This window comes from Vulpes lagopus, chromosome 7, assembly GCF_018345385.1.
Source record: "Vulpes lagopus strain Blue_001 chromosome 7, ASM1834538v1, whole genome shotgun sequence".
Classification (NCBI taxonomy): Eukaryota; Metazoa; Chordata; class Mammalia; order Carnivora; family Canidae; genus Vulpes; species Vulpes lagopus.
Window position 1 is genome coordinate 59,931,029 of NC_054830.1, and position 288,358 is coordinate 60,219,386.

At 49.4% G+C, this 288,358-nt stretch overlaps 2 protein-coding genes across 3 annotated transcripts; both read left to right on the forward strand.

Annotated features, from left to right (window-relative positions):
- Window positions 1-31,304: 31,304 nt before the first annotated feature.
- BRINP1 (BMP/retinoic acid inducible neural specific 1) lies at window positions 31,305-210,207 on the forward strand. 2 transcript variants are annotated; one of them, XM_041760481.1, is made up of 9 exons: window positions 31,307-31,558; window positions 79,265-79,325; window positions 79,445-79,532; window positions 136,193-136,383; window positions 145,313-145,482; window positions 148,326-148,431; window positions 177,981-178,217; window positions 182,383-182,605; window positions 205,489-210,207. In XM_041760481.1, the coding sequence occupies exons 4-9, from the start codon at window positions 136,266-136,268 to the stop codon at window positions 206,627-206,629; spliced, it is 1,995 nt and encodes a 664-aa protein (XP_041616415.1). In that variant the 5' UTR covers window positions 31,307-31,558; window positions 79,265-79,325; window positions 79,445-79,532; window positions 136,193-136,265; the 3' UTR covers window positions 206,630-210,207. The 2 variants fall into 2 exon arrangements, with proteins under 2 accessions (XP_041616414.1, XP_041616415.1); XM_041760480.1 differs by having other exon boundaries at window positions 31,305-31,558; window positions 79,265-79,532.
- On the forward strand, window positions 60,500-62,014 carry LOC121494256 (basic proline-rich protein-like; the record flags this gene model as incomplete). Its single annotated transcript, XM_041760483.1, has 1 exon — window positions 60,500-62,014. A coding segment is annotated over one exon (1,515 nt), but the record flags the coding sequence as incomplete, so codon positions are not given.
- Window positions 210,208-288,358: the final 78,151 nt, after the last annotated feature.

Sequence of the window (288,358 nt, forward strand, 5' to 3'; positions counted from 1 at the left end):
ATGTGGCTTGTCCAGACCCTACATAGCCTGACTGCAGGTGCCTGTGGTCTGTAGAGCCACAGTGGTCTGGAATCCACATCTGTTCTCTTTTCTGCCCCAGACTCTCAGTGTTATATTGAGAATTGTCTTTATTTAAGAAAATATTTTATCTATTTATTTGACAGAGAGAGTGGGGGGCACAGGCAGGGGGAGCAGCAGGCAGAGGGAGAGGGGGAAGCAGGCTCCCCGCTGAGCTGGGAGGGGAAACTGATGATAAGTTAGCTAACAAATGCTAGGTTGGAGCAATGGCCAGGTCCCCAGAGGTTGAGGGATGGTTGATACGGGTGGGAATGGGTGGTGCAAGTGGGGAGGGGAGGACTTTCTCAAGCCTTAATGTGCAAATGAATCAACTGAGGAATGCAGATTCTGATGTGGTAGTTCTGGAATGGAGTCTCATCGGCTGCCTTTCAAACGTGCTCTCACATAATAATGTGTGCGATACTGGTCTGAAGACCACACTTGAGTAAGAAAGAAGGCCTAGACCTGTGTCCTCTACTTTGGTAGCCCCCAGCCCTGTGTGACCACAACTGTAGAAGTGTCTTCTCAGTAAATTTTTATTGTTCATATGTTGAAATGATAATATTTTTGATATGTCGGGTTAAATAAATGGTGACATTAGGATCAAGCTCATTCATAATTTGCTTTCCAAATGTACCTACAAAAAATTTTTAAGTTAAATATATTGATTACAGGCTTGCCTATTTTGGATATATTGGTTTAAATAAAATGATCATTAAAATGACTTCTATCTGGTCTTTCTTTCTTTCTTTCTTTCTTTCTTTCTTTCTTTCTTTCTTTCTTTTTTACTTTTTTGAATGTGGGTGCTAAGAAATTTTAATGACATTTGCGGTTTACATCCTTTTTCTATTGGACCGCACTGCCGGGACTGTCCCTCCACCATAGTTAATTTGCTCATTGTTCCTTTAATATGTGGGACACCCTCCTACTGAGAGAAATACATCAGCAGTTCTCCCTTCTTAGAAGGACCTCCTGGCTTTTAATATTAGCTTTCTGGTTTGTCAGAAAGTGTTGCTTCACCTCTAGAAATTCCTAATATTGAAATCACCAGAGGAACTGATGACCTAACCTTAATTGGTTCTGATTTAAATACTTCATTTGAGCTGATTCTAATGTGTATTCAAGGTTGAATACCCTGAGAATGTTAAGACTAAAAGGGAAGTTAGACTCAATCCAACGCTTATTTTGCAAACAACAAAACCAAGGCTCAAGGGTAGATATTTAGTTAAGGTCACCCAGCGACCCAAGGTTCTCGAGCCTCATCACTGGTCAGCCTCTCCTTTGTAGTCTAGTGAGACTGTCATTCCTATTGGTGCATCATTGTGTCCCTCCCTCAGTGGTATTTACACTTGAATCTCTTTATGGGGCCTGGAAGGAAATTGCATGGCATGGGAGGCCAGGAGAAATGGAAAAAGGCATCCTTCTGGGACCACTACCTCTGAGAACTAGTGAGGGGTTGAGCTATGTACCAAGTGAATCAACGTCCAATGTTAAAACAAAATGGTGGCCTATCTCAGTACATGCAAACACTGGCAATGGCAAAGCTTTACAGACAGACAGACACACGTACACACACAGAGATGACTTCATGCATAACTTCATGTGTTGATTATGCCAAAAGCCCGAGGCCCTTCAGGAGCAGGAGGCTGCTGGTTAAATGGCCCATCCAGCCCCAGGGAGAGACCCTGCCCAAGACACCACACACCACACCTCGCAGGCTGCCACCTGGTTTGCCAAAATCCAGTTTGGTTATAGTGCACACTCACAGCTGGTGTCTTGTGAACGGAGCCAGAATTCCCCTCTGCTTCCTCCTGTGGTCCCTGAGGGATTATCCTAATCATAATCTTCTAAGGAATTTCAGCAGATGTCTAGGCAGCTTTGGTGGCAGCTTGGCAACTCAAGCCTTCACTTGAAGGACCTACCCTTCCCCCTTCTCTGTGGGTTCATATTTTAAAGTTTGACACACTATATTTAGAAGATTCTTCGTTAATTCTAATTTTCCCTAAATACCCTTCTGGGCAGGAGAACAGGTTTGTAGAAATGTTGCCTAATAACTCCTAGTAAATCAGAGGGCGGTTACGGCTGACATTTGGTGGGACAGTTTGCGCCTGGCCTTCGTCTTGCTAGTTTCATAGAAGTTCAAACCGGGGAAGCGCTTTAGAAGTCGTTGTGTTTAATCCCCTCATTGTACATTCGAGGAGGACGTTGGCCCAGAGGTAGGGAGACTTAGTCAAGACTACAACAGGAATTGCTGGTGTGGTAGGAAAGGGAACAGCGTATGTAGATGCCCGGTTGTCTTCATGACCCCCAGATGCAATGGTGTTGATACATGGTCCAACCAAAGACAAGCTCAGCGCTTCTCCCTGAACGGGAAAACCGAAGTGAGCAAAGCACGACTCTTGCCTTCAACAGGCTTAAATTAAGTGTGAATGCATAAGTACATTGTGATTTCCAGTACGTTTGTTTTTCTCAAGCGGTCACAAGGGCTTTCATCACTGAAGGACTTTTCCCTTTTTTGTTCATTGCCACATCTCCGCAGCACCTCTGTCCAGATAGATAATGTGAACCATAAAGGCTAGCGGCATTTGTAGTCGAACATTTTTCTAGTAGCCACATTCAAAAAATAGAAACAACCCCACCCCTAAAAAAACAGGTGAATATTATTTTAATAATACATTTAATTTGAACAACTATGTCCACATGTTATCCTCTCAAAATGCAATCAATAGGACATAGTATTAAGGGCATTTTTTATATGACTCTTTTCATACTAAGTTTTTTTTTTTTTAAAGATTTTATTTATTTATTCATGAGAGACACAGAGCAAGACAGAGGCAGAGACCCAGGCAGAGGGAGAAGCAGGCTCCACTCAGGGAGCCCGACGTGGGACTCGATCCGGGGACTCCGGGGTCACGCCCTGGGCTGAAGGCGGCGCTAAGCCACCGAGCCCCCCGGGCTGCCCATACTGTTCTGGAAACCCAGCGTGGGTTTTATATTTAGAGCACAGTTCAGCTCAGAAGAATTTCAGGGCACGGAAGCCCCCCGAAGCCAGCGGCTACCGTATGGGACAGTTCAGCTCTGGGGCTTTGCCAAGTGCCCGGAACGCGGTGGGAGCCAGCAGTGTGCTCAAGGACCGTGAGCGGGCTGGGCGGGCCGCTCCTATGAAGAGGGGACGCGGGCGAGCATGGCAGTGCCCGACTCCGTAGGAACTCGCCCACCGCCCTGCCCCAGGACTGGAAGGCGAGCCCAGCACCCAGCCAGGGGGCGGCCCAGCCTACCCTCGACAGCAGCTGCCCCCGGTGAATGTGTGTTGAGGGAAAGGTCACCTTGCTAACTGGTGAGAGCTCGGAGTTGAGAACCTGAGGCTCCGGCCTCCTGCCCAGGGCTCTTTTCCCTCCACCCTGCTGTCATGCAAATTGATTTATGTTCAGGGCCTGGAAGAGTGCGCAGCGTTCGCAGGCAGCGTTCGTGTCAAGGACAGGCCGGTGGGGTGTGGATGCCGAAGCTCTGATCACTGTTTAAATTGCTTTGTGAGGAGGTGTCCGGCGAGCTCAGTTGGAACTCACCGTGTGGGGATCGGCAGCGGCCTGCAGGAGGGATGCTGGGTGCCTTTTACGTAGCAGAAGGCAGAGCGCCTGCTACCCTGGCTCCTTTTAAACAAACACGTGGTTTGGGATGTGCCTGGGGCTCCTGGGGCTCCTGGGGCTCCAAACATTCTCTGCCTCTCTCTCTTTTTAAAAGATTTTATTTATTTATGGGAGAGAGAGAGAGAGAGAGAGAGAGAGAGCACAAGCAGGGGGAGGGGCGGAGGGAGAGGGAGAAGCAGACTCCCCACTGAGCAGGGAGCCCAACCAGGCCTGACCCCGGGGCCCTGAGATCATGACCTGAGGCAAAGGCAGCCGCTTAGCCAGGTGACCGCCCGGAGCCCCCCTTTGTCCTTTTATATCTCCATTCCCCTCCTCCTTCAGGCAGGGCCAACCCTAGCTAAGCACCCCTCCCCAGACCCGCCGGGGCAGCCAGGGGCGCCCCCTCCCTCCTCCGCTGAGGCAGGACCCAGCTCCCCGTCTCCGCGGCCCATTTCCGTGAGTCTCACGGCAGGTCCCCGTCCCAGGGCCGAAGCTGTGTCTCGGAGTCAGACAACCCGTCCCTCTACAAGCTCTGACTTCCAGGGGACCTTGCAACGTCTTCCAAAGCAGTTTCCCAAACTTTGGGTGTTTGCATAGCACCTCGGGATCTCTGCTGTGGCTCTCGTCTGCACTCAGTGATTCATTTTCTTCGAATCTCTTTACTTTTTAAAGCTACATAAATTTATCTTGGAAGGAAAACAGTATCTTTGAAAACCCGAGCGCGATATGGATATTAGATTCCGCTTACCCAAATATACAGCTATTTTACTATAATCAAAAGATATTTAACATTTATAAGCAGGTGTAGAGTGTCTATGCCTCTCCTGAAACCAACCGTCCGTCTACCAGTGACAAAACGCTTTTTTTCTAGGCCTTCAGCTTCATTACAGACACAGAGAAAACCGAGTCTTGGGGAGACGCGAGCTCTGCCCCTGGAAGGTCTGAAAGAAATTTGGTGGCCAAGCTGCCTTGGCACTCGGACTCGGTGCTTTGAACACCACGGCTCCATTGGCACATCTTGCAGCTGGCGCGGCTAGCCTGGACTTTGCCTCGGTCTGAGGTTCTAAGAAAACCGGGGCTTTCAAGTCATAGGTTCAAATCCCAGCTGCACATTTGTGGCTGAGTTTATGCCAAGTGCTTAATCTTCCCCCAGCCTGCTGCCGTTCAAGGGATCGGGATGATGTACACCTTGGGGCAGTGGGAACCTTGCACCTGGACCCCGCTCACCAGAGATCCTGCCTCACGCACCAGGGTGGTACTCACCGAAATAACCCCAAGCCACAGCGGTCCTTTTAGGTTTTAGAGCTGCCACTCTCAGGAGTAAAAAGAAACAAGTGGGATGTATTTTATTCGGCTCATTACATCCAAAAGATTCTCATTTCAGCAGGTAATCAATATACAATTATTAATGGGATAGTTTACTTTTGTCATATTAAATTTTCAAAGTCCAGTATGTATTTTATCCTGAAGGTGTATCTCAACACAAACTCTAAATTTGCGTCAGAAAAACTTGACCTGAATTATGATTTCAGAAAATGGACACAGTTGAAAAAGTAGATTCACATACTTGAGCTTTTTTTTTTTTAGATTCTTTTTTATTTATTTATTTATTTATTTATTTATTTATTTATTTATGAGAGAGAAGCAGAGGGAGGCACAGGCTCCCTGCGGGGAGCCCAGTGTGGGATTCGATCCCAGGACCCCAGAATCACTCCCTGAGCCTAAGGCAGAAGCCTAACCGCTGAGCCCCCCAGGCGCCCCTATTCACGTACTATTTAAAAAACCCATCAGGTTTAAAGACCGGGCTACCATGGTCATTCCTTTGAAGTGCCTCTTTTACCACATGGTTGGGCTCCGTGTTAATGGTCTGAGCCCAACCATTTTTTTTTAACCTAAAGGGAAGCTTGGTGAAGTTCTCGCCAAAATGCTGAACTAATTAGTTCCACTGTAGGTTTACTTAGAAGGCTCATCCTTAGCAGGTGCATTATTTAAACATCAGATCGCTGATTTGTTAAGAAGTCTTTTTCTCTTCCTCGAGTGAGTATAATTTTCTTCTTCGAGGTTCAAAAAGGTAGAACTTTCCCCACACAGAGGCCTGATTGTAGTGTTCAGTCTTTGATAAGGTGAATTCTTATACCGGGTTTTCTGGTTTTCTTTCTCTTTTCTTTTTTCCCCAGGTTGGAGGGTGTGTGGGAGTGTTAATCTATAGAGGATCTTTTTTTCCTCTCCTCTGTTTGTCTTCCTTTGACTATTTTCTCTTGTGAAGGCAAATACAATAATAACATCTTACTTTCTAAAGCTCTTTTCATCCTGATCGAGTTCTGAGCGCCACGGAACACATTGCATTTCAAAACTTATGGAAATGCAGTCTTACAGGTTACAAATTTAGACAACATGAAAAGTCAGACACGCGGGGTCCTTGAAGCACATTAATTCACTCACAACATGCCCCGTCCGCCGAGCAACGACAATTAATCGTCTCTGCGCTAAGCCAAGCCTTCTGCTAAAGGTAGCACAGGCCTTGTTAAGAGAAAGGGAATGATGTTTATTTATGTGTCTACATTTCCATGCGATTATGGAGCCCACGCAGATCCGCGGGGTTCAAACCGGCGGCAGGTGGAAGGGGAGCTTGTACTTTTTGCTGCAATTTTGCAGACAAACCAAAGTGTTGGCATTTTTTAAAGCTCTCTTCTCCCGTTCCTTCTCTCCAGGACTGAGGAGTCCGTGTCCCGTTTACAAACCGTGCGAAGGCTGCCTTTGACGACTTAGAAGAACACCCCCCCACGCCTACCATCGTGTGTGAGGCCCTACTTCAAGAATAGCCGCCTTATCCCAGACGATGGATCTTTCTCACTCACACGGTTCAACCTGGCGCTCACGCTGCGTGTGCTCTACCCTCAGTCACGTTGAAAGCTTAGTCTGCACCAAGCTCCTTCCTGTGTCCTTGTGAGGCCTCTTTCCCTTGCAATGGGCGCCCGTCTGCGCTTCTGCTGGTCCCCTACAGGTTTCTCAGGTCCTGGCCCAAGTAGCATCTTTTCAAGAGGATCTGCTCTGTCCAATTGCCAATTTTTATCATGTTCTCTTGTAGTATTCTTCCTCTTACCACCCTTCTCTGTATGCCTTTTGATTATTGTCTGTTTGTTTAGTGTTTGGTCCTCCCCGTGCGATTTTAGCCATAAAATTGAATGTGTAGTGGAAGCCCCCAAGGCAGTCCTCTTCGGATGCATCACCCCCACGAAAGAGAGAGCTTGGGCTTACTCACAGTGGTCTTTACTTACTGCAAATGTTAGGGTTCCAAAGTAATTTTTAAACCTATCATCCATGCTGGAAAGTACTTTAAAGAGCAGCAACTGGATGCATGTCCCCTCCAGTTCATGGCTGGAGAAAATCATTGCTCAGCCGGTCAGATTGCTACAGGACTATGGCAGAAGGATTCCAAATCATCCGTCTCTACCTCCAAATATACAGCATTTTTTTTTTTTCTCTACTGGTATTGTCCCTGGGAACTTCTTACTCAGCTCCCATTTTTATAATTAATTTCTTTTCACTGTATATAATGGAAAGAGAATGCTAAAATAAGAATGAAGCAACATAAATCCCCTTCACTGTACCTTATTCCTAAATCAAGATGCAGGCAGGTTTCAGCAGAGGAAATGAGCTTGTACCACACCATAGCCACACAGACTTTGGGAAAAAGAGAAGGAGATGGGAGTCAATAAATAGAGAAAATTTACCATTGTTGTGGCAAAGCTTCCAAAAGTCCTTCCACATAGATGATCTCACCTATTTTTTCTAATCAATAGGCCAGAGAAAGATGAAAACTGTGGGACACAGACAGGAACATAAAGACTTATTTGCGAAGCCTGATACCAGCACGACACCTACCAAAAAGTATGTGCCAGGTGGCGGGAACACCTGGGTGGCTCAGTTGGTTAAGTGTCTGACTCTTGATCTCAGCTCAGGTTTTGATCTCCGGGTCATGGGTTCAAGGCCCACATTGGGCTACAATATATGGAGCTTACTTAAAAAAAAAAAAAAGGTACATCTGTGTGTGTGTGTATCTATCTCGTAAGAGTTTCAACTGAAGTGTTTACTCTGATCTACTGGTGGTAACTGTGGAGAAAACGGTTGGGGAGAAGTCTCAGGCTGCATCAGAACTTAGCCAGAAAGCATGGTGATTGATTAATAAAGTCTGTCACGGAGATGGTAGTTGCAGTGGTTAAAAAAAAAAAAAATAGAACACATGCTGTATAATTGAAAACTTTTGTAAATTCCAAGTTCCAAAGTAGTAGCCATCTGTGAAATCTGGATTGTGAGTCATCAAGACACCTGGATTCTATTTCTGATGGCTTCTATAATGAGCAGTGTGGTCTTCAAGAGGTCATTTCCTTCTCAAAGGTCATTGTGAGTCTGTAGAATCCGAATATTCTAGTAGATGACTGATAAGATTTCATCCAGCTGACATGGTCTGTGATTTTACAGGAAGTTTATAATGACTGCATTAGTGGAGCATGCGCGTCCTTATATAATAATGACGCAGTCCATCCTAATATACCAGTACATTTCCCCCCTCTTTTTAATCGTATAGATTACCTAAATAGGGCATCTACTTGTATAAATAATGTAGCTATTTAAAATGCTGATATTGACTCATTTCGTGTAAAATTTGAAGCGTTGTCACATGTTTCCTCTAACACATATTGGGAAGCAGTTAGATTCTCTTTTCTCCTTATTTTTCATGGTGACAGCAGTCGACATACACCATACATTCCGTACACTGAACATATGCTGATGATCATGATAGTAGCAAAGTAGAAAACCAGAGAAGCAAAGTTACAGGAAAAGAGGATTGAAAGACAACATAATTCTTGAAGTCATGAGGAATTTTTCTCCTTGCTATGACAAAAATGAAACATGTTCATCATAGAAAGATTAGGGAATGCAGAGAAGAGACAGGTGGCTTGTGTGTGCAGTCCCTGATCACGGAAACCATGTCTATCTTGCCAACCATTGTATCTCCAATGATTTGTAGAATGTTTGGGACTAATTAATAAGTAGATTCTGAATATATGAATAAGTCAATGAATGCTGGCAAGAAGAAAAAAAAAAAAGAAGCACACCTAATCCTGAACCACAGAGATAACCGCTGTTAACACTAAGTGTACCGCCCGCCACCCAGGCTCTTCACGAAGGAAACCTATACATATTCATCTTTAGAAATCAGCTCTATTAGGTATAATTTACATACAATAATAGTCATCAATTTTAAGTACGCTGTCGACAAGTTTTGACAAACGTATACAGTCATGCAATCAAGATCAAGTACCACAATCAAGATTAGAATGTTTCCTTCACCCTCCATAAATCCAGGGCCCCTTATAGCCACTGGTCTGATTTCAAGCGGCTTGGGAATCGTGTGGAGTCTTGCCGTCTGGCTTCCTCCACAGATGGCATAAAGCTTCTGAGATTCGCCCACGCTGTTGTGTACCCTTAGTGTTTCTTTCCCGATTCTTTTTTGTGGCTCTACCGCAATTTGTTTATCCATTCGCCAGTTGATGGATATTCAGCTTCCCAGTGTTGACGATTGGTAAGGAAGCTCCTAACATTCCTGTGTAACTAGTCTTTGTGTAGACATATGTTTTCCTCTCAGTTGGGCAAATATCTAAGAATGGAAATGCAGAGTTAAGTTTTAACTTTAGAAGAAATTGCTGACTGTTTTTCCAAAGCGATTGTTTCGTTTCGCATTCCCAGCAGCAATGTGTGAGAGCAAAGCTTGCTGTTGTCATTCTTAATTTTAGTCATTCCAAATGGGTATGGAGAACTATCTCATTGTGGTTTTAATTTGTGTTTACCTAATGGCTGATGATGTTGAGGACTTTTTTCCTGTGCTTATTTTGCCATCTGTATATTATTTTTGGTGAAGTGTCTGTTCAGATTCTTTTTAGAAATCTAGTTGTTTATCTTTTTGTTATGAAGTTGAATGGGTTATTTATATATGCTGATTACAAGCCCTTTATCAGATATATACTTATCACATATTTTCTCCTAGTGTGTAATTTGCCTTTTCATTTTCACTACAGTGTCTTTTGAGGAGAAAATAATTTTTAATTTTGATGACGCCCTATATGAAAATTCTTTATGGTTTCTCCTTTAGATTCTCTGTGGATGAAATCTTGCCTTAACCCAAGGTCACAAGGATTTCCTTCTATATTATCTTTCAGAATTATTTTTTTAGCCCTTACATTTAATTTTATAATCCATTTTGAGTTAATTTTTTGCGACTGGTACGAGGTAAGGGTTGAGGTTCAGTTTTTAAATATGTGCATATCCAATTGTGCCAGCACCATTTGTTCAAAAGGAGAGTATTTTTCCCCATTGAATTATCTTGGCTTCTTGGTCAAAAATCAATTAACCATTTATGTTTGAATCCATTTCTGATATTCTGTTCTGTTCCATTGATTTATGTTATCCTTATGCCAAAACAATCAGTCTTGATTCTAAAGCTTTGTTATGTCTCCCAATTAGGTAGTTCAAATCTTCCAACTTTGTTCTTTTTCAAAATTGTTTTGGTTATTTTAGGTTGTTTGCATTTTTATATACATTTTAGAATCAAATTATTGATTTTTACAAAAAGTGTTTATTGGTATATTGATTGAGATTTATAATGGGAAGAATTGACAACTTAAAAATATTGTCTTCTGATTCATGAACATGATACATATCTCCATTTATTCATATCTTTTTAAAAAAATTTCTTTTGGCAATATTTTGTAATATTCACTGTATAGATATTACCGTGTTTTGTTAATTTATCTCCAATGCTCATACTTTTTGATGGCATTACAAATAATGTATTTTTAAAATTTCACTTTCTAGTTGTTCATTGATGATAAACAGAAAACTATTTTTTTCTTGTTCATTTGTTAATATCATGCAATAATAAGTAAGTAAGAACTCACTTATTATAGCTCTGGTATCTTTGTACTAGATTTTTGGGAAGAATTTGTACATACGTCATCATGTCATCTGCAAACAAATAAAACTTTACTTACTATAATCTGCAAATCTTTACTTTTTTTTGTCTTGTCTTATTGCACATTCTAAGACCTCTAGTGCAATAATGATTAGAAGTAATATGAATAAACAGTCTAGGCTTATGCTTGGCCTTTTGGGGAATATATTCAGTATTTTACCATTAAATAAGCTAATAGTCATAGGATTTTTATATATGCTCTTTATCAGATTGAGAATTTTTTTTTCTTAGTTTGCTGCAAGTTTTTGAATCACTAATAGATATTTGTTTTTTTGTTTTTTGTTTTCAAATGCCTATTCTGCATTGATTGAAATGATTGTATGGACTTTCTTGTTAGTCTATTAATATGGTAGATAATAACACTGACGATTTTTGAATGTCGTTATGTAATAAGTTATTAGATCTTTGTCCCTGGTTCCTGAGATGGAGCTTCTAAACTTTTATAATTCCCCAGTTCATAAGAGTATCTTGTTATTCATGATGGGTCCTTTGGGAACATGCCTGAGTTTTTGCTAATGAATTGATTCACAATGAGTTTTTGAATAGTTTAAGATGGAGATTGGCCTTGCAGGAATGACCAACCATGTAATTAGAGGCTTGGGGTTTTGAACCCGATAATACCAGTCTGACTTTGGGGGAGAGGACGGGGGTTGGAAATTTAATTCAATCACATTCCTGATGATTCAATCAATCAGGCCTACATAATGAAACTCCAATAAAAATTCTGGACACTAACGTACAGTTGAGCTTCCTGGCTAATTAACACATTGATGTGCCAGAAGGGTGACATGCATTGATTCAGCAGAGAGAAGACAGGGGATCTCCATGTTCAGCACCCTTCCAGACCTCATTCTATGGGTTTCTTCTTTTGGTTGGTCCTGATTTATATCTTTCATAATAAAAGTGTAATTATAAGGATAACACTTTCCTGAGTCCTGTGAGTCATGCTAGAAAAATCATTGAACCCAATAGCATAGTGAAAACCCCTGAATTTGCAGCCAATTGGTCAGATATACTGGAGACCTGGAAACCCTCCAATTTGTGACAAGTGTATGGAATCCCGGCAATCTTGTTGGGGACTGTGCTCTTAACTCGTGAATTCTGTGCTAATTCAGGATAATTAGTGTCAAAATTGCACTGCAATATTGCAAATGTTAAATAAACTTTGTATCCCTGAAAAAAAAAATCCACCTACTCATAAAATTTATCCTTTGAAAATATCACTGATTTCATTTTTAAATATTTTATTAAGCATTTTTCATCTACATTTGTAAGAGATATTGTTCTATATTATTCTTTTCCTTTAATATCTTTTAATGGTTCTGATGTCAAGGTAATGCTCTATTTATTAAGCAAATTGGGAAGTGTTATCTCTTTTTATATTTATCTGAAGTGTTTGTAGAACTGGTATTATTTCTTCCTTAAATATTTGGTTGAAGTCACCGAGGCCTAAAATTTTCTTTGTGGGAAAGTTTCTAAGTATGAATTTAATAACTTTAATAGATACAGTGTTCCAGTTATCTCTTTCTTCTCCAAGAGAGTCTTGACAGTGCCTTTCAAGGACTTAATACATTTCATCTTAGTTGTTAAAATTTTCGTCACAAAGTTGTTTCTTATGGGATATTCTCCTGTTATTCATTTTAATAATGAATAATGTCTAAAGGGTCTACAATGATGTCCCCCTGTGTATTCTTGATATTGGTCATTTGTGTCTTCTATCTCTATTAAATCTGGCTAGAACTATGGCACATTATGATCTTTTTCAAAAATCAGATTTTTGTTTATTGATTTTCTGAATTATTTATTTGCTTTCTATTTCTTTGCTCTCTCTTCTTACTATCAGTGTTTCCTTTTTTTTTTTTTCCTACTTTCATTAGATTTCATTTGTTCTTCTTTTGCTTGTTTTTATGTAGAAGTTGGAGCATGGACTTGAGAACTTTATCCTTTTCTTTTCTAAATTAATATGTAATGCTATGAATTTCTATCTAAGCACCAGTTTGCTTGCATCCCACAATTTTTTTCTTGCTGTGTTTTTCTTCTTCACCCAGTTCAGAATGGTTTCTAAACTCATTTCTAATTTCTTCTTGGACTCATGGATTATCCAGACGTGTGTTGTTTAATTTCAAATATTTGAGAAAATTTTTTCCCCAAAATATTTCTGGTTTCTCATGTCTAATTTAATTTCATTTTGGTCAGAGAATTTACTCTGTAAATATTTTATCATTTTTAGTTTATTTAGATGTTGAGGGTGCCTGGAGGGTTATGTAGGACTACATTTTTGCTTGAGAGACTATGAATTCTACTGTTGTCCCGTGCCAACATATCTTTTCTTAAATCAATTTTATTTGGTTATTAATATGGATACCCCAGTGGCACCTGAGTGGCTCAGTGGTTGAGCATCTGCCTTCAGCTCATGTCATAACCCCGGGGTCCTGGGATCGAGTCCCACTTCGGTCTCCCTGCCTGGAGCCTGCTTCTCCCTCTGCCTGTGTCTCTGACTCTCTCTGTGTCTCTCATGAATAAATAAATAAATAAATATATATATATATATAGATATCCCAGATTTCTTTTGTTCAGTGTTACTGTGGTATACTTCTTTTCCATTCTTTTACTTCATCTTTAAGTAGTTTCAGGCATCATACAGTTAAATCTTGCTATTTTTTGTATAGTCTGACCATTATGCCTTTGCTTTGGAGTTTGATTCTTTTATATTTAATTATTGATGTAGACGGATTATAGCTACTGTTATGCTGTTTGCTTTCTATTTATATCATCTGTTCTTTGTTCACTTTTTTTGGTTTACTTTCCTTTTTTTTCATTAATTGAGCATTTTCTATGATTGTGTTCTAGGGCTTATGGTATACATCTTCAACCTATTACATTCTATCTTCAAGTGATATTACATCAAATCACATACTATACAAAAACCGTGCAAAAGCATACTTCCATTTCTATTATCCTGGCTTTCATGCTGTTGCCTTCACAAATTTTTCCTTCTATATATGTTCTAAACTCCACAGAATACTTCTAACTCGTCTTGTTTTAACCAGACAATTTTCCTTTAAAAATCTTTACAATTACAAGGAAAAGCGGGAGATACACAAAAACTGTATGATTTATTAATTTTAAAATTTATCTTCTAGGGCATGACCTTGCATTCTACTTGATATAGCTCAGTTACCTTCACCATCTTCGTCTTCAACCTCCATGACTTGGAAAATTTTGAAGGCCCCTTTTTATTTTTTATTTACTTGTTTTATTTTATTTATTTTAGAGAGGGGGAGGGGCAAAGACCGAGGTGGAGGGAGAGAAATGTCAAGTGGACTCCTTGCTGAGCATGGAGACCCATGCACCCAAACCCAGGACCCTGAGATCATGACCTGAGCCAGAATCAAGAGTCAGACACTTTGCCGACCGAGCGACCCAGGGACCCCAAGGAAGGTCCCTTTTAAAATAATGGTCTTGATAGTACTTTTGATTGTGCATCCCTAACAGTTAAAATGTCATAAACATAAACTCCTATATATGTACTTATTCACATTGCTACATGTATACAGTATATTCGTCATCACCTACATGCATAGAAAAATAAACTCAGAAAGACGAGAAAGATAGAAATATAATTCCAGTATTATCTTCTAAAAACTGCAAATGAATTATCTTTGCATCTGTAAGGTGTATATTTACCCACCATAGAGATCACTTCTCTCACATATAAACTACTATAAAATGCAGCATGGGCAGGCCAGGTAACCTACTTACTGTGTTGGCATATGACAACTCAAAAGGTCACAAAGTTATTATTCACATTTTGTACATGAAGAAACTGAGGTTTAGAGAGGCGGGATCAAGGATAAGGTGCACAGAAGAGTCCAATATAAATGCAAGTGTACTCATTCTGAATGTGAGTAACTTCCCTTTGTGCCACTGTGTTCCATCCTTTGGAAATGATACTTCCTGCCAGATATATATGGGTGGCATTATCAAGTAGCCTAATAACTACCATTAACTCAAAAATCCTTCATAATATGATGAAAGCCTTAGTTACCAAAATAAATCACATAAAATATTTCATTACATTAATACTACTTAATGATGATAATCATAACCATGTTAGGATATACAGAGATGACACTTACTCCTGTGTTCCTATACCATTTGCTCTGAAGTCTCTCTTTCATTTCAGGTCTGAGAAAAAGTGAAGTCAGTGGGAATTAACTTTGCATTCCCAATTAATAAGGAGAGGTGTAGGGTGGGAAAGTGGGCCTAAGAAAAATGGCAGAGGGAAATGGGCGAGGAGGAGGGAGGGGGAACATTTGGAGAATAGAAGAATCTTTGGGGGAAGTCCCAAATCCCAGCTTCTATCCACCTGGTAATCATATAGAGCAGACAGTGAAAGACTGGACCAGATTCAGTCACTGACCTGGAGATGAAATTCTCCATTTTCCATTATCAACTCAGCCAGAAATCCACTCCCCCTGGAGCCATACTTAGCCAACTTGCTATCTCCCTGTACCCTGCCTGGTTCATAAACACAGATACAGGCATGGAGGTGCACAGACCCAGCACTCTCTTCCCAAAGGGCGAACTATTTTTGTACAGCATCAAGCAGAGTGCAGGGGCCAGAAACGGTTGTAGTAAATAAAATAACAATATTAAATCCTGTTCGCAGTCCTGTGAGTGATGGGTAGAAGGAGATAAGAAGAGAAGACGAAGAATCAGGGCTGAAAATCTTCCGCCTGCTAGCAAGAGTAAAGTAAATATGTTTTGGGAAGTCGCAGTGCGAGGTGGGAGAAAGGGCCTGGGTTTCCACGGTGGGAAGGCTTGAGGTGATGCTCCTGGTCGTACCATTTCCTGTGGCTGGATTTTTTGCATTATCACCTCAGCTTTACTGGCCTCAGTTCCTGGACCTTCCAAATGGGAATTCACCCAGTGGTGCTGCCGTAGACTTGTTCTGGATATAATGTGAGAATAAATATGAGCGTGTTTGGTTTTAGCATTTATTATTTACTCTCTACTCATTCTCCAGGGTCGTGGCCAAGTCGCTCTTTCTGATCACTGTGCTACCTTCATCTAAAGCGGCCACCTCCTCTTCCAAAATCCTTTAGGACAGTTAGTAGTCACATTACAAAGAGTAAAATGAAATGAAATGAAAGAAATTAATTATAATAACATTTTATTAAACTCTATAGGTTAAAAATACATCATTGTAGGGGCACCTGGGGGCTCAGTGGTTGAGCATCTCCCTTCAGCTCAGGGTGTGGTCTCAGGGTTCCAGGACTGAGCCCCGATCAGGCTCCCTGCATGGAGCCTGCTTCTCCCTCTGCCTGTGTCCCTGCCTCTCTGTGTGTGTGTGTGTCTCATGAATAAATAAATAAAATCTTTAAAAAAGTACATCATTGTCAACATGTAGCTAATATAAATATTATTATGGGCATTTTTGGTTTCTTTTCCATATTCTATCTTCAACATATGGTGTGTCTCTTACGCTGACCGCGCATACCAATTCACACTAGCCAGATTTCTAGATCTCCATTTCTCAACAGCCACATGTGGCTGGCTACTGCTATTTCCAAGAACTAGTCCAAGAGAAGACAACTTGCCTCCCTTCTGCGGCCTGGACGCTTTCCTAACAGTACTCGTGAGTGGCAACAGCCATTCAGCAGCCCGGAAAATACTCTGCAATACCTGCTCGGTGTTGGAGTTTTAATCATTTTAACTATGTTTCCTGATAGCTGGGGTTTAAACATCGGTTTGAAAATGGGAGGGAGTGCAGTGCAGGAACTTGACCTTTAAAGGTTATTTTAGCCCTGATCCCGTGCCCCATGGATACTTTTAGAGGCATCCTCAGGTCCCTCCGGTAAATAAAGCCGGGAAGACAGTGAGCCAGACCAGCGTGGAACCCCATTGCCCTTGTTTTACGATGCAAAGACGTTCAAGGGCTGGAATGCTGCTGGATTCCAAGGGATTCTGTTTGTGCAGCATGAATGCAGATGTGCCCAAGTGTGTAAGACCCTCGCTCAGTCTACCGTGTCCTGAATCTGGCAGGCTCGCTAAGGCATGGAGGATTATGCAGTTTAAATTGGATGAGAGGGTGACGGTTGTTAAAGAAATATCATTGACAACAACAAAAATCAAAAACAAAAATAAAACAGGGACTCCCCAATTCACCAATGAAATAACATGTTATCTCGGGTCTCCAGACTAGACCAAAGATCTAGAACCAGACGGTCTCCGCTGAATCTGTTCGTCCTGACGTTTCTTAGCTACTAATGTGTGGGAAAAGGTGCCTGCGGATTTGGAGCAGCAGAGACACTCTGGGAGGGGCCTGGATTCCCCTCTGTTTCTGCAGAGGCCTGTGGGTGGGGTCCAGGCCGATGGTAATTCAGGAGGCAGCAGAGGCCCCCTGATCGTATCTTCGGTTGATGGCAATTTCCCAGGAGACAGTTGTTTGCACAATGAATCCTGGGCACAGTCAAATAGGATGGCAACTTAGAGGGGTGTTTGTTTACAGAGGAGGAATGCAGCTCGAATTCCAGTAGACGCTGGGAGAGCAGAGGAATATCAACACAGCTCTCCAGGAGCACATGCAACCCGGCTTGAGCTTGTGAAGAACAGGCATAACTATTCCAACCTGAAAATAATGCATGCTGCAAGCCCTAAAAATGGGTTGGGAAAACACTTCCCTGTCTCTTCCAAGCTTCCAAGCTCCATTTGTGAAAACAGCAAGAGGAACAAGGAACTGAGCCTGGTTCTGGCTCGTTGATTAAGGGACCTCGCAGCCAGTCTTGTCTATAAAATGTCAACGGGAGATGAAGGGTCCCTTGCTCAGGGAACCCATTGGCTGCCTTCAAAGAAGATCTGCAAAGCAGGCGGGACATAGCTTGGCCCACCCTGGGAGGCCGGTCAGGGCTTTGGGGAACAGCCATTGCTGGAGCACTTATTGGGTGTTTTTCCAGCATCTAGGTTCATTTCAGTTTACAGATTATTTTTTTTTAACAGAATGAATCGTAAAATGTATAAACAAAACTTTCTCCTCTTACTTATTTGCTTTGCCTTCTCTACTGTATATGGGGAAAAGTGGTAACACTGTAGCTACTGGGGGGAGTATTTTCCATTATTCAGCTAGTTCATAACCCACACACATGCACCAAGCAGAGAACATGTTCTGGTTGCTCATTTTGTGTTAGATTTCCTAATTTTTGTATCCTGAAAAAGAAAAAAAAAAAAAAAGGAGGAAAACGAAGATGGGATTAGGTGTTGATGAACCTACATGTTTTTTTTTTTTTCATTCAGTTACTCAATAGACACTTATTAACTGCATGCTTTGTGTCAGATGATACCCTAGGTTCTGGGTTTTAATCCTCAGCCCACCATTTCAAAACTGTGAGGCCCAGGTCACTTTCTGAACTTTAATTCCCGTGACAATGAGATAGACACAATCTGATTTCATCCTACACTGGATTGAGAATTAAGGGTGTCAGGCATGATGCCAAGAGGAAATGTTTTCCATCTTCACTCATTTCTCTGAACTAGATATTATTGGGCCAGTTATACATATGAGGAAAGCAAGACTCAAGGAGACAAAGCCATTTGGCCCAGTTGAACTAACGGCAGAGGTGGGATTTGAACCCAAGTTTGTTTGGCTCCAAAGATTATATTCTCTATCGTGATGTGAAATTCTTTGTAACCACCCAGAACTATTCTCCTGTGATGTTTTATGATACATCTGATTTCATACACAAACCCTAAATATCTCTCTGGGATCTTAGAAGCGTTATGACTTCTTTTACCAAAACCAGCTTTTAGAAGGTTGAAGATGATCTGTAGGCTACAGATTGGATCATTATAATCCTCCAGCCCATCCTCCTCCTCCGTGGAGCTGAGACCTGGGCATCAGAGGATATGATTCCACCCGGCTCTGGGTCTGTAGTTCCTGGATGTGACGCAGCAGGCTGCCACATGCCCGGGAGAGGTCCAAATGCATACTGGAGCTCATAAAGTCATTGGTCAGTAGCTATGAAAGGTACTTTGAGATGTTTTTGTTCAATCTTCTCAAAACTGAGGCCCACAGAGGTCAAATAATTTCCTTAGGGTCCCGTATGAGTGTAGATACTCCAGGGTAACAGAATCTATTGTACATATGAATTGGCTCATGGGATTATGGAGGCTGACCAGTCCCAAGATTCTGCAGAGGTGGCATGCAGAGACCCAGGAGATCAGATAACAAACGCTGAAGCCCAAGCCTGAAAGCTGGAGAACCAGGGGAGCTGATACTTCACTTGGAGTCTGAAGATAGGAAAAAGCTGTGTCCCCATTGAAAGGCGGTTAGGCAATAAGGCCATGTCTTATTGAGGGGGTTAAATTACCTTTTTGTCCTATTCAGTTCTTCAACTGATTGGATAAAGCCGACCCACATTAAATAGGGCAATCTACTTCACCCAGTCCACTAATTTAAATGTTAATTTCACCCAAAAACATCCTCACAGAAATACCCAGAATCGTGTTTGACCAAATATCTGGGCTCCATGTGGCCCGGTCAAGATGATACATAAAATTAACCATCATCAGGTCAGATCATTGGATGAAAAACCACAAGGAGAACTTAGGCCTCTAGATTACATTCTTGGGTTCTTTCCATTTACACACTGATTTTGTAGATCTTTCAACATATTGATGAGACATGGCCATCCATGGACTTCAAAGATACCAATATATCAAAGAAACTGATACTGATCAAAGCATGGGAAAATGACATGTGGGTTATTATTAACTGTTTTTTAAAATATTTTTAATACGTAGATACTCAAATTATGCTCTGTAGTCTACTGAAGACAGGGAAGAAGAGACCAAAAATAATCTAGCTTCTATTTCCTAACAACACGCACTCTCTCCTATTCTGTGTGATGCTTGTGAGTTTGGGCATGTAAAGCCAAAATGAAATAAAATCAATTTTTACTATATTTAGTGATGTTTAATAACATCATTAAAATATTTCAAAATTAACTGTGATCACTGAATTGTAAAATGTGTAAGGTTCAGCAGTATTAGCCAACTCTCTCTGATAAGGTATTTTGGGATTCTCAAACAACCCTGAGGAAAATGTAAGGAAAATATTATCTGCATGTGGAAGGTGAAAATGAAGGTTCTAAGAAGTTTCTGGAACACCAATGGTGAAGGTGAACATACTGAGCATGCCCAGTGCTTTCCATGTGAAAGTTTTAAAAATTACCTGAAATTTAAAATTACGTGTGTGTGTGTGTGTGTGTGTGTGTGTGTTTTCCTAAGAAAAGCTAATGTCCAGATATGACTAGGGTTGATTGGGTTGGCTATCTGGACGTTTATTGTCTTCTCTGTATTTCCAATAACAGCACCCCAGTTTTCTTTGAAAGACCCACTTTTTAAAAAGATTTTATTTATTCACGAGAGACACAGAGAGAGGCAGAGACACAGGCAGAGGGAGGAGCAGGCTCCCTGCAGGGATCCCAATGCAGGACTCGATCCCAGGACCCCGGGGATCATGCACTGAGCCGAAGGAAGATGCTCAACCACTGAGCCCCCCAGGAGCCCCGAAAGAGCCACCTTTTCTCCCTTAATCCACGTGGTTGAGATGATACAGAGTCACGTCCTGGATGTGGAGCATCAGGGGACCGTGATGGAGATTCCACAGTTAGGAACACAGCCCTTTCCCAGCCAGGGGGACACGATCTCAGAACTTGGCTGGGACCTTGGGGAGCCGCTGGCTTTCGTCTTCCAGCTCTGTGTAGGCCAAGTCTGCCCCAGCGTTTAGCCAACCCAAAGGGAGAAAGAACTGGGAGGAGCAGGATGAGTCCTGAGGACATGGAGACCAACTCAAAGTCAGTTCTACATCTGCTTTATTTTCAGTTTCATGAACCAACAAATTTCTTTCTTTGCTTCAGCCAGTTTCATATGAGTTTCTTGTCATTTATAAGCAAGAGAGTGCTAATTGATACAGCGAGTTTGATTAACTACTCCCATTCAAAGCCCATCTGAATCTGTTGGAACCCCCTGGAGTGTGTAGCGATCCTGCAAGATGATTAGCATGGAAAAGTATATAGCTTGGTTATATCATGGTCTGATTATTTAACAGTGTTATTATCAGCGAGATCTAACACAGGCAAATGTCCTAGCAGAGGAAAACAATGACTAAATTCATTAACCATGGCTTTGTTTACCTTCTCCTTGTTTAATCAAACAGGCATTAATTTGTTTCTTGGGATACCCGTCCCTGGTAAAGCCATTGGTGCCCACATATCAAGGAAAGAGGGTTTGATATCTGTGAATTTCTGGATTCCATAAATATTGTATTTTTCGGAAGCAGCAGCAGGGACCCAGGCTGCGTAAACAATTTTCTGTGCTGACATCTGTAATAAAACACCGAGAATGATAAAAGTTGAGCAGTGCTTGACCTTCAGGGTAGAAAGGTAAAGGTATTCTTGATTCACAATTTAGGTTATTCTTTCCATTTGATCTTGCCATCAGACGGGCACGCTTTTATCTCTAACATCTATAGAGGCCTTCACCTGTCTCGGGAAGAGAGCAACGCAGAGCTGACACGTAGGTTTCATCTCTCATGACAAATCTAACTGATTGGTAGTTGTTGCCTAGAGGGCTGTGCTAAAAAGTGTTTTGGGGCATTGTGGGAGAAGGTTTCAGGATCAATTAGCAATGGCTGCCCCAGGCAAGAGATGAACAAGAGGTTAACAAGGAGGAGACACCAAGAGATATTGACAGTCTAAGAATATCTGGTGGTTTGAAACAAAATACAGATTAATCAGCTAACCTCGAGCTAATTGCAATAGAAAGCAATTATGAACGGTAACAAAAAGATGCATTTATGTTATAAAATAACCAACCATACCTTCTCAAAGACAGAGCCCCTGACCCTGGGGGGAAAATGCACTGATTTGCCACTTTGATATCTCTTCCGACTCAAGTAGAGGAGGATCCAGTCTCTGTGTTGCAGTTTTGCAAAAGTGTAACCCAGCATGACTGAGCACAGAAGAGCACAGCAATTAAGAACACAGATTTACAGGCCTGGGTTCCAAGCCAAACTTCAGTTCTCACTACGGTGTATTTGTAAGCAAACGGTTCCACCTCTCAGATCCTCCGTTTCCTCAACTACAAAAGATCAGAGCAATGTATCAGCCAGGATTCTGTTGCCATAGATAACCTACAAGATAACTCTGAGTCACAGCTCTTTGTGAAGTTTATTTTAATTTACTTAATTTATTTTTAAAGATTTTTATTTATTTATTTGAGAGAGAGAGAGAGAGAGAGAGAGAGCGCACAAGCAGAGGGAAGGACAGAAGAGAGGGGGAAGTAGACTCTCTGCTGAGCAAGGAGCCTGATGTGGGACTCGAACCCAGGACCCTGGGATCATGACCCGAGCTGGAGGCAGACGCTTAACTGACTGAGCCACCCAGGTGCCCCAGTTTACATAATTTATTAAATTTTACAATATTTGTGAAGTACTTAGCAAACTTTCTTGTGCTGTATAAGTATAAAACTAGTGGCAAGTAAAAACAACAAAGAGAAATAGCATTACAACGGGTATCCTTTCTGTTTAACCCAATCAGAAATGTAACTTAGTCAGCATGTGTCATGTATGGGGTACTCATGGTGTGGAGGACACACGTGGATTGGGGTCTGGGGAAGGTTTCACTGTTTAAAAGGACAAATATACAAAAAATGCCTTGTGTTATCCCTTTTCCTTGAAAGACCTCTACTTAGAGGTGGTAGGAAATCATGGTTAAGTACCTTGAATTATGAGCTCAACTATATGAATTCAAATATTAGTTTGGTGCCTACTAGCTCTTTTCTCATTGAAGATGATAATCATAACATCTACCTATTGGGATTTCTGTGAAGATTATATGGGTTACTACCTGGAAAGTCATTAGAGAAATCCATGCCTGAAGTAAGCACTCAATAAATGCTGTTATTAATAATTATGTAATTCCTGTTTGGAGGTATAACACTTCTAAGCATGGCACTCATCGATTGAGGCTTACTGGATGTCAATCTTCATGATAAATGCTTATCTCATTTAATCATTACAACAACCTTATTGGGATAAATGTTACTTCCTAATGAGACTCTCTTCCCGAGGGGAATGGTCTATTCACTGCTATAGACCAGATGTCTGGTTCAGAGAAGGTGCTCAATAAAAAAAAAAAAAAAAAAAAAAAAAATGTCTGGATAAGTTATTCGATCTTCATTTGCCAAATGAGGACATTGAGACTTGCAGGGGTTAATTTTATATGCGTGTAAGTTTCTTGGTAAGGCGAACTGTGTGTCTTGCCCAGATATGCTGATGCCGGGTCCAGGCTCAAAGTCTGTTTGGCTTTGAAGTCTGTTTCTCATAACCACTATGCTCACCAACATGAAAAAGATTAGTGTCTATTCACACCTCAGAAAAGCATTATGTCGCCAGATCAGAAGACCATCTTACTGAGAGCAAGCTGTGGGGCCGATGCAAACTCATTTTCACATCTCCCAACCCCAATAATCATAGTTATCCAGATGGAATTAACTTTGAAATTATATATCAACAGAGCAAGGCTTTATATAGAAGTCACTCAATGGATTAGCTTTGCAAGCTGAGGGGGAGAGATTTCTCATTCTCTAGGCTGGGAGGTATTTATGAATGGACGTGAGGTAGGCTCTCAGGGCTGGAGATGCAGGATAGCAATCCCCAGGGGCTTAGCACCACCTGATCAAGCAACACCAGAGCTGAAAGGGAGGACTATGGATTGGATCTAAGTGCCTAATGTACAGACTATGTTATTGTTCTATTGCTGGGCAACAAATTTCCATGAATGTAGTGGCTTAAAAAACACCTATTTATTGTTTCGCTGTTTCTGTAGGTCAGAATTCCAGGCGTGGAGTGACGGGATTCTTCACTCAGGGTCCGGTGAGATTGCAGTCAAGGGGTCAGTGATTGTTACCTAGGGCTTGACGTCCTCTTCTAAGCGCACAGGTTGCAGGCAGAGTCCATTTCCCCATAGTCGCAGGACCCACCCACATCCCTGTTTTCTCGCTAGCTATCAGGTGGGGACTATTCACAGTTCCTAGAGACCATCCGCTGTTCTCTGCCACATAGTATTAGGTAATCACCAAAGCAGTGACTCATCGTATTCACAGGTTCTCCCCACACTGAAAAGGGGATTATACAAACACAAGGGTCACTGAGGGTCAACCTAGAATTCTGCTTACCACGTGCATTGAGAACGCGTGACTCTGAAGGACAAATAGACTTACTCTGTCTGGGGTACAGGGCTTATTAGAGACAGAACTGGATTAATGGCTACTCATCTGGCTCCAAGTTCATCTCTCTACTTTGGTCCCTGTAAATCAAATATTTCAAAGTTCTGCATTTGAAACTCAATCATGTTGATTTATGATGCTACATTAGTCAGGATACACTTGGTAGCAAGGGACAAAAACTCTAGTCAAACTGGCTTAAATCGCACGGAATGTTATTGGTTCACAGGGTCGACCATCAGTCCGTGACTTCGAGCATCTCTGGATCTATTTTGTAGGTAGGTGTTCCTCCTTGTTGTCCTCTTCTCAGTCGGTTCTCCTCATTGTGATGGCAAAGGTAATTGCCAGAACTCCAGGCTTGAATTCCACCAGATAGTTATGCATGTTATTATTATTTTGCTCTTAGGAGTCCTTTTTTCATCTTGGTTCTAGTAAATGTTCTGGAGCTGATTCATTGTACCACTCTGAGTCAACACCCATCAGCTTTGATCATGTGCCCTAGAGCTAGGGGGTAAAATCAGCACCTTTCAAATCAAATGAACTGAGAAATGCAGAAGGCTGGTTTCCCAAAGAAAAATAAAGGGGCTGTTATCAGAAGAGGAACGTGGATGTGAGGCTGGCAAAAGCTACCAAGAGCCTATGTAGGGCTCCCCCTAGTGGGATGTGGTAGAGAGTGAGAGCGGGGGTAGGGCAAGCCTACCAGGAAGAGGGACGGTCGCGCCAAGAGAGAATAGAGTGGAATAGATTTGTCATGAAACCACCAGAATCATGTTCAACAGAGAAACAGAGAACCGGTAACCAACCTCGATCATTTTGAATACCTGGGCTAAAGTCACGGGTCTGTCACTGCAAGGTGTTACCCACCTGCAAGTCATACTCAGTCGACCCTACTGTCTTCCTCTAGGAAGTGGGGCTACCTGCCATGCCTACTGCATCATTCAGTCATTGCAAAAATATAAGGCTCCGAATAACAAAGTAAAACAAGGGAGAAACCATATGAGATTTCAAAAGGGCTTACATATGCTGAATTATTAATTTAAGTAGAATATTGAAATTTGCAATAGGGATATTCCTTGAGCCTAAGCCAATAGGATAGTATTTTTCTGGACACCTTTTGTAAAGTCCTTTTTAGAAATCGTATGCCACCAGGGAAATAGCCTAGGCGGGCTCAGGCCTAAGGAAGCCGGAACTTTGGAAACATGAGAGGGAGGGAAGAGACAAAGAGAGAGAGAGAAAGAGAGGTGTGCCTAGCGAAAACAGTTTGTATGTGCTCATACCTGGTTTCTAATGGTTGGGGGATCCTATTGGATGACCAGGAGACCAAGGGTGTCAAGGTATTAGTAGGTAATGCAAGGCTCCAGAATATCAGTGTGTTTACCAAAAGAACATAGTCAATAGACGGGGACACTAAGATCAAGGTTCACATGTGCAAATAAGCATCAAAGGCAGAGAGTAAAGAGTATTGATATAGTTAAAGATTGAAGGGCTTATGAAGAACTCCTGGACTCCTATTTACTCAATAAACGTGTAGGATGGTCTCCTCCCACGTAAAGGACTAGGTGTCACAGTGACTATGGGCTTGGAGTCTGTAGCAGTGTGGCTTGGGTTTGAATGCTGGCTCTGGTATGTGACGCTGGGCAATTTGTTGAACCGTCTCAGTTGTCCTCACCTGAAAATGGGAATAATAATCATAACAATAGTACTGATATCAAGATTGTTTGAAGGATTAAAATAAATAACGTTTGTGAAGCACACAGAGCACTCCCTGGGACAGAGCCGATGGCTAATACATGTTCACTAAATTGTTATATACCAAGATCTCATCCTGAAGATATCTTTTGTGCCTATAATTTTTCATCCTAGCTCAGGAAAACATATATTAAACAAATACCACCAATAACTTCAATCACAATGATTATACATGTTATGAAGGACACATTAAGATCTGAGAGAGAGCTGGTAGCAGGGGACCTGCCTTGGTCTAAGGTCAGGGAAGTGACATTTACCCTGGCCGTGATGGGAAGTGGCTTCTGGTAGAGGCAACAGCTAGCACGAAGTCCTAGGGGCATTAAAGAAACACTGTCAACTCTACTAATTGGAAGGGAGTCAGTGTGGTCGGACGGAGTGAAGGGGGAGACACGATATTAGGGAGAAAGATCACGCACAGCCTTGTACAGTTCGTGATAAAATTTGTTTTACCCTAATTGAATTGGTAGAGGATATGACATGTAAACTAAATGTTTAAGAATGGGCCAGATTCAGTCATACAGAAGTGAAGGGTTGCTAGAGAGAGAGAGAGAGATAGAGAGAGAGAGAGAGAGAATACTAAATGACATATGGCATTTTTATTCAATTAGGAGATGCTCATAAAAACCTAGATGGGAGACGTGGAAGGCCTAAATGTTGCTCATACATAGTAATCACTCAATAAATATTAGTTCTTATTAATGCAACTGCTTTTAAAACAAAGTAAAAATAGCTCTTGATAGGTGCAAAATATTATACCTCATACAGAGGCAAATTTTCTCTCCTCTTAGCTCTTGTGGCATTTCCCGTAGACTCTGCATGTGCCAGCTACAGTCTCTGGAGCATTGCGAATATTTAGGGATAAGTACGGGTTGGCAATGGACGTCAGACTCCTAGAAAACGGAGGCCAGAAAAGATATTCCTTTCTGAATCTTGTACACAACCTCACCTTCAGTCGGCACTTAGCAAACGTGGGCTCTTTCTGCAGTTGTTCAGTCGGTTCTAACCCAAAGTACCCCAGATTAAGGGATTTTAACTCCTTTGAGGTTTGACAGAAGTAGTAAACTTAAGCTTTTGAGGCAGCGGCAGGTGGCTCAGAGTCCTGCACAAATAGGTTTAAATCTTATCTTTATTTAAGGAGGGGGAAGTGAAACCCCCATTTCATCACCGAACATTTATCTATATTTCTTGTCTATTTCTAGAAAAAGGCTGTTTGCCTACTTTTTGGTTTCCCTGTTGGTTTCCCCATTCCAACTTCTCAAGCTCAAACCTAAGTGGAGCAACCTATAAAATCTAAGGTCAGGCCGGAGACCAGAGAAGTTATCTACTCTAGAGGCTCTAAAGTTGGGGTCCATGTACAGACATTTATGAAACAGACAGGCAAGAAGGAGTTCTATGAAATTCAATGCAAAATTTTGTGGGTGTTTTTCTAAGTATACGTTCCATAAGAGAGAGAGGGTCTGCAGTAATTGTGAGGTTCTAACAACTCTAAAGGCATGATCCAAAGCTTGTCAAATCATCATGTCGGGAAGACTCAAAAGGAACCATCGTACCGTCACATTACACGTCCTTAGGCAAAGGTTCCATTCTAGTATCACCCAAGATCTACAGTCGGGAAGTTCTTCCTTAAGTCTACCCTCATCCTTTGGCACCTCTTCCCCCATGCAAGCCCTTGGTAAATTTAGTGGAAATAGCAAACAGCTGCTCACCAACACCCACCCCAAAGAAAGAACAAGACATTTCTCACATATCTCAAGCTGCCTTAAATGTTCTTTCTTTGGCAAAGAAGAAAAAAAAAGAAATATATTTTTGGCCTCTAAACCTTTTCCCACCCGTGTGTATTTCTGTAGAAATGTTATCCATATGGTTCCGATTGCTTTCTCCATAAGTCATTAGGAATGCTTTGCACTGAGAACTTTTCTGATGACCAGGGAGTCTTTGGAGACTTTTAAAAATGGCTCTCTTAGCCTTTCTTCATAGAAACAGGGAAGCTAAACATAGCCAAATGCAAATGAACTAAGACCTGGAAAGGTTGGAGTTTTATTCAAAACCCAGGAATCATAAGGCTCGGGTGAGTTTTAAATCTGCCCATGCAAGGCGTTTGCCTCCTTCTCCAGGGACAAGAATTGATAAATACTCCATTGGTAGAGAGGATGCAATGGTCTCAGCCACTTAAGTTGATATTTAGGCATAAAATGTGGTGACCCCATTAAATTCTAAGCTCTTCCAGTCACCCCGAGGCTTCTCCCATTACTTCCGGCGGACAAAGTAAAGACCTAAATTTGGGTGTGGAATCCCTGACTCCATCACCTACTAGCTAGCAATACCTTGACATGCTGCTTAGAGTTTTCAAGCTCCAATTTCCTATGATGTAAAAATGGGGTCATATTACCTAGCTCATACCTCACAGCATTTTGAGAATTATAAGAGATAATTTAGGGAAGACCCAAATGAAATGTCTAGTGCATGGGGAAAGTCAAAAATTCTTTCTTTCTTTCTGTCTAATAGGGGTTGGAACTGGGGTGGGGGTGGGAGGTTCTATGCTTCCTGAAGGAAATATTGACTATGTGGAGCAAAGGAGAGGAAGATAGGAAAATGTTCCAGAGTGTTACGTCCCCTCTTTCTAAGGCATCAGGATCACAACCCATTTTGGGGAAATTGATTAAGAGAGAAGAGCTATGAGGAATCGGTCTGTACTTTGGTCGTCCTCGGAAGCTGCCTAACGAGGTTGTTTCAGACTGATTTCAGAACTGCATTCCCAGCAGGGCTGCTGTTGCCTCCTCTCACTCAAGGAGGCATATCTGAGCTGGAGAATGATGGAGGAACAGAGGGGAAGGGAGGGAAGAATAAAAGAAGGGCTGGGGCAGAGAGAGAAGAAGAGGAGAGAATGAGATGAGAGCAGGGAGGAAGGGACAGGGCACAGCAACCTGAAGCTTCGTGCTGAAATGGATGGGAAGTGCGGTGTGTGTTGTGAGGGTTTTCCTTTGTGCTTTGAATCAAAGACAGAACTGTCTCGGGGACCAGTGTCCAGGATCTGAACCCGGGCCAGAAGCCCTAAGGGGGGAAAAAAATTGTCCAAGCAGAAAGGGAGAAGTTTCCACCAGGAGGAAAGCGCTCCCTTGGTCCCAGTCCCAGGGGCTGGGGAGCTGTCCGTGGTGCTGACCGCACGTCCTTTGGACCAACGTGCAGGAGGGGCCAACGCAGATTTGCACACCCTACTGCTCCCCTTTTCTCTGCCCCCACCCCAAGTTCTCAGTCCTGCACTGCCGAGACTCATTCTGATTAGCACACTCTCCTCCTCTCTTTTTTTCCTTCCCTCCTTGTCAATTAATCCTCCCCCCCCTCAAGTTCTCCATCCCTCACTCAAGAATTTCTTTTCCATTTTGTTTCAAGACTTTTCTAATTAATTCGGGAGCGCCTAGACTCTTCCAGCCCCCCTCCCCCAAGTTATCAGGTCTCTTTCCTATGACCCCCTGAATAATCGTAACGTGAATAACAAGAACAATGAGAATACAGGTAACACGGGCCTTCACTAGGTGTCAGGGAGTATTCCCAGCGCTTTTATATAAATTAACTCATTTAAATCTTACGCCAACCATGCTAGCTAGCTAGCTAGGGGGGTTATATCATTCTATTACACAGATGGGAAATTGAGGTTTAAGAGGTCAGTAATCTGGCCAAGATCACGGATGGGATTGTAACCCCTCTAGAGCTGACCCTTTTACGGAACCTGGGTTCCTTCACATTTTTTTTCATCACCTTTCCCTTACTCCTCCATCTGGCAGCTTCACTGATGTTACCTACCCTGGCCTAAGCTTGCAGGGACTAGCAGTCTTCATTGCTGATTTTTTAAAATATATATATATTAGAAGCAGCAGCAAAGTAAGCGAACACACAGAATGTGTACCGCGTGAGAATTCAGATCCTGCGCGGGCCTTCTTTGCAGGGAGAGGCCCCCGGGTCAGCACCCAGAGCCTGCGCCTCGGGCCTAATTCGGACGGAGTCTTGGGTTCTGTGCATTAATGCCCAACCCCCCCCCCCCCCCCCCGCCCCGTACCCTCACCCCTTGTCTGCCTCTGGTGGTATAGAGGGAACTTTGTGTCCCATCAGCTTCTCTCCTGCATCATGCCCACGCAGAGAGGCACTTGCTTAATTCCGGGAGGTTACGTGGGCTCATGCCTCCACGTACAGGGAAACAAACAGTCTTAAAGACTCGGAGAGGCCCCCGGATACACACGGACCCACACAGGCACCTCCCCAGACAACACCACACTCGCAGAGGCGCACAGACGCCCTGGCACCCGCGTACCCAGGAGGGCTCCGGCGCCCGCGCTGCGCATGGCCACGGGCACGCTGGGGAGCAGCTCAGCTCGCTGCGGGGTTTGCGCACATGTCCCCGGGCCGCGCCACCCTGTCCGCAGGCCCAGAGGCTCCCCAGGGGCTCGGCCTGGCGCCCCAGCCGCCCCTCCCTTGGAGAGGGCCTGCCCCTGTCCCCTCCCCGTCCCCCTCTGCCCCTCTCTCCCCTCTGTCCTTCTCTCCCCCTGTCCCTGTCTCCCCCTGTCCCCTGGCCCCCTCTTCCTCCTTCTGCCCCTGTCCCTCTCCCCCCTCCCTCTCTCCATCCCCTCTCTCCCTCTGCCCCTCTCCATTCCCTCTCCCCCCTCTGCCCCTCTCCATCCCCTCTCCCCCCTCTCCCCCTCTGCCTCTCCCCCTGCCCGTCTCCATCCCCTCTGCCCTTCTGCCTCTCCCCCCGCCCCTCTCCATCCCCTCTCCCCCCCTCTGCTCCTCTCCATCCCCTCTCCCCCCCTCTGCCCCTCTCCATCCCATCTCCCCCCTTTGCCCCTCTCCATCCCCTCTCCCCCTCTGCCTCTCCCCCTGCCCGTCTCCATCCCCTCTGCCCTTCTGCCTCTCCCCCGCCCTTCTCCATCCCCTCTCCCCCCCCTCTGCTCCTCTCCATCCCCTCTCCCCCCCTCTGCCCCTCTCCATCCCATCTCCCCCCTTTGCCCGTCTCCATCCCCTCTGCCCTTCTGCCTCTCCCCCGCCCCTCTCCATCCCCTCTCCCCCTCTCTGCCCCTCTCCATCCCCTCTCCCCCCTCTGCCCCTCTCCATCCCCTCTCCCCCCTCTGCCCCTCTCCATCCCCTCCCCCCCCCACGCCCCTCTCCATCCCCTCTGCCCCTCTGCCTCTCCCCCGCCCCTCTCCATCCCCTCTCCCCTCCTGCCCCTCTCCTTCCTCTCTCCCCCATCTCCCCCTCTCCATCCCCTCTCTCCCTCTCCTCCTCCTCGTCCTCCTCCGCCTGAAGCTGTACAAAACCCTCCTCCGCGGGGCCGGGCCGCGCGCTCCGCCCCCCGCCCCCGCCCCGCCCCCGCCCGGCGCCGCTCCCCCAGTCCCCGCCGCCCGCCCGGCCAGGCCCCGCCCCCCGCGCAGCCCGGCCCCCGGCTCCCCGCCCCGACACCGCGGCGCTCGCGGACTCCCCGGTACAGTCGCCGCCGCCTGGCTCCGGGTCCCCACGGCTGCGAGCCCATCGCGCGCGGGGGGCAGGCGGGCGAGCGCCGGGGAGCCGGGGAGCCGGGAGGCCGGGGGAGGAGCGACCGCCCCCGGGGCCGGGATCCCTGCCTCCGCGCTCGGGGCCGCCGAAGGGGACTTGACGGCTGAGCATGAGCCAGGCTGCCGGGAGCCAGGTCCCCGCGCGCCCGCAGTCCCCGCGCCGCTCCCGGAATGCGCGCTGGCCGCCGCGCTCTCCCAAGTTCCCCGCGAGCCGAATGACGGGCGTCCTCCCGCAGCTCCACGCCGGGGCCGGGCGCTGAGTCCAGGTAAGGCGGCGCCGCGCAGCCCCTGCCCGGCCCCTGCCCGCGGCCCCTGCCCGGCCCCTGCCCGCGGCCCCTGCCCGGCCCCTGCCCGCCGCCCCGCAGCCCCGCAGCCCCGCCGCCCGCAGCCCCGCAGCCCCGCAGCCCCGCCGCCCTTGGGGCGCCCCCGCCGCGCACCCCCCGCGCCCCCGCGCCCCCCGCGCCCCCGGGGCGGCCGCGGGCCCAGCAGCGGCGTGTGCGCCCCCCGCGCGCTCCCGACGTGTGCGCCGCGCTGGGAACTTGCTGTGCCGCCGTGTGCGAGTGTGTGCGAGTGTGTGAGCCTGCGTGTGCGCGCCTGTGTGTCGGGGGGGCACCCGGAGGTCCTCTAACCTACTTAGGGCGCGATGTGCGTGCGATGCTCGTACGTGTGTGTCTGGATGTGCGCGCTCGCGTGTCCTCCCGGTGAGGTCCCTCCGGCTTCCTTGGACCGGGGTCCTCGCCACAGGGTCACGTACCACCGGGAAACCCGCCGCCGTGCGCCCGGGCTCGGGGCCCGGGGTCTGGGCAGCCTTGGGGGGGATGAGGAGGGGGAGGGCATCCCACTTACCCCAGGATTGGCCCCCTCGGGGGAAGATGCCTCCAAACGCTGGAGACCCGCTGCGCTTGGACTCACCGGTTAATATGAAAAGAGAAATGGCCAGACCCCGAGGCAATGACACGCTGTCACTTTAAATTCCACACTGGGCAGGCTCCAGGATTCTGATGGGAATTTGGAGTCACTGGGCAGTGGGTGACAGAGGAAGGAAGTGAGCGGTGGGCTCCTTCTCTGGGGCTTGGCAAGTCTGGGATAGAGCCTGCCCTACCTCTCCGCTTGTGAGCCGGAGAGCAAAACAGCACACCTCCTGCTCCTGGTGCTTTCAGGGGAGGATCTGGGCAAGTTTGCATGGACCACCCCCCCCCCAAAGGGAAAGAGTCCTCAGGGACCTGCTCATCCATGGCAGTTACACAGGATCACAGAGAAAATCTCATGGTGGGGGGGGGCAGGCAGCTCTGGGTAATATGGGAGGAGATGGATGGGGCACTTCCCTAAGACATCCCTCCTTCCCGACCCTATTTCGGAGAGGCTTGGGGAGCCCCAAGACAAGCTCTCCCTAAACTGTGCCTCCCCATGGCTCCATTGGAGTTGGAGGAAATGGGAGAGCAGAGAGCATGTGCGTGCATGTGTGTGTGTGCATGTGCGTGTGCGTGCGTGTGTTTCGGTGCTGGGAGACCTCTACAATCTGTGAAGGGTTGTGGGTGGGGAACTCAGGGCAGAATGTGGCGGTAATTGACTTAAACTGCTGTCGATTTGCACCTCACATCTCTTGCTTGGCTCCAAAATCCTGCCAAGGGCATGGGGGCCGTGCGGGGAATGCCAGTAAGGAAGCCGGTTTGGGTCCAGTCCCCTCTTCCTCCCTCCCCACCTCCGCGGGGCTCCCCGGGTAAGTCCCTTGGCCGCCCCGGCTGGGTCCTGCTGGGCTTGGACTCTGGGGCCAGCCATTGATTTGATTCCCGGCTGCCTCTTACAGGCTCGCCCTACTCAGCAAAAAATGCTGAGTTTTACTGCTGTTAGCATGGCTTCCCGACTCGGCAGCTGTTACTTTCCCAAGGTAAGAAGAGGCAGCCGAGCTGCCGTCAGCCACGGAGGCTGGCGTGGGCAAGGGCTGACGGCCGGGACGGCCTCCTGTCTCCCCTGGCTGGCAGACAGCCACTGGAAGACCTTTGGAGGAAAACAAAAGTAGAAATCGAATTGTGTATTTAAAATGATATGTGTGTGTGTGCACATGTGTGCGTGTGCGTGTGTGTGTGTGCGTGTGTGCGTGTGTGTGTGCGTGTGTGTGTCTTCTGGGAGAGATAAAAGCAAACATGTGTTTGCAAGAACCTGCCCTGGCGGGTGGGTGACGGTGCTACCTGCAGGCACTTGCAGACACACAAGTCTCTGGCCAGAGGCTGACACCGCAGGCTGCAGCCTTCACGGGGCCACAAGGAATCTGCTTCCAGAAACTCAGGCCAGAGCAGGGCCCCCTAGTTCGTTTTGGGTGCGGGGTGGGACATCAAAGGAGGAGACCCGATGTTCGGAACTGCTCGTGCTTTATCTCCTTTCCAATTCATAGACAGTTGAAGCCGGAGGAATATTGAAGAGCAGACAGGCAGGACCGCGGCCCGAGAGGGGCTGAGAACCCCCTGACAGTCTCCAGCAAGTTGGTGGTGTGCTCGGGCTGGGGCCTGCCGTGCCCGCCGCCCAGGTCAGCGCCCTTTCCACTCCTCCCCCCGCCCAGGGACCGCGCGCCGGCCCCATTCCCATCTGACCACTATGCTCCCACCCAAAACAATCGCTTCTTCCCTCACCAGACTTCTCCTTTCAGAGCTGCTCTGTCTGGAAAACTGACCTCGGAGGGAGAGGGTCCAGGGCCTTGATCACTGCCCCCGCTAGACAGACAGATACGCACACACGGACACACACACACACACACACACACACAGAATCACACGTAGCCGTGGACTCAGTGCCGACCGTGGCTGGCAGACGGAGGCCAGCGGAGCCTCCGGACGGTACCTGAGTTCTTTACTAGGGAAAACGTCGCCTTCCAGAGAGCCAAGTATACACTCTTCTACCGACGCGAATACTACAGGCAAATTAATTTCTTTATATTCAGGAGACTCTTGCCCCGTGCGAGTGTTCGGACTGCCGTGGCAGGATCATGCCCCAGCACGCGTGTACACATGCACTCACACACACATGTGCACACAGATTTAGAAACCTTTCCTACTTGCCATATTCCCCAAAAGGGAATTTCAACCTCCGCACCAAATTGTGTTCCCCTATATAAAGGCATCACCCACACGGAGACTGGGACTCATCACCCCAGGGAAGGGACAGGCTCCGACCACGTCCACACAGAAGTGCTCCCCGACTCCTCGATGCTCGTTTTGGGGTGCCGGCCAGCCCTGGGAAAAAACATGGGGGTTTCAGGCCCATCTGCAGTAGAGCCTTTTTCCACGCAGGCTTTTTCCGAGGCTGGATGGCACTTGAGCTCCCAGAAGGGGGAGCTGTGACTCCATTTCAACCAAGGAGAATCAGCTCCGAGATTCCAAATCCGCTGTTGGGCCCCCGTTGAGTTTCCATGGCCCAGCTCAGGCTGCAGTGAACGTATTTGACGTGGTACAGGTGGGGACTTTCGAAACCCTCTCCCCTGGCCGGTCCAAATAAGATGCCGTCGTGCTTGCAAGACTTTAGGCTGTTGACCACAGAGTCTTCCATTTCTCAGGAGGGTCTTTGCCCAAAGGGGCCTTGGGTGGTGTGAGGAGACATTTTTTGATTCACATCCTCTAGCTTGTTCCCTCCCAGTTCCTTAGATGAAGTCACCAGTACGCATCCCCTGAACAGGCCACTAGGGTTAGACATAACCTGCCCTTCTCTCCCTGCGTGCCCCTGGCTAAAATTCAAAGATTAATGAATTGGCCACTGAACCTCTGGTAATCACATTAAAGACAAAATGGGGGTCACGTGAAGAGGACCAATTTTCTCATGTCATTCTCCAGATAATCCCCCTCAGTCGTTTTTCCACTCTAACCCTTTCTGCTAGGAATACCTTTATCTTCCCTCTATCTCTCAGCTTCAGCATCTACTTAAAAAAAAAAAAAAATCCTACCGGTATTTTAACGTGCAGCCCAAATGACCCTTCCAAGATGTCTTCCCAAAATCTTATTTTGGAATAAATCACTCTCTCTCCCCTGTCCTCTCATATGATTTTGTCTGAGATTCTATTTTAGCTGGGTCTGTGTTTGCCCTATTTCGTAGCTCCGTGGGTATATGCCTTGCTTGCCCTCCTCAATATGGTCTTGGTAAGAGCATTTTTTTTTAACCCCCGGGGACTGACACATAGTAGTTGCTCTGTGTATGTTTGCTGTTGCGTTTGAGTCTGGTCTCAATCATAGCTGTCGTCTCTCTCCCTCTCTGTCTCACTCTCCCTCCTTTGATAATTGTTTCGTGTTCATGCAAAGCAATAGGATCATGGCTTCAAAATCGTGCTGCCTAATACCGTCAATGTGGGCATATCGGTGATGAAACAGGCAGGTGAAATTATGTCCTCCTTGGAAGTGAACGTTGCCCTACTGCGTTCCTGGGTCTTTAGTTTTCTTCTCATTTAATCTTCCCTCCCACCCAGTGAGACAGATACAGCCCTTTCAGTTGAAGAAGGAAGTGAACCTCATGCTGGCTAGGTCCCTTGCCCAAGGTCACGTGGGCAGCACAGCTCCACTTGGAGCCTAACTGCCCCTTGTTTCAGCATCTCTGCTTTTTCCGGTAGACAGACCACTGAGTTAATGGTCACCATCGTGGATGAGCAACAGGATTGGGTTGTTCAGCAGATTTTAGTATAGATCAGGGCATAGTATTAACTCTTTGAAATTGATGTTATGAAGGGGTCATGGGGCCATTTGATCAAAGAATCTCAGCGTTTTAAGGTTTCTCAATAACTAGACCTTTCTCCTTATTTGGGAATCAAGTATCTTTTTTTTTTTTTTGTAATACCTGTAACACATATCCACTCAGTCTCATTTTTAGTACTTTTGGCAATGGTGAAGCCATTATCGCACAAATCAGCCTAGGTTGTATAGGGAGAGCTTTGCTGGGATGTTTTCTCACTGTGTCCCTAAATCTGCCTTTTTGTCCTTAAGTCTCTGAAATCATACAACACAAATGTAATTCTCTTCTAATGATCAGTTCTTCCTCTATTGTGGAAGCGTAATCATATCATCGTAAGTATTCTCCTCCGGGAGGGCCTCTTGCCACAACCCTGTCTCTTTGGGCCCCTGGCCAAACTGAATGTCGTTCTCTGGGCATCCTCTAGTTGATCACGTTTGTAGGGTTTAGAAACCACAAAAGGGGAAGGGCGACCTACATTTGAGTAAGGATTAAAAGGGGCATTGATTCATCCATTTATTCAACAAATATTTATTAGGTGATGACTATTTTTCAAGCGTTGCTCCAGACCCATGCTATCAAGTAGAGCTTGCTGTGATAATGGATATGTTCTCTGTGCTGGGCAATAAGTATGGTAGCCACTAAGCACGTGTGACTCTGTGCACTTGAAATGTGGGTGGTGTTACTGATGAACTGAATTTTTTTTTTAATTATTTGTTTCTTAGAGAGGGAGCCTGAACAGGGGGAAGTACAGAGGGAGAGGGACAGGGAGAAGCAGACTCCCTGCTGAGCAAGGGGCCCGACTTGACTCAGGACTCTCTCCCAGGACCCTGGGACGCTTAACCAACTGAGCCGCCCAGGTGCCCCCATGAACCGAGTATTTAACGAAATCCAATTTTAATTTTAATTTCTTTTTTTTATTGATAGCTTTATTTGTTTTTATTTATTTTTAAGATTTTACTTATTTATTCATGAGAGACACACAGACAGAGAGAGAGAGAGGCAGAGACACAAGCAGAGGGAGAAGCAGGCTCAAGGCAGGGAGCCCGATGTGGGACTCGATCCTGGATCTCCAGGGTCAGGCCCTGGGCTGAAGGCGGCGCTAAACCGCTGGGCCAACGGGGCTGCCCTTAATTTTAATTTCAAAGCTCTCTGTGATGAGTGGCTACTCCACTGAACATCCAATCTGGACGTCAGAGATGTCATGTGACCATGGTCCTCTTTTCATGCAGCTCATAGTCTTGTGGGGAGAGATGGGTACAAATGGGCAAACAGATGAGCAAAACAATTTCATGTGATAGTAGATGTGTTTGCCATGCAAACAATTAGGGATGTGGATGATGTAACTGTAGATAGGGTAGCCGAGAGGGAGAGACCTCTCCGAGGGCGTGGCTTTGGAGCTGCTTCAGTGAGGAGAGGCCAGCGTGTGGCAGAGATGACCAAGAAGAAGTCACTAAACCTGTGCAAACTGAGGAGGTCCGAGCGGTCCTGTGGCTGGAGCTCTCCAATGAGGAGAGTGTCATGGGACAGAAATAAGAAAGTCAGGCGGGGCCAGATCAAAAGGCCTTGTAAGAGATGCAGGAATAAAAAGCCTAGAATTACACCAGCAGCCCTGCCGTTCCTCCCCACCACCCTTAAAATGTCTCTGCTTGGGGAGTGGGCAGCCCGAGGACTGAGCTGAGAAGCGTGTGGAGATTGACAGAAGCTCAGCATCAGGTGCCCTGGCCACGTGTCTGTCTTGTACATTTCTTTAAAAAAGATGTGTTTGTTTATTTATTTGAGAGAGAGCCGGAGAGAGCACCAATACATGGGCACATGAGGGAGGGTTGGGGGCAAGGGGCAGAGGGAGAGAGAAAACCTCAAGCAGACTCCTCGCTGAGCACAGAGCCCGAACCCGGGCTCCATCCCACAACCCCGGGATCATGACCTGAGCCAAAACCAAGAGTCGGATGCCTACCTGCTGAGCCACCCAGGCGCCCCTCATCTTGTCCACTTTTAATCCATCCTTTCAGTGGGTTTTTCCATCTTAACCTCTAGTCCTGCTCTGGATGCTGCACACTCTGGGTGCATGCAGCTCTAAAGGGAGGGGAAGACCTGGTTGGGGGGAAATGGCTAGGAGGAAGGAGAAAGAGAATGACTACATGGAGCAGATACTTGAAGTCTGGTAAAATAAAACGAAGGCTGGAATCATTTTGGATCAGCAAACATTTATTGGGTATCATGTCCGGGAAAGGCCTTGAACAAAAGGGCTTGGTGGAGACGGCGAGGAACCCTGCTAGGTGCTGGCCATCCAACAGGAGGCCTGCGAATCCATAACGATCGTTCATGGTGGATGGACAACTGCCCTTTCAGAAGTCTGAGAGTGTGGGGTAGGTAAAGATTAGAGGACGGTGCAGGTGGCAGTGGTGGGGAGGAGGAAGACGGCAGTGACTGTAGGGTCTGGAGATCAGAGAACATCATCTTTTCATTTTCCTTCTCCATTCCTCACAGTGGGAGCGTAGGGGCCTGGCACCCGATTCTCGTCCCGGCTCCTCTCGCTCTATATCTGGACCATCCTAAGGACACATCTGCCCCTCTCTGGGCTTGCCTCCTGCTAGCTGAGGAGGACCAGACCACCAAGGGGATTTGCCCCAGCTCAACGAAATCCTGCACCACCGAGGTCTTGCAAGAGGGCGGCCAGAGAGCACACGACGGCCATGCTTCCTCGTAATCTTTAGATCCCTTCTCACAAACGAGCAAATCAGAGAGAGGTCACACCTCAGGGCACAGACCGTGACTCAAGATGTGGTGCCTGCATGTGAGAGATGTGCCACTCTTGTACCTCTTTTTTTTTAAGATTTTATTTATTTATTCATGAGAGAGGGGGGCAGAGGGAGAGGCAGGCTCCATGCAGGGAGCCCTATGTGGGACTCGATCCCGGGACTCCAGGATCATGCCCTGGGCCGAAGGCAGGTGCTAAACCGCTGCGCCACCTGGGAATCCCACACTGCTGTACCTCTTAATATCAGAGCGATTAAGTGGCAGCGTGAAGCCCACTGTCCTCCTGGAACGCAGTAGCCTAAAAAGGCTGCCTAGAAATCCGTAGACAGTCCTTGCTACTGAGGGGGCCAAGAAGACAATTAAGAAGATAATGAGGCTGAGGAAAAGTGAAATTAATTTCTTTTTTCTCGCATGAGGGCGAGGGGGATCTCGTATCTCAAAGGAACCGTGTTTGGGAGATTGCAGGTAGCCTTCAGGAGCATGGGTTGCACGAGGCCGGTGTGAGCAGGTTAAGGGGTGAGCGGCCTGTCCGCTCCCCGGTGGAGGACGCGCATGGACGTAGAAACCTGGTGCAGGCCCCGCCGCCGGCCCCAGATAGATCATTCTGAACGAGCCTTGTTCCCAGTGCGGGGAGCTTTTCTCCCAGGGTGCAGAGCCGCCTGCCGCGATGCTGGGGCCCCTCCGGGGCAGCTAAGAGCCCGTAGCCCCACCGCACCCCGGTGAGGAGGTGGATCCGGAAGGCAGTCCGCAAATGCACGATGCAGTGGTTTTTGTGCAAACCGCAAAGGTTGGAGCGGCAGGCGTCCAAGTAGTGGCCCATCGCAGCAGCTGGAGCCCGTGTAAGGGCTAACCCCACCCTGGCCCCCAGGGGTTGCCCAGCTCGAATTCCCCCAGCCCTTCAGAGGTCCTGCAAATGAGCCAGGGGGCGCCCCCAGGAGAACGGGTGGATCCTGGGGGCAACCTGCAGTTAGAGGTCACAGCTGGGTCCCCGGGACGAAGGGCGGCCGCCGAGGGCCGCTTCGGAGCATGGGTTCCCGCGTTCCCCGCCTGAGAAGGAGCATCACTGAGGGAGTGAGATTCTGGGGGGCCGTGGAAGCCCCGGGATTAACCTGGAAGAGCCTCCCGAGAACCGTGCCAGGGGCATCTGCCTTCGGCAAGTACGGTTCAGCTTGCGGGGGGTGGAGAAGCCACATTTCTCGTCGATTTTGATGGGCTCTGAGTTCACGTGCACATGGGGGGGGGCCCGGAGCGCCTTGGCTGGCGCGCTAAAAAACATCTGCACAAAGCAGAAGGGCCATTAAAAAAAGAAAATCAGCGCTTTGGTGTGTTTAGGAATGTAGGGGAAAGCTCAAAAAATAGATTACCTGGCAGGGGGTGGTAATAGGGTTTTTCCGCTGAGACGAATGATGGAGGCGAGACTCTTTGAGATGAAGTCGTCCTCACCAGATGCCATCGCCAGAGAGGGCCGAGGCAGGGGAGGGCTGAGAGGGGTCACAGAGAATTTGATTCTAAATGCTTATGAACAGGCCAGCATCGTTCGGAGTCCAGTGAAGCCTTACAAACGATTCCTGAAAATATTACCTGCGCTCTCCTCTCCTTCCTGATGGTGGGAATTGGGCATTTAGAACATGGGGTGGCATTTGAGGGGATTCTGGAAAGTTCTTCACCCACAATAGTCAGAGATGGCTCAACTGCCACGATGACAAAGCCCTTCTGGGGTGGGAAGGTGGAGCTGCCCAGCACGTCCTCTATGCTCTGTGCTATGCCAGGTCCTTGTTGTAGGTCCTTGTTATAGGTTCTTGTTATAGGTCCTTGTTTTAGGTCCCTGTTAGAGGTCCCTGTTATAGGTCCTTGTTGTAGGTCCTTGTTATAGGTCCTTGTTTTAGGTCCCTGTTATAGGTCCCTGTTATAAGTCCTTGTTATAGGTCCCTGTTATAGGTCCCTGTTGTAGGTCCTTCTTATAGGTGCTTCTTATAGGTCCTTGTTGTAGGTAGCCTGTTGACTGTTCTGAGCAAGCTCATGCATGAGTGGCATGACCTTGTTCTAGAGTTGAAGAAACCGGGGCACAGCACAGTGATGTCACCTGTCCAAGGCCACACACTGAGTCCATGATGCGTGGGGGACTTGGGCTATTTCTGGCCGACGTGAAAGTGTAGGGCTTGAAAGCGTTAGTGCTGGAGCGTGCATGTCGGCTCTGCCACTCTCTACTCCGTGACCTTGGCCAGATTAACCTCACGTTCCTGGGCCGGTTTTCCAATCTGCAAAATGGAGGGCCCTCCCGACTCCTGGTGGAGGTGCTGGGGGTTCAGTGGGCTGATATCAGTGCTTCCGACAACGGCTGGCAGACCGTGCACGTCGCATGAACGTTCACTGGGGCCGCTTGTTATTATTACTACGCCCCGTTGCATTAGATTAAAGTTTCCCCGGGCCCGCAGGAGGAGAGGAGAGGTTATCCCCAGCGTCAAGGCTCTCAGCACCTTGCACAGGAGCCTGCTCGATCCTTTTCACCAATCCCCCTCCCCCAAGGCAGCAGGGTGGTGCCAGCACTTAGGGGAGAGATTGAGAGCATAGAAACAGGTGTGGGGGGATGGATATAAAATCCAAAAGACCGAGGCAGATTGTTTAATTGTCTCTATTACTACGGGTCAGAAGCTAGTTCCAGCTACAGGACCGTCAGCCATCGGAGCTGAAAATCCACTTCCGTAGAGTCCAGATCAATCTTCTCTCTTTTTCACGTATCCATTTTCCCCGTTTGACATCAAACTGTATCGGAGTTGCTGCTAGTACCCAGCCCCCCGACGGCCCATGTCGCTGCACCTCTGGGTCTGGTTTTCTCAGCTGTGCGCCGGCTGCTCAGCAGGTGCATGCGGGAAAGCATGATTGACAGCGTGCTTCACGCTCCTGTGCGGACCATGCTGATCATCCCCCTCCCGCTGGCTCCCCAGTCCCTCACTTGTATCACTTATTTTACCAAGGGCCGGCGTTTCGTACCGTGTTTTAGCTCAGGCTCCGCGGTCTCGCTCTTAACAGTATAATCATTCTCCCCATTTTCCAGATGAGGACCTTGCGGCTCCGAGGTGGAAGGATTCGCCCCAAGACACATAATGAGTGATAGCGTGGGGTGGGTGTCCGTCCACACTGAGCATCGACATCCCTCCGCCTGCCCACCTAAGGCGGTGTCGGGCCCTCGTAGGCTTGCAGGCCTCCCCAAATCAAGGTTGATTATTGCTGCTTTGTCTCCACTGTCTTGGGCCGGGTCCATCGCCGCAAATCTCGCCCCGTTCTGCGGGCCCGGCCCTCAATCCCCGTCTTCTAAGGCTCCTCAGCGTGCGAGGCATCTATCTTGCATGTTCCAGGAGATGTTATAAACGGTGCCACTGGAGGGAGGCTTCCTAAATCTCCTTAATAACCTGCATTTTGCTTTCTCTCCTTCTTTATCTGTCAGCATCGTGAATATCTTCCACTCTTCCAGAGCTTTCTGGCTGCCAACTTCATAGCCTCTTAAAATAGTAATTTAACTTCACAATGCCTCAGCAGGAAACCTTAGCTTCGTGTGTTTATTTGTACCGTTAAGTTGTGGAAGTTCAAATGCTGCTCAGACCAGGACCCGTAGTCGTAGGAAAGCTGCTTTCTGGCCCTGGGCCAGAGCCAAGAACCAAGATGTGACTCGTCTTGGGAATGGATGCACCAAAGCCACCTCTGGAAACAGGAGCACTTTTAAAAAGCATCTCAGGAAATGGCAAGATGGAGGTGGCATGAATTGTTGACAGCCAGATGCCGCAGGAGAAATGACGTGTGTATCGCATCTCTCTCCTTCCACGCGCAGGCACACGCACAACAGACACGGTGTAAAGAAAGGGATATTGGTATTAACAGAAAAACAACACGCACACAGGGAAATGTCCGAGGCAGAGTTTTCCTTCCCTGTTAATGGAACATAAGCTCAGATACGGTCATAACATCATCTACCATCAGAATGTGATCTGGGGGTGGACCTTCCGGTTGAAAACAGAATGGGAAACACACATGGCCAACAAACCTATTAGAAAAAGCTAGAATATTCAGGTTCCCTAGCCATCGGAGATGAACACAGCAATGCAATACGGTACGGCATCATCAAAATGGCTTTTTTTTTTTTTTTCTTTTTTGATGGCAGCATCCAGTGTTGAAAGAAGGCAGGAAATAAGACACTGTCCTGTGGCCTTGGTGGAATTCCATATGCATATGTCTTTACAAAATGGGGCTTTCGTTCTTTCATTTCATTTTTTTTAAAGGTATTTTTTATTTATTTATGATAGTCACAGAGAGAGAGAGAGAGAGAGAGAGAGAGGCAGAGACGTAGGCAGAGGGAGAAGCAGGCTCCATGCACCGGGAGCCTGACGTGGGATTCGATTCCGGGTCTCCAGAATCGCGCCCTGGGCCAAAGGCAGGCGCCAAACCAGTGCGCCATCCAGGGATCCCCCGTTCTTTCATTTCAAACAAACAAATAAACGTCATTCCCTGAGTGCTTATGCCAAACGCTGTTGTGGCAGCTAGTCCCTTGGCTGTGGGCTCCGCTGACTTGCCCCTGCCTTCTTGGGGCGGATCCTCTCTCGGGGGTCAAGTCTATGAACAGGCAAACAAGTGAACGTACATGCGTCAGGTGCGGAGGGGTGGCTTGGCTGGGGAGGCCGTGCTGTTTCGCCTCGTGAGCAAGGGCAGCATCAGAGAGGAGATCTGCAGGGAGGGTGGGGGACAGCCAGGCTCTTCTGGGCAGAGAACATTCTAGCAAGAATAGGGCAGAAGAATACAGTCACTGAGGTGGGACTGGGCCTGGTGAGCTGCATGAACAGTAAGACGACCATCTGCACGGAGGTGACCAAGGGGCAGGGAGGGGGAGGAGGTGCCCCCGAGAGGGAGCAGGGCCTAGATCACGATTTCTATCCCTATTACAACCATAGTCTCTGCCTCTGATCCTATTTTTCAAAACAAAGGTACAAATCCTTCCATTTTCAATGTATTTTTTTTTAAGATTTTATTTATTTGAGAGACAGCATGAAAGAGAGAGAGCTCAAGCAGGGTTTGGGGGGAGGGGGAGGGGGAGGGGGAGGGTTGGAGGGAGAAGCAGGCTCCCCGGCGGAGCAGAGAGCACAATATGGGACTCGCCCCGGGACCCTGGGATCATGACCTGAGCTGGAGGCAGACGCCTAACCCACTGAGCTACCCGGGGGCCCCTAGATCCTTCCATTTTAAGAAATACCCTGTTCTGAGAAGTAAATTAGTTATATGTGCGCAGGTTTGTGAAGAAGGAGCTTCAGAGAGTGTTTGGGATAAAAGAAAAAAAGAAACCACAGAACAAAGTGTCACGGGATAGCTACGGTCGCCGAGGATGTGGAGGAGGAGCACATTTTTCAGTTAGAAAGTGGGGCGAAGGCCACGGACGTGATCCGTGAACTGGGGCTCACAGCAATACCTCCCTGCTGGCTTCGCTCTGAGAAGGGAACTCCACGCGTGGAAAGGACTCGGTAGGCGGCCCTGGCGATGATGTTTATCGGCACAGGGTGTATTTTTGGGGGGAACTAGTAAGTTAAAAAAAATAGACAAGGTAGGATATATATCGGGTGAGGCGTGCCACTTTTATCAGATGCACCCGGATAGTTGAGTGGTCATCTTTGGGTGATAGATTTTGAGTGAATTTCGGTCTTTTATATGTAACCTGCATCGCCTAATATTTCTTTGATGAATGGGCGTTCTGTGGGTAATGAGCACTTTAAGTAGCAGGAGTGGGGGCTCAGTGAGCGGTTCTTGGTAGGAAAAGGAGCAAGGGCTCATGCTTTAATGCAGAGTTTGCTAAATTTCTAAGTCACTTGTCCTAAATCACATTTAAAAGGACTTCATTTTTTCTTTTTTTTTTTTCTTTTTTCTTTTGTCTGGCCTTGGCCTGAGCAGTGCTACTCATAAAAACCAACGATTAGGTCAATGACTTATACTTTCTAATACATGTTAAAGTGGCTCTTGCGCCCTGACAAGAACAGCAGCACCACCTCTGTATCCCCCAGAACCATTTCACGCGTCTGTACTTTGCGTACCATGACTTGGAAAGCATCCTTCTTCCCAAACACTCTCTAAAGCTCCTTCTTCACAAACCTGAACACATTTTGTGTCGCGTGATCCAAGGCTACCACCTTGGAATCAGAAGACTTTCATTCCGACCCCATCTTCGTTTTTAATTTTGGGTAAGGAGGTCCACCGCGGGCATAGGAGGCGCTGAGCAGGTGACACTGGCCACCATGCCGTCTGCGCCAGAGCAGCCGCTTTGTCTGCTTTGCTTTATTACTTTTTTGTGTAGGAGTTGAATAAGGAGTTCCAAGGCTCTAAAAAAATGACTTGACATTACTGGCTGAAACGTTAAATGGACTCTAAAGTGGACTTACAAATGACAGATTCTGTCCTAGATTAAGTCATTGTACGAGCTCTTCGGGAGACCGTCTCGGACTGTGACATATGCCCCAGGGCTCCGAAGGAACAGAAGGCGTATGTGAGACTGCGCCTTCGCCACCTTTGTAGTCACAACGTATGACCTATAGAATCGCCATCAACAGATTAAATGAATTAAGGAGAGTGTGAGTTATACTCAAGGCAGCCTCTTGTAGAGATGGAATGTTTCCCTAGGAAGCCTTGGGAGTGAAAGCGTGCTACTGCGCGTTGCCCAGGAAGGGCTCGGGAGGGGCAGTGTCATTGGAGAGAGGGGCCTGGGCATGGAACGGGGACCTTCCAGGGAGAGCAGATGGTAGACACAAAGACATGACACCACGCCCGTGTCTCCTCTTCATCACAGGACCGTTAGAATGGAGCCAGAAGACACCTTACGATCCATTATGTCCAACCTACCTCTTTCTTCAGATAAGGAAGCGAAGACTCCACTGGGGGGAGTGTCACGGCATGTGACAAAGGCCACAGTCTTTATTAGTAGGGATGCTAACCCAGGACCCCGATCCCTGACCCCCAGACAGCCGTCCTTCCATCGGCAGAGCATTATCATATCCTATCCCATGGTGGCCTAGTTCTTCAAAAACTCCAGGGAGTTTTTTTCCCCCCCCCCCCCAAGGAGTTTTTGTGTAGCGTGATCCAGTAACTTTGGGAGACGCTTCATGATCTACCCTCTTCTTGGAAATCAGGTTACGTATAAGCAAATTCAAGTTTCCAGCAAAGTTCTTTGATAGGGGGAGATCTTCAAGCTGATTCAAGCTTTCTCAAAGTTCTTTGACCACAACATTTCAATTTTCTATATTTTTCACTTAACTCTTACTAATAATTCTATACAGCTTAGTTTAGGAGACTGTACACACGACAACTATGCCTCCCGTTGAAAAATCAGAATATTATGCATAAAGAAAAATGTTTTATAAGCAATTCTGATGGCCTCTGTTATTTCAAGCATGATGGTCATATGAAGAAAATTATTATAAAGAACAATAGGAAGGGTAGTTTCCCAGATTTAATGTTTTACCTTCCTTACTACCTCCCTCCCTCCTTCCTCCATCCCTCTCTCTCCTTCTACCTTTATTGTCTTAACTTCTTGCCTTATTTTTCTCTCCCTCCTTATTCTCCTCTATCTCTCTTTTGGTTTATTCCTGCTTTCTTCTCATTCTTTTTTTTTCCCCAAAAAACATATTTCTTTTTGAGGAGTTACTATATTCCAGATTCTGGACCATCTGTGATGAATAGGACATTTTCCTGATCTAAAGCTCTGCCAGTTTGATGAGGAAACAGATGTGCAAACTGAGATAATAGAGAGTAGCTGCTGCTGAAATTAGAACATAGGCAGCATGTCCGGAGATGGAGGGGAGGTCTGTCTGCATGAGCCGTCGAGGTCGGATAGCCAGTTGGGTAGATGGGAAAAGGACATTCCAAGGGGACAGTGGGAGAGGACGGAGTTCAGTGTGACTGGAGAACATGCTCAGGGTGATGCTGGTGAAATAACGTGGGGACGGAACGTAGAAAGCCTTGGAACTCATATTAAATAATATGTGTTTAGAAAATTGTCAATGACTCTTAAGAGAAGGATTGACATGACCAGATCTGGGATTAAGACAAGAAGGGTGAGAGGAGGGGAGACGGGGTCGGTGGCCCTTTGGCAGGTTGTGGTTCGGATGACACATGCGTGACCTTCTGGGGCAGGACAGTGGCAAGGAATTGGACAGATTTGGGAGGTGACCGTGGCGGGTGGCGAAGGGGAGGGAGGGATTAAGGATGGCTTCCTCCAAGGTTGTGCCAGTTCTAGTCCTGCTCTCTAAATAGTGCTTCCAGAAACAGCGGGATCTCAATTATCTCACCGTGGGCTGTGAAATTCTAAAAAAAAAAAAAAATAATAATAAAGTCTCAAAACAAAATTAAGTTTAATTTGCTTTAATTGAAAAATAAACACATGCCATGTACAGCCCTCTCAAGAGGAGGGGAAAAAAAAGGCTCAAGAATGAAACGAACAGTTGGGTGTGGTAGGTCCTCGATTATTGGAAATCCCGAGATAAGAATTGGTGTGGATTTGAGAAAATGAATTCAGAGTTAAAGTCAGGAACGGGAAGTGGAGGCTCTTTGTCTGGGTAGCGGTTTTCTGGTTATTTTTAAATTATCGCTAAGAACGTTCATTTAGAAGGCAGCATGGAATAAAGGAAGAGGACTGAGCTCAGAGCAGACAATTTGGGTTTGATCCCTTCTCTTTCACTTTAGTTGTGTGGCCTTTGGAAAGTCGTTCTGGGCCTTAGGCTCGTCGTCGGTCGAAGGGGGATGATAACCCATCCACCACTGGGTTCCTGCGAGGATTGTGTGATTCACGGGCGTGGAGGTTCCAACACCCTGGGTAAGAGGTGATGGAGAAAGACAAGCAGGAGGAAGAGGAGGAAAAGGAGGTGAATCCAAGAGCGCGTGATATTTATTGAGGTGGATGCAGTAGTGCGTGTTTATTGAGAACCTCTGTGTTCGGGCCTGTGCTAGAGGCTGGGGGATAAAACGGCAAGAAACAGCTGAGCCTTGCCTCTGCATCACCTGTGTTCCAGCAGCAAATATTCTCATCTCTGGGTAGGCCGTAGGATGGGGTCTGGAAGGGACCCTGAGCCAAGGGAGGTGTTTGGAGAGCCGTGAGATGCGTCTGTCTTAGGAGCTCTGGTCTTAGGGGAGCATTTTTCTCTCTGTGCACAACCACCCCACCTTCCACATCCGAGTACGGCTGCCTTGACTCTGGCTTAGGTTCCGTCTGTCTCATGGGGAAGAGTCTGATAATCACATTTGTACGTAATGGTGGCTTGGAGTTGTAAGCTCAAATGTCAGAATCTTATAATATCGGCATCTCGGAGTCATAGCTGTAGAATTTTAGGATCTATCAAGCCTTAGAATCAGAGAATCTTAGAATAATAAAAACTAGTGTCAAAAATCTCATAGACTCATAGAATGTAATATTCATGGGATATAAAAATCAACTCTTGGTACCACCACATCTTAAAAATCATAGAATCATGAAATTAGAGTCTTTTAGAAGAGAATGGCGTTTTATGGTTATCGGGTCCACCCTGCTTCCCAATTCATGGAAAATACTAACATAGCATTAAAAATACAAACATTTTTAAGAAACTTTGTGCAGGGGAAAGGTGGCCGTAAAGGAGCTCTAAAGCTTAATGACACTAATGATGAATATCTAGTCCAGTCAGTGCCAACATATAGACCGTCGGTGACCGCTGCTGGTGGAGACAAGTGGGGTTTCTGAACATTGTGCAGGTTTTTGGTGGGGTGACCGTTGGCCTTATTGACACCTAAACTGAACACTTAATGGAAAGCTCAAAGCGAAAGAGGAAATCACGCGTTCGTTCATGCTCCCTGACCATCCCCTGCTGTATTGCTTCATGTGGGCCAAACGTAGCCATGGGGCCATTTTAGAAAATAGCCCCCTAAATGCTGGCCTTCTTGTTGGGGACTGTAAACTTCAGGAGGGAGGGGCGATGGGGGTTCCCGTATGATGTCTATGAGCTTTCTAGAAAAGTCTTTTGCACGCTAGGCCTCTCCTCTCAGGCGTCCAGTCTGACCGTCTTTCCTCTCAGGCCCTCCTCCTGTAAACACATGGTAAACCATTGCTCGTCTGTGCCCTTGCTTGTGTTGTGTCTGAAGTCTTGGCTTATATCGCCAAGTCTTTTGTTTTGTCTTGTTTGTTTGTTTAAGACCTGGCATCCGTTTCGTGTGTAGGGATTGTGCCCTCCAGATCGTCCCACAGGACCTCAGATCCAGCCGCGTGTTTCGACAGGTGCAGGGAGAACCTGGATGAAAGGGGGGTCGGGTGTGCAGAGCTCCTGGCTCTATGGCACGGGAGCTGTGTGTGTGCACGCGTGTCCATGAGCAGGCGCGTGTGCATACTCACGCACGCAGGTGCACGTGTGCTGCTCTCCTGAATCCTGAGTCTGGATCGTTTTCACACGAGCCTATGCCTATGACTGTATTTGGATGTACTCATGGGTTCCTTCCTCGCTGCCTTCAGATGGGATAACCTTGTGTGGAGATGAATGTTTTTCGAACAGGTGAGATAGACAAACGATTCTGGGGCTCTTGACATACATTTATTGAGCACCTACAATGTTTCTGACAATGGAATGAGGGCTTCCACGGGTGGTAACATATTTGATTTTACAACTATCAAGTAGTTATTGTAGATATTACAGTTTCAATTTTGAAGATGTGTCAACTAAGGCTCTTAGAATTGAAGCGATCAGGACTGGTATTTGAAATGGAGTTTTTTATATTAAAGACTTTGTTTACATGTCTTTGGCCTGAGCGTACTGGCGCGTGAGTATAGCAGCGTGTGTGTGTGTGTGTGTGTGTGTGTGCATGTGGGCGCGTGCACACACCCACGTGCTCATGGACCTGTGGGGATGCGTGCGTTCTTCTTCCTCACATGCATTTCTTAAAATGCATGGATGTGTAGATATATGCGTGTGTTTGTAGCACATATGTCTGTACCAGCTAAAGCCATAATCATCCGGCAAGGTACATCTGTGTAGCCGGTACTGGGGGCGAGGGGCGTGTGGATTGTGTGAGCTGTAGGGGGAGAGGATCCCAGAGGCAGGGGGTGGAGGTGCTGACATGGCTATGTGCTTTGCACGGATCCTTTTCCGTAAGTTATTAACCCCGAGAGCATTTTTTTTTTCAAAATCTTTTGAAAAGCGTCCAGATGTGCCCATGTCAGGTGTCCTGAGACCAGAGTTGGTGAAGTGCTCATCTAGATACTAAAGCAGGCCCGAGCGAAGAAGAGGCGAATGCCAGAGGTGTCTGTGATACAGAAAGTTGGGGTAACTTGGGGTAACCTTTGTGGTGGCTGTGGCGGGTGCAGGGTGAGTAAAAACCTGCCGAGGATGACTTCTCCCGTGTTCCGCCCCCATTATTTCACCCAGAGCCTGCAGGGAGTCCCCGAGGCAGGCCCGGCCTTCCTGTTTTGCAGATGACAAGACTGACACTCAGGGTTACGTGATCCGCTTGCAGTCACCAGGGACAGAGCTGGGATTTGAACCCGGGTTTTCCTGCGCGTGTGATTTCCATCCCCCGCGCCTGTCCTCACGGTTTCCCACTCTGCGGGGTTTGCTCAGGCTCTGACCTGGACCCGTAAATCTCAAGCCATCCGACACCCCGACACCCAGCCCAGCCACATAAACATTCCGGATTCGCTGCCTCGACGCTCCGAGGGGCTGAAATAGAACCTTGAAATCCTCCCTCACTTTTAATTAAAAAAAAGATTTAGGCTAACCCTGGGTTTCCACTTCTGTTTAACTGCGACTGCTTTTAACCGTTGCTGTATTTTTATTGTTGCAAATGTGACGCACCGATCCATCTTCCTCGTAACGCTTCTCGGTTTCTGCTCCATCTGTTGAAGAGAAAACATTTGCAGAAACCTCTCGGCTTCTCTCCAAGGGCTGAAACTTCGGTTGTAGCGAGGAATGCAGTGCAGGAAACGGGGTTGGTCGTCGGCGAAATCAGGGAACTTGGCAAAACCTGTTTCCAGCATCTTCCCGGTGGTCATTTCCCTAAAGGACCGGTTCTCCCAAGCGCCCGCCGGCCCGCGGTGCTCCCGGCCCGCAGCGAGGAGGGTGCCGACCCTCCTCGTAAAGGATCATCCGTTCCGGTCTTTGGGACTGTGCCCTCTTCTAAGCTAGATCCTCCACTGGGGTTTCTCGGACAAACTATCATTAGTTCTTTTTTGTAAGTCGTTAGTTCTTAATAATGACAGCGTTTGGTGTGGAAGGGGGACTGGACTTGGCGTTGGGAGACTTGAATTCACGTCCTTACCTTGTCACGTTTTAACCTGGCAAGTCACTCAGACGCTCCGAGCCTGGATTTGCTGGGAAAGCCCCAGGATCAAATGGTTCGGTTAAAGCCCACGTGCTCTAGAATTGTGAAGTGCTTCACTCGGGCTAAGCATGTTCACTCAAGCTTTCCATGTGTTATGTCGTTTTGGTTGTTCATCCTTTTGTTTATTTATTTATGGGACGTTTCGTGGATGGAGGCTATGCACCAGGTCCTGCTTTGGGGTGGGTGATCCTAACAGGAATAAGGCCAGGTCCACACGTACCCTTCAAAAGCCCACACGTGGGGTAGCGTAATAAATGTTGCCGTAAAATCACAAACAGGCTGAGGTTTCCACTTCCTGAGGGCAACAGGGGATTCTTCAAGGAGGGGATGATCTTGAACTGAATGTTAAGGAGTAGGGGTTTATTAGGTTAGGAGTGGGAATAGGGTAGAGGAAGCATTCTTGGCAGAGGGATTGGCTTGGGAGAAAAGTAACACGGGGTCAAACGCATTGGGGCAGGCTAGAAGCGTGTGCAGGTGATCTAGAAAGCGAAGGCCGGGATGCTGGCAAGAGGCGTGGAGAGTGAGACACGGTGAACAGTGGGATACAGTGGCACTAGCCAGGAGTGGACCTGTGGAGGTAGGAGGGAGCCATTGATAGATGTAATCAAGGAAGTGGTCAGTCCAATGTAATGTCGTAACGAATGATAAGAAATATATTTTTGGCCGTCGTCCTTGGAATTTCCTAAGTGAAAAAAAGCAATGGAAGCGTCTTTCATTATGTCAATGAGGTGGCTTTGGGATGTCACCTAAGGATAGGAGCTGGTTGCCAAGGAGACCCAACCATGTGATTGGAGGCTGGAACCTTCAGCCCAACTCCTCAACCTCGAGGGAAGGGAGAGGACCTGGAACTTGAATCCCTCACCGATGGCTCATAGAATCAGTCGTGCCTGTGCGATGAAGTAAAAACCCAGAGGGAGAGAGTCAGGAGAGCTTCTGGGTTGGTGACTATGTGGAGGTGCTGGCAGAGTGGTGCACCTGGGGTGTGTGTGTGGGGGGGGGGTGGTTGGAGGCTCCCTGCCCTTCCTCCATGCCCGCCCTATGCCTCTCTTCCATCCGGCTGATTCTAAGTTGCAGAATCAGCTACTTTATACCCATGGACTTTATAATACACCCATGGACTAATGAGTAAGTGAGTTTCGTGAGTTCTGGAAGCCATTCTAGCAAATTCAGTTGAATCCAAGAAGGGGCCAGTGGGGATGTCCGAACTACCGCTAGTTGGTCAGATGTACAGGTAGCAACCTGGGTTTGGGATTGGCGTCCTGAACTGGAGCAAGTTGTTGGAACATCCAGCCTGTAGCTGGTCAGTTAGAAGCACAAGTAACAACCTGGACTTGGGACCAGCATCTGAAATGAAATGGAGGAGGAGCAGTCTTACAGGACTCAACCCTAAGCCTGTTGGGGGGTAGCGTCAGACTTGAGTTGAATTGGGGCACCTGGGTGGCTCTGGAGGCTAAGCTCTGCACTCTGATTTCAGCTCAGGTCATGATCTCAGGGTTATGAGATCGAGCCCCTTGTCAGGCTCCATGATGGGTGTGGAGCCTGCTTAAGATTCTCTCTTTCCCTCTGTCTCTGCCCCAACTCCCATCTCAAAAAAAAAAAAAAAAAAAGAATTGAGTTGGATTATAGGACACCCAGCTAGTATCTGGAGAATTGTCTGCTGTTGCTGTGGGAACTCCAACCCCCACCTGCCCTTCACATTGACATTGGTCCCAGAAAACCCACAGACCCAATAACAAGGCTGGCTAGAGCGTGAGCCCCACAGCGGGAGCCAGAGCCTGGTCAGTGTGCCCATCGAGTCTGCGCTTAATCTCCTCACTATCTAGAATGGCATTTTAGGAATATCTGGTTAGTTCTGGGAAAGAGGGAGAGGCTGAGCAAGGAAGAAATTGTGGTTACTCCTGAGGGCAAGAATATTCCTTAGAACTCTAAAAAAGAGGTCTTCGGTGATAGAATGCTAAGCATATTTTTCAGCCTTTTCAGGGACACATCTTGGGTAAGGAAGAGAGTCTACGTGGGCAACTGCCTGGTGCCCCGAGGGGAGAAGATGGGAATTTGGGAGGAAATTGGGCCCCTCTGGCCTCTGTTAATGTCCTTCACGTGGACTCTAGTGGGTTCTTAGGAGATACCTAAAGTAACATCGTGGAGGCTGCCTTCCACGGCAACCCACCAGAGATAGAACCCCAAAGTGAAACACTTTATTTTTTGTGCTTCTGTAATTTCATGTTTTATAGCATTAAAAAAAAAAAATCCTTGAAGGAAGAGCCATAGAAGCAAGAACTCCATGGTCTGAAATGTCTCTGAGATGTTTAGCCTCTTTCTCCATTTGTGAAGGCCGATGCCCGCCCACCTCCATTCCACCTCCTTCTGTTGCGGTAGCCTCTGCACGTCGAGCTTTCCTTTCATGGCTGTGCCTTTCGATGCCATTCTCCTTTGTCCAAGTCTTGTAAATTGATGGCTCTCAAATGCTGGTCTAAAATTTGATGTCTAGATGTGAAGGGCAATCTTTTATTTTAAGATTATGTCCTCTCTGTTTTATGTTTCTGGTTAAAAAGTACTTTCCCTTACGAAATGCTGGTCATGGTAATTCCAATTTCTGTATCGTTCAATGCCCTTTCCAAGAGCAAGAACACTTCATGTGGGTCCAAAAAATTGGTCTTAAAAAATTGATGTGGCCATGTAGTCCGAAGGGCCGATGTTGACGCTATTCCCCACACAGAACAGTCTCTCTCTCAGTCCACGTTTGACCTCAAAACTCAGTGATCCTATCTTTGTGCATGTCGTCATCCTCTAACATGTTGCTCGGGTCCGGCCCGTAGTAGGTCATCACTAAATGGGTAATAAGTTCAGTGAACCTCTAGGCAATTAAAAATGCATCGAGGGCATTTTCTGTGTGCAGGGCTGCGGGGTGTAGTGAAGGAGCACAAGAGTTTAAATGAATTTCAGTGGAGAGCACAGCCTGCAACCCCGCTTCCGCGCCGAGGAAGCTCAGCACTTAGGGGCTGACGGGCGTGCCTGGGCGGCTGGGAGCCCGGCTCCTCCACAGCAGGCAGCGACTTAGGTGTTCTCCCATCTCCCCACCGGTGAAGTGGGTAGAAGATTAGCTCCTAGAGTCCCCTGGATCACAGGAGTTTATCAAGGTAGACTTTTCACCCAGGAAGGGGCCGGTGGATGTTCACTGTCATCATTAAGGCTCCCGTAGCAGGAATGAGGGAGTAGGGAGCCCAGGTGGACTTGGGTCAGGAGACCAAGGTGCAGGTTCCTGCTGCACCACTTGCTGGTGAACCTTAAGGAGTCCCTTAAAGTCCTTGTATAAAACCAGATTCAGAACTGAGCAGCCGTCCCCCAGACTTTAGCAAAAGCTGCTGTTCCTAAGATGTAGAAGTTGAAAAAGCCTCCCCGAGGCGGCGTAGGGCGTTGCTATGAAGCAGGCAGGGCGGTGGATGGCTGGAAAGGTGAAGTATAGCCGACGGAAAAGATCTGGTTTCCTCTTTCTGGAAAGTCCTTTGCATCGTTAGTAAGACGGTTCTTTTCCTTTAGGGCGGGAGGCATTGAAACTATTGCAACCGGTGGGACGTTGGCGTTGATTTTCCTAGAGATGCCCGGAAAGCGAATTCTCTCCCCAGACAGTCACCCCCGTGATGAAGGCCTCCTTGTCATAGGGAGTTGATGGAAAGACAGAGCTGACGTCCAAGATGGAATTAACGGAACTCAAGTTGGGACGATGTGGTTCAGGGTCTGGAACTGTTCTTAGGTGCAGTAACGTGGCTCCGTTGGACAGGGCGGCTGCGCGAACCAGCTGAGTCAGGTGCGTGTGTGCGTGTGTGTGCACACGCGGTGTGGATGCTCCATGACACAGGTGGTGGCTTCCTCAGCCCGGCTGGGTTTCGCTCGCTGCCGGAGATCAGGTTGGCTTCTAGAAATACCTGCATCCGGCACATTGCATGGATTCTTGCTGGTTTTCGGAAGTTTGTCAACAAGGCCCTTTGTTTATTTTCGTGCAGAGAAGAAATAAATGCTGGAATATTAAGGTGATGGGAGGAGGCTGGTCGCGTGGGGTGGAGAGGAGGACCTGAGGCCCCGTGTCTGTGTTTGGGGGGCTCGGTAAGCCACAGCAGAGGTGAGGTTAAACCAGGGGTGAGCAGGGGAGAAGCTGACCCAGTGCCCCTCTTAGCAAAACAAAGGCCTTTGCACAATGGGAGGTTGGGTGGCTCGGCTTTTGAGGCTGAATGCCGGAAACCAGGAGGGGGAGGTGGGTTCAGAAACTCAGCACCGGGCATCAGGTAAGCCTTTTTTTTTTTTCGTTTTTTTTTTTAATAATAAATTTATTTTTTATCGGTGCTCAATTTGCCAACGTACAGAATAACACCCAGTGCTCATCCCGTCAAGTGCCCCCCTCAGTGCCCGTCACCCAGTCACCCCCACTCCCCACCCTCCTCCCCTTCCACCACCCCTAGTTCCTTTCCCAGAGTTAGGAGTCTTCATGTTCTGTCTCCCTTTCTGATATTTCCTACCCATTTCTTCTCCCTTCCCCTCTATTCCCTTTTACTATTATTTATATTCCCCAAATGAACGGTAAGCCTTTTAACCAGAGCATTTGGAAGGAAAAGCAGCCGACTGATGTGCTGCTCTGTTCACTGGACGAGCAGGCCTGGGAAGGCGCTTCTTTGTGTTAGAGGCCCTGGTTAACATGAAGAAGTGGGTGTATTCGTGCTCTGGAGGGGTGTAGTCAGGGGGTAAGCGTGTTAAGCACCTACTGTGTGCTAAGTGCTGATGATTTAAAAGTGAACAGACCGTACGGCCTTTACGTTTCATTCAGGATAAAGATTAATAACATTAAGCAAGTAGAGTATGGAGAGTGCTAGGAGATATATATATATATTTCAAATAATAGTTTTTTTAATATTTTATTTATTTATTCATAGACACAGAGAGAGGCAGAGACACAGGCAGAGGGAGAAGCAGGCTCCATGCAGGGAGGCCATGTGGGACTCGATCCCAGGTCTCCAGGATCACACCCCAGGCTGCAGGCGGCGCTAAACCGCTGCGCCACGGGGGCTGCCCCAAATAATAGTTCATATTTATTGAGCTCCTACTCTGTGCAAGGCATAGTGAAATTTGTAGGCAGTGTCTCAAAAACTTCTCCCTGCCACCCTCTGAGTTAGAGAAGACGCTTATCATCCACATTTTAGCCATGGGAGAGTGGACGCAGGGATGCTGCCTAAGCTGTGCGAGGAGAGAAGGGAACAGCAGGGGGCTCCTGGGGAACCGCACCCCCCACCCCCGTGTTGACTTCTGTCCACCTGCCCCGTCCCCACACGGCAGGGAAGACCCGCTGCTGCTGCTGCTGCTGCTGCTGCGGGCAGGTGCGCTGCGCTGGAGGCAGGGCAGCCCCAGGTGGGCGCCATGGGCCCGGGAAGGGTCCAGGAAGGGCCCGGCAGGAGCACACGTCCAGGAAGAGCATTTCTAGCCATGGGGACGGGGAGGCAACCTCGTGGGGGTCTGAACCTCGCGGACTGCTGAGGACGGGTAGGTCGCTCCGCCAGAAGGCCCGGGGCGGCAGGGAGCGCGGGCACCGGGGATGGACACGCGGCCAGGCCGCAGCCTCTCAGGTCTCAGTGCCTGCTGGATCCCTGGCTTCTCGGGACCCAGGGAGGAGCGAGGACTCGCTGACCCGGTCGGGAAGCCCCTGCAGAGATGCAGATGAGGAACAACCAGGAGCCCAGGAGCATGTGTAAGATGGAGAAGGATGGGCCTGTCGGCCTCTGGCCCAGGGCGTGACCCCGGGGTCCCGGGATCGAGTCCCGCGTTGGGCTCCCTGCACAGACCCTGCTTCTCCCTCTGCCTGTGTCTCTGCCTCTCTGTGTCTCTCATGGATAAATAAGTAAAATTGAAAAAAAAAAAAAAAGAAAGAAAGAAAGATGGGCTTGCAGGTTTTAAGGGGCGGGGCTGGCTTTCAACCAGGGTGCCGTGCAGGAGGAAAGGCCTGGGAAGAGCCACAGCCGCGCAGGTCCACGTGAATGCAGCCGGCGTGGGAACCACTCGCAGGCGGGCAGGCTGCGCGGTGCCGGCAGGGAGCGCAGCAGTTGTCAAGTTCAGGGCTGTTGTCGCGAAGAACGCGACCCGTGTAGCCAGCTTTGTCCTACTGATGTGTTTTTAATCGGATGTTCTTCTAGAATTCACCCTTGGCTGACTCCATATCTTGTTCCCCGGGGGCGGCGCGGCCATCCCTGTGCACCTGCGCTCTGGACGGCTGCGGGGCCCTCTCCCGTCGCACCTGGTGGCTCTCGACCGGGTCACAGCGCCACAGCCCACACGTAGGTCGTGCAGGTGGCCTGGGGACGCTCGGCCGGACCCCGCGCCCTACGGCTCCTGGGGAGCATTCAGTGCCCACGGCCTTGCTCCCAGCCCCCTGCCCGCTGCTGTGAGGCCCTGATTGGTCTGATCCAGGCAACAGCCTCGGGTGTTCTGCTAATTTTTCCTGTACAGATAGGTAAACTGAGGCAAGGAGAAATCAAGCGGCTGGCCAAGGTCACGCAGTTAGTGGAGCACCCAGGATTTGAGCGGAAGAAGTCTCCTTCCTGAACCTTGGGCGGAGGCTGCTTGCCCGTCGCCGGGCTCAGATTTTCCAGCCCGGGCCGAGGGCAGTGCGGGCGGTGCCCTCGGAGGAGCCGCGGCCTGGGAATCGGGACGGAGGCCATCTCGGGCCCCGGCAGGCGCCGTGGGGTTAATTTTGCTCACAGACCACGGGGGTCGTGTGTCACAGAGGGGAGCCTGTGGGTCTCCCGCGTGGACGTGTCTCGGGGGCTGAGGATGGGAACTCTGGGTCCAGCTGCAGGCCACGTGCAGACGCCGCAGAGCCCCCGTGTGTGGACACGCAGGTGGACGGGTAGGCAAGGGAGACGGTGTCGCCCGGGTCGGTGGGGGAGCTGCAGCTGGGGGTGCAGAGTGAGACCCATCTGGCCGGGACCCCCGCTTCTTACAGGAGACCTGGTGCAGGCCCTTGGCCTTTGCGTTGTCTGTGTTGCTCTGTCCCTGAAACAAAGGCATCGGCTTAGATCAATAGTCCTGAAATGCGGCCTTTCAGGTGCCCGCTTGCCTCACAAGGTCTCTTCTTCCATCTAGGCCACTTCCTGGCTTTCCTTAAATTACTGGGCTTCCTACAGAAAGGCGTACGGTTATATAGGGACTCTCAGAGCACTGCCAGAAAGTCCTTTTCAGAAAGCCTTATTTACACTAAATAATGCAATGAAAGTGAAAACCGTGCAGGGCACCTGCGTGGCTCAGTTGGTTGAGGGTCTACCTTCAGCTCGGGTCCTGACCTCCTGGTCCTGGGATCGAGTCCTGCCTCGGGCTCCCTGCTCAGGGGGAGGCTGCTTCTCTCTCCCCTTCTCTCCTTCCCTCTGCCCCTCTTCTGCGGCTCGGTCTCTCTCTCAAATAAATCAATAAAAATTTTAAAAACAAAACACCCCCCCGCCCCTGAGTGCGATGACCTCCTAGTTTCCGTCCGGCCTATACGTTCTCACTGGATCCTTTCCTGCCGGCGTCTCTAATCTTTGGGGCTGCCCACTTTGTGTCAGAAGGCATATTGTGAAACACTATAGAGACGCTAATACAAAGGAGCCGTAAAATGAGGCTTTCACCCCTTAAAGAATTTTTTTTTAAATTTTTATTTATTTATGATAGTCACAGAGAGAGAGAGAGAGGCAGAGACACAGGCAGAGGGAGAAGCAGGCTCCATGCACCGGGAGCCCGACGTGGGATTCGATCCGGGGTCTCCAGGATCGCGCCCTGGGCCAAAGGCAGGCGCCAAACCACTGGACCACCCAGGGATCCCCCGCTTTCACCCCTTAACTTAATCAAGATCGGGAGACAGTTGAAAGGGGAGCCCCCCCCCGCCCCCGTATATGAATTAAAGTGACTTTATGGAAATCCGGGTCTCCCCTTACAGCCGTGTCCCTCCCGGTCCGTTGACAGTCCTGGCTTCCTGAAATGCTTGCCTGGAGGGTCTGTAGCATCTTCGCAGCCCTTGCATCTAATCCTAAGAATCTTGCAGGGGACCCTCCCAATACTTGGGAGAAGCAGACCCGATGGGATGACGGACGGAGGGCGGAAACCCCGGCTGAGGTACCCAAGAAGGAGGCAGAAAGGGACTGTGTGTGGCCCTGCTGCCCCTGCCTTGAAACATCTAGAAGGGAGGTGGCACTGGCGCCTGTTAAGCACCCCATGCGCATCCTCCCATGCGGACCTTTTAAGGACCTTTGAACTGTATCCTTAGGCCTTGATGCGTTGGCTTCCTCCGCTCCGGGCCCTCCCCCCGGGTTCTCACCTGCCTGTCTGTCTCGTCTCTGAGAACAGAAGGGAAAGGGCCGGGCCGGCCTTTAGCCCTCGTGGGCGCTGGGGATTCCCGGTCCCAGGCTTGCTTCCCGCTGCACCTGCCCCTCGGGGAGGTCAGCAAGGGCTGGGGTTTCCTTGGCGCGAGGGCAAGTGCCACCACGCAGCCAGTGTTGGTGGGTCACGGAGCCTGTCCCTCTGGGCGAGTGGCCGCCCCCGACCTGGGTGTCCTTTCTGGGCCTGGCCTGGGGGCGGGGGCCTAGGGGACAGGGACGGGGGCTCCTGGCCCTACACCCGGCCAGGGTGCGGGTCCCACCTCTCCGCCAGCCTCTCTTTGTTCCCTGGTAGATGGTTGATGCTAATGAGACCCTACTCGGGGATTTGAGCCCCTTGGGGGCCAATTAACTTCACTTTACTTCAGCTGCCAGGCACCTCAGAACTAAATCCAGATCAATTAGCTCTTCCCAGGTGCCGGTAGCCTCTCTCCTTCGCTCAGTTTTAACCATCCTTTGTTCCATTTTTATTTTTAATTGTCCTGATTTATATCTTATTTAACTTTGTTATCACTTTAGCTGTGTCTGGGGGCAGGTGGGGCACGGATTCTAAATAAATAAACGAAACCCCCTTAGGGCCGCATCCGGAGCGGGAGGCCGGCTCCCGGGGCGTCTTCTGGGAGGAAACCCTGAAGGTGCTCCTGGGGGGGCCCCAAGCCGGGGAGCAGGGGGCCGCGGGGACGTCCGAGGGGGGCCAGGCCCGGCCCCCCACCTGCTTTGCCAGTAAAGTTGTCTTGCCCCACAGCCACGCCCATTCCTTACCGTCTCGTTGCTTCCGCTGCGGCGGCAGCACTGGGGGCTCGGAACGTGGTCAGTATGGCCCGTAAAACCGAAAATATGTACTAACCGGGTCCTTCTCCTCCTCCTCCTTCTCCTCCTCCTCCTTCTCCTCCTCCTCCTTCTCCTCCTCCTCCTTCTCCTCCTCCTCCTTCTCCTCCTCCTCCTTCTCCTCCTCCTCCTTCTCCTCCTCCTCCTTCTCCTCCTCCTCCTTCTCCTCCTCCTCCTTCTCCTCCTCCTCCTTCTCCTCCTCCTCCTTCTCCTCCTCCTCCTTCTCCTCCTCCTCCTTCTCCTCCTCCTCCTTCTCCTCCTCCTCCTTCTCCTCCTCCTCCTTCTCCTCCTCCTCCTTCTCCTCCTCCTCCTTCTCCTCCTCCTCCTTCTCCTCCTCCTCCTTCTCCTCCTCCTCCTTCTCCTCCTCCTCCTTCTCCTCCTCCTCCTTCTCCTCCTCCTCCTTCTCCTCCTCCTCCTTCTCCTCCTCCTCCTTCTCCTCCTCCTCCTTCTCCTCCTCCTCCTTCTCCTCCTCCTCCTTCTCCTCCTCCTCCTTCTCCTCCTCCTCCTTCTCCTCCTCCTCCTTCTCCTCCTCCTCCTTCTCCTCCTCCTCCTTCTCCTCCTCCTCCTTCTCCTCCTCCTCCTTCTCCTCCTCCTCCTTCTCCTCCTCCTCCTTCTCCTCCTCCTCCTTCTCCTCCTCCTCCTTCTCCTCCTCCTCCTTCTCCTCCTCCTCCTTCTCCTCCTCCTCCTTCTCCTCCTCCTCCTTCTCCTCCTCCTCCTTCTCCTCCTCCTCCTTCTCCTCCTCCTCCTTCTCCTCCTCCTCCTTCTCCTCCTCCTCCTTCTCCTCCTCCTCCTTCTCCTCCTCCTCCTTCTCCTCCTCCTCCTTCTCCTCCTCCTCCTTCTCCTCCTCCTCCTTCTCCTCCTCCTCCTTCTCCTCCTCCTCCTTCTCCTCCTCCTCCTTCTCCTCCTCCTCCTTCTCCTCCTCCTCCTTCTCCTCCTCCTCCTTCTCCTCCTCCTCCTTCTCCTCCTCCTCCTTCTCCTCCTCCTCCTTCTCCTCCTCCTCCTTCTCCTCCTCCTCCTTCTCCTCCTCCTCCTTCTCCTCCTCCTCCTTCTCCTCCTCCTCCTTCTCCTCCTCCTCCTTCTCCTCCTCCTCCTTCTCCTCCTCCTCCTTCTCCTCCTCCTCCTTCTCCTCCTCCTCCTTCTCCTCCTCCTCCTTCTCCTCCTCCTCCTTCTCCTCCTCCTCCTTCTCCTCCTCCTCCTTCTCCTCCTCCTCCTTCTCCTCCTCCTCCTTCTCCTCCTCCTCCTTCTCCTCCTCCTCCTTCTCCTCCTCCTCCTTCTCCTCCTCCTCCTTCTCCTCCTCCTCCTTCTCCTCCTCCTCCTTCTCCTCCTCCTCCTTCTCCTCCTCCTCCTTCTCCTCCTCCTCCTTCTCCTCCTCCTCCTTCTCCTCCTCCTCCTTCTCCTCCTCCTCCTTCTCCTCCTCCTCCTTCTCCTCCTCCTCCTTCTCCTCCTCCTCCTTCTCCTCCTCCTCCTTCTCCTCCTCCTCCTTCTCCTCCTCCTCCTTCTCCTCCTCCTCCTTCTCCTCCTCCTCCTTCTCCTCCTCCTCCTTCTCCTCCTCCTCCTTCTCCTCCTCCTCCTTCTCCTCCTCCTCCTTCTCCTCCTCCTCCTTCTCCTCCTCCTCCTTCTCCTCCTCCTCCTTCTCCTCCTCCTCCTTCTCCTCCTCCTCCTTCTCCTCCTCCTCCTTCTCCTCCTCCTCCTTCTCCTCCTCCTCCTTCTCCTCCTCCTCCTTCTCCTCCTCCTCCTTCTCCTCCTCCTCCTTCTCCTCCTCCTCCTTCTCCTCCTCCTCCTTCTCCTCCTCCTCCTTCTCCTCCTCCTCCTTCTCCTCCTCCTCCTTCTCCTCCTCCTCCTTCTCCTCCTCCTCCTTCTCCTCCTCCTCCTTCTCCTCCTCCTCCTTCTCCTCCTCCTCCTTCTCCTCCTCCTCCTTCTCCTCCTCCTCCTTCTCCTCCTCCTCCTTCTCCTCCTCCTCCTTCTCCTCCTCCTCCTTCTCCTCCTCCTCCTTCTCCTCCTCCTCCTTCTCCTCCTCCTCCTTGGCAGCGGCGACCTCAGTGAGCTGCCTTTTCAAATCAATACCACTGCTTTGTTTCCAGCCCTGCATTGACTGCAGCGCTCCCGCTCCCTGTGCTCCCCCCCCCACCAGCCCACGCAGCCCCTGCACCAGCTCCCACCCTCTCCATCCCCTCCACGGTGCTCCCCGAGGCCTCCGGGTCCCCCTCCGTACCAGTGCTCCCTCCCGATGATGAGGAGCTCCATGTGGGAACTTGGCTTCCCTGGAAATGGTCCTTATGCCAACACAAAACCAAATCAAACCTTACGTACGCCCCTTGCACCCCCCACCCCCACCCCGGAAAAAAATCAATGATCCGAGGAATAGGAGAGGATGCTCGGAGTTGTAAAATAGCCTGCGGGAGGAGGCCTCAAGACGTGGTCTTTACTCTTGGCTTCTGCCATTAACTAGCTGTGGGACCCTGGGCGAGCCTCCGTTGCCTTTTCACGAAGCGAAGCCCTGGATTTGGTCTCTTTAAGGCTTATTGGACCCAACAGGGGTCAGAGTATCAGCAGGACATTTCTGATGGGTTTTCTTTTCAACAGACTCAAGATTCCTGAGGCCAGTAAGACACATTGATGTGTAACTCAGTAGACTTCTACCCACGTGTTTCCCCTTAATGAGAGCTTGCCCCCCCATCCCCCCCACCCAGGGCTGCTAGGCTCAGGTGAGACCTGCACAACTTCCTGACCTCACGGAACCGTGTGGGGCTGAAGGGAGCCTTCCCTGCGGTCATCAGTTACAAGGTGCACCCCAAACCCTGCAGTGTCAGGATCCTGAACTTCTTGGAGATAGAGGGCCAGAGCAGAGGGCGCCCTTGGGTCACTCCCCACCTTGGGCGAGTGCTGCTCACCTCACACACAGCCAGCTGCAGGTGTGTGGATGTCCTGACCTCCTGCCCCATCGTCCCGGGTGTCCCATAAGCACCTATCCAACGGGTGAACGTCACCGGCGTTCGGTCACAGTCTATCACCGAATGGCTGAGTCAGAAGGGCCCGGGAGACCATTTGAAACTCGCAACTGTGTCCTCCATGGACAGACTGAGGCCCGGGGATAGGATGAGCCTTGACCCGGGTCACACGGTGGACCAGCCCCCGAGCGGGGCCTGCAGCCCGGGCCCCCTGACTCCCACACCAGGGCCTTGTGCACTTGACCGACTCCCCTTGCGTTCAGCGTTGTGACTTGGCTCGACCCATCTGGGGGTAACCATTTCCCGAGGCCCTTCTGGGTTTTGTGTAAATTATCTGAGCCTTTTAAGGGAGGCCCAGCTGGGGCCTTCTCTTTGCCTCTTGGGCTGGCTCTTTCTGTTGCTCTCCGTCGGGAGAACATTATAATTTTCTCCCGTCTCTCCGGCGGAGGCGGAGCGCGGCCACCCCATCACTCACGCTCACAGACCCTGCCGAGCACCCACAGTGTATCTGGAAGCCATTTTCTGTTTGGAAGTCGGTGGCGGTCAGCCAACATCTCAGTAATATTTGCTTTCCTAAGGCTTAGACAAATCAAATCCATTCACTTTCTTAGACTCGGTCCCTCTTGCCTGGCATAATTTCCCCTCATCTAAGGCAAGCCCAAATTGAGCTGGGTCTATTTTCTCTCTTTCTGGCGCCCCGCCCGCCTCCTCCCGCCCTCCCTCCCTCCCTCGGGGCCCCTCCTCCTCGTTTCCTCCACGCTCCTGTTTCCCTCCCTACAGGCACTGTAGTCTTCTAGACCCATTGCTTCTCCCCTCCTTCTCCTCCTCCTCCCCCTCCTTCCATCCTCTCTCTCTCTCTCTGTTTCTTCTTTATTCAACCACTATAGAGCCCGAGCTCAACACAATACCAAATCTGAAAGAAATCCAGGAAAACATACACCAAACTTCCTGATTCCACAGATACAGAGACCGAGCTCCAGAGACGGTGTCTTGCCTCTGCTGTGGTGGCAGGAGAGGGGCTAGAACGGAGGCATCCTGACTCCGCTGGGCCGGTGGCGGGGAAACCTCGTGGCATCTTCGAATTTACCCTCCATATGATGCGGGAGGTTGTTGGGGTCTGGAGCCGACGGCCAAGAAAGAATTCTGGAGACGTCTTTGGTGCAAAAAGATGGTTTTATTAAAGCAGGGGGACAGGCCCCGAGGGCAGGAAGAGCTGCATGGGGGCCGTGAGGAGGGGCCCAGTATATACTTGCAGGTTGGGAGGGGGTCACAGTGTAAGGCTCCAAGGAGTTTTGGAAGCAAGGTTTCCAGGGCCTCGAGGGGCCTCGCTGTCGTTGGGAAAGGTCACTTACTACCACGTAATAAAACCTGAGTCGTGAGCCCCTTCCGATGCTCACCGGCGGGCCGCGTGCTGGGGGATGATCACTGACCTAGAGCTTGGGGAGGGAGGTAGAGACGAAGGAAGTCTCCAAAGGGATTTTTTACGTGTTAAGTAGACTCACAGGGTCTTGGGGGTCGGGGTCGGGGTGCTGTTAAGCTAAGGTTGCCTTTTGCCCTGAGCAGAGTAAGAGCCTCCAGGTGGTGGAGGAAGGTCACTCTGCCTGTTTCGGGGCCTCCCAATGGGCTGTGAGCTGCAAGGATCCCCAAGTTTGCTCTTTGCCTCTGTGTCCCACCGCGTAAATGAGGCTGCTTTGGGCTTTCTCTCTGCTGACTGCCCTGGGGCTGGGCCAGATCTAGGAGACAGCCTGGACCGAGACCCCACTGGGATCATCTTGGCCTCCCCACCGCCCCGCGGGGAGTCCGTTTCCTGGCCTAGGAAGTGAGGACTCGAGGACTCGGTCTCCTAATCCTGCAGACCACACAGGCTGTTGTGGGGATGGGATGCCCTGGTGTGGCCCTGGGTTCTGGAGCCCCGTGGAGATGCTGCCTTGGCCTCCTCCCTCCTGCAAGAACTCTCAGTATTTCAAAGTCCTGACATACTAAATCCCCTACCACATACACAAACAAATTCCTAATATCACTCCAACAGCACAAAACCAACCCAGCACAACTCTCAAAAAACAAACGAAAAAACAAACCTATCCTAAACACAGAAAACAAACAAAGCACAACACAAAACAACTCAAGAAAAAAACATACAGCAGCCCCTAATAACATACTGGCTTTACACACTGGTTATGCTACGATTACATTACTATATTTTAATTTCTTCCTTTATTTTTATTATAAAGATATTTATAATGATATATTTTATTTAACATTTATAAAAATAACCAAATCATCGGGGCATATTATTACTATTTAAACACACTTTCCGGGGCATTCTTATTTCTATCTTAAATATTTGAATTGATAATTTGTTAATTTTCTTTTATGAATTTTAAAATATATTTTATTAAATATATTTATACTAGTTTTATTTATTTTCGTGTTTTTATTTATTTCATCTTATAAAAAAAATATATTTCGGGGGCTCTGTAGTGAATATTCGGGGCATCCCGGCAAAGGAAGCAGGTCTGGTATTTTGGGGCCAGAGATGTCCTTTAGGAATTCGGTCATTCATCCTCCCGCCTCCCTCACGCAGCCCCGGTCCCTGCGGGGAAGCGGCCACCTTCTCCGAGGGCATTTAAAGCCTCCCCGTCCCCAGAGCGCAGCAGCTAGAAATAGACCAGGCCCTGCCTTTAGATTCCCACAAAAATGGATCCTTTGGGTCAAAGGCTCCTTAATCTGCAAAACACAAGCTGTTTGCCTGACTTGAGGCCTCAGCAGACTTCCTAGGTTTGAAGGAGCTTTGGTATGGAAAACCGGTTTGTGTTTTGAAGATTAAGGGTCCTTTCATCCAAAAGATGCAGGTTTTCTTTTTTTTTTTTTTCTTTTTTTTTTTCTTTCCTCAAGCTCCCAATGAAACACCTTGTTCCTTTCTGGCTTAAAACCTGGGAGCCTCCTTTCTTATGCAGAGATGGATTAGGTTACTCTGCACTTGCCTGGCCGATGAGGAGGAGAGAACCCCTGTGAGGACTTGGCGCCCCAACTTTCAGGACCAGCCCTCCTGCCCTGCTCCCCACCTGGGCTGATCACCCATATAATGCGGTGACATCCTCTAGGACTGCTTTAAGCCCACAGATCCTGAGGTTTCACTCGCAGAATTTCTGATGAAGTCTGGAGGGGAAGGTGCATTTTAGGAGCAGAGACTGCTCAGGTCTCAGAAGTCCCCCCACTAGCTTGCAGGCAGCTGGCGTTTCCGGGGCGGTAATGGGGGCTGCAGTGGGGGGCACGTCCCCAGCCCAGCGGCTGACAGGGCAGTGTGCTGGAGAGGAGCCTGGACGTGCCAGGATCAAGTACCAGGTGTCACTCTTACTATCCTTAATGTGACTTTCAACAAATGAAAGGTCACAAATGAAAGGTCAGCCTCCCTGACCCTCAGGATCCTTTTTTTTTTTTTTTTAAAGATTTTATATATTTATTTCAAAGAGAGAGAGAGAGAGAGAGAGAGAGAGAAAGGAGCTGGGAGGCAAAGAAAAGAGAATCTCAAGCGGACTTCACACCAAGCAGGAGCCCGGCGCGGGGCTCGATCCCAGGACCCTGAGATCATGAGCCGAGCAGGAGCCGGACGCGTACCCGACAGAGCCGCCCCAGCGCGCTGAGCCCCAGTGTCCTTCTGCAGGACTTGGGAAGGTGGCAGCCCCGGCGTGTCCGCGGCCTGGGTGCCCACACGCATCACAGCACATTCCTGTGCCTGCTCCCGCCGTGGGCTGGGCTCTGCAGGTCGCACCGTCTCTCCTCCAGCAGTTTCCCTGAAACACAGTCACGTCCTTCGGGCGGGGACAGCAGAGGCACAGGCGGTGAAGCCGAGGTGCTCAGGGTCGTGCAGACAGAGGCTGGGGCTGGCGCGCCACCCACTCTGGCTCGTGCTGGTGGCCAGAGGGGATTCTGAGGACGAGCCCGAGTCTAAGAATGGGGCAGACCCCACGTCCTCAGGAAAAAGCACCCGGTTCTGGGGAGGGGAGGGTATGGGGGCCCCGTCACCACACCCTCCCATCAGTGGGGTGCAGGTCAACTGCAGTAACGCTCCCTTGGAAAGTTCTTTTTTTTTAAGGTGTTATTTATTTATTTATTCATGAGAGACACAGAGAGAGGCAGAGACCCAGGCAGAGGGAGAAGCAGGGTCCCTGCGGGGGGCCAGATGCAGGCCTCGACCCCGGGACCCTGGGGTCACGCCCTGGGCCGAAGGCAGTCACTGGACCCCTGAGCCCCCGGGTGCCCCAGTGTTTGTAAAGCTCTTGACGCAGCTCCCCCCACCCACGAAGTGTCCATAAATTGTGTTCACGACAGTCGTAACGAGGCCAGGACTCCGAGCTGGTGGCTGGGGATGGAACCCAGCGCGCCCAAGCCCAGCAGCGCCCAGGGGAGGCCGTGCCCGAGGCCTGGCGACGCCCTCTGGGACCGGCCAGCCGGGCTGCGGGAGCCCTTCAGGGCGAGGCGCGGTGCCTGGAGGCCTGGAGGGCGGCGGCCCGGGGTGGGGGGTGGGGGAGCTCCCGTGCAGGAGGCGACCGACACCCCGCAGGCCCCGCATCGCCATCCCGCCAGGGCATGGGCCCCACGCGGAGTACTGACCTGGACCAGTTATTCAAGGTGCACGTGCGTGTTGCACAATCGCTGTCCCCGATGGGGCCCCGCGAAGGGCCAGGGTCGGAAACCACGCTCCCCCCGATGAAGGTCAGGATCGAAACGAGGCGAAAGCCCCCTGGCTGCGAGGCCGTGGCCAAGCCGTGCGCTGCCGAGCCCTCCTGGCCTGTTTCTCCCCGTGACGTGGGCGGAGTAATCGTCCCGTCCTCAGACGCCTGTTGTGAGCATGAAGCGAACCGTGTGTCTTGCTCGCCTAACCCGGCCTAACCCACTGACTCGGACCGGTCCCACCGGGAGGTTGGGGGCCACCCCGGGCGGCAGGCAGGGCCCAAGGGAGGCCAGTGAGACGCGACGCCCACGGGCTCCAAGGCCACCGCGTGTTTAAAATCCGTGGTGGCCCAGCCCTCCTTTGGCCGTCGGCCGCGTGTCCCCGGACTTCCCCCTTGGGGTCCGTGACTGTCACGGGCCAGCGGGGCCTGGTCGTACCCAAAACGGTCCCCGGGCTCCTCATTTACAAGGCGCCCCGGGGAGGCGTGAAGCCGGCGCGGGAACTGGCGGAGCCTCACGAGCCTCTGTCCCCTTGGATCCACCAGGCACCTTCCAGCTCGGCGTTAGTGACCTGATGGCAACATCAAAGGTCAGAGCTTTTGAGGAGTAAATGTTGAAGTTCAGGTTCAGATGGAAACTTAAGTGTTTTATTTATTTGCTCGACTGAATATTAAGAATAGATGAGCCACAGGGAGGGAGTCAGAGCCATTAACTCAGCAGAGCGCTGTTTATTTATTGAACAATTATATTTTGAGCATCCGCCTAACGCCGGTTCCCATCTTTGGCTTTCCTTTCTAACCCTGGAATCTTCCGTAGGCCGCTGTAGGGCCAGCGACCTTCTCTTACTTGAATGTCTCTGCCTCCCCGAGCGCACCCAGTTTAGTGACTTGCACAAGTAGGTGGGTTGGCATGACCGCACGCCCTCTGCTCCCACTGGTCCTATTATCCGAAATGCCTTCTCCTCCACCCCTCGGCTGGACCGCCGCCGCCGCGGGACCCTCAGAGGCCACGTAAGGTCTCAGCACCCATGAAGTCTTGTGTTTGAATCATTTTTCATTCGTTCCCACAATGCTGTGATCAGGCCTCTGATCGAACTCCATCCATTGTTCTGCAATTTGAGGGATCGCGGATTAGTCTCTCCCACCGGCTCGATGGCTCCCTAACACCGTGGACATTTCCTTATTCTCCTTTGATCCCCCCGTGGCTGGTACAGAGTCTGGCATCCTACCCGAGAGCCAGAGCCCCATGCTGTTCTTTCAATCAGTACTAATTTCTTTTCTCTCTCCTATTTTCCTTTTTTTCTTTCCCTTTAATTCTATATCTGTCCTCTGAGTTTATAAATATCCTCATCCTATGAAGGAAAAACAAAGTCCTCCATTGACTGTGCACTTCCCTCTGTGGTGGAGAGAGAAGGAGCCTTGGCTAATGATTTTTTGATCTTTCTTTCTTTGCCAAGTACTCTATGCTCTGTGCCTCTGAATCCGTGTCCCATTCATGTCCCACCTTAATCTCTTTCAATGAACACTCAGTTCCCATCGAAGCACCGGAAACTGTCACCACCTCTAGATTCTTAATCCCAGTGGGCGTTTTGAGTCCTTATCTCGTTGGACCGCTCACTCTGTAGCTTTTTTTTGAAATTGGAGACCCTTTTCTTTCTTTCTTTTTTTTTTTTTTTTTAGGATTTTTTATTTATTTATTCATGAGAGACGCAGAGAGAGAGGCAGAGACACAGGCAGAGGGAGAAGCAGGCTCCATGCAGGGAGCCCGACGTGAGACTCGATCCCGAGGAGACCCTTTTCTTACACATGTCCGCTCGTTTAGCTTTGTTGACAATGTTCTCTCATGATTGTCGTTCTCCTCCTCTTACAAAACCTTCTCGTTCTACTTCATGGGGTTCTTTCTTCATTCTGCCTAACTATGATCGTTGCACTGCGTTTCCCGCCACTCTCACATGCGTTCCTAGGACTTCTCACCCGCTTCCGGAGCTCTAAGCACTCCTAGTTCATACTGATTTACGATATTCTACTCCTAGCCCGGCCCCTCTGTTGATTCGGACTCGAGGACTCTAGAGCCCACTGACAATTTTGACTCGAGTGTTCGACGGACACCTCAAACTCAAGAGGTTCAAGGGGGGAACTTGTCCCATTAATGGGCGTTCGATTCTCTTGGTCGTTTGTTATCACACGTGACATTGCCATCGGTCTGATCATCAGAGAAAACTTAGGAGTCACCACAAACATCTTTCTTCCTCACTCCCCGCCCCCCAACCCAGCCAGACAGTCGCCAACTCTTGCTAACTTTGCCCCCCCCCCAATTGTTTTTAGGCTTTTTGTCAGTCAAATATGAAAGAGCTTTTTCAGACCACATCTAGCCTGGGCTACTCTGATGGCCTCCGTAATTTGACCCGTGTCCCTTCTGAAATGCACTTACTGCCCCTACATTTGGGGTAATCCATCTAAAATGAAACTCTTAACATAGAACCCCTCTGTTCAAAAGCCTTCAGTGGTTCCCTGTGGTCCCCTAGGTCTAATCCCACGTCTTGATTTGTTGGGTTCATTCGTTGAATGAATGCTGATTTAGTGCCTACCCTACGATTGGATCCAGATCCCGGGTATACACTGGGGAAAGGGGGAGGAATCTATGTCTTTAAGAAACGACCAGTCATGAGCAAAGCTATGATCATAAAGCGCGTGACCCCATTTAGCGCCTTTGCTTCTTTTCATGCCACTCCCTCCTTCCAAATTCCCACTGCAGTAGCTTTGAAATGTTTTAGATCCTACATTCACACCACACGCCTTCATTCCTTTCACGTGTTTCTCTCCTGGCCTGAAATATCGAGCCCACATTTGTCACCTCACAAGTGCTTCTTCGTCTCCTGTGGCCTCACCTGGATGTCATCTCCAGGGAGCATCCCTTGGACACCCTCGCTGGGGGCTCCATGCTCCACAGAACGCTGGGTATGCCCCGTCTTTGCCCTGTTACATTATATTCAATACCTGTTTCTTTGTCCATCTCCTACTCCGGTCTAGGAGAGCTAATTAAAATAGTAGGGACACTCAACAAATATTTATTGAATTTTACCAAACTGGCCCAGAAAAGACATTCTAAAAATGTTCATTTCGCTTTCCCTTTTGAAAGATCTCCTGTGGAGACTGCTGATAATTTTGAGAGAATGCTTAAAAGGCAGTTTCCCTGCATTTAGATCTTCGGATTCCTAAATGTGGCTCCAAATGAGATATTTATGAAGGAAGGGTACTATACATACTTATATTGTTAATTACAAACAAAAAATAGTCTTTCGGATCCTTTCGAAAGTCTCACAAATAATTAGTCCACATATTTCAGCTTTCTTTCAGATTGCCATGGCCTTCCCTAGATTTACCATTTCTAGAAGTTTCACACTTCAATTTAACTTATCAGCCATTATCTTCATTAACATCTTCACAGTTAATTTGTGGTTGTTCATGATTGTCAAAACAAGGAAACTACAACTCGAGGATGGTGTAGTTTCTTACTTTGGTGTGTTCCAGCACTGAGTCATAGAACTTAGTTTAATTTGGCTTGGGTTGAAGTTTAATTCTGTCATTTAAAAAAGTGTGACATCGGAAAAATAACCAGTTCTTTTTTTTTTTAAGCTTTTATTTATTTATTCATGAAAGACACGGAGAGAGGCAGAGACAGATGGAGGGAGAAGTAGGCTCCCTGGGGGGAGCCCAGTGTGGGACTTGATCCCAAGACCCCAGAGTCATGCCCTGAGCTGAAGGCAGACGCTCAATCCGTGAGCCCCCCCCCCCCCCCCCGGGTGCTCTAACCAGTTCTTTTCAAAGAGTCTCAGTTTTATCATCTACAAAGGAAAACTAATGCTGTCTATTTTGTAGGATTGTTAAATGAGTGGAACGTGATGGGGCACAAGAAAGAGTCTGGCATTGTATCGAGCATAGAGTAGGGGCACGCTGGTCTTTAACCCACCTTACCGATTCACTTAAAATGCACCGTGAAGCATGAATAGCCTATTGCAAAATTCTTGCTGGGCATCGCAAGAAGAGGGAATAGCGTGAGAAGTGGTAGTGAGGAATGAAAGTTTGTAGTGTGTTGGGTCATTGCAGTTGGGGAGAGAATCTAGAGTACTGGATAGATTGAGGGTGGGATGTGAAAAAGGAGAAGCAGGAAACGGTGAGTGTATAAAAGATACAGCTCATAAGCTTTGGTAAATGCAAGACTGAGGTAAGGCTATCAATAGGGAACTATTGAGCTGCTTAATGAGGGGAATGTCATGGTCCTATCTGCATTAGGAAACATCCTTCTGGCATCCACAGTGGTGCTTAGGTTGGAGGTGGCAGAGATACATGAAGCAGGAAGACCAGCAGGAAGATGATTGCTATAGTCCAAGAGACAGGGCCATGTTTTGAATGACAGGTATCAAGAGGAAATGGGCTTCACAAAGACGTGTTCCTAAGGTTCAGGTGTTCAAGGGAGAGAGAGAAGATGAAGATGTGCAGGGTCACCCCGGAGCTCACAGAGAAGGACAGAGCTGTCCACTAAATGGATGAATATGAAAGCAAATAAGCAGGCTGTGGAGATGGTGGTGCTGGCGGTGGGTGTGGTTGAAGTGGATGGGGGCGGACTTTTGGAGAAGTCTCGGCCTCTCACAGGAGCGATTTGGGAGATTGTGTGGTTCAGGTGAATGGGGATTAAGATGAGAAGGGGAAGTTTGAGAGAGTGATGATGGCTGTAGTCTGGGATACTCCGAGTTCAAGACACCTACAGGATTTTCTAGAGAAAATTTATTTTCTCTAGACGTGGTTGATGATGTGGTTGAAAATAATAATATATAATATTATTATATATTAATATATATATTATATATTATTATATATTATTATATATAATATATATTATTAATAATAATATAAAATATGCGAGTTATAATGAACTCTTGTTCTAGTGGTTTCTAGATTTTTTTATAAGTGTACACATACCAGGTACGATTGTTGACTAACTCCTTCCCGATGAATGTATGTATATAAATTACTTACACGTGTTCTCTTCGTTAGTTAAATCACGATTCTCCACTGCCTGATGTCTGCTTCAGACAGGGCTCAATATTAATAATAGTAAATATAAATGCATAGTTTGACTGGTCCTCTTGATCATCTTGAGTTATTTTGGCCAATTCCAGACAAATCTGATTAGATCCTTGTTGTTTTGGTTTGGCGGTGTAATATGGCTGGTCTTCCACCATTTTCTTGTTCACATTGGCTTCAATTATTGTTACAGTAAATCCATAATTTCTTTTTAAGCCACTTGACCGTTTTGTGAGAGCTGGTTGAGTTAAATCTAATAATGTAATTTTATTTTACTTTATTTTATTTTAAAGATTTTGTTTATTTGAGAGAGAGAGAGAACGAGTGCATGAACAGGGTAAGGGGCAAGAGAAGCAGACTCCTCGCTGAGCAGGGAGCCTCCTGTGGGGCTCGATCCTGACACTCTGGGATCATCACCTGAGCCAAAGGCCCAACAGACTGAACCCCCCCGCCCCGCTCTGGAGCCCCAAATCTGATAATGTAATCTTATACTCCACATCACTAGACACAGATAAATGCCAAGGCACCACAATGCCCTGCAAGAGGCAGAAGGATGAAGCCCAGCCTCTCGGGGCCATCAGGCTCCTGCCCTTCACTGCAGTACCATTGGTGACTTGTGACTGTCTCATATTTGAGCTGAATATTGAAAAAAAGGTAATAAACACGCTCCCCAGAAGTTCTAGTACTCTCTCTAGCTCGGCGCGCCCTTGATTAGTAAATTCTAAGTGGACTTCCATTGGACTTTCGCATGGAGCTGGGCACTGAGTGAAGTGTTTTAATGCATGATATCTTTCCTTTGATCAAACAGGGTTCATAGAGTAAAATTGGAAAAAACAAACAGACAAACAAAACTTGATTCTTTTCTTCCACTGTTTAAACTTACTCTCGGATCAGGTCTTCCCTGATATTTGGGTGAAAGTCAAGGCAAGTTACGTTCACCTCTTTCCATCATATACAGTTTCGGTCCAGTATTTAACATGTCTAGGTCAGTATATCACAACAAATAAATTAAATTTTACTTAAGGTGGAGACATCACTCCTCCCCCAGACTCTCCCGTCTTTCCATGGCTCATGGTTTTGCTGTGTCTCCTCCATCTTGCTAAACTTGCTCGAGTCTTCTTCGGATGCAGGGTTTGGTCAAGAATGGACAGATATGGAGAGAGCAAGTCTTCCTGGCCTAGTACTTTTTTTTGAAGACTTAGCATCAGTGCTCCGAGGGCTTGGCAGATTTAATGCTAATGTTTTTAACATATAACATTTTGGGGAATATCTGGAGCTTCCTTTCTCCTCTGGGATCCCTTACTTGTGACTCCTTTGATGAAGGAAAATGCATCTCTTTGCAGCTGCTCACTGACCAGCAGGGGACCCTTGGTAAATGGCAGTGCCATTCTAGTTTCCTTTTGCTGGGATCCCCTCTCTCTCCAGATGGGATCTAGGGCAACCTCTCCTGGTTTTCTTTTGCATGTGGCTCACCTCTGATCCCTGGGGAACACATTCCTTTTTTGAGTGAGCTAAGCTGTCACTTCTCAAATTGCAGCCCCTACTGTGCCACCAGGTTTCAGCCCATCCCTCTTTAGGTTTCCCTCTTTAGAATTCTTTTTTAAGATTTCTCTGGTGTGACTCAGACACCGGTGAGCCAGATCCCCCCCAAGCTCCTGGGAGCCTTGACCGTGTTCTCTGAGTGACCTTGCAGAAGCCCGAGGTGCGGGGCTCCCACCTGACTGTCCCCCTGTTTGGGGTGGGCAGGTGCGTTCTCAGCATGCAGCCTTCTCACTCAGGCTCAGGCTCTGCCCCAGCATCTGACTTTTGTTGCTGTCATGTGGGCTAAGCCCTGTAGAGTGGGGCATATACCTCCCTGTAGAACACAGCATCTTTCATTTGGGCTTTGGCTGAAACTGAGATCAAAATAGTGGCATTTAACATCCCATTTAGGGGCACCTGGGTGACTCAGCAGTTGAGTGTCTGCCTTTGGCTCAGGGCATGACCCCAGGGTTCTGGAATCGAGTCCCACATTAGGCTCCCCGCAGGCAGCCTGCTTCTCCCTCTGCCTGTGTCTCTGCCTCTCTCTGTGTCTCTCATGAATAAATAAATAAAATCTTTAAGAAAAATAAAATAGGGATCCCTGGGTGGTGCAGCGGTTTGGCGCCTGCCTTTGGCCCAGGGTGCGATCCTGGAGACCCGGGATCGAGTCCCACATCGGGCTCCCGGTGCATGGAGCCTGCTTCTCCCTCTGCCTGTGTCTCTGCCTCTCTCTCTCTCTGCGTATGACTATCATAAGTAAATAAAATTAAAAAAAGAAAAGAAAAATAAAATAAAATCCCATTTAGGGCTTCAGGGTGGCTCAGTCGGTTAAGCGTCTGTCTTCAGTCACGGTCCTGGGATCGAACCCCACGTGGGGCTCCCTGTTCAGCAGGGAGTCTGCTTCTCCCTCTCCCTCTGCCTCTCCCCTCACTTGTGCTTTCTCTCTCGCTCACTCTTTCTCAAATGAATAAATAAAATCTTAAAAAAATAAAAACAAAAACATAAAATCCCCTTTAGCCCTTACCTGATCCCTAAGAGAGATCCCGATCCTCCTTGATGTTGCCTACATTTTACAGACGGGGACACTGAGGCATGGTGGGGGGGATTATTACATGTTCGTGGCCACCCAGCTTTGTAGATGGCTCTCTGCTGAGAAGTCTATCGCGGAGATCCAGGTGTAGAAGTTGAGGCCTGGATGAGGTTCCCAGCTTGCCCCAGGCTTAGGAGGCAGGCGCCCCAAGGAGGGGGCTGGTGGGGGTGCTCCTGTGCACCCTCTGGCCCAGCAACCCAAGCAGAGGGCTCCAGACCCTGGTGACCCTGCTGCTGGAAGACCCTCTGTCGCTGTCCTGCATATGCTCCTCAGATGTAAATAATTTACAACGGCAACGGTTAGAGAGTGTGCTCGCGTGGGATGAACCCGATTCCCTTAATAACACTGCGGGCTTATATATAGCACAGTTCAGCAAGGGCCCACGTGCTCTCCAGGCCACAGCCCCCCGTCAGCAGCTCCACGGCCACCAGGGCACCGCAGCCGCGGGCCTGTGACTCACGCAAGGTCACCGGAGGTCAAGGGCAGCGCTTGGAATAGAAGCAGCTTCTCTTTCACAGGCTCTAAATGCCGGTGGCAGGAAGTTCCCTTTATGAATACTGGGGAACAGCGGTCCCCAGATGCGCGGCGGTAGGTGTGCAGGGCTTCTCTAGCATAGAGGACGGGGGTGTGGCCTCGAGCTTGGCAGTTTTCATTTCTGATGCATTCATCGTCTCTTTGTTTATTGCTTTTGGCAGAGGAGGCAAGTGCACAGTGGCTCAGCCCAACGGTTGTAGGACGGAGTGAATTGGATTCTCTGAATGTTGATAAAAACGTGGGGGTTGACGAGTGACCTTCCCCGGGCAGTGTCATGGAGCAGAAACGGCTCCTCATTCTAGCTCCGCACTGCCCAGTAAAAGTACGACAGCACCCGTGTGTCTAATTTTATTTATTTTTCTTAAAAAAAAGACTTTATTTATTTGAGAGAGAGAGAGCATGAGCGGTGGGGCGGGGCAGGGGGAGAGGGAGAAGCCGGCGGCCCGCTGAGCAGGGAGCCCCATGGGGCTCGATCCCAGGACCCCGACACCACGAGCTGAGCCGAAGGCAGACGCTCAACCGACTGAGCCACCCGGGGGCCCCCACGTGTGCAATTTTAAAGTTTGAGCAGCTACGTTCAAACGATTTGGAAGAAACAGGTGAAATTTTGATGCCACGTCTTATTTAGCCCAGTACAGCCAAAACAGTAATATTTCAACATGTCACCGATACAAACATTAGTGAGATATTTTGCAGCTTTTTAGCCCTCCTGAGTCTTGAAGCCCAGCGGGCACGTGCTGTACTTACACTCCGGCCGTCCCGGTGCGCGCGCGCCTGTGCATTCGCAGGGCTCCACGGAGAGCCTCCCCACGGGGACAGCGTGGCCTCAGGCCCTTTACTTACCTTTTCTAAAGCTCAGGGTCCGACCCGCCCCCGTGTGCCAGGCGGGGACCAGGCCCTGTCGCCACGTTGCCGCGAGGTCGCGCCTGTAGAGTGGCCTGCAGGTGGCGGCACTCAGTCCCTGCGCTCCTAACCCGGTTTCCCTCCTCGACCTGCCTCCCCTGAACCGCCCACCTGCACCCCGGTGGCCTGCGGCCGCCCTCGGCCCCTCCTTCCACGACGTTTCCTACCCGAGGCACCTGTGCGCTCGCTCCTTTCCCGCTTCTCCGAAACCACGCGGGGGGAGGACCCTTCCTGGCCCCTTCCTGGCCCCTTCCTGGCCCCTTCCGCCCCGAGCGCTTTAAGGCAGCAGCCACCTCCCCACCGCATGTCCCTGCAGTGACTGCCCCCGAGTGCTCCTCACCATCACGCCCGGAGCTGCCGCCCCAGCCCAGTGCAAAGTGGCTCCGGGACCCGCTGCTCGGGAAGGGCCTGCAGGTGGCCCCTCTCCTACAGGATCTGTCCGGGCCTCGGTGGTGAAGACGACCTCCGGCCTCCCCGGCTCCGCGGGACGTGTGTCCTTTGCTGTTGCAGCTCTGGTGACGCCCGGTCCATATTAGAACCCTCTTGCGCGGGTGTGACCCCCCCAGGCATCGACTCTGGAGGGCAGGACCCCATTTCCCCCGGCGCAGGGCGAGGCTGCGGGGTGGGCTGAGGCTGTGAAAGGATAGAGGCGGGTTAGAGGGGTGAGCTGGGGGTCGCTCCGGGTCTCGGGGCCCCTGGTGTCCCCCGGGAAGCGGGGAGCTGTCTGCGCCTCGTGAGGAAACCTTGATCAGCGTCTCGTGTGTACCGGGTGCCTGGCCACTGCCAACGGATGTTTTCAACCCAAACGCGGTAGATGTCCCGGGGATGCCAGCGACGAGCCCCTTCTGTCCCCGGGGCCCTGGGGCGGCCGGGGTCCTCCTGGTCCCGGTGAGCGGCCCTTGGTCTTGCTCAGCCAAGTGTCCGTGTCCAGTGGGAGGCGCCTCTAGTTCTGTGGGTGACGGCGGGCTCCTGGGTCCACGGGAGGTGTTCAGGCTTCCTCCACGGAGCGCTCACCTCACCTGCTGGAGTGTAGACTGTGTCGCGGCCCCGGGGACGGAGGAGGCTCACGGGCGGCCACGTGCCCACTGCCCAGCCGTGCGCTGGACAAGGCGCCTGGGTTAGCCAAGGTTCCCTTCTGCACGGGTGACCTTGGGCCCGGTGTCCCGTGTCTCAGGGCTGTCCTGGGCGTCGCACGGTGGTTTAGGCCGCCTCCCCGGGCTGCACACCACAAGCCAGCGGCGTCCTCCGCACGGTGACGCTGGAGATGTCCCCGGGGAGCCACGTGCTGCCACGCGGAGGCGCTGGCTTAGATGGTTCGACTCCTCGTGGGGCCAGGGGCTGAGGGCTCACCCCTTGCACATGTGCACGCGGATACGCACCTTCCGCTTCTGGAAGCTGCCGGCTTGCAACTGACCTCTGAGCCGCGCCCCTCGTGACGTGGGTGTCGCTGTGCTGTGGCTGCCCTGGGACCTTGGGGCGGCCTCCTGCATGGCCCCCGTCCCTCAGCCTTCCCTCTCCCCTCCCTGCCGAGCACCTGTGACCTGAGGCTCGGATGCTCCACGGCGAGTCCTCTGGTCACAGGTGCTCCCGTCCCCACAGCCCTGCCTGGTCGCTCTGGGACCCGGTTCTGCCCTTGCTCGTCTCGCTCGCCTTGCGCCCCTCCGATGTGACAGGTGCCAGGGCAGAGGCATCGAGGCCCGTCCTCTGTTCTGCGTGCTTCCGAGGCGAGGCGTCTGTCTTGCACACGCGACACGTGAACGGCACAGTCTCCCCCGTGCCATACTCTCTCTCTCTCTCCCTCCACCCCCCCCCCCCCCCCAGAGAGAGGCCGAGACCCAGGCAGAGGGAGAAGCAGGCTCCCTGCGGGGACCCTGATGCGGGACTCGATCCCGGGACCCCAGGGCCATGGCCTGGGCTGAAAGCAGACCCTCAACCCCTGTGCCCCAGGGGCCCCAGAGGTGCCAAGCTCTGAGCCAGAAATGACCCGGGTTCCTGTAAAGCCTAAAGCACGTGACTGATGTGACATATGAAGACATGTTAACGGCATTTTCTTTTCTTTCTCTTCTTTTTATTTTGTTTCTTTTTTTCTCTCTCTCTCTTTCCTGTCCCCCCCCCCTTTATTTCATCCTTCCTTCCTCTCTCTCTCTCTCTCTCTCTCTCTCTCCTTCTTTCTCCTCAGGACTCCACAGAATGGAGCAAGAATGAGAGGAAAAAGGCAGGCAGAAAAGCATGAACTGGAGGTTTGTTGAGCTCCTCTACTTCCTGTTCGTATGGGGCCGTATCTCCGTGCAGCCCTCCCTCCAGGAACCAGCTGGGACGGACCAACATGTCTCCAAGGAATTTGATTGGCTTATTTCAGACAGGGGGCCTTTCCACCACTCCAGGAGCTACCTGTCCTTTGTGGAAAGACACCGTCAAGGATTTACAACCAGATATAAGATATACAGGTAAGATCTGGGGTCAGCCTGCGTCCGCGCCGTTCATTCAGGGAGCGCTCCCGGGGTCGGGGTCGGGGTGATGGGTGTGGGCCTCGCGGTGTGGACGCACACGTGGGCCGGGGGATCGGCCCCTCGCCGTTGCACCTGGTGTGTGCACCTTGCGCAGGACATTGGCGAGGACGAGGGCAAGAGGGAATCGCTCACGTGTCCCGAATGGCGACTCGGTGCCAGGCCTGGACGGTGCCTACCGCGCTGGGTGCGCCGTCTCACTTAAGCCTTTGTCATAACCGCCGGGCGTAATTCTGTTTTCTCCATTTTACACACGACCTAACCGATCCTCAGCTGGGGGGAGTCATCTGCCTAGAGTCACAGTCCGGACATGATAGGGCCGAGGTTCAAACTGGGTTTTGTCTGCATCCACAGTCATAGGGTTTTGCAACAGCCTCATCGGATAGAGGTAGTGATGTTGGCAGGTGCTGTCAAGGTTCCAGTGTCCTACCCTAACATCCTCTCACATCTGGAAGCAAGGAGAGACACTCGATGAGCATCCTTTGCTCCAGCAGGTCTGAGCATCCCTCTTGGGGTGCCACTCGCCCAAAAAGGACTTACCCAGCTCTCTACACTTCTATCTCTTTAGTTTTAAACCCTCTGCACTCAGAGTGCATTTTTGTGTTTCTTTCTCACTTAACTAGACACCTGTTGAGGGCATGACTTACAGAAATTCATTTCTGGATCCCTTGAGTGATTTTTGTTCTGCTCTGTGTCGGGAGGACACATTAAATGTTGTGGACTGAAAGGAGCTGGAGAATGCAAGAACCTCCCGAGCGGTGCAGTCTTTGTCTTAGGGTCAAGGAAGAAGGGCGCATGCTAACCCTCCTGGGCCAATGAGAATGGGAGAGCTGGGAAGCATGGTGGGGCAGAGGACGCTGACCTGCATCTGGGACGGCATGCGTGTAGGTCGTACGTCTTCTGTGTGTTTGTTATGAAAGTGGGCCTGTCTCCATTGCACACGTTGTGGCTTCATAGATCGGGGATGTGACTTTTAAGCTGAATAGTGGCTGAGGTGGTGAAGGAGTTCCCAGACGAACCTTCACAGGTGATCAGTGATCAGAGCGTTACTGGGGAAGGTGCCCTGGGGCCCGACGGAAAGCAGGAGCTCAAGGGATCATGGATATGGGGTGTGCAAGAAAGGGGAGAAGGAGTGCAAGGATGAAAAATAAGGAGTGTTTCTTTCAAAAGAGAAGGATATCAGGATTTTAAAATATAGTTATTGATTCAGAAGACAGTCCACGGGAGAACTATTCTCAAGGACGACAGTTCTCTATTAAATTTCAAAGTTAGATCCTCAGCATAATTTCTTGGTGGAACCACAGCCACTGCTCCTTGTGGACACGCGTGAACCAAACGTGGGGTCCCGCTGATTACTTGTCAGAATGCATTGGTATCTGAAATCCCTGGCCCGGGGAAGGACACGGGCAGGGACAGAGGATTTAGGGGAATAGAACAAGTGGTGGAGAGCCAGGTGGGTTATGGTTGGTGTTTTGTCAGACAACGGAAGTGTCCCGGTTAGACATGTTGGCTTTCGGTTCCCTGTGAGCCTCCTGAGGACGCCTTGAAGGTGGATGCCTGGGGTTCACATTCCCATTTCAAAGACCAGAAGATGACGGACGTGAACAAAGTCATGGAGCCAAAACATGATGGATCCTGGACTGGAAACGAAGTCTAAATCCATAACCGACACCCATGAATATGATAGAACTAGAAGCATCCATTCATTATTCATACATGTTTCTTTGCAGCCGCAGGATGCCTGCCCCTATGCTAGACCCCGGGGGTGGGTTGGCTTGACGATGAGGAGTAGTGATCTAACGCGATGGCTGTGCTTGGGTTTTAGAAGGGAGCCGTCGTGCATGGTAGACGATCAACATAGGCTTGTGATAGCTGTTGAAATGACCAGGGCTCAGATGGACACTCGGAGTAGACCGCAGACACGGACTGCTCAATAGTGCCAAGCTGTAATGGAGCACTTAGGATGTGCCATGAAAGGATGTCATTTGCTCGGTCACAACAAGCTCTGTGAGCTGAGCACACCTCACTTTACAGATCAGAAAACCAGGACCTGGGGAGGCCGAGTGCATGGCCCCAGCTCGTCCACGTGGTAAGGAATGGAGCTGGGGTCCAAACACCGACCTGCCTGCCCCAAAGCCCTCCTGCCAGCCATGGCTCCCCTGGCATGATGTCCAAACGTAGAGTGTCTCTGAGCTCTAGAAGGGCTCTTGCAAACATTTTTCCTGACGGCCACTTTATAAACATCTGGGGTTGGTTTTAGAGAGAGCTAAGAAGGGAAAGGTCGTTAATGAGGTGGAGGGTCAGGACATCTGGATACTAATTCCCGCATTCTGGGCACCGATCTTGTGACATTAGGATCCCACCTTCCTCATCCATCAAATGGTAACCTTGACATCAGTGGTTTTCAACCTATGCTCTTTGAATCCTTGAGGACCAATTAAAGAAATCGTAAAAGCCACTGTGGTGTGGGAAAGCAAGTCAAGTGGGTTTGGGGGGTGGTAACCAGGCTGCAGCCCCGTGGGCTTCACACAGCACTTACACAAGAGAAGGTTTCACTCGTCTGCTCTCACGTTCCGATGTTCTCATGTTCCATGTGCTTGCCTTTGGACCCCGCTGCTAAAGTAAACTGTGTCATCGTCCAACAGGCTGATTTCTAGGACGCTTTCTAGTTCTAAAATTAAGTATGAGATTTAACCGAGGTCACGTGCTTAATTAAATGATGGAGTTCAACCCAGAAGTCAGGCCCCTGGTCATCTAGTTATTCCTTCCTTCCTTTATTTAATCCTCAAATAATTATTAAGCACCAGCTAGAGACCCAGCACTGTGTTTGGGGCAGCTGACACAATGATGAGTAAAACAAACATGGTCCCTGCTCTCCTAGGAGAGACTGACATTAATTACACACACACACACACACGCAATAAGTGCTACAAAGAAAAATGCAGGGTAGGAATGACTGGGACATCACTAATCCCATAAACGTTGATTTGGAACCCACCATGTGCAGAGATTAGGTGGGGTTCTAATCCTAACTGGCACATGGGCACACGTGCAAATAAGTACGTAGACACGTGTCTACGTGTCCACCCAGGCCAGGTTCAGACCAAGTAGGACATGCTCATCAGGGCGGTTGTCCCTTGACACTCCGTCCTCATTGCATGCTGCTTTGTTGAAACACGAAAGCGTGTCTTCCGGTGATTTCCGACGTGCCTTCCTGTGTGCTAATGTAGACGTCGCACGTTAAACACTCGACATTTGCTCCTGACAGCAAGGCTTTTCTCCAGGAACGTGCCACACTGTCTAGTGCTGGACAGCCAGCTTTAGCCAAGGGCCCCGGCCCTCAAGCTCTGGCCAAGTTCCGCCCTCTGTGAACCCAGGCTGGGCCCCAGGGTGATCTGGGAGCTTCAGAAAGATCCCGAGGGGAGGTCTCCTCTCCCCACTTAAGTGGGTTAAGGGCCTTTCTTTCCTCGTGCATATGCACACGGAGGCTGGTTTCAGCTCATAGACTGGCGGTGGGGAGTGGGAGCCAGTAGCAAGGAGGGGAAGCTTTTCCGACAAATCCCAGCAGAAGCCTTCTCTCCTGTTGCTTCACAGGCCAAGCACTAAGGTGGGTGCAAGCCGTCGTTTAGGTGCACGAGGCACACACTGCGTCGTGCGCGTGTCTGGGCTGACACATGGAGGCAGGGCGATTTTCTGTGTGCACCTGCCCACATCATTGATCTTGGAGTCAGGGAACCTGGGCGCGGGGCCGCCCCTTCGGCCTCCTTCATGCGGGCTTTTGGCCCACATAGTGGAGCTTTCGGAGCTTCTATTTCCTCATCTGTGAAATGAGAGTGTTGGCTAGGGCGGTCTTGGAGGTCCTCGCCTTTTCTGAAATTCTGTGATGCCGTGAAACATTGTCCCCCGGGGGTCTAGCCTGGGGTGGTGGAGAGGACCCGACTTGGAATTGGGACACTCCCTCGGGCTTTGTTTATTTTGGAGCGACTTTCTAGCTTTCTCAGCCTGGGCCACGGCATCCGGACATCCTTCACTCGTAGGACTGACACCACTCCTATGCCGTGAGCTGTGCCGTGATTCGGTCACACGGGTGGGGCCGAAAGGAGACAACGGAGTGAGCGTGCACACGAACCCAAACACACGCGCAGCAGTATCCACCAAACTCGGGGTGGAGGGTGAGGGTCGAAGCAAAACAAGAATCCGTAAGCAAACGGTTATCATTCGCGGATAGGGATGGACAGGGGCGTGTCCGGCGCCCGCTTCACTCCTCGGCAGGAAGGGGCGATGACGGCTCCCCTACCTACCAGGTCACCTGAGAATGCTTTGCGCCGTTTAAATGTTCTTCTGTTTGCAATTTTTTTTTCCATTAAGGTTCTAAATCATCATTCGAATAAAATCATTGATTTTCACTTTCTGCTAAGCTCGTACATAGGTTAGTCATTAAATACTCCCCACCATTCTGGGAGGGGGGATCAGATGCTCTGATTGTCCATATCATTATGAATAGAAAAAGTAAGGCGCCGAGAGGTGAGGCAAATTGTCCACGTCACACATCTGAGAAGTGGCAGGGCTGGGGCTCAGAAGGGGGCCTCTGAGAACCAAGTGCTGAGAAACTCCCTTTGCCCCTGGGCAAGTTATGACCTCCCGGAGGCTCAGGCTTCTCCTTTGCAAAATTAAGGGCCTATGAGATGCTTCCTGTGCTTGAGGTGAGAAATGCCTCTGCTCTCAAACACTTAGAGCTGGGAATTTTGCAGGACCTGTGTAAATTCGAGTTTACCCCTTTACCTCAGACAGCTGATGGCATTACTAGGAATTATTTCTTTTGTTCTCGAGATAATTTAGAAATTATTTTGGTCTCTTAAAAGTTGCTACTAAAAAAAAAAAAAAGGAAAGAAAAAAGTCAGTTTTGTCCAAAATTGTTTCCTGCCTTTTTTGTGTTTTATTTTGTGTTTATTTTCTCCTGACTTTGAACTCATCAGTAATTGCAAAATGCAGCAGTTACATGAGAGGTGGTTTCATATTGAGTGGTTTTCCCTGCAGGTTGCTGAGCAAGTGGTTTGCGGCTCATGGTGTGCCTTCCTCTGAGCCCTGAATGAGTACCTGAAAGTTGAGTGTAAATCAAATCTTGGGAAACCGAGTCTGATTGCCTAACCGTCTTGCACTTTTATTTCAGACTTGCATGAATCTCAGTTCTAATCTGATATCTTAATGGTTCCCTGATGTATTTCACAAAAATATCCACAGTAGGTTTTGTGGTAAAGCTCATAGCTTTGTGGCTGAATGAATGGGGCCGGGGCCGGGGGGTCGGTCTCCCGGAGCTGAATGAGATGTGGTCATTATCCAGAAGTCATTGGAGAGTGACTGTTGGGGACGCAGGTATGCAGACGCCGGGCACCGGGGGCCTATACGTGCGAGGGAGCCGGGGCTGCCTTCAAGGAGCTTACAGACACGCGGCCGCAAGGGACAGGTCCACCGTGAGCTCTCCTCGGATGCTTCGGGTTGGACCCGAAAGGACGCCCCGGCCCCCTGGATTCCCGATGGACTCTGAGCATCTCACGGCACAGGGGTTGCGTGTCTACTGGCGCAGGGAAACTCAGTCCAGATGGGCACCTCTTGACGTAGGTTACACAGATCTCTAGTTCCACGCGGCGTCCAAAGCTGTGTTCTGGAATGACAACCGAAAGAGATCCCAGAGTCCAATAAACAGTGACGACGACGGTAAGTGGGTCGCGAGCATCGGACGCTTACCAAGTGTCCAGCGGGCACGCAGGGTGCATACACGTTATCCCAACCGACTGATCCGCCCAGCCATCCCGTGCGCTAGGATTTATTATTTTCTCCGCTTATAAAACTTGTCCCAGGAGGGGGAGCTTGTTTCTGGGAGGATGGGATGTGGTGTAGGCAAGTGGATTGCAGAGACTGTTTAGCCGGTGCTTCCTAAACGTTATGTGAATGTGCGTGCGTGTGCGTGTGCGTATTAGTAAGACTTGACCCAAGCTCTCTGACCACACAGCCTCTTGTTCTCATGGGTTTGGGAATTCTGGAGAGCACTTGTAAGGAGTTGCTGGCTCTACCTGGCTTTGAGGGCTCCCCCTTTGGACACCAGGCTGTGTCACAGCACTCTCAAAGGGACACCTCTTTCCTTAAAAGCTGGCATTTGGGGGAGGAAGCCACCCTCCTCGCCAAGCTTTCGCTTTGAACACTTTGGTCTACGTCTGCCAGACCCTGGGAAGGAATCCACAGCCTCACGTTCCCTGCCTTCTCTCTCTGTTTCCCTTTGGTTTCCTGAATGTCTGTGCTCCTATTTCGTACTCCTGAATCTGGCATTCCAGCCTGTTGTGTAGGGATAAGGACTCAACATCCAGAGGGACGGTGGAGGAGGGAGGGGAGACCTTGATTCATTATTGCAAAGAAGCAGCTGCCCAGTGGAATCACCTGCAGGGCTTTCTAAACAATACCAATGCCTGGGTCCTTCCTCTGAGATTTTGATTTAATTGGTGTAGGATGGACAGACGACCACTGACCTGGGGCGATGATTGCCAATCAGGGGTGATTTTGCTCACCCAAGGGACCTTCAGAAATGTCCAGGGGGCATCTGAGTTGTCACAGTTGGTTGTGGAGGGGGTTGCTACTGGCATCTAACGGAGCGAGGCCAGGGACCACCCTGCGATGTACAGACAGCCCTCGGCAGCAAAGCATCACCTGACACGCAATGTCAGGAGTGTGGAGGTCGGGAAATCTGCTCTAGAGCAAGTAGTTTTGGAAGAAAAAGGAAATGGGGTGGTGAGAAGGATATTAGAATAAAAGGTCTTAGATTTTGGCCTCCCCAAGTTTGAATTGGAGTGGTCGCGGAATAGGCATCCGTGGAATGGCCGGGCTCCCCAACAGCCTGGCTGCGGGACCAAAGGGCAGGGGATTTTGCTGTTTCAGGACATGGCCTCGGAGCAGAGGGGAAGTTAATGCCCTCAGGAAGGCGAGCCAGGTTGTCCTCCCTGCTGCACAGAGGCAGTATTTAAGGGAAACGGGTTCCCCTCACCAGGAAAAAAAAAAAAACAAAAACAAACAAACAAACAAAAAACTCCATTTCTTTAGGAGATGTAGGAAATCTGGTGGGTTTCTCTTCTTCTGACTGCAGAATTCCTTAGGAAGCAAGATGTTTATGCTCCATTTCTAGGTTCCATGCCCATGGCCTGAATCCCTAACAACCAATTTAGACCCAAGGTGTTAACAGATAACTTTCCATCCCTTTAGAGCCTGCCCAGTAGGCATGAAAGAAGAGGAGAATGGGACAATGTCTCAGGTCTGTAGTTGTCATTTTCAGCCACTTAGAGGCTGGCTTCACTGGTGAGAACCACGACCCTCCCCCTAGATTATCCCTCATTTTATCCCAATTTCTGATCAGGTTCTCCCTGAAGAGAGAGGGATGGGGAAGGATAGACAGCAAATGTCTTTCGGGCCACTTGGCGTAATGCAAAGATAACGTGTTGTGTTGATTATTTAAAATGGATCTGCCGCTCCCAGGAGCGTAGCCTCATTGCTCCCAGATGGGTGTCTCCGCTGTGCTCTACCGCTCGCTCCCAGGCCATGACTGGACTGACTTCGTGAGCCGCACGCCTGAGTTCCCTTCAGTCGTGGCCGAGCAATCGCCCAGCTTGGGTCGGGGGCGAGCTCTGACAGTGGACAGGCTTGCACGGCCTCCCCCGTGGAGGGACAGGCACGGAGCTTGGCCTCCGTTAGGAGAATGTGGAGGAGCAGAGCGGCCGCCCTTGCGGTGTCAGACCCCAAGCAGGCACGGAGGGGCCGGATCCACGACCTGGAGCACCAGCACTTACTCACTCCTCCGAACTCCTCCCCACCAGGCTCTGCGTCAGAAGAGGAGGCCTTGGCGGAGTCTGAGGTGTCCGGGGAAAGCTGACCAGAAGACAGATAAGCCCAGGGCCTGCCCGGAGTTTCCCGGCTGGACCCCGTCCTTGGGGCCCTGTGTGTGCACGGGGAGGGGAACGTCCTCTAGCTTCGGGGCCGTGCCAAGGGGAAGGATGGGGAGGAAAAGACAAGTCTAAGAAGCCATCCTAGAGGAACAGGTATTGAACTTAGTCTTCAGGGAGGATTAGGAATTCATGGGACGACGGTGGGACTAAAACAGGCCAGGCCGACAGAGTAGTGCCTGCATCAGCAAGGGGCGGGGAAAAGCCTGTGTGTGTGTGTGTGTGTGTGTGTGTGTGTGTATTTTGACTAGCGGTGATGTAGGACGGAGGGAAGGCTGGACGGGTCACAGCTTGGAGGCAACAGTGAAAGAAATTCCAACTGGCAAATTGATGTCAACCAAACTCAAACTCCTAGCTAACTGTGAGACTATTCCTACTAAATACCCTAAATAATATTCCCCGATACCTGTTTGGAGCAACGTTTTCTCTTTCTTTCATTTTCGTGTTTCGTTTCTCCACCCTAACTCATGCTTCGAAATTTTTTTTCTACATTGACGCTTAATAATAAACAACGCAGATGTATGATCAAGATGAAAATTCATGAAAAAATACTTAACCCTATACATGTGATATCTTTTGATATTTTGTAGTCTATTCCACTCTTCTCCTTTTCTAAGATTGTATTTATTTGAGAGATAGAGAGGAAAAAACCCCATGAGCAAGGGAGGGGTAGAGGGAAAAAGCAGACTCCCCGCTGAGACGTGGGGCTCCATCCCGGGACCCCAAGATCATGACTTGAGCCCCAAGATCATGACTTGAGCCAAAGGCAGACACTTAAACAACCGAGCCACCCCGGCACCCCTATTCTATTCCATTCTACTACCGCTATTCTTTTCCAATTTATTTTTTATTTTTTTATTTTTTAAAAATATTTTATTTATTTACTCATGAGAGACACAGAGAAAGGCAGAGACCCAGGCAGAGGGAGAAGCAGGCTCCTTGCGAGGAGCCTGACGCAGGACTCGACCCCAGGACCCCGGGGTCACAGCCTGGGCCAAAGGGAGATGCTCAACCACTGAGCCCCCCAAGTGCCCCCGATTTGCTTATTTTTTAAGATGCGGCTCCCCACCAACTAAAGCTGTTGCAGCCTGCACCACTGGAGCAGGTCGTGCGGCATGAAGAGCACCGGCCTCGAGCGCGCGATGGTTGGGGCTCGGGTCTGGGGCGTGGAATCCGTGTCTCTCCGGATCCAGGCCAGGGGGAAGCACCGACGGGCTTGCGACAGGAGACTGCCGTGGTCTGATGATGCATCAGAAGTCTCGCCGGGAGGCCGCGGACAGAATGCAGGAGGGGGGTCAGGGGCAGGGGTCCCGGGGCCGGGCGGGGGGTGGGAGTCTCGGGGGCAGAGGGGAGCCCGGAGCCTAGACAGAGGCCGGGAAGGTGGGCATCGGCACCTCCGAGCCCCGCTGGGCGCCACCCAGGGCCGGCTCCTGCAGCTCCCTTCCTGGGCTGCACCCAGGCCTACCTGCCCCGTCCATCCTTGGCACCCTGTGGCCGCATGCCTCTTCTTTTTCTTTTTCTTTTTTTTTTTTTAATGTACAATTCTACATTACCGCTGGATACCTTTGTACCCCTTATGAAAGGAACCCGAATCCCATGGCTTCTGCCTCCCGGCCATTTCTTTATGTCTCAAGGCCTTCCTTCTGGGCATGAGAATTACTGAGGCTCATTAGCACTGCGCTCCCAGACTGGCTTGGAGGGAAGCCTTGCATCCCACCCCGTATCTCTGACCTGGCTTGTTCTGCAAACCTCTGTACCCCTCGATGGAAACCTCCAGCCCCGTGTCAGTGTCGAAGCTTATGTGAACCTAAACCCGCCGCCATCCCCGAGCCACCCACGGCCAAGTCTTGAGACCCGGGCGACCTTGGTTCGAAGCCTGGCTGTGCCATTTCCCACCCGTGAGGTCCTGCGTATGTTCTTTGATCCTCTTGACCCAGCTTCTCCACCCGTAAAATGGGGATAACTTTTTATCCTGTAACTGTTGTAAAGATTCAAGAGGAGAACATATGATCCTATTTAGCACAGAGCAAGAGCTTGGGGACTGGTTGTTTAGTAAATCTCAGAGGCACCGTTCGCTGGAAATTCAGCAACGGGGACTCCCGGGCGGTTTGCAGGAGGCCTCCAGCCGCAAGAGAGGAGCTCGGTCCGGGCGCCCTAGGTGAGGTGCCTTCGGACGGCAGCGTTGGCCTCATCCTTAGACCAAGAGGACGTTTGTTCGAGGAAGAGAAAAAGGAAGAGCAAGATTTCTGATGCCCTGAGGCGCGTATGGCAGGAATCCAGAGGCCTGCCTGCCGACAGGTGTCCTTACTACCAGCGCGCACCGACTCCTATAAACAGTACGCGCCCCCTGATTTGCAAGTGTCTACTTTATTAATCAGCCCAGGTGACAGGAGCCGCCTGCGACATCCCAGCTCCCAGTTCCCGCTGCACGGTGCCCGCCAGGTTGTCTTTGATGTGCGATGCTCCGGAGACGTCCATCCCCCAATGCGCGGCTCTCCACCAGCACCTTCCGGCCACCAGCTGCATTTCGGAACGGGGTTTATCAGTGGGGTGCGGGGGACAGCCTCCATCCCGAGCGCTGGGGACATCCTCTGACATCCAGTTTTAGATCCTACGTAATAGGGGCTGTGGTTTGTGTGAGGAAGAAGGGACTGAGTGCAGAGGATACGGCGTCTCTGGCACTGCTGAATGGCTTGGGCTGGTCTGATTTGGGAAGGAATCGCCCCCCACCCCCGTGCATCAAGGCGACACATCTTGGTGGAGCCTCTGCCTTGCGCAGGAACTGAACGAGCCTCTGATGGACGCCAACGAGGCAACACTCCTCTGCGCCTGTAAGGGCACCCTAGGGTGGCTGGAGAGAGACGGGCACGAAGGCGTCAAATCGCCCCTCCCACGAGGAGTGCTGGGGAGATGGAGACCACGGAGTCGGGGCGCAAAGAAGGGGCATCGGACGTGGGCCTGCGGCGTGAAGCAAGGATTTCAAGAAGGGGATATTTTTTGAGTCGAGGGTTAGGTCATGGAGCTCGGTGTACGCTATATAAAAGACCTTGCACTTTCTTGATCCTAAAGTGGTGCCTTCCACACTTCCTCACTTCAGGATGCTCCCGGTGATCTTGTCATGGTTCCCCGTAGGCCGGGGAAATACAAATTCTTTTTATGGAGTAGTTAGGTCTGAACAACTTAATGAAATATGTGCGTCCCTGGAAGTTTAGAGGCCATTTGCAAAGTGATGCATGCAAACCTGAAGAAAAGGCCGTATTTTTAATTTATTTATTTATTTATTTATTTATTTATTTATTTATTTAATAATAAATGTGTTTTTTATTGGTGTTCAATTTGCCAACATACAGTATAACACCCAGTGCTCATCCTGTCAAGTGCCCCCTCAGTGCCCGTCACACAGTCACCCCCACCCCCCACCCACCTCCCCTTCTACCACCCCTAGTTCGTTTCCCAGAGTTAGGAGTCTTCATGTTCTGTCTCCCTTTCTGATATTTCCCACACATTTCCTCTCCCTTCCCTTATATTCCCTTTCACTATTATTTATATTCCCCAAATGAATGAGAACATACAATGTTTGTCCTTCTCCGATTGACTTACTTCACTCAGCATCACACCCTCCAGGTCCATCCACGTCGAAGCAAATATTGGGTATTTGTCGTTTCTAATGGCTGAGGGATATTCCATTGTATACATAGACCACAGCTTCTTATCCATCATCTTTCTATGGACACCGAAAAAAGCCGTATTTTAATTTCATTCCTAAATAACCACCGTTTCTACTTCTTAAACTTTGGCGTTGGATCCTGCCGCCCCCATTTCCTGTTCCTCATTCGTTTGTCTGCAGTGCTCTGCAGTCCTGCCAAGAGCCCACCTTAGCGAGGACGTGCCATGTGAACGGAGTCGATGTGTTTTAATGCTGAAACTGTAAACTACTTCAGGTTGGTGGTTTTGTGATGCCCAATACATGTCGGGTATCCTTCATTCCTCCTGAACATTTGCAATATGCCCTGTGCCGCCCCTGTGAGGTTGCTTTGGTGCCCTGTAGCCCCTCACACACAAGTTGGGAACCACAGGTCCCAAGGACAACGGGGAGGATTTTGGAGAAAATCCTCCGATCCTTTTTCAGAGGATTTTCCCCGGAAGCAGAGCATGTCACATTGTCATGGTAGAAACGTGACTCCTGCTAAAAAGGAGAGAATGGAGGGGCACTTGGGGGGCTCAGTCAGTGAAGCATCTGCCTTTGGCTCATGATCCCCAACATCAGGCTCCCTGCTCAGGGGGGAGTCTGCTTCTCCCTCTCTCCCTCCCCCTGCTGATACTCTCTCTCTCTCTCTCTATCAAATAAATAAAGTCTTTAAAAAATATAAGTAAAATGGGGAGAATGGGTTGAAGGAGAGAAGCTTCAGGATGCAAAATGAGAGGGTGCAAAATGTATGGCAGTGAACCAAGTAAGAGAGGAGCGAGTCTTGGACTAAAGTAGCATCGGTGGGGATTTGAGAGCCATGTATTTTTAATTTTTATTTTGAAATAGGCACGAAGTTGCAAAGACAGTCTAGAGAGGTCTCGGGTAGCTTTCTCCCAGTTGCCCTCCATGGTTGCCTCTCCATAACCTCAAAAGCTGGAGACTGATACTGGAACAGCGCATGTGTATCCTTCTGTGTCATTTTACCGCACATGTGGATCCACGTAGCCACCACCACCGCCAAGACCAGAGGAGTTCCATCACCGCAAAGATCCACCATCACACCTTCCCCTCCTCCCCTACCATCCCTACCCCCTGACAGCCACTGCTCTGTTTCCCGGCTCTATGATGTCATCATTTCAAGAATGTCCTATAAATGAAATTAGGACTTGAGATACTTTAAGGAGTTGGAAGACTCACTATTGGAATCTGAAGGATGACAAGCAGGGAAGACTCAAGAATCGAGGGTCATGGCAAGATCATACCTTCCGTGTTGAATCACTGGATCTAGGTTAAATAGGTAAAAAGAGAAGGGGGACAGTTTTTTTTTTCCACTTGGTCAGTTGTGTGGGTGTTGGTGCTTTTCATCAAGACAGGAAGCCCTGTAAGGCAAGGACACTTTGGGGTTGTGTATGACTGAAGGTGATGAGTCAGCTCTGCAAATGTTAAATTTAAACTAGCTGTACCATCCAAATAGAGACTTGGTAAGCAGTTGTAGAAATGGTTCTGACCCCTGGGCAAAAAATTACGGTATTTGGGGCCATCAGGTTACTAGTCGTTGCAGATGTCTCTGAGGATGTGTTCACTCCGGAGAGCTTGAGTTGTGAAGCGGAGGACTGGCCAGTGGGGTGGGAGGCAAGCTGGGGACGTCTGCTACCACGGAGGCCAAAACAAATGAATGCTTTAAGAAGGAAGGTGCGGGGTCTCAGGGGCCATGGTTTCTGATGGAGAACAGAAGGTAGAACCTGAAAATAGCTTTTTGTGTTTAAAATCTTGACCTCGGGGAGAGATGTTTAAATAGGATGTTGAGGACCGGAGCCAGATTGCAGTGAGTTGAGAAGAAAGTGAGAAGCGAGGGAGTACACTTTTTTTTTTCTTTTTTTCAAGAAGCATAACAAGAAAGGGAGCAGAGACGTGAAATAAAGAGAAGAGCTTTTGCTGTTGTTCTTTGGCTTCTAAAGGAGGAGACCATTAAGGGAGAGGCCGATGCTGAGGGTCTGAGTGGGGTTATCGGGGATGGAGAATTCCTGAAGAGGCAGGGAGGGAGGCGATCGGAGATGGAGGGAAAGGGGGGGCAGCTTTCAGCTGGAACAGGAAGAAAGGAAAGAGAGGGTGTGGGTGCAAATAGATTGATTTCACTCAGATCCGAAAGGGACTTGCGATGGCCTCTGTTCTTTCTGTGAACTGCGATGTGAAACCAATCTCTGAGCAAGGGGGCTTTGGGGAGTGCAAAAGGGTTTGTAGTGTTTTGACATCCTTAGTCTGCCGAATGGTAGAAGGATCTGATTAAGGGAATACAATAGCATCAGCAGGAAGCCCTGAGGGCTCTGATGATGGGGTAACCATCCATTGATAATGGCTGTAGCCTCTTCTCCAAAAGAACCTAAGGTTCTAGGTAAGAGCGAAGATGGTGTTTGTAGGTTCAAACAGGGTGGGGGTTTGCCAAGGGGATAAGATGGAAGAACAGTTGGGTAAAGGCATTAAGAGTATTGGATGGAAGCAAATGTAGAGGTGGAGCGTTGGCCCCAAGTCCATCCAGAAGGACGAGAAGACAGTAGATCACGGAGAAAGGGCAAGGAGATCCTCGCAGGTCTGGGGGTCTCGAAGAGGTAGGGAGCCGATGTCGTGACGGACGGGTCCAAGGCTGGAACGTATGAAAACTCATACGACATGTCAGAGTTTCAGGGGCTTTGGGAAATGACACATCCTAGGAGTGACCGTGGGACGATGGAGGGGCTGGAGGAGGTGGGGGATGGAGGTCACTGGGCTGGAGCAGATCCGGGGATGGGGGTATCGGCTGCTAGGCACCCGGAGCGAGGGGGGCACTTGGGCTGAAGACACGGTGTGACATCAGATGCTGCAGCGTTCACGCGCCGGGAGACAACACCTTGAGGTTCGTTACTGGCCACACGAGGAAGCAACGGAGGCAGAGGCGGCGTAGATAATTCAATCTGCAACCGAAGATTTGCGTTCGAGGCTTTTTTCTTTCTCCATCAGATCTTTGAATAATGATCTGTCCTCTCCGGGCCTCAGTGTTCTTCTCCTTAAAGGGGAACTTGGAATCTTTCCGTCCCCCACGGGCAGTGTGGTGCTCACCAGAGAACGGGGAAGTGAACGTGCTCGGTAAACCCGGCACCGTCGTGTAGACACCCGCAGGCCCTATTGTTCCTGTTGACTGGCACCCGGGGGGCTGGCCCTGGACCCCTTCCACCGCTCGGATGGAAGCTAGTGCGCTGGTACCTAATAACTGCATCTGAATGGCCCGGTTTCAGCATATCGTTTTAGGATAACGAAATGAACGGCAGCCGTGATGCGGGAGACGGGCCGTGGGATGTCCTGCCTCTTAGATGTCCAGAACACATGTGCGGGAACAGTTGACCCAGACAAACTGACCGATGAAGGGTAACCTGTGCTTGAACATAATGAGTTCAATATTCTTTTGATTTACGAAAAGGCGCCGGGGCACCCAGGCCTGGGATGCTCGTCAGCAAAAGGGAAACGTGGATCGTAGGGAGCTTCCCGGAGACCGCGCGCAGTCCTCACCCGGTGACAGCTTCAGCTCAGCCTGGGTTTTCATCGTCATCATCGCTATTATTAAGGAGGGGAGGGTCTTCCAAAGGGAGAACGTTCTGGAAGCAGAGCCTCCCTGTCCCTGATGCGGCCAGTTGAGCTGAAATGAATGGGACGGTGGGGGCGTTCCCTAACGGAAACCAGCTGGAATTCATTCCCGAGCCAAGAACGACACCGAAAACTCCAAGCACGCGCAGAATAGAGCTGACAAGCCAGCTTGATGTGACAGTGAGCGTATTGGTGACTACGGAAGCTGCCAGCCCCGCGCAGCCACGGTCCCCGTGGAGATCCGAGGTCACAGCCCCGACCTTTAGCCCCGTCTTACGATGAGGACCCGGAGGCCCGCGGAAGTGTGTGGCCCGAGGTTACACGGTAGGGAGGTCACGTACCTGTGGCTCCTGCCCAGGCAGGTGGTTCTAGCGTCGCGCGCGCGGGATGGCAGGTGTGCGGAGTGCTGCGGAGCCGGAGGGCACGGCCCTGGCCCGGGAGCTTGTCCCCGCGCCCCGTCCGCGCTGCATCCTTCCCGGCCAGCCGTCCGCAGTCCCCGCTTCTCCCCGCCCCGTCGTTTCTTCTTTCTACTCTGCTGCGTGCTGCGTGCGCTGCTTCCTGCTCCCAGAGCTGCTTTCCCGCTGGCGGCTACCTGCCCACGCACCTGCGGAATGAGGAGGCCGCAGGTGCTTCCCCGCCCAGGACCCCAGCGCCCGGGACCCCAGCCGCAGCTTTGGGCGGGCCCGGTGACGTGTCCAGGACACGGGGGAGTGTGGACTTGCGGTCAAGCCTCTGACTCCGCTTTCGGTGCTCATTGTCACGGGCTCACCCCCTCATAGGTGCAGCCTTCGTGCCGATGGCCATACTTTTTAAGGGAGAATAGAAGAGTTTTGCAAATAGGCGGGACTTCCCCTGGGGCCTGCATTAGGGATCCCAAAGGTGGCATTTGAAAGAAGGAGCGAGGAGCCATATGCAGCTCTTACGTGGTGTGGTTCCATGGGTCCCTTGGCCTTTCAAAGATCTGAGAAAATTCACTCTTATCAAGTGTTCATCCCCGGACTCTGGGGACAGAGCGTGTCTCGTAAGATGGTTTTCTTCAAATTAGCGGATCGGCGTGGAATCCTTAAAAACAACCAGCTCGCCGCACGGAGGGGCAGAGATGCTTTTGTGCCTTGTGGATGGAGGATGGTAGAGGGAAGATGCGTCGCTCTATGTCTTCTGCCGTTCTATTTCGGTCTACTGTATAATTCTCTTCCTTTTTTCGGATCTTATTCTGTCGCTGAGTTCCACCCACCTACTTCTGGGAGACAAGGCCAGGTGAAAGACATCTTCAGATTTCTCAACATCCTCATGCGCTTGTCAGTGGGGGCTGGATTTTCAGGAGTAACTTGCACATTTGTCTGTCCAGGAGAAGCAGAGAAGGTGGCCCCTAGCCCCGGACCAATAATAGCTCTTATATGCAGGACGCTCGTGAACTTACGTACAGAGCCGGCCCTGGGGATCAGAGAGTTCCTTGTGGGCTCGGTCCGGAGAAAGAACGGGTGGTGTCTGGCTGGAAAACAGTCGTCTAGGTGAGCGTCTAGGTCAGTTACTAGAAGGTGGAGGGACACACGCTCTCCGCTCACCAAAGCGCTTCTAATTAGCATAGTCTGACCAAAGGAGAATGTAAGCACAGATGGGAAATCGGCTTCCGTGACCTTGGATGATGCCCTTGACAACCCAAGGTGGCATAATCATGCCTTCCGGGGATACTTTCCTGTCGTTTCTCTCACTGAACACAGCAGCCTCCTTTTCTGATTTTTCCAAGGAGTCTGTTCTGTGAGTGGAGGCTCTGAGTGTCTGATGACCAGTTTGGGGACAGTCCTTCTGCGTTTCTGATCTCTTATCTCGGCCTTCTCCACGGGCCCCTCCTCTGCCAGGTTATCGGTCGAATGGTGCTCTTCCTTCTGGATAACCGTGCTCACTCCTGTGTCTTCCCTCATCACCTACATTCCCGCACCTCCCAAACTCTGTCTCTGGTCCAAACTCCAAAATCCTTTCTGCCAACCACCAACTGGGTAGGTGCACCGGCCTTGGTCATGACGTCTCAGAATCCTCAGAGTCTCCCTTCTCTACCAATCTGCTTCTCTTCCTGTGTCCTCTGCCTCAAATAATGGTGCGGTCATCCGTCAAAGGTCCAAGCCAGCAGGTTGGACGGTATGCTCGAGGAATTCCTCTTCCTTACCCGATGAAAGGTAGTAATAATAACAAAAATAATTTCACAGCTACTGCTAATATTTGAACGTCTGCCATGTTTCAGACTCTATGGTAACCACGTTACATGGGTTATATGGTTGTGTCTTTCCACCAGCCTATGACTGTTGCACCATATTGTAAATGAAGAAAATGAGTAGCTTGCCCCAGGTTTCACAGCTAATAGGTGAAGGGGCTAGGATTGTAGGCTACAGAATTTGTGTCCTTACCCTCCTTGATATGCTGCTCACATCTCCAAATCATCATCCTTCTCTCCCTTAACTTATACGTGCCTTCCAGTTCATATACTGTTCTGAATTCCATCTTCCTCTTTCCTTTCCTATTTCCCCATCACCTATTTCCTAAGTCAGTCACCACTAATGATTATGTACTCTTATCATTAAAAAAAAAATCATACCACCATGCTCATTGACATAAATATAGACTAACATTTAATGTTTATTATTATACAAGCATAGACATAGACATTTTAAAAGATATGAAGACGTAGATAAGAACAGTTAGCATTTTTTAAAACATCATTTTAGTTAGTAAACTAATACATTACCCTGTATTTGTTAGCTATTGTGGATATAAACTGTTATGTCAAAAGTCTTTTGGGTTATTTTATTTAAATCAGTTGACAGATATGATTGTTTTGTTGTGACTTTTTGCTTCGTACTATGACTACTAAAGTGCTTAACCCAAGGAAAGGAGAAGAAATACTAACTCTGCATTTATTTATTTATTTATTTATTTATTTATTGCTTGTATTATTGGTCTTAGCTTCAATTGGCAGTTTCTTTGCAAGAAACCCTCAAAGCTGTTTGTTTTAGGAGAGTGGCTTAGTTAAAACTACATAGAGAATCCCCGAATCCCACTTGATCATGCACGTGTAGGTAAATTGCAGTAGGCTGCAATGAGCCGAAAACAGAAGGATGAGCCAGGGCAGTGGTGCCCACCTTTTGGTCATATATCCAAGAACTGCTTCTAGCACAGACACATGTGGACCCGTGGTGCCTGGGGTGATTCGTTTCAAGTTAAATTTTGTGTATGATGTCAAGGGAAGAGCCGGTGTTTGTTTTGTTTTCTAAATGTGGATATCCGTTTTTTCCAATTCTATTTGTTGAAAAGACGTTCCTTTTCCCATTAAATTACATTGAAATTTTTCTTGAATATCAATTGACTGCTTGCGTGAAACTGTGTTATATTCCTTACGCCGGTACTACACTCTCCTGATACTGGTTAGAAATCTGATTGAGATTCTGTATGTAAATTCGGAGAGAACTGGCATCTTACCAACATCAAGCCTTCTGATCCACGGACATGGCTTATTGCTTTTATTTATTCAGATATTTGATTGTATTCAGTAATATTTTGCAGTTGTCACTGCCAAGTGTTGTGACATCCTTCATAAGTCATGTAATTTTTGGAATGTGTAGTTGGGGTCTGGAGCCGATGGCCAAGAAAGAGTCCTTGAGATGTCTTTGGTGTAAAAAGGTGACTTTATTATAGAGCACAGGGAGGGTCAGGACCCGTGGGCAGAAAAAAAACTGCTGCACCGGGCTTGTGAGGAATGGCTGATTATTTACTTGGGCGTTGGGGGAAAGTAAGGAAGAAGGGAGGTTTCTAAAAGGACTTTCAAGTGTTAAAGAAGACCCTCAGGATACCGGAGGCCCTGCAATTGTCAAGCTAAGGTTGTGTTTCCCTCTAGCAAAGCATTAACTTTAAGTCCGTTGGGAGTTTCTTGGAGGAATGTGACACGTTGCCTATCTCAAGTATTCGTCAAAGGGTTGCAGGTTGTAAGGACGTGTGATTACATCTGCATTTCCTTTTGCCTTTGTTTCCCACATCATAAATATTCATAATTTTGAATGATAATTAAAATTCTAATTTTTATTTTCTTTTTAAATATTTTCATCGCTACTGTATGGAAATATAATCGAACTTTATATATCGTATCCTCCAACCTTGCTTTCTTCACCAGTGACTTTTGATAGGTTTTTATAGACTCCTTAGGATTCTCTACATCCAGGATCACACTATCTGTGACGAGTTTCACATCTTCCTTTCCAGCCTGTATGCCTTTTCTTTCTTTCTCTTGCCTCATTTCACTGGCAGGAACCTCTGGTAAAATGTTGAATAGAAGTGTTGCAAGTGTAAATCCTTGCCTTGTTACCCATTTAGAAAAGAAAGCATTCATTCTTTCACTAAATGTGATGTTAGCTGTAGGGTTTTTTGTTGTTGTTGATGCCTTTGTTTTTATTCCTTTTGAGCTTTATCTCCCTTGTGTAAGTTAATGCTGTGAACTAAATTTGGGGAATTTTAAGCTATTATTTTATTAGAGACTGTTCTTCCCTAGTCCCTCTCTTCTTTCCTTTTGGGATTGATTACCATGTCTTTGACTACTTGTTGTCTCTGAGGTACAGTTCATTCTCTTCAATCTTCTTTCTCTCTGTTCATTTGGTTGTATAATTTCTTATGATCTATCTTCAAATTTACTGTTATCTTATTTTTTCCTGTCATCTCAATTATGCTGTTGAGCCTATGTTAGGAACTTTTAAATGTCAATTGTTATGCTTTTCATCTTTAGAATTTCCCATTTTTTATGTATCGTTTCCGCTCATCTGTTGTGTTTCCCTGTTTATTTATTTTTTCCTTATATCTTTTAGTCTTTTAAATGTATTTTTTAAATATTTTGCACATATTTATCACTTGCTGCTTTGAAGTCTTTGGTTAATCCAACATCAGGGTTTATTTGGAGTCAGTTTCTATTGTCTGCCCTCCTCCCACCCCCACCTTTTTATGGACTATATTTTCTCTTTTCTTTGCAAATATAGTTACTTTTGGTCCAAAACTGAACATCATCAGTACTATGACTCAGTATCTTAGGATTATATTCTATTTTGTTGTTGTTGTTATTCTAGCATGCAGTTAACTTGCTTGGACTTCTTGCCACAAAATTCGTGTCAGCGATAGTACACAGGCACTGATACTCCTGCCTCCTTTTCATGACTTCCAGCTGCTGCTTTTTCAACTGGGTCTTCTGCAGGTCTTCTCTGTGCCTCTGCAATTTTGAGGTCAGCCAAACATTTGGGGAGAGATTATACTCCAATTTAGAGAATCTCTCTCCTCTCTCTCGCTCTCGCCTCTCTCTCTTTGGTTTTCTTGTTTCTAAGGATTCCCACTACCATTTTGATTTTCAGCTCTTCTATCAACCTTTGGTTTTGTCTCCTGAAACTTCAAGCCCATAAGGACTCACCTTTCACCACCCAAAGTACGCATCTAGGATACACACTCACTTTCTAAAAAGCCGCTAACAGAGATCTTTCTCTGTGCCATTCTGTAACTAATGGGTACGTTCCTTTCTGTTCTCGGCCACCTCTTTCGCCAGATCCCCTGGGGTCTCTCCTGCACTTGTGTAGTTTAGCCATCAGCATCCAGTTGGAGCAGTTTGTAATTCAGATTTTGGTTCTCACTCCTTTTGCAGTTCTCTTGCTGCAAAACTCTTCTCCTGTAATTTTCTTCTGCTCTCCTGCTCCTGACCTCTGCTGTCCACGGCTCTGGGCCTGTGAGGTTGCAGATTTCCACCACTGTTTTTTGCCTTAGGGCCGGGAGCTCCTCAGGCCAGGAAGCCAGAGACTTGGAATTCTTGGCCTTTTCCAGTTGCAGTTTTTCAAGAATAAATTCTCCTATGGCTTCTGTCTGCTTTTGGGTGTTTTCCATTATCTTTAAGTAGCTGGGTTTTTTTAGATTTATCTGGTTATAATTGTTATCTGTAGGAGGTTTAACTTGACAATTTCCCTCTGATGCCTTAGAGTGGCTGATTTACTTGTAGGAGGATTACTGTGGGTGAATCAACCAGTAAGGGAAACTAGAGTGTAAAGCTCAGACCAATAAAGGGGCTATCAGAATGCCCCGGGCAAGAGCTAGTAAGGACTTGTACTAGGTGATTGTAATGGAGTTTGTGAGAAATTATCAAATTTCAGCGGGTTTAAGATGAAAGGATTGGAATAAGCCTTGGGGTTAGTCAAGGATAGAAAACACCAGTCTCTGATTTATGTCAACGGGTTTTTGGCCAACGCATGGGTTCTTCTAGGTTTCTGAGCTAATGAGAACCTAGAATGAGGAGCACTTGGAACACATGGTGCTCTTTAGACATTATCTGTGGTGGTCAGGGCTCTGTAGGAGGCTAGGTCCTTAAGGAGGATGCTCAACCAGATTAATAGAGGCACTATTCTCTTCTTACTTTCCAGATTATCACATGGGTCATCAAACAGTAGTTTCTGATTTCTCCTTTCTACCCTCTTATTTCCATTCCCTAGCCCTAATACACAACGCCAGCTTCTCTGAGTCCGTAATTGCAATAGTCAACTAATTAGATGTCCCCCTCCCACAGAACAGCCAGACTTCACTGACTTCCAAAAATAAAGATCGGATCATACTTTCCCTCTTCTCTGTCATCTTCAAAGGCTTCCAGTACTTACGGATATAAATAGTCTCATCTTCCCAATTATTTCCTTACTATTCTATTTCTTTACAAAGGCAAGGATACACCCAGTTGCTTACCATTCCCTGAACTTCACTCACACTGCCTGCGTTTGTGCCTTTCCTCATCCTGCTTTTTTGCTCTTTCTCCTCCCTTTCCATATTCAGATTTCAAAAATTGGCTTCAGTGATACCTCCTTCTTGGTGCATTCAACTCTTTTCATTTGACTGAAGTATCTTTATTGAGCACCTACTATGTGCCAGGTATGGTGCCGTAGTCTAAGGCTGTGCAGTTGAATAAGAAGCCTTTTGCCATCCATTACTGAAGATGTCACCAACAAATGGTGGGATCCTGGTTAAGATTTACCACCATTCTCCCCCAAAGCCTACTATTCCCAGCCTTTGCTTTACCTCTGTTACAGAACACATAGTAGGCACTCATTGGTTGTTTCTTAATTAAATGAATACTGAAAGACATGTTGCTCTCTGCATTGGGGTTTTGAGACTACTGGTTGATGCGGTCAGGGCTCACGTACTAGTCATTCATTCTTTCTCCAAAGCATTTCCTTTTTTTTTTTTCCAAAGCATTTCCTATTATATCTTGCATGTACTGGGGCACTGATTTATGTCTGAGGTATGGAAAAGTTATCTATGACAACAACAAAAAGGGAGAAAAAAAACCAAAACTACTGAGTGGTAACTGTTGCCACCTATATTTGGCCTTTAAGAGTCATGCACGAATGACATCATTCACAGTGAATTATTTACAGAAAACTACCAGGAGGTTGAAGTTATTTGTCCTCCTTAAATGAATCTCTTCAGGTGAGGTGAGAAGAAAGAAGGATGATGGGAAGAAGTCCTTGCATGCAAATAGACCAGACATTTAACAACTACCCACCCATCTGTTCTGGTTCTGCAATGCAATATATAAACCTTGGCCCAAAGACAAGACATGTTTTTGCTTGGCCCATAACGAGTTTTTAAAACGAATAATGGGTCTGTGATTTTTTTTTTAAAGGAAGATTTCAGAGAAAAATTTCGATATCTGTTTGTTCTTGAAAAATTGGTAAGTCTGGTCAAACCTGGCCATCATTTGTACAGATCAGCCACGGGCTGGCACTGTGTCGGGGCTGCTCCCCAGACCTGGATGGTGCTCAGACTCTGAGACGGCAAAGAAGATGCGTCCATACTTGAACATGACTTCCATGGCCCTGGGAGTTCTTGCATTTTGGATTCTGTAGGCCATTCATGTTGCCTTATTTTATGTCCAGTTCTTTGATCTGATATATGTCACCAGTCGAGTTATCATAACTACTCCACCACAGAGATGTGACTGTACCATTTCGACTGATGAGGTGCTTGTGGTTCAGAGAAGTTAATGAGCTTGTCCCAGGTAGTGCAATGATGAGAAGAGCTGGGATTCAGACCTAGAGCTGTCTCCTCCCTGAAGAGTTTGTGGAATAAAAGTAAAAAATGTGAACCAGCCCTGAGCAGGGGTAATTAGGAAATTTCATCTTGCAATGATGTATTAAGGATGTTATTCAAGAACTGTTCCTTGCAACCAAGTCTCTCATGATGGAACACTCTCAAAAGGGAGAACTTAAAGCACCACGTGAATTATTTAAAACTAAAGTGCTCCATACCCTGTAAACTGAGCATTTGGAGTAATCCAAGAGAGGATCCCTAGAGAGGAGAGAGAAATCAATTGAAATCTGCAAGGTGGGGTTTTTTTTTCCCTCCTAGCTCAAATTTCTCTTTACCTTTGATTTCCTCAAGGTGAAATCAACTGGACTATATGGCTATTTGGGGGGAAAAATGTAGTCAACCACATGTTAGTGCAATTCAAGTGTTCAGAGAATTTTAAGGCCAGATAAAGGTTTAAAGTCTATCTAGCACTTCCTTCTCTTGAGTAAACTGAGTTGGGAATGGTTAGATGATATCACAATTATGCATGCACTGATGAAAGACACGAGGCTAGAGCCCCCATGAATTCCCCTGTCCTTTTACGCGTGGCCTCTTACAGGTCTGTCTCTGATCTTTCGATATATCAAACAGCACTCATTTGGCATTTAAAATCAGAATCTTGGATTGTCAATTATCTTGTCTACCCAGCTGTGTCAAAATGTCATATATACAGAGGCTGTACCCTTCATTCTTCATATTTCCAGTACATAGTAGGCTGCATTGAATTTGTTTCTCTTTGCTAAAAATGACGATGGTAATGACATTCTTGATGCTGTCAGCTATACAGAGGATATATGATTTATGGTGGGGAGCGTTGCTGGTGGTTGTGATGTTGGCAATCCCCAAGATCAGTGATGGTCATTTTTCTGGTGCTAACAATACTAGTGTCTCCACCTGGGTGCCATGCTGATGAGGATGAAGATGATGGCAGCTATGGTTTTTAAACATTTATCGTGGGGGATCCCTGGGTGGCGCAGCGGTTTGGCGCCTGCCTTTGGCCCAGGGCGCAATCCTGGAGACCCGGGATCGAATCCCACATCAGGCTCCCGGTGCATGGAGCCTGCTTCTTCCTCCACCTGTGTCTCTGCCTCTCTCTCTCTCTCTGTGACTATCATAAAAAAAAAAAAAATTAAAAAAAAATTAAACATTTATCGTAATTCCGGTATAATTAACCTACAGTATGGTATTACTTTCAGATGTACACGATAGCGATTCAGCAGTTCCATTCTCTACTCAATGCTTATCGTGATGAGTGTCCTCTTCATCCCCTTCACCTATGTCACCCATCCCTCCACTTACCTCCCCCCTGGTCTGACTGTCTGTTCTTTATTATTAAGAGTGTTTTTTTTTTTTGTCCTTTTCTTTGTTCATTTGTTTTGTTTCTTAAATTTTACATATGAGTGAAATCATATGGTATTTGTCTTTCTCTGGCTGACTTCTCTCACTTAGCATTATACCCTCTGGACCCATCCATGTTGTTGCAAATAGCAAGACTTCATTCCTTTTTATGGCTGTATATATATAAATGTATATTTATATATAATTATATTTATATTTATATATATCCCCCACATCTTCTTTACTCATTCATATTCATATATGGATGGACACTTGGACTGTTTCCATATTTTGATGATTGTAAATAATGCTGTAATAAACATAGGGGTGCATATATCTTTTTCCATTAGTGTTTTCATGTTCTTTGGGTAAATAACTGGTACTGGAATTACTGGATCATATGGTAGCTCTATTTTTTGTCTATTTGAGGACCCTCCATACTATTTTCCACAATGGCTGCACCAGTTTGCATTCCCACCAACAGTGCACCACGGTTCCTTTTTCTCTATATCCCTGCCAACATGTGTTGTTCCTTGTTTTTTTTTTTTTTGTTGTTTTTGTTTTGTTTTTTTGTGATGCTAGCCCTTCTGACAGGTGTGAAGTGGTATCTCACTGTAGTTTTGATTTTGCATTTCCCTGATGACGAGCGATGTTGAGCGTCTTTTCATGTGTCTGTTGGCCACCTGGATGTCCTCTTTGGAGCAATGTCTGCTCATGTCTTCTGAATGGCAGCTACGATGTTTGAAAGTGCGGCTACTTGAAGGATAATAGTTATTACTCCGTTTCCAAGTTGTTCAGCTTTTTTGGTTTATGGTTCTGCTTGAACCCATTTGGTTCTTCTTAGCAAAAGCCAGATCCCAATTCTTCTGGAAAAAAAAAAAAAAAAAAAAAAAGAAGGAGTTTGCTGTGCACCACAACTGACAATCAGAAGAGGTTCCCTCCTGCTGGGGCCTCTGGTGAAGTGTGTTTCTTCCTGAATGATACCAGATCTCACTACTGAGGAACCAGAAACCCACTGGGGACACAAGAAACCTTGATGGATAGCCAGGGGATGAGAAAGAGAGAAAGAAAGAGAGAGAATAGATAAATAGGATAAAAAAGAAGAAAGAATGGGAGGCGTAAAGAGTCTTGGAGCCAAGAGTCTTGAACTTGAAGTTCCCTCAGTGGTATTAATCCCAAAGTGCAAAACTTTGGCAATCAAATGAGTAATTAGATTAAGCTTTAGGAGGACGCCCTGGAGTCAGGAAGAGCTAAATTTAAATGGTGCCGCTAACACTTACTAGCTGTGAGGACCTTGGGTAAATCCGGTACCTGGCCCCAGACCCAGCGCTCCCCCCAACCCCGCTCCATCCGATGGGCCATCCTTATTTGTTTTTCCACTGGGGAAGGTTGGCTGGAGATGATGCTTAGACCCCGACTCCTCAGTGCCTGAAACAGGTTCTTCCCTCGTTGCCTTGTTCCCACTGTCATCCCGGCTCTCTTTTGAATGTGCAGATACGTTCTGCTCCAGCCCCGAGAGACCCAAGGCGGTCTTTCCCACCGGTTTGTTCCATGTCCTGGTTTCAGTGATTCTCTCGAACTTTTTTGTTTTGTGTGTTTTCCCCGAGCCTGCAAGAACTCGATTAGTATGCGCAGGAGGGGCCGGCGGCTGCACACTGCAGCGGGAGCCGGCGCCGCCAGAAGGCCTGGGCGCCGCGTGACGCATCTCTCAGTGCAGGCCCAAGGAACCCGGGACGGCGAGGCTTGGCTTGTTTCAAAAACTCTGTCATAAATTAACGTAAAGATGCTCTTTTTCCTCACCAGCCAGAGGACGGGCGCGTTTCAGTAGGCAATTAATCTTGGCTGATCTATATTAAATATTTATCTGCTGAAATGAGCCCCGTATTGTGCTGGGGTTTTTCATTATAGGACTTTATCATTTCCAAAGAGATTTCCACGCGCGGGGCTCCCTTGTACATATTAGACCCAAATTTCCAGTGGAATGACACATCTTCTTCGGCGGCGGCCTGTTGTCTCCGTCACAAGGGGCTGATGTGCTGGGATTCACAGGGCGACAAACGCCTTCATCGCGGCGGGGGTGGGGGAGCCGTGATGCTGTGTTTGCTTTCCTGCTAAAGCCCGGGGACAGGCTGGCAGGTGGACATCGGTGCCCGTTTCAGCAGCAGGTGGTGAGGGGGCAAGAGGTGGAGCTCTGCTCCTGGAGGAACCGTGGGGAGGGCTCTGGTCACAGTCCCTGTGGCTCCTGGCCCTTGAATCGGGCCTGTGACATCCATTTCTGCGATCCCCCTGGATCCTCACCACCAACCCAAGAAAACCGTCCGACTGTCTCCATTTCAGCCCCAAGGCCCGGGAGGGGGAGGTGACGGGGGCCTGGTGGGCAGAGCAGGGTCAGCAGGGTCCGCCCTGGGCTGGGGAGGCCCGAGGTCAGGACGGGGCACAGTGGGAAGCGCAGCGCCCGGGCTGCGGCTCGAACCCGGGCATTTGTATTCAGGTCACTGGGTAGCGTGAGTTTGTTCACCCCGAGGGTCAGCCTCGGTCGGGGCCGGGCCTCCAGGAAGAAAAAGAAGAGAGGTGCAAAATGCAGGAGAGGGGAGGAGGGCCAGGAGAGAAGGGATTTGGCCGCGGGTTTCCCCCTCCTATGGTGCGGTCACCTCCGCTCCAGGTCTGGTTAAAAATGCAGACTGGGATTCGGCGGGTCCCGAGTGGGACCTGGGACTCAGGATCCCAACCTCCTCCCCGGTGACGCTGCCTGCCGCTCGTCCGAGGCCTGCAATCTAAGCAGCAGGGAAAGGTTAGGAAGAGGCCCCAGGACGAAGCAGGAGGTGCGGTGGCGCCAGGGGGTCGCAGCCCCCCGCCTGCAGACTTGAGCCCCGGAGAGGGCTGTTCACTTGCGCCTCCACCCACCCAGCCCCACACTCTTTTTTTTTTTTAAAGATTTATTCATGAGACCCACAGAGAGAGGCAGAGGCATGGGCAGGGGGAGAAGCAGGCTCCCTGCAGGGAGGGCGATGCGGGACTCGATCCCAGGACCCCGGGGTCATGCCCTGGGACCAAGGCAGATGCTCAACCGCTGAGCCACCCAGGTGCTCCCCTTTTTTTTTTTTTTTTGAGCTCAGTGTGTCCCATGAAAGTACAGGTCCCTTTGCGGCCTGTGATTCAGTGAGTCGGAGCCTCGGCGGGCTTTGCGACCACCAGGAGGTGCGGGGAGCAGGCCCGCGGGGGGCTGGAGTCGCCACCCGGCCCAAGCCAGACCTTGCGCCTTTGTGCCCGGCTCCGGGTGGTACAGGAGGGCTCATGCCGCAGGTCCGTCCGGGCGCTTCAACGACCCGTTTCCAGCTCATTCACTGTGGACATCGGAGGGGAGCCAGAGGCCGTGGCTGGGCGGTGGGGGGAGGCAGGGAGGCTCAGCCTCGACCACTAGCGCTGGCGCAGGCCCCTGTCCGGGGACGGCTCGGCAGCCCCGCGTCCTGGGTGGGAGGGGGCCAGGGAATCTGGGGCACAGGCGGTGAGGACGGGGCGCTCCGTGGTGCTGCGTGCACACCGACACGTGACGTCTGGGGACAGACAGCGGCCGTGCCTGCGGCCCCCCGGGACACGCGCCTGTGATGGGCCGCCCGCCGCCTCCCGCCCCTCCGCAAGCCGCTGGACCCCTGGCCCGCTCCCCGGCCTTCACTCACCACGGAAAACGCTGTTTCTGGGCCAAATTGAACCTGGGGTCTTGGAAAACGAAAGAGGAACATTTGTGTCCCCCGCTCCCCTTCAGGAACCCCCTGACGGTCCTGCGAAGGTGCGGGAAGCATGTGGGGAACCGTAGGGCCTCCTGGCCCTGGGTGCGGGCGGCCCCCCCACCGCTGCCTTCTCCCATTTATGTTCCTGTCTCCCAGTTTTCCGTTTCCTCCCCACTGCTCCTTCCTGCCCCTCCTTCCTCCTTCCTGCCCCTCCTTCCTCCTTCCTGCCCCCCCTTCCTCCTTCCTGCCCCTCCTTCCTCCTTCCTGCCCCTCCTTCCTCCTTCCTGCCACCTCTTCCTCCTTCCTGCCCCCCTTCCTCCTTCCTGCCCCTCCTTCCTCCTTCCTGCCCCCCCTTCCTCCTTCCTGCCCCCCCTCCTCCTTCCTGCCCCCTCTTCCTCCTTCCTGCCCCCTCTTCCTCCTTCCTGCCCCCCCTCCTCCTTCCTGCCCCCTCTTCCTCCTTCCTGCCCCCCCTTCCTCCTTCCTGCCCCCTCTTCCTCCTTCCTGCCCCCCTTCCTCCTTCCTGCCCCCTCTTCCTCCTTCCTGCCCCCCTTCCTCCTTCCTGCCCCCTCTTCCTCCTTCCTGCCCCTCCTCCTTCCTGCCCCCCTTCCTCCTTCCTGCCCCCCCTTCCTCCTTCCTGCCCCCCTTCCTCCTTCCTGCCCCCCCTTCCTCCTTCCTGCCCCCCCTTCCTCCTTCCTGCCCCCTCTTCCTCCTTCCTGCCCCCCTTCCTCCTTCCTGCCCCCCCTTCCTCCTTCCTGCCCCCCTTCCTCCTTCCTGCCCCCCTTCCTCCTTCCTGCCCCCTCTTCCTCCTTCCTGGCCCCTCTTCCTCCTTCCTGCCCCCCCTTCCTCCTTCCTGCCCCCTCTTCCTCCTTCCTGCCCCCCCTCCTCCTTCCTGCCCCCCCTTCCTCCTTCCTGCCCCCTCTTCCTCCTTCCTGCCCCTCTTCCTCCTTCCTGCCCCCCTTCCTCCTTCCTGCCCCTCCTTCCTCCTTCCTGCCCCTCTTCCTCCTTCCTGCCCCCTCTTCCTCCTTCCTGCCCCCCTTCCTCCTTCCTGCCCCTCCTTCCTCCTTCCTGCCCCCTCTTCCTCCTTCCTGCCCCCTCTTCCTCCTTCCTGCCCCTCTTCCTCCTTCCTGCCCCTCCTTCCTCCTTCCTGCCCCCTCTTCCTCCTTCCTGCCCCCCCTTCCTCCTTCCTGCCCCCTCTTCCTCCTTCCTGCCCCCCCTCCTCCTTCCTGCCCCCCCTTCCTCCTTCCTGCCCCCTCTTCCTCCTTCCTGCCCCCTCTTCCTCCTTCCTGCCCCTCTTCCTCCTTCCTGCCCCTCCTTCCTCCTTCCTGCCCCCTCTTCCTCCTTCCTGCCCCCCTTCCTCCTTCCTGCCCCTCCTTCCTCCTTCCTGCCCCCTCTTCCTCCTTCCTGCCCCCCTTCCTCCTTCCTGCCCCTCCTTCCTCCTTCCTGCCCCTCCTTCCTCCTTCCTGCCCCTCTTCCTCCTTCCTGCCCCTCTTCCTCCTTCCTGCCCCCCTTCCTCCTTCCTGCCCCCCTTCCTCCTTCCTGCCCCCCTTTCCTCCTGGCTGCCCCCTCCTGGAATCTCGGCTGCCTGCTGGGCCACGAGGCCTCCGGGGCCAAGTCCAAGCGTCGACCCCCAGCTGGGTGGGCTCCAGAAGGCCTCTTGCCCGACCTGCGGGACTTTGTCGTAGACACTTGGCCTTGGCCGGGATCCAGCGTCAGGGGCCCGGCGCCTTGGCAGGGTGCTCCCCGTGGCTCAGCGCCATTCCCAAGGTCAGCAGGGCTCTCGGCAGTGATGGTCTTTGCTCAGAGTCATCCTCAGGCCGGGTGGGGCCGCAGGGCCGCAGACTCCTTGTCAAGACTTCCAGCCCTTACACGACGTGCGTAAGGCGACACTTTCAGATCTTACCTGACAGGAGCATAAATCTGTAGCTTTGAAAATTCAGGGTGTCCCTACCCGAGGGCTCCGTAACCCCCCCGCAGGAAGCACTCACAATGCGTAGGGACGTGCGCGCGCCCTGACGTGTACCGCAGGCGTATTCAGCCCGGCCAAAAAAGAATTAAAAATGCAGACATCCTGAACGTCTAGCAATAGGGCTTGTTCTAATAAATTACCATACATCCTTTATTTTAGTTTTAAAGATTTTATTTATTGATCCATGAGAGACACAGAGAGAGAGAGAGAGAGAGAGGCAGAGACACAGGCGGAGGGAGAAGCAGGCTCCATGCACTGGGAGCCCGACGTGGGACTCGATCCCAGGACCCAGCCTGAGCCAAGGGCAGACGCTCAACCGCTGAGCCCCCAGACATCCCTGGTACCTCCTTATAAGACTGCAAAACCACTGAAAAGAAGGAGACAATCCATATGTACCAATCTAAGAAAAACAAAACAAAACAAAACAAAACAAAACAAAAACCATAATATATAGTCAAGTGAAAAAAAAAAGTTGCTGATATATCCATGACCCGATTTTGCTAAAAAAAAGGTTTATGTCTCTAGATAGATCTAGATCCGAGATTTACATAAACTTCAGTAAAGGAAATAAAAGTAGGGAGATATATAACAAGCTAGTAGGTTTCCAGTCTTTTTCAGCAGCAGGGCTCCCCTCTTTGGGGCGTCACAGCCCCTGCTAAAGGCTGATTTGTCCCCCTCTTGCCCATGGGGACCTCTGTCCTGCCGTCGTGTCCCTGTCCTGCTTCCCTGCCTGCTCCCGTCCTGCACTGGGTGAAGGGCTCTTGAAGGCCCATCGACACCCAAAGACCCCCAGACGCCGAGCGCGGTTCCAGTAGGTCCTCCGCGGACACAGCCTGATTGACTGCCGAGGGCTACCGGCTCCAACTTTCTGTCCCAAATGACAAACGAGGAGCTCTTAAAAACGGAATAAAACACCCCATGTGAGGCCAAGTATCTGTGCCAGGCCAGGCACGGAAGGCGATGAGCAATGAGAACCTGTGGGACTCCTGCGGCCCTGCGCCCCTCAGCCCGCAGCCGGGCCCCGCACTGTCCATCCTGGACTCCTGCCCACCCAGGGGCCTGGTCCGTCCCTGTGGCCCTGGGCCCCTCAGCCCGCAGCTGGGCCCGCACCATCCATCCCGGATCCTGTCCTGTCCCTGGGCCCCTGGGCCCCTGAGCCTGCAGCTGGGCCTGCACCATCCATCCCAGACCCCTGCCCACCCCAGAGCCTGTCCCTTCCCGGCACCCCTGCGCCCCTCAGCCTGCAGCCGGGCCCCGCACCGTCCATCCTGGACTCCTGCCCACCCGGGGGCCTGGTCCCCCCCTGTGGCCCTGTGCCCCTCAGCCCGCAGCTGGGCCCTGCACCGTCCATCCCGGAGCCTGGCCCGTCCCTGCACCCCTGTGCCCCTCAGCCCTCAGCCAGGCCTCGCACCGTCCACCCCAGACCTCACTTGGTCCCTCACCTTCCTTCCCGCCCCTTCGTGCTGGTGGCCCTGCGTCCGTCCCCACTGGCTGGACATGCCGGTCCACTCTCCTCGCCTGTGTCCTCCGTTGTCTGAGGCGCCAGGTCGCCTTGGAGGCCTGGCTGTGTGCCTCCCCTTCTGGAAGCCTCTGCTCCGGCCGACCCAGCCAGCCTGCCCTGCTCTGCTGTTGGAACAGTTGTTGGGTGTTGGGAGCCGCTACCCTCAGGCGGGGCGGGTTCTCCGCACCCATCGTGCTTGGGGACAGGATCCTGCTGTTTTCCGTTGTGTGTCGAGGGCCTCGTGCGTAGTAGATGCTTCCTGAGTGAAATAAAGGAGGAGCGAAGGGGGGATGATTAGACGGTGTGGGGGTGGGGGGGTGAGGTCCCCGGCTCGGAGCAGCCCGCACAGGAAGGACCGTGAAATCCCCGTCGGGCTTAAGTCAACAGCATTAAAAATATCAGGCCTCGTACTCGTGCTTTCTCCACCTAAAGCTACGACATCCCCTCTTCCCCTCCGATGTCACCGTACATCCATAGCTCTCACGTTAATTTTCCAAACACTTGCCCGGGTTCCCCCTGCAAAAAAAAAAAAAAAAAAAAAAAAAAAAAAAAAAAACCTCTCCTGAGATCATCTACCATTTTCCTTACGTTGGACATTTTCTTTTATTGCCATCTTTTCAAAATTATAACCAGGGCGGTTATGATCCTCTTTGTGGACATAGCATTTTTCTTCTTCTGAATTATTTCCTTAGGATGGATTCCCAGGAGGAGGATGATCAGGGCAAAGCACATGAACAGTCTTACAAGCCTCATTAATTTTGACCCCGCTAATTCAGAATTTGTGCTGATTTGGGCAGGTAGTGCGCTCTCTTTTACTCTCCCCTCAAACGGAAGGGGGCTAAAACGATAGATTGGTGTAAACACGATTTCCAAGGTGCCATTGGCCACATTTCACGCGGACGCCTTAGGCATTTTTGCACGCGTCCTTTTTTTTGGAACCGGAAAGGATAGCTGCGTTTTCATTTATTTTCGCTCTTTCGTTAGCGCAGGCTTTCAATGATCAGCACCTGTTGAACCCATTTCCACCTTCCTCTTACACACTTGATGCGAATGAGACCTCCGCTACCTGTGAAGAGTGTCCCGCTGCTTCCATTTGCTACGTGTGTATGAAGCGCGTGCTGCTTGCCGGCCACTGTGTTAAATGTTGATGGTGGATGAGACGCGGTCCCTTCTCTATAGGAGCTTAAGTCTGGGGAGGGACCCTGGTGGTGCATGGACAGGGCGCCCTGGCAGCGTCTCCAAGGGGCACCCCCCGCAGCCAGGGGCCGGGGCGAGGTCCCACAGGAGTCCTGTAGCTGAGCTGGTTACAGAGCAACGGGAATTTGCCAACCCAAGGTGTTAGTTGTAGACACGTTTCCGTTACTGTAATGCCTCTTTGCTTTCGAGTAATAAATGAGTCGGGCTTTTCACGAGTTCGGGGTGAATTTCCCCCAATAACCTGTGTTTGCATCGCTTTCTTTCTCCCCTGGGGCAGGGAGCTCGGGGAGCTGGGAGGAGGATCCCAGTTCCAGGCTCGGCCCTGTTGTCGATCTGCTCTGAGCCTCCGTTTTGTCATCAGTAAAATGGGACTCGGGGCTTCTGTGGGCTTGTCATTTGGGTTATTGTGAGAGGAAAGGCGTCAGTTGACAGAGAAGTACTTTAAACGAAAACCAAACGCAAGACGCGAGGTCAACGACTTTGTCTTGCTTTAGCTCGGTTCCTACAAGGTCTCCCTTCGCTCTTCAAGGGCTTCATCCGTCTCTTCCTCTGAAGCTCCCCATTGGAGCAGAGTCGCAAATATAATCTATGGAATGTGAAAATGGTTTTCTAATAAGCTCTCTATGAGGCCACGAGAAAAAAAATGCCAAACAAAATCAGCAAACGATCAGTCAGGGAGGCAGCGCGGCCTCTAACTGCGTGGGGAGCGGCTCACTGCTCGGGAAGATTAGGCCCGAAATACAGACAGTTGCCCTCGGTGCCGTGGGGCGGTGGCAGGGACACGGGGGGCGGAGGGGGGGCCGCCGTGGAGACCGGAGTGCAGAGTCGGGGCCTCGGGCGTCCAGCACCCGCCCGAACTGTGGTCCAGAAGAAGTCCCTAGACCAGGACAGGAGCACAAACCAAGGTGCGCCCACCCGACCCAAGCCCGGGGTGAGGAATGGTGGGCAGAGGGCCCAGCGGCGCGGCCTCGCTCATTACAGCCGAGCACCAATCCCGAGGTTGGCAACCAGTGAGTTGCCAGCTGCTGGAAAGTTCTGTTCCCTCACCTTTACTGAGATGAGATAGACAACTAAAAATTGTATATACGTGAGGCGTACACCATGATGTTTTGATATAGGTATACATTAGGAAATGATTGCGCACGATCAAGCTAATTAACATCCCTATTGACTCGTATAATCACCATTTTTTGGGGGGGGGAGAGAGAACAATTTATATTTACTCTTTTTTAAAATTTATTTATTTATTTATTTATTTATTTATTTATTTATTTATGATAGTCACAGAGAGAGAGAGAGAGAGGCAGAGACACAGGCAGAGGGAGAAGCAGGCTCCATGCACCGGGAGCCTGACGTAGGATTCGATCCCGGGTCTCCAGGATCGCGTCCTGGGCCAAAGGCAGGCGCTAACCGCTGGCCACCCAGGGATCCCTTTATATTTACACTTTTTGGCAAATTTTAAGTATACGACACGTCTTAACCAGAGCCACCGGGCTGTGCATCACATCTACGGAATTTACTCGTCCTGAGTAAGTGAAACTTATGCCCTTTGGCCAACATCCTCCCATCTCCCCCACAGCTGGGCCCCGACAGCCAGCACTCTGCCCTCTGCTTCTGTGCGAGTTCTTTAAGCAGGGGTTGGCGACCTCCTTTCCGAATATGTCAAACAAGAGAATTAGGGGGTAAGTGAGGAGTAGGAGGCGGAGTGGGCTGTCCTCACAATGATCTCCAAGACCTTTGCCGTAGATGCCATCCTTACTGCCTCGAGAGATTCCTGGTATGCTGAAATTTCTGGAACCTTCCTCTATCTCTGAAAAGTGACGGCCTTCTTTTTTTGTCCTTGCTCAAGATGCAGTCTTAAGGATGAGACCCTCATCGTTGACCTGCGTTAATCTGTACCATTCAGTTGGGGCCTTTGAAATGGCTTCGGGCTGTCTCTCTAGTTCCATCAGGGTAGACCCAGCCCTTGGAATCCGCACGTGCTGGTGTGTGCTTGACCACCCTTCCCCGTGCTCGGCAGCCCTTACCCATGCGCACCCGTCTCCCCCCACAGTGCTCTCTGATTGTTCATGTTCGCCCATTTCCGCGGTGGAAATACTCCCACCCTCAGGCTACCGACTTGATGTCACTGGACGCCAAGCTAGGAAGGCCGCCAGCTCTCGGGCCCCAGGAGGAGCTGAGTCCTGCCCACCAGTGCCCGGAGCTGCATTCTCGGCTTCCTCGGTGGAGATGCCGTTGAACCCAGTACTTGGCGGAAGTCCATGTACTCGGAGAAGGAGCAAAGGAGGAGAGGGTATGAAAAGTAAAAAAAAAAAAAAAAAAAAACTGAAGGCAGAAATCAATTCCGATGTCCTACAGCAGGTGAATGCATAAACTGGCCGTGGCGCATCCAGGTAATTGTAAAGGAAACTGAGAAGGGGAAAATGTATGTTGGGAGGGCAAATGTGCACGTCCATACCGTTACCAATGGGCGTATCCTCTGATTGGGCAACGCTCGCCCTTAGTATCTTCCTTTTTTAAAAAATTTTATTTATTTATTCATAGAGACAGAGAGAGAGAGAGGCAGAGACACAGGCAGAGGGAGAAGCAGGCTCCACGCAGAGAACCCGACGTGGGACTCGATCCAGGGTCTCCAGGATCACCCCCTGGGCTGCAGACGGTGCTAAACCGCTGAGCCACCCGGGCTGCCCCCCTTAGTATCTTCCATAGAGAAGACGGGCACCTGTGTACTGGGAGGTTTGGCCCAGGGTGTTCATTACCAGACGCCTGTAAAATAATAGTGAAAATAGGAGGAGTGGCCTGGAGAGCCACGTGTAGGTTCACGCGTAAATGCGCCGTGGTTTATTGATGACGCGGTCCACTCTGGAGTAATTAAAGAGAGAGAAAAGCACGACGATTTTGTGTACGTAAACAATTCTGTAGGGGGTTTTGCTGGGACGCGAGGCAAGTCACAGAACATTCCCTATAGCAGCGTTCCCCAAATGTATTAAACACACACGCATGCGGCCACACAAAGCGATGTATTTTTTTTTAAAGAGTATATTAATACACACGTAAATGTAAAAAGAAAAATCAGGAAGCTTTTAGCATGATAACGGCGATTATCTATAATTAAAACCTTTTTTTAAAAAAAAACAAAGAAACTGCATTCACGTATCGCTTGGCTAATTAAACATAAATGAACTGTCATTAGGAAATATTATGATGGAAACTTATGGACCTTGTTTGGGATGTGTTCAGGAAAGTACCCAATTAAGATCACTGTTGTAGATATTTCAGGAAAATGAGGCCTCCGGTGAGGCTGTCTTGTCCGGCGGCCAAGAGGGGAAGGCGTGAGAGAGAAGGAGAGAAGGAGTCAGTAGGGAAGGCGAGGTGGGCAAGAAGGAAGGAAGGAGACAAAGAAACAGTGAAGGGAAACAGTGGGTGCAGGAGGGGGAGGGGGGCGACGTCCCTGATCCCGTCTCCCCAGCTGGCGTCGAGCGGCCCATCAACAGCAGGTGCCCGCAGACTCTTGGAGCAGGAGCAACGTCTCCAGCCAACGCTAGGGCACTAACTCAGCAGTTGTCATGGGTGACGGGGTCCCCGTGAGGATGTGGAAGGGCTCCGGGTGGGGTGGCCCGGGAGCCAGCACCCGGTGTGCTGCACCGGGACCCCCCCACCCCCAGCCCCGCAGCGAGTCCATCTCAGGACGAGTCTGGGAGGGTCCGTCTCGGTAAGACCGTGCACAAGAAACTCGCCCACCTCACTTCCTAGCACCTCGGCATCACCTGAATGGTCCGAATGGGCTGCCTGCCCGGCGCTGTGGGCCCGCACATGCTTCATGAGCCGTGACTGTGTTTGGGGTCCTGGGGCGACCGGGGACAGACATGGACGGAATGAGGTCTGAACCCTAAACCCTAATGAGGTCTGCAGGCTCACGGTCGGTGGGGACGATGTTCACACCCCAACGAGGGACTCAGTAGATGACGCGGCGCAGACGAACCACAGAACTTCCTCGGCGGTTGGAAGAGGTCCTGGTCGTGTGAAGCTGGACTTTTATGAGCCTGAAACGCCGATTAAAAGAGGAGAAGAACTGTCTTTTCTGATGCGCACTATGACCTCCAACCGTCTGTGACCAGAGATAGAGTTCTGAGATAGCCCAAGGTGTGGTGCAGACAGACCTGAGTTCAAATCCCGGCTCTGGTTTGGGCAAGTCACTTTCCTGTCTAACCCTCGTAGATATAAATGGAGATGAGATGGGATTTAACCCACGGGGTCACCGTTAATAGTAATAGTATGATTATGTGACGTAGAGCAGCGTATGTGTGTGTCTGTGCTACGTAAGCGTGTTTGTATGTACGTAAGCTGCGGGTATATTTCATATTCACGTGTACTGGACGTGCACATGCGTGTATAGGCTTATATATCGCCCTACACAGTATATACATACACACATGTGTGTGTTGTGTGCATGCACGTGTGCACACGTATGCAATTTAGAAGATCGTCCATATTAATTGCCAAATTTACTCTCTGTGACCTCGAGCCACCTCCTGATGCTTTATGATTCCGACAGAGTCACATTCCTCTCTGAGCCCCAGGTTCCTGGCTTGGAGAAGGGGACGCACTAGGTCCTGTGCCCGTTTTCTCATTTGAGCCGCGGGGCTGCCCTGGGAGGTGGGCGGGGCTGGAACTCCCCGTCCCAGTCTACACCCGGAGGGACCTCACCAGGGTTGCCCAGGAAAGGAATGGGAGTTCCTCCAACTCTGCACGTGGTGTCTCCCGGAGCAGGGCCGGGGCCCCAGTGCAGGGACGTGAATCCAGACCCCCCCAGCTCTGTCCATTGGCAGAAGCACAAGGGCTCCCAGGTTCTCTGCGGTCTCTATCACATCTCTCTTAGTCACCGTGGTGGAGCCGCTTCACTCTGGCCTTCGTTTTGTTTTTCCTCCTACAGTTGGCCTCCCCCTCCTGTGCCCTCACATCCCAGTGCCCTGCTTTCCCCGGCTGGGTCTGGGTCGCTCAAGGTCAGAGGGGGAGGGCTGGCTTCTCCCTCTGCCCTCCTTCCCTGTCCGTGCTCTCTATTTCCCTGGGCTGGGAAACCCCGGCCGTTTAGAGAACAGGCCCGGCGGGTGGGGTGCAGGGGGGGTGCGGGGAGGTCCCCTTGGCTGGGCAGTCTGGGAAATGACTCAGGATGCACAGAACGTGATTGACCCAGTAAGGTGAGACCCAGGCGGATTCACTGCCCCCTTGGGCCCCTGCTGCAGCCTGTGTGCGGGCGTCCAACACCAGCCCGTTCGAGTCTGCATTTCGATAGTCGGTTTCGGCTCTGTCGGGCCCTGAGAGGACGCAGGTGGAGGGGACTGTCCTTCGGGAGCTCTTCTTCCAGGAGGAGCGTAGGGCGCGGCCGAGGAGGGTGGAATGGTTGCCAAGAGATTCGGCCCGGCTGGGTGACCTTGGGCCAGTAACATAACCTCTCGGAGGCTGGTATGTTTGCATCTTCATCTTGGCCTTTTGGCTGGAACAGTCGAATGAGATGATATTTAAGGCACAGGGTTCCCAGGAGGTGGCTGACAGTTGGCATATAGGAGCGAGAACTAAGGAGATCGTCATCAAAACAGGTTCAGCTGGAGACGCAGCCCGGCTGTCGCAGATCTGGGGGTGTCCCTGCAGGAAGCCGCGCCCGAGGGCCGCGGGGATGCAGTGGACCGTTGTGCCGGGCCTGCAAGCCTGTTGACCCCGTCCCATCCCTCCCCCTGCGGTTTTCAGTCCAGCCTCCACCCCTTGCTCACAAGGTCCCCCCCCCGGGAATTCCTCGATCCCCTTTCTTTGCTCACTCAGATCCTCAACACCCCAAAACCCAGCCCAACCCTGCCCTTCCATCTGCCCTCTGAACTTTGGTGGCCTCGTTTTGCATTCAGATTAAGAATCACCCAGGCCTGGGCCCCTGGGGGGCACAGTCAGTGAAGCATCTGCCTGTGGCTCAGGTCATGATCTCAGGGTCCTGGGACCGAGCCCCGCGCCAGGCTCCCCACTTTAGAGCAGAGTCTGCTTCTCCCCCTCCCTCTGCCCCTCCCTCCTTTCATGCTCACTCTCTCTCCTCTCAAATAAATAAATAAAATCTTAAAAAAAAAAAAAAATCACCCAGGGTTCACACTTACTTGCTCCCTACTTGCCTTGCAGAATCCTAGTACGTGTTGACCAGGATCGCTGTCATGGAGCGACGGGGAAGTATTTTTCAAACCTTTGATTTTGTAGATGGGGAAACTGAGTCCCAGAGAGGAGAAACAGCGTGCCCAGGTTGATAGAACTCTTGGACGATAGAGCCAGACATGGGATCCCGGATTAGTTCTGTTTTCTAGAGTTATCTGAGTTTTTTTTTTTTTTTTTTTTTTAATCTCCTTAGGTAGATTATAAATTTCTGGAGTTTGTACCCAGCAGGCAGTGGGTGCTGACAGCTGCTAGGACCCTGCTCGGGCCCCGAAGCCCCTGCTGCTGGTGTGATTTCCGCTCCCGCCTTTGGAGGGGCCCAGGGAATCGTCGTGCACACTTTTCCCCCTGGCCTGCGTTCTCTGACCTAAGAGCCACCTCCGAGCACAGAGGACCTACACAACTAGGTTTAGCTCAGGCTTAGCACCTGCATTCTTACTATAAACATAATATAACGTCAATACAGACTACCCTGGGTTATCGAATGGAGAGAGGGGCAGGGGCACTTTGATGGAGAAGCGCTGCTCCTGCAGTGTGGCCTGTGCGGCCAGATTGGCCACGGGGGAAGCTGGTCCTTCACGTTTGTTGCCAGGGCAGGAAACGTGGGGAGAAAATGCCTGCAAGTGGCCAGTTCCACACACACCGAGCCCGTGTCCCCTGTGGGCTGCCCCACGACCACGTTGTGCCTCGGCAGCTGCCTTTCCTTCCCCTTGGGGCTGGCCCGTCGGGACTTGCAGGTGGTGTCCCGAGCCATCCCCGCCACCTCCGCTCTCATGAACTCGGCATTGGCCACTCACACGCTCTATTCAACGCGGGTGTCCCAGACCGGCCGCCCCAGCAAGATGTCACCTGGAGGTGCAGTATATATACTTACCTTAAAAAAAATAACGTCCCCCCGACTTTTTATTTGGGGAAAAAAAATACTTTCGAAACAGTTTTTTTTTTTTTATTTCAAAATATTTTTAAAAAGGAAAGAAGAAGAGAATCAACAACCTTGGATTCTTTACCTAGATTTGAAAAGCATTGACGTTTAGCTACTCCTGCTTCCTTCCTGTCTCTCTCCCGGTAAATGGGGTCTTCGTAGCTTTAGGAGACTCTGTTCCACCAACTGGGACAAACAGGAGCCTTTTGCCAGCATCTGTTTGCAAGGGAATCTGCAGCCGGAGGGAACGTTCTCTAAATGGGTGGTCTCCTTACGTGATTCCCCTGTTTGTGACTTCCTCAGGGTGAAACCTGAGCCTAAATGTTTTCAGTGCCCCTTGTGATGGGCCCAGTGTCCATGGCTCTAGCACCGTCTTGTGCCACGTCCACCCAGCCCTCCACCCTACATCCCCCTGCTTGCCTCTAAACTTCTCTTATTCCCTCAGATGCATCACGATCTCTCTCACCTCTGGGCTCTTCCCTCTTCCTAAAATACCCCTCTCCCTCCTCTGCCTGTGGCTAAACATCTCTTCAGCCAGGAGTTTACATCTCCCCTCCTCCAGGAAGCCTTCAGGAGAACCTCTAGATTAGGTCAGGTGCCACAGCTACGTAAATCCCATTACTCCGCTGTGCGTCCCCCAGCAAAGACCCCGCCGTACCGTAATGTAGTTTATTATAATTATTTGTTTCTTGTGCTTACTCTGTCTTCCTGATAGACTGTACACACCACAGGCCGCAGGCCGGGTCCATTTCTCCCAGCCGTATCAGCAGCACCAGTTTCTGGCTCAGTTTTTTTTTTTTTTTTTTTAAGATTTTACTTATTTATTCATGAGAGACACAGAGAGAGAGGCAGAGACACAGGCAGACGGAGCAGCAGGCTCCATGCAGGGAGCCCGTCGTGGGACTCGATCCCAGGTCTCCAGGATCACGCCCTGGGCTGAAGGCAGGTGCTAACCCGCTGAGCCACCCGGGCTGCCCTCTGGCTCAGTTTTTAGTGAGTGGTAGACAAATATTGGTTGGCTGAACAGATCTTCACTCAGATCACTTTTGAAAATGAGTATGGGTGGGAGCCTGGATGGCTCAGCACATTGAGCATGAGACACTTGATTTTGGCTCAAGTAATGATCTCAGGGTGGTGAGGTCAAGCCCCACATTGGGCTCCGCGCTGGGCGTGGACTCTGCTTGGGATCCTCTCTCTCCCTCTCCCTTGGCTCCTTGCTCCCTTTGCATGAGAGCGTGTGCTCGCTCCCTCTCTCTCAAATAATCTTAAAAAAAAAAAGTGAATAGAAGGACTTCAAATATATTTCCCACCCAAATCTCTTTCTGCAAATCCAGATTTATATATCCAGCTGCACAATGGCCATCTCCCTCGGCTGCCCGGTGGACGTGTCCGCATGTCATGTCCAAAGCTCTACTCCTGACCGCCCCTCCCAGTCGCCAGCCACATCCCTCCTGCCCATGGCTTCCCCGTCTCAGTTGAGGGAAGGTCGACATTTCCAGTTGCTTAAGCCAAACCCTTTGTCTTCCTTGATCCCCCTGGTTCTCTCTCCCCCTCCTCTAATCCACTAGGAAAATCCTACTTTTGCTACTTTGAAAATACAAATCCGGAGTCGGACCCCGTCTCAGGTGCTCTCCTGTCGCTCCCTCCTCTCTCCTGGGTGATGCAGGAGCTTCCTGCTTCTGCTTCCCACTGCTTCTGCTGTCCCACTTCGGTTTTCAGTGCACAGTGAGCTTTGCAAAAGCTACGAGAGCTCGTGTCACCCACTGAGCCCAGTGCCCCGCGATGGCTCCCATTCATTTCATGGTGAAAACCGGCGTCATCCCAGGGCTCAGGAAGGTCTCAGGGGGCCAGAACCCTGTTTTCTCTCTGATGTTACCTCCTCCCACTCCCTGCCCCTCCCTCGCCAGCTCTTCCTCTGTAGCCTCTGCTTGGAAAGCTCCTCTGCCAGGCGTCGACACACAAGAGCCTGCGCTCCCTCTGCTTCTGGTCTTTCCTCAGGGGCACCTATCTTGATCGTCCTCTTGGGGACTGCACCCCCTTCTGCCATCACTCCGGTCACCCTTGCCCTGCTCTCCCATTCCTTGTTTCCATGGTATTGATCCCTTCTTATTTTCCTCGCTTAAAACAATTTTTTTAAGGCCTCCTGCTAGAAAAGAAGCTTTGTAAGGGAAGGATCTGTGGATGATTCGTGCTCAGACATATCTCGAGCTTAGACGAGTGTCTGGTTCTTACTAAATACTTGCTGAGCGAATGCATGAATGAATCAATGACGCATGCAATGACTGCATGCGTGAGTGAGTGGTGTGACAAAGTAGAGAGAGCAGAGTTCAAGGTCACGTGTACCTGGAGTCCCCTGGCCCTCCTGGCCCGGCTCTTGTTGACTCCGTGGCCTCGGACAAGTCCGATCGCCCTTGGAGCTTTATTTCTATACTTAAAAAATGGAGTAAATAAAACTCTCTACACGTAGGGCAGCTTTGAGGATTAAACTCAGGTATTTGAAATGTGCTTTGCAAACTGGAAGGCACTGTATAAATGTTAGCTTAAAAGGAGGAGGGAGGAAAAAGGGAAGGAAAAAAAAAAAAAAGAATAGAAATCACGAAGTAAGAGTGACCAGCAGGGAATGGCGTGAGCAAACTCCCACGATCCCAACGCAAGCACTGGAGGGGATAAGACACCAGTAAAAATGAAGTGGAAGGCACTCAGGCTACAAGTGCTTCATGCCCCGGAGGAAGGGGAGGGTGAATCATCTCACGAGCATTTACAAGGAATCTAGAAATTGCAAGTCACTGCATCCGGAGCTGAACCGGCGCTGATGATTGCGCAGTGTTTGATGAGGACAAAGCCCACCTGGAAAAAAAAAAATTCTAATTCAGGGTCACGAGAGGTCCGGGTGCCTGCTTTGGGAATGCAGAGGAGGGAAGGATAATAATGATTATAGGATAAGAGCCTTTATGGGCACGTCTATGGTCTACGTGGCCAGCCCTTTACATACGTCTTCTCCAAAAGGAAACTCCTGGAGGGTGGGGTGGGGGGGACCGTTACTGTGTAGGAAACAAGCCCCGAGACTCTGCGTGACTGATGCAAAGCCATGGGGCTGATCGGAGGCAGAGTCAGCACCTGAACCCCATTCGGACCTTATTTCCAGGCCTGACCTCTCTCTCCTAAATCTTAGTAACTCTCATATTTTGCTTTAAGATGGAAGAGTTAGGGAAAGCTCCATAAGTGAAATAGGATTTTATTTCGGCCTTGACGGGTGGGATTTGGACAGGTGAATCCTCTCATGCCTTCGACACATAGTCACCGAGCGCCTGCTAAGTGCTGGGCGCAGGTCATGGCTCTTGCAGTGAGCCGTCCAATGACTGCAGTGGTGCCCGTGTTCTGGAGTTGGTGCTGTGCTGGGGAAATGGGCGGGGGCCGGAAAGATAATAGGGTGCAAGCAAATGGATGGGGCACCTGCAGACAGTGACTGGATTGCCACACGTAAATGAAAATTGGGTGATGGGTTGGGGGCTAGGTGAGTGTGGCGGCCAGAGATTGGTGCCCGAGCCTTGGACGCTAAGGGGGCAGCACAGCAGAGATGCGGGGATGCGGGTCCCCTGCAGGCCACGAAGGCATGGAAGGCCAAGGCCCGGGAGGAGGACGGTAGACAGGGAAGCTTCCGTTCATAGAAACTGCGGTGGGGAGGTCTTTATTTTGGGTTAATTAAGACACTTTCTTTGTTCACTTGGCTCACCTTCTCGGTGCCTTTGCTGGACCCTTGTCTTTTCCGGGCTCTCAGTCCTCGTAGCTCTTCTGTATCCATGCCCACATTTCGATGACTTCTGTTCTTATTTTCTCTAGTGGCTTTACAGGATCTATCCTGATGATTCACTTTTATAGCCCCAGCCCGGACCCCTCCCCCGGGCCCCCGACGCCTCCACCCAGCTATTTAATAGCCTTCTTTAATGTGTCATATCAAAGTCTGAATTCTTGGGTTCTCCTTTCAAATGTGTTCCTCCACCAGCAGTCCCATTTTCATCTGACCCACTTATCTGTACCCCATGCCAGAAGTGTCTAGGATTCTCACCTCCCTTTTGCACCCTCCACCCACAGACTCCATAGATTTCACTTACAAAATGCATCTCCGCTATTCTCGCCAACCCGACCGGTGGCAGCCTCCTCCAGGCCACCGTCAGCATCATCTGGACCGCTGCAGTGGCCACCTAGTGACATCCCTGCTTCCAGCTGTGTCACCCCCCACCTCCGGCTCTTCCTCACAAAGCAGCCGGGCTGATCCTCTGAAGCCCGACTCCTATTCCGTCATGCTCCTCAGATCCCTCCGGTGGCTTTCATGTCACTTATACAGGATCCAGAGTCCCGCGGTGGTCCCCTCGGGCTGCTTCATGTGGCCCCTGCTCCCCCTCCCTGGGGTCCCTCTCCCAATGGTCTCTCTGTCGTTTCTCAACTACTCTCAGCTCTCCCGTCCACCCTCCTCGTGCAGAACGCATCGTGTAACAGAGACAGAAAGACGTAAACAGGCAATTTTGGTACAAGGTGATACGCGTTGATTGGAGAAGGACAAAGTGCTATTGATGAGTAGGGATGCCTGGAGGTCAGAGCGGGCTTGTATATTTGATGGAACTTATCATTTTTTTTTGATGGAACTTAATAAAGGATAAGCCTGTCCACTTGGTCGGGCCGGGAGCAGATTGGGAGTCCAGGGGAGGCTGGCAAGGTAGGCAGGACCGGCCGTGCAGGGCGATGCCCTCAGAATTCAGAGGTCTGGGCTGCATCTTAGGCAGTGCTTGGCCTCTGAGTGTTCACAGGACCGTAGGGGAGGTGAGGGTGGGCGGTGCTCGGCATGAACGGGCCCTGGCGCAGGTACATCTGCAGTTGAGTAACGGGGTGGGGGCTCCTCTGGGAGCTCCTTTGGGGCCGGGAGTCTAACTCTGGTCATGAGACGTCTTGAATGGGAATCCAGAGACTTCCCTGTGTATTCTGTAGACGGCGGGGACTCATTGACAGCTTCCCAACAGAGTGGAGGCGGCGGCACGAGCCAACCCGCAGTTCGAGAAGATAGTTCTGGCTGTAATACGTGGAAGAATTGTAGGGCTGTCAAGCAGAAGCAGGGGAGCCAGGTGGGTGGCATTGGCGCCCTCGTGGATCTTGGCTGAGAATCTTGTTTTTTTTTAACCTCAAGAGTCCTTTCTCTGGACTTATCAATCGTGCTACCGATTGGGCAATGGGAACATGAGGGCACGGAGGTGTCAAGGACTAATTCCAAAATCCCCCACTTCTGAGGCTTCCATCGCCGCCTCTGCCTCCGCGTGGGACAGGCTGCGGTCATAAATAGAAACAGGAAGTCACCACGACTTGGACAATTTGGAAAAGGGTCCTCAGGTACCTTGCCAGACTCCAGGGGTGGAGTGTTGGCAGTGAACCGGTCTGATCACGGGGGGTGCCCAAGAACAGGAGCTTCTCGGGGCTGGAAGGAAGAGATCCATTCATAAACTCATTCATACCGCCTTGACTTATTTAAGAATTATTTATTGGGTACTTTGTAAGTTCCGGGAATATGCTAGAGCTGAACACAATAGATACGCTTTCTGCCCCATGGAAGTTACTGTCTAGTGGAGGGGATGAGGGGTACATCACTGCCAGCCGGGTTCACTGGTCTAGGGGACTTCCTGTAGAAGTCACTTTCTGGCCGAGGCCCCAGTACATTGGAGAGCAGATTACTAGAAGGGAATGGAACAGGAGGTAGTCCAAGGTGGGGGAGGCCTCAGAGGGCCCTCAGTCCTGGGGTTCCCTGTTTTACTCTACAAGGGTCACCCGGGAGTTTGTTAAAAAGGCAAAGGCGGGGAGGCCCCTGGGGGGCTCCCACCCTTCACTCAGGCCGTGACCCCGGGGTCCTGGGATCGAGTCCCGCGTTGGGCTCCCTGCACGGAGCCTGCTTCTCCCTCTGCCTCTCTGTGTCTCATGAATAAATTCATAAAATCTTTTTTATAAAAAAGGGCCAAGGCAGAGACTCTGACTTGCTGGGTTTAAGTGAGCTCTTGTTTCTGTATTTTTTATTTTTTATATTTATTTATTTATTTATTTAGTTAGTTCCTGTATTTTTTTAAAAAATATCTTATTTATTGGAGAGCAAGAGAGCGAGCATGAGTGGGGGAGGGGCAGAGTGGGAGAGAGGGGGAGCGGAAAGATCTCCAGACACTCCCCACCGTGGGGCTTGAACACGTGACCCTGAGATCCTGACCTGAGCCGACATCAGGAGTTAGGCACTTAACCGACTGAGCCACCCAGGTGCCCCTTGTTTCTGGATCTTAACGTGGATCCCCGACCCAATTCTGATGTAGGTGGCCTACGGGCCTCACTTCACAAAGCACCAATAAAATCTGAGTCTGAGAGTCTTCAAATTGGGCGTAGGCTGAAGGGCAGGGCAGAGAGGCGAGACTCGGGGTTCTGCAACCACCCCGTCCCCAGAGTTCTCATATAACCTATTTGGCGACAGATTTATTGGAATATTGTCCTCTGTGTTCTCTCCAGAAAAATGCAAGTTCTTGGTCCCTGTTGTTTGTTCACTTCTGCAGTAGCCGCCGCACCTAAAATAGGAATCCTGGCCGATGTTCCCAAACAAAGCAACAGAAACTTACTGGAAACAATGAATTAATGAAGCAAACATTTCATGCCCAAACGAAAATTGGGAGGCCGCAAATCCAGCCCAGCTGTCCCTTTGACACATGAGGAAAGTGAAATCCGAAAGGAAGTCATCATTATCTCTGCTGGCCCGGCTTGCTGTGGTACAGAGTCGATTTATGGGGCCTTGGCTCGAAACCGAGCGCCTGTTCCTCTGGACCCAGTGCCGGCCTGTAAGGGGGCCCAACGATCGCAGCCCCGTGCTGAAAAGGCAGGGGGGGCCCAGGAAGGCAGGGTGGTTTAGGAACAGCGTCAATCCATTCACAGGCCCCAGTGCCACAGTCGGGTGGTCAGCTTGTGCGACAGAGTCGGGGTGAAAGGCGTGAGTCCCACCTGGCGTGCACGTAACATTGAGCCCTGATGGAGGTTTTTGCATTTTCTGTTCTGTAGAACGGGGATGGTGGCAAGCGCGTCCCAGCTGGTGTGTAAGTATTCCCGCGAGCTCCGGGTCCGCGTTAGGCGGTCCAGTTCCTTAGGCTCAGGCACAGGGAGCTGGGGAGCCGCGCGTGTCCCATGCCGGAAAACAGCTGTTACCCACGGCTGAGTGTGGGTGCGGGTGGTAGGCATCCGCCTGGGGACCGGGGGGCGGGGGGTGCTCTCCTAGAAAGTGCGGGTCAGCTTGCGCAGGGGTGGGCGAGGACTGCATCGGAGCCGCCGTTGGAAGTTGCTTGTGTGGGGACATCAAGAAAGAGCTGGAGTGTCATTTGATGTGCTTTAGAGGAAAAGAGCACAATTAAAATTCAGAGTATATATATGTAGGGTTAACTGTGCGAGAGACCAGGGGTTCGGCCTCCCTCAGTATGTGTGTGTGCAGGTTTTTTTTTTTTTTTTTTAAGATTTTCTTTATTCATCCATGAGAGATAAAGAGAGGCAGAGACACAGGCAGAGGGAGAGGCAGGCTCCCTGCGGGGAGCCCGATGTGGGACTTGATCCCAGGACCCCGGGGTCACAGCCTGAACCCCTCAGGGCCCCCCCAGTGTGTTTCGACGTGTCATCCAACTAACTCGAAGCTGAAACAAAGCCTGAAACCACTGAGTCTGTAATGTCTTTGCATCCAGCAGCTGTCATCTGGGGGCTTGTGTGAGAGCATCAGGAGTCTCAGGGCCTTTCCTAACCTTCCAAACACACCGCCCTCCCCCCCCCGAGCCCCCTCCGTAGGTAGAGCACTCCCCAGGTGCCTGTGCCTTCTGAGTCCCTCCTCTCAGCCTCTCTTGTCAACCAGGTCTCCGAGGGGCCTCCCGGATTCTGCACCCCGCGGGGCTTTATCCTGCTGTCAGCCCTCCGTCTGCAAGTTAGAGTCCTCGGAGCCATGGCTCTTTTAATTTTTTTTATAAATTTATTTTTTATTGGTGTTCAATTTGCCAACATATAACACCCAGTGCTCATCCCATCAAGTGCCCCCCTCAGTGCCCGTCACCCAGTCACCCCCACCCCATGTCCACCTCCCCTTCCCCCACCCCTAGTTCGTTTCCCAGAGTTAAGAGTCTTCCATGTTCTGTCTCCCTTTCTGATATTTCCCACTCATTTTTTTTTTAAAGATTTTATTTATTTGAGAGAGCATGAACAAGAGACAGAGAGAGAAGCAAGGCGCGGCCGAGTAAATGGGAGAGCAGGACCCAGGAAGCCGAGCTGGGCCCGCCGGCGCCCGGCCGTGTCTGCACAGGCTTGCCCGTGCTTGGCTTCCAACCCTGGAGCCGCGGTGCGCCTGCCTCCCCGGCCGTCCGGCCGCCAGGTCCTGTGGGCCTGTCTGCGACCCTCCCGGAGGGCCTGTTTATTGTTTTCATCATTGCATATCGCGAGTCAGTTACCTTATTTACGGGTCAAATCGTAAATTCCACTTGGAACGTTTATTTTCATAACTCAGGTGTAATCTGGGCATTAAAAAAAGAAAATCAGTTCCCTCTAATTTGTATTTAAATAATGACTTCGTTGTTTAGGTCTAGTGGCGCTCCAAGCAGGGTGTGTGAGAAAACATCCTTGTTTTCTAATTTGCTTTGGCCCCGGGAGTCTAAAAGTGTTTCTAGGGTAAGGGAATCTTGTCAAACACACACACACACAGAATTTACTGATCTGTTTGGAGCAGCTCAATCTATAAATCTTTGATCCGGCCTCCTTGATTATTTTCCTTAAAAAATGTGTTACTCGACGGCCACATGGATGGGTTACATCCGGGGCAGCCAACTTCTCCTGCACAGGCCCGCAGTAAATGCCTTAGCGGCCCCGGGGTCTCTGTTGCAACGACTCACTTCCGTCCCGTTGTCTGAAAGCAGCCACAGACATTTCACAGACGAGTGGCCGTCACCGTGTTCCGATAACATTTTAGTTACAAAACAGGCAGTGCGACAGCTTCGGTCTGTGGGTCACAGTTTGCTGGCCCATGAGCGAGACCCTTTTTTGAGGACTCGGTTCATCCCCAGTGCTTGACGTGGAGCCAGAACCTCGGTGAATGAGTAGGGGCGACGGGTATTTCTCAACCAGGTTAAAATAAGGACGGAAAAGGGAAGCTTCCTCTGTAGGGAAACAAAAGAAGGACCTCGCTGGGCATGTGGGTCTGGGCAAGGCTCTGGGATGGCATTGGGCTTGCTGACACCAAAATACCTGAACGAGCAATTGGCAGTTAGATGCAGTATTACTTGCCGGGGAGGTTGGTCGTTGTTTTTTGTTTCTTTCTTTTTCCTTTTTTTTTTTTTTTTTTTTTCCCGTAAAAATCTGCACCGTGACCAGAGGAAGTGAGCAGAGGTCTGGCTGTGCAAGACCTGGATTTGAAGGTCTCTGCTATTCCCAGCTCTGTGTCCCTGGGAAAATTATCTCCCCTCTCAGGCTCTCCACGTTTCCATCCACGGATTGAAGGCCGTACACGAAGACGTCCTCCGTGGGCCCTTGGAGCTCTCAGATTTTGTGGACTGAAAGAGAAAATTCGTATAATTGCAATGTTTAATGGGATTTATGATAATTGGAGAATAATTGCTGCTCCCAACTTTTATTAATCTATATTTAGTTATGAGTCATGCTTTCACAATAGATGCTTTGGAAATAAGCAGGGAGACAAATTGAGTAAACAGAATTTTAAATATTTTATTTATATGCGGTTTGTATAATCCCTGGAGCCCGTGAGCATATTAAGATCATTTAAAATATCCATTAAAAGTTATGTGTTATGCGACAAACTCCCCTTTCAGAATGCCTCGCCAAAGGATGACTAGCTAACATTTATTGAGTAGCTACTACCGCCAGATTAATTGCGTTCATTATGCCGAATCCCCCCAGCAGCCCTGCGAGGTAAGTCCTAGGATTCCTGTGGCCCCGGCCGAGCCCCGAGAGGCGGGGGGGCTTGCAGAGGACCCCCCGGCTGGCGGATGGCCGCGTGCTCACCCCGAGCCAGGCCTTGGCGCCCGGGCCTGTGCTCCTTACCGGAGGGGCCCGCTGCGTGGCCCCACTGCTGGTGCCCAGTGGAATGAGTGGCTCGCTCCTGCCTGAGCTCCCATGTCGCGTTCCGCTGTGCCACAGCTTCCCCCTGGCCTGGTGACCCCACATTGGGCAGGGGAGGGAGGACCCAGGCGGAGAATCGTGCCTCCGGCCTTTCTGTCCCAGCACGGGTGTGCGGCGTGGCCCCGGGTCCCCGGCCTGGGCCTCGACCTCCCCGACTCGCCGGGGTGCAGGCAGTACTGTCCCTCCTCCGGGTCGTTGGAAAGATGAGGTGTAGGGTGACAGCTTTGTAAGGGACCGAGTGCCCTCAAGACCCCACACCGTGGAGGCGATGGGTCCGGGCTGTGGGTCAGGATAGAAGACCCCCGGGTGTGAGATCGCAGACCCCAGGTTTGCGTCTCTCCCGCCACCAGTGGTGTGTGGCTTTGGGCACATCCTTTCCCTCTTGTCCTTTATTTGCCGCATTTGGGAAATGACAGGAATATCCATGGTCGGTGGCTCCCAAAGCTGTTCCGTCGTGAGGTTTGGGGATGTTTCGGCGGCGAGATGGCTCAGACGGTCGAGGGCAGCTCAGGAAATAGGCGACACGCCTGGAGAGCATAAAGCAGGTGCATCCCCATCCCTCCACCGCACCGCGGCCCTCAGTAATGGGGTTCCATGAAGAACCCCACTTGCTTTTCAGCAACTGGTCCATTTATTTAAAAAAAATTTGCACCATTACTGGGGTGCTTGTTGTTTCTTTTTTTTTTAAATTTTTTTTATTGGAGTTCAGTTTGCCAACATATAGTAACACCCAGTGCTCATCCGCCAAGTGCCCCCCTCCATGCCCGTCACCCGGTCACCCCCCCCCGCTTGTTCGTTCCCCAGAGTTAAGGGTCTATTCTTCGCTCTCGAGTTTCTACTCGGTGAGAAGCCTGTAGCCCCATCCCAAGGACACGCTTCTCCTGGTTTCTCGGAACCTTATCCCAGAAGAGCCCTCGGAGCGGCTCCTGGGCTGCTGGGGCAGCAGGAGTGGCACCCCTCTCCCTCTCGCCAACACGCCCCGGGGAGAGGAAGGCGGCCGTGCACGGGCAAGAAGGATTCTTCTATCTGCACAGTTGGGTCGGTGTCTGTTCATTAGAGTGAAGCTCTTCCCAGTGATGTTTTCAGAGTGTTTTCTGCTCCTCCCCTCTCCTCCCCCCTCCTCCGCCTGGCCCCAAGTTGTCTGGGGAGAGGCACCCGAGCGCCCCAGTTCCCCCGCTGCCCCCTGCTTCCATTCGGGGCATGGAGGCCACCGGGGACTGTCTCGGACACCCTCACTCGTGAGCTGCATCATTTCCATTTTGCATTTGCCCCCGGGTTCCCCTTCCCTGAGCCGCTGGGGAGCAGCAGGCCCTGAAGGCCGAGAAGGCCACGAAGGCCGCTCGCTCTCCCCACCCTGTCCCGGGTCAGTGTCTCTCCTCCTTCTCCTCCTCCTCCTCCTCCTCCTCCTCCCCCTCCGCGGTCTGCTCTGCTCGCTGCTCCCTGGGGACAACCTGCTGCTAACAGCAGCCCCGTCCCTCCAGCCCCACCACCCAGACACCCGGGGGCTTGTTTGCAATCCACTTCCCAACCGTCAATTAATACAACCAATGGGATTAGCCCCCCAGGAGTGAACAGCGTAACCAGTCATCCCACCCACAAACATTTATCGGGGGCACCGTGTCTAGACACTGACCCGCAGCCCAGGACGGAGCCAGAACCCCAGACAGCCCCGCGTGTAGACTGTAGAGGGCTTGAGCCGCGCGGACTTGCTCCCCGGGCCGCTTCCCCGGGGCACGCGCTCCGCGGCCCGCATGCACTGCACCCCATCTCCTTAGCAGCCACCGTGGGAGGCGCTTGGGTCTCCCGTAGCCTCTGGAGATTGTGTTTCTTCCACAGCTTTGGACAGTTGCCCTATTATCTCGTCGGCACGATGGCCCTTGGCTGTGGTCCCTTCCTTCCTTCGGCTGCCGGGAAGCTCGGAGACCTGTGCAGCCCGGCTCCACCAGGTCAGGAGGGCATGACGGAGTTAAGCTCCCAAGTGAATTTAAGCCAGACTTCAAAATAACATATTTTTCCCCTTAGTTTTCCCTTTTTTTCTGTATTTCTAAGTCTATCCGGTATGTGTGTCTGAAAACCACCTCCAAGTCTTTCTGCTACGACATCAGATTCAGGTAAACAAGCAAGCAACAAAGGGCGCCCAGGTGCCTCCTCAGTCAGGCACCCCACACTTCTGGTCTCGGCTCAGATCTCGGTCCCGGGGTCTGGAGTCCCAGCTGGTCAGGGAACCGACTTCAAGAGCAAACCACAAGCTGCAAGACACACCTTCTAAAGAGTCAAGCGACCCTCGGCTTCTGCAGAGGGCAGGGAGGCCCCCATCACCTCGAAGACGCTGGAGGAGATGCCTACGCGGCCAGCACCTCCCTGGGCCCGGCACCTCCACGGTGCCCCCTCCCAACCCGGGGACTGGAAACTGTGAGCTTCCATCTCATAGGGGAGGAAACAAAAAGGAGGCACTTTATGCAGTTGAAACCTCGCTGGGAGTGGCGCCCGCAAGTAATAAGGAGAGGAGAACGCCAAGGGCAGCCTGCAGCTGCCACAGCCACCCTGTTGCGGTTGACGAACTGCTTCCTGGGCACCTTCGGTTGCCCTCTGAGCCCGGTGTGGGGCATGGCCCGGTCCCTCTCCTCGGGGACCTCAGGAGGGTCCGGGCTGCCCATCGCCCGGTCCTCCCTGCAACCCCAGAGCCAGAGCACTTCCTAGGGCTAGAAGCACAGGGATGATGGCAGGGCCCCGAACCCACCCCCCAGGCTTCCCCGGAGCACCCTGGGAGCAAAGGCCTTCCCGAAGGCACAGCTCAGCCGGGGCAAGGTGGGGGCTGATTCAGGGTTTCCTGGGCCCCGGCGAGCCGGGCTGGGGAGCACCAGATGCCATAAACTTCCTTCCCGGGGCCCAGCACCTGCCACAGGCCCTTGTCTTCCGTGTGTGCGTGTGCACGTGTGCGTGAGTGTGTGCATGGGTGTGCACGAGTGCAGGGGAGCAGAGGCTGCTGAGGAGGGCAGCACCGGGAGGAGTCCTGCAGCCTTGGCCTGAGGATTTTCTCACCAGCCTCATCCTCAGTGTGCGCCCCTGGCCCTTACCCCCCACCGGCCCCCACCCCCTGCCCTCCTGCACCCCCGCCCCACCCCCTGCCCTCCTGCACCTCCCCAGCCCCTCACCTCCCCGCCCCACCCCCTGCCCTCCTGCACCTCCCCAGCCCCTCACCTCCCCCGCCCCACCCCCTGCCCTCCTGCACCTCCCCAGCCCCTCACCTCCCCCGCCCCACCCCCTGCCCTCCTGCACCTCCCCAGCCCCTCACCTCCCCCGCCCCACCCCCTGCCCTCCTGCACCTCCCCAGCCCCTCACCTCCCCCGCCCCACCCCCTGCCCTCCTGCACCTCCCCAGCCCCTCACCTCCCCCGCCCCACCCCCTGCCCTCCTGCACCTCCCCAGCCCCTCACCTCCCCCGCCCCACCCCCTGCCCTCCTGCACCTCCCCAGCCCCTCACCTCCCCCGCCCCACCCCCTGCCCTCCTGCACCCCCCACCCCCCAGCACTGCTGCTCACTAAGCTGTGTGACCTCCGACGCGTTACCTAACGTCCGTGTGTGTAACCGCGGCTCAGTGTGAGGCACGTAGTCACAGGCACACGAACAAACGATGAGTCCTAGATTCGAGTGGTCACACATCTGTCTGTTACCCTGACGTCTGCGTGTTTTCCGCGCACACATGTAATCCCGTGATTGTGTATGTGGTCCTGTAAGCGGCGGTGAGCGGAGGAGGCCGGACTCCTGCTCCGAGGCGTCTGGCGCCCCCGTGGCCTCCTGCGGGTCATCTTGGGCCCAGGAGGCTGTTGCCCCCGTCGCGGAGCGGCTCCGAGCAGCACGACTAACCGAGGCGGTTCCTGCGGACGGGGCGCCTCAGCCGGCGGTTCCCTCCCCTCGCAGGCGGTGGCTCGCGGGCCCCAGGCCGCCCGGGAGGGCCGCCCTCCCTGCTCCCCCTGCGTGGCCGGGGCTCGGGTCCTCTGAGGTCCCTCCTCCTCCGAGGCTGCTGGCTGAGGCCTCCCTGGGCTCCTGGCCACGTGGTCCCTCTGCAGGGCATCTCCCACCCCGGCAGAGAGACACAGAGACACAAAGCCCAAGTCGCAGTGTGCCGCGACCCACCCTGGAGGGAGCACTATCCCACCACGTCCCACCCGCTGGGCGCAAGCCACTGGGTCCCGGGCTGCCCATGCTCAAGCAGCGGCCTTGGTGGCCCAGGGCGGGGCAGGCCAGGGTGTGGGTCCCGTGGGCACCACTCACGTGTCCTCCGCTGGCTGGCGTGTCCCTACCTGCCCCTCTCGCTCCGTCTGGTCGGCCCAGGAGACCTTCCTCAAACCCCCTCCTGCTCGGCGGCCCCCGGACCTCACCCCCGCCCTGTTTCTGCCCGTGGCCTGTAGACGCACGACACGTGGGGCCCACTTGTCATGCCCGCCACCCCGAGCGTCCCTGGCAGCATCCCCAGCAGCGTCCCCCGCCACCCGTGGCCTGGTGAGTGCAGCGCTGACAGCCTGGTCTCGCCGGCGGCAGGACTGACGGGCAGAGGCTCCCCACACGGCCACGGACCCCGACCCTATTCCAGCTCCGAGGCGTTTTCTCCAGAAGCCCCATCCTGGGCGTCGGGGTCAGACTCCCCAGCGGGACCAAGGGGCCCATCCGGGGCCACCTGCCGTCGTGCCCCTGCCTCCTGCAGCCCAGGGCGGCCCATCCACCAAGTGCCCCCGTGGCCAGTCCAGGGCCTTGGCACCCAGGCCGGCGGGGGGCCGGTCGCTCCAGGAGGAGCTTCAGCCCTGGGGGGACAGATGGCAGCCAAGCGACAGCAGCCTGTCGGGGCCCACAGGGTTCTCCTCGCGTCTGGGGCTTGCTCCTGCTGCGCGGCCCGCGAGCCTGTAAGGGTCTCCACGTCTGGGGATTCGTGAGGCCCGGAGCCCACTGCTCGGTCACAGCCATGGGGACCCGGCAGCTTGCAAGGTGTCGTCACCATTCTGTGATGTGCGCACCGAGGAGGAGGAGGAGGAGGAAGAGGAGGAGGAGGAGGAGGAGGAGGAGGAGGGACTGGCAGGATTTCCTCGATCAGGAGATGCCAGGCCTGCCCAGGACGGTGCCACATGGCCTGCAGGATGCACAGAGGCCGAGCTGGGCTCCCAGCCCACGGTCTTTGCCCCGAGTGGAGGGGGAAGGGAAATTCTCCCACAGGGTCTTCGCCTCGTAGCTTGATTTCTTCCGACGGTAAATGCTCACCGGGTGCCTCTTAGAGTGCGCAGCACTCAGCTCTGGGCTAGTTAGCTGGTTTCCGGGTTGTCTGAGGGCTGTGGGCCCGGGACTCCCCATGAACAGTCTTCCTCTGCTCCTTCTTCCTCCCTCCTTCCTCCCTTCCATCCTCCTTCTCTTTCTCCCTCCCTTCCTCCCTCCCTCCCTTCCTCCCTCCCTCCCTTCCTTCCTTCCTTCCTTCCTTCCTTCCTTCCTTCCTTCCTTCCATATTTCCATCCTCCATTCCATCCTCTCTTCCTCCCTTCCTTCCTCCCTTCCATTCTCCCATCCATCCTTCCATTCATCCTTCCTTCCATCCTTCCTTCCTCCCTCCCTTGCTTCTTCCCTTCCTCCCTTCCATCCTCCAATCCGTCCTTCCTTCCTTCCTTCCCTCCATCCATCCTTCTTCCATCCTTCCTTCCTCCCTTTCTTCCATCTTCCCTTCCTCCCTTCCATCCTCCAATCTGTCCTTCCTTCCTTCCTTCCATCTTCCATCCTCCCACCCTTCCATCCTTCCATGCACTCATGTGCTTATTCATCCAGCTGGCATCCGTAAGAGTCCTACCAGGTAACAGGCACCGCGTACCTGGGAAGATTCCATCTCTGGTATCATTCACCGTCTAGTGAGAGAGGTGCATAAGCAGCTGGGCAACAATGACTTTTAAGCTCTGTGAGCACCATGAGAGTGTGAGTGTGTCTGCCTGGCTCGCTACCATGTCCCGCTAGTGAGAACAGTGCTCGGTATATATTTGTTGGCTGAAGAGAATAGAGGGCTCCCGATCTAAGTATCACTTGACGCATATTAAAAACAATTGTTGTCACCCTCTTACCTTGTGGAAAGATGCCCAGGTGGGATGGTTGGGTGAACTTTGCCTTGGGCTTAGAAGTGGTAGGTTAAGGCATTTTTCTCCTCTTTCTTACCCAGGGAGTTTGCCCGTTGGAAGGTGAGGAACACAGCCATCGAGAGGAGAGACCTGGTCCGTCACCCAGTGCCCCTCATGCCAGAGTTTCAAAGGAGCATCCGCCTGCTTGGCAGGAGACCCACCACTCAGCAGTTCATTGATACCATCATCAAAAAGTACGGCACCCACCTCCTCATCTCTGCCACCTTGGGAGGTAGGTTGGCAGATGCTGGGCCAGAGCCTTATCATGCCTTTGGGCCTGGGTTGGAGGGGAGGGCGGGGTGTCCGAGGATCAAAGCCACACCAGCATCTCCTCCTTTGAATGTCACTCCAAAGCACGTATTGCCAGGTAAGCCAAGTTGTCTTGGTTGTCGTGGTCATGTCCGAGCACTTGATTCCAGTCTCTGGGACTCAGTCTAACCTGAGTTTACTAACTTTTGTGGAAGTACTAACTTTTGTGGCTTCACCTTGGAATTAGCTCAATTCGTCAGGGATGCTTAATCTGATTATTGTATTAGTTCCCTTGGAACGTGGTCTAATCTGGGGAAATAATTAAGCTTCAGATGCTGTTTAGAGGATTGCCTTTGTTTACTTAAGTCTGCTTGAGGGACTGATAACTTGAGGTCATCATTTTACAAGTAAGGGTATTGTTTGTATCTTATGTGGGTTCGGAGTAGGTTAATAGGAAAGCTGACTAATTGCTCCATCCTGCTTGGCCTTACGCATCCCTGCCCAGCAAGTCCATCCAATCTTTAGGGGAGTAAGGAGAGACCAAGAGAAGAAAACAAGGAAATACATTTCTGTAAGGGGGGATTTGGTAGAAACGAGTGTATTTTGACCCTTATGGTGCTTGCCTCCGTGCTTCACTTTACATTGTGAGCTTCAACACTTTGGACATTGGTTTGCTGCCCCAGTGACCAGGTCCACTAAATGTGGAGACAGGCTCTTCGGTGGTGGGGCACCGCACCTCCTCCCACTCAGAGCTGCTAGGTTGTATTGAGATTGGGCCCTAGTCCACTAAACCACGCTGGAGTATGGACAGAGGCAGGGGGGTGGACTGAGGTTGGATCATAACATCCCATCTCGTCCTTCAGAGGAGGGGTGAGCCCCACGAGCCGAGACGCCAGAGGACACAGCCCTCCTGAGCTGGGCAGGAGGCCCCAGGAAGGTGGCAGTGCTTTCCAGGCTGAGCACGCAGTGTACATTAGAGGAAGCCCAGGTTTAGGAATCTGACAATGTGGGCAATGTTGGAGGAGAAATCGGTCAGGCACACTCATGTGTCCTCACAATAAGAAAAGCCGGCGTTTATTGTTTGCCCGTAGTCCTTAAAATCTGCAAGTGGAGTCCAGTGATCTCCCTTGTCCAGCTGAGGAAAAGCCAGAAGTCAGAAGACATGTGATTAGCAAGCCACAGAGCCAAGGTTTCTTTTGGTTTGTGGGTTTTGTTCTGTTTATTTAAATTAAAAACACAACACAACACAACACAGTTTACTCCAAGTCTTTAACTTCTTTTTTTTTCTTTTCTGTCCACAAAGCCTGCATTTTTTTTTTGCTTTGTTTTGTTTTGTTTCGACTCAACATCAGTGTCCCTTTAACCAACTTATTCACTGCCCCGCCCCCCGACCCACCCACTCCCAAATCAACCAACCAGTGTGTATTTGTCTCCTGTTGCTAATCAAACATAAAGTTAAGCAGGACTTTGAATGTTAAATCATGTAGTATAAATTATATTCTATTGTAAAGTGAAAACTAAATCACTCTGGACTGAGCATTTCATTAACCTGTACCCCTTCTCTTTGGACTTCTCCACCTTCCATTTCATTTCAATAAATAAATAAATAAATAAATAAATAATAAATAAATAATTCCATTCTTCAATTAGAAGCTGCATTCTGTCCGAGTCCCTGGAAATACCAAATAGCAAAGACCTTTCTTTGGCTGTGAAATATATTTTTAATTTCTCCAAGGCAGAGTGGTGAATTATTCACAGAGCCTTGTTCCTCTTCTGTTTTTACAGCACAACATTTTAAAATATGCAAAGCCTTGGATTGAGTTCCAGTGTTGGACAGCAAGCCCTAAATGTTCCCCCAATCCTCAACGTTGGGGAGTGGGGAGCAGGAAGGGGAAAAGATTTACTGTCGACTGAGCACAGGGTGCCAGACACTGCATGAGGTCCTTCCTACGTCATGTTTTCACTTGCTCAATCATGGAAAAATAATCCTTAGGAGCCTCCTCATGCAAAGGGAGGGCAGGGAAGGGGTAAATTATAGTGAATAGGAGGGTGGTCTCTGGAGTTGGTTCTAGTCCTGTCTCCAGTGTTGTGTCACCTACTCCAGGTCTTGGTTTCCTCTTTTATAAATAGACATGCACGTCATGACAATTAAATAAAATGAGGCATTAAAGGTGCTGAGCCCAGTGTTTGGCACCAAACAGATTGTTGTTACCACTGGAGGTGTTTTATTATTCGTACAATAATTATTATAATTTTGTGGGGGGCTAAGGAGCTTGGGGGTTTGGGATTCGGGCCGGTTGCTACCACTCACTAGGTGAATAAGAGACATTGAGCAATTCACTTTCCTGTCTGGGTGTCCATGGTCCTGCCTAAATGCAAGAAGGTGCAGAAAATGCTATTCAATGTAATTTTTCCTAAGAACAGCATGTTCATTTAGAAGAAACGCTCTGATGAGCTGTTCGAGGTGTCAGGTGCGTTCCTGAGGGCGTGCTCCGACAACAGAAGATGATCCTAAACTGTCACATGGAGAACAAGTAAATGCATTTATTTGGCTCCTGAGGGAGAGGGAAGAGGAAGGAAGGGCAGCGAGAAAGAGGAAATGCAGCTGGCGGGAGGGCCGACACCTGCCATTTCCGGGGGCTCCTCGAGTGTTTTTGTGAAATTGCTTAGACCCCATATGTACTGGATGCAAATGATTCTTCTCACAGGAGGCGGTAAGGGGAGAAATTATGGGTTTGGAATGACACGCAGGGATAGAGGGACGGCCATTTCCCCCTGTCCCTCTGAGGGAAAGAGCTCGGAGCCCGGCCATTCTGTGTGATGCGTATGATGAGGTCGGCCTGCCTGGGAGTACATGCCTCCCTGCACAGACAGATGTGCGACGTCCGCCTAGACCGGACGTCAGTTCGTCCGTTCGCAGAGTGTGTACATGCATATGCAGTGCACACGTGCACACCCACTGGACTCATGCATATAGATGTGATGTACGATTGTGTGTGTGTGTGTGTGTGTGTCAGGCTGCACATGTAAATATGTGGAAATTACATGAATGTCTTTTTATGCACGAGGGCTGGTGTGTTTGTACTTGTGTGCGTTGTGCGTATATTCATTATTCCCCCACCCTGTGTTTTGGGAAAGCTGCCCCGGGCTGAGAGAAAGGCTGAGAATAAAGTCAAACAAACACCAAAGGAAGGGATGCGGGGTGCCCCAGAGGCCCCAAATCTGGCACCCCTCCCCCTATCCTGGGGCAGTATCCCTTCTACACTTACAAGGTAAAAGGATCGGCTCCCACCTCATCCCCATCCCCTGCGTGTCTGAGTCCCACTCTGTTCGCCTCTGAAAGAAGTGGTGCAGACAGTGAGGCGAATACCCTGGAGGACAGAGATGGAGGAAAGGCCTGTGTGGGGTGAAGAGGCAATTTGCAGGAATGCCCAAATGGGAAAGCAACTCTAAACAGAACATTCTCTTAATAAACAAGAAATTAAGTCTTAATAATGCAGCAAGAAGCCCATTAACCCCTCTTGATCTAAGGCTTGCTTCTGCCAGTTTTCAGTCCGAAGGGACCTGTGCTTGTTCCACCTTCTCTTTTCGTGAGCCCCATGGAGAGCCTGCACTGACACTTGGAATATTTATTTCCTCTGTTTTGTAGCTCTAACATCTAGTAGATTCACATATTGAATAATTTACCACTTGGCCCATCTATCTATTCATCTATCCATCCAATCATCTATCTATCTAGCCATCCATTCATCCATCGGTTCACCCATCGGTTCACCCATTGGTTCACCCATCGGTTCACCCCTCCATTCACCCATCCCTTTGCCCATCCGTTCGCCCATCTGTTCGCCCATTCGCCTGCCCATCCGTTCACCCATACATCCACCCATCCCTTCGCCCCTCCATTAATTCATCCGTTCACCCCTCCATTCACCCATCCGTTTGCCCATCCATTCACCCATCCATTCATCCATCCATTCATCCATCTGTTCACCCATCCGTTCATCCATCCATTCAGCCATCCCTTTGCCCATCCATTCACCTATCCATTCACCCATCCCTTCATCCCTCCATTCATCCATCTATTCACTCATCCATTTGCCCATCCATTCATTCATCCATTCACTCATCCATTTGCTCATCCGATCACCCATCTGTTCGTCCATCCATTCACCCATCCATTTGCCCATCCATTCACCCATCTGTTCACCCATCCGTTTGCCCATCCGTTTACCAATCTTTTCATCCATCCATTCGCTCATCTGTTCACCCATCCATTCAACCATCCCTTTGCCCATCCGTTCACCTATCCATTCACCCATCCCTTTGCCCCTCCATTCATCCATCTCTTCACTCATCCATTCGCCCATCCATTCACCCATCCTTTCATCCATCTGTTCACCCATCCGTTCACCCATCCATTTATCCATCTGTTCACCCATCCATTCACCCATCTGTTCCCCATCCATTCACCCATCTGTTCATCCATCCATTTTCTCATCCATTCACCCATCCGTTCACCCATCCGTTTGTCCATCCATTCACCCATCCATTTGCCCAACCATTCATTCATCCATTTGCTCATCCGTTTGCTCATCCAATCACCCATCCATTCGTCCATCCATTCGCCCATCTGTTCACCCATTCGTTCACCCATCCATTCACCCATCCATTTATCCATCTGTTCACCCATCCATTCACCTATCTGTTCACCTGTCTGTTCACCCATCCGTTCACCTATCCATTCACTCATCCCTTTACCCATCTGTTCGTCCATGCATTCGCCCATCCATTCACCCATCCGTTCATCCATCTGTTCACTCATCTGTTCACCTCTGTTTGCCCATCCGTTCACCGATCTGTTCATCCATCCATTTGCTCATCCGTTTGCCCATCCATTCAACCATCCCTTTGCCCATCCGTTCACCTATCTGTTCACCCATCCCTTTGCCCCTCCATTCATCCATCTATTCACTCATTCATTCGCTCATCCATTTGCTCATCTGATCACCCATCTGTTCGTCCATCCATTTGCCCATCCATTCACCCATCTGTTCACCCATCCATTTATCCATCTGTTCACCCATCCATTCACCCATCTGTTCACCTGTCTGTTCACCCATCCATTCACCCATCTGTTCATCCATCCATTTGCTCATCCGTTCGCCCATCCATTCACCCATACGTTTGTCCATTCATTCACCCATCCCTTTGCCCCTCCATTCATCCATCTATTCACTCATCCATTTGCCCATCCATTCATTCATCCATTTGCTCATCCGTTTGCTCATCCAATCACCCATCCGTTCGTCCATCCATTCGCCCATCTGTTCACCCATCCATTCACCCATCCATTCACCCATCCATTTATCCATCTGTTCACCCATCCGTTCACCTATCCATTCACTCATCCCTTTGCCCATCTGTTCACCCATCTGTTCACCTGTCTGTTTGCCCATCCGTTCACCTATCCATTCACCCATCCCTTCACCCATCCATTCATCCATCCCATGATAACTGAACATCTCTTCTTCTGACCTTGGCGAAGCATTGGGAACATTACAAATGAATCCGTAGAGTCCTTGCTCCACCAGGCCATCACGCACCCTCCTGGAATTCATTGTCTTAATTGTATCTAAAGTCATTTTTAAGCCAACTCTATTTAGGTCATTGTGGATCCTGAAGGATGGAAGATCATGTCCTCCTGCATTACCAGTGAGACTTCATGGGAAAGTGCAAACATGAGTGTCTTCCTCTCCACTCACGTCTAGGTGTGTGGGACCCAGAGGTTAATTTTGGAGAAGATAAATCTTCTCATCGGGAGATTTTAGTCTAGTACTTGAAGCAGGTGTGTCACTCAATGAACACAGTCGAGTTGGATCACTTCCTATACTATGTATCCATTCATCCACAAATATTCCGATCATCTGCTAGGCACGTGATACTAGTCCCTGTCTTGCGAGGCAATGACAATGAAATGAGGAAAGCCTTTTACACCCTCCCTGACCTCATAGCGATTCTCCTCTAGAGGGAGACGGGCTATTAAGCAAACAAGTGCCAGGAAATGTGGGACATGATCCTTTGGAGAAATAAAGGAGACAGGGAACACCTGGTTAGATAGAGTTTTGAATCTAGTTTAAGTAAAGAGTGGGGATTCCAGGAAGGCTTCCTAGAGGGGGTGTTGTCTTAGGTGATGTCTGAGGGAAGAGTAGACATTAGCCAGGAGGAAAAAAAGAAAGAAGAGTCACCACCATGAGAAAACAGGGTGCATTTGTGCAGGATCAAGCATACCTAGAGAGAGAGTGGCAGGGATGCGGCTGAGAGACCATCAGTGCCTTGTACTCCCGACAGGGATACAAGCCCCCTTTCCTCTGGGTGACATCCTCTCTCTGTGTCATTCTACCTTTGCTATCCGTCCCCTCTCATCTCTGTGTCCCTGCACCAGCATTGCCCGATAGAAATAGATTGTGCGCCACATACGCCATCTTAGACGCTCTCACAACCACATCTCTGAAAGTAAAAAGAAAAAAAGGGAGAATCAGTGTTAACAATGTATTTTATTTAACACGATCTATCCAAAATGCTATCACGTCCACGTGTAATCAATAGGACAAGCTACCAATGAAGTATTTTATATCATGTTTTACATTTTCGGATTTTGGCAATCTACCGTGTGGTTCACACCCGCAGCGCATCTCAGTTTGGACTCCACTCACTTCAAGCGCCCGATAGACACACTTGGCCGGTAGCCCTCCCACAGGGTAGCATATTTGTCGTCACTCAGTGACTCTGAAACAGGGACAATATGTTGTCATTCATTTGTCACCGCAGTGCCTGCCAGGCTCCTCAATGCAGGTGTGCTGAGCTCAGTTGAGTGGACGAGGTAGAGAGTCACAGAGGAAAGGCGATTCCTTGGGGTGAGGGCATGGCAGGGAAAGCTCTCCAGATAGATGATGGGGACTGGGCTGTGAGGAGTGCATAGGAGTATGGCAGGTCCAGGACCGAGGAGGAAGGGCCAGAGAAAGTGACAAACGCTGGATAGGATTTCAGTGGTCAGATGGGAGAGGGACCCAACTGCAGTCTCAGTGGAGAGAAGCATTTGAGGAGATCAGCAAGAATCCACCCCGGAGACAGCAGTGATGGCTTGGCTGGAGCTCATGGAGGGAGATGGCAGTGAACGGGTGGACGGGAGGCTGCACGTGCGAAACTGAACGGCAGTGGAGCTGTGCTCTAGAAGCAGCCACGGACGCGCCCGAGGCACAGGGATGAGCCTGTGGTCGGGGCTGTGCACTCTGCCTAGGGCAATCACTCTCCTCCGAGAAGCAAAAAAATAGATGTATTTTTCTCTCCAACTCAAAACATAATCAGCATTCGGAAGAAATCTCGGTGATCTTAGGCATCAGGCTCTCGCCCTCAGACAGTATTGACAGTGCTGTTCTCTGACTCTCCTATTTTCTTGGCTTGAGTGGACAGAAGGATGCATCTCAAACATTTGGTATTTACAGTAATCAAGTGGTGGGCAGTGAACCGCCCTGTGTGTGCCAGGCAGGCTTCAGGTCCTTCAGGTCCAGGCGAATTTAACTCCGGGACAACCTTGGCCTCAGCTTTGCACGTGGAGAAACTGAAGCATGGGGAGGGTGAGTGAGGGTAAGTGTTCACACAGCTAGTGTAGACCAGGCACACTTGCTCCAGACACGGCTTTTTGCCACGACTCGAACGGCTTTGACTGCGGCAACGAACCAGACCCCGCTATAAGGACTGGACAAGTATTAATGAATTGAATCCCTCGGAATCGCTCCATGGAGTACGCGTCATCCTACCCACCCCCAATTTTGTTAGTGAATAAACTGAGGAACACAGAGGTCAAGAAACATCCCCAAGGTCACAGTTGCGAGGAGGGAACCCAGATGTACGCAGGTCATAACTGCTTAGCAGGCCTTTCTGGACCCTCCTTTCCTTCCAGAATGATGCCACACCTGGTTACCCGAGTGAAAGGGCCGGAAGTTAGCGCTGTTAGTAACCTATGCACGTGTCACGAAGGAAAACTTAATGGAATGAAATACATGGATCTGTGCATTCCTCGCTTGCTCCATTTCCCCACCCCACACTCTCCTTCTTCCTCTCCGACCTCCTCCCTACACCTGACTTTCCCGCCACCCTCCCTCCCTCCCCAGCAGAGGCTGCTTCCTGTCTGAGCCTCGTACTCACAGACCCACAGTGCTTGGCTCGTGTAGGTAACGAGCATATTGATGGAGGGAACTGGAAAACACGATGGATTAACTATTTACTATCTGCTGTGTGCCAGGCACTGGGCTTGTACAGGGGAGGGCACTGGCTGACGTCGGTGGTGTCTGGCTTCAATGATCGGACGGTTGAGTTTTTTCCCTCTTTTAGGCATGTGGTTTTTGCTCTCTATCAGTATTTGTCTTTAAGAATGTCTCCTCTCTCATCTGTCTACCTGCTTAGCCATCCATCCATTGATCTGTCCATCCATCTGTCTGTCTAGGAAGGGGCAGCAGCAGGAGAAGGAGAGAAACAAGGGAATGGGAGTGGGGGGTGAAGGGAGAGGAGGTATCTAGGGCAAATGCATCATTTTACAGAGGGAGAGAGGGAGCCTCAAAGAGAGGAGGTGGGTCGTGTTGGAGATGCTGCTGGTGAGGTCTGCGTGGCCGGTTGGGAGAGGTTGGACTTGACCCCGAACAGTCTTTCCGTGATCCTTGTCCTCCTAGAGCTTGGTGCTCACCGCCACCTCTGGACTGTTTCTCTTTCCCCGTGCTCTTGATTTTCAGAGGCAGAAGGGAATTTAGGCAAAATCGGTGGGAAGTTCGGGCTATTGTCAGCATCCAGGCCCTGGAGCCTTTCCTCCCACCCCAAAGCTCGACAGGCTCCCTGAACCTCTTTCCTTTTCCATGCAGGGGAGGAGGCCTTGACCATGTACATGGACAAAAGTCGCCTCGACAGGAAGTCAGGGAATGCCACCCAAAGTGTTGAAGCTCTGCACCAGCTTGCATCATCCTACTTTGTCGACCGTGATGGCACCATGAGGAGGCTCCATGAGATCCAGATATCAACTGGAGCAATCAAGGTAGGCTTGCGGGTGGATGGGGTGGACAGTTCTTCAGACGACACTGCAGGGGTCCGGTATTCTGAGAGCCGACAGGCAGATACAGTCCCTGGCTTCATACCCACGGAGCTAACGCAACAGTGTCCCCTGCCAACCGCGCTGACTCGTGCCATCAAAGGCCCTGCAAGATCCTGAGCCCTGTTGTAGGGTGACCACATGTACCGATTTGCTGGGGCAGCCCCGGCTGTGGTCGTGGCATAATTATCAACAGTCCTCTCATTTCAATCTTAAGGTTCTCCTGCGTGCATGATATTTTAGGGTCCCTTTCCAGGTAAAACAAAGACAAAACTGAGGCGACAGTGGGTAAGTGATTTTTGCAAGGACATAGAGCTAGCAAGAGGCGGATTACTGATGCCTAGATGAGCAATTTTTAAACTCTTGTGTTCTGCATCGCATTACTCACTGCCTCCCATTTTACAGATAGGGAAACTGAGGTCCAAGAGCTAACGACTTTTTTGTTCAGGGTTCTACAGCCAGCATCCCGTAACAGAGACTAGAATTCTACTCGCTGAACCAGGGGTCCGCTATTTCTGTTAAGGCCAGATAATAAGAATTTTAGGCTTTGTAGGTCGTGTGGTCAAGGTCGCCCCAACTCAACTCTGCAGCCGTAACACAGAAATCAGCCGCGGACGGTGCGCAGACAAGTGCGCTCGGCTTTGCGCCAATCGAAATCTTATGTACAAAAAAGGGGCCACCTGCCACGTGCGGGCCCATGCTCCCTGCAACGACCTCAGCCAGTAGAGGCCTCAAGATGGTGGCCGCGCCCTACATCCGTGGCGAGACAGCTGACCTTGGTCACATGGGGTCATGGAGCCCCAGAAATGTGGCTACCGAGGAGCGAAGTTGGCAATTTCGTCTTAATTAATTTTCACTTAAATAGCCACACTGAGGAGAGCAGCTCTAGACTTTGAATTCAGTGCCTTGGAGCACAGACACTTAAAAAAAAGGGGGGGGGGGTTTCTATTTTAAATGCAATAAATTCAGGGATTACCTCTCTAAAGAGGACGAGGGAGGAATTTTTGATACAAAGGATTAGTTTTTCTCACGGTCTCAGTGCGGAGTTTTTGCATCTCACATTTTCTGAAACCCGATTATACCTGCCTGCTACTCCTCAATCTTCGATCTAATTTCTTCTGAATTAAGTCCAGACCTACCCTTCTGTTAAGACTTGCAAAAAATATCTCTAGGGGAGAAGTCTGTGTGTGGCTGGGACCGGGGGTGGGGGGTGAGGCCGACTCCAGCAGGTGAGCTAGAGATTGACCAAGGGAGGAGGACAGATGTGGGAGGGAGTTACCTAGGAGGAGGGAGGAGGAGAGCAATAAATCAGATGGACAAACAAAGAGCCAGCTTATCCAAGAAGCATCGCCTCTATTGGGGGGATTATGTTGTTAGGGAACTCTGCGCAGGGAGACAGATCTTTATGAAGCCATCAGAGTCCGAGTGAAGCAAAGGCCTGGTTTTCATTATCACCAAATGGTTCTCTCCCCCTCGGATGGGATGTGGAATTGAGATATCGAAGCTCTGTCAGAAGATAATCTTCTTTTGTGCCTCCTGGAAGTGCAGCCTGCCTCCTTGCAAGGAATGGCCCAGAGAAATTGCACAGAGGCCACTCGAGGAGCCACTCTTCCCCTACCAGTGTCTTCCGCACTCGGTGTGGGACGTGGATTTTTCTTGCCAGTTCTTGCCACCACCCCCAGACCCCGCTGGCTAGAACTGTCTCGCTGCCAGCTTTGTTTAAGACTAGCCGCTGGCCCCGGTGAGGAACGTCTGCCCGGCCGTAGCTTCCTTTCCCAGGATATCCTGAGCAAAACGAAAGGGTAGTTTTGAGCCTCGTTCAGTAACAATTGTGGCATTACTTTGTTCAAAAAAAGAAAAAAAAAAGAATAAATTGTTCAAAAAACAAAACCTCCTAATCCTCCATCTATATACTGTTTCTGACGTGCTAACCGCTCCAGAACTGTGATCTCTATACCCGTTGAGGTGGGTAGGAGGGCTCTGTAGGTGGGACTTTGAGGCCGAGAAAGGGAAAGTTACGGATGCAAAAGGGTTCACAGGGGGAGGAAGGCTCAGCTGGCATGGAGAGTCTCATGGCCATCGTGCGGGTCATGCGACAACTGGTGCTGTGTCGTCAGAGTTGGATGCAAATCTCAAAACTGCCCAATATTTGATTGTATTAAGTGGCGGGAAGTAAGGTGAGAGGGATGAGAGACCTCTTTTCACCCTAAACCAAGCTTACTTTATGGTTATAAAACGGCTTTCAGAAAATGGGCCTAATTTTACTGTTCTTGCCAAATAATGCATATGTACTGGTGACAGATTATATAGAGATTCGGGGAACACGACGCCCGTGTTTGAACATATGTCAGGCACCTCCACCCATCATGTCTCAGCGCTCAGCTTTCCTGGGCAGGATTTATGAAGCTTCAGGTCACACAGAAGCTCGGAGAGGTTGGGGGACTTCCTTAGGTCACACAGCAAAGTCATGGCCCTGTTAGGCATGAACGCGGATCCTCCTCCGCTTCAGCTCGGTAATTCATACGCTCCGTAGAGTGACCTTGCGGGGTGAGAGCCAGGGAGCGGCTCCAGTCCGTGGACTTGACTGCCCCGCCCTCCCGGCGTCTGTTTGGTGGTGGCCCACATGTGGCCTTGGCACAGGCCAGGTGCCCAGGAAGTGGCCATGGGCTCAGGCCAGGAGACCTTCTCTGCTGGCTCTGCTCTGCTGAGGGCTGACTCCGCGGGGCCCCGTCTCACAAGTGTCTGACCAGGGCGTCTGTCTCACACCTGTCCCCCTGGTGTCCACTCAGGTCACAGAGACGCGCACCGGGCCTCTGGGCTGTAACAGCTATGACAATCTGGACTCTGTGAGTTCCGTCCTTCTGCAAAGCACGGAGAGCAAACTGCACCTTCAAGGTAGGATGCCCGCGGAAATGTGGGACCGGAGGGTGGGTGGGGGGAGAGACTCGGGATATTGAGGAGGCATCAAGTGGTGAGAGAACGAAGAAGAAGAAAGACAGAAAACCTGATAGAAACCAGGAATGGGGAAATTAAGACAGGATAGGATGCCTTTGTAAAATTTTAACATATACAGGACACTGAATTCATGGTTATTAATTAGTTTTCAGATATAAAGCATGAGAATGTGAGCTTTATCCGATTATTTTGATGAAAATGTCTAAACAGTGTTATTTATAGATGCTCCAGACCTAATATATATTAAAGTTTCATATCTTACCGTCCGAATTTCCTATATTATTGTGTTTGATTTTCAATGTATTTTGGCAGGTGTTATTTGAATTCTAAGACCTAGAGAGCATTTTACAGCATCGTTGGGTTCTGCGTAACCTCCTTTCTCCTTATTCGTTAGTCATCTCTGGTCTTTAATATATTTATACCCACACATACGTGTTCGTGTCTGTGTGTGTGCTTTCAGCAGAGCGCACGGATGAGAACGCTCCGTGCTGGCTGAGACAGGTAGCCAGACGCTGCTAGCAGGGATGCAACAATTACGGGATGACTTTGTTGGTGTATATACTAACACGTGTATTGGCCTAATGTCTTTTTTTATGTCAGGTCCGTGTTAGGTGCTTCCTATATACTTATGACCTTAAGGAAAATAGACTCTTCCAAATAGTAATTTTACCCTTATTAATTCATCATAAAGAAGTGAGGAGCTTATAGGAGAAAACATACAAGGCTTTGAGTACAGATAGTGCTGTTTTAAAAAGAATGATTTGTAATAGCCAAAAAATAAGAGTGAGGATCTTACTTTTCCACCTGAGGAGACTGTGCAAATTATGTCACATGCCTACAATATCATATGAGGCAGGTACGAAATGTTATATATAAGAGTTTCCAAGAATATATGAAAACAATCTGATCTAGTGTTCATTTAAAAATGGATAGTTTCTTTTTTTTTAAATGGATAGTTTCTTTATTATTATTATTATATATACTTATATTATTATACTTATTATTTTATTTATTTATTCATGAGAGATACACAGAGAAAGGCAGAGACACAGGCAGAGGGAGAAGCAGGCTCCCTGCGGGGAGCCTGATGTGGGACTCGATTCCAGGGCCCCGGGGTCACGCCCTAAGTCAATGGCAGATGCTCAACCCCTGAGCCACCCAGGTGCCCCCAAGATGGATAGTTTCTCACCAAATGTATGGCGTGATCTTAACAACGTGAAAGGATAAGGGAAAATAATATTGCAAGGAAAGATGCCGAGATGTTAAAAGAGGTTACCTCTGGCTGGTGAGGTTGCAGATGATTTATTTTAGGCTCCCAGTTCTTTTTCTAACTTTTCTACAACAATCATGTATTAACTTTATAGTCAGAAAAAAAAAATGGCATGCTTTAACTTTGAGCAGACTGAAAATGTGACCTTCTAGAAAGGTATCTGAGAAAGGTGATTCTGAATGTCAGTGGGAGGAAAGTGGAGTTGAGATTGGCAGGTGGAGCTAAGCAGAGCCTAATATGACTTTTATATCCCAGTTCCTTGGCAACCCTTTGATTCACGCTCCTGTTATAGAAGATGGTTGGAAGATGGTGCAGGGAGGGCTAGGGGATGTCACTCGGGAGCACTGAACGAAAAGCCCTCTAGGAAATTCAGACCAGGAAAGTGCTTTAGCATTAAAAGAAAACACAACAAAACAAAACCTCAAACACAGGAAGAATAACCCTGCCCCCTTTAGTGGAGAAGAGGGTGGACACTGGGTTTGGTAATCACCTGATAAGAAAGTAGATAAGAGAGACAGATCTGCCTTGGGCGTGCCAAGATTTTCAACTTATCAGTTCCTGGGATACCTGTGGCGACCTTGTGAAGTGAGAGCGATGTTTGAGTCCGGGAAGCTTGGCTCCAGCCTACACTTGCTAACCCTGCTGTGAATGTTGGCAGTGGAGAGACCTGTGAGTTATAATTGGAGTAAATTTAGAAGGGATTAACAGGATGTTTCCAGGAAGTTATTAAGATCTTAGGCGCATTTAGAGGCTGATTTACCATGAAGCTAATGAAGCTTGAGGTCCACGGCTCCCCCACCTCCTATGTCCCCAACTTTTTTCATTCTAAGTATTCACTTTCACATCTTATTTTGAAATCTTTTTCTCAATAAGCAATTTTGGTATAAGTCTCAGTCTCCCAAAAGCCAGGTCCACCATTGGTTTCGTTACTAGAAGTATGTTATCCACCAAAAAGGAGGTGGCTCCCTTGTCCCATTCTAGATTGGTCAGAGCACACCTGGAAACTCGGGTCCAAGTCTGGGCATCCCACTTCAAGAGCGGTGCTAAGAAATTACAGTGCATCCAAAGAAGGGTGTCTTATGATGGATAGCTTAAGAGAGTTGACTTGGTACAATAGGATTTGGCTGCAGATACCCCAAAGGCTGTCTTGCAGAAAAGTTAGTCAAATTCATTAATGTGGATAAAATGAGCCAAAGCTGATCTGCTTGCAGGAAATGACAAGGATCCCAGCTCTTAGCTGAGATGAAATAGACCTCAGTTCAAGCTCAGTATAAACTTCCAGGGCACGTTCATGCCCAAACCTGCAGTGGCCTGCTGAGGTATGTAGTGATTCTCCGTTAGCAGAGTTAGAAGTAAATGACATCTGGTGGAAATGTTAGAGAGATTATTTAATCATCGTTCTGCTGGGTTGGGTAATTGAAGTAGGTGGTCTTTCAGTCCTTTTCATTATAAAGGTTTGGGTAATTGAAGTAAGTGGTCTTTCAGTCCTTTTCACCAACCACCACCCTTAATTGAGCATGACTGTGTGCCAGATCCAGTGCGAATGCCTTGAGCCTACGGGCACCAATCAGTTCAACTCATTACAGCAAGTACATGTGTATATATAGACATCTACGGAGATACCGACATATCTGTATAGATAGACATATTTTGTAGGAACCCACGTTGGCATCCAACCAAGCATAAGGGTATAGTGGTGCTCTAGACAGACACAGTTTGTGTCCCTAGAGAATACACACTGTATCAGAGAAGGTGGGCTTAAACAAACAATAATAGGCATAAAGAATTGTAGTGTAGAAAAATTCTGAGGGCTTCTTGGTACCAGACGTGTTGAGACTTCACCTACTAAGGAATCAGAGAAGATGCAGAGGATGAGACCTGGAAGATGAAGAGGAGGCAGGAGCATGGATACGGAGGCAGAGAGAGTCTTTATAAAGGAGCACTTAAAAAGAAAAAAAAAAGACGTCTAAAAATTTTTTCAAGAATTAAAAATTAAAAAAAAAAAAAAAAAGGAGCACTCAAGGAAATGAAAGTGTCTTAAGAGATTCAACCAGAGACACCAACGGTGGAAAAGACAAAACAATCCTCCAGATCCTGGAAGGCCTCTGCAGCACACTAATGACTTGAACATGAATTTGAGGGTAATGGGCACCGTGGAAGCGTTTTTGAAAAGGAGGTAGCATGAAGAGATTGATATTTTGGAAGATCTCTGGCTGTCTGGTGGTCAATTAATTAGACAAGGGTAGATCGGTGGTGGGTGACCAGTGAGGGGCAATTGCAGCACTCAGAGGCAGCACTCACAGATTCAGGCCATGCAGGTATCAGTTGGGGTTGAGAGACAGACCAATTTTAGAGTCACGTAGCAGGCCTCATGACCAGAGCTGAGTGAGGAGACCATGAAGAATTTAGATAATCTGTTGAATGGAGTGTAGGGACGAGATAGAGACGAAGGGCAGAGAAATACACAAGAGTCAGGGTACTATGTAATATAATAGAGATCATGAAAATAAAGCACACCATTATGGAGATTCGGGAAGGAAATAAGTCACTCAGACGGGTGAGGTAGAGGAGTCATAGAAAAAAAAATATCTGAGGAAGAATAATATTCTCTTGGTGGAAGGTAACACAAAACAAAACGTCTTAAAAATAAGACAGCAGCAGACTATCTCATGACTTTTGGGTAGGTTGGTATTTATTCAGTAGGATACAAAAAGCACGAAGTGTAAGGAAAAGGATCGCTACATGGAACACATTAAAATTAGGAATTTCTGTTCATCAGGCACTGCTATTCACAGAATGAAAATGCAAGCTGCAGAGTAGGAATAAATAAATAAATAAATAAATAAATAAATAAATAAATAAATAAATTTCTTCTCTGGATACATGTACCTGACCTTGTGCAAAATACGTAAGTAACTCCTACAACCAACAAGAAAAAGGCAGACAATCCAGTAAGACCAGAAAATGGGTAAAAGACATGAACAGGCACTTCACAAATAAGAATATCAAAATGGCAGATAAACATTTGAAAGGCCGATTAGCTTTTCTGGCCCTCAGAAAATGTAAATTAAAGTCCCACTTCAGGGCAGCCCAGGTGACTCAGTGGTTTAGCGCCGCCTTCAGCGCAGGGTGTGATCCTGGAGTCCCGGGATCGAGTCCCACGTCGGGCTCCCTGCGTGGAGCCTGCTTCTCCCTCTGCCTGTGTCTCTGCCTCTCTCTCTCTCTGTCTCTATGAATAAATAAATAAAATCTTAAAAAAAAAAAAAAATAAAGTCCCACTTCAGTATTCGAGAACAGCCGTCGGTCTGGTTCAAATGAGGAACCCTGACCGTAGCAAGCAGGGATGGTGTCGAACCCTGGCAACTCGCATGCATTGCTTGTGGGAGAACAAATTAGTACAGCCCCTTTGGAAAACTCTCTTGGCAGAATCTACTAAAAACTCAATCCATCCTTATCCTGTGACCCAGAAATTACAATTCTCGGGAACGTGACCCACAGAAACGTAACCCATGCTCCCCCAAAGACGCGAATGCTTATCTTAGAGCAGCTTTATTCAAAACGGCCTCTACATGGAGGGAGCCCTCGTTGCCCATGAACAAGTAAACGGATGAACAAATTGTCATGCATCCGTATGACAGGCTGCAGCTCAGGAATGGGAGAAAGTCAACTACCCTCCTGTCCGCCACACGGAAGCATCTTATGAACGTAGCATTGAGTCAAAGAAGCCGGACACAAAAGGGGATGCACGGCCGTGTGATGCCGGTTCCATACAGGCCCAGACCGTAAAGACAGATGCGCTGTTCTAGAAGCTCGGAGGGCATTAACCTTTGGGGAGGAAGAGTAAGGGACTGACGGGAGACGGGAGAGATTTCTGGAGGTGTTTATAATAGTCTGTTTCTTGATCCGGATGGCAGCACACGGGGGTGTTTGCTTTGTGAGCATTCATAGCGCTGTACACACATGATTTATGTGTATACATTTCCGTGTATATAATATGCATCTATTAAAAATTTATTTAATAATGCGCTCCCTCCTGACATCCTCTGCAAAGAGAAGACGTGAATAAAGCAGAGACGTATAAAAGAGCAGGAGGTGGTCCGGCCCAGCTAGAAGGCGGCTGCGCGGACGCGGGCGGAGGAGTCAGGAGGTAACAGTGGATGAGATTTATAGACGCTTCCCTAGGTGCCAGGGGCCGTGCGCCCTTAGTGTGGTCGTGTTCGTATTTATTTGTTTTTATTTATCTTAACGTACATTTAATTGTACCGTGTACTTATATTTGTTTCATTTATTTTTATTTTTTTTTAATTTTTTATTTATTTACGATAGTCACAGAGAGAGAGAGAGAGGCAGAGACACAGGCAGAGGGAGAAGCAGGCTCCATGCAGGGAGCCCGACGTGGGATTCGATCCCGGGTCTCCAGGATTGCGCCCTGGGCCAAAGGCAGGCGCTAAACCGCTGCGCCACCCAGGGATCCCTGCATTTTTTTTTTAATTTGTCGCATTTTTAAGCCTCACACCATTCTTAGGAGGAAGGCGTAGGTAACATCCCACCTTTGTAGGTGGGAAGACAGGTGAGGGAGGTCACTCTGTAAGTGAGCGAGCTCGGCGTTTACCCCTGATGGCCTGACCGCCGAGCTTCTCCTTCCCCCAGTGCTGTGCCCTGTCTTCCTCTTTCCTCTCCCAACTCAGCTGAAGGAGGCTGGGAGGGGAGATGCTGCAGAGCTTTATTGTGGTGGATTGAGGATGAGGCGAATGGCCCTCTAATGCCGTGCACCTTGCGGTGTCCCCCAGGCCGTGCGCAAAACAGGGTGAAGGCGGGAGGAAATAGGGAAAAGAAAGACGAGGATCGGGGGACCCCGGGAATGAGAACAACAGGATCAGAGAAACGATCCCAGGCTATTAGTAGTCAAAACAGCCACAGCCAAACTGGTAGTAATAACACTAATGGCATAATGACAACCTCTTATTTTTATACTTCTCTCTCCAAGAAGCCCGTTGAGTGTTTCGGCGACACTGTCATGCGACTTAATCCAGTATCCACCTGCGGAGGTGTGCAGAGAGCAGGGCGCCGCCTTAGTAGCTCACTGATGTGGAAAGGGCTGCACGGAGAATATTTTGCTGAGATCTGGGATGATCCACAAATGTATTCATTCGTACATTCATTCATTTACCAATATTTGTTGAATACCAGCCGCACGCAGAGGGTGTTGGAGGCGCCGGATGCACGGCCTCACGTGCCTAAGCCGCGTCTCCGTCCTGCTGGAGTTCACGGTGCGTGGCTGCCGGGGGAGCAGACGATAAACAAGGAAGCAGGGACGTATATTTTCTTTACGATCGGAGAGATGGTGAGGGAACGGGTCGTGTAGAAATTTGTAGACCATGGAGAAGACTCTAGACTTTACTCTGGATGCGGTGAGGAGCCATCGCGAATTCAGGCGGCGGAGCAACCCGACCTGGCTCACACGCGGGACGAATCCCTGCGGCTGCCGCGTGGCAAGACCGACCGGAGGGCGAGGGCACGGGCACGGGAAGGGCCGGCTCGGGCCGTCGCCTTTACCGAGGGGAGACAAATGGTGGCGGGGACCACGACGGCGGGGATGCAGGCCTTGAGCAGCGATTGCCAAAGGATGGGGGGCAGTGAGGCCCACGGAGGAGGGAGTGCCCTGGCCCGGCCCGGCATCCAGCTGCGGCCTCCCCACTCCACGCGGGGCCGCCCGAGGCTCTGTGCTCCGAGCGGCTTCTCCCCACATCCTGGTAATCACATGGTGCGTTTCCCTGGTTGGTCTCCGGTCGTTCCCCTCCCCCTCCTCCCCCTCCCCCACCCCTTCCTCCTCCCCTCCCCCTCGTCTTCCTCGTCTTCCCCCTCCTCCCCCTCGTCCTCCCCCTTTTCCCCCTCCTCCCCCTCATTCTCCCCCTTCTCTCCATCCTCCTCCCCTCCTCCTCCTCTCCGTCCTCCCCCTTCCTTCTCCTCCCCATCCTCCCCCTCTTCCTCCTCCTCCCCCTTCTCCCTGTCTTCCCCCCTCTCCATTCTCCTCCCCCTCCCCCTCCCCCTTCTCCTCCCCCGTCCTCCCCTTTCTCTCCTTCTCCCCCTCCTCTCCTCCTCCTCCTCCCTGTCCTTCCCCCTTCTTCTCCTCCCTGTCCTCCCCCTCTTCCTCCTCCCCCTCCTCCTCCCCCTCTTCCTCCCCCTTCTCCCTTCTCCTCCTCCCCCTCCCCCTTCTCTCCATCCTCCCCCTCCCCCTCTCCCCCTCCCCATTCTCCTCCCCCTCCCCCTTCTCCTTCTCCCCCTCCTCCTCCCCCCTTGTCCTCCTCCTCCTCCCCCCTCCTCCTCCCCTCCCCCTTCTCCTCCCCCATCCCCTTCCCCTCCACCTCCTCCCCCTCTTCCCCTTCCCCTCCCCCTCCTCCCCTTCTTCTCTCTTCCTGTGCTTCTGCCTCCAGAAACTTCAGCTCCCTCCAGACTCGCTCCATCGCTTATCACTCATGCACTCGGGCAACGTCTTCAAACTCTTGCCTGTCTTCTTGTCCAACACACAATAGTGTCTCGACTCCAGGCCTAAGGAATCTCTGGCGTTTCATGATAGGCATCGTTTTATTTTTCATTACTTTTCGCTCTTCTGCATTATCTCTCCAGTCTCAAGGCTTCCACACCTCCCGGGGAGCTGCTCTGACGTCTGCTCTGTTGTCGGGCACCGCACCCACCCTCTTCCCTAGGACCCTATGACCTGACTCCTGAGGGTGAGAGCCCCTGAGCCGTAGGGACCCCTTCTGTCTCCAGAGGCCCCGGCACACAAACAGTGCCCTGAGGATATTGGTTACGTGGCTTTGTGAGTGAAGGAACGAGCGGTGAGCGAACCACCGGGCGTACAAGGAGCGCCGCTCTCTCGGCCCCTCGCGCCCGTCGTGGCAGTCACGCGGGACCCCGTTCCAGGGGGGCCACCTGCCCCTGAGCTCACGTGCGTGGACGGCACAGGCCGGAGCACAAGCGCCTTCCCTGCCGCGCCGGGGGTTACAGCTGTAAGGCAGGGGTGGTTAGGAGTGTCCCCAACCTTCCCAATGCCACCTCCTCCCAGGAGCCTCTTCTAGGACCTCTTCCACGCCGTGATTCATTTGTTTCTATTCACCTTGCACCTGTTCGTCTGGGTTTGGGTTTTCTGCCGCCGTGAGGTCAGACGATGGGCCGCCTCGGACAAGGGCTTTCGGCCTCCCAGCTCTGCTTGTCATCCCATCCGCCGGTGCCACGGCCGTAGGGGCCCAGGGCTATTTGCTGAATTCGGGGTTTTCCCATGGTTGGTGCTCAGGCCGCAGGAGGAGGAGGGGAGGGGCCTGGGGGGAGGAAGAGCAGGAAGGGTAAAGGAGGGGGGAGGGCGGGCAGGAGGCGGCGCAGAGGGCCGCGTCAGCAGTGGGGGCACAGGGTGGCCTTCATAGTCCCCTGGGCGCAGGGAGTAGCGGTGGGGACAGACCCGCACCTGCTGGGAGGAACACGTGTTAGGGCTGCAGGCTCCCTCCTGGACACTGTGCCTACGTCCGATGGCCAGGCCAGCCGTCCCGCCCACGGGCGGAGGGGACCCCGCTCCCCAGGATACAGAAGGACAGATGGACACTTTCCTGAGGTTCCCTTGGCCTCTGGGTCGTCGTCGCCCGGGCTCCGAGGCTTCCCAGCTTGTCCGGCGAGCTCCGGGTCTGCAGGACACATTCCCAGATGTGGGTACAGTGGGCATGAGGCCACGCCAGCTGCAGCAGGACAGCAGGAGGGCGGGACGTGAGTAGGTGTGGCCCTGGGGCCCGGTGGACGGCAGAGCGCCCACGTGGCCGGCGCGTGGGAGAGCCTGGCTGGCGGGAGCAGCGGGTGCAGGCGGCGGGAGCCGGGCCCTCGGGCATCGTGGGTCTGCAAAGCCCGCTGGGCAGGTGCAGCCCCCGCTCGGCCGCACCCGGTGTCGGTTTTCCTTCCCGCACCCAGGAGGACGCGGCTCGGCCCATGGCGATGACCAGGGCTCCTCTTAAGAAGCGGATTGAGGCGTCAGTGGGAGGCTGGGTCAGGACACAGGCGGGACGGGGAGGACCCACGGCCGACCCCGTAGGACTGGGACCCGGGGCTGGCTGGTTCCCGGGGCTTCTCCGGGTCTGCTGACCTGCAGCACGGGGGAGGGTGGCCGCAGAGCCCTTGTGCTCCTTTCAGTGGGAAGCTCGTGGACGTTCTACTAAGCACCCGGCCTAAAAGCCGATAGGTCCGACGTAAAATGATCATTGCACTTCGGGTGTACCGCATTCTGCTCCCGGGCCAGGTGAGGAGCGGTGCCTCGGTATCAGTATCTCGGACAGGCCTCCCCAGAGACCCCGCTCCGGGTTTGAAGGCTGAGGCTCACAGGACTGAAGCAACTGGCTCGTAGGTGGCACGGCAGGGATTTGAACCCAGATCCGCTCAACGTCCGCGCTCTTAAACCACATTGTCTCCCAACCTGGAACATATAAACCAGAATCAGGACTTTTTTTTTTTTAAAGATTTTATTTATTGAGGCAGCCCAGGTGGCTCAGTGGTTTAGTGCTGCCTTCGGCCCAGGGCGTGATCCTAGAGACCCAGGATGGAGTCCCAGGTCAGGCTCCCTGCACGGAGCCTGCTTCTCCCTCCTTCTGCCTGCGTCTCTGCCTCTCTCTGTGGGTCTCTCATGAACGGATAAATAAAATCTTTAAAAATATAGATTTTATTTATTTATTCATGAGAGACCCAGAGAGAGAGGCAGAGACACAGGCAGAGGGAGAAGTAGGTTCCATGCAGGGAGCCTGACGCGGGACTCGATCCCAGGACCCCGGGGTCACGCCCTGGGCCGAGGGCAGGCGCTCAACCATTGAGCCCCCCAGGGGCCCCGTCGTAACCATTTTCAAATGCACAGTTCACCGAGTGGCATGAGGTACAGTCACCACATTGTGCCGTGGTCACCACCATCTAGTTCCAGAACCTTCTCATCATCTCTGTACCCATTAGGCAATCATTCTTCGCTCCACCCCTTCCCTCCAGCCCCAGGCAACTAGTCTGCTTCCTGTCTCTATGGATTTGCCTTTTTTGGATATTTCATATAAATAGAGTAACACAACATTTTTTTTTTTTTTTGGTGTCTGGCTTCTTCTTATTTAGCAAAGTGATTTCAAGGTTCACCCATGTCGTAGCGTGTATCAGCACTTTGTTCTGTTACGGCCGAGTTAATATTTGAATGCGTAGGTACCCCACGTTCCGTTTGTCCGTTCACGGCTTGATGGGCACGTAGACCGTCTCCACTCCCTGACTCCCGTGTAGACCGCTGCTACGAACATTTGTGTACACGTTTCTGTTTGAATACCTGCCTGCGATGCTTTGGGCTATACAGGCCTTAAGAACCGACTTGCTGGGTCATTTGGTGATCGAATTTTTTCAAAAAGGGTTTGGTGCAAAAATAAGTTTGTTTCGTGGTCGATGGTGTGATTCCATTGTTGCCTCCCCGAAGAGGGTTACGTAAACCAGTGCACGGCTGTGCGACTGGCAGGGCTGCCCCGTGGGAGGTGCACACCTCCCAGCTAGCTGGCACTGGGCTCGGCCACGTGGTTTGGTTTTGCCTTTTGCCAGCAGGAAGTAGGGGATCATACCCCGTGCTCCATCGCCGCAGACAGGTTAGGAGACACGGCCTGGTGCGGCTTCTGCTCTTTTCCTTCCGTCACGATGGTGGCATACGCCCGAGCCACGCTGCTCCTTCAAGTCTAGAGGAAACGCCAGTCCGACCACGATGAGCTATCACCTCACACGGGTCAGAAAGGCGAAAATGAGCAACACGAGCAACAGCAGGTGCCGGCGAGGACGCAGAGGAAGGGGAGCCCTCGTGCACTGTGGGCGGGAAGGCAAGCTGCTGCAGCCACCCTGGAAAACAGTGTGGAGGCTCCTCAACAGGTTAAAAACAGAGCTGCCCTACCCCCCGGCAATCGCACCCCTGGGTGTTTATTTACCCCAAAGGATACGGAAATACTGATTGGAAGGGGCACCTGCACCCCAGTGTTATTATTATTAGCAACGGCCAGACTGTGCGTGTCCGTCCACTGCTGGATGGATGAAGGAGACGAGGTCTGTCATGCAGTGGAGTATTGCAGAGTCATCAAAAGGAAGGAATTTTTGTCATTTGCCGTGACGTGGGGGGAGTTGGAGAGAGGAGAGCGCCGAGTCGGAGAAAGACACATCACATGATTTCACTCATATGTGGAATTTAGGAAACAAAACAGATGAACGTGTGGGACGGGGGGAGAAAAGTAGGAGAGGGAAGGAAGGAAGCTAAGAAATTGAAGAAACTGGGTTGTTGGAAGGAGGTGGGTGGGTGAGGGGGTCGGCTGCATGGGTGAGGGGCATTGAGAAGGCCTCTTGTTGTGATGAGCACTCGGTGCTGTAGGTACGTGATGAGTCACTAAACTCTCCTCCTGAAACCAATACTACGCTAGCGGTTCGCTAACTAGAATTCAAATAAAAATCTGGAAGGAAAAAAAAAAAAAGGATGAAGACATCTGGAATACAGCCAAAGCTCAGCCAACATGAACATGAGCAAGAAATAAACCCTTGTGGTTGTAAGCCACTGTGATTTTGAGGTTATTTGTTACCACGCGGCAACTTAACGAAAGCTCAATAATACGGAAACACATCGGATCCCACGGCATAAACCACGCTTATTTACTGCAGGACTTGTCAGTGCCTTCACGGTGCTAATGTGTGTTATGAGTCTCAAGAGGTAGATTAAATATGGGGTTTCCTGAACGTATTTGATCCTGGTTACATTTGCAGACCTACGACGGCAGCACACAGCTTGGCAAATGCCGGGCTATTCATACCATTTGGATGCAACCCTGTCAGAGGTGACTTTTCTGGACTCCTTTACTCTCATAAAACTAGAGGATTCTCTTTTTTTTCCCCCCTTCCACTGAAACTTGTGTATATTTATGTGCATATTGTATAGTGTCCTTTTCTATTTATGAATCGTGTTCTCCCCCCCGCCCCCCGCCCCAGCTGGAGCTGCTTGAGACCAGAAAGCCGCGTCTTACTCGGTTTCCCTGTCTCCAGCGTGTAGCTCAGCACCGGTTCCAATGAAGCGGTGCATCAACACACCTGCCTACCGGTTGCCGGATTGAGCGGCTCTATTCTTGCACACCTACTACGGTCTAGCTCTGTGCTCGGAATCTTGGAAAGAGTGCAAAGAGCTGAAAGACACAGTTTTAGCTCTTCATTCCTCAGGCTCATAATTCGTAGCTGTGCATCTAAGGCAAAATAGGTGCTCGGATCAGTAGCCAAGACCTTCAGCATCGTCCTTCTCTTAGGATGTTTTTTGGCCTTTTTTTCTCTCTCTCTCTCTCTCTCTCTCAGATGTTCCTTTCATTACTGGGTGGAGGTTGAGGTGGTTTTAGGCTTCGAGCTGTCCAGGTCCTCCCTCCCCGGGAAGGACGGCCTCAGAGAGGTAGAGCGCGAGGGCCGTGGCGCAGGGATGCGCAGTCCTCTCTGGATCGTATTCTGTCCACATTCAGCCTCCATCCAAACATGTTTACTGGGACCCGGTGATGCGTTAGGTGATAGGGAGTGAGGCACCGACTCCGGCATCCCAGGACATCGCGGGCCGGGGGGACATGAGCCTCAACGCTGGGACGCAGTACGACGCGTGTCCTAGCACAGCCAGAGCCGCGTGCAGGGTGCCTGTGGTTGCCGGCAGGGGGCTGCCCGCGATGGCCCCCGGCCCCGGGCGAGGCCAGGAAATGACATTTGTGGAACAGCCATCCTCTGGGAGGGGATCCACCCGTGCGGTCCAGCCTGTCTTGTTCTCCGTGGAGGCACCGCTTACGTACAGAAGCGTCCACCCTTCTGGGGCGGTCGGTCGTGCAATCAAGATGCCGACACGGTCTAGAGACACAGCGGTTGATCTGATTTTTACCTGGGCCCTACCGCAGGAGCGCCCACGGGGTGACAACCAGACGTTAGCCCCCTGAGGCTGGCTTCCCAGCAGGAGCAAGTCCGGGCAGGAGACAGCTGCCCCATTGGCGGGGGTGGCGGGGCCGGGCAGGATGCAGCAGGGAAGGGGGCCTGGACAAGAACGTGGACGCGTCCGCTCGTGTAGGAGTCGGGAGCACGGGGTCGTTGGCGTCACGGTTGGTTTCATCAGGACATCTGTGGGGAGGCCCGTAGTTAAGCTGAATCAGCGTCGTCGCGGTCCCTCACTGAGGGCGCCTTCGTGTTGGAATTTTATTAAGTCGGATTCTGGAAGTCTGCGGGCCTGCGCGACCCTGGCCGTTCCACGGCCCAGACCGGATCCTCTTCTCGGGAGTCGCCGTGGTCCTGGAGGAGCCCGCGCCCCGGTCCTCCTGGCGGCCCAAGTGCTCCGTTTACACGGCGCCCTCTCCTGACCCGCCTCCTGCGCAGGGGCCAAGGGGGTGCTTCTCGGTCCTCGCGCTTCCTCCAGAGTCTCGAAGGTCACCTGGCCCATCACAGGCGACGCCGAGTCCGTCTTCCCTTAGGGGGTGACCGCACAGCAGCGCGGAGTGGACGCATAGAAACCTGAGGGTGAACGATCTCAGTGGCCGCCCAGGCCAGGGGCTGGCGGAGTGTCGCCGTCAGGAGCCAGATGGTAAATGTCTTCGGCTTTGTGGGCCTCACACAGCCCCTGTCGTAGCCGCTCCGGACAGCCCTGCATCGGGCCTGCGTGGCTGTGGTCCAATAAGATCCGTTACAAAACCAAGCCGTGGTGGGTGACTTGGGGCCGTGGGTGGCCCCCCCCCGTACAGGCCGGGCTACGTGGCCAGCGGCCCCCAAGCTCAGGGTGAACGGAGACCCTTGTTCCCTCCCGAGGCTGCGTCCTGGATGCAAGAGCGTCGTGGTTCTGCTGCTCCCGCGGGATGGACACACGGCTGCTCCTGTGCGCCGGCGCTTCTAGGTCTGTTTTGGAATCGTCGGCAGGCCCCGTGCTCACACCTCGTTGGCCAAGACGTGTCCTGTGAACCTACCCAAGAGAAGAGGCTGGCGGTGGTTGGGGGGCGGAGGGCGGGTGTGTAACGTTTTTCAAAGGGAGAACGCTGCCGGGTCGGCGCACCGGATTCCAGTTCATGATAATCACGTGCCATTCGGGCCTCGGAGTCCTTAAACTCTTGTGCACGGCCAGCGACGGGGACTCTTCTACCTACGAAGGCACCTTGTTCCGTCCCTCGAGATTGCTGGCGTGGAGGAGGGGCTCCTCCCGTTGGGCTGAATTTCATTTACTTGAATCGCTCATCTGAGGCCTCCGAGTAGATTCCTCAGGATCCCAGAACAGAGGTTGGTCCTTGGGGACGCGCGAGGACACGCCGTCCAGAGGGGGTGCCACAGCCCACCCACCTCCCCGCCTCTCTTCATCCCCACCTCCACCCCCCGCCCCACCCGGGTGCCCATGACCCATCACAGAGGCAAGGGCTGAACTTCTGAATGAGATCATAGCCTTTTCGCCCTTTCTGCACGGTTTCACCCGGTGAATTATCGTCTTATTTTCATTCCACCCCAACGAGCTGTCAGCGACGGAGACTGTAATTCACGGCAGTAGAGACCCAAACAGATGGGTAATTGACCCGCGTGCCTCCAGCGCGCTGGAACCCGGCGTGGCGGTCGGAGCCCAGGAGCCCTGCGTGTGCCAGTCGGGGATCGCTGGCCTCCCTCAGGGGGGGGCGATCGGGCCGGCTCTCGGCGAAAGGGGCCCCCCTCGCTGTGTTCCCCACCTCGCGCTTCTCAGAAAGGGACAGGATGCGACAAGCAGACCTTCACAGGTAGGAGGCAACAGCTGGGACCCGGTGGGGCTCAGAGGCATCCGCGGGGGGTCACGTGGTGATGCGACAACAGCATGAACCGCCGCTTCCACTCAACCAAAGCAGGGTCTGCGTCTCCCCCCGTTCTCTTAGCCCTGACGGAAATCTGCAGTGAAGTCGATCAGAAGCACGTACGTCCGTCGAAACTACTACTATTGTAGGTAATTGTGACCTGAAGTAAGATAAGGCCACGTTCATCCAAAATGCAAACAAGCCAAAGGAAGAGATAGAGGGTCCCGGCCTTGACCGAGACGTTGATTGCTCCAGGGGGGTCGCACACCGCCCCGTGTCTGCTCGACGCATGTCCTCTGCGGGGAACTGGGGCGCCCGTCGTCTGGATCTCCTCACACACACTCCTGTTTCAGGATCTGCCCGCATCCCACACGCACGGTTTATTTTCTTTCATCTTCATAATATGTCACTGGCTTATTCCATATTTATTTATTTTTATGATTTTATTTATTCATGAGAGAGAGAGAGATGAGCGTGCATGGATGGGAGGGAGGGACCAGGCATGGGGCCTCGTCCCCAGGACCCTGAGATCATGACCTGAGCCAAAGGCAGGTGCCTGACTGAGCCCCCCAGGGGAACCTCAATATTTATTTATTTATTTATTTATTTATTTATTTATTTTTAACGATTTTATTTATTCATGAGAGACACACACAGAGAGAGAGAGAGAAGTAGAGACACAGGCAGAGGGAGAAGCAGGCTCCATGCAGGGAGCCTGATGCGGGACTAGATCCCTGGTCTCCAGGGTCACGCCCTGGGCTGAAAGCAGGAGCTAAACCGCTGAGCCATCCAGGGATCCCCAATATTTATTTTTTTAAAAAAGATTTTGAAAATGTATTTAGAGAGACAGGAGGGCAAATGGGGTGGATGGGGAGAGGGGGAGAGAGGGAGAGAGAGAGAGAGAGAGAAGCCGACTCCTCATTGAGTATAGAGCCTGGCCCTGGTCTTGGCCTCACAACCCTGAGATCCTGAGCTGAGCTGAAACTGAGAGTCCGACGCTTCACCCACTGTGCCACCAGGCACCCCTATTCGATGTTTAAAATATATTTATTAGCACCTACTATGTTCCAGACGTAATGCTGCTTTTTATGTTTTGCTCATCAGTTCAGGCCTCTGTCTCTTCAACTTGGATTTTATGCGTCAGTGTCGCGTCTCCAAGCAGCCCGTCCTTGTCCTCACCGGGGGGAGGCATCTCCTCCAGCAAACCCCCCGGGTACTGCTTGTTGGAGGAAGAGAAGGTGGCCAGGAGCTCCTAACTGGGGAAGAGCAGGAGCCGGGTCAGCGGTGAAGGTTGGGGCGGCACCCCCCAATCTCCGAGGCAGCGTCAGTTTGGAGGATGGGGGATCCGTCTCCCGAACCCGGGACCAGGCCCCTGCTTCAGGCAGCGGTTCGGTGTCACTGAAGGTGTCAAGGAGTTGGACGTCGGGGCCCCTGGGAGCCCTGTTGCCCTTGTGCTGTCCGGTGGTTGAAACCTGACAATGCTGGGGGCGGGGGGCTCACGTCTCCTGACTCCCAGCCACCTCCTTGTCCGTCTCAGCGAGGGTCTTTACTTTTTTTAATTTTTTTAAAAGATTGTATTTATTTATTCATGATAGATATATAGAGAGAGGCAGAGACACAGGCAGAGGGAGAAGCAGGCTCCACGGAGGGAGCCGGACGGGGGATTCGATCCCGGGTCTCCAGGATCACACCCTGGGCCGAAGGCAGGCTCGTCGCTGGTCTTTAAACCGTGTTTGCGTAGGTACCCCACGTTCCGTTTGTCCGTTCACGGCTTGATGGGCACGTAGACCGTCTCCACTCCCTGACTCCCGTGTAGACCGCTGCTAGGAACATTTGTGTACACGTTTCTGTTTGAATACCTGCCTGCGATGCTTTGGGCTATACAGGCCTTAAGAACCGACTTGCTGGGTCATTCGGTGATCGAATTTTTTCAAAAAGGGTTTGGTGCAAAAATAAGTTTGTTTCGTGGTCGATGGTGTGATTCCATTGTTGCCTCCCCGAAGAGGGTTACGTAAACCAGTGCACGGCTGTGCGACTGGCAGGGCTGCCCCGTGGGAGGTGCACACCTCCCAGCTAGCTGGCACTGGGCTCGGCCACGTGGTTTGGTTTTGCCTTTTGCCAGCAGGAAGTAGGGGATCATACCCCGTGCTCCATCGCCGCAGACAGGTTAGGAGACACGGCCTGGTGCGGCTTCTGCTCTTTTCCTTCCGTCACGATGGTGGCATACGCCCGAGCCACGCTGCTCCTTCAAGTCTAGAGGAAACGCCAGTCCGACCACGATGAGCTATCACCTCACACGGGTCAGAAAGGCGAAAATGAGCAACACGAGCAACAGCAGGTGCCGGCGAGGACGCAGAGGAAGGGGAGCCCTCGTGCACTGTGGGCGGGAAGGCAAGCTGCTGCAGCCACCCTGGAAAACAGTGTGGAGGCTCCTCAACAGGTTAAAAACAGAGCTGCCCTACCCCCCGGCAATCGCACCCCTGGGTGTTTATTTACCCCAAAGGATACGGAAATACTGATTGGAAGGGGCACCTGCACCCCAGTGTTATTATTATTAGCAACGGCCAGACTGTGCGTGTCCGTCCACTGCTGGATGGATGAAGGAGACGAGGTCTGTCATGCAGTGGAGTATTGCAGAGTCATCAAAAGGAAGGAATTTTTGTCATTTGCCGTGACGTGGGGGGAGTTGGAGAGAGGAGAGCGCCGAGTCGGAGAAAGACACATCACATGATTTCACTCATATGTGGAATTTAGGAAACAAAACAGATGAACGTGTGGGACGGGGGGAGAAAAGTAGGAGAGGGAAGGAAGGAAGCTAAGAAATTGAAGAAACTGGGTTGTTGGAAGGAGGTGGGTGGGTGAGGGGGTCGGCTGCATGGGTGAGGGGCATTGAGAAGGCCTCTTGTTGTGATGAGCACTCGGTGCTGTAGGTACGTGATGAGTCACTAAACTCTCCTCCTGAAACCAATACTACGCTAGCGGTTCGCTAACTAGAATTCAAATAAAAATCTGGAAGGAAAAAAAAAAAAAGGATGAAGACATCTGGAATACAGCCAAAGCTCAGCCAACATGAACATGAGCAAGAAATAAACCCTTGTGGTTGTAAGCCACTGTGATTTTGAGGTTATTTGTTACCACGCGGCAACTTAACGAAAGCTCAATAATACGGAAACACATCGGATCCCACGGCATAAACCACGCTTATTTACTGCAGGACTTGTCAGTGCCTTCACGGTGCTAATGTGTGTTATGAGTCTCAAGAGGTAGATTAAATATGGGGTTTCCTGAACGTATTTGATCCTGGTTACATTTGCAGACCTACGACGGCAGCACACAGCTTGGCAAATGCCGGGCTATTCATACCATTTGGATGCAACCCTGTCAGAGGTGACTTTTCTGGACTCCTTTACTCTCATAAAACTAGAGGATTCTCTTTTTTTTCCCCCCTTCCACTGAAACTTGTGTATATTTATGTGCATATTGTATAGTGTCCTTTTCTATTTATGAATCGTGTTCTCCCCCCCGCCCCCCGCCCCAGCTGGAGCTGCTTGAGACCAGAAAGCCGCGTCTTACTCGGTTTCCCTGTCTCCAGCGTGTAGCTCAGCACCGGTTCCAATGAAGCGGTGCATCAACACACCTGCCTACCGGTTGCCGGATTGAGCGGCTCTATTCTTGCACACCTACTACGGTCTAGCTCTGTGCTCGGAATCTTGGAAAGAGTGCAAAGAGCTGAAAGACACAGTTTTAGCTCTTCATTCCTCAGGCTCATAATTCGTAGCTGTGCATCTAAGGCAAAATAGGTGCTCGGATCAGTAGCCAAGACCTTCAGCATCGTCCTTCTCTTAGGATGTTTTTTGGCCTTTTTTTCTCTCTCTCTCTCTCTCTCTCTCAGATGTTCCTTTCATTACTGGGTGGAGGTTGAGGTGGTTTTAGGCTTCGAGCTGTCCAGGTCCTCCCTCCCCGGGAAGGACGGCCTCAGAGAGGTAGAGCGCGAGGGCCGTGGCGCAGGGATGCGCAGTCCTCTCTGGATCGTATTCTGTCCACATTCAGCCTCCATCCAAACATGTTTACTGGGACCCGGTGATGCGTTAGGTGATAGGGAGTGAGGCACCGACTCCGGCATCCCAGGACATCGCGGGCCGGGGGGACATGAGCCTCAACGCTGGGACGCAGTACGACGCGTGTCCTAGCACAGCCAGAGCCGCGTGCAGGGTGCCTGTGGTTGCCGGCAGGGGGCTGCCCGCGATGGCCCCCGGCCCCGGGCGAGGCCAGGAAATGACATTTGTGGAACAGCCATCCTCTGGGAGGGGATCCACCCGTGCGGTCCAGCCTGTCTTGTTCTCCGTGGAGGCACCGCTTACGTACAGAAGCGTCCACCCTTCTGGGGCGGTCGGTCGTGCAATCAAGATGCCGACACGGTCTAGAGACACAGCGGTTGATCTGATTTTTACCTGGGCCCTACCGCAGGAGCGCCCACGGGGTGACAACCAGACGTTAGCCCCCTGAGGCTGGCTTCCCAGCAGGAGCAAGTCCGGGCAGGAGACAGCTGCCCCATTGGCGGGGGTGGCGGGGCCGGGCAGGATGCAGCGGGGAAGGGGGCCTGGAGAAGAACGTGGACGCGTCCGCTCGTGTAGGAGTCGGGAGCACGGGGTCGTTGGCGTCACGGTTGGTTTCATCAGGACATCTGTGGGGAGGCCCGTAGTTAAGCTGAATCAGCGTCGTCGCGGTCCCTCACTGAGGGCGCCTTCGTGTTGGAATTTTATTAAGTCGGATTCTGGAAGTCTGCGGGCCTGCGCGACCCTGGCCGTTCCACGGCCCAGACCGGATCCTCTTCTCGGGAGTCGCCGTGGTCCTGGAGGAGCCCGCGCCCCGGTCCTCCTGGCGGCCCAAGTGCTCCGTTTACACGGCGCCCTCTCCTGACCCGCCTCCTGCGCAGGGGCCAAGGGGGTGCTTCTCGGTCCTCGCGCTTCCTCCAGAGTCTCGAAGGTCACCTGGCCCATCACAGGCGACGCCGAGTCCGTCTTCCCTTAGGGGGTGACCGCACAGCAGCGCGGAGTGGACGCATAGAAACCTGAGGGTGAACGATCTCAGTGGCCGCCCAGGCCAGGGGCTGGCGGAGTGTCGCCGTCAGGAGCCAGATGGTAAATGTCTTCGGCTTTGTGGGCCTCACACAGCCCCTGTCGTAGCCGCTCCGGACAGCCCTGCATCGGGCCTGCGTGGCTGTGGTCCAATAAGATCCGTTACAAAACCAAGCCGTGGTGGGTGACTTGGGGCCGTGGGTGGCCCCCCCCCGTACAGGCCGGGCTACGTGGCCAGCGGCCCCCAAGCTCAGGGCGAACGGAGACCCTCGTTCCCTCCCAAGGCTGCGTCCTGGATGCAAGAGCGTCGTGGTTCTGCTGCTCCCGCGGGATGGACACACGGCTGCTCCTGTGCGCCGGCGCTTCTAGGTCTGTTTTGGAATCGTCGGCAGGCCCCGTGCTCACACCTCATTGGCCAAGACGTGTCCTGTGAACCCACCCAAGAGAAGAGGCTGGCGGTGGTTGGGGGGCGGAGGGCGGGTGTGTAACGTTTTTCAAAGGGAGAACGCTGCCGGGTGGGTGCACCGGATTCCAGTTCATGATAATCACGTGCCATTCGGGCCTCGGAGTCCTTAAACTCTTGTGCACGGCCAGCGACGGGGACTCTTCTACCTACGAAGGCACCTTGTTCCGTCCCTCGAGATTGCTGGCGTGGAGGAGGGGCTCCTCCCGTTGGGCTGAATTTCATTTACTTGAATCGCTCATCTGAGGCCTCCGAGTAGATTCCTCAGGATCCCAGAACAGAGGTTGGTCCTTGGGGACGCGCGAGGACACGCCGTCCAGAGGGGGTGCCACAGCCCACCCACCTCCCCGCCTCTCTTCATCCCCACCTCCACCCCCCGCCCCACCCGGGTGCCCATGACCCATCACAGAGGCAAGGGCTGAACTTCTGAATGAGATCATAGCCTTTTCGCCCTTTCTGCACGGTTTCACCCGGTGAATTATCGTCTTATTTTCATTCCACCCCAACGAGCTGTCAGCGACGGAGACTGTAATTCACGGCAGTAGAGACCCAAACAGATGGGTAATTGACCCGCGTGCCTCCAGCGCGCTGGAACCCGGCGTGGCGGTCGGAGCCCAGGAGCCCTGCGTGTGCCAGTCGGGGATCGCTGGCCTCCCTCAGGGGGGGGCGATCGGGCCGGCTCTCGGCGAAAGGGGCCCCCCTCGCTGTGTTCCCCACCTCGCGCTTCTCAGAAAGGGACAGGATGCGACAAGCAGACCTTCACAGGTAGGAGGCAACAGCTGGGACCCGGTGGGGCTCAGAGGCATCCGCGGGGGGTCACGTGGTGATGCGACAACAGCATGAACCGCCGCTTCCACTCAACCAAAGCAGGGTCTGCGTCTCCCCCCGTTCTCTTAGCCCTGACGGAAATCTGCAGTGAAGTCGATCAGAAGCACGTACGTCCGTCGAAACTACTACTATTGTAGGTAATTGTGACCTGAAGTAAGATAAGGCCACGTTCATCCAAAATGCAAACAAGCCAAAGGAAGAGATAGAGGGTCCCGGCCTTGACCGAGACGTTGATTGCTCCAGGGGGGTCGCACACCGCCCCGTGTCTGCTCGACGCATGTCCTCTGCGGGGAACTGGGGCGCCCGTCGTCTGGATCTCCTCACACACACTCCTGTTTCAGGATCTGCCCGCATCCCACACGCACGGTTTATTTTCTTTCATCTTCATAATATGTCACTGGCTTATTCCATATTTATTTATTTTTATGATTTTATTTATTCATGAGAGAGAGAGAGATGGCGTGTATGGATGGGAGGGAGGGACCAGGCATGGGGCCTCGTCCCCAGGACCCTGAGATCATGACCTGAGCCAAAGGCAGGTGCCTGACTGAGCCCCCCAGGGGAACCTCAATATTTATTTATTTATTTATTTATTTATTTATCTATTTATTTTTAACGATTTTATTTATTCATGAGAGACACACAGAGAGAGAGAGAGAGAAGTAGAGACACAGGCAGAGGGAGAAGCAGGCTCCATGCAGGGAGCCTGATGCGGGACTAGATCCCGGGTCTCCGGGGTCACGCCCTGGGCTGAAAGCAGGAGCTAAACCGCTGAGCCATCCAGGGATCCCCAATATTTATTTTTTTAAAAAAGATTTTGAAAATGTATTTAGAGAGACAGGAGGGCAAATGGGGTGGATGGAGAGAGGGGGAGAGAGGGAGAGAGAGAGAGAGAGAAGCCGACTCCTCATTGAGTATAGAGCCTGGCCCTGGTCTTGGCCTCACAACCCTGAGATCCTGAGCTGAGCTGAAACTGAGAGTCCGACGCTTCACCCACTGTGCCACCAGGCACCCCTATTCGATGTTTAAAATATATTTATTAAGCACCTACTATGTTCCAGACGTAATGCTGCTTTTTATGTTTTGCTCATCAGTTCAGGCCTCTGTCTCTTGAACTTGGATTTTATGCGTCAGTGTCGCGTCTCCAAGCAGCCCGTCCGTGTCCTCACCGGGGGGAGGCATCTCCTCCAGCAACCCCCCCCCCCCCCGGGTACTGCTTGTTGGAGGAAGAGAAGGTGGCCAGGAGCTCCTAACTGGGGAAGAGCAGGAGCCGGGTCAGCGGTGAAGGTTGGGGCGGCACCCCCCAATCTCCGAGGCAGCTTCGGCTTGGAGGATGGGGGATCCGTCTCCCAAACCCGGGACCAGGCCCCTGCTTCAGGCAGCGGTTCGGTGTCACTGAAGGTGTCAAAGAGTTGGACGTCGGGGCCCCTGGGAGCCCTGTTGCCCTCGTGCTGTCCGGTGGTTGAAACTTGACAATGCTGGGGGGGGGGGGGCTCACGTCTCCTGACTCCCAGCCGCCTCCTTGTCCGTCTCAGCGAGGGTCTTTACTTTTTTTAATTTTTTTAAAAGATTGTATTTATTTATTCATGATAGATATATAGAGAGAGGCAGAGACACAGGCAGAGGGAGAAGCAGGCTCCACGGAGGGAGCCGGACGGGGGATTCGATCCCGGGTCTCCAGGATCACACCCTGGGCCGAAGGCAGGCTCGTCGAGGGTCTTTAACCCGTGTTGCTGGGAGCAGTGCCGCTCCTCTCACCAGCTGGCGGGTCTCTGCCCGTTGTCATCCTTCCCTCCCGGGTCTCGATCTTCTCTGAGGCACCAGAGCGCCTGCATCTCTTCCCCGGGGTCCTGGAGGCTGGACGCACACACAGAAAAAGGCGACCCTTAACCGGAAAAGAGGGCGCTGCTCAGGTGGGTCCTTAGCCGGAAGTTCTGTGGCCTGAGTCCTTGGCGCAGGTGGCTCCCACCCTCTGAGCGGCTCTCCCTGCGGCCCCTGGTGCCCTAAGTTGTGCGGATCCGTGAAGCCTCAGCCCTACGCCGTGTCCCCTGCAGCCCCTGGTGCCCTAAGCCGTGCGACTCTGCGAGGCCTCAGGCCTACCGCATCCCCTGCGGCCGCCGGCCTCCTGCTGCGTCCCCAAGCCAGCTCCTCTGGTGGAGCGCTGGTTCCACCTTGTCCCCAAGCCAGGGGTCAGCGAGGGCACGGAGCACCTGCCGTATGTCCCCCCCTGCACCCTAGGCACAGGGCCTGGCACCCGGGGCAACCAGGAAGGGGACAGAGGGAGGCAGAGGACAGGGAGGAGTCACATCGGCAGGACAAGTCCTAGCGACCCGGGGGGAACCCCGCAGGGTTCTCGAGAGGCGGGACGCCCTGGCCGTGTTTCCGATGGGCCCAAAGGGGGCTCCTTGGGAGCCTGTGTCCCAGTTCAGGTAAGGGCTGCGTCCTATGGGGGCCTGCGGGGCCCGGCACTTGCTGAAGGCCCACTCGTGCCCCGTCTTGGTCTGCTCGGCTGCTGGAGCCCAGCAGTGTAGACGGCATGGTTCCCACGGGACAGCTGCGTCTCTACGGCTTTGGAGGCCGCAACTCCAAGGTCACAGGGTCCGGGAGAGGCTCGGCCTGGCGTGTGGACAGCTGTGCCCTGGTGGGAGGGCCGTGTGTGCTCAGGGCGGGAGGCGGACAGGGAGCTTTTCCGTGTCTTTCTCTTCCCCGGAGTCCATTAATCCTACCCCTGCGTGTGCTCGCTCTGTCTCTTTGAAACACATTTTAAAAAAGATCTTAAAAAGAAAAAAATGAGGCACCTGAGTGGCTCAGTCAGTTAGCTGTCCGCCTTGGGCTCAGGTCGGGATGCCCGGGGCCTGGGATCAAGTCGCGTCCGGCTCCCTGCTCGGCGGAGAGTCTGCTTCTCGTCCCCCTTTGCCTGCTGCCCCCCTACTTGTGCGCCTTCTCTCACTCTGTCTCTTTCTCCGTCTCTCTCTCTGTCAAATGAATTAAAAAAAAAAAATCTTAAAAAAAAATAATAAGCTCATTAGTCCGCTCATGGAGGCCCCCCTTTGTGACCTGACATAAACCTAATCAGCTGCCAGGGCCTCGCCCCCTAATCACAGCGCGGCTCTGGGGGATTAGGGCCTCGACTTATAACCTTGGGGGACGCAGGCATCAGCCCATAGCAGCCAGGTGCTCGCTGGCAGCCGCGTAGGCCTCTCCCGCTCCCCTCCCCACAGCAGTCCCTGCGAGGAACCTCACAGGCGAGTGACCTGAATTTCTGAGGCTAAGGCGTCGGCAGGGGCCGCCTGGGCCAGAGCCCCCGGGGGAGCACTGAGGCAGGAGTCCCTCTCAGCCCACTCGCTCCTGCCCCAGAGCTGGACGCGCTCGCCCGGATTCCTGGATTTGAGGCCTGAGTCTGTTACTCTGGTTGTGGGGCTTCAGGCCAGCTTTGGGCCAGTTCCAACATCCTCCAAGTGTTTAGAGGCCACTTTCTTTTTCTTTTCTTTTCTTTTTCTTTTTTTTTTTTTCCAGTTGGGGTGAAAAAGAGAATTAGCCATTGAATGAAAATCCAACAAATGAGTGTCTGGAGCCTCTACGGGGGCTTGCCCTTAATTTATATTCTAGAGGTCAGGGCTTCTGTCCCCCTGAAGCCCACTCTCCAATGGGGGAGATGAGAAAAAACATGAAAACAAATGAATAAGCTCAGTTCCATCAGTAATTAGTCCTCTGATGAAAATAGAAGAAGCATTCTTTAAAAAACATTGTATTTATTTATTCATGAGACCCAGAGAGAGAGGCAGAGACTCAGGCCGAGGGAGAAGCAGGCTCCCTGCAAGGAGCTCGACGTGGGACTCGATCCCGGGACCCCGGGGCCACAGCCTGAGCCGGAGGCAGGTGCTCAACCGCTGAGCCACCCGGGCGCCCCTAGAAGAAGCCTTGTCATTTGGGTGACCTGGGAAGGGCTGCGGTTGCAGGACAAGGGAGCCACGCAGAGATCTGGGGAAAGAATATTCTTGGCACAGGGAAGGACCCGTGCAAAGACCGTGGGGAGAACAAGACCCGCACAAGGGAGGGACCAGAGAAGGGCAGGACGCCTGGTGTGTTTGAAAAATAATAATAATATCAGGAAGAAGGACTGAGGAAGCAAAGGGATAGAGAGGACAGAGCTATCCCCCGCCCCCCCGCCGTGTGATGGACAGAAGGAGAAATCTTTCCTCCACACACAAGGACTGTCTGTAAAATACAAAAAAGAAAAAAAAAAAAGAATCGTGAGATGTCTGTGTTGCAGCTAAGGTGGGAGGAAGACGAAGGGAGATGGGGCAAAATTCAGAAGAGAAAGAGGATGACGTGGATGTTGTTCCCACCTCTCCATTGCCCACTCGCTTCGTAGAACAGTGAAACATTCCAATTTAAAGTATAACAAGATTTTAAAGAAAAGTATAATGAGACTGGGGGGAGATGTCCCATATGTTCAGCACGAGTGACTTGGTGTTCAAGGGAAACGCTCAGCTATTGCCTTCCTGGGTCTTTTGAGGCAAAATTTATATGCTCGGCAATGATGGTGGCCTTTCTCTCCCCTCCCCTCCCCTCCCCTCCCCTCCCCTCCCCTCCCCTCCCCTCCCCTTCTCTCCTGTCCCCTCCCCTCCCCTCCACTCCTCTCCTCTCCTCTCCCCTCCCCTCCCCTCCTCTCCTCTTCTCTCTCTCTTTTGTCTTCTCTCCCTCCCCTTCCCTCCCCCTCCCCCCCTCCCCCCCCTCCTCCCTCCCTCTCCCTCCCTCCCCCACCTCCCCCTCTGTGTCTTTGGGAACCGGGCCCAGGGTCCCCCCACCCCAGCGGGCAGCAGCGGTGTGTCCTGCAGACAGTGGCTCTGCGCCCCCCCCCCCCCGGTGATTTGCGCCCCGTGGAGGCCCCGGCCGGGCGCCAGCCTGGGGTCAGCAGCGGCCCCCCCGTGGGACCCGGGTCGTCAGGAGCCGGCCAGGCCGCTGACTGCTCCGTGAACCTCGGCCGCCGTCGAAACGGTTATGTAACTTTAAACAGTAATGACATTTTGCAGAAAAGTGCTTTTTAATTGCTACGTCTTCATTATTCTCTTTCAAAATCGCCCAGGAGGTTCTGCCTCCGAGACAGCTCGGCGTGATCGGAGTTTCCATTTTTAAAGAGCAATCAGTTTTGTGTTTCAGCCGCTCCCGGAACCCCCCAGCCCCAAACTTCATCTGCGTTCAGTTGCATTAAACGTGGTAGGTAATACTGCCTTTTGTATCCTTGCCAAACGGAGAGATGATTTGACGCAATTTTCTAAAAATGCTCTCCCCAAATTCCTTTTGGGCCGGGACCAAGAATAGAATATTTTATCCCCTACAAAAGGGAGAAAGAAAATGATGAGCAAGCTAGAAAAATAGGACTGAGAGTATAGTCTATAGAGTTCCAACAGGAACTTAACCCCAATCCATAGACTCAGATGCCTATAGGGGATTGGGATCAGCTAAAAATAAATTCTGCTTCGGAAGCGGAAAAACCGTGATACAGATAAAATGACTCAATAGTGCACAGTCGGAAAGAACGGTCGACGTCGCCGAGGAGGGACCGCACGGCCTGTTGGCTTGGGCCCGTCTTTGGGGCGTCTGTGTCGCGCTCCCGGGGGGCGAGCCCTCGCCAGCCCCACGCAGCCCCACCGGGCCCCTGGCCCTTGGTGTGGAGCCACCAGGCCCCGCAGCCCGCGGTGCCCAAGCCACGGGCTCCCTCCGTCCCTGAGAACCTTCCGTACGGACTGAGGGGGACCCGCCTTCCTGAATAGCTGCCCCCCCGCACCGTGCAGCCCCAACAGGCACAGAGCCCCAAAGCCCACTCCGGGTGAGTCCCTGCAAACAGCTCCGGGCAGCCTGCGGGGCCTTCTCCTCCGTGGTTAGGTGCCCACGGCTCCTGCTCGTGGCTCCTGAAGGTTCTGTTGACGCTGTGAACCACGTCAGTCCCAGCGGCGACTTCGTCATCACTGTCACCACCAAAAGTAGGCGCCGGGGGGCTCGGGCCATCAGGCGTCCGACTCTTGATTTCAGCTCAGGCGTGACCTCAGGGTCGTGGGCCCGAGCGCCTGTCGGGCTCCAGGCTGGGCAGAGTCCCTTGAGGAGTCCCTCCCACCCCCTCCCCTGCTCTCGCTCTCTCTCTATCTTTCTCAAAAAAAGTAAATATTTTCAAAAACGATAATAAAAGGAAGAAAGAAAAAAAAAAAGGTAGCAGGTAACATTTGCTCTCGGCTTGCCGTGTGCCAGCAACTGTTCCGGGCAGTTGGCAGGGGTTCCCTCCCTTGGCCCCTCCGCAGCTCTGCGCTGTGGGCACGGCGAGCGTCTCCGTTCTACGGAGGAAGAAGTAGGCGTGAGACGGTTGGGGTGGCCGCCCGAGGTGTGAGGAGGGGTGAGGAGGGGTGAGCTGGGCAGGCCGTCGGCAGAGGGGCCTGACCTCGTGTCCCCAGCCCCCCCCCCAACAGTCATTTCTCGGCTGCCGCTGAAGACGGGCTGACGTGCTGGCGCCTCATTTCTTTTTTAAATGATTTGAAGGTGGGAGGGGGACGTAGAGGCACAACTGTGAAGCAGAAGGAGAAGTGCCGAGCTTCTTCAGCAAACCCTTCGTGAGTGGGATGGGGGGTGTCCCCGAAGCATGAATGAGAAGAAAGTGTAATCCGGGGAACCCCGCCGCTTTCCACGGGGTGGACGCCACTGACCTGTTAGCCCCGCACACACCGGTGGCTCGGGATGAGGTAGAGAGACGCGCTGCTGTCGGGAGCTGACGTAGCCCAGGGCTGCCCTTCTGTGCGGACGCCCGGGGGGGGGAGGTGGCTGCGCCGCTGCCGTCTCCGGGGCAGGCGAGGGGTGCACGCCTGGAGAGCCCCGTCTGCGTCCTGGGCTGGCAGGACTCGGCCTCGATCAGTCACGTGCGGAGACGAGGTTATGAGACGTGGGCCGGAGTGTGCATCCTGTAGCCTCGGGCTGGTCGTTTCCCCTCCATGGGCCTTGGCCTCCTCGTTTTTTTGTTTGTTTGTTTGTTTTTGTTTTTTTGTTTTGTTTTGTTTTTTGTTTTTGGCCTCCTCGTCTTTAGAGCGAAGGAGAAAAACGTAATCCTCCCTGAGGTCGTCCCGCACCGATATTATTATTTTGATGATGCCCTGGTTTTGTTAGATCACACCCCGGCCCCGTATTACGCTTCTCCTTGAAATTTACCAAGGCGGCCTCATTACGCGCACGAGGACGTCCCAGGCCCCAGCAGCCGGGAAAGCCCTGTGCCCTCTGGCATCTGCTCCCCTCTGACACCTGTTCCCCACTGCCCCGCCCCCCCCGTCCCATCTGTCAGTCACCGGCAGCTCCTGACATCTTCATCCTTGCTACTAGGGTGTGTCTCCTGTTCTTTTCCTGCGATGCCCCTTATCCTCCTCTCAGCCGCCCCGCGGCGGCCTCCCCGCCACCCCAGCAGTGCTGCAGCCTTCTGCTCTCCCCCCCTCACGCGGCCACCGTGCTCAGGTCTAGGAAGCTGCGTTACCATGACGTGGGTCCGGGTCTGTCCCTGATGATCCTACTGTCCACCGCCAAGGGCAAGGATCCTGTCTTTTTTTTTTTTTTTTTTTTGGATCTCTATGGACGTAGCGCCTAGCTCAGGACTCGTGCTTCCTAAGTAGAGTCCATAAACACGCGAAGGAAGGAAAGCGAAAGAAATGACGGACGGAAGGCAAAACAGACAATGGTCTTGTGCTTTCCATAAGGGTTTTCTCCCCAGAGGGGAAAGGCCGACACCAGATCTGGCTCCGGCTCAGTCCTGGTGAAACGGAAGGAAGGAGGCCTCTGAGAGGTGGCCAAGGTCGGGGCTTGAGGGGGCGAAGGACCAGCAGTTGCCGGAGGCCTCGCAGGCCCAGAAATATTTTGGTGACGGTTCACAGGCTTCAAAAAAAAAAAGAGAAAAAGCTGGCGGCTCCAGACTTCTCCCATCACCTCTCCAAACTGTTAATGCAACACCTCCGTTAACCTTCCTTTCTCCCCTTCTTGTTCTTCTCCAACAGGTCTTCAGATCATCTTCCCTCAGTATCTGCAAGAGAAGTTCGTCCAGTCGGCCTTGAGCTACATCATGTGCAACGGGGAGGGAGAGTACGTGTGCCAGAACAGCCAGTGCAGGTGCCAGTGCGCGGAGGAATTCCCCCAGTGCAACTGCCCCATCACCGACATCCAGATCATGGAGTACACGCTGGCCAACATGGCCAAGTCTTGGGCCGAAGCCTACAAGGACCTGGAGAATTCAGGTAGAGAACCCGGGCTCGCAGTTCTGCAGCCGCGACCCTGAGCCGCGTCTCGAGGGGACAACTGTCTAACTGGAGTCGGGGCCACCGTGAGGGGATATCCAGTGTCCCCAGCTCTTTCACTCTGGGGGGACCAGGGCCAGGCCTAGTCCGCGGTCGTGGGGTCGGTACCCAGTCAGTCTCCACTGAGTGGAAAAATGAACCCCCTGATCGAGTTTGTGGTCCTAAGATGGATGGTCTCTGTTGAGCCCAGAAGACAGAGTAACGCCACGTAGGCCCTGGACGATGGAGAGGCAGAAAGAAGTATTTGCGTTGAGTCCTGAGTGTGTGTGCGTGAGCGTGAGCGTGAGCGTGAGCGCCTGTCTCTGAATCAGCAACACGCGTGCACGTGCACGTATGCACAGGCGCATCTATCTCCATCCATGGAACACATGCGGGTAGATGTCCGTACGGGTACAGAGAGCTCAAGGATTCACAGTCACTTTGCAAGTACTTAGCCTATTTCCTGCTTTTCATGGTTCAGAAAATGCGTGGTCATGAATTCCAGGGGAGGAAAGTCGTTCTCCCGGGGCCGGGCAGTGAGTGAGGGCCAAAGCTGGATCTCTGCCTCCCCGGAGCTTCCAGTTAACGTGGAAGCCACACGCGAGTGGGGCGACCGGTACAGATAATTACGGCACAGTCATTCAGTGCGTGGGGAGCGGAGGTTAACGTGGTCGGGCGGGTCGGGAGAGGCAAGCTGGGGAAGAGCAGCTGAGAGGAGAAGCACCTGTGACACAGGAGTCAGCAGGTGTGCACACGACAGCTGGGGGGGGTGGGGGGCACCCCCGGGGGCCCAGGAGGGTCAGGACAGCGACGTGGTCAGCTCGATGGTGCATTGGGCAAGACGGGGAGCAGCCGCGTAGCCAGGGCTCCGTGTCACACCGGCCGCCCGCGTTGAAGAGATGGGTGTTGAGATCCGGGAGCCTTGGTTAGGTACGTGGGTTAGAACGGACGCTGGTACCGTTCACGGAGCTAGAGCCCCTCGAGGGGTCGGACACGAGGAGGTTGGAAGCCTTGAGACTCCCAGGGAGAGGGCCCGAGCAGCCGCCCGCCTCTAATACGTGCTCGGGTATCTGGTCAGAGGCGGACAGAGGCAGAGAGCGTTGCCGTTTCTTTTAAAATTAATATTCCTGGGATCCCTGGGTGGCGCAGCGGTTTGGCGCCTGCCTTTGGCCCAGGGCGCGATCCTGGAGACCCGGGATCGAATCCCACGTCGGGCTCCCGGTGCATGGAGCCTGCTTCTCCCTCTGCCTGTGTCTCTGCCTCTCTCTCTATCTCTCTGTGACTATCATAAATAAATAAAAATTAAAAAAAATAAATAAATAAATAAATAAAATTAATATTCCTTAAATTTATCCCAAGTACCGCACCACAGAGGAGGGAGGGGGCCGAGGCCCGGCGTCTCCCCCAGGGTCACGTAGTTAGTAACCAGGGCCGGTCACGGATCCCCGGATTCCAAATCCAGAGCTCGTCCGGCGCTCGCGACAGTCAAGTCTTCTTTACCCCTAGGCCTCCGCTCCCTCATCTGATAAATGAGAGGACGTGTTCGTGGTTTTCACATTTGAATGTGTTTAAATTTTTAGCCGAGAAACCCTTTGATCGAGCAAAATCGCACCTCGGGGCCACTGTGCCCCGCAGGTAAAAGCTGAGCCGCACCAGGGGCCCCGAAAGCCACTGGTTTCCGTGAACGGGGAGCCCCCGCCAGCTTGGGGAGCCCACGATGCCCGAGCCGTCCTGCCCTCGGGGCCCCGAGTGGAGCCCTGGCTGCCCGTGAAGCCGTACCCATCGGTCCACGTAGAACCCCAGGGACTCACGGAAGAGACGGTCCCTGTTGCGAGCATTACGTGGCCTCGAACGAAAGAAGCACTTGGTGAAATGCTTTGCGGCGAGGTTCCCCGGATTGCTCGGAGGCAGAGGGGAACCCACGCTGTGTGGGGGGCTCGTTAGCGCATCAGCCTTTGCCCAAGGAAGGGAAACCACTGTCTGCGGGTAGACGGGGCACGGGGAGGGGGACACAGACCTGAGGGGGTGCAGCGTAGCCAAAGGGGCCACAGGAGCAGCTTCCGCGGCACGTGCCGTCTCCCCGCAAGAGCACACGGTGGCTCCAGGTCCCCCGCACTGGGCCACTGGGGATGCTTTTACCCACCGACGAGACCACCCGTCTCTGGCTGGTGCACGTGTGGCTGGTGCACGGGGAGTTTCCTGCCCTTCGCTCAGCCCCCGGCCTCGGGAGGGAGCAGTGAGCAGCCCAAAGGGAAGAACCAACGACTCCTTTGTGGTCGGGGCCGCGGTCAGAGCCAGCCCAGGTTGCACGCTACACGGGCGTCCACGTCTCCTGGTGGGGAGGGGCCCTTCTCCTTTAAGTCAAGAAAATCAAGTCAGTTTGTCTTTTAAATTATAAAGCCCCGTCTGAGCGAGATCCAGGTTCATCGGAATGACTGTCCCATCCTTCGAGGTCAGGAGAGCCTTCCCAGGAGAGGCCGTGTCCTCCGTGGGGTGGGCGTGGGCACCCACGGAGCAGTCATTAGGGCCGGCCCCCTGCCTCCGGCCTGGCTCCCCCATAAACCAGCCATCCCCTGGGCGCGTCCCGAATGTAGGTCGAGAACTGTTTAGGCATCTGCACTGCGACGTCACTCCCCCGGGGTTGGCATGGAGTGTGGGAATGCCTGATGGGCAGATGGGGAAACTGAGGCACTGCACGGCTGCTCGGGGGCTGAGGTTGCCCGTCGGTGTCCTGTGCATCCGACTGTGGGTAACGAGGCGCCGGCAGCGTCTTGGGAGCCGGAGATCCCTGCGTTCCACACCCCGTACTTATTTATTTTCCTCCCACTGCCCTCATCCGCTTCACGGGTTGAGAGTAAGTGTGTGAAGCCAGGAGGGGCGTGAGACTCGCGGCCTGGCCCGAGGCCCCGCCATATGCGGGCCGTGGGGCCTCGGCAAGGTGACTGACCTCTCCGTGTCCTGGTTTCTCTGAAAGGAGGCGCTGAAAGCCCCCACCTCCTCGTCTGCCGTGAGCTCTCTTACGCGGGTTGGGGTTTGACACGGAGCGCTGTGCCCACCCAGAGCTACGGAGGCATTTTTAAAGCTAAAGTGAGTTACTCCGAGCCTAACGGACTTGGAATTCCCTTGGTGGTTTCGTGACCCCAAGTGGAAGGGGTACTAGGCTGCAGATACACCCCCCCAAGCGTTTACTTGGCTTTCTTTTCCTGCGATAGGATCAACTTCCCAATTCTTTTCCCAATAGTGGGGGAGGGGGGTGGCCGGGGTCAGTATTACATTAAAGAAGCAGCAGCTCGGGTTTCAGTCCTGCCTCTTGTCCCTTGAAGGCCTTTGCACCTTCAGTAAATCACTTCCCCGCTCTGCGCCTCAGTTTCCCTCTATGCACAACCAGAAGAGCTGCCCTTATGTCGAGTTGCGGCCAATACCGAAACTCTGAAATACAGAATCACAGACCGAGGCAGGTCACGTCAAGGTCACCCCGGGGACCCCAGACTTCGCCCCATCTCTGGAGCTGATCCCCGAAATGGGATGTGACGTGAAAGGGCACCCAGACACCTTCCAGCAGGACCGGATTGCACAGGGGGGCTTGACCCCCCTCAGCTCTCTGGCACCCCTGCAGGTGATGCCCAGGGGACAGTCGGGTTGGTGCCCCCTCTACGGCCCTCCCTGCCCTCCTGGGGTTCTCAGTGGGCATCTGCGGGGAGCTCTGGTCCTTCGGGCGGCAACCGTGTCGTCCAGGATGGGCCAATACAGTTCCCATCACACCTGCATTTAGGGCTCCCCTTATCCTGAAGGCACGTGCTGGGGTTCTTGAATGCTGAGCTGGATAAAAAATGTGGGTTAATTGATTCAAAGACCATATCAAGTCCGGATGGTAGTGGGCATCCTTATGCCGCCGGCCTTGGGATGCCTGGAGTCCGGGAAGGCAGGGTGGGGTCTGGGCGAGCGGAGTTAAGTGGGGTGGGGTGGGGGGCTCCCTGCAGGGCGGCGGCCCCTGGGCGCCTGGTCGGGGCCCACGGGGGACGTTTCCTTGGCCAGCCCGCGGTGCCGGGAGGTGGGTCGGCCGGGACGCGGCTCGGAGGGGCCGCCCGGCTCAGCCCTTCTCCTCGGCCTTTGTCTCTCTTGCCAGATGAGTTTAAGTCCTTTATGAAGCGTCTGCCCAGCAACCACTTCCTGACCATCGGCAGCATCCATCAGCACTGGGGCAACGACTGGGACCTGCAGAACCGCTACAAGCTCCTGCAGAGCGCCACCGAGGCCCAGAGGCAAAAGATCCAGCGCACGGCCCGCAAGCTGTTCGGCCTCAGCATCCGCTGCCGCCACAACCCCAACCACCAGCTGCCTAGGGAGAGGTAGGTGCGCCCCCGCCCGGCGCCCCGCCGGCTCCCACCGCCGCCCGCTTACCCTCCCCCGGGCAGAGGGCCGCAGGGCAGGCCGGCCTTTGGGGGTCCAGACCACCCGCTCCCTGCGTCCTCTCTGGCTTCTCTGCTGCTGGTTCGGGCCCCCCCACGCGCCCCGGGTGTCTCCCCGTTGCCTGAATACGCCCTGAACTTTCGGCCTCTGCCCCCGGCCCGAGCCCTCGGCCTGTGGGAGGGAAGCCCACAGTAGCCCTGACTGCTGGGGGACACGACGCTGGGTGCTTCGGATGTATTATCTATTTCATTTAAAAATCACTCGACCAAGCGGATTTTTAGCAGCCCCGTCTTAGTGGTGATGAAACCGGGTTAAGCAATCAGTCCGCTCCCTATCAAGGGCCTCTGGCCAGAGCCTGGGGTCAGGGAAGCAAACAGGGGACAGGCCATGAAAACTTGAAGGAGACACTCCGTGGCTGGTGTGTGGGTGCAGGGCTCTCCCCGGAGGCCGGGAGCCTCCTTCAAGGCCCGGAAGCCTCGCTGGCCCCGCTCTGGGCTCGCAGGACAGAAGCACCTGCTCTTCACAGATCTTAGGGTTGATTTGCTCCCTCTGGAACCATCAGGAAGGAGCCAGGATTCAAATCCAGGCTGTTCAGACCCGGTTCCCCCGGCATGTCTGTAGGGGTGCGTCTGCCCCCCCACCCCGAGGCGGCTCGAGCCAGCAGGAGGCAGGCTTGGGGGCCGTGCACCGTGCTCCAGCCAGCACAGCTGCGCCTCTGTGCGTTCCACGTGCGGGGGGTCGTGCTCCACTTCACCGGGAGAGAAGAGTCCGGCTAAGGGGCGCCCGGTGGCTCAGTGGGTTGAGCGTCCGACTCTCGGTCTCGGCCCCGGGCCTGGCCTGGTGGCTCTTGAGACCCAGCCCCGCATCCTCATCCTGGAGCCCTGCATCCCTGCGGGAGCCTGCTCGGACCTTTGCTCCCTCCAGCGCCTGGTCGGGGCCCACGGGGGACGTTTCCTTGCTCACTCCCTTTCTCTCTCTCCCAAATATAAATAGATGCGTCTTTCAAAAAAATAAGGAAAAGAGTGAGGCTAAGTCCCATCGACTTAACAGCTCCGCCGTGGGCCACGCGTATACACGCACGGTTGTGGGCCCTGTTGTGCGGATCAAAGAACGAGCTCCGAGGGGTCAGGCCATGGTCCAGAGCTGTGGGGCACATCCGCAGTCCCCACCTGGACGTGACCGAGCCCCCAGGGAACATCTACAACTGTCCAGGGACATTGTGAGCCTCGTGGTGGCCGTGGGCGTCCTTTTGCACAGGGCCGTCCCCACCACAGAGTTACCCTTCTCCAAGTCGGTGGTGCTGAGGCTGGAAGCCCCGACGTGCGAGGTCCCCGGCTCCACGAGTCTACATACGGGTTCTCCATCACCCCTCGGGCCCGTGCCGCTCTCCAAGCACGCCCCTCACCCCTGCCACCTCCATGCACCCACCTGTTTTCCTCCCATTTTTTCCAGACTCAGATCAAATGCCACCTCCTCTGTGAAGCCTTTCCTGATGGCCTGCGGCCAGCATAGAAGCCCCCTCCTCTAAGTCCCTGTCCCTGCCCGTCTTCCCTGCTGCTCCTCCTTGTGCATGCTGGGCTGCGCTCATCTCCGCTTCTCCCACTCCTGCCAACTCTCGGCCCGTTGCTCTGCGCCCGGTCTGTGATCATCACTCTGTGAGCCGAACAGGATTTGCTCTGCCGCTTGCTCCCTCGTTTCAGTGCCGTAGGAGCAGGACCTAGCAAGGTGGTGCGGTCACAGGACGGCTTCTGTGCCACCTGCAGCAGGTGACAAACCGCCCCCGTGAGCGCCTGCCTGGACCCCACCTGGGCCTCCGTCGCGTGCCCTGTGCCGGGCAGGGTGGGGGACTCGGAAATGAACACAGTGAAGGGTCGGCCCCCCCCCCTGGTTCTGCGGGGCCGCCTCCCCCGTGTCCTCGCGCGGCATCCCCTCTGTGCATCTGCTTGGGGCTCACCTCAGTGACCTCAGTGACCTCATTTCGACTTAATCACCTCTTCAAAGTCCCTCTCTCTGGATAGAGCCGCATTCTGAGGCCCCGAGCGTGAGGGCTCGAACATGGGAACTGGGGGGTGGGTATAACAGCCCAGAACCGCAGAGACGTGGCTTTTGATCACGTCCTTCGGTGAAGAGACCGTGCGCCCCAGGATTCACCACACGGGATGCAAACCGGGTGGGGAAGGGTAGTGTTAGGCCGGGACCAGACTTTAAAACGGGTCCATCTGTCGATTTTGCTGGTCGTCAACCTCAGAGGGAGGAGCCGAAGGTCCGAGGCCCCATGAACAGTGTGGACAGACGCATTTATGAAAGGGGACAAGAGCGTCCAGGTGCAGATCACAGGGTGCTGTCAGTCAGGCCTGGAGGGTTCCAGAAGGAGGGCGGCCCTACAGGCGTTGCCGGGAGGGAAGGGGGAACAGAAACAGCGATGGGGGAGCCCCAGCCCCAGTCAGGGCGCTGCATTCAGACCGTGCCTTGCACTGGCCAGCTGGGGTCCTTCGGTGCATCCCCTCCCTACCCCGGGTGCAGGTGTCCACAGGGTTCCCCATCCCTGTGGGCCATCAGGCTGCAAAGGTCCCGCTGCCACTGGACCTGCAGACGTGGCAATAACACTTGCCTTCATGTGAAGTGTGAGGACTAAGATCTTAAATTTTTTTTAAATATTTTATTTATTTATTCATGAGAGAGGCAGAGACACAGACAGAGGGACAAGCAGGCTCCCTGCAGGGAGCCTGATGCAAGACTTGATCCCAAGACCCCGGGGTCACGCCCTGAGCCCAAGGCGGACGTTCAATCCCTGAGCCCCCCAGGTACCCCCAATACTAAGGTTTTAAAATTTGAAAAAAAAAAAAAAGGCAATGCCTGACTCAGTTAACAGAGGGCTGGGGGGTGGGGTGGAGAAGGAGGCGCTGCCGCTGTATCTGCGCAATCCCCAGGCCAGGCGAGGTAGCTCACTTGCTCCTCGCCGGAACGGCATGAACGAGGTTCCTGTGCCGTCTTACGGTTCCTATTTTACAGGTAAAGGAACTGAGGTGCAGGGAGTCTAATCACATGCCCAAGGTCAATAAATGTTAATTATTTTATTGTTACTTCAGAGGGGTGTTTGCCTATAAAATTAAGTGGCAATTCAAATCTAGATAATTGGAGCTCAGGTTATTTTTAAAGATTTATTTATTTATTAGAGAGAGAGAGAGAGAGAGAGAGAGAGAGCATGCACGTGCATAGGGAGAGGGAGAAGCAGACCCCCCCCCCCAACGAGCAGGGAGCCTGATGCAGGGCTCAACCCCAGGACTCTGGGGTCACACCCTGAGCCAAAGGCAGGGGCTCAACCGCTGAGCCCCCCGGACGCCCATTCCCATTTGTAGCTCAGTTTGAGGCATCCCGAAACCCTAACAGTGGGCTGGGAAGCAAAGGGGCCTTCTGGCCATCGACTGCTGCCAACAAACTCAGCCCAAGACTTCGTGGCTCAAAGCTGCACTTTCTGACAACCTCTCCTGAATCTGTAGGTCGTTACGGGGCACGGCCGGGGTCAGTCAGGCTGGCCGGGGCTGGGCTCAGCTCTCCCTCCCACGGCTGGCGAACCGCCGGCTCTGGGCTGGGAGCTCGGCTGGCACTGCCCGGCAGCCCACCCACGCACCCCGTCCACGGGGCCTGGGCTTCCCCAGCGTGACAGCCGAGGACTTCATAGATCTTGGCCCTGGAGGTCAGACAGCGTCACTTCCACTGTGTTTTAGTGGCCAAAGTGCAGCGCGGATTCAGGGGCGTGAGTACTGGGAGGCGTGGGTCTCCGGGGGAGAGCGGCACCTGCCAGGACTGGAATCATTCCTGGGGGTTAGGTGCCACGGGATAGGGTGGGTGCACGTGGAGCTAGACGTGACCGTCTGACGTGCAGGGCCATAAGGCCCGTACAAGCCCTAACAGCCTCCCACTGAGCCGCCGTTGTAGCCAGCAGGAGGGCTGGCCAAGGTGAAGGTTCTGGAGCCCAGCTACCTGGGTTCAAGTCCCAGCTGTGTCCGCGGCTTATCCTGTAACCCTGGGGAAGTCCACACCGGCTCTGAGACTCAATTTTTCTCCTGGGTAACACGGGGCTTATGATAGTGTTTCGAGGATTAAAGGCCTTAATGCACATAAAATGCTTAGGACAGTGTCCGGCACACGGAAAACACGCCGCACACGTCAGCTATTTTCCTTAAAGATTTTTAGTTTTTTTTATTTATTCATTCATGAGACCGAGAGAGAGAGAGAGAGAGAGAGGCAGAGACCCAGGCAGAGGGAGAAGCAGGCTCCATGCAGGGAGCCCGACGCAGGACTCGATCCCGGGACCCCGGGGTCACGCCCTGGGCCGAAGGTGGCACTAGACTGCTGAGCCACCCGGGCTGCCCGGCTATTTTCCTTATTGTCATTTTACCAGGCGCTGACATTTGGCCTGTAAGGTCTTGGCCTGTGGCAACTCAGAGAGTCCAAGTGTTGGTAACGATGATATGTGTACATGGCACACGTGTGTGCGTGGCGCCCGTGTACGAGTGTCTGTGCACCTCTATCCACATGTGTGTGTTCCCTCAGGGATCCACGCGGAGCCGGGTTTCTGCGCCCCCCCCCCGGTACCCAGCAGGCAGTACTTGTTAAATGAGCACGGAGGACCGACTTGCCAGGCTGGGATGCCCACGTACCCGCGCCCACTAGTCCTCATCAGTCCTCTGTGTGCATATACGTCGTCCAGCCCTCGACCTCTCTGCACAAACTTGAGGCCGCTGGATCGGACTCCCAGACATCAGCGGGAACTAGGGGGCACACGTGTGATTAGCTTGCCCGAGGTCACAGGGCAGGTGAGTGGCAGGACTGCAGTTGTCTCACTGGGCGGGTGCGGGCCCCGAGCCCTGTGCGGCAGCAGAGACCGGCAGCCGTGCTTGCTTGGGGCACCCCGTGTGCGGATGGCGATGCCAGAGCAGGGTTGCACGTTCAGGTCGTGGGGGTGGCGGTGGAGCCGGATGAGAATTTCATAGGCTGGGATGTAGGAAGGGGCTGGTGCTGCGGTGCTGCGGGGCCCCGAGTCCTCGGCTCCGGAGCCCAGGCAGGCACACCAGAGGGGCTCGGGCTCCGGGCAGGGCTGCACCAGGCACACCGTCACCCACTGCAGCACCACGACCACCTGCTCTGGCAGCACTGAGTCCTCCCATTTTACGAGCAGGGAAGTTAAGGCTCAGAGATGTGGACTGACCTGCTGAAAATCACCCTGCGGGGAAGAGGCAGGATTCCCGCTCCGTGCTCCTCTCCTGTAGCCTCTAGGCTCGTGTCCCTGTTCCCGAGGCGATGGCCCAGGGCGTTCACACCGCCTGCCTAGCTACTCACTGCACAGTGATGGAAATCTCCCCACGCTGCTTGCAGAGAAGGGGAGGAGGACACAGGAATGGGGAGAGGGAGGAAGAAACGGGAAAAAGGGGCACGGGAGGTAGGAAGGAAAGGAGGGAAGGAGGGGAGAGGGAGTCGACGGAGGCCCAGCAGGTGAGCCCGGCCAGGCTGAGTTCGGCAGGCTTCTCTGCAGGCCCACAAACGCCGACTGACTGACCCGGCCTCCCAGCCCAACGCCAGGCGCTGGGAGGCACCCAGAGAAATAAGCAACAGGACCTTTGTCCTCAAAACATCGTTATTTAGGGTCAGGGTGTGCTTCTGAGAAGGACAAACTTTCCAGGACAGACTGGCTTTGAACCAGAGGACCCGAGTTCGAGTCGTGGCCCCCGTAAACCAGAATCGGTCTGTAGCAGGTGCTCCGGAGAACACCGGCTGCAAAACCTGGGCCTTGCCGGGGCCGACGCAGCCCGGGTGCCGAGCGGCTCCGTCCCCTTTTTCTTTATGGGAATTCTGACTCAGTGCTCACTTGGGAAAATAGGGGGATCTTTTTCTCCTTTAAAACAACCGGACTCAGTGCCCGCGAGGTCTTGCCTGGCTGTAGGAGACGTATCCCTGGGAGAGACTGAGACAATGACAGTTCAGCTCCCAAAGGGTGTCGGGCCAGCAGTTAAACCTTAGTCAATCTGAATGAGTAGCCGGTAGTTTAAACCACGATCTCTCGCCCTAGACGACAGTGGCCTTGTAACCGTGTCTCCCAGAATCTGCTGTGCCCACTTTGCCATCTGTGCACCTCGAGGAGGTCAGAACCCCCCCCGAGGTGGAGGCCACCACCCCCCGGCCTGTGGCCTCCCCGCTCAGCCTTCGGTGACTGACCCCGGCCTCAGGAGCAAGCGCAGTATCTCCAAGGAGCCCGCGGGGCTGCCCACCTCTTCCCTGCCCGCTGCCCGTCGCTTCTCGGCCCTCACAGCCCAACCCCGCCCCCCATCCTCCCCTAAGTACCAAGAGTCGTCCCGCTCCACGGCGCTCCGCACGGGCCGTGCCCTCTGCCTGGAATGGACGGGGCTTCCTTTCCCTTGGCCACACTAGCGTCTTCAGATCTCTGCCCCAAGGGCTGTGTTCCTTGCGCTGAAAGCTGTGCGACCGTCAGCCCTGGGCATGTGTCTGTGCCCATGTCCTGGACCACGTCGTTTTATTTATTTATTTTTTTAAAGATTGTATTTATTCATTCATGAGAGACACACAGAGAGAGGCAGAGACACAGGCAGAGGGAGAAGCAGGCTCCCTGCGGGGAGCCCGACGTGGGGCCCGATCCCAGGACCCCGGGGTCATGCCCTGAGCCCAAGGCAGATGCTGAACGCTGAGCCCCCCCAGGCGCCCCCGGACCGCTCTACCGTCCTAACCTCCCAGCATGGTAATCGGCACACAGTGGCTGTTCAGAACACATTGCTCACTGAATGGACACGTGAATTATTTTCTGCTTGGCCCGGGTTCCCAGAGGCACGGCGACGTGGTATCTTACAATTGCATCCCGTCGCCACATAATAGATTCAAGGATTTTTCCACGCATACCGCGCATGGTTAGAATGTCCCCTGTGCCCCCCGCCCCCCGTTCGTAAGTGAAGAAACGGAAGCCACAGGGCGTTAAGTGACTTGTGTAGGGTCTCTCGGGGGCTTGGTAACTACGCCAGGATCAAACCTGAGGCCCTCGGACTGTGGCAGCGCCAGCAGCGTGGTCAGATGGAAACTGCCGAGGGAGCGTGTCTTGGGCTGCCCTGGATCCAAATCCTCCAAGTGTCTCTTGCGACACATGCGACTCTGTGAAACGTACCGTATTGAAGACAAAAAAAAGAAACAAAGGAGGACAAACATAGGCATTTGCCAGAATCTGTGAAACGGAATGAGGTGGAGAAAAGTCGGCAGCACTGAGTAGGTCCTTAATGCCAGTGGGGTTGGCTGGCTCTTCCCTGCGTGCTGTCTCCTGACTTTTAGAGAGGTCCTCGAATATGCTGCAAGGCAGAGCGGATCCGTGGCACTTTCACTTGAGGGCGGGCGGCGTAATCATCGGCATTTTCCGGTGACTCTGGGTCTTTGGCTTATTTTTACGTCTCATCCATCGCCGCGTGGCCTTGACCCGGCAGCCCGGGCCTTCACCACGCACACTGTAATTACGCGTTGTTGAGATGAAAATCTCTTGGGGGCGTCCACCTCAGGCTCGAACCCTAGGGCCGCAGCTTCTGAACCCACGTCAGCTTTTCACATATTTCCTGCTCCACACGGTGTTTAATTGGTATCTATGGAAAGATCCTGGCGCCCAAGATAATCGTTAGCTTTAGGACGATGACCCTCGGTATCCACAGTGGTTTTGATTCTTCTCTCTGAGCCCTGTGCTTACTTGCCTCTGGATTTCATCTCCATAGGCTCCCGCCGTGGGGCGGAAGGACGGGACTTCTTATATTGTATTGAACAGGAGTCAGGTTCAGTTTATTAGGCTGACAGTCTCTGCTCCGCCACTTATTAGATGTGTGACCTCCACAAATCTCTAAACCTGCCCCAACACTCCGTTTCCTCATCTGTACGACCAGGATGATAAGACTAGCTACCCTGTAGAGTCGACGTCCCGGTCAATTTATAGGATACGTGTGGAAGCCCCTCGTGACTTATAACGAAATATGCACATGTGACACTGATGTAATCATCAGCACGCGGGTGGCAAACCCTCGGTGTTGGATGAGGACGCTGGTTCTGCCTCCAAGAAACGCGTATTTCCACCCAAGAAGACCAAGCGTGAGCCCAACCACACGTGGCAACATACTAGAGAGGCAGTGGGATTTACGATACCGAAGACTTCACGCTCCGGAGTCCGATAGGCCAAGAAGAAGGTACAGTAGCTAACAATGCAAATTTGGCACAGTATCAAGGTATCCGAGCTTCATTTTTCTCATCGGCAAGCTGGAGATAAAACTAATACCTAATACCTAATCAATAAACTATTGACGTTGGAAAATCAATAGAAGAACGTCTATGCCACGTTGGGCATAGGGTAAAATGTCAAGGCCCCCAGTTCCTTCCTTACCAGACAAAATTAGGAACCGATAATTTGTCAGTTAATTGAGAAAGTTAAAAATAGGGAATCCTAAAATGTACATACATGCCGCACATATATAAACACATTTTATTTTAACTTAAAATATATACATGCATATTCCTCGGCCAGCCTTTTGAAGCAGGGCCAGAATCTTTTCTGAGGATGCTGGTATATTCTATTTGACATTTTACTGGCTTTCTTGCCTAAACCACACCCATAATTGTATAACATTTCCAACCTCAGTTTATTCAAAGTGGAGCAACAGCTTAAAGACTCTTAAGAAACAATCTAAATGTTTATAGATTTCCATGCCCCGGTCCTAATCATTTTCAGGTACTTCCCCTTTATTTAAATCAATGACATTTTTTTTTTCCCTCCAGCAAATGTCTTTCTAGAATCTGTTCATGGAATTCAAATTAGTTTCCACAGAAAAAGACAGCTCGTGTTTAATTGATTTATTTGACTTTTACTTCCATGATATAATAATGGCAAATGCAACTGGCACAAGCAGATGTGGGAACAAGTGTGCTCTTTACTTGGAGGGAAGAGACGCATGTGGGCTTCGTGGGAGCATAACCAACCCGTCGTGAGCATCTGATGATGACCCCACGTCTACCTGACGGGAGGGACGTGTCCGCTGTGTGGCCAGTCGCTCGCTCGGAGGTCAACCCCGGGAGCTGGTCCCGAGAGAGAAGCTCTTAGTCCTCCTAACTTGCCCCTCTCGGTGGAGCAGCGTGCACAGGGTCCTACAGTAAGAAAAAATAAATAACGATAATAGCAGTTAACACAGGTGCTGGGCACAGGTTTAAGTGCCTTTCGGATATTGGCTCATTGAACCCTTAGGACAAGCCTGCAGAGTAGATTCTATTGTGGTTCCCGTCGTAGAAACAGAGTCCGAGTCGCAGTAGAGGCGAGAAGGGAGAGAAATAGGTTCCTCCTGGGGAAGACTGGAGAATCCCCTTGCCTCTTTGCCCAGATTAATCTGTTCGCCCTTTAACTTTCAGGCCACACCCCCGTTTCTTAGGGACGCTTGCCCTGACACGCTGGGTGTCACTTTGCACTTTGCACTTTGCAGTGCCCTGCAGGGTGTCTCCACTACATCCAGCTTTTTTCCGAACAATTGGCACGTCCGCAATTGCGTGTCTCATCCCAGACTTCCCTGTCTTGACCACAGATTCCACGAGGGCAGTGACCGGTGCCCCCCCCCCCCACCTCCCAGGGACGGATAGAGCTGCCCGGCCCGCAGCGATAGATACGGTGCTTGATGAGGGAGCCCTAGGGTGGAAGCTGCAGGATGACGATGCTTTGCGCTTGGCGGAAGGGGGCGGGGGGAGAATGGCTTTCTATTCCAGAAAATGACATATAAAGCATTGACTGGAAGATTCATTTCATCCGGAATGGGAAATCAGAAAACAGAGAGTGCAAGGGAAAAAAAAAATACAAAACAAAACAAAACAAAAAAGAAAACCACGAGTGCTTGGGCTTTGGAACCAGACAGTCTGGCGTTAAAGCCTGGTGAGCTGTGTGCTAAGTGTCTTCCGGTCCTCTAAGTGCCATCATCTGTGAAATGAGGATAAATAACAGGACTTTCCTCACCAAGGTATTGGAGAGATGACCCAGGATGTACCTGCCGTGGTCTTAGCATACAGTAGGTGGTCAACTAACGTGTAACGTGAACTCTCAGCGGGTTCGTCTTGTTAGTGAATAAGGTTAGACCCATACGTTGACGTGAAACGGTGGGGGAATTGAACACCTGACTGTGGAACTTGTGTGTCACCGCTTTGCTGATGAACAGCTATTGGGAGGGGGAAAAATGAGAATGCCGTGGTTTAGTAAGTGTTCCCGGCTAGCCGCCGTTCGAGGTTGGAGCTAGAGAATCAACGGGGTTCCTCCCCCACGTGTAAAGGGGTCAGTGTTTCTTCGTGGGTTGACATGACTTTCCCACTGCTCTGTGGATCCACTATGCAGTGGCTCTCAAGCCGGAACGGGCATCGGGATCACCCAGGGGGCTTTCTGCACCTAGACAGCTGGGCCCCACCCGCCGGGTTTATGATCCAGTCGACCTGGGATGGTGCCTGAGTCCCACGCAACACTGATGTGGCTCGTCTGAGGACGGCGCTAACCTCGGATTAGAATAGTCCCCTCGCCGCCGCGAATACAGGGTCCCCTCGCTCGGTAGAAACTGAGCAGAAATGAATTCCTCTAAGTGAATCGTATAGGATGCCGTGATGGGCGGCCGGAGAGGAAGTGATGTCTTTGGTTGAAAAAGTTTAGAAAATGTTGAATTAAAAAAAAAAAAAAAACTGGGATCCCTGGGTGGCGCAGCGGTTTGGCACCTTCCTTTGGCCCAGGGCGCGATCCTGGAGACCCGGGATTGAATCCCACGTCAGGCTCCCGGTGCATGGAGCCTGCTTCTCCCTCTGCCTGTGTCTCTGCCTCTCTCTCTCTGTGTGTGTGTGACTATCATAAATAAATAAAAATTAAAAAAAATAATAACGAGAGATGGGGTCACTTACATCTATTTTTTTCAAGCTTACTTGGCCACAGGACCCCTTCTGCTTAGAGTCTTTCAAGAGATTGGGTTCCTTGGTCCAGGGCCGTGGAAGAGAGCGCTTTACACCAGGTTAAGAGGCAGCGACCCAGAGCGCGTGGTGTGGTGCCTCAGTGTCCCTCCCGTCAGCAGGTCCTCATCCTTCAGCGTGTCTGCTCTGACTTGAGTTTCTAACACCTTCTGCTGAAGCAGGTGCTAAAGGCTTTGTATCCCAGCAGGGACCAGTCCCGCTGAGAGGTGGCACGACTGCTAGCCAGCAGCCGCCAAAGTAACAGCAGGAAGGTACTCGGTTTCTGGTATAATTAGAGAATAAATTTACCCCATTAGGCTCGGGGACATTCCTAACCTTTCAAAGTAAACCGAGACAAACGCCTTATGTACAGGCTACTTTACTTTGCAGAGGGCTTTCCATCGACGATTTCCTCTGATCCTTACATGTGCTAACCTGCCTGGGAGCTGCAGCCAGGATTGGTCTCCCCATTTACAGGTAAGAACACTAAGGCTCAGAGAAAATAACGATGGGCCCAACGTTCTCCGACCTGGGCATGGCCCTTTGTTCTTGTCCAAGCGTTTGCACTAATATTCGTCCCAGATCTCCATTTACGCGTCCATCCATTCCTTCATTCCTCAGATATTTAGTGACCGCCGACTCGGCGCTGGGGTAGCGGTGGAGCCCTAGAGGAGACAGGGCGTACAGCACGGAAGGCTTGAAACCCGGCACGTCAACTAGAGCTGCCACGGGACCAGTGTCAGGCCCGTGCTTTACCTTGGGAATCTGAGGCTCAGGCAGGTGAATGACCTAGAACCACGAAATCATGAACCATCAGAGCCATCAGAGAATCGAAAAGAATCAGGTTATCAAAGAGTAAGATGAAAGCGAGTGGAGAAGTGCGTTGGCCAGAGACGCCGTGTCAGTTTGGTCGTGCCGTGTAACAAAGTACCACGAACTTGGAGGCGTAAAGCCACAGGGCATTTACTGCGTCTCAGTTTCCTCGGGTCGGGAGTCCGGGCGTGGGCTAGCTAGATCTCTTGTCTTGTATGTCACAGGCAGAAGTAAAGAGGTGGGGGTTCTGGGGCAGAGCCTGCTTCCACGCTCATGCAGGGTTGTGGGCAGGATTCAAGTCATCGTGGTTGAAGGACTGACGTCACCTGTCTCCTTGCTGGTTGTTGGCCAGGGTTTGCTCTTGTTCCCCCGAGTCTGCTCCCCAGGCCCCGCAGGCGGACTGCCCCCAGCTCCGAAGGAATAAAGGCGCCGTGGGTCCCTCTCGTGCATCTGCTCTCAGAGCCCTCTCCCTGCTAACGGCCGGAGAAAGCTCCGTGCTCGTGTCTGATCGGAGTAGACGCACCTGGATGGTCTACGTGTCTTGAGGTCGACCGTGCCAAATCGCAGACGCACTCGTGGGAGAGATGGCGTGTTATTTTCACAGGTGCCTGGGATCTTGGGGAGCGAGGGGCCTAGTTAGACTCCTGCCTTGTACAGTAACACAGGCTGGTAGTGAGGGAAAGGGCAGGAGATGGCCAGAGTCCTCTAGGGGCCATGGGATGTACCAGTTTGAATATCTGATGCTGTGTAATAAGTTGACCCAGCACCAGCCGTCATATCCCGCCCATGATCTACGGGTCAGGAACTTGTGCCACGACGGCCGAACCATTCTTCTGTTCCATGTGGAGTTAGGCTGAAGTCACCCGGCTGCTGGGTTGGGCCGGAGGTTCCAAGAAACCTTCTCTCACGTGCCTGGAGCCCTGGAAGGGATGGGCAGAGGTGGGCTCAGCGGGTCCCCGGTCCCTCCCCAGGCCTCCCCGGTGTGACCGCTCGACCGGGGGTCAGACTGCTGGTCAGTGGGCTCAGCTCCAAGAGGAGCTCTCCAGGAACAGGCGGCAGAGGCTGCAGGTCTCTGAGATTGGAGTCCACGCACCAGGTGGATTGCTGCTGCGCCTCCCAGGATTGTTCGGGAAAGTGGTAGGACCAGCCTCGCTTGCAGGGGACGGGAATATGAATCTGCTTCTGAGAGGATCTGGGGGCCGCCGGTCACACGCAGTGGGCCTTGCTCATTTTTTTTTTTTTTTTCAGTGCAATACGTTTGAGTAGAAAGGAGGCTGTGCTCTTCGGAGACCTTGCGAAGGACCGTTTTGTAAGACAGAGTCGCCCTCTGGAACCCTTCGCTGTGTTCGGTTTAGGGTTCCTGCCCCATGATGCGGGTCTCAGCCCAGGCAGGGCCTACACCACGTGCATCGTTGTTTTGTGTTGTTTTCTTGGAAGCCGTTAAAGGGAGAGAATGTTCCATAATGTGATTTCATTATTTGCGGGGCAAACGTGTAGCGTAGGTCTTGGGAGCTGAAGGAAGAGGGATTCTGCAGTCACCGAGCATTTCAGTTGCGGGATAAATCCAAGTGTGAGTTCTAGAATCAGGGAAACACTACTGGACCCCCGGTGAGACAGACCCAGCTGGGAACTGCCTTGATGAGGCGACCTCCATAAACTCTTCTGACTAGTGGGCCCCGCTGACGGTTTTCATCTCTGGGAATTAGTGTCGGTTCAGATCTGGGGGCGAGTAATCCCTGAGAAGTGAGAATGTTTCCATCCCCGCCCCGCTGCCCGCCACCCCGGGTGGAAGGGTACCTGTAGGGGAGGCTGGGGGGGGGGTGAGCGGGATTCCTGTGAGGTTCCTCCTCCTGGGGACGATTCTGGCCCTGGGCTCCCGGGCGCTGTGTGCGAGCGGTCAGGCAAGGCCCGTGACCCGCGTGCGCTCTGTTTCCTGTGGACCGGGCCTCGTCTGAGCATCCTTCACCCCGGGATCCTGAAAATCTGTCACTCTAAACCCGCAGACAGCCCTCCCTGGAGTAAATTGCTACTTTGATCATCCCTGACCTGTTCAATTTGTGTGTATGTGTATGTGTCTGGGGAGAGGGTAGCAATTTGGCAACAAAGACCTATTCTGAGTGCGCACTAAACTGTCCTATTAAGGAAGAGGTAAGAGCCGCGGATAACCCCCTGCCGGCTCGGGGCGCGGCCTGCCCATCACCAGGCCTACGCGGGCCCTCCCGACCATGGGCACCGAAGCTTTTAACCAAGGACGTCTTCGGCATTTCTTTTCTGTCTATGGGGGAGATAGGAAGGCAGCGTGAGGCGGGGCCCCCGGCACCCCAAGGGGGAGAGCGCCCGCCGGATTTGGGTGTGAGTGATGCGCGGGGCTCGCTCTAACCGACACGGGCTGCGTTAACCGAACCATAGCGTCCCTGCTGGCTTCCGAGTCTCTGGCGAGTAGGGCGGTGACTCTCCGGCCGCCGGAAAGCAAGAAAAGAGCAGGCAGCTGCCGGACGGCGATTCGGAAAGTAGGGGACTCTCGGCTGTACGGCACGCCGGCACCCCCCGCACGCGACAGCACTCGCGGCGGGACCGCTCACCGTCCCGTCCGCCGCCGCGGAACGCCGTGCGGGTCCTCCGCGGGCGGCCGGGTCCGGCCGTGCCTTCGGCCCGGCCAAGGCCGGACGGCCGTCCTGCCGCCGGCCGGCCGGCCGGCCGGCCCTCCGGCCGGTCCCGCACCCCGCCCCCGCGCCGGCCGGCCGGTCTTCCTCCTCCTTTCCCTCCTCCTCCCTTCCTTCCCTCCTTCCTTCCTTCCTTCCTTCCTCCCTTTCCTTCCTTCCTCCTCCTTCCCTCCTTCCTTCCTTCCTCCCTCCTTCCTCTCCTCCTTCCTCTTCCTTCCTTCCCCTTCCTTCCTTCCTTCCTTCCTTCCCTCTTCCCTCCTTCCCTCCTTCCCTCCTTCCTTCCTTCCTTCCTTCCTTTCTTCCTTCCCTCCTTCCTTCCCTCCCTCCTTCCTTCCCTCCCTCCTTCCCTCCTTCCTTCCTTCCCTCCCCTTCCTTCCTTCCCTCTTCCTTCCTTCCTTCCTTCCTTCCTTCCTTCCTTCCTTCCTTCCTTCCTTCCATCTTTCCTTCCTTCCTTCCTTCCTTCCTTCCTTCCTTCCTTCCTTCCCCCTTCCTTCCTTCCTTCCTTCCTTCCTTCCTTCCTTCCTTCCTTCCTTCCTTCCATCTTCCCTTCCTTCCTTCCCTCCTTCCTTCCTTCCCTCCTTCCTTCCTTCCTTCCTTCCTTCCTTCCTTCCCTCCCTGGGTCTCAGAAGCACCTTTCCATTCAGAGTAGAATCCAGAGGCTCAGAGGACAGAGTCAGGATAGAAGGAAGCGCTGGAGCTGCGGGCGGTGGCCCCTGCTGATCCCCGAGAGCCGAGAGCCGGTGCTGCTCACCCTCCAGCCTCCGGAGGGCTCACAGCGGGAGGCTTAGATTCCCGGACCCTCAGGAAGTCACGTCTCCTCCCTGAGCCGCGAGGTTTTCCGCGGCACGTAAATTGAGGTCCTTGACTCCCTGTCAAGCCAGCCGGGGGCGCGGGAGAGTCGTGCTGACCAGGTGGGAGAAGCAGACGGAAGGTTCCAGAAAGGCTGAAAAGCGATGAGAAAACGCAAAGTGGCTCGGCCCTCGCCGTGTCCTTGGGAGTTGCTGGAAAGGATGGTGTTGGAGATCGGTGCCTTCTGGAAGCCTCCCAGACACCGAGAAAGTTGAGCGTGAACGGACAGCAAGAGTTCACGGTGCCGCCAGCGCACCCAGGGAAAGGGGGCGTCGTCGCCTGGGCGCCTGCAGCCCACTCCCCGGGGCCTGCACCCCGCGCTCCCTCCAACTGCCTTTTACCCCTGACAGCTACCCCAGGGGGTACTTCCCAATTTTCCGAATGCGCCGAAGCAAATCTCTGTCCTGCCAGCGGCACAGGAGCGTTTCCCTGCTTCACATCCTTCCGCCCGTACTTGGCGGTTCCCATCTTCTCCGTCTGTATTTTTTATTACTTTAGCCCTCCTGCTGCAGGGTGTATCTCGCTGGAGCTTTAATGTCACGGTCCCGATGACTGATGGCGTGTCACGGACTTAGTGGCCTCTCGAATATCTCCTTTTATGAGGCGCCACTTGCTATCATTTGCCTATTTTCTCTTTTCATTATCGGGTTTCTTCTTACTGCTTTGTAGTTCTTTTTTTTGTTTGTTTGTTTTGTTTTGTTTTTCTTTTCTCTCTTTCTGGGACCCATCACATTTATTAAGCAGCTTAGTAGCACATTATCAAGAAAAGTAAAAATTGTGATAATTGCATCTACTCTGATTTAAGGAGCCGCGTACAATACTCCAGAGCCCAGCATCCAGCCAGTATAGGAGCCGTTGCTCATGTGTTGTGAAGACAGCCCTTGATCGGCCGGAGGTATTGCAGACACACTCTCTAACGAAGGTGGCCTTTTTGTCCTTTCAGTGCTATCTCTTGATGGATATTTTTTATCCTAATATATCCCTATGAACCATCTCCTTCCCCCTTCGGATGAGCGGTCTCAAGACATCTCTGTCTCCTCGAAAACCATAATAAGGTCCCCCCACGTTTTCTTCCAAAGTGGCTGTTTGGTTGATGTCGGGAGAGTTGTTATTCTTGTTTTTACTTTTCCCACTTAGATCCGTAATTCCTCTCTTTGTGGAGAAAAGACTAAGATCCTTAGTCTTAAGGATCAGTAAAAGACTGAGTGTCAAAAGGGGTTGCCTTTTGCTCCTGTTGCTATTTTTTTCTATGAGCACTCGACTGACCCACTGACGTTTATTGAATCCCGTTCGCTGGATTTATAATCCATAATTGTGGACTTCAAAGGAAACTTCAAATCCGTTTCCTGTGTGAGCCGGAGAAGCACCGTAGTTTGTTTTCAGGCGAGACAGCGCGCACCTCCTGTGTGTAGGAGGCTCCACACAGAGCCCTACCTGGTTCTCCAAGGGACTCTGCTCTTACTCCACATCCCGTAGTTGAGAAAACAGAAACTCTGGAAGGACAAGCAATGCGCTGGAGGTTAAGTGACGAGTGGCGGAGCTGTGACTCAACACCCGGTCTTGCCTGACCCCACAGCCCATGTCTCCCCTTGTCCGTCCTCAAGCATCGGGCCGACAGCATTCATCAGGACCGTGGAGGGTGAGGAGCTCGGGAGACGCGGCTCTTCAGGGACGGTAGCTGAGCCCCTCTAGTGACTTCCCCTGGGGCCCTTGTGCACAGCTGTTGTTCGCCCTCCGTAACGGTGACGGTTAGTGGTCAGTGCCCAGGGCCCTTCACTGCAGACCGCCCGGGTGTCTGCGTAGCTGATTCTAGTTCTGGAGACCAAGCGCCTGGCAGGGAGTACCTGCCCCATTGGACAGATACAGAAACTCAGGCTCAGAGGGGTCACATGACTTACCAAGGTCACACAGCAAGGTCAAATGTCCAGAGGCAGACAGTGGTCACGCGAATGGGGTCCAGGATCTGTTTCATCTGTGATGGCTCCATGGCCCTGCCCTCCTGCCGCACGGTTGTCCCTAAGCCCATGAGATCCCATCAGCCCCCTTTCAATCTCTAGCCTTGGGGTCTTCGCCTCTCGCTCCTCTTGGAGCAACCAACCACTCTTGCAGCGCCCACCTGGGAGCCTCCTGTGCTCGCAGCCTGTCGCCCCGGGGGGCTCCCAGGCCCTTCCTCCTTCTGCCTCCAAGCACATCCACGCCCCAAAGCAAAATGCCGGACGTGAGTGTGCAGCGGACGTTACCAGTCACCCCCTTCCAGACACAGGACTGTGTCACGGGCAAAACCGTCTCCTGATCCTTCCCGACTATGCTGATTTTAAAGACCCCGTTGGGTTCTCACGCCCCTTGTACCCCCCACCTCCATCCTCTCCAATCAGACCTGTTTCCTCCTCCGCGATTCCAGACTAGAAGCATCGTGCTCGCGGCGAGGGGCCTCCCCCACTCTCCCTCCGGTCTTTCCCTCCTCGTGGCCGGGAGCCCTTCATTCCGTGAGGCCCGACGCCGCCGCGTGAAGGACCCAGGCAGGCGGCGCTGACGGAAACTCCAGAGGGGAACGCTTGAGAGCTCAGTATTATCTGGGGAAAACGAGGACCACAGCGTGGGTGTGACGGTCGCTGTCGTTCCCACCGGCGCCTCGGTGGACCAGCTGAGCACTGAGCATTCCCACACCATTGACATGGTCGTTTCCTTGCACGCACACACACGCGTGCAGCATGAAGTGCACACACACGCAGTCGTGCACAGCGCAGCCGAAACAGAGCCCCCTCGGGAGCCTGGAAGCAGCCGTTGGCCTCCCCCGTCCGGTGTACGGTCTACAGCCTGCACATTTTGCGGGTGCCCCGGAATCACTCGCCCGTTCCAGGGTCAAAGCAACGCCAAGGAAGAAGCACGGGGCACACGTAAAAGAAAAATCCCAAGCTCCTATTTCTTCTTTTTTTTTTTTTTTTTCATTTCCTCTCCACTGTTAAATCAACACTCCTGGTAGGCAAATGGGAGCCACGGATGATAGTTTTCTATTTTAGCCTAGATCTGGTTCTCCCCCCTCTCTCCTTGGCGCTCGATTTGTGTGATCTTCCCTAAAATGCCACTGGCCCGGCACCGCATTCCTGTCTTAGGCAAAACCTCCAATTAAAATCAGCGGGGAGTTTGCTTGAATTAGGAATCCCAGCCTGGGCTCCCCACCCGGGTGGCTCTGAAAGGGAGGCGCGAGTCTTTGAAGGCACTGATGGGAGCCCTGGGTGGCATAGCCTCTGTCCTCCACATGACGAGCAGCTCCAGCTGTGTCACCGGGACCCTGTCAGGTCGCCAGGAGATCCTGGCCGAGGCAAGGACGGAGGCCTGCAGGGGAGCCGGGCCCGGAGCCTGGACGGTGCTCGGGGGACTGGAGGGGGCGCTGGCTTGGGATCCAGAAAGCCCGAGCTCCCGTCTGTCACCGTGCACGCGGTGTGGCCTTGGGAAGTCACAGACCCTCTCCGGCCGTCAGCGTCCTCCCAGTGGAATGGAAATCCCGGAGGCGTCTTCCCTCGGAAGGCCGGGCGGTGAGCCGGACACTGCCCGTCTTCTTCTTGGAGGTCCGCTGCTCCTGCTCCTGCGCCCCCCTGCTGCCCGCGGCCTCGAGGGGGCCCAGCAGCGGCCTCCCGGGTTGTCCGGCCTTCCGCCCTCGGCCCCTTCCTCCTCCTGTCCTCCTTCCTCCCAGCATCCCCACCCTGCGACCCACCAGGACCGACTGACATCACATCCAACAGAAAGATGCCGGTTTGGATCGATTGGACTCCACCTCCGGCTGCAAACGGGAGCTGCTCTGGATCCCCAGGGACGCAGGGAAACATTCTGAAACCTCTGAAACCTGGCGTCACTGCGTCGCGCCGCCTCCCTGGTCTCCGTGAGAGCCTCCCCGCCCGAGCCCGCTGTGAAGCCGCGGCGGCTCGGTTGCCAGGGTTGAGGCGGGCTGTCACCAGCCAGCCTGGGGACTGGTATCTACCGATCCCGGCCCCCAGCCTGTCCCCGGGCACCTGTCGGGGAGCTCCAGTTATCAGCGAGCGGGGGGCAGGGGTCCCGGCAGGTCCGGAGGAAGCAGGAGCGCGATAATAGGCCTCGCACATGCAGGCCCGGGGTCCTCTCCTGCGACCTCGCTTCTCCTCCCCGCCGCCCGGTCCTTAAGTTCCCAGCTCAGTGTGGCCCCGCGCGGGGTCGGACTCCGTGGATCCCCAACCGGCCGGCCGCTCCCCCAGGGGCTCGGGATCCCGCCTGAGATGCGGACGGTGCTGGGGTGCCCCTCGGGGCGAGCGTCCCACACGGAGCTGCCTCGGGGGGCGAGGGGGCGAGGTGCCCCGGAGCGCTGCCCGCGTCCGAGCCCCCGGGGCCGCTGCCCGGAGCACCTGCTGCGGGAGGAGCCTGGGCGTCGGGTCTGCCGGGCCGACTCCTCCCGCTGGGGTCGCGTGTGTCGGGCACACACACGCCGAACCTGCGATGAGCTGCCGTTTCTGGTTGTGCTCGTCTCCACCGAGGGACGTACTGAAAAGCAGGAGGCAGCTGGCTGGGCGCGGGGACCCGATGGCGCTGCCCATGCCCGATGCCCGGTCCCCGCTGCCCGGCCTCGGCCGGTGGCCCTCGGCGGCCCATCCTGCTCCCCGAGCCCGGCTCGGAGGCCGGACAGAGGCAGGCCACCCCCTCGGACCCGGCCCTCCAGGTCAGGCTCCGCGGTGGCCCCAACACCAGGGCCGCTCCCCCGGCCACCCTTCCCCTGCGGCCCCGCGCTCCCACCCCTGCACGCGGCCTCCTCTGAGCCCTCTGGCTGCATCATTAATGCCTCCTTTGATGCGGCCCACAACCTCGTGATTATTCTGAGGTCAGGAGATGCAGGTGCCACGCAGCTCGCCGATGCGCCTCAGAGGGCCTCTGTCCCCGGTCCCTCCTGCTCGACAGGGCCGGAATCCTAATTCGCCCGCAGCCCCTTCGCTTGTGGCAGCATCACCGGGGACTTTCATGTTCCTACGCGCCCCCCCCAGGATCCCGAGGGCTCGGCCACAATGAGGCATTGATTCAAGGAGTGGGGGCGGCAAGTGCTGACAAAGGGTCCCAATGATGAGACACGAGAAAGGGGGCGCTCGACGGGGTTATAGAATGCCTCGCAGATGGGAACAGAGGAGCTCTAAATGGGGCACTGTCCTGTCGCTTGGAGAGGGAGTGACAGGGGCAAGTGTGGGCCATTTGAAAGAGGCATTTTGGAATGACGCTCTCGTCAGATGGAACCGTGCAATCGGAGACGTGTGGCGGGCCCCTGCGGCTCGCAGAGACACCAGATGACTCAGAGCCAGTCCTCGGTCAGTGTTCTGGCCCGGGGGGCGGCAGCCGCAGGGCTCGTTGTTATTCCGGCTCCGTCTCCCAAAGGCCGGGCCCGCTGCTGTTCTCCAGGCTGTGAGAGGATTGGTCTCGGGAAGCCGGGGCTGGGGACGCCTGGAGCCGTGCGGGTGGACGGCGTCGGGAACGAGTACTGCAGCCGGGGGCGGAGACGTTGGGTGGGTTTTTTAAAATTATTATTATTATTTTTAAATGAAAAATGCAAGAAATTCATTTTTGCGGTTCATTCATTCCATCAACATTTGTTCACCCCGCGAGCAGTGCGAGGGGTGGGGGTGAGGACGGACGCCCCGTCCGAGGCCTTGCAGCCCCGAGGGCACACTCCAGGGGAGGCAGGTGCCCGGGCCGTGCGGGGCGGTTTCACTGCCCAGCCGGGGGGACGTTAAAGGCAGCGCGGCTTCGGGGGGCGCACTCTTCCCCCTGTTTTGTCTCCGCTGGTAAAGGCCCTGGGGGGCCGCAGGGTGTCGGGGAGGCCGTGCCCACGCTGCCCACGTTCGGGTGCCCCCAGAGCAGCCCGGGCCCCCCAGGCTCCAGGAGGGAGCGTATCCTCTGGGACAAGAGGGCTTATTATTATTATTATTATTATTACCTGTTCAGGGATTCAGCGACGCCGGGCTCTGTGCTAAACGCCTTAAGGATGTCACCTCCAGCCATCCCGTCTCCCGCTGCCGAACACGGGCCCGGGACCTCCCCGGACACGTGGGTGCCGAGGCTCGGAGGCCGCAGTCCCGTGTCCCCGGTTGCGCGGCTGAGCCCTGAACGCACTTCCGTGGGCCCGAGCACCTGCTCTCCTGCCCCGGGGAGGCGGAGGGTGGACGCACCCCAACCCCTCCTGCCACAGGCACTGCGAGGGTGCGGGGGCTCCTCGTCCCAGGTCCCCATCACTGCCGTCGCCAGCATCAGCGCCGCACCTTGCGGCCCGCTCGGTGTCGGTTTTCCGTGACCGGCCGCCAGGAGCCGGGAGGACTCTGCCCGCACCCGCGCTCGGCCTCGGCTCCGCCGCCGCGCCCCTGAGCCTGTCTGGCCGCGTCTGTAAAGGGAGCGGAGGGTCCCTGCGCGGGAACAGCAAGGACTGACTGTTGCGGAGACCCTCAGACCTGGCAGCTTGGGGCGTGAGCGGCCACAGAAGCTCGCGGCCCTGACCACGGGGTGGGGGGGCTGCCCGGCCTGGCCGCGGCTCCGGAGGGAGCTTGCAGGGCGGTGCTCCAAGGGGCGGACACGTGTCAGGGATTGCTCGTGGCGAGGAAGACAGCCAAGAGGTGACCCGCACGGAGGTGAGGGACGGCGAGAGGCCCCTCAGCTGACCGCCTTCCATACTCTTACCCGTTCTGCTGCTTCTCACCTGAGGTCGTATCTGTCTTCATCACGACGTTTTGGTGGCTGGAACCCGGGGGCAGGCTGGGGCAGGGCTGATCAAAGTGTGGGTTGTGGGGGATGCCTGGGTGGCTCCGAGGCCTGCCTTCCGCCCAGGCCGGGATCGCAGGGTCCTGGGATCGAGTCCCGGGGACCTGGAGAGACGCGTGGTCATGCAAGTGCCCCTGGACGGCGAGTTTGGAGCTGGGGAGAAGACAGGGAGCGCGCATGTCTCCTAGGTGTGAGGGCCGGTCGCGCAGGACCCTCGGCAAGGAAGCACGGCGATCTCTGGGGTTGCGGTAAATAGGATCTCGTTGTCTGAAGCTGTTGGACGTGACGTAGCCTCGTGGGAGGAATCTGGGGGGGGGGGGTTGGAACGTGTGCTGCAGGTGATACGTGACCCCCCCTCCCGGCCCAAGTTGTTCTCTGTTGCTGATGTCCAGGCTCTGCCGTGACCTGGCAGGGGCGTTTGCGTTTAGACACTTTAATCTCCCGGGCCCCGCTTCCCTGGGGCTGCTGTGCCGTGGACCCTGGAGCTGAGGGGCCCCAGAGAGCAGTCACTCCGAGCCGTTCACTTCACAGACGCGGCCTCGGAACGTGAGGAACGTCCACATACGGTGTCGCATAGCCGGTCGGCGGCATCGCGAGGAACGACAACCCGGTTCCTATTTGCAGCCGGTGCCAGCGCTACCCAGGCCTTGCATCCCCGGGGCAGCTGCGCTTTGCGTTCTCGGTTGGGTCAGGCCGAGCAGCCCGGCCCTGGTGGCTAACAGTGTCCGTTTTCCTTCCACCCCCAGGACGATTCAGCAGTGGCTCGCGAGGGTGCAGTCGCTCCTCTACTGCAACGAGAACGGGTTCTGGGGCACCTTCCTGGAGAGCCAGAGGAGCTGCGTGTGCCACGGCAGCACCACGCTGTGCCAGCGCCCCATCCCCTGCATCATAGGAGGGAACAACAGCTGTGCCATGTGCAGCCTGGCCAACATCTCGCTCTGCGGCTCCTGCAACAAGGGCTACAAGCTGTACCGAGGCCGCTGCGAACCACAGAACGTGGACTCGGAGCGGAGCGAGCAGTTCATCAGCTTCGAGACCGACCTGGACTTCCAGGACCTGGAGCTGAAGTACCTGCTGCAGAAGATGGACTCGCGCCTCTACGTCCACACCACCTTCATCAGCAACGAGATCCGCCTCGACACCTTCTTCGATCCCCGGTGGCGCAAGCGCATGTCCCTGACACTCAAGAGCAACAAGAACCGCATGGACTTCATCCACATGGTGATCGGCATGTCCATGCGCATCTGCCAGATGCGCAACAGCAGCCTGGACCCCATGTTCTTCGTCTACGTCAACCCCTTCAGCGGGAGCCACTCGGAGGGCTGGAACATGCCCTTCGGGGAATTTGGCTACCCGCGTTGGGAGAAGATCCGTCTCCAAAACAGCCAGTGCTACAACTGGACTCTCTTGCTGGGCAATCGGTGGAAAACGTTTTTCGAGACGGTCCACATCTACCTACGTAGTCGGACTCGGCTACCCACCCTCCTGCGGAACGAGACCGGCCAGGGCCCCGTGGACCTGTCCGACCCCTCCAAGAGGCAGTTCTACATCAAGATCTCGGATGTGCAGGTGTTCGGGTACAGCCTGCGGTTCAACGCTGACCTCCTTCGCAGCGCCGTGCAGCAGGTCAACCAGTCCTACACCCAAGGTGGCCAGTTCTATTCCTCTTCCTCCGTGATGCTCCTCTTATTGGACATTCGGGACCGAATTAACCGCCTGGCCCCTCCGGTGGCCCCGGGGAAACCCCAGCTGGACCTGTTCTCCTGTATGCTCAAGCACCGCCTGAAACTCACCAACAGCGAGATCATCAGGGTGAACCACGCCTTGGACCTCTACAACACCGAGATCCTCAAACAGTCGGACCAGATGACGGCCAAACTCTGTTAGCCTGGGACTCCCCGCCACGGGCTTTCCCTTTTGTTGTACAAAACCTAACAGAACCAAGCAAAGCAAAACGAAACAGACAGAAATTTGTAAAATGTAATTACTGTTCAAAGAAAAGGAGGAAGAGTCTTCATCCGTTGGAAACGACAACGTTCTAGCGACTGTATAAAACCGTTGGGCATGTTTGTGATTTCTATACTCTGTCATGAAGAAGGGTCTCAGCCCTTGGAGGAGCTTGGAGGGGTTGCTTCTTAGGCCTCAGGTGCTGTATTGTGGGGGGAGAAGGGGAGAGCATATGCAACGAATTGCAAAGATCTCTGCTGTGCAGGTGCTAAGATTAAACACTAAAAAGAAAGAGAGATATATGTAATGTACAAGCGACACTGCCATTTTTCCTTGTGGGAGGAAATGGACATAGATAAAGATATTTCTTGGGTTATGATTTCTTCCCTCTTTACGCCTAATTCCTTGTGGTTCTTTTGACTCATTCTTGCACCGGGGCGGGGACGAGATGACCGTGCCACCTTACGCATTCTGAACAAACTGAAGTTAGTGGAAGCTGGACGGTTGGGGGACTTGCAGAGGGCGCTGGGTGGGGGGAGAAACATGAGCGTCCTCACAGGGCGTGACGCCAATAAGGACCCTCAGATACCAGCTGTCACCTCCTTGACTTAGTCCGTGAAACAGGCACGGAGAGATGATGGCACGCCCGTGGCCACACGTAGTTGCCGCCTGGGTAAGGATTTGAACTCTGCCTTCCGAACCCCTCGGCAGCGCTCTTCCTCCTTCTGAGTCGTGCTGGCCACTCTTGTGCTTTCTCCTCCAGCCACGCTGCCCAGGGATGAGATCTTTTGCAGTCTCAGGTTGTTTTGATAGCTTTTTTTTTTTCTTTTAACTGAAAAAAGCCCATTTCCCCGGCCTGCCCCCCCCCCCAAAAGAAAATGGTGTCAGATTTCCTAGAAATGCTTTGCATTTTAAAATTCTCTTTAAACAAAAATCAGTAGCCACAGTAAACTGGGGTAAGTTCTAGCACTGCAGTGCTCTGCAGGCAGACTTCCCCAAGTAAGGATGGAAAAGAAAAAAAAAAGATCCTTTGATTAACCCAGAACCCACGCGCGGGTGCACACGCACACATGCACCCATCATGACGCGGCCGATTCTTTGGCATCTAGGAAGGCGAGAGGCCTTGTTTTGGGACTTGGTAGTTAAATCGAAGGGGGAAATTCAAAGAAAGAAAACTCATTTCAGAGCACTCCTGTCGAGGATCTGGGCAGATGACACTTCCGAGTCTTCAGGATCTCTGTTGGTCTTTTTGGTGAGGTGGTACTCGCTAGAGGTGCTTCTGAGCACCCAAATCTTCATTTCTGTATTGTCAGGGAAACAGGATCACAAATGTCAGGGTCAAAAGAGAAAATGGAATTCCTCTGGTCTAAACGTCTGCCCAGTGCAAACCTCGTCTTCACCACCTTAGGGACAGCGCGGCTGTTTACTGGCTGGACCATTGCAGGGACAGGAGGCTAATTAGCTCCACCTTCCGCAGTCCTTGAATCCCTCTTTTCCTGGAAGGGAGCGATAGTGTCCGTTCCGTTTTGTGTTATAAAGCAGATCTAATTGTTAGATAGGTCTTCTGTTCCTCGGTCAGCTTTTGCGTACCTTCCGCTCGCCGGTTCTAGTTCGGGAACGCACCTTTCTTTCTCAAGTTAATGCTATCGTAGCTAAAATACAAAGACCTATCTCAGGCGTCACCAGAGTCTGTGACAATATGAGTAAAGGAGAACACGATCCCTAACACAGTCTAAGAGGGAAGGAGGAGAGGGCCTCAGTACATAAGAAGAATTACCTAGTGTGTGGGTATGTGTGTAGGGGTTGGGGTGGCGGCGAGGCGGGGGAATAGGTCTTTTTTTTTTTTTTGAGAGGAAAATTCCGATTTTAATGTTCCATTTTTTAGTATGAATTAGCATATTTTCTGATACCGACTTTAACACTAACTTGCATTTCACATGAACATAGTTTTCTGGACCTCAGCTTTTGAGCATTCAGTGTTCATTTAGATCGGAAGTCCTTCCATGCCAGAGATCACATAGCAGCTATTCATCAAGCACAAGATTTTGCAGAAGGTCAGCAAATCATCAAACATCTCTTCAATGCCTATTAGATGAATGGGGCATGTCAGAGAAACAAAAATTTGTAAGGACGTGGTCTATATTTTTGTGCCACTTGCAAATTAATGAAAAATACAGACATATGAACCCATTGAAAAAATAAACAATAATTATAGTACACCATGATGAGTGCTATGGTGGGGTCAGGCACACAGAGAGGAGCCCTGAAGAAGTTATTTTCTCTGGTAATGGGGTTGGCCACAGCTTTATATGGGCACGTTTATGCTGAGTGTCGGAGGGAATCGGACTTGGGCAAATAGCAGGGAGCAGAAGGGCCAGAGGAACAGAGAATGCAAAACCACAAAGGTATAAATATGCGTGGTATATCTGAGGGTCAGTTAACAGCTTCAGAACCGTGACTTTCGATGGGCAGCCTAACAAGGGCGGTGAGGATTTCAACTCTGTATGAGAAGTTGAAATAATCATCCATGTTCTTCATGACCTGCAAAATGAATTTAAGACTGACCACCTCTCAGTGGCCTCCCCTCCTTTTTCCTTTCATCTCTACTTCCCAAGCACTTCAAAGACTCATGCTATCCTCACCCCTGTCCTTGCACTTTATGGATTGCTAGGCAATCTTCGTAGGCATTGTGCTACCTAATCCTCATCGCAATTAAGTTAGGGCCTTCCACCTGAGTTCCTTCCCAGACTTCACCAGATGTACGTGCAGGAAAACCCTCTTCCCTTCACCTTGAAAGTACTAACTGCATCGCTTCATATTACAAAGAGAACACAGCAATGTCCAATGATCGGAAAGGTCAGGGAAATAGAGAAATTTTCAAGGAGAGAGAAAGATTCAGACATCAAAATATTTATTCAAAGGCAAAAGAAAAACACTTTGCTATATAAGAGGACACCAAGTTCTGTGGATTTCCCAATGTCTCCTGCTTGGGTCTGGCCCTTTGAGCTAACAAGGTTCCTCTCCAGCTGGGAGGAAGAGAAGCCTGAAGCCTTCAAGTGAGATTTTAATTCAATTAGTGTCTTACCAATTTGATGCAGCAACCAAGGACCCATGGTGTCTGATTAATATGCTGATGCTAAGGCAAAAGAGTGAACAGAATGCCCATTTGGATAAGGCCTGGCAGCAAAGCGTGGCATTGCCATGGAAACTGCAGAAAGCCATTAATTAGCTATCAAATAAAATCATTGGAAAATTCTGGACCCTGGCATATCTGCCCCCTTCAAAGAGGAGGGCAAGAAGAGGTCATACTAACAGCAAGTCTCCCTTCAATGATTAAAATCATAGTTGCACAGAGACTGCTTGTCACCAAGTGGAAGAAAGATTGGGAAGTAAAACAAATGGACACAATGAAAGAAAAAAAGGCTTTGGGATTATTCAAATCCAAGAATATAATTCTAAATGTAAAGTATCTTGTTGGGTTTCCTATGCTGATAAAGTTATCTCAATGACAAACATTTTTCTCCTAGTTTCTGTTCTGTGGAAAGAAAGTGAGAATAACATGGTGATAAGTGATCAGGGGATGAGATCATAGAGTCAGAGGGTATGGAGTGATTAACCCATAAAAGAATAGATATAGACTGTTTAATGTTCAAGTTTTTTAAAAAAGACTGAATTTTAAAATTAAACTGAAAAATTAAAAAGAAAGCAGAAAAGGAGAAAAAGGAATCATTGAAACAGCTGGACACATTAGACATAATAGCAAGATTTACTATACAGATAATCACAATAAATATAATTGGGCAAACCAGGTGAGTAAAAAGACAGAGGTGGTCAGACTACACATTATATGTTAAAAAAAAAAAAAGGGAAAGAAAGTTTGAAAATACAGGATAAAAATATGCTAGACCAATAGTAACTACCACGAAGCCTGTTAATAACGGTCAAAAGAGACTTTAAGGCAAAATACATCGCTAGTGTTAAGAAAAGGTCAATTTAGCAAAGAAAGGGAGACAAGAGTGGACACATAGAACCATAGACTCTGTATGCTAACAGGGTCATTAAAGAAATGTAAAATTTCGACCTTTAGAGATGAGGAATTATATCCAGTTATTCTACAAGTTTTCAACTCTGACCACGATTACAGGTTCCTCTCTACTAAGCGTACGGTTGTCCGGCACAATCTCCTATCCAAGACAAGAATCAAGAGTTAGCCCCATGACATTTAAACAATAGGGTATACAAACTCCCACACATATGTTCTTTCCTGATAGATATACACATAAATGTAATACATGCTACATATTATATTCATTATATTATATATTCCAGTATAGTATTTTTCTTAAGTCACTACCATCTTATATATAGGCCTTTTTCCAGTTGAGGATCAACTCAAATCCTTGGATGGTTATAGGGAACTCAGGTTGAGTGAAGATCACCCTCTTGCTGGAATGTGAGTATTAGTGGTTCCAGTCCTGTCAACCTTAAGGACCCAGAAGGAACTATCCTTTCTCAATGTCCCTTCTTTCTCCAAATCCCTATCAGAGCCTGCAGTTACAAATAGGTTCATCCCTTGCTTTTCAACATCAGGTCTAACTGTAAGCATTCTGAGTCCAGGCATAAAATACACCTGCTGTCTGCTTCAGTTCAGAATCCTCCTTCCTTCTCAATAGATTCACAAATCAAGGTGAATGGAGGGAACAGAATGGCATAGACTTGAATTAATGGGCAGGAAATCGCCTCAAGAGTCACACAGTTAATTTGGGAGGTGGGAGATTACAGATCTCTGGGAAAAGTGAAAGCTCTGGGTTCTTTCCCAATAAAAATGTACCATCCAATACACTTTTGACTAATGTTTCATAGATCCCTTGATGACCTTTCTTGTACATTCAGGAGGATGCACTGCAAACCTTCAGTAAACACCTCACATCTAGGCTAAACTTTCTATTTTACAAAATTTAAACTTCAGCTTTCAGAGACGAGGAGTCATACCCAAAGTTATTCTACAAGTTTGGAACAATTAGCATGAGTTTAGTTCCCCTTTTACTATTTCAAGAGTATGTTGGCCAAGGATCACACATCAAGCTAGCTTGTACGGCAGAATCCTGCCCTCAACGAAGACAGTGTTTAACATAAACAATCAAAAGAGACTCTAAGGCAAAATACATCATTAGTGTTAAAGACGGTAAACGACTTGTAGAAAATGGCAATTATGGCCACTTTAACAAAACCCAACGTATACTCAACCCTAAATGTATTAAATAGATATATTCCTATAAGCACTAGCTAAAAGAAAGAGACCTCTAAGCTGGAAAGTGGCTAAAGGACATGCAGGGATGCTTTGACGAGGATTACATGGTCAGAGGATAGAGAGTCTGGTCCTCTGAAGCTGGTACAATGGCACATGAAGTTTGAAGGAGAGAATGTTTATCTTAGTCCCGTCTACTGTAATAAAAATACCGTAGGCTGGGCGGTTTAGACCACAGACACGTATTTCCCACAGGTCTGGAAGTCCAAGATCAAGGCACTGGCAGATTTGGTGTCTGGTGAGAATCTGCTTCCTGGTTCAGAGAGGGCTGTCACCCACGTGCTTTCACGTGCAGGAGAGGCAAGAGTGCTCTCCGGGTTCTCTTTTATAGGGGCGCTAATCTTATTTATGAGAGCTTCACTTCATGCCTGAATCACCTCTCCACCTCCTAGTATCACCACCTTGGAAATTAGAATTTCACACAGGAATTTTTGGAAGGGGGGGGGGAATGGAATGGAGGACAAAATTTTAGTGCATTAACAGCGTTAAATCAGGAAAAGGGAAAAAAAAATCACCTCCATTAAATAGCTTGGAATAAACAAATGAGCTTCACAAATCACACAAGTTGAGTTGTTCTCTAAGTATCTAACCTCCGTTCTTAAACTTCCTTGGTTGGAAGGTGTCATCAAAGCTGTATCGGCTCCACCAATTTTTCCAATATTTCCCTAAGAAGGAACAAGGAGCCTCTCCACAGCCAAGGTCTCACAATTCTGATAAAATTTCTCTCTCTCTTTTTTTTTTTTTACTTTATTTATTTGACAAATACAACACAAGCAGGGGTAACAGGGAGAAGCAGACTCCCAGAGCAAGGGAGCCCAATGCAGGGCTTGATTGCAGGACTCTGGGATCACGACCTGAGTCAAGGCAGATGCCCAACCAACTGAGCCATGCGAGCGCCCCTCGATTAAACTTCTAAATGGAGCCCTTTATTCCATAAAGAAAATGACTTTGATACAAAATTTAAACAAAAGCTTCAGAGCTAATGATAGGAGAAAGAACAGATACCCAAGCTGCAGGTCTAAGTTTCAGTATTGATGTCACCTGGGATGGCTATACCCTCTCTGTCAAGTGACCCCTGCAAGCCTTAACCAGGGTCCAGCAATTGGTTTGACTTTGCCCCAGGCCTGTGCAAGTGAGGAAATTGCAATGTTCTTATAAATTAGAGGATGATTATAAACACTGTCAAGGGATTGCTAATTATATGGTGTTAATTGTATAACAGATAATTATAAATTAATAATGTCACCTAATCTTTGTTGGTGTACAACAGGATACTGAGCCTAAACCCTGGGAGCTGGGTTTTCCTGAATTGTTAGGCACCTACAGAACCAGGATTAGAACTCAAATTTCCCAGCTTCCAGATTACTGATGAACCATTACGCTCAGTGCTATTGCTGACGTGAGAACATAGCCGGCCGTGAGTGCTGTGGCTGAGAACACAGACCAGGAGACAGGGAGCAGGAGGCAGTGATTAGAGGTCAGCCACTTACTACCTGTGTGACTTGCCTGAGATATTTAACCTCTCTGTGCTCCAATTTCTTCTGTAAAAATGAGGTTCTTAATAGGTCCTTTCTAATAAGGTCGTTATGAGAATCAAGTACATTTAAAGAGCCTTGAAGAATGATTGACATAGAGGACGCCTACCTATCCGTTACACAAGTGACATAAATAAAAAATATAATTTAGATATGTATGCAAATTAATAATCTTCATGATGGCTAAAACCAATTGACCTTATTTTACCAGCCAAGCACCAGGGTAAGAATTTGATGCAAGTTATCTCATTTAGCTTCACGGCAAATCAATGAGGTGGATTTCATTTTCACTTCCGTTTACACATGAAGAAATGGAGTCTCCAGAAGGTGAGATAAGTTGTCTGTAGTCACAGAGCTAGTGATGGAATTATGATTTGTCAGTGTACACAAAGGGACCTCCTAATTATGCCCCCCAGTGTGTCCCATAAGTGCAAATAAATGGTCTAAGTTATCTATAAGAATAGCCCAGACCTTAAAACCCAGACTCTTGCCACTCCTTTAATACAAAACCATTCAGTTTCCCTGTGAGTCAGAGTCAAGGGTATCCAGATCCTGTTAAATGTGCCAACTCCGGAAATCACAGAACTTCAGTAGGCACCTGGGAGGAACGGGCTGTCTAGGACACATCTTCTATCTGGAAGGGCAAGATCTGGCTCCAAGCCTAGATGCATGTCTTACTCCTTCTCAAGCACTTCAGAGACGCCTACTGGCTTCAGGTCTAGCCCCCACCTCTTGGAGCAAAGCCCTTCTGGCTCATGCCTTGCTCTTCTCTGGGGAAGCACGGTGCCGAGGGACTGAAATGAGCAGGTGGTCAGCAGGAGATGAAAACTGCAGGCTGTTCCCTACAGCTATCACAAGAAGAGAGAGGTCTTAGATCTCTGGCTGGGCCAATTCCCACGTTTCAATACGGCGGGTGGAACTGGAACCAGTCTGATGCCAGGCTCCTGGAAACCCAGCCCAGACCCATCGAAGCTGGAGGAGAGCTCTGGGATAAATGGGGCGGGGAGGGGTTGAGGGTGACTTCCAGAAACAGTGAGCAGGGCCCGTTGTTCTTGTTCAGCTTCCTGCTGTCACACTACTTGCTCCATCTATTTGCATCTCCTGTCCCAGTATTATCATCCTCGGCCAGAATGTGCAAATCAATTTTCTTACACTGACACAAAGACTTCATTGACAGGAAGGCGGGATGAATAAACTATATCTACATTGGAATTAGGGGTTCTAAATGTTTAAAAACAGGGGCACCTGGGTAGCTCAGTGTTTGAGCATCTGCCTTCAGGTCATGACCCCAGGGTCCTGGGATCCAGTCCAGGATCAGGGTCCTGGGATCTAGTCTGGGATCTGGTTCCTGCTCAGCAGGGAGTCTATTTCTCCTCCCTCTGCTTTCCCCCCCCCTGCTTGTGTGTACTCTCTCTCTCAAATCAATAAAATCTAAATAATAAGTAAATAAATAAATACAAACAAAATCATTTCCACAAGTATTTTCTCAAGCATTATTTATGGAAAAGGGGAATATAAAGGCCTATTTCACCATCTAACCTTGCAAGGTCAGCCACGTCTTAGGCATACAGAGAAGGAAAAGAAGGCATCGAAGGCTCTATTGATGGCCCAGTATTTAATATGTATGTAATTTACTCCTTTAGCACAAAATTAAGCAATAAGATGGAGCAGTTATCATCATGAGATCTAGGGTCTGAAGAGGTGCAGTTCTCGGTTCCCTTTATGAACTCTGTGATCTTGGAAAGTTATTCAACGTCTATATACCCCCGGTTTCTTCATGTAGCATGTGGGGAGAATACTAACTCCCACTTTATCAGGTTGCATGACAATGTTTCTTTTGCCCAGTTTCTACCTCTTACCTGCCTTAGTGCAGATAAGGGCCTTCCCCAGAACTCCCTGGTACACAGTAAACACTCACTAAAAGTTGGCTTTCATTCTTCCCTTGGGCCAGGCATGGCTCAAGACTTGAAATTAGGGCCCCATTTTGTCCTTTGGCTTCCCCTGTTGCTTATGTGGCCCCTTCTGGAACTGTCTACTGCACAGGAACTGGGTGGATTCGCCTTAGGCGAATCCCTGTCTTCCAAAAGTTCACAGGCAACTAATAGAAACACAACACGCATTTAAAATCCGAAACAAGGGCAGAGTGCAATGGGAGAAGATGTCATCTTTAAATTATAAAAATAGAATCTGGGTAAAGGAGAAAGGAAGACTGAACTGGTAAGAGAAGTAATGAAGACAAGAAGCTCCGAGGGACTGTTCCCAGCTTTGTCCCTGACAAAGCCTGGTACAGCCTCACCCCATTTCCAGGCAAACAGGGATGTTGCTTAGCAACCCACCCAGGAACAGCAGAGTGAGCTCTGTGTGGGTGCATTAAGGGCTGCCACCGCCATCCTGAGCAGGACCAAACTTTCACTTGAAATCCCGCCTACAGCACAAGGGACACCTGTAAATTGAAAGCACTTGGGAGGAGAGTCTTGTGAGAGGTTAGGGTGAGCAGAAGGCAGGCATCCGGGAAAATACTCAGTCTAAATTAGTGGGAAAATAGTGAATTTTCTTTTCTTTCTTTCAAATGGCGCAGAAATTCGATGTGCTAAGGAAGATTTGCCAAGCCAAGGACTTGGTGAGTCTGCTTCACTGAATGTTGATGTGGCAATTGAGGCCAGCAGGACATGCCCAGTTCCTGGCTCATGTAGGCCACCTCTCCCAACAGCTGCAGCCTCTTGATTACCACCCACAAATTCAATCTCAAAGTAAGATCTGGAGAAAATATTGTCCTTACTCAGTAGAGATTGAAGGTGTTAGAGTTCAACTCTGTATTCTTTCCTTCAACAGATATTTTTTCGAAGCTTGGCAGTTGGAAAGGAAGATAGGCATTCATTTTTAAGTGTGATACATGCTAAGGAGGGCAAGTATAAGATGCTGGGGGAATATACAGCAAGGACCCCTAACCTATAATTGACCAGAGAAAAGGGAAGGTCACAGAAAGCACCAGAAGCTGCGATGTTTAATAGGAGTCGTGAATGATAAGCCAGAGTTCAATAAAGAGAGGAAAGGAAAATTGTTCCATGTGGAGTAACAGTTCATGCAATGGTCCAGTTCAGTGAGGGAAGAAAGGGGAGAGGGAGAGACAGAGACAGAGTGGAGTGGGGGAGGAGGAGGAGGGAGAGGGAGAGGGAGGGAGAGGGAGGGAGAGGGAGGGAGAGAGAGAGAGGAGATGGGGGGGAGAAGATGGGGAGACAGAGAGAGAAGAGAATGGGGGTGGGAATTAGGAAGAATAGGAGCAGATGCAGGGTATTATGTGGCCATATAAGGAAGAGTCTTGCAACTGGGCTGTATCCTAAGATCAACTGGCAGCCGTTTCCAGAACTTGTATAGCATGGCAACGGATGACCAGGGTCGTCGCACACCGTCAGCCCTTCTGCTATTCCTCTCTATGCTCCCATCCCAGGGCTTGGGTCCCTGGTCTAGTCTCTGGAGTTCCTGGTGCGCTCTTCTGCCTAATTTTCTAAGAAGAGATCTTGCATGCATTTTTTTTTTGTCCATATTGCCACCCCTTCCCTAACATGTAGAGTCTTGCTCTTAAACCTGACCTCATCTACCTCCTCTCCTGATTCTGCCTGTTTTAAGGTCACAGAGCTTGCCCCCCCGCCCCGGTGCTGTTTAACTGGACTACCTCTCCATCACCCACTATTTTCTTCACCCTGTGGACACTCTGTAAAATCCACTAAGTGGTCTTCTCCCCATTAACTTGCAACAACTGTGTCTGAACGAACCAGCTCCGCGCCCAGGAACTGATCCACTCCATAGAACGTGTGTCATCTCAAGTTCTGTTCATCCTAGAGATGAGGCAAGAAATCCATCTAACTCACTAGCCTCTTTAAAATAGTGGTTAAGGGGCCAAACTCGGGAGTCGGCCTCCCCTGAGGGTGAACCCTGGCCTTTATCAAGATTCAGCTGTGTGATCTTTGGCAAGTTAGCTCATCTCTCTGAGCATGTTTCATCATCCTTACGTGAAGATATTCACACCCACTTCATGGGGGCTGATAGGAAGATTGAAAGAGTCTATGGGGAGAACAAACCTAACACCTTGCACATAGTAGGAAGAAAATAAATACTCCTCTTCACTATTCCTCTGAAAGTGCATTATCTCCTCACATTTCTGGTTCTGATCCTTACAATGACTTCCTAAGATGGAAGGATTAAAGGAGATTATACATATAAAGCACCAGGTACATAATAAACACAAGATAAACATTAGCTATTATTATTAATTGTCATTAATGAAGCAGAATATCCTCTGAGAGATTAACTGTGTCTCATTTTCTGGAGCACAGGCTCATAGTAAGTGAGCAAGTCTCCACCACCCACCGTGACTCTCCTTTTTGTGTATTCACACATACCACTCACAAGAGGCAGCACGTGTTCTTTGAGGGCTATCTCAATCTTTGCAAAAGGCCAGCGTCCTCTTTGGTTTCAGAGACCAGCCTATAAATGACTCCGTCCAGGGAGGTCAGCAGAATGGCCGCATCGCACGACCCCATGGGTACCTTCTCACCTTAGTCTAGAAGAATGGCATCGTGCGCAGTAGTTGATAATGCTAATGACTGTGTCCCTTCAAATTCATATGTTGAAATTCTAACTCCTGGTCCCTCAAAATGTGACTGTATTTGGAAACAGAACCTTTAAAGAAATAAGCTAAAATGAGGCTCGTAGGGTGGGCCCTAATAATCCAGTCCGACCGAGGTCATTATAAGAAGAAATCCGGGCACACAAAGAGACATCAGTGATGTGTGGTCACAGAGGAAAGAGCTTTTGAGGACAAACCAAGAAATTGGCCCTTGGCTGACCAAGGAAAGAGGCCTAAGAAGAAACCAAGTCTGCCAACACCTTGATCGTGGACTTGTAGCCTCTGAAACTGAGAATTTCTGTGGCTTAAGCTGCTTAGTCTGTGGCAACCCGAGCAGACTAATATAGAGTCAGGCTGCAGTGACTGTGGAGGTAGGAGAGAGAGAAACAGAGAGAACTGCTTCATTAGGAGATGCTCTGGGGGCTTGGATTTCCCGCGAGGAGACTGCACCTTGCTTCCCCATAGGACCTGGATCTTTGATGCAGTGATGTAGAGGCCAGTGATTCAATGCTGAATGCAATGCTTTATTGCGATGGCTGGCAATAAGCTGGTATAAATGCCTCGGAAAGTGGACACACAGAGTGCGGCCTTGAGGGAAGTATCCAGGACACCTTGCGAAGACCCTCAGCTCTTCTGAGTGACCTCAGTATGACCCTCTGGAGAAGAAGTCAGCAGAAGCCCTCCACAGCATCTCCAGATGATAGCTGCAAGGTAGTGGTCAGTGGAGACCAGAGACCACACCTCTGCCTCACTTTCCTGGGACGATACGTGTGCATGACGAATGCAGTATTCGAGAGAGGATTGGAGGGGACTTCATTAATGAGTGTGATGGCCATCCAGGTAACAACTCAGAAACATACAATTTAAAAAGAAATAAATAGAACATTTCTAGCATCTGTTATGTTAGAATAAACTAATATCCATTATATCTAGTAGGCAGAATGGCTATAAAGCCACAGTATTAGCATAAGGGGCATTTATTTCTTGATTTCTGTTGCAACCCTAGTACTAGCACAGCACCTGGCACCAGTGATGTTGGCCTTAGTATTTGTTGAATGAAAAAACTGAACTACCCAGGTGCTATTTACTTGATTCCAGAGCTGTACAAACACCCTGAACAGTAAAAGGGATCTAGCCAAAGTCACATAGTGACCCTATGTCATTGGCAGACACGAGGTGTCCTAATCAGTTTGGGCTTCTGAAACAAAATATCTTAAAATCAGTGGCTTCAATAGCATTTATTTCTCAGAGTTCTAGAGGCCAAGAAGTCTGAGAAGTAGAGGCCAGTGATTGAGTTCCTGGTGAAGGCCTTCCTGGCTTCTAGATGGCTTCTTGTTGTGTCTTTGTGTGGAGGAAAGTGAGAACTCTAGACTCTTCCTGTTTGTATAAGGACCCCAGCCCCATGGGAGGGGGGGCTCCACCTCCTGACCTCACCTAATCCTAATTACCTCTCAAAGACCTCGCCTCTAAATACCACCATTAAGTTATGCAGGGGTTCAAGATTTAAATTAGGGTGGAGGACGCATACACATTCCGTCCATCATACAAAGAGGGAATGAGAACAACTGACTTGCATTCCAGTGCTCCGCTCAAAGCCTCTGTAGATATTTAACATTCTTTCTCCAGAAGCATCTAGCTCAGGATTGCCCGGGCCACACCAATGGATGCAGAGTGATCTAGTATGACAAATCCTCTTTTCCTCTGTCCCCTTGTGAAAGGAATTTGCCATCCTCTGTGATCATCAAGCTGGCAACATCAATCTGGATGTTCGTTAATGACACTGACCTCAATCTGTCACGTTGCAAGGAACCCTTCACAGAAGCTAGCATTTGCTGCCATAAAACGGCTTCATTGTACATGGAACTCTCTAATAAGCTGATTAAAAATATTTCTGAAGCCTTGATGTGTGCTTTTCAGACATCTGATAAGAAGCAACAGGAATGGACACATGCTGAGTGTAGGAAGCAGGAATCTTGTTGCATTAGAAGATGCTCATACTTGAATCATGACACATTTCTCATGGTTGACAGAGCAAAGGTCTGGCATGACGATACCCTCATTTAAACATTTCCTTGTTTCTTTCCTTTTTAAAATTAAACAGTTTATTGAGAGTAAGAAGACAACAGCAACAACAATAAAGAACTTCACCGATTCCTTCCATTCTCAGCTCCCGACCTCTGGCAATGATTGATCTGTTCTCTGTTTCTATCTATGAGTTTGGTTTTTTGCTTACTGTTTTTTTTTTTTCCTGTTCTTGTTTGTGTGTGTGTTTGTTTATGATTCCACAGATTAGAGAGATTATACAGTATCTGCCTTTTCTATCTGACTGAGTTCACATAGTGTAAAGCCCTTAAGGTCCACCATCATCCATGTTGTCTCAAATGGCAAGAGTTCACTCATTTTATGACTGAAAAATATTCCATCGTGTGTATCTATCATCTATCTATCTATCTATCTATCTATCTATCTATCTATCATCTATCTATCAGTTTCTTTATTCATTCTTCCATAGATGGGCACTTTGGTTGTCTGCATATCTTGGCTACTGTGAATAATGCTTTAATACACATGAGGTATGTATGTCTTTTTGAATAAGTTTTTTCTTCAGATAAATACCCCGGAGTTGGAATTGATAAATCATACGATAGTTCCATTTTTAACTTTTTGAAGAACCCCAGTCCTGCTTTGCCATAGTGGCTGAACCAATTTATATTCCCACCAACAGGGTACAAGTTTCCCTTTTCTCCACATCCTTGCCATCACTTGTTATTTCTTGACTTTTTGATATTAGCCATTTTATCAGGTGGGAGGTGGTATCTCTTTGTGGTTTTGATTTGCATTTCCCTGATGATGGGTGATGTTGAGCATCCTTTCATTACCCAATGGCCATCTGTATGTCTTCTTTGGAAAAATATCTATTCAGATCTTTTGCCCGCTGTAATAAGATTATTTGTTTTTTGGTATTGAGTTGTAGTTCTTTGTATATTTTGAATATAAGCCCTTTATTAGATATATGACTTGCAACTATCTTATCCTATGTAGGAGGTTCCTTTTCATTTTGTTAATCATTTCCTTTTGCTGTCTGGAAGTTTTCTTAGTATGATGTATTCTCGCTTATTTATTTTTGTTTTTGTTTCTTTATAGTTTAGTTTTTAAAAAACCTAAAACACATTAAAAAAATCCTTGCCAAGACCTATGTCAAGGATTTTACCACTTATGTTTCCTTCTAAAATTTTTATGGGGGATTTCATTCTTAAAAGTCTTTAATCCATCTGGAGTTAATTTTTGTGTATGGTGTAAGACGGTGGTTGAGTTTTATTCTTTTGCATGTGGCTGCCCAGTTTTCACAATACCATTTTTGAAGAGAATGTTCTTTCCCCATTGTATATTCTCTGGTCTTTTTTTGTAAATTAACCTAAATTAATCTGGGTTTATTTCTCAACTCTCTATGCTGTTCCACTGATCAATGTGTTTGTTTTCATACCAATATCATATTATTTTAATTGTTAAAATTTGTAATATAGTTTCAAATCAGGTAGTGTGATCTCTGGCTTTGTTCTTTTTCAAGACTTCTTTGGCTATTCAGGGTTTTTTTTTTGTTTTGTTTTTTTTTGTGGTTCCATACAAATTTTAGGACTATTTTTATTTCACTGGAATTTTGATAGGGATGACATCTAATCTGAACATTGCTTTGGATACTGTGGACAATTGAACAATATTGATTCTTCTAATCCATGAGCACAGAATATCTTTCTATTTATTTGTGTCTTCTTTAATTTCTTTTCTTAATGTTTTGTAGTTTTCAATATACAGGTCTTTTACCTCTTTGGTTAAATTTATTCCTTGGTATTTTATTATTTCTGACAGAATTGTTTTCTTCATTTCTCTTTCTGATAGTTCATTGTTGGTCTATAGAAATATAACAGATTTTTGTGAATTAATTTTGTATTCTATAACCTTGTGAAATTTGTTTACTAATTCTAAGTTATTTGAGGAAGATTTTAGGGTTTTCTACCTATAATATTGTGTTATCTGCAAATAGTCATAGTTCTACTTCTTTTCCAATTTGGATGAATTTTGTTTCTTTCTCTTGCCTAACTGCTCTGGCTATGACTTCCAGTACTAGGTTAAATAAAAGTGGTAAAGGTGGGTGTCCTTGTCTTGTTCCTGATCTTAGAGGAAAGGCTTTCACCTTTTTACCATTGAGTGTGATGTCAGCTGTGGGCTTGTCATATATTGTCTTTCTTATGTTGAGATACATTTCCTCTATGCCTAACTTTGTTGAGAGATTTTATCATAAACCGATGTTGAATTTTGTTAAATGCTTTTCCTGCATCTATTGAGCTCATCATATTATTTTTATCCTTCATTTTGTTAATGTAGTATCTCACATTGCCTGATTGGTGGGTGCTGAATCATCTTTGCATCCTTGAAATAAATCTCCCTTGATCCCTGGTTTGTTTTAATACCAGTTTAGCACATGAGGGATAAAGTCATAGGTAAACAATCGGCCTCCGTAGGATGGATTGACTTCTGACTGTGCCTCATGAAGCAGGGCCATTTTATTACTTGTATGCCCAGCACTGAGCTGAAGGTTCATATTTCTAATTCTCCAAAAGACTGAAAAAAGATAGGCATAGTCATCCTCATTTCACAGAAGAAAGTGAGCCTTAGAAAATGTCTCTAGCTGTGGGGCTTTGGAAGAGCAGGATTCATTCACATCAGCTCTGTTGAATACATTCATATTATTAAAATCGTTCATTTAAAAAAAATAAAAAATAAATAAAAAATAAAATCGTTCATTTTTTCTTTCATCTAGCAAATCTTGAGCATGTGTTTTGTGTTTTGTACTGTACTTAAATGCCTTGATGCCTCTAAAGGAAACAATGGGTCCTTCCCAGTCAAAAAGCTTTCACAATATTCTTTAGTGTAGCAGTCTTCTAGGTGAAATATGACCTCATTCTTATTGGTACTTTACCACTGTATTCAGAGAACTAACCCTACAGATGAGTAGAGTGCTGTGTGATTGACCATCATGTGAGAACGGATTGACTTAGCAGACCTGGGTTGCTGGAATCACGCACATTCTAAGAAAGGCCTTCCTTCAAGGATTGGCTCTTGGCCAACTCTTAGGAGATGAGCTCTGAGCTTTTGGAATTCCAGCTGATAAGCGTGTTCATGTCTACCTAGGGGCCTTGAGCCATGCTGCACCAGTTTGACCAGACAGTTCATGCTAACGAATGTGATTTACAGTGAACGTCTGTTTTTGCTCTACGGATGTAAAGTCAGAGTAGCTGAGGTCAATCACATAGATACTGCACGCCCACATAACTGACCTCCAAGAAAATCCCTGGACATCAAGCTTAAGTGAGCTTCCTTGGGTGGCAACACTTCACATGTGTTGTGAAACATCATTGCTAAAAGAATTAAGGGTATCCACGAACTCCACAGGGAGCAGACACCTGGAAGCTTGCATTTGGTTTCTCTTGGGCTTCACTCTACTCACTTTTTCCCTTTGGTGATGTTAATCAGTGTGCTTTAGCTATATAATAAAGTCTAACAGTGAGTATAATAACTTCTGAGTCCTGTGAGTTTTTCTAGGGAAACATGGAGCCTCAGAGTGGTCTTGGACAACCCTGAAAGAACCATCACTTTTCAACTCATCATCTTATTTATTCCTTATCACAATTCAGAGAGCACCTGCATTGGCACATACGTTGCCTTAAAACAATGGATCCTAGGCTCCGTGAGGACAAGTGCCTTTTTTGATGATGTTTTAGAGGACCAAAAATCACCTGCATTCTATACCAGTAGAGATTCAGAGAATTTAAGCAATTGAAAAATCTGAGTATTACCAACACATGGATAAAGGAGAGGTTCGGGTGGGCACCACAGCTTAGCTCCCTAATACCACATCCCAGATTTACAGATATACTCACTCAACAGCAGAGAGCATTGGAGAACCAGAGTTTTCTCTCCTTGAAAATAAAGCTTCCATCCCAAGCATATGGTCTGTTGGGGAGAAGACCAGAGAACTACTTTACAAGCAGGCAGATTTCAGAGATCATTTGCTCTTCCAAACACAACTATTGGAATATTCCATGTGAAGACTGAGTAAGGAGGTGAAGAGTAGCCTGAAGTTTGCTTCCAATTAAAGGATGTCCTTTCTTTTTCCTGGAATCAGTGAGCCAGGAGAAAGAATTTTTTTTTTTTTTAATCTGCAAAATGTAAGTGATGCTCTCAGGACTAGCAATCCCAGTGGTCACAGAGCCCAGGACACATCCCCAGACATCATTCTACATTGACTTCATGGCAAACACTGTGCTTTTTATTGTTGACTTACAACTCTCAAGGTCTCAAAGGTGTAAGGTACTGAAGATATTTAAAATGCAAAAAGCCTTAAGTAACCTTCATTGAACTTAATCAACATCACCTATTTAAGGAAAACAATTCCCCTCCCTTCAGACCCAGGACTGTTTCCTGAAGCCTGTACCTGATACTTAAGCTAAGCATAAACCTTTGTGTGCAACTTGCTTCACATCTTATCAGAATACAGCCAGTTATTCAGACCTGGCTGTGTCACCGCTTCTTAGGCCTATTTCATCTCTCCCTCCTTTTATGGACTGATAAAGTGGTTCTGAGACACTGGGGTTCTGTGTCTCGGCTTCGTTCCTCCCTTTGTTCACGTAATGAACAATTGTTCAGCATCAGCTATGTATTAGATGTTGTTCTATTTTTGGGGGTATGACAACAGTCTTTGCCTCTAAGGATTCACTCCCAGTTTTAGGAAGTGGAGCATCCTCACAAATAGTGCACTTATGTATCTCAAGAATAATGATAGGAGTATTTGCAGAAGACATTGAGGCACAGATGAGGGAGTGGTCCACCTCTGGGTCAATCCCCTCTTTTGTACACCGCAAAAACACTGCTCTTCTCCCTTCCCATCACCTCCCCTTCCTCTCTCTGGCCTTTGTTTGCCTCTTTTGCTCCACTACCCAACTATTCCCAACACTCACTTGTGGTTTGGCTCCTGTCAGTAGAATCTGGATCCCTCACCAACAATGATATTTTGGATCACCTGCTCCACTGACCACTAGCCTGGTGCTCAATCTACCAAATTCTAGTGCCGTTCAGATTTGCACTAGGCCTGCCTTGCAGCCTGCCTTAGCATATTTTGCTGCAAGGCTCTTGCTGACGGAGCCCAAATTGTACCTCCAGAGACCTAGAGCCAGTAGGGTACTTTCTATGGCAAGCCTGTGCCCTGGAATTGCTTATCCATGCTGAAACACAATCCACTCACCTCCTGGTTACAAGGCAAGATTTAAAGCCTTAATGGTGTCTCATTGATTTCTTAAGGTCTGCTCAGAGCTGGTGCTCTGCTGTTGCATATTTTAAGTGTTACCGTTTTGTTCTTGCATCCCGAGGTGATTTTACCAGGAGGAACACATGCTTAAAGAAGCTGAATTAAATACAGGCAAATCTCATTAATTCAGACTCCACTAATTCAGGCCAAACTAAAATATAACTTTGTGTTATCTAGAAGTAAAAAGATTTTTGAAATAAATTAATAGTGGTAATAAGAATGCAGGGGAGAAGTTTCACCTGTTTCAAAGGCAGTATTCCCGAACATCTTCAAGGGATTCCAGAAGGGCCATCAACATATAAACAATTTCCTTTGTGTTTGTTCATTAAAGCTAAAGACTGGTTCTTCAAAGAATAACTTCCTATTTAGTGAACTTTTTCTTTAATTTGTTAATCTGTAAATTTAAGGCTTATGTATCTTTCTAAAATAGTCACTAAATCCACCCCCCTCCATAATGCTAAATATATTACAGACATATTGTACCTACACACAAACATATGTGTGTATGCATTAAAAATACAATGAAAGCATCTTAAAATGAAATAGCATATTTATGGTTGGTAGGATTAAAGGTGATTTTTATTTTCAACTTCATGTTTATAAGCATTTTCGGTAATGATTTCTTATTTTTATCAACATAAAAAATGTAAATCAACATTTTCTAATATTTAACAGATCTTTCCCTCCAAATAGTTTACATGGAATAGAATTGAATCGTACCCAGCATTTTCGAATAAAAGGACTTGGTGGGGAGAGTGAGAAGCTGGCTCACGTGAAGGCCAAAATTTATCTTCATGTCACCCTGTTGGAGGTGACTTGGTCCTTAAATCAGTTTAGAATATGAAGTGAGCCTGATGTAGGAAAGACATTAGGGTTCAAAGCTGATGGCCAAGAAAGAATCCTTGAGACGTCTTTGGTGCAAAAAGGTAATTTTATTAAAGCAGGGGGACAGGACCTGTGGGCAGAAAGAGCTTCAACAGGGTCATGAGAAGGGGCCCAGTATATACTTACAAGTTGGGAGCAGGTCAGGGACAGTGTAAGGCTCCCGTGTATTTTGGAAACAAGATTTTCAGGACCTTGGGGGGGGGGGGGCTAGCTATTGTTGGGAAAAGTCATTTATTCCTGTCTAATAAAACCTCAGTCATGAGATCCTTCAGATGTATATCTGTGGGTCATATGTTTGGGGAGATGATTGCCTATGTGTATTTGGGAGAGGCATGGAGATAAAAGAAGTTTCCCAAGGAACTTTTACATATTAAAGTTGACTTACAGGATCCTGGGGGTCAGGCTAAGATTGCCTCTTGCCCTTAGCAACGCAGTAAGTAACATCAAAGCAGCTGAGTTCCTAGAGGAAGGTCACTTGGCCTGTTACAAGGACTTGTCAAGGGGCTGTAAGTGGTATGGAGATTTAAATTTTCATTCACCTTTGTTTCCCACATCGAGCCAAGACTGCTTCTTATCTTATTTCAGAAATCTCTATTATTTGTTTAAAAAAATCTAAAAATCAGCTATTATTCTGTTGGCAGGACTGTGGCAGGTGAGGAAGGTACGTCGATGCTGCCCGTGTGTGTGCTCTCCAGGTGCTGGTAGGTGTCATGGTCAAAGGGAGGAGGTTCACACTGAGCACAGCAGACCACGTGACTACTCAGTATCAAACAAGCCGTAAACTAACTACCTCCAATAGCACTCCACCAAGTGCTACTGCTTACCAGGATAGCTTCTGCTAGTATATCCATTATCTCATGTGTGCCAGAGAGTATTCCATGCATTTTCCAGCCAGATGTTCAGAAGCCTCCAGAGTGCTCAGGTTCCTATAGCTGATACATGACAGAGGTAACATTCAAACCCAGCTAGACAATGCAAAGCTCCTGCCCTGAGCCCCATCTGCACCACCTGATTGCACCCCGGTTGTCTCAAATACCCGTCCCCCCAATGCAGCGGGCACTCTAAAGAGTCCTTAGTGTTTGCTGGTCATTCTTGAAATTCAACCTTTGGTTCTTGAGAGAAACATGGGCTTGAACTGACCAGATAATGCTCCTTGAGCCTGATACATCTTTTTAGGCTCAGAGAAAGTGCACTGTATTAAAAAAAGTACCGGATTAGTGGTTAGACATTTTAAATTTTGAGCCCGGATTCTGTTACTAATTAAATGGATGGCCTTTAATTTTATGCTTAACCTCTGTAAACCTCAGTTTTCCGTAAAATGATCAACATATACAGCTGAGGAGGAGAATAAATGAGAAAAAAAAAAGTGTTTTATAATACCTCAGAGCCTTTTCTTTTTATTAATATAATTTCCAATTAATAGAACTTCCTCTCATGATCCTTACTGTTCAGGCACTCGATGCATATGGTACAGGTGGGTTTTTATTTAATACATGCTTCAGTTGGCCTTTCAGGAAGTAAAAGGTGCCATTTTAAACAAGATGTCATTCTACTTGTCCAGGCCCCAATGAGGCAAGTGGCAGTCATTTTTCCTTTTTCTTGTCCTAACTTTATCTAAAGCCAAATTCTGAGCTCAGATATTTTAATATTGATGGAATAATGCCTTGATGAACAACATTTAGGAAGGTTGCACTGACTGTAATGATCCCAGACTTCAGTGTCGTTACATAATACAATTCTATTTATCTCTCATATGATCCTCCAATGTGGATGGGGTGGTTCCTCTTGGAGGCTCTGCTCTAAGGTAGTAACTTGAAAATTCAGACTCCTTTCTTTCCGTAATGCATCTGTTCTAAAGATGTAGCCTCCGGGGCACCTGGGTGGCTCAGCTGGTTAAGCATCTGCCTTCAGCTCAGGTCATGATCCTAGGGTCCCAGGATGGAGCCCCACATTGGGCTCCCTGCTCAGCAGGGAGCCTGCTTCTCCCTCTCCCTCTGCTGCTCCCCCTGCTTGTGCTCTCTTGCTCGCCTATTCTTTCTCTCAAATGAATAAATAAAATCTTAAAAATAAATAAATAAAGATGTGGGGGTCTCTGTGGAAGAAGAAAGGGAGGATCTGACTGAAGATTTTAGGAGCCAATCCTGGCCATGCTGTGTATCCCTTTAGCCGATCCTAAATTTCCCAGAATCAGCTGCGTGGTTTCAGCCTCCTGCCAAGTCTTACTGTGTGTCCATGGAGAGGAAATGGAGTCTGAGAATATTGTGGCTTATTTTCTGGGAGCAGAGCTGAAATGGAGCCTCTGTGCATCAGCATGTCCAGAGTCTGTTCTTCCTGCTTAGAAATATCAGAATTATTAACCTGTGTACCCATGGGAACCAACTTTATCAACTAGAGTACAGTATTTATGTGCAGTTTCTTTGCCTTATGTCTTACAGTCACTATTCATTTCCACGTTACTCAGGTCCACATTTCACTCCCCTCCACCACCTACACTGAGGCTGCTTTACACATTTATAATATAGTTAGATCCTCTGGTGACAGTGTGCCTTCCTCCCTGGGACCCTCTAGCCTCCTAAATGATTTTTTTTAAATTTGCATCTATTGCAGTTTGCTCTTCGTGCTATGCGGTTCCATGGGTGTGGCTGACGTATCATGCCACGTGTCCACCATTACATTACAGTACAGCAGAGACTCACCTTTCTAAAAATCCTCTGTGCTTTACTTACTCAACCCTCCATCTTTCGCTCTCCCCCTAGAAACTACTAATATTTTGCTGATTCTATAGTTTTGCCTTTTCCAGAGTGGCATATAATTGAAATCATACAGTATGTAGCCTTTTGAGACTGGATTTTTTTATTTAACAGTATGTGTTTAAGGGTAGTCTGTGTCTTTGATGGCTTAACAGCTTATTTCTTTTTTAAAAAAAAACTTTAATTCCAGTATAGTAGATGGTGTTATATTAGTATCAGGCGTACCATACAGCGATTCAACAATTCTATACATTACTCAGTGCTCGTCATATTAAGTGTACTCTTCATCTCCTCATCTATTTCACCCATCCTCCCTCCCACCTCCCCATATAGCTTATTTCTTTTAAATGCTCCTTTTTATTGGTATGCCACAGCTTGTTTATGCATTCACCTACTGATTTGTTGCATTTACCTATTGAAGGACATCTGAAATGGTTTTGGTGATTTACAATACAGCTGCTATAAACATTCACATGCAGATTTTACATGGAGACATTTCCAAAGCAATTGAGAAAAAACCTAGGTGTACAAATGTTCGATCGCATGGTAAGACTATATTTGGTTTGTCAGAAACCACCAAACTGTCTTCTAAAGTGGCTTTTACCATGGGCATTCTTAGCAGAGGCAAGAGGGATTTCCCACTGCTGCATAGTCTTACCAGCAGCATTTGGTATTACCAGCATTTTGTAGCAGCTCTTCTAAAGGGTGTGTAGTGCTTAGGCATCCTTCCATAGCTTCAACTATTCTGGTGTCATAATGAGAAGCTGGCAGAGCTTCAGCAGATACTCATGGAGCACACACTTTTGCTCTAGTCAGGGGTGCAGCAGGTAGCTGGTAAGGTGACAATGTAAGGAAAGAGATGGTTTTCCCCATGATGACTGAATAAGCAATTACACAGAGTTAGGGTACAGAAAGTCTTCACGTACTAGAAGTCTGGAAGATAGTCTTGTTGAAAACTCCTCCTTGACCTGATTCTTAAGTCACTGCAACCATGCTTTTTGCAGGGGTCTTGTCTGAATTCATTTCCTGCATACCTTTTTGAAACACAGGTTTGCTGCTGGATCATCTCTGTGATTTCTCACACGGCACCGTTAGCCGCATCAAGGTAAACAGGTCTATATCATCACCTAGTAAACCATAATCATACAGGGATTCCAGGGAAACACAAGAGACTTATTCTTGCAGAAACAGAGACATTGATCACTAAGGAGAGGAATGACCCCAAGGAAGAGGTTATAAAATATAATTTAAAAAAGAATAAACAAATAACTACAATTTCATTATAGAAACCATCATGAAAAGAAAAAAGAGAGAGAGAGAAAGAGAGACAGAAACAGAGAGAAAGAGTTAAGATTTCACTGAACACCAAAGTGCTATGGAGACAGATTTAGAAAAATAATATAAAACAACATGAAAAAGAATGAAGACTAAAAATGATCAGAAAGAAAAATGTAGTTACATATTCTAGAAGAGAACAAACATATGGATAATTTATGTCCCTAAAAAAGAGAACAAATCAGACCAAAAAATACACCAATATTCTTATAATGGGACAGAAAAAAGATGGAGTTAAAGAAACACCTACATGTGCAAAGTGAGAGGGTACAACTAGTCTTGAGGAAGCTGATTAGCAAATCCAGGCAAGCAAAATAATATCTAATGTGAGACATAGCTATGTCAGTTCTTCATTGTCAAAGATTAACTAAAAGACTCCTGAAGGCATTTGCCCCCCACGAGATCCCCTACAGAGAAGGGAGTGGGGGACACACTGGCTTCTGTTCCTGTCTAGGCAACATTCAGTGAAGCAATGTGTGCAAGCGATGCCTGCTCTGGTCCAAGGGAAGGGAAGTGTGACCCAAGAATTTTATACCATGCCAAATTGGTGTTCAAGCATAAACGCACCCGAAAGCCATTTTTATACATGGTAGAACTCTGAGGAAATGTCACCCATGAGCCTTTCTTGAAAAAAGACATGGTCATAAAATCCAGTCAACCAAGAAATGAAGCAAAATAAAATGCATAGACGGGAGGAACTATGGAAGCAAAGTTCTTATGCACTTACTTTATTTAAATGTAGAACTAAGTTTAAAGAATTGTGAGCATTTGGGTTGCAGTGCAAAATGTAGCTGCTATAAACCATGAAAATATATATGAAAATGGAACTAACAAAAACTGAAGCAGAAACATGGGAGGTGTAAAGAAGTGTGTGTCTGTGTGTGCATACGTGTGAGCTAATTTTTCTTATTTTTCACTGTGGTGGGAGGATTCTAAAAATACTACTTATACTTGTTAAATTGAGAAAAACATATTTAGGCATATTATTACTGACTATAAATGTTACCAAATAGGGTGTTTTTAAAAAAATGTTTTTTCAGAGAAACTTCCAACTTTTCAGAGGAAACGAGAAATACAAAATGAATCACATGTCCAAAAAGCAAAACATAGAAAATCTCATGGGCACAAAAATACGAAGTTAACATAAAATAAAATGATAGACCTGAAATAAAAACCCACATATATTATTTAATTACAATGGGATAAACCCAAACCCACAAAATTATTCAAAAAGATCATCATATTGATTCATAAAAACAACACGGAGTTAGAAGTAGAACAAGTACCTTTGAAAGATTACAGTATGAATAAAAACATACTATTCAAGCAAAGATATACTAGAGATTAAGTTGGGAGCATGAAATAAAATTAAAACTGGGGGTATAGAACTAAATAAGACAAAGAAAGGGGGTTTTCTAATGATGCAACAATAAGGATCTCAAAATCATGGCTTTTAATGTTCCTTATACCACAGCATTGATATTAAGGGAAAAAATGTAGGAAATGTCAAAATCACATAAAGCAACGTCAGTTGGGCTTTTTAATTGAACTCTCAGCTTAAGAAAACACGTCAAGTAGAAGAAAAGAGATGAGATAAATAGCCTAACCAATGAGGCAGATATTATTAATTCTGTACCAGAGAACAGCAAACACCCATTCTTTACAAGTGTCCATTGAGCATTTGCATATCTCAATCTTGTATTTGTTTGCTCTTATGACATTAATAATTGATCGAGAGGTAGAAAAGTCATTATATTATTAAAAACTTAGAGAAATGACTTAAATTATTAAGGGTAAGATAATCTATAAGATAATTGGTCAGAGTTGATAGTAAAATCCAGTAATACTTGTAATTATGTTAATATAAATTCAGTGTAAGAAAATATCTGTTATGAAAGTAATAATGAAGATTGATTTCCTAGAAATAAACCTAAGGTGTGTACCAGGCCTATATGAAAAAGCAAAATTGTAGAAATTAACCCATTATCATAAGAAGATAGTAAATAAAAAGACATCTCTTATTTCTATTTTTTTAAAAGATTTTACTTATTTATTTTAGAGGGGGAGAGTGAGGGGAGGCACGGAGGGAGAGAATCTTCAAGCAGACTTCCCGCTGAGCCTGAAGCCCGGCCTGGGTGAGGCTCTATCTCGCCACCCATGAGATCAGGGCCTGAGCTGAAACCAACAGTCCAACGCTTAACTGACTGAGCCACCCAGGCATTCCTACACATCCCTCATTCTTATATGAGAAGGTGTAAATGGTTTAAAAAGATCATGTTTTCTGATCACGGTAAAATCATAATGGGTTTGTAAGGACAGGGACAAAATCCAAATCTTCACTATCCCACCCTCTTCTTGGAATGACCCCCCAAGACAAAACGGAAAGCACAGCTAAAAGTGCTGAATATCTGGCAAATAGCAATAATGAAAATGCATAGATAGGGCCTTATTGTAATAAAGTTATAATTATGCTCAGGGAACAATTCGTAGCTGTATACACATTACCGTATTTAAAAAGCATGAAAATAAATGAATTAATTATTCAACTAAAATGTTCAAAAAATGAAAAATAAAATAAAGGAAGCCAAAAGGTGGGAATTAATAAGTAAAAATCAAAATTAATGATTTTGGAAACAGAAACACAGTAGAATTAATAAATAAAAATGAAAGGTGGTTGTTTGGGGGAAAATATTAGACCATCCATTAACTATCTACTTTGAAAACAGTGTATGTGTGTTTGAGTATATTGAGCAGGCAGGGGAGTGGTTGGAAAAAAGACAATATTGTCTCAAACCAAGTAATTAGGACAAAAATAGAAAAATGCAGACATATCCCAGCTCTGAATATTGATTTAAGTACCCTACATTCTTAGCAGATAGAGTCCACCTTCACATGAATTAACATATTATTAACACGTTATGACCTAGTAGATTTTTTTTCACCTAGAAAGGAAAGAACCGTTCAAGATTAAGTATGAATTAATACTATTCAATATTTTGCTGAATCACGGGGAAAAGACTCAGCAAGTGATTATCTCTATAAACACCAAAATAGAAAATTGATAAAATTTGTCTATACCTGAGTTTTTTGGTGCTTAGTAAAATATGAAATACTTGGATACTTCCTTTACCCTATGTCAAACAAAAGAATGGTATTTTGAAATAATAGAAGATTTTCCATTATGAAAAAGAACAAGAAAGGAACACATCATATTGACTATTGTTTAATATTTTCTGGAAGTATTAGCCATTGTATTTAGAGAAGAAAATGAGATACATGAAAAAAGGAAATATGGAAAATCATTATCAACAGGTAAAATGACTATGTCATTAAAAATTCAGAGAAATTATTTAAATTATTAGAAGTTAAGATAATTTATAAGATGATTGGCTAGAATTGTTAATAAAAATTCAATAACGCTTATATATTAATATAAGTTTAATGTAAGAACATATCTCATTGGTAAAAGTAATAAGGATTAATTTCCCAGAAACAAACTTAAGATATGTGCAAACATATATGAAAAAAAAAGTGTAATACTCCACTGATATGCATAGAAGAAGACCACAGTAAATAAAAAGACATACTTTCTTCTTGTTTAAGAAGGTGTAAATGGTTTAAAAAGGAATTGTATTAATCTAAATATTTACAGTAACCCCAAAAAATACATTAATGTAATATTTCACCTTGGAACTTGAATATGTAACACCAAAACCCATCTGGAAAATAAGCATGAGGAAATGGTAAGACCCATTATGAACAACAGGAGGACATGCGAGGAGCCTAGCACCATCAGATATTAAAATGCATTACAAGGATACAGTAGTAAAAACCATGTGCTACTGCAGCAGGAAAAGACTAACAAATTAATGGAACATAATAAAAATCTTCCAAATAGGCCCAAATGTACATTGAACAAAAGGATTATTATAGGATTTCAACAGTGAAGGAAAGATGGTTTACTGAATAGATTTTCTTGGACAACAGACTAGCCATTTGGAGTGAGCAGCGCACTCAAAGATAAATCCCCATGCTATTTTTCACATCAAGATAAATTCTAGATGGAACAAAGATTTAAAATGAAGTGGGAAAAAAAATAAAAAAAATAAAATGAAGTGGGAAACCTCAAATATAAAGAGAAAGATGCCGTTAAAAACATTCTTGAGTTGAGAAGCTCTTAACATATTTTATCTAAAACTACAAACTACCGAAATATAGATTATGTCTTTTTAAGATTTTATTTTTAAGTAATCTCTACAGCCGACGTGGGGTGACTCAGACTCGCAATCCTGAGATCAAGATTCACATGCTCAACTGATTGAACCATCCAGGCACCTCTAGACTATTAACTATATGTACATAAATACTCCGTGTAACAGAATCATAACCCCCCAAAAATATAGGACATGAAAATCTGATTTGCAAAATAGGGAAAAGAGCTAATTCCTTTAATATTTAAGGACTATTACCAGTCTGCAAGAAAAAAAAAAAACTATTGCCCAACGTGAAAGGGCATAAAAAAGCAGTTCATAAAAAATTTCACTCATGCACAGACATGCACAAATAGCCAGCGAATATGTATAAAGGATTGCCAAAATTTTTCATAACTAAAGGAAAACAAATTAAAATAATAAGTAGACACCATTTTTGTTCAGCATTTTGCTGAAGATCAAGAAGTGTTAGAAGTATAAAGGGCGACAGATATTCTCATTTATTGCTGATATATATTTAGATATAGATATAGATATACATATATATAGAATATATATATTCAATTCGTTCACCTCAATTAAAATTAAATTTGTACAGATTCTTTTATCTAGCAATTTAATCTCTAAGAATTCATCTTACAGATACCATTGGTCACATACATGTAAGAATTTTTCTGAATGTCCCTAAAAGACCAATTGAATTAGTTAAGGTCCACCCACAAAATTCTTTTTTTTTTTTTTTTTAAGATTTTATTTATTTATTCATGAGAGACACAGAGACAGAGAGAGAGGCAGAGACACAGGCAGAGGGAGAAGTAGGCTCCACGCAGGGAGCCCGACGTGGGACTCGATCCCGGGACTCCAGGATCACACCCTGGGCTGAAGACAGCCTAAACCACTGAGCCACCCGGGCTGCCCAACACGCAATTCTTTATACCATTAAAAGACTGATATTTCCTTTCTTTATTGGGGGATAGTCGATACACCATGGTACAGTAGTCCGTTGTGTAGCCCAGTGATTGGACAAAACTATAGCTATGCTCACCATGAGTGTAGCTGCCGCCTGTCACCACATAATCCGTTACAACACCACTGATGATGACACCCCCACATTGTACCTCTCACCCCCATGACTTATCCATTCTATTACTGGAAGCCTGTAACTCCTACTCCCTTTTACTTACTCATTTTGTCCAACGCCCAATCCTCATCCCTCTGGCAACCGTCATTTGTTCTCTGTATTTATGGGTCTGTTTCTGCTTTTTGTTTTGTTTTTTTTTACGGTCTACAAAAAGATTGAGAATTTTCTTACGTGCAATTATAGAAGGATCTTTATCCCACATTTAGAGAAAAACAACACATTCAATGTACAAAACAGTACAGAGTATGACCTCATCTGTTGGTAGCAAAGTAAATAAGGGATATACACATATGCTTGCTTGTGCTTTCCACATTTCTAGAAAGATTCATACACACATACCCACAGCCCACAGTAGTGTTCTTTGGGGTATAAATGTGATGCTGAGTTTTCAGGGAGACTCTTTTTTTACATTATTATTTACATGATTTAAATGTTTACCGTATACATGAATTTCTTTTATCATAAAAGTTTAATAAGAGATAAAATGGCCATTTTTTTCCTCTGAAAAAGTAAGAGCTAGATAACAATATTATTTGGAACAAATGCTTTACAGCTTATGTGAATCAGTTTTCAAACACGTACAATGTACTTTACAGTTGACTCCTTCAACAATGTGGGGGGTTGAGGCATCAAACCCCGCACAATAGAAAATCCACATATAACTTTAAACTCCCCCAGAACTTTACTAATAGATACTGTTGACCAGAGGATTTACCGATAACATAAACAATTAACACACACATTATCTGCTTTATACACTGCATTCTTACACTACACTAAGCTTGAGAAAAGAAACTGTCATTCAGAAAATCACAAGGAAGAAAAAATATATTTACAGTACTGTACTGTATTTATTATCTAAAACTCCACATATAAGTGGACCCATGTGGTTTAAACCTATGTTCTTCAAGGTGTATTTTGACTCAAATAAACTAATAGATGAATTATAAAATATTACATAGTGGTTAAAAGATTAATCCATGGAGGCCTGCAGGCAGTAGCCGAGATTCTCTCCCACCACTAAAATACACAGGGTCTGTATTTATCCATCCAACATGGCAAGTGTGCTCTAGGCAAGTTGCTTACTTTCCATAAAACTTGATTTCACAGTAAGATAAGGATAATAATAATGATAAGAATACTGATAGTCATATTAATATACACCTCATGAAACTATTAGAATTATTAAATAAGCAAATGGCCATAAAGCTCTTAGCATGGTTCCTGAGACACGAATTCCTTAAAATGTATTAGCTATAATAATCAAAAAGAGCAGGAAAAAAAAATGCCACTCATCCTCTCACTCCGGGATTATCTATGAAGACATCACAGAGACAGACATACAGACACAACAGACACACACTCACACGGCGGGAGAGGGAGAGGCCCATGTAAAGATACAGACGTATCTTTGGAACACAAAGTGGGATTCATATCGGTTAGAAACGCGGCTGTACCGGTCGCCAATATATTGCCAGGCTCTTATGTCAATAAGGACGCCTCCAGCCCCACCGCCCTGCCTTGGTTCAAGCTGCTCTATTTTCCCGTCTGAATTTTTGCAGTGATCCCCAGCCTACCTCCCTGCCTCGTTCTTTCCTGCGTTGGTGTTTCTGAGCTGCACGAGCTGCACGTTGCCCACAAGGTCTGAGTCCTCTGTGGGCCACACCGGGCTTCGCAGGATCTGGTCCTTGTCTGAGTGGACGGTGTCATCTCCCAGCACGTTCCTCCCTGAACCTTATGCTCTTGCCACAGCTTCCCTAGCAAGCAGGGTACCTCAGCACACGCCTTTCCGGGACGCGTGTGGGAGAACACAGTAGAAAGCACACAAACTTTGCATCCAGACCAAACTACATTCTTTCTTTCTTTCTTTTTTTAATCATTTTATTTTGTTTTATTTTTTTATCATGACAAGTGTACTCTTTAGCCCCCCATCCCCTATGTCACTCCTCCCTCCCGAACCCTGTGGTAATAATCAGTGTCGTTCTCTATAATTAAGAGTTTGTTTCTTGGTTTGTCTTTCTTTCTCTCTCTCTCTCTTCTTCTTCTTCTTCTTTTTTTCCTGTGCTCATTTGTTTGGTTTCTTAAATTCCACATCAGAGTGAGATCATATGGTATTTGTGTTCCAGTGACTGACTTATTACAGTCAACATTATACTCTCTAGCTCCATCCATGTCATTGCAGATTTCATGATTTTTTATGGCTGAGTAATACCTCATTGCATATCGCTACCACCTCTTCCTTATCCATCCCTCTACCCATGGACACTTGGGCTGCTTCCATAGTTTGGCTATTGTAAATAATGTTGCAGTAAATATTAGGGCCTGTAGCCCTTGGATTAGTGTTTTTGCATTTCTCGGATAAATACTCACTGGTGTGATTCCTGGATGGTAGGGTAGTTCTATTTTTTGAACCAATCCACATTCTAATCTTGGTTCCAACATCTACTGTAGTGTGGCCATAGGAAATTCACCTGACCCTGTTTGCTAACAGAATTTGCAATGGATGAGACAAACTTTTCTTGTCTAAACATCAAAATAATTATTGGGTTTACAAGCCAGAACACAGCCATAATTAGCAAAAAGTACAGTGTTCCCCGCACAGTAATAATTGACTAAATGTTCCTTCCCTTAGAACAGCTGTAGTCTTGCTCACATCTGGACTTTTTTTTTTTTTTTTTAATTTCCACTATAAGCACCTCAGTTTCCTTGTGAACTCTTACCTGGATTATTACAACAGCCTCTAATTAATCTCTCCAAATTTCCATCTGGCCCTTCCCCTAACCTTCCTTTCAGATTCGTCTGCCTAAGCACGCCTCTGACCTGCTACTCTGACCTCCCTCACCTCCAGATTAAGCCCCTACCCCCTGCCAGGGCTCTTCCAGCCCCGTGGCATCCCCTTTCCCTACCTTTGCCAGGCTCCCGCATTCTCCGGGAAATAGAAGTTCCTTTTTCTATGGTGTAGCAATGATACGGCGGCTACTATGTGTGGCCCCTTCTATCCATTTCTCCTCAACATTATGCTCATTTCAGGACACGGGATTCCAACAAGCTAAATGGTTTTTCTCAGGGCCATTCACCAAGTGAAGAAACAAACAAAAACATTAAAACTCATGTATATCTGCCTGGCTCTCAACCTTCCATGCCATTTTTTGGGACTACACCACTGCATTGAAATACGTGCCATAAATTGTTTTATTCTGCCAAATGAGATATGCATGTTCATTAATTTGTTAGTCTGGTTCATGAGGTTCACGTGGAAGCAAGTTTTAAGGGACAAAGTATATATGAACCAGATTGTCAGGGGCTGAGCCTACAGATCACACAGATTTTTGTTTTGTTGTATTTGATCTGAAATTAATTTATCCATTTCCAAATACTGCATTTATTGAGCATTTTATTTTTTTCTTAAAAACATTTTATGGTCCAGTTTGGATTTACTCATGTCGCACTGGGAGCTTTAGCACTGAATAATGGCAGCGGGGAAGCAAACAAGGCAGGGGGATCCTCATTGGGAAGCGGTTTCAGGAGTGCCAAGCAAAGGAGGTGGTGGCTAGGGCAGAGATGATGGAGAAGAAATGACTAAGTGAAAAGGTAGCTAGAAGGTTGTCTATTTAACAAGTTTAGCAATTGCCTCCTGAGCAAACCCCATGCAACTGGGTCAAGTTCATTACAGCCTCTCGTGTGACTGTACAACCAAAGTGAAATTTGTGGTTACTATTGCCCATGAGCCCCAGGTTTATTCTTCACCATTAGTGGGGATACAAGGCCTTCCAACAAGGAAAATGGTCATTTTGCTTCACCGCATTATTATATCAGTTTAAAAGATACCAAGGTACAGCGCTCACGTGGGTATGAGAGAGTCGGGCTTCCCATTGTAAAGGGATCAATAGCTGTTCCACCAGCAGTGGCTACAAAGCACCTTTTAAAACTAATAATTGTGGAAGGGCTGAGTCCTTCATAATAAAATCTTTAAAACCTGTATAAAATTCCTCTGTAAAGCCATTTTCCTGGGGAGACCTATAATTATCGAAAGGCAAGATGAGAGCACTGGCCCATTTCACATAAACATGGATGGTACGAGCCCCAGCCAGGAACGCTGAGAGTAGAGAAATAAAACCCAGATGAGAAAATGAACCAGGGTCAATTTTTCTTCCCAATGTATTTTATTGTATACAAATGATAAAGCATAAACAGCCTCTGATTTCCCACCAGACTCTGATGAATTTTTTTTTTTCCAAAAAAGCCTGTGCCTAACATCGAATCTCAAATCCTATCATTGAAATATACCTACCACATTCACCTCGGCAAATTCTGCTGCAGTTAACACTATTTTCATGTGACTGCTTCTTATTTTTCTTGAATTTTAAATTCAGGCATTTAGTTAGCATTCAGAATCGTCTTTTTTCTTTGATCTCCTAAAAACCAGCATGGCGGAGGTAATTATACCCCTCCAATTTCTGCTCAATATAGTAAAGTATACTTTGTTGTAAAAAAAAAAGAAAGAAAAAGAAAAAGAAAAAAAAAAGAGAGAATCTGGTTAGGAGAAAAAGGGAAAAGAATCTGGTTCAGCTCAAGTTCACCCCAGCACCTAAGTCCTGCTTTTTTTATTTTATTTTATTTTATTTTATTTTATTTTATTTTATTTTATTTTATTTTATTTTATTTTATTTTATTTTATTTTATTTTTTTTTCTAAGTCCTGCTTTTAGCAACCTTTTTCATGGCTTCAGTCCACAGGATTTGGGCAAGCCTCGTTAATTCACACCACAGGGGCACGAGAAGAAACAAGAGGCCAGAAAGCCAACATGCTGTGTGGCCTGGGCAATCCATTTCGTCATCTGGTTCTCAGTTTCCTCTTCTCTGTAAATGAAGGATTTGGATCAGAACTTATAGGTCAAATAATTGTAATCTCTTGTTACAATCCTGTTCAACCAGCAGTAATTGCTTCACATGCTTCCTTGATTCCAAGGTGGACTCTAGGCTCCAGTGGACTGAGCAACGAGGCTGATGAGTAACATTTGCCAAGGGGGCTGAATGTGGTAACGACAACACGAGTGCCATTTTTTAAAAATTTTTATTATTTATTTATTTATTTATTTATTTATTTATTTATTTATTTACACATCCTTGAGATACAATGTTGCTTTTATTTCTTAGGCTATTCCTATTAGAGAAGAGGAGACAGATTATCTTGTGGGAAGATGAATCCAATATTCCAGAATGAGATGACTGAAGGGGTTTCAAACTAGAAGATTGATTAATCTGGAGGCAAATGATTGAATATGAGACAGAACCAGAGGGATGAAAGTGGAGATAGATCTTACGTGCAGACAAGGAAATGGGGTGAACATTGAGATGGGGTCTGTTGTCGACAGTTGGTTACTCCCTACTGTGATGCTTGAGGGACAGCCGTGTATAAAGGATTGGGGAAGGGGGTACCTCTTGATGTCACTAAATAAAGAATTCTGTGATTCTTCCACTCTAACAAATAGGAGGGATTTCACAGCATTCAGACAATACTCGATAAAGGAATGTCACCATCAAGCCAGGTCCCCTCCACCTCTGCCCCAGGACAAATGGAAATATTTGAAGACATTCTCTATTGAGATGACTGGGGGGAGGCAGTGCTCCTGACATGTGAAGGTAGAGGCCAGGATGCTGGGAAACATCCTCCAAGGCACAGAATGACCCTGAACAGCAAAGGATTATCCAGCCCAAGAGTGTCAGGGTTTTAAAAAATCTTGTCTTAAAGGAAAGCAAGTGATCGAAAGCCCTGTCCTACATGTGCTCTGTTGCGCCAGCAACTCCAGTGTTCACCAACATATTTGTTGTTGTTTTTTTTTTCACCAACATATTTGATCTTCTCTTCATTAACCTGCATCTAAGCTGTCTTTCTTACCCTTCCCTTCAAGTCAAGTGTGGCCATATGACTAAGTTCGGTTCAATAAGATGTGAATGGAGGAGATTACATATGACACTTCTGGAACTTGCCTATTAATAAACCCCTTGATCTCTCCTTTCCCTCTTGCACTAGCTGGATGGAGAGTTCTCCTATGACCTAATGGAGGGGGAAGACACAAAACGAAGGGAGTCTGGGACCTCGAGTGACTCTGCAGAGCAGAGCATGCCCTTAACTTCTGACTCTCCACATCGGATCATACTGTGCAGGAAAAATAACTGTAAGCTTTTATTTCATCAATTCATTGGAAGTTGAAGATTGTACATTGCAGGAATTAGCCTACTTTGAGTAATACATCTAAAATCTGATCAATTGGACTGTGTGCTATTCCCTTGCATGAACAGCAAATCAATAGTTTTCAACTTCTGTCTCTCTCTGTCTCTGTCTCTCAACTGCCTTGTACATGGATCCATGTTTTATCAACTTCTCTTTTATGGCCTCTATCCCAAGTCTAAATTTCACCATCCTAAGGGACTCTTTTTTTCATTCTCCCTGCCCCCCCGATCCAAAGCTGTTGACAGTCTACATTAGTAGCTATAATATCACAAAAGCAGAAGTAGAAGGATAAGCGTTTCCCTTTTATACATCAGAATGTCTGCGATCCATGAAGCATCATGACCCCAAAACAGATTATAGGGCTCTTGAATTATTTTAAATTCAGAGGAAGAAAAACTCATGAAGGACTATGCTAGGATCTGTGGGTCATAAAAATGTGTTATATATGATTGTCTTCAAAGAACTTACATTCTGGTAAAATAAATGGAAAAAATACCTAGAAAGCTATGATCAATACATTGTAAGGATAAATAAATTCCTCTAGAAGTTCAAGAGGGAATATCATATGTGATTAGAGACTTCAGAAAATAATGAATTGAAGCAATGTCCTTTCAGGTGGGATTCAGGAATAGGTAAGGTTTTGACAAATGAGCATGGGGTGAGGCATGAGGCCATTGAAATGCCAATTATACCAGAAGGCAGCAAGAAATCCAATTGGACAGAGTCCAGAGCAGCACTATCCAATAGAAATATAATGAGCCACAAATGAAAGCCAGTTCCATTGGTTTTTCAAGCGGCCACATTACAAAAGCAAAAAAGAAACAGGATAAAAAAAAAAAGAAATAGGATAAAGTAATTTAAATATATATATTATAAATATATATATACATAAATAAGATTTTATTGATTTATTTATGAGAGACACACACAGAGAGAGACAGAGACATAGGCAGAGGAGCCTGATGAGGGACTCGAGCCCAGGACCCCAGGATCACAACCTGAGCCAAAGGCAAATGCTCAACTACTGAGCCACCAGGTGGCCTAAGAGATAGAGACAGAGATATAGAGACAGAGATAGAGATAGAGATATAGAGATAGAGATAGTGCCTCACGTAGCACTCGCAGTGCGCCCCTAAACGATATATTCTAACTCGATATATCCAGTACACTGGATACAGTACACATATTTTAATATGTGATACATAAAATATTAATAATTATTCTTAATTAATATTAATGATATATGGCACATTTTTTTCATTGCACATCTTTGAATTCCGGAGTATCTTTTACATTTACAGCACATCTCAAACTGGATTAGCCACGTTTCAGGTGCTCCCCAGCCCCAGGTGCCTAGTGGTGATGGCGCTGGGTAATGCAGGACTGGAAACCACGGAGGCTTGTTCGTGCAATCACCCACCTTGCCCAGAGCATAGCCATTTGCACACAGGCTGCTGGGAAGAACCGTTTCAGCCGGTGCTTCGGTGGAAAACACTGGTTTATGAAGCTTCAAACGCACACTGTTCTGCTGTGATGCGCAAGAAGATGATGTACTACGGAAGAAAGTCTTAATTGCTTACCCCCGTCACCTTTCCTGAATGCCAGTTTCTGATACTCGACTTTGTTATTTTAATGCTTATTTTTCTGTCTTCTTAGCTCCATGAGATATACTGCAGCAAAATCACCAACGGCACCCTGGGATAGGAGGTCTTAACATTCTCAGACTTGTCACCAGTGTCACCAACTCTAGGACCTGAGTGATGTGTGGGTCTTCTGGAGTAAATCCAGTTGCCCTAAAGGTTGTTTTGGGTAATTTCAGAACTTTTGGAAACTCTAGATTCACTTTTATTAAAACCAATGTCTGAATTTTATTTCTATAATTTTCAGTTTTGATCCTACCATCTTTTTTTTTTTTTTCCTTTTTGAACCCGGGACGTGTCCAACCACGCTCATCTCAAATTCTCTGCAACTCTTTGTTCAGGGGCTCACCACTTGCTTGATTTCAGAAAACTTCAGAATTACCCCCCTGACTTAAGTTTCTTCCCAGTGCTGCTTGAGTGATATTTCCAAAAGCAAATTGGGGTGTTGTCTTTCTAAAAATATCATCACTGCTTCTACCAAGATCTCAAAGGGGGGGGGGGCTGCCATTGACTCCTAATGAGGTTTTGTTTTATTTAGCCATGAACCGTGTTTAATAATAATGACAAAAATAGTGCTTAACACTTCAAGGTGCCCTGTTGAGTTCACCTTAAAACCACAGCTCCCCAGAATTCCCACCCTTGTGCCCTCTGCCCTGTTTATGTGAGTCTGAAACCGAGTCCAGACTTCTCCACGACCTGCACCGGACTGATCTCAGATTACTTTTCACAGACTTGCATCGCACACCAGAGTTCTTCGGTGACAGGCTTCCTATACTTACTGTTCCTAAATTGGGAGGGGTAACAGCTGCATAAGTTTCCATGATTACCGTGGACCAGGCGCTGGGCTTTGGATGCAAGGTTTTCTTAATACTTAACACAACCCAGTGGGGAATTAGGGCTGAGACTTTGATCATAGGGTCATAGACCTGGCACATATCAGGATGGGATCCCAGCTCGGAGCTCTATCGGGTTCTACAGCTCAAGCAGTGAGGCAGTCCACTCACGGCCTTCCCGTCACCCCAGTCTCCAGGTAGCAATACCTTTCTCATCCCAGCAGGCCCCGGCCAAATGCTGCTGCTTTATCTGTGAGGCCTTCTCTGCCATGTCCTGATAAATCATGCCTATTCTTTCAATCCTACAGAGGGATTTAACAAATACTTCACTGTCTTTTATACTGGTTGCTGTTTACAAGTATTTCGCCTACCGACTGTCAGTGAATCACTGGTTCCTTACATCTCAATTTCCTTTTTTTTTTTTTTCAAATGAAGATTCTAATAGAACCTATAGTGTTATTGTGAGAAAGAAATGCTGATGGGATAATACATGTGGAGTCCTTAGAATAGGGCTGAGAGCATGGGAAATGACGAATATTGGTTAGCAGGCAAACTTATTAACCTCATCATTATTGTCACTGAGTATAAAGGAATTTGCACTAGATATTTCTATACCCCTGGTTCCTAGTATCATATCATACCTTTCACCCAGGAGGGGTTCCATAAGAGTCTGGTGAGCTGAATCATGGTGAACTGCTATTTTTTCTATCCTTCTTGGACTTTGCTCTGTAGAGCTCCTTATAACTATCAGCATTCTGCTTCTTTGACCTCACAGGGATCTTTATGTTTTAGAATTTTTTTTAGAAATATCTCTGTATGTTCATTTTGAATATGCTAATTTCTCCTTCCTTCCTTCCTTCCTTCCTTCCTTCCTTCCTTCCTTCCTTCCTCATTCCCTCTGCTCAGCTTCTGTTCTAACAACTGAAATGAAGTAAGAATAAGAGAGTTTAGTTTTCATTTTAGGTACTCTTACTTTCTAGTGGATGAAGAAAAGACAAAGACAAAACAAGACACAAGGCTACAAGTAAATCCTCTGAAGAAAATCAAACAGAGCCAAGTAATAGAGAATACAAATTAATCGGGGAAGATGGCTCTTTTAATAAGGTAGAAGGCTTCTCTAATGAGACCTGTAGGATGGGAGAAATCAAAGAGCTAAATAAGTGTTTCCGGGTAAAATAGCATGTAATAGGTCCTGATTTTGGGATAGGTTTGGAGTTTACCATGAAGAGTAAGAAGAGGCTGTTGCAGGGAGCTTTAGAGAATGAAGCTCATGAGGTTGGGGGTGCCGGTTCACTCTCGGTCAGGTTGTAAAGTGTGGAATTTTCTTCAAAGACTTTAGGATTTCCACTGGAGATTTTAATACATGGCGATGACATGATTCAATTTACGTTTTAAAGGGATCACTTGGCTTAAGTATAGTGAGAAGAGGGTAGGGGAACAAGAGAGGTTGCTGGAAGTATGGTTAGAAGCCATTGAAGAATTCCAGGTAATGATGATGATTTGAATTATGGTAAGACGTGTCTATATTTAAAATGCATTAAAAATATTATGGAATTCTTCAAATATTCATAAAAATAGAGAGACTAGAAAAATAAATTTGTATGTAGTCATCACCCAGTTTATCAACATTCTACAGTTCTCTCTTGCCCTTGCCTTTTTTCTCCTTCACTCTTCCCTTCTTCCTTCCCTCTTCCTTCTTTCCTTCCTTCCTCCCCCCTCCTTTTCTTCCTTCCCCTTCCTTCCTTCCTTCCTTCCTTCCTTCCTTCCTTCCTTCCTTCCTTCCTTCTTTCTTTTCTTTTCTTTTTTTTTCTTTTCTTTTTTTTCTTCTCTCATTCTCTTCTCATCGCAGGGATTGGCAAACTTTATATAAAGGCCAGATAGTAAATATTTTCAGTGTTGAAGACAGAGATTACTGTTACAACTTTTCAATTCTGCCACTGTGATGCCAAAGCATCCCTAGATAATAGGTGAATTAATGGGCATGGGTAAGTGCTAATAACACTTTATTGACAAAAACAGGTGGAAGATGAGGATTTAACTCATGGACTATAGTTTTTTTGGCCCTTGCCCTAGAATCCTATGAGGTAAATATCAAACCTCTCTTATCATGTTTTCTGATAATTACTTCAGTAAGTATCTCTAGCAGACTATGACTGTTTCCTCCTCTTCTTCCTCCATCTCCTCATTGTTATTTTTGTTACTATATTACAATTAGAACACATAACAGAATTACAATGTACTAATATTATCTAATCCAACATTTCCCCATTGTATCAAAAAATGTGTGTGTTTTACAAATTTTTCCGCCCAAATAAGAATCCAAACAAGATTTGTACATTGAACTAGGCTGACATGTCTCTTACGTCTATTTTAATTTATAACAGTCTTCTCTCCCTCTTTACATACATTAATTAAAATGTTTTTGTTTGAGGTATAATTTACACAAACCCAAAGAGTACAGCTCAATAAATTTTGCATAGGAATATCACAGATTATGACTCAGATAATTTTGAACTGCAAGACCCTTTCTAGTCAGTATTCCCTGCAAGGAGCCACCACTCCATCTTTTGTAGTACAGATGGGTTTTGACAGCTTTTAAGTTACTGAAGAAAGGAAACTCTTCCATTTCTTCTATGAAATCAACATTATTTTTATTTTTTTAAAATGAGGGTTTTTGTCACATAGATCTTCCCAAATTCTGTAGTTGTCTGATTACATATTCATGGTGTCACCATATATGTTCCTCTATCCCCTCTATTTCTTAAGGTCTGGAAGCTATATTTAGAGAATTGATGACATAGATGGTGACTGGGAATTCCTGTTGCATCCCAGGGGATACATGGTCTAGTGGTCACTCTAGTGACATTAAGGTTGATGAGTGCATTAAGGCGCCATTTTTCTGACTTGTTCTCTATGAAGCTACTCCATTAATGTCTTACCTAATACTTTTAACAGCCATAGATGTATGGTGTCATGATATACATCATTTCGTTAGAGTACAGGATACTTTGGGAAGTGGTTAGACTTGATGCTAGATGGCACCAGAGAGTAAGAGTAAAGATTTGTAAGCTGAGCTACTAGGTGAATGTTGGCCCCATTGATTGATTAGAGGATGACAGGGCCTTGGGCTTGGGGAGTAATCGGGATTTTGATTTTGAAGGGATTGCATTTGCTGAGTTTAGTAGATGGGTCTTAAACTAGATAGTTTGTGGCACAATATCTACATTTCGGAGTCTCTAGTGATCTTTCAAGCCTTGGGATAAAATGCAATCCCCAAGGAAAGGATAGAAATAGTGAAAAGACCTCAAATGGAGACCTGTCTAGCATCTATAAGAGTTTTTAAGGAGAAGCTAAACCACACCTTAAAAGACTAGACTAATCCTGGGATTTACAGGTGGAAAAACTGAGGTCTAAGATGGCAAATAGGAAAAAAGAGAGAGAGAGAGAGAGAGAGAGAGAGAGAATGCAACATTTGGATTAGGAGGAGAGTGCGGAGTGAGAGCAGACCTGCTTGGCCAGTTTGTGGCTGCAAGACCCTGGTCAGCATGCAGTTGCTCTGGGCTCCAGCCTCCTAGTAGAATAACGCTGCCCAAGCCTAATTAAATAGCAAATTCTCATTCATCTGGCCAATTCCCAACTGCATTTTAGGATGTGAAAAGCTGTCCTATCTTGGGAGAAGCTTTCTATAACTTTCTTGAACCTTCTTGCTGCTGAAGTCTGCTCCCCTGGTGTCTTGGTGCACCCTTCATCATAACTCTTTACTGTGCATTATTTCTCCTCTAGACTGAAATCCTCTTCAGGGCTTGATCAATGCTTAATACATTCTTGGAAAAGCAAGAACCTAGTGCTTTGCCTGGTGTGATGAAGGCACCCAGTAAACAAAGAAGGAAGAAAGGAAAGAATGAAAAGTGGAAAAAGCTTTGGAAAGAAGGAAGGGAGAGAAAGAGAAGGAAGGAAGGAGGGAAAGGGCTTGGAGATCTCTCACTAGATGAAGTTTCTTAACATGAGGGACATTTGTGTATTCATTTCTGCATCTCCAGCTCTTCCCACAGAGTAATAATAACAAAAATAATTTTATCACCCAAACACCCCATACTATCACAGGACCATTATTGTATGCCAATATTTTCTTTTATTTTATACACTATTTACAGAAACTTTAACCACTGGGTACTTCCTAAACAAATTTTTTTCAGATGAATAAAATGAGACCCTAAAAGGTGAAGTCACATGCTCCTTCCTCATCATTAATTAAAGATGCCAGAACTAGAATTTCTTTCCTGTAAGTGTCAGGTCAATCTATCACATGTTTGTCCAATGAGTGGAAGAAGTTACAATGCAAGTGACTGCAATATGGTACCTGCTTCATAAATTCATTCCCAAGTAAGGCCTCCCGTATAACCAGCTTATATTGGTGCTGCAGTTGTCCATACCTGTGTACTTGTCGTATCTCACTCACTGAAGAGTTCCTACATTTCTCTCTTGTTTTTAGACTCAATGGTAGTCACCGGGAGCACTGGGACAGTACCTAAAAACACGGTCGTGTCTGGCACTGTTTCAACTCTAATGCAGGCAAACAGCAGGTGCTCCCTGAATGTCTCTGAATGGTTGGGTGGTTCTTAATCAAGAGGCAGTTTTGTGCAGTGGAGGGAACATAAGATTGGCTCATGGAGGTTCTAGTCCTGGTTCAATTACCCGCTGCACACGGCAAGGGGGCCACTTAAACCCTCCAGCCTTCCCTTCCAATCTATAAAATCGGCCTGATAGTCTCTGTCCCCATAACTCTCAGAGGTATAGTGAGGTTCAAATAGGATAATGCAAACTATAAATTGCAGCGCAGATACAAGGTTTTATTATCCCAGTTATGTTATATCTCTCTCTGTCTACTTGCCGCACATTACCACCTTCTCATTTAGGTGAGCACTCAATATTCACCAAATGATTTTCCCTAAATCAATAATATAAACAAAGGAAACAAGATGATCTAGTAAAAGAGGCTCAGGAAATTGACTCTCGGGGTGTGTGTGCAGTATTGTCTTGGAAAGGTAGGCTGATATAATATGCCACTAACTCTCTAAGTCAGAGAAGAATTTACCAGAAAGCTTGCAAGTAAATGCATTTTCTACAATTCACTCTAGCGCAGCAATTCTCGGGAGATAACACCATTAATACTCCATTTCAAATTAAAAAACATATGCTTTTTCCTCTCTTAAAAAAAAAAATAAGGGAACATGGCCCATTTTCTTCCCTTTACAAAAACAAAAGCTTTTAAAATGATAAAAATTTGCCTCTGCTTGATAAAACAGCCATCTGCATCTGATTTAGTTAAGTGTTATTCTTGTATCTTTTTATATTATTATTATTATTGCTGGTTGGAGAAAAATGCATAAATACAAAGAGAGGTCTTTGCAAAGGTCACACAATTTCTACTTCAATTATCCTTAAAACTTGGCCTCACCTTCGAGTTGACCCTAAAATTGAATCTTAACCCTTAACGGAAGAATTTGAAATAAAGCTTAAGGAAACATCCCTAATTATTGATGTATAATAATATCTTGTCTTCCCCCTCCCCCACTTTTATGATGTTGGTGGAGAAAAGATATTAAGAAACTTGAGAATGAAGAATAGCTATTGCATTTGGCATTTATATGACCCTCTATTATTGTAATCATTTTTATTAGTTATTTCTCCTGTCGGTTCTGAGAGAAAGATTGGATAAGCTTAGTATTCAGAGTGGGTGAGCTCCCCATATGCTGTTAACTCCAGGATGATGGTCATAAACACCAAATGGCATGCCATATGAAGCAGGCACAGGGCGGGTTTCCCAAATATACAATTAAGATAACTGGAGATGGCATCGACTATACAAATGCTACAGCCGTTTCGGAATTAATCTCATGGAGATGGTTCCTTTGAGTTTAGGACAAAGGAAGCAGGAGGGAAGGCTTGTTGATAATGCTCTTAAATGGGCTGTGCTGATATTACCGGCTGAAGCCTGAAGATAATGCGGCTGGGAGATGGGGGTCGGGTGCAGCTTTGGCTACACGTATTTATGCTTGGATGGAATGGTGGAGATAGTGAATGATTATGACACCAGAGGAAGAGTTAGATCAGAAGACGTGGATTTCGGCCCCCTGCTCTACAACCTACAGACTTCATGACTTGGGTCTTGTCTTTTACATCCTTGACCCTCTTGTTGGTCACCCCTCCAAAAAAAAAGGGTATATTCTGTGGCCTCTCAGAACAACACTGGAGGAGAAGGTGGGATTGCCAGAATGGGCAAACTGGACGCAGGGATACCAGAGAGCATAAGCAGGGGGAGCAGTGGGGCAAGACGGGGGACACAGTCAGGTGTACATGCAAGACGCAGAGGCTCAGGGAGGTGGGATCCAACGGGTCAGGCAGACGGCTGTGGGTCTGAGTCAGACCCGACCACGGATGGATGGGGACAGTGTGCCAGGGGCTTTGCGGCAGAGCTGAGAAGCCAGGGCTCGGTTTCCTTTTATTACAGCTCTGTATCGGTTGGTTGGTTCATGTTTGGTAGCAGAGAAGTGAAATGTTCAGCGGTTTAGGAAAAATTAATCCAATTAAGTAAAATGGATTGGACGGGGAGGAGAAAAAGGCAGGGAGAGCAGTTAGGAGGCTTGGGGGAAGCGTGGTTCCAGCCAGCACAATTGGGAAGAGGGGCCCGGGAGCGTGGAGCTCGGGGTGCGGCCCTGGGCAGGTGCCCTGTGTGCCCCCCTGCCCGTTCCGACCTCCTGGCCGCATTGTCCTTTGCAATTTGGACATGACCCCTCTGACGGCGATTGCTGCGTGTGTGCAGCTGTGGCTGAAGGAAGGGACTCGAGGGAGCGGGATTTATCACAGGAGTCGGAAGGCAGCCTGTGGGGACAGGTCTGTAAGGCAGATCCCGGCTTTCACCTAATGACCCCCCCACCCCCGCCCCACGTCTCAGAGCCCCTCACCCTCCTCTTGCTTCCTGCATCCCTGTCCCTGTCCCCGTGAATGACATGGTCCTAGAAGTTTAGAGCCCCGACGGATGGTCTCCTACCGGAGAATGACAGGCATACTGGCAGACACTGGAATAAAAAATAATAATATTAAAAATGCGTTTCTAGTGGCAGAGGCCCGGGTTCCAATTGCGTTTCTAGGCTATGCTCGCTGCGTGCACACAAGAGTCTCCGACCTTGGGCCAGAACAAAACACCTCTCGGCTTCCGTGTCCTCACTTGTGAAACCGACAAACAAATGGGCACATTCCACGTGTTGTCGTGAATGAAAGAAGAGCCCGCAGAGGCAGCAGTCAGTGCCATGCTGCCCCGGCCTGGAAGCCAAGCAAAGGCCCCCCTGCCAGGAGCACGGAGAACCCCGCTTGCTTCCACCTTCACGTTTTCTTCCGTCTCATTCCCCGCCCTTCTCCCCCCACCTGCCTCTCTCACTACAGTGACATCAGTGACCCTGATACAGGCCGCCCTCCTCAGACTAGCACCTTCCCAATTTCCATATTGAGGAGGTACCATCCTGGAGGGTGTCATAGTTGGTCTGAGCTAAAACTGGGGAGACGGTTGACATGGGGCCATTGCGGATTCCACTTGCTGGCTTTTAGAAGCAAAAAATCACCAGTTAGACCGTGCACGGGCATTCCAGGGTAAAGATCTTCTGGGCGAACCATTTATTTTAAAATAAAACATACAACTTCAAAGGTTTATTTCTCAAGTGGAGAAAATCTGTGACGAGAGGGCTAGTTACTTATGGCGGACACTGGTTGGAGCTCAAATATTCTAGTCCCTTGGTCTAAGTCAGTGGTGCTCACCCTGGAAGCGACTTTATCTGCGAAGGGACAGAGAGCAATGTGCGGAGATGCGTTTGCTTGCCAGGACAGGGGAGGGATGCTACGGGTAGCTGGTGACCCGGGATGCTGCTCCTTCCATACACAGGAGAGCGTTTTCAGGACAAGGAATTATCTGATGTCAGCAGTGACACGGTTGAGAAACTCTGGTCTTAGCCAATGGTGGCAACTCTTCCCTCTTTTGCCCCCGATGGTTTCAGGAATCTAGTCACAAGCCAGGGAGCGTGTCATGCCCCGTGGTGCCGCTCATTCGTCTTAGGGCCAACAGACCTACGGAACTGGCTGGAGGGAAGAGAAAGCATTTCACGGTTGGGAATCTTGTCTCCCCAACTCCATGTGAATAAGGAAGCACAATACTCCCGTCCCTGCTGGCTACGGGCTTGTGAACTTTAGGGTGAAGGGTATATTCCAAAGAAAGATGGAAAAAAAAAAACAAACTCAGGTTCTTGAAGACCTCGAATCTATTCACTCTCGTCTCTACTTCGGTTCTTGAGTTTCATGCTGTGAAATCACGAACATCGTTTTTGTATATGTCGGTTTCCATCAGTTTTTCTTTTTTTCGCCCGCCAACGTGAACATACAAGGTAAGACTCTCCACAAGCGATCTCACGATTTTCCAGGAGTTTTAACTCTTCTATGGATCGTCTTGCTTGGAATTCACTAGATTCCAGGCAATCTGTTTCTCCAATTTAGCACCCTGGCCGACCGGTGACCAGACGGTTCTCCTTCCTTCAGTTTTCTTCAGTAGAGCTCAGACCAGTTTGGATTAAACAACATTTTTTTTTAAGTGCCAAACAAGAGCAAAAGGAAAATAAACACAGGAGGAAAAAAAAAAGTAATATTTTTTACTTAACTTTTTTACTTAACTTTACTTTTTTACTTAACAAATAGAAGTTGTTATAAAGTCTCTGATCCCAAAGGTTGGTCACAATTTGGATCACTTAAAAAGTATGAAGCATCTACTAAGAAACACTGAGTACTCTGCTCGGGGCTACGGGTACACTGATTAGAAAAGTCAGACTCCTCCTTTCCTAAGGAGCTCACAGTCTTGTATCAGGAGACAGATGAGTAAGGAGGTGATGAGAGTGTGGAGGGGCGGGTCCAGGAATAGCAGAGGGAACGAGGAAGGGAAGTGATGCAGCAGGTCACTTTCCGGGTTTCTCCCTCTATCTTCTGATCTTTTTTTTTTTTGAATTATAAAATTTTATTTAATGATTTTAATCATCGATTTGACAAATTGTCTTCACATGATCATCTTAATTTGGTTATTTTTTTTAATTAATTTTTATTGGTGTTCAATTTTTAAGTGTACAACCTCATCCTACAATTCACCTCACCTCACAGAATTCTCTCCCGGCCACCTTGACCTCTTCATGACCAAGAACACAAAAGATAGATGTTCATCATTGCCTCCCGTCTATAGCTCCTCCTTCTGCTCGCTTTCTGGTTGGAGACACATCGTGGGTGATGACTCCCTGAATGACTGTCCCTCTCGGGGAAGAGCCCCGAGGCCACACCCACCTGGGTGAGGAAGGAGGAGCGGGACGGTGCTAGGCATTCATCACAACTCAATGCGGGACGACAGACACGACTCTGCGTAAGGAAATGTGATCGAGATAAGGAAAGTCGTACAACACAGATGCCAGAGACTCACCCCCTCACAGACCCACACAAAGGGCACACAGCGGAAATGGAAAGAGAGATAAACATACAGATATATTATGTTTTAAACACACATATATATATTATGTCACATATATTATGTAAACATACATATATAAATGAAGAATCCGTAAAAGTTAATGACACGAGAAATGGAAAAGAGGGTGGAGAGAAGTGGAATCCAGCACTTGGAGATGGCAGATAACTTGGAGAGAGGAGCGGTGTCCCCAGAACAGGTGGGGAGCGGGGTGAGGAGGAGCCGGCTTAAGAGAACAGTGACAAATTGGTTCTGATGGCATCGCCTTCAAAAACCGACCAGGATCCGGGCCCGCTTTGCAAGTTTTGTCACATTCCGTGACTAATTAAAGGAAGAACACGCGAGACTAGACATAAGGAGGGAAACTTGAGGGAAAAAAAAAACAAAAAACAAAGAGAAGCTAAGCCTTTCCCAAACTCTATCAACCAGTGGTCAAAGATATGGTGAGTTAATATGTTTCTCCCGTTTCCCACCCCTACCATTTCTGTCAAGCATAAAAAATAGACCAATTTGTCACCGCGTCTGCATAATGTCAGGATAAGAGTGTACTGTTCCCTTCCTTAGCAGAGGTCACTCGGAAGAGTGTCTCCAAGACTGTAGGAAGGAAAACAAATGAGCAAGCCCAGAAATTGGAGGCGAGGTGCTCCGCGGTGGCGGGGGAAATGCCGAGATGATGACTTTCGGAAAATTGCATCGGGTTTATCCAACACAGGACTGTTTTAATCACTGCACCAGGGGACCCGCTTCAAGGACGGATGGATAATGCATGTCTCAGAGAGGCTGATAGGGAGATAGTGTGGCTCCTCAAACGTCTTCAACAGGCCATTAAGTGAGCAAACGTCCTTGCACATCTGCTCGGGGGTATGGGACTGAGAGTTGCAAAGGAAACTTCAAGGTCCCCTGATGGGCTCAGAGGAGCACTTGGGGAGGCCGACTCTGGTGGGACTCTGTGGAGAAAAGGGAGGCACGTTCCGCAAAGTCAAGTCTGGTGGGGGCACAGCATCCCCTCCTGCCGCCGCCCACCGGGAGTAATTGTTAGACACATGACTGACACACAGATGGACAGACACTTCCATACGTGCAATGACCTTGCCTTGCTAAAGTGCTCATCTCCAAACTTCCAGAACCTTCCTTAGGAAACTGACTGAAGTGCCAAGAGTTTAGGGAGGCCCAAGGGGATGGGGTGAACTTGATGGAATGGGGAGAGGCTTTGGCATTAAATTATCCGGGTTCCACATCCCAGCTTTGCTACGAATTACTTGTGCAACCTTGGGCAAGTCCCTCCATCCCTCCAGGACTGGGTCTTCTCTTGCAAATTAGGACTAGGTGCTCCTATCTGATGACACTTGCAAGTCCAGAATGTACACAAAGATCCATTTTGGTGATTGCTACCCTTTTATATATAGTATTTTAGTGAGGGGGTGGCTCTTGTGACCAGAGAAACGTCATATCACCTCCCCGGGTCTTAGTTTTCTTCTTTGCTAAACGAGATAGAGCTTTGATTAACCATATGCCCAATTGTAGCAATATTTAAGGAGCTTTGGCGATATGCCAACACTGTTCTAAATACACATCTCTGAACTGAAACATTAGCCTACGCTCTCGGTGCCATTGCCTCCATTTTGAAGTTGAGAAAAAAGATGTAGAGAGAGGGAGCTTCTCCTGCCAGGGCCACACCACTGGCAGAGCTGAGATGTGATTTCAGACGTTGGAACTTCAGGGCTCTCTAGCACCTTGCCTGATAATAATGGCACCAGAATAAGACAGAGCCTGGAAACAGGTTCTTTGCAGGTCTGTTTCTTGGTGCCAGGGATATATCCTACTCTCCAAAAAAGTCTTCTAATTAACTCGTGGAGAGAAGCCCTTGATGCCATTGGGAGTTTCTCCTGGAATTTTTACCTCCAAAGCTAGAGGGGAAATTCCTTCCATCTGAGGTAAAGTATACAGCATTTTTAGAGAAACTTCTGAGGAGGGAGCCATAGAGCCATAGATTGTATCGAAGGCAGAAGAGACAGGGAGCCCATCCAGATCATTTCTCTCAATTTCAAGTTGGTGAAACTGAGGCCTAGAGAGGAGGAGAGTCTAACCCCAGCTCACACAGTGAGGAAGGAGCAGAACGGGGACTGGAACCCTGCTGATTCCTAGGCTCATGTGCTTTCTCTCTCGCTACATGCTGGCATTGGACACGGAACTCCATACAGCACTGAGCCCCTGCTGTGATTTGTCATGTGCAAGGGATTAAAACACAATCATCAAAATACTAATATATTTTCATTTACAGATTGGAAAAGCTGAATTCCAGTAAGGTGGGACACCTCTATTGAAGCAAACACTTGGTTAATTGCTTAATACAGGGTTGGGTACACAGCAGGTATTTAATCAATAGTTCCTGAGTTAGGCTGAATGCCTTGGATAGCAGGCATATGACTCTTTCCTTCATCTCTTAATTGTTTCCTCCACCTCAAATCCTTAGCTGAGTCTATGCTGTAAGGGCACAATTTGATGTCCCCATTATTTGTGAATCAGCAATGGATCATGCGCCATTTGATGAGCAACTTGGAATCAAAAAGACCGTATTGAGCTCCTCCTACACTGCCATTGAAAGGAGGCCTTAGCACAATTCCTGGCTCATAGCAACTCCCCATAAACATGAGCTATTACCATTGCTGCTCAAAGAGCTCATAATAGTCTCTGGGGGATAAATGATGATGAATGAAGAATGCCTGTTTTCTTCAGGAAGCCCCCAAATAATAGGGAGATTGTCACATTAACAAATAATTATAACATATTACAATTATTAATGGTGAAAGCACACAGACTTGTAAAAAAGACACGTGGATTCTAAAAGAGGGCAGTTAATTAATTATTCAGTGCTGTTGAAACAAGCTCAAAATGACACTCACACAGAGGAAACGCTGAATAGGGGTTTGATAGGTGAATAGGAGCAAGGAAAGTTACTCCGATAAGATCAAACAGGAGAGAGGAAGCGTGAGGCTTGGATTATTTAGAACTTTGTGGAAACATCAGTTACTGAACAGAATGTGTCTGTGAAGGAGAGGTGTTGAGCAGAGACAAGGCTCCACACTAGGAAGGGGCTGATTCCCAGAGGATTTTTATGCCAAATTTTGAAAGTTGGATTGTAGACTGAATGCAACAGGGAGCCTATTGGGTATCAGATGAGATGGTAACATGGTCAAATTTGTATTTTAGAAACATGATACTGCCAGCAGCATAGACACTAGAAAGGAAAGAAGTCGCAGAGGAGACGGGAGTATTGGGAAGCTATTGAGATAACATAGCCATGGCCCGGAGATCCCACTTGTGGGTATATATCCAAAGGGAATGAAAGCAAAATATCAAAGAGATCTCTGATTACCATGCTCGTTGTGTCATTCACAACAGCCACAGTACAGAAAAAGCCTCAACAGACAAATGGATAAACATGGAGATATGTTATCCATTATATGGATATATGGATATGGATATATCCATTATATGGATAATGTTATCCATTATTCCTTATACCAAGGAATATTATTCGGTGATGAGAAAGAAGGAAATCCTGCCATTTGGCTATTTACAACAGCATGGATGGACTTTAAGGTCATTATGCTAAGTGAAATAAGCCAGACGGAGAAAGATAAATACTGTATGGCATCACCTACGCCTGGAATCTAGAAAAAGAAGTAAAATTCACAACAACAGTAGAAAGTAGCAGCAAGTTATTGCCAGGGGTTGGAGGTGGGAGAAACAGACAGAGGTTGACAAAAGCGTATGGGTATGCGATAAACGAGGTCTGAATATCTAACGGTTAACATGATGACTACAGTTGACGACACTCTACTGCATATTGAAAATTGCTGAGTAGCACTTAAATGTCCTCACACATAAAAAAGATAAATATGTGAGGTGATGGATGTGTTAATTAGTAGGAGGTGGGGATCCTTTCACAACGCACACGTATATCAAATCATCACAATGTACATTTAAATATCTTCCCATTTTGTCAATTATACCTTCATAAGGCTGAAAGAGAAGTATTATCTTTAGAACAGATTTAGAAAAATATATAATTTGGGTTTAGCAGTTTTCTTAAATCTTGAACATTTAAGTAGTGAAATGAAATGATAATAAACAATAGGGAGAATCAAATTGTTTAAGAAAAAGAAAAAAAAAAAGAAAGAATAGGCAAGAGATAACAGAGCCCAAAGAAATTGGTGGAAGAGGGGAGGGAGAGAGATAAACGAAAGAAACACACTTGATAGGACTTGGTGAGAGGATGGATGGAGATGCTGAGGGGACATGGGGAAGCATAAACGCAGCAGCCTCCTCACCTCTCTGTTGGGGTTCCCTTCCTCTCTGCAGTGGCATCCCACTGCCCCTCTTTTTGAGGGGCTAAAACCTGTAAAAGCAGATTGTTCTTTCCAGAGCCAGCTATGAATGGGGATCCTGGCAAAAGTCTTTTCCTCCACCTCTCAAACCTGTGGTGTTTATCACTTGAGCTATTTGTCTTTGCCGAGCGAACATGACCATCTGTTACTATAACCCAACTATGAAAAAGAGATGCTTTTATTTTTCCCCATGTCACTTTGTACTGCCTGGGTGACACCTCAAGGAAGGAAAAAAGGCAGAAAGCAACAACAAACGGCATCAGTGATGAAAAGGGAGAGTCTAAGCTTCCATTCCTCACACATTTTTGCAACTAGCCACATAAAAGGACCCACAAAATGTGTGGTAATATCAGTGCAGAGAGTCATCCAGCTGTCTGTACACATTGTGTCCCTCTTACAAGTGAAATTAAAAAAAAATTCCTTTCCTTTTTTTTTTTTTTTTTAATCTCCTCACCTGGCAACAAATGTAAAAGCAGGCTCCAAGGTCAGTAACTTTTCTGACTCTCTCTTTAACCCGCAGTGCCTTAGCCCAGATTATTTAACCTGTCGGCTACACCTCTCCATAAATTCAACCTACTTTTCCCTCAAAAACTTCCACTTTTCCTCCTTAGGTATTGGAAGCCCATAGCAAATGCAATTACCCGTAATTCTCAGGGCAAGCTACGCTCTTTTCTGTATCTATTTCCTCAGCACAGAATATCCTTTTCCTGCGTCCCCTCTTGACTCTCAGCTCCAGCCTCGCTGACCTCGTTTCCATTCCATAAGGGGACCATGCTCCTTCTCTCTTCGGGACCTTTCTTCTACCTCACCCCCCTCCACCCACCCCTTAACCCAGTTAATGCAGATGTCAGCACACATATCACTTCATCGAGGAGATGAGCCTTTCCCAGAGATCCTGCACCAACCTCACTGGATCCTATCAAGTCACACTGTGTTTTTCTTATTACATAACAGTTACAGTGATTTGTAATGACACACACACACGATTACTGGATCAATGGCTCTCTCTTCCATAGACAATAAGGTCCATGATGCTCACCAGTGCATCCAAGAGTATAGGCCTTAGTAAGCAGTAGCATCTCAATGAGTATCTACTGATAAACAAAACATTAGGGGAATAAAGGGATTAATAAATGAATGTGAAAATCTTATTCCCTCCTCAAGGGCCGTCTCTAATACCATCTCCCCTACACAGCTTTATCTTATGCTTCTTGTCACCCACAATCTTAAAACAGAGGTGCTGAAGTGATTTCTTAGTCATTTGAATACTAAAACATGTTTGCTGTATCTTCCTTGTGAAATGTCCCAAACCCCCAAGGATGGCTTCTCTTGTGATAGGGATGCTAGTTTTGGACTTAGTGATTGATGGCAGTATCTAAAGTAAAAACTTCCTTAAAAACAAAAAACTGGGCTTCCCTTTCATTTTTTGGAGGTAGGCAAAGATGAGACTTCTTTGAAAGCTTCTCTGGCTTTATCCATTAGGTAGAGCCTTCTCTGAGATATGCTCTGACTTTTTGTTCCTATTTAAGTGCTTCATTTTAAGATAAGGAATCTGTGATCCCTAGAAGTTATAAGCAACTTAATGGCAGAGTTTGGTTAAGAACCCAAGTCTCCAGATTTCTAGTCTACTCCTTTCTTTTCTTTTCTTTTCTTTTCTTTTCTTTTCTTTTCTTTTCTTTTCTTTTTTTGGTCTATTCCTTTCTTTAACATCTGTTCATTGTCCTATAAAAACAAGTAGATATGGCGGGGAGAAAAAAAAAGGACAGCTTATGTATTTCCTTCAACTGGAACACATTCCTAAAATGGGACAGACGTAGACATTATTTATCCTGGATGGTGGATTCCAAGTTTAATAAAGCAAGCCTTCTTGCCAAAAACTGGCGGAATGATTCTCTATAAAGTTGCAAAGAATTGCTAAATTAGCTACATCCATCACACATTGACATGTTCCTGGGATGACACAACACCAAGAACAAGAGGCCCTTAATTTAGATGTCATTAATAACCCAAACAGATCTTACGAAGCAGAATATTAATGCAAAGATTTTTTTTCACAATTTTAGAGCTCGAACTTGCTTTGGAATCAGTACATATTTTACTTTAATATATATGTGTAGAAGAGGTGGTAATTGAGGCTGTCTTCGATTCAATCCATTTTAGCAGACAGCATGGTTGTTGGGAAGATGTCTGCTCTGCCACAAATTTGCTGTGTAACCTTGGACACATCGACTCTCTTCTCAGTTTCACCATTCATAAAACAAACTCTTGGATTTCAGCTTAATGGATAGTTTCTCCATAAATGATCCAAAGTCTGTGCAGTTCACTTCAGCACACAGTCGAGTCCTACAACGTGAAAGGCATTGCACCTGCTGTTATACACACAGGTGAACAAAGCATGATTCCTGACTTCAAGGTGTTCAGAGCCTAAAGAAGAGGGCTGATATATAAATAACCAACTTGAATGAGTTTAATAGAAAAAAAAAAGAGTAACTCAAGTTAAATTATGCTAGGAAACAGAAAGAACTTATAACTATGGATAGGGAGGACTCATTTAAATGGCTGAAAGAATATGATGTGGAATGCTTTTCTAATAAACTCTAATATATCTAGAAAGGTATTTTCTAAATAAATATGAATTATCAAGATTGATGGAGGCATATGTTGAAAGTCTGAAATATATAGTGATCATAGATGAAATGTGAAGATCATCCAAATAACAGAGAGACAGGGGAAAGCCAAGAGCATTTAATGGAAAGATTTTTAAATTTTTAAGAAACACAGTTTCTATATAACTTCTATACTTCCTAAGTACATAAAAAAGAAGGGATGCCTTTTCATTTATTTTCCTAACTTGTAATAAGAACTATCCTTATTCCAAAATGTGAGAAATGTAGTATATAATTTTATCTACACTTAGAAATGGAAACCTGCATGAGGAAAGTGCTGTTAAATCAGGACCATAACATCCAGTACTGACCAAATGATGAGGACAGGTGGTTTCTTAGACAGATAATAATGATAGAAACTGGACACAATTAATAAAAACCCCAACTATTTAGACACACTACAACATAGCACAGAGCAGGCCAGAACTGGAGAAGAAGTTAAAAGACTGCTGCTGGACCAAAAAGGAACTGTGATGCCAGTTCATACTTTCTTATCTAACGGCGCTGCCCAACCCACAAAGAGTTGTGGTGACAGAAAAGCGAAAGCCTTCTTGGCTTGAGATGTTACAGGGCAGGAATGAGAGAGAACTATTTGAGGAACCATAAAGTAAAGAGAAAAACCTTAATTCATGAAAACCACAGAGAGAATGAGCCCTCAAAAGCTAGCATAAAGTCTGCCCCAAACTTTGGCTGACCACTAGGAAGCTACATGTCTAAAAAAAGCAATAGCTTGAAGCCAAAAATAAACTGAGCAAAGAGAGGAGCGGCTGCAACCAGAGGGAAAGAGAATTCAGTTCAAGAACAGCCAAGTTAACTGTGGATTGGAACTGACAGTACCCAGAAGAACACAGTAGATTCCACAACCCCTATAATCAAATGTTCAACCAAAATTTACCAAACATGTGAAGAACCAAAAAGTATGAGCAATATGTAAAACAAACAAATCCATAAAACCCAGTCAATAGAAACTGACTCTGAGTATGCCCAGCTGTTGGATTATAGCAGGTGAAAACATTAAAGAAACTAATATAAATACATTCAAAGATTTAAAGGACAATAAGTTTGAAGAATTAAAAGGCAATGTGTCATTAATGAGTGAATAGGGAAATAGAAACTATGAAAATAATTTTTTTAAAAAAATCTAGATCTGAAAAGTATAACAGCTAAGATGAAAAAAAAAAGAAATCACTAAATGGGCTTGGCGATAGATTAGAGATGGCAGAAGAAAGAGTCAGTGAATGTGAAGAAAGATCAATTGACAGTTTCCAATCAAAATAATAGAGAAGAGAAACATGGAAGAAAACTATAAAAAGCCTCAGAGACCCATGGTCAATATTGAGCAGGCTACAGACTGGACTCCTAGAATGAGAAGACACAATAGGGCAGAAAAATATTTGAAGATATAATGGTCAAATTTCCCCAAAATTGCTGAAGAAAACACATTAACTTACAGATCCAAGAAGTTCAGCAACCCCCAAGAAGTATACAGATGGGAAAAAACAAAACAAAAAATGTTAGTACATCATAGGAAAATTGCTGAAAGCCAAAAAGAAAATTTGAAAGCAGCAAAATAAGCCCAATGCATTACAAGCAGAGGCACAATGATGATTAACAGCTGAATTATCATCAGAAACAATGAAAGCCAGAAGATATTGGATTTAAATATTTAAAGTGTTGGCAGAAGAAAAAAAAAAAGAGAAAGGTGTTATAAAGACACTTTCAGATAAATAAGAACTGACAGAATGAATTGCTATCAGACACAATTTAAAGAAATATTAAGGGAAATCTTTCAGGCTGAAAAGAAATGGAAATAGATAGTGACTTATATATACAGGGAGGGGTGAAGAATCCTGGAAATGGTTATATATATATATATATATTATATATATATATATATATAATATATATATATATACATACATATTCTTGTTATGGCAGTTTAAGTCACCTAAGAATTAGACACCTAGATAGGTTTAGATGTGATAGATTATTTTAAGGAAATGTTTATAAAGAATTAATAAGGAGAGAACTTGAGTAGGCAGAGAGCCTTCAGACTACGGTGCAGGTCCAACATCTGTGAATAGAGAGAACAAAAGATGGATGGAAATGTAATGCAATAATTATATTAACAAAAGATGGATTGAAAAAGCTCAGCCCACAGTACATTTGTGAGAAAACCTCAGCCAGGCTGCCTGTCAGAGTAATTCCATCTTGAGCAGAATGTACCAGCACTAATATTTCCAGCTTGCTCAGTCACTGGTTGTGAGCAACCTGGGAAGGCATGACCTCAAGTTTCATGGGAACAGCACCTGGAGGTGTCAGTCAACTATGCTCCCCTCAGCATGTAGTCTTAAAGGAAATCAAATAAATGCATCTCCACAGTCATCATACTTGATATCTTTAAAGATATATGGCTATTTAAAGCAAATGTTATGTCATAAGCATTGTTGAGTATGACATAACTGTGTAATATATAAGTATAGATGTAGATATAGGTATAGAGAGCTCAGATAGGTGTTTATAGGTAATATAGGTATATAGATAGGAATTATAGGTAATATAGGTATTTATTGATTGATCTATTTATAAGGCAATATATATGATGACATAGTACAAAAGATGGGAGGGGGTAATTGGAAATTCACTGTACCCAGAATCATCTGTTTTTGTTTTGGCCAGAAGAAATTTAGTATTAACTTTAAGTAGATTGGGATCATTTAAATAGGCATATCGCAATTCCTAGATCAAGCAAGGATACTAATGAAAGGAAATATAGCCAATAATTCAGTTGTGGAATTCAAATGGTATCCCAGAAAACATTTGCTTAATCAAAATGGGTAAACAATAAAACAAAAAAGAGATATTGGAAAACAAATAATAAAAGTGTTAGACCCAAATCCAATTACTTTAATAATTACATTAAGTGTAAATGAGTTAAATATTTCAATCAAAAGCTAGATTGTCAAATTAAATACAAATGTGACATTCAGCTATAGGCTACCTACAAGAGATACTTTTTAACAAAGACATAAATAAATGGAAATTAAATGTCAGAAATAGGAATTATGCACACAGTAAGTACAAGAAATCTATAATAAAAAAGATTTATAATAGTTATATTAATATCAGACAAAGTAGGCATGAAAACAAATATATTTATAGAGAAAAGGGGATGTTTTATACTAATAAAAGGATGACTACAATAGGGAAATATAAAAACAAATTATTTATACTTGTTTGACAACAAGACTACAAAATGGATGAAGCAAAAACTGACAGAGTTGAAAAGAGAAAAGGACAAAAATTATATTTGAGATTACAATATTTGCCTCTCATTAATTGAAGAACAAATGGAAAGAAATTCACCAATATAGGACATTATTACTAAACTAATTGAAGATTACTAATCAATTGAACTTGCTCAATGTTTCTAGACTATTAGACTCCCAAACAAGAGATTACACTCTCTTCAACCATACATGGAACACTCACCAACACAGATAATTGTTTAGACCATAAGAAGTCTCAATAAGCTAAAAATGAATAAACTTATATAAAACATGTTCTTTAATCAAAATTATACTTGAGATTAACAACAGAAAAAAATCTGAAAGTTATCTATTTGGAAATTTAAATAACACACTTCTAAACAACTGATGGATGAAAGAAGAAATTGCACAAAAAAAATGAAAATATTTGGAATCAAATATACATGAAACCATAATGTATCAAGAGATACATGGCTATTTAAAGCAAAAATTACACCACATGCATTTTTGAGTATAACAAAGCTGTGTAACATATAGATACAGATACAGATGTAGAAACAGGCATAGATAGATAGAGATAGGTATTACAGGTGATATTATACCTATAGTAATAACATACTGAAAATTGGTACTTAAAGGGAAATTTATACCTTTAGTAGTTTATTAAATCAGAGGAAACTTCCAAAAACGTTATCTAATGTTCTTTAGGAGGTTAGAGGGGAAAAAAAAGAAAAGAAAGCTTAAGGTAAGTAGAAATAAAGAAATAACAGAGGGGTGATGAAATGTTTAAAAAGTGAGCAAGTCATAGAGGAAGTCATTGCAACCAAAGGCTCGGTTTTTTGTTTGTTTGTTTTGGAAAGACTACAAAACTGACAAACTTCTAGCTTGACTGATCAAGAAAAAAAGAGAGAACGCCCTAATCACCACTATCAGGAGCAAAAGAAGGGCATCATTGAGACATTACAAACATCGCTAAATACTAAGTAAAGAATATGAAGGACTTCAAGCCAATACATTTGATGACATAAATAAAGTGGTCAAATGTCTTGAAAGGCAAATCACATACAAAAAGAATTCCTCTGAGGCTATGAGGTGGCAGCTTGTGTCTAAGACTAGTTCCTCACAAAAAACTAAGTAGAAAAAGAAAAAAAAGAAGAAAAGTTAAGATAATGTTTAAAAAGACATAAGAGAACTACTATGGGAAATGAGACTGAGAATCTTTTTTGTATGATTTTATTTATTTATTTGACAGAGAGAGAGAGAGAGACCGCACAAGGGTGAGGGGCGCAGGGAGAAGCAGGCTCCCCACTGAGCAGGGAGCCCTGCTGCCATGTGGGGCTTGATCCATCCCAGGACCCTAAGATCATGACCTGAGCCCAAGGCAGACGCTTTATGGACTGGGTCACCCAGGTGCCCCAGAGATGAGAGTCTAAGGGTCAGAGTGAAGAGAATCATGGAGAGGGTAGCTCACAAACAGCACTCACCCACATTCCTCCCCAGAGCATTTGCCAATTATTGGAGCATGGAGCTGGTGGCCACTGCTGAGTGGTAAAGAATCCAGCAGAACTGTTGGCAAACTCATAAATCTGAGGAGAAGAAAAAAAGCTTTTGTGACTGCCAAGGCAGCCAAGACCTAGGGAGTCAAAATTCTAATAAAAGGGACAGTTCACAGAAATGAGTAATAATTGTTGGTTTCTCCTTGAGACATTTGCTAAATTTTTGAGCCGTAGAGGTCAGGGGAATAGCAAGCAAGGCAGAAATCGTTTAAGTGTAGAACAGTTTTCCAAGTCTCTTGGAGCTGAGCAGACAAAAATTGCAGATGAGAAACCACATCTCATCAGGTTGTAGGGCAGCAAGGGGGTAGGGGAGGGTGGGGTCGTGGGCACCTAATAAAGATCCGAGGGTCTCAGTGGGGAACCCACGGAGAGCTTGAGTTAACCGGAGGGAGATGAAACTGTAAGAATTGCAACTCTGCTTCACAGCAGCCCCATTTCCCGTCAGATTGAGCTGATCTACCACCAGTCTATTTTCCACCCAAGGACAGGATAAACATCTCTGGAGGGAAAGAGCATGGTGGCATCCAATTAAACGTTGTCTGGCATGTTAAAAAAAAAGGTGACGAAAAGAAAGCGTAAAACAGAAAGATATCCACTAGTGACTCACTGTTCAGGGGTACCAGAAATATAATTAAAAAGAGAGACTCTTTGATGTATAAGTGTAGTAAACTGGATATGTAAGACTTGGGCACTGCTGAGAGAACTCACAGAAAACCTAAGTGAATAGAAACGCGTGCCCATTCCATGGACAATAGATTCAATGTTCTTCCCCTATGGATCTATAGCTTCATTGCAATCCCAATCAGAATCCCAGAAATCATTTTAAATAGAAATTGACAAGCTATCTCTAAAATGTATGTGGAAGTACAAAGGACCTAGGATAATTAAAACAATTTTTGAAAGCAAAGAAAAAAGTTTAAGACTTTTACACTACCTGACTTCAGGTAGTGTAGGTAAAAGATTTACCGTATAGCTCTTCAAATAATCCAGGCAGTGTGATATTAGCAAAAGAATATACATATAGGTCAAGGAACAGGAGAACAGGTTTAGAAATAGAACCTTGTTTTTATAACCAAATTGATTTTAGAGAAAGTTTCCAAAGCAATTCAACGGCCACAGAGTATTTTCAATAACTGATTCTTGAACAGTTACATGTCTCTATAGAGAAGAACAAACCTTTATGTAACTCAGGGAAGTCACGACATGAAATGATCAAATGGATCATATAGACCTAAACATAAAAGGTAAAATTATCAAAGTTTTAGGAGAAACAAGAAAATTCTTTATAATCACAGAATGAGCATTTACCATAATGGAAAAAGGTGGATTAATTGGAGATCATCAAAATTAAAACCCTTTAATTTTTTTTTTTTTTTTTTTTTAGAAATAAAGGGTGGAAAAATAGCAAACATAGGGAAAATATTATGTACATGTACATATGTATAAAATATGACAAAGGACTCATATAAGAATAAATGAAAGGCCTTTCAACTCAACAGTAAGACAAATAACAAAATTTCAAAAGAGAAAAAGGATTGGAACAGACACTTCATAAGAGATGATGTAAATATATAGCCAAAAAGGACATATACAGATGCTCAATAACATAAGCATAAATATATGTGTTTCTTTAAAATCTAAAACCAAGTGAAACTAATCCGTGGTCTGGAAGTCAGGACAGTGCTTGTCTGTGGGGAGTAGCAACAAATGGAAGAGGGCCCACTGGGGCTTCGGACGTGCGGATGCATATCTTGGTCTGGGTGTGGGTTACTTGTTTGCTCACTTATGGTGCATGTACACATGCATGTTATACCACGAGAAAAAAATCTACTGAAAAGATTCAAAGGCTGGCTTTATAAAGTTAATAAAGTTATTTCGAAGTTGATCTCCAAGAGCGAGTCATCTGAGAAGAGGCACAAAATACTCCGAAGAGGAATAAAGACAAAATATTTCTATGGATTTGCATTTGTAGGTTTGGCAGCAGGACACCTTAAGTTTTCATCTCAATTCTACTAAATGGTAAACAATTTATGTTTCAGTTTCCTTACGTGAAACATGCATATAATAATTATACCTATATCATAGAGTCATTTGAAAGAATAAACCAGATATATTTTGTAAGAGTACTAAGCACTACATGCCAAGATATTAGAGGTGAATCAGGATCGGTAAATAGTGGCTTTTTAAAAAAATTTTTTTAATAGTAGCTTTTTAAATAATAGTCTTAATAATCATAATAACAATAAAAATAATATTGATATGAACCAAAATAACTTGAAAATAGAATACAGGTAGAGGAACAGGCCGGTGGATTATTTTTAAATGTTCATAAACTGATCTGAGTTTATATACACACACACATATATATATATATGAATCAATATATAACACTGGTAGCATTTCAAATCAATGGGGATTAGATGAATTGTGTCATAAATCATTTTCAAATTCAAAGGCAGACAGCAAAAAGAGATAAAATTTTTGTGAGGCATACATGACACTCAAAGGATGATATATAAAACCAATGAGAAAAGGAGATAAACATTGCAGTTGAAAGTGAATCAGAGGACCCAATTAAGATAATCACAAAAGACACATATATATATGAGTTTAGTACGTAAAGAAAATATATTATACTTCACAGAGGGGTTATATTAAAACAAGTCATACTTTTTGCTTATTCAATTGCTATTAAATATCGTATACTTATATTACCTTCGTGAAGAGAGGGACATATGTTGCTTTTGGGAGTGCAAGTTAATAGGATGTTTTTGGAAGACAATTAGGAAATATGTATCAAAAGGCTTAAACTTGTACATCTTCATTGATCCAGAAATTACTCCTGTTGAATTTATCAGAGATAATCATGATCACACTCAAAGATTGGACTATAAAGAGAGAAATTGCCTTGTTTATAATAAAAACTTTTAGACATGCCTGTAGTTCAAATAATAGAAAATTATTTCATTCATCCAAGGAAATCATTTTCAGCATTGACAGCGGTATTAGAAAATAATTTTAACGGCAGAAGATAATTTTTACAATCTGCTCTTCCATTTCAGAAAGACAATTTAAAATAACATGGATAGTATGATTTTATTTTTGCAAAAACAGACACTTAATATCCATTTGGAGAAAGGACGAGAGGTAGAGTCCACCAAAACATTAATGGTGATTGCATCAGAGTGACACAATTAGCAATGATTTTAATTTTCTCATCCTGCTTACCTATATTTTCTTAAGATTTTGCAAGGTGTATATATCACTTGGCCATAGAAAGGAAAATAATAATATCCCAATGCAGTCCGAATAAAGGGAGCGGTACCCATTAGGTACACTATCTAGCAGTGAAAAGAAGCGAGTGACAGATGCTCTTTGCAGGGATGAAGGCTACCTGTGAGTTCTGCAGTTAAAAAAGAAGACAATAGGTGTCCAAGCATGTGGAGACTCTTCAGGCAGGCGAGAGTGACAGCATGGAAGAGGGACAAGGAGGTTGAAGCCTTTTTGCAGACAGTGGATGAAAATGAAAAGTCGGGAGTTACTATATCTGTACTTTTTAGCTGGTGTGGGTTAGAGACAGAGTTAGAGACAGAAGCAGGAGTCAGATCTTGCCCGGGCCGCCCATCGCGTCACGGTAGGGAGACCGAATCCTCTATCGGGTGGGACGCCGGGGAATGAGCCGAGAGCATGATCAGACCCGGGTTTTAGGAACATCCCTCTGGCGACGTTGCTGGGGCTGAAGGGCATTGCTGGAGAGTGAACCTAGATCCGATGCTTCAGACGTCTAGCAACGGTCCACGCGCTGGGGACGGCTCCCGATAAGGCGGTGGCCAAGGTGGCCAAGGCTGGTCAGAGAGAGGCGAGCTGGAGAGAAATTTAGGGTGCAGGAGTCGCAAGGCTTGGTGGCCACCAAAGTGCAAGAATGAAACCAAGGAAGGCCTCGTGTTACTTTGTTTTTTTTTTTTTAATTTTTATTTATTTATGATAGTCACACACACAGAGAGAGAGAGAGAGAGAGAGAGAGAGAGAGGCAGAGAGAGAAGCAGGCTCCATGCACCAGGAGCCTGATGTAGGATTCGATCCCGGGTCTCCAGGATCGCACCCTGGGCCAAAGGCAGGCGCTAAACCGCTGCGCCACCCAGGGATCCCTCTCGTGTTACTTTGAACACATGGTACGTAGACGGGGTGATGTTTGCCGGGTTTTGCCTACAAGCTTTCCACTTCCCACACGCAGACGGAGCCCGCGCACACGTGCACACACACGGGCACACAACTCATGAGAAACATCGGTACCGCCTCACACTTCACCGCACCAAACCAAAACTGGCGACAGAAAAGCTTAAGGTAAGTAAGAGAGTGAGAGGTGAGAAAAGCAGAAAAAGCGCAAAATTAACGGAGAACGTGGAGAAGAGGTCAAGCCTGTTAGGTGTCAAGGAAGACCTTCCGGCAAGAGAAAACTACGAGGGACTCTGAGATTCGGACCTTCCAGAAGGAGCAGTGTTTTCTTTTGTGTAGGAGACTCCGGTCTTCGGGTAGAACCACACTGTTCTCCTACAACAAAACAAGACAAAAATAACAAGTGCCACTTCTTCGTACTGGACAATGCAACTTGATTTCCCCCAGGCTTTGTGTCGTTTGTATTTAAAGTTCTTTGCACGACTGTTGCTGCTTGCTCAGAGCATGACTCTGGCGTTACGTAAGCTTTCACTGTAATCATGACTTTTCTTTTTTTTTCCTTGTGCTGGTGTGGAAGAAAGAAGTGTGGGCCGGAAGGCCCCTGCGGGGAGCAGAGCTCCCGGCCCAGCTCTCCAGCGTGAGCGCCTCCTCGGTGCTGACAGCGCCCACTCCTGTCGCAGCTCCTGACGCGACAGGCAGCCAGTCGTTGCTTTCCTCTCTCCCCCTCTGGGAGGCAGGGGCTCTGCTTGGTAGGGAGGGGTGACACGGAGAGATGGGGGGAGGAGGGGGAGATCGGGAATGGATCCAGGCACTCCATGATGGTTAGTGAGTGTCCCCCATACCTGAGAGACACCTGCTCCGGTGACGCGGTGAAACCCCCCATCCCAGTGGCCCAATGTGTACCCCAGTGTGGTCGTCACGGGGCCTGCAGCCTTGTCAAGCTCGGGCGTCAGGTGAGGACCGCCAGGAAGGGCTCGGAGGTGGATGGTCCTTACCCCTGGGGGACGTCAAGTGCCCGGTGATGAAGAGCCCAGGCTGTGGAGTCATCGGACTCCACACTGCGAGGCCAGAGGTTCCTGCCCCACTCACCGGTCAACGATGGTCCAGATGCTCAGTCTTCCCTCCTCTATGAAGTGGGGGTCACAAAAAGTAGCACTTACGGGGACGTACCACACTGCAGGCGCCCTGAGGGCACCCATTCACCCACCCTCTCCAAGGTTGTAGGCCCATTCAGTGCGCACAGTGCCCCCCGGGGAGACGGAGGCCCGGCCTGCACCCTCCACGCAAGCACACTGGCCCGGGGAGAGGGGCTGGCAGGTGCCCGACTGCGCTCCCACCGCCACCTGCTCCTCGCCGCACGCCACGTGCTCCCGCAGGACAACGCTCAGGGATAAATATGAAGAAATGCTACGGGGAAGCAGCAGAGGGGAGTCGCTGGCACAGGGAAAACACCATTATTATAATGATAAGTACCGTTCCTGTCCATAGAACAGAATAGGCAGTAACTTGGGCGCTTTATATACTTCATTTCACTAAATCTTCACACTTCCCTCGCCAGGTAGTTATCACTAGTCTTATTTTATGGGCGAAGCAAGTGAGGGGTTAAGTAACTTGTCAGATGTCCCGCTAGTTAGTCAGCGGCAGAGGCCGCGTCCAGACCCGCCTGCCTGAGAGCCCGGCCCCCACCTGGGCACCGCGGTTTCTGTCCACAGGCGAGGGAACAGAGGCAGAGAACGGAAGGCGTGCGAGGGACCGGCCCCTGGTCCACGGTCCCAGAGAGCGGCAGGGGTGGGTGGTGAGGCCCAAGCGCAAGCTCGTTCCCGTGCAGTCTGCAAACTACGACTTCACCTTGCAGACGGTGGCGAGCCACTCACGTGGGTGCAGAGCGCGACTAGGAGTCATCCCACAAACACACAACACGGCGAGCACACCTGTCTCCGTTGGTGCTGGCGTCCTAACGGCCCCGACGCCCAGATGCCTTCCTTAAACCCCCGCCGAAAGCGTTCCCGGAACACATTGTCTATAGGACTGTCTTCCCCTGAATTTTTACAGCATTTGCTGACAGCGTTTCTCATTGACTATCAAGCAGTGTTGCTGTCTTATTGCCTATTACTAGCCTTTGGCCTAGGTTATGATTTCCTAGAACACCGGCGTTGGGGTTTCTGTGTGCTAAGTGCCCGTCCTCACGAGTGCACGGAGTTGGTACCTTAAAAATGCTAACTGTTGGTGAGGTCATGGGTGTGGCATCGTTTGCAAAAGGCTGCTCGTCCCCACGGGAGCAAAACTACGAGAGTAAGCGCGTCCTTAGTCAAGAGTCGGAGGATCTGAACACATCCCAAGGTGATCGGAGGGGACCAAACAGAGAAACTCCTCCCTACCATGAGCCCCAATCTCCTCCTCTATCCAAAGGAGCCAGTACTTCTTCTGAGGCCTATATGTAAAAACGGGATGGCAGGCACCAGGCACCATGCTGAGCATGTAGTCGGGCTTTACTCATGGCTCGAGGGCAGACGCATGATGTGGGTTTGGAATCAGAACATCCTGCATTTCAATCCACGCTCCACCTGAGTGCAGGCTCCTTATTACGGGCTGAACTGTGTTCCCTCCAAACTCATATGTTGGACACCTGACCCCCAGTGCCTCCCACTGTGACTGTATTTGGAGATGGGGCCTTTAAAGGGGTAATAAAGGTAAAATGAGTTCATGTGGGTAGGTTCTAATTCAATATGATTGATGTCCTTATGGGGGCGATCAGAACACAGACACACACAGAGGGAAGACCATGGGAAGACGGAGAGAGGTACCCCCCCCCCCGTGCACAAGCCAACGACAGAGCTTCAGAAGAAACCAACCCTGCTAACACCTGTCTCCGACTTCTGGCTTCCGGAACTTGAGAAAATAGAGATTTCAATGGTTCAAGCCACCCAGTCTGTGGAACTCTGCTGTGACAGCGCTGGGTGACTGGAATGCTATTATGCTATTTTCACTTCTTTCAGCCTCTTTGCTGTTGTACAGAAGGGGAGAACCACGCCTGTCTTCAAGGCACTGCTGTGAGGCGTGGACATGATTTACGTAAAGCAGGTAGGGGTATCCGATGAGTGACGTCGGCAAGTTGTAGTGATGACAGTAATAGTAGCAAGATGGTTGGTGACGGGAAAAATATTGTAGACTCTAGCCCACAGGGCGATTGAAGGGATCAACTGGGATGATAATTTTGATGTGAAATATAAACTTCATGGGATCCCTGGGTGGCGCAGCGGTTTGGCGCCTGCCTTTGGCCCAGGGCGCGATCCTGGAGACCCGGGATCGAATCCCACATCAGGCTCCCGGTGCATGGAGCCTGCTTCTCCCTCTGCCTGTGTCTCTGCCTCTCTCTCTTTCTCTCTGTATGACTATCATAAATAAATAAAATTTAAAAAAAAAAATTCCTTTAAGAAATATAAACTTCAGGGACACCTGGGTGGCTCAGTGGTTGAGCATCTGCCTTCAGCTCAGGGCATGATCCCAGTTTAGGGATCGAGTCCTGCATCGGGCTCCCTGCATGGAGCCTGCTTCTCCCTCTGCCTGTGTCTCTGCCTCTCTCTCTGTGTTTCTCATGAATAAGTAAATAAAATTTTAATAAAAAATAAATATAAACTTCAACCTCTGGAATCAACATGCATGACTGTGAACCTTGGCTTCACCACTGACGATGTACAGGATCTGGTCTACTCTCAATCTCCCCAGGCCTCACTTCCCAACCCATTAAATATAACTCTTAGTCTACTTCATTGAGTGGTTAGGAAGACGGTTAAACACCACGGGATACTGAGTATGTGTCAGGAATGGTCCCAAGCCCTGTATTAACTGATTTAATGTTTATGCCCCCTATGTTTGGGGGCTTGGAATTTTATTATCCCCATTTTTATAAAGTAAGGCATCTTTGGCATAGAGTGAGAGGTCTTCAAGCCACAGGGTTAGCAAAAGGTGTAGCCACGACTCAAACCTGGACAGGAAAACACAAATGAAAAGAAAAGGTAGGATGTCAGCTCATGGGACATCATCGGATCTTGTTCTTTCCCGTGCTTTGTTATCGGTTTCCTCCGGGACCCTGAGGAAGCATGTGTCACATTTCTACCAGGACTAGAGTCTTGATCAGAGAGTGCTTGGAGACCTGTCCACTTCTGAAGCAATATCCTGGCATAAGCACCTCTGAGGGACTCTCCCTCAATTCCCAGGCCCCTGGGGTAGGCGTCAGGGCTCTCTGACTCCTGAGCACATGGTTCTTGCCCCTTCGGGGAGCGTGGGGCCCTGTGACTAGGTCATCCAGTGAAGTTTGGGCAAAAATTTTGTGTGTTACTATTGGGTTCAGAGCATTTAACTGCTAGTGTGAGACCCTTCTGAACTCAGGCTCCGGTTGACATGGTGACCAGCCGTGGTTGTGAGGCTGCTTCTCTGGTTCCCAGATACTTGAATGACAGCAATGGCCACAACATCCTTCAGACTCACAACAGACACGCATCTTAAATGGGAAATAGTTCTTGTTGATCTAAGCCACCGAGATTTCAGAGTTGTGTGTTACTATAACGTAACAGTCCCCCACCCCCCGACGGATGCATCCATCCCATTAGTGCATTTTAATGTCTTGCCTTTTCCTCCTGGGGGATCTTCCCTGTCTGATCTTACTCTCCATCCCCTAGGTCTTCTTTCTTCTCCTTTGTCACTTCCTCTCTCCTTTTACCTTCAGTTCTGTCTTTCTGCCCTAGACAATTCCTTTCTCAGGCTTCCTTACATGGGGCTGTCTCCCTGGGGAAACAGAAGTATAATTGAATTTAGGGACAGAATCACTCTGTCTGCCCTCCTTTTGTTTCAGATTAGGCTCAGAATGTGGAACCCATCCTAGGCTCTGCTCATGAAGTGCAGCCACTAACGCTTGATTTCTGAAGACTTGGGCACAGTCTGGGTAACTGCAGCCAAATCAAGCACTTCAGACCTTATCTTGCCAATGATAAGGCTCTGTCCAGCCATGACTGCGTGGAGTATGTCCACTTAACAAGGACAAGAGAAGCTGATTTGTCCCTAAAGGGCCTTGAAATTCACTCCACTAGCATGAAATGGGTCAATAAAAACAAGAAATGAAATTGAGGTCAGAGACTTTCTCTGGAGAGATAGTAAATAGCATCTGAGGCACCCTCCATGCCCCGTCCCCATGGTGCTGCTGCAGATTCATTGGCAAGGTGCTGATTAATAGCCAGAGGAAATGTCACGGCTGCTCGGTGCCCTGGGAACCATGGTCTCCTTTTCCCAGGAGGAAATAGGGAGCTGTGAGGAAAGCTTGCAAGCCAGACTGCAGCCATAACAGGCAAGATTGTTTTGCTTCAATTGCTAGTTCTATATTTGAAGCTAAAATCCCAGGGCTATGTTCACTCATTATGACTGGGGATTTGGCTAGGGTGTACGTATTTTAAGGGCAGGGATCAGATCTTGTTCAAGATTGTACTTCAGTTCCTTGCACGGTCCTCGCCATGTAATAAATGCTCATGATTTTTGATGAATGATTCAGTGGGTATATGGATGTCTTAGTCTATTTGGGCTGTTATAACGAAAACACTGGGTGGCTTATAAATCATAAACATTTATTTCTCACAGTTCTGGAGACTGAAAAATCCAAGATCAAGGCTCTGACAGATTTGGTGCCTGGTGAGAACCTGCTCCCTAGATGGCTGTCTTTTTGCTGTAACTTCACATGGCAGGAGGGGCAAGGGAGCTTTACTGGGCCTGTTTGATAAGAGCACTAATGTTACTCATGACGGCTCTGTCCTCCCAAAGGCCCCCATCTCCTAATATCATCACCTTGGCGGTTCTGTTTTTAACATATGGATTTGGGGGTGGGGCACAAATGGATAAAAATCATACGTTGACCATTGGCCGCATCTCCTATTAAATTATATCTGTTCTATCCTGTTTACAACTGTATTCCCTGCATTTACCTCGGTGTCCTGTTCAGAGTACCCCAATAAGTGTTGGTGCAATTAATGATTAGTCATCCTTTACACCAGGAGAGGAGAATATTGCTGGGATTGAGGGGAATAAACACACAAAAAAATTCATACTGTTAATGAAACACTTACCGAGTGTTGGCCATGTGGCTGTCCCTGCTAGTAACTGGGTTGAGGACGCCAATGAGGCAAGACTCTGCTCTTCTCATTTTACTGAGGAAGACAGGGCTGCCCACAACGGATCCCAAGGGCAGTACATAAAGAAAGTGTGGGGCAAATTAAAAAAAGAAAAAAAATTTCCCCAAAGACAGAAGGAGAGGAAGACATGGCCTCTGAGAGTGATGGCCCTTGATGTGAGGGCTGTTTAGTTAGATGACCGGGGTTTGCCCACACAGACGCATCAGAAGAAGAACGTTCCAGAGAGAGTTTATATCCGTTTTAACATCTGACCTTTCTGGACATAGCAACAGCACAGGGACTGTGGGCCATCCTGAAAACCTTCAGGAGAAGCTCTGTGGAAACTCAGACTTCCTGAATCTTAACAAGATACACTCTTCAATATGGTTTATTCCATCTTTCAAAGCTCTATCCAGCCTCATCCCCTCTGGGAAGCTTTCAGATTAATCTAGCAAAGACTTCTACCTTATGGGCTCAGAGTCTACCAGTTCTCTCTCAAGCAAGCTGCGTGATCTCAGGGAAGTCACCTTCATTTTTTTTCATTGGCTAAATTAGGGTTTCAAGAATACCCTTCCCTCGAAATTGTAGGATAATTAATGCCACGGCACCTGGTAATTCATCAGCCTCTCAGTTCCTTGTTTTTTGTTTGTCTCATCTATGAAATGTTATGATAATAAAATGAGTCAACAAAGGTAAAGCACTTAGAACGGCGCGTGGCACACAGTAAGCATACGTGAGTATTAACTATTGTAATTCCTACCACATCCTTTCCTTAATAGATGCTGCTTGGTATTAATTACAGTAATAGTACACCAGAGCCCTTTTTATTTTTCTGAACTTTCTCCCCATACTGATCTTGATCATTAAAGAATTGGTGGCCTGAGATCAGAGCTCTTGTCTGAAAATTCTAATACCTAGGCCCGTGGTCTGTCAGTCGTGGGCACCAGCCAGCATGCTCCTTGGTTATGAATCAGGGCTGGTGAATGTCCAAGCTGCAGGCACTCTGCTCCTCTGAGCCTCCCGCCCTCCTCCTGGCTACAGGACACCATGGATGTTATCTGCCTTTTTCCTAGCAACGCCGGCAACATAGGTTCTTATGCTGTTAAAAATATGCAGCTCAAGATTCAAGGTGAACCAGGCGGATTGATTTTCAACTTGGATAAAGTTGAGAGGGAAGGAAAAATAGTATTTAGTGGCTTCTGCTTGGGGTTGGGGGTGGGGTGGGAGACTTAAGGTTTTATTTTAAATAATGAAACATATATTTTTTTAATCCATTGGGGTTTCTAGCCGGTTTGGTCAAGAGGTGTTAATGTAGATTCGCCAGCAATGCTTTCTTAATATGAAAGGGTAGGAAACGTCTCGATTTGAGAGACAATCCCTCTGGTATTAAAGGCTTGCACGTGTTCCAACTTGACCTTTATCTCAGGGTTCTTTCCTGGTAATTCCTGGTCCTTGATGGTCACAGCAATTTAAGATTCAAAAACATATAGAACCCTCCTCTCTTCTAGGGAATTCCATGAATCATGACTTCTGAATTAAAATATAGATGTTATAATATTTTTCCAACAATAATGACAGGAAGTCTAGGTACAGGGCTTTGCTCTAATCCGTATGTTCCAAAGTGGACATATAGCATAGTTTTATAAATGGGAATACATAGACTTAGGAAATGAAAATATTGCAAGAAAATGTTGCAGTGTTTGATATACTTGGCGAATAAAAAAATAAATAAGTATGAAGCCATGCACCATGGAAATAACTTTGATAACTTCCCAATGTTGAGAATCAGCATCTAATGAATATTTTAGCCAGACTATATACTTTTCAATACAACACTCTCTATAATCTTCACCCACAGTGTGGTGGCAAAAGGAAGTAATAGTCTCATTTTTTTTTCATTTATTTATTCATGAGAGACAGAGAGACAGAGACACAGGCAGGAGGAGAAGCAGGCTCCCTACAGGGAGCCCGATGCCGGACTTGATCTCAAGACCCTGGATCACTCAGTGAGCCAAAGGCAGATGCTCAACCATGGAGGCACCCAGGTGCCCTAGCCTCATTTTACAGTTGGAGATATTGAGACTCAGAAGGACCCGTCAGCTTTCCTAAGACCACACAAGTGGGAAATGAAGGGAAGATAGCCTGAGTCTCCAACACTAATACCCTGGATGCTACAGCAGACTGTATCTTTCAGTCCAGGGAAAACCAGAGTTCAGATTCAGAGTATGGTGTAGTGGGGTTTGTCCAGGCAGAATCCCCAGGTTGCAGTGTCAGTGTCATATGGGAACTTGTGAGAAATGCAAATCCTCTGGTCCACTCGGACATACTGAATCAATACCCCTGGGTGGAGGGGGAGCCCAAAAATCTGGATTTTTTTTTTTTTTACCAAGTCCCCTGCATGATTCTAATGGCTACTGTAGTTCCAGTAACTTTGAGGAAGAAATAGAGCCTCATAAAGACAAAGTAAATTGTCTACCATCCCAGAACAGAACTAGTTTTTGCTTTTTTAAAGTTTTATTTATGGGATCCCTGGGTGGCGCAGCGGTTTGGCGCCTGCCTTTGGCCCGGGATCGAATCCCACATCGGGCTCCCGGTGCATGGAGCCTGCTTCTCCCTCCACCTGTGTCTCTGCCTCTCTCTCTCTCTCTCTCTCTGTGACTACCATAAATAAATAAAAATTTTTAAAAAAATAAAGTTTTATTTATTTATTCATGAGAGACACACAGAGAGAGGCAGAGATGCAGGCAGAGGGAGAAGCAGGCTCCCTGTGGGGAACCTGATGTGGGACTCGATCCCGGGACTCCGGGTCACGTCCTGAGCCAAAGGCAGACGCTCCACCGTGGAGCCACCCAGGCGTCCACAGAACTAGGTTTTGAAACGTGGTTTGTTTTCCCTTAAACTCGTAATGTTGCATGAGGTGTTTTTTAATGTAGAATAAATTCTTTAGTATCTGAGCTTTAGTTTTCTTAGCTCCCAGTCAAAACCAGTGGTCAAAGCAGAAGATCCTAGGAATCAATAGCACGTAGCACACACAACTTATGCATCTCTCTGTGCTACAGGCTTCTCGTCTGCTAAATGCCGATTCAGGCTGCTGGGGCAATCAATGAGAAACTGCGTGGTAGCTGCTTTTGCATCGTGCCTGGCGCAGAAAAGATGCTCAGTAATTAGTGGTCTGTTCATTGACATTAATAGGTCATCTTCTTTCTCTCTAAATAAAATGGAGGGGAAAAAAAGAGAAAATAAATAAATAAATAAATAAACAAACTGAATAAATAAATAAAATGGAGAATATCCTTATGCAGTGCCTGGAGCATAGTAGGTGCACAGTAAATGCACAGTCTTTTTTGGTTCTTTCTCATAGATGCTTCTCTTATTCTCCTTCACAGGCTCAGTACCTCCCAAACTGGTGTTTCACCTCCTGGATTTTCTCCCTGCAGCCAACTCCCTTAATGTCAAGCAGTGAAAGTGGATCCTGGGGAAATAAATTCCAAGGCTATTGTAACGGAGAGAGTTAGCTTCAGTCAACTTTAGCATTAAACTCTTAATAAGAGAGTCGGCCCTCTAAAGGAGTCGCCTTGCAGCCCTGTCTCCTAAGAAGTCAGGTTATTAACTCTAACCCCCTGGAGCTGTTCCGCCCTCTGGGGTGCACACGCACCCCTTTTCAGCACAGCCGCTCTGTTTCCCAATTGAAGCCCTGCAGAGTCACCGCATTCCACTTGGTAAAATAAAGATTTAATAAGATGCTTAATTATTTTCGAACCAATAACAATATTTTGCCAAAAACTGTGATTGCACTTTCCATTTTGCTAGAAAATTGAACGCTGACAAGCCTGTGAACTTGTCACATCAGTGCACAGCCTGGACAATGGAAAGACTCAACACCAAACGCTGCGGCTCCTTTTGCATTCATCTGTAATTCCTCAACTTTGAGCAACAGGTTTTGAGGGCTCCCTGAACCCAGCTTGAGAGGAAACATTCGACATATATGAATAACTATTTTTTTTAGAGTTTTATTTATTTATTTGAGGGGGGAGAGAGAGAGAGAGAGAGAGCACAAGCAGGGTGAGCAGCAGAAGGAGAAGGAGAAGCAGGCTGCCCACTGAGCAGGGAGCCTGACCCAGGGCTTGATCCCAGGAGCCCTGGATCCTGGCCTAAGCCTGAGGCAACCGCTTATCTGACCGAGCCACCCAGGCGCCCCCATGTCAGCATAATGTGATGGGCGATGCAGAAGGGGACAGCCGGGAAGCGAGGCTCGGCAGGCAGGCCTTGTGTGCAGAGGCTAGGATCTGGCTTGTAATACCGGGGCACCACTACCTCCGGTGAGTCTTAATTCACTTATGTCTGACATGAGACTAATACTAATGCCTGTGCTGTGGGGAGCAGAGAGGTTCAGTAGGCGCCCGGCAGGTGTTCCTGGCCCAGGAGGCGGCCTGGCGCTCGGACCTCCGCGCTGCCGAACACGCAGAAGAAACGACGAAGAGCAGGAGAGCGAGGCGCGCAGACTTGCTCCAAGCAAGAGGCGGAGCAATCCCAGCGAGCGGCCAGTGCCTCCCCGACAGCGCCCCTCGGCCCAGGGCGCACTGGACATCACCTGCGCCGAGGCCGCCGCCCGCTGGTGCTGAAGGTACCGGGCCGCCTGTCCCCTCGACTCAGGGCGCACTGGGCATCACCTGCATCCCGAGGCCCCCACCCGCTGGCGCTGGAGGCACTGGGCCACCCGCCCCCTCGACCCAGGGCGCACTGGGCATCACCTGCACCCCGAGGCCCTCACCTGCTGGCGCTGGAGGCACCGGGCCACCGCCCCCTCAACCCAGGGCACACGGGGCATCACCTGCACCCCGAGGCCCTCACCTGCTGGCGCTGGAGGCACCGGGCCGCCTGCCTCCTCGACCCAGGGCGCACCGGGCATCACCTGCACCCCGAGGCCGCCTCCCGCTGTTGCTGGAGGCCCCGGGCTCAGCCCCCTCGGCCTCCTGGAGCCGCACCCCGCGCGTCCCGGGGCGCTGCGCGGCCACCACCCGTCCTGGAGCGGCCTGGTCCCGGGGCGGGCGATCCTGAGCTCCCGCGGCACTCGGGGCTCCAGCTGTGGTGCACCCGGGTGCGTCTTCTCCCAGCGTCTTGGCTCAGGCGTCTGCTTCTCCTTCTCCGCTGCCCTTGAAAATTGTCCCGAGGTCTTTCAAAAGCGAGGCTCCGGCCTGACCCCCCTGGAAGGTCACGCGGGGCGGGATGTGACCGGCGCTGAGCACCCAGACACTCCGGAGGCCCTGCCTGTGTCCCAGGTTGGGGGCCAGGAAGTCTACAATTTGGAGGCTCAGAGAGTCTTTGATTTTTAAAACTGAGCTAACTTTTCATATGAAGGACAAACCGGCTTATTAATCAAAAATGGAAAAACATGAAATTCACAAAAAGAATAAAACATTATAAATGTACACATGCAGGTAGGTGGGCATCTATCTGGAGAGAGGGGTGTGAGTGCACAGGGTACAGATAGAAAACATCGCCCATCCATGTCAAGACCTATTTCCTCCAATGCTTTTTCTATTCATAGTTATTTTTTTTTTAATTGTGGTGTTTATGGGATGCCTGGGGGGCTCAGTGGTTGAGTACCTGCCTTCAGCTCAGGGCTGACTCCGGGGCCCTGGGATCGAGTCCCACCTCGGGCTCCCGGCATGGAGCCTGCTTCTGCCTCTGCCCTGTCTCTACCTCTCTGTGTCTCTCATAAATAAGTAAATAAAATCTTAAAAAAAAAATTGGGGGTTTATAATACCTGCTTGTCATTTTATATTCTGATTCTCGTAAATTATCCTCTCTGTAAACATGCTTTCCGGATAGATTCTCCCATAAACATCATTTAAGTGGCCGCGAACCATTCCCCTGAATACAAGCATCAGCCCTGTTCCCCAACCCTCTAACGCTGTCTTCGAGGGGCTGTTTTTTATTCTACATTTCCCCGGATCACAAGTAATTCTGTGAGGGTCTACGTTATAGGGCCAGTAAAGCTGCCCTCCTGGCAGAAGGCAACACGGGATCAATAAGAAACATAAGAAATAAAGGAAAAAGTGCCCCAGGGAGAGAGGGGACAGAGGACACTGGAGAGGCCGGCCGCCCCTGAGGCCCAGGGGAGGCAGGGAGGCCCGGGTCTGGGCGAGATCCTTCGAGGAGGAGCGGTGGGGGGCGCAGGGGCTGCGGGGGGAAGAGCGAGCCAGCGGAGGGTGGCCTAGCCCAGTAGGGCCGCGCAGGGCTGTGGTCTGCAGCTGAGCCCCCCGGGCCGGGGCAAGGCCAGGGTCACACACCTGGAAGCCTCGGGTGACAGCGCTGCCACCACTGCCTGCCGGGGCCCTGGCCTGGCCACCCGGGGCATGGGTTTCTTCCCGAATGTGGGCTCCCTTTGCTGAGAACATTGAGGTCAGAAAACCTCCAGTCTTGAGTTCTTTCTCCGTCTCTCTGACAGGTCCAACTTCTCCCAGACTGTCGCCTGTTTTTCGCCCAGAAACGTCTTCCTCGAGGGCCTGGGAGCCATTCCTTCAAAAGACGCTCATCTAAGGACAGAGAGCCCCCTACCTCCTCGCCTCTGGGGGGTGGTTGCCTCATTTCAATGGGTGCCAAGCAGCAAACACAGTTGGCTCACGCTGGCCTGGGGCCCCCCCGCCCCAAATCATCCCCCAGCGCTTTCCCGCAAGTGCACCCCATGTCTTAACCTCTGTCCTCTCAGTTTCAGCAGCGCTCAGTGCTTCCCCTAAACGTGTCTGCAGAATTGGTCCGCGAGTGGTGGCCTTGGGGTCCCTGCATGCAGCAGCTGCCTATGGGGGGGGCAGTCCACTTCCACAGCCGCGGACCCACATCCCGGAGGCGTTGCTCACTCCTCAGCTTCCACCCATCAGCAGACCCTTTTGGCTCTACGTCCACGACATCTTCCAAATCTAGGTGGTGTCCGCTGCGGGGATGTCAACATTACCATCGCTCACCTGCGGGGTTGCAGTGACCCCTGGCCTGCCCCCCCCCCTCGCCGCAGGCCCCCTATCATTCATTCTCTAGGGCAGACCGAGAGGTCTTTGGAAAGTCCAATCGGTCCTGGCTCTCCTCACGAGCCTCCAGTGGCCTTCCATTGCACTTTCAATAAATTTCCAAGTCTTCCAGGGCTCCCAAGGCCCCGACTTCTGCGACGCTGGGCCCTTAGGTCCGCCTTCACTCCACCGCAGCGTCTCTGGCCAATGGGGCGCCCACCCTGAGGGCGCTGGGCCCTGCTGCTGCTGCTGCTGCCGTGCTGACTCTCTGGGTTTTCAGCTACTTGTGGACAAATGCTTTTCTCAGCCCACCTGACTGCCCCACCTGAAAACGTGGATCTCTTCATTCTGTGTCACCGCAGCTCACTTCCATGATACATACCAGGACTGGACATTATGCTTTTTTTTTTTTTAATTGTGGAATCTCCTCTCCCCTCTGGAAAGTAAGTTCCATTGTGTTCACTTCTACAATTTTTTGTAGCCTCACAAGTAAATAACAAGTGTCCAGAGAATGAAGGAATAAGTAAAAGGCTCTGAGGTATCCGGTAGCTTAAAAACAATTGCTCAACTCTCTGACCCGTTATTTCTCAAATTTAGTTATCCAACAAATGCTTTTCCATGCAACACTTTTTAATATGGAATAAAATCAAAAGCGCAGGCAGTGGCAGATTAAGGCGGCTGAAAGATCTTTGATCTCGTTCTCATCAAGCGGCAGGATCTATGTCGCGTCTACTGGGAGTCAGGTAGTCCCTCTGATGGCTTTGGACGATGCAACATGGCAGAAATGGTGCTGTACCAGTCTCTGGATGCAGACTGTAAGAAGCTGGCAGCATTGACCTCCCACCTCCTGGAAAATTCTCTTAGAGCCCTGAGATGCCATATACAAAGCCTGGTTATCCTGACAATGCCCTGCTGGAGAGGCGTGCACACTGGGACGCTCTAGTCAACGGTCTCAGAGAGCGCAGCCTGCCAGCCCTACCCCCACGGCACCGGACAAGCGAGAGAGGGTGTCTTGCCCTCCCCAGACGGGCCTATCTGCCAGGTAAATACTACAAGGTGACATCCACTGAGACAGAAAAGAAAGATCTGATACGTACGTAGCCCATCCTAATTTCCTCATGCACAGAATCCTGAGAGGTAACAAAATGATTTAAGTTTTGAAACGACAAACCAACCGACACTTGGGTATCTTGCTATGCGGCCGTAGATGGCCGGAACACCGCTGTTACCCGTTATTTGTCATCTTTGCAGATGGGAAAATCGAGGCCTAGAGAAGAGAATGTCACTTTGTCAAGGTCTCTTAGCTGGTTCGTAGCCAAACCAGGACCAGAACCCATGTCTCAGACCCTAGCTCAGTGCTCTCGCCATGAGCAAAGAAAGAGTTTTAGGGGTTACTTTGGATCCCTTCCTCTTTCTCTCACATGAGCTGTCCCCTTAAATCCACGTATTTTGAACATACTCTGGGTGTCAAAGCAGACCTACTCCTTTCACTCAATCCCTCCAGCCAGGGGAGTTCTTTGGAAACCAGACAACGAGGACCAGCAGAGAGGGATGTCACCAAGGCTATAAAATGAAAGGCGAGTCCAGCCAGAGTGTAAATTGACCAGAATATATTTCATTCTCCTGGCTGCGAGGCCTCACACTTTTGAATGAATATGTGCTTAACTATTTATAATTGACCTTTGCACAAAGGAACATGAAATTTTTATAGCCCAAAGCTTCATTTATTAACTTTACTGGACTGTAAAATATTTCTGTTTGCCATAAATTTATACCAGGACAAACAATATATATGCTAATTAGTAGTCATGTCGTCGTCTGCACGCTGTTGTGTTGGCTGGTCATTTCCAACAGGCAAAATAGCAGAATTCAATCGACAGATGACAATTGAATGGCCTGATACTTGCTGTTCAAACAGTGAAGTCTGGAGTGGTGAATTAATGGTGTTCATTATAACGAGTCCATTTCCTTTTCATTTCCTTTATAAATTAGTCCAGGTAACACGCTGAGTCCCTTCAAGAATGGCTCCCGGGAACCTGCTGAGATACACCTGCAAAACCCACAACTCAGCAGAATCCCTCCGGCTATCATCCTGTGGTTTTCGTGTTCCTTCTGGAGTCTCAAAAACTCACTGATGCTTCAGGCGTGGAAGGAGCCTTAGAGATCATCTCTACCTGTTTCCCAGAGAAAGAGACTGAGGCCCAGAAAGGTCCAGCATGTTGCCCAGGGTCACACACAAGGGCAGCGCTGGAGGCAGAGCTCAGGAGTGGCTCTCAGGGAAAATCAAGGCTGGGAAAGCCCTGAGACGTTATCATTGTGCCCTACCCATTTGAAAGATGGGAGCATAGAGGACTGAGGAGGACAAGTTCAAATGCTGTATCCCTCATGAAGCCTGAGTAGAACCCGTGGCTTCCTTCTACCCATGCATGTAACCATCATTTAATAGATGTTTACTGAGTACCTACTATGTGCGAGGTGCTGAAGGCCCGCTCCCTCACAAGTCTGAAGTATAGAGCAAGAGATATATATCAACCAAGTTGTCACACAAGCATGTACCAGCAAAATGCGATGGGCACTATGAGTTACGAGGGCGGGATATGGTCTAGTCTCAGGGGCTAGGTATCATAAGACAGGTGAGATTTGAGTAAGGGACAGGGATTGACAGGTGAAGTGTGTGGAGGAGGTGGATGAAACATTAAGTCTAGAGGGAACAGCACATGCAAGAGGCCTGAGGTAGGAAGAAGTGTGACCCACTACAGTGATTCAGGAAAGGTTGTGATAAATGTGTGCACAGAATGAGGAAGGAGGAGCCTAGTAAGGAGGTCCCAGTTTTGACCCCATTGAATTCCATGGGTTTTAGTTCTTTATCCTGAGACACACAGAGAGCAAACTGAGACTTAAAGGGACGTGGAAATGACATGCAAAAATAGAACATTTTGTTTCCACTGTACCACATATGATATTGAATTTCGAGGTTGCTCTCATGGTGGTGTCCTTAACTGTCACCATGACTTGAACCATGTCTATTTCTATCTTATGTTTACAGCACCTAGTTCAGTTCTTGGTATAAAAGGGAAGCTTGGAATACTGCCTGGTGGATGAAAATACAATTTTCCCATCACCACCTACAAAATATTGGCAAAGAAGGGCAGGCTGTTTTGTCTTTGTACCACGTGGATTATTCCATCCCTTCCCCACCATGATATAAGTGTGAAGATGCAAAATATCCCAAAGTCATTCCCTCTTCGTCTTTGCTGAAGCCATTTTATTTCTGAGAGCAAATTTCTAGCCAAACACTTTCCCAGTTATATATAAGCTAGAGCCTGATGAAGTTTTCTCAGACAACTTTCGTTCCTCAATAAAAGGGAAACATGAAATGTGTGTCTCTCCAGCTTTCTCCCTGCCTTGATTTCAAATGCGATGTCTGGTACTGCAGCAACCGTCTTGCCACCACAAGGTAACGAAAGGAAGGAAAAGGCAGAGAACGATTAATGCACAGACACCGGTGTCATTACTGTCGAACTGTCAAGACAAGCCCTCATTCTGGATTCTTTATTTGACCAGAAAAGAATAAACTTCTATTAGTTTCAGCCACTCTAGTTAGGTTTTCTGTTACTTGCAGCCAATCACTGTTCTAGTTGGTACAAAACTCTAGCAAAAAACCTGATACAAAATAGAAACTCAGTGACTGTTCACTCTCTTCCCAATTTGATCCACTCCCTTTTCCACCAAGATGTCTTCCTTATGGGTTTCTTCACTGTTTGCTCTCTTTGTGTGTTTTTCATGTGTATTCAAATACTGGAGATAGAGATGAGATAGAACTGGGGACAGGGATAGAAAGAGGAAGGTGATGAGAGGGAAGGGAGGGAGGGAGGGGGCCACCTGGGTGGCTCAGTCCGTGGAGTTTATGACTCTTGATCTCAGGGCTGTGAGTTCAAGCACCATGTAGGGCATGGAGCCTACTTAAGAGAGACAGAGAGAGAGAGAGAGAGGACGAGGACTGATGTTGCCCCAGGGAGCTGAGAATCCTATTGGAAGATAAGAGACTCATACAGGCAAAATAATAACTCCACGCACCAAATTGTTGAGAAAGACACAAGGTCTGTGTTCGAAAGCCCATCCTGCCGTTAACGATAGTGGAACTTTGGAAAGTCAAATCACCATTTGGGATCTCTATTTACATTTGCAAAATGAAGAGGCCTCATTGGATAATCTTGAGTTGAGTCCTTCTCAAGAGGTATTCCACTAACTACCAACGCCCAAGTCACGGATGAGGCTTGTAAACTGTCGACTCCCCGGGCTCAGACTGAGGATGAAAGCCTGGCACCTTAAGCACACTCGTGTAGTTGCTGTAGCACTAAAGTTTGAGACCCATTGTCGAGTTCTATTCTTGATCAAGCATTCTCTCGTTACTTGGAATGAAGCACAAACTCTGTATTTTGGGTTGTGCGACGAAGACAGAAAACTGATGTTTTACACTATTGCTTTAATGGACTTAAGATGATTAAGAGCTGGGGCCCCAGTGCAGCTGGAGATCTCAGGTCCTCCTGAACCAGAACCAAAGTTTACAGACAACTGCTGAGTTAAACTATGGGCACCTCCACGGTGTTTGCTGCTGGAGCTGTTCACAGTGTTGTCAAAACACCCTCTGTGCATATGTATCTGTGTGGATGTATGTTTGAACACATGCGTGCCTGTGTATAAATATATGCATGGCCACATATGGACGTGCACATGGGCGTGCACATGTGCTTAAGCAGACACTAATGTTTGTGCATAGGGATCAAGTATGCATCACTACATGCCGCTACATGTGCCTACAGATGCACATATTTCTACACATTTGTGCTTACACATGCACGTGAGCTTACACAGATGTATATAAATGTACCGATGTCTGCACCATTTGTTACTGATTCCAAGCTGAGTTGTGAATAAAAAACAGTAAGACTCTTTATAGATAGTCCCTGAGGTATAAGAAAGTAGAAGGGACTATTGGATGATTTGCAGAGGTTAGACTCAGGATATTAATTTCTTGAAATA

Bases quoted from the DNA above. Each gene is read 5' to 3' on its own strand.
- BRINP1 (XM_041760480.1), top strand. From the start codon at position 79,315: ATGAACTGGAGGTTTGTTGAGCTCCTCTACTTCCTGTTCGTATGGGGC. The intron at 79,533-136,192 runs GTAAGATCTGGG...TTTCTTACCCAG, and splicing joins ACCAGATATAAGATATACAG to GGAGTTTGCCCGTTGGAAGG. The intron at 136,384-145,312 runs GTAGGTTGGCAG...TTTTCCATGCAG, and splicing joins CATCTCTGCCACCTTGGGAG to GGGAGGAGGCCTTGACCATG.